This window comes from Mustelus asterias, chromosome 21, assembly GCF_964213995.1.
Source record: "Mustelus asterias chromosome 21, sMusAst1.hap1.1, whole genome shotgun sequence".
Taxonomy (NCBI): domain Eukaryota; kingdom Metazoa; phylum Chordata; class Chondrichthyes; order Carcharhiniformes; family Triakidae; genus Mustelus; species Mustelus asterias.
Window position 1 is genome coordinate 19,213,866 of NC_135821.1, and position 249,014 is coordinate 19,462,879.

General features: G+C 46.9%; 2 protein-coding genes across 8 annotated transcripts; one reads left to right on the plus strand and one right to left on the minus strand.

Annotated features, from left to right (window-relative positions):
• Positions 1 to 43,391: 43,391 nt before the first annotated feature.
• Positions 43,392 to 126,939, minus strand: rangap1b (Ran GTPase activating protein 1b). 5 transcript variants are annotated; one of them, XM_078237605.1, is made up of 17 exons: positions 122,891 to 123,007; positions 111,809 to 111,921; positions 111,314 to 111,435; positions 101,470 to 101,597; positions 95,816 to 95,875; positions 91,155 to 91,334; positions 89,883 to 90,017; positions 85,649 to 85,807; positions 85,410 to 85,523; positions 81,842 to 81,941; positions 78,858 to 78,942; positions 68,299 to 68,485; positions 66,493 to 66,603; positions 61,874 to 61,976; positions 59,543 to 59,631; positions 51,815 to 51,936; positions 43,392 to 46,033 (listed from the first exon to the last, which is right to left on the minus strand). In XM_078237605.1, exons 3-17 carry the CDS (start codon positions 111,423 to 111,425, stop codon positions 45,964 to 45,966), a joined length of 1,755 nt encoding a protein of 584 aa, XP_078093731.1. In that variant the 5' UTR covers positions 111,426 to 111,435; positions 111,809 to 111,921; positions 122,891 to 123,007; the 3' UTR covers positions 43,392 to 45,963. The 5 variants fall into 5 exon arrangements, with proteins under 5 accessions (XP_078093731.1, XP_078093733.1, XP_078093732.1 ...); XM_078237607.1 differs by lacking the exons at positions 111,809 to 111,921; positions 122,891 to 123,007 and adding an exon at positions 126,884 to 126,939; XM_078237606.1 differs by lacking the exon at positions 111,809 to 111,921.
• A 109-nt stretch (positions 126,940 to 127,048) lies between these two features.
• Positions 127,049 to 234,609, plus strand: zc3h7bb (zinc finger CCCH-type containing 7Bb). Of its 3 annotated transcripts, none has more exons than XM_078237598.1 (23): positions 127,049 to 127,218; positions 140,887 to 140,988; positions 144,067 to 144,106; positions 145,412 to 145,609; positions 150,789 to 150,947; positions 160,677 to 160,757; positions 166,351 to 166,407; positions 170,930 to 170,972; positions 176,261 to 176,520; positions 179,272 to 179,521; positions 182,531 to 182,586; positions 190,149 to 190,302; positions 192,923 to 193,084; positions 198,434 to 198,639; positions 203,732 to 203,832; positions 206,501 to 206,682; positions 210,971 to 211,047; positions 217,561 to 217,694; positions 222,975 to 223,080; positions 225,342 to 225,450; positions 226,725 to 226,858; positions 231,618 to 231,781; positions 233,174 to 234,609. In XM_078237598.1, exons 2-23 carry the CDS (start codon positions 140,921 to 140,923, stop codon positions 233,361 to 233,363), a joined length of 2,931 nt encoding a protein of 976 aa, XP_078093724.1. In that variant the 5' UTR covers positions 127,049 to 127,218; positions 140,887 to 140,920; the 3' UTR covers positions 233,364 to 234,609. The 3 variants fall into 3 exon arrangements, with proteins under 3 accessions (XP_078093724.1, XP_078093725.1, XP_078093723.1); XM_078237599.1 differs by lacking the exon at positions 127,049 to 127,218 and adding an exon at positions 127,788 to 127,855; XM_078237597.1 differs by lacking the exon at positions 127,049 to 127,218 and adding an exon at positions 136,118 to 136,167.
• The last annotated feature ends 14,405 nt before the right edge of the window (positions 234,610 to 249,014 follow it).

Here is a 249,014-nt window from a genome sequence, read left to right on the forward strand (position 1 = left end):
GTAAGAGAACAGAAGAGAGAACTGAACATAAGAGCTAGGAGCAGGAGGAGGCCATTCAAGCCCCTCGAGCCTGCTCTGCATCCGGCCATTGAGAATGATTTAACAAAGGGTCGCCTGGACTCGAAACGTTAGCTCTCGTCTCTCTCTTTACAGATGCTGCCAGATCTGCTGAGATTTTCCAGCATTTTCTCTTTTGGATTTGTGGTAAACCACTGTTAGCTTATTACCTGTATATGTGACATGCCTGGACACATCCCTACCCGAGACTCCTCCCCTCCCTGGTCCAGGTATAAAGGCGACTGCTCCCCACCCCCCTGCCTCAGTCTCTGGACCAGTTCATCGGCATGGGTGTGCTCCAATTCTTTTGCTAATAAAAGCCTATTTGTTCTTGCACACAAACTAGTCTTTGCTCGATTGATGGTGCATCAGGATTTTAAAAAAGAGGATTTCAGATCTGACATGTTTGGAATTTCCTGGCTAATATTTATCCCTTAAATGTTATTAACATAGATTATCCTGTCATCATCTCATTGCAGTTTATGGGAGCTTGCTGTGCACAAATTGTTTGCTGCATTTCCTGTAACACTAACTTCCCAAAGGCGTGTCATTGACTGACTTGCTTTGGAACACCCTGACCTTGAGAAAGGCACTCCGGAAATGCAGTACTTTCTGTTCAAACCGGTGGCATTACTGGACAATATTCCCATCACAGAGCCTGTCTCTCCCTAATGCCGCCTGTAGTCAGGGTTAGATTGGACACTGGAACAGCAAGGCTCTCCTGCCACACATGGTGACTGTGCGCGGGTCTATTCACAGAAATCAAACCTGAAACTGCTGAGAAAACAGTCGAGCGGCTTGGCAAACCGCAGCAAAAGAAAAGGGAACAAGGATATAGCCATTGGACAGCACGGTGGCACAGTGGTTAGCACTGCTGCCTCACAACGCCAGGGACCCGGGTTCGATTCCTGGCTTGGGTCACCATCTGTGCGGAGTCTGCACGTTCTCTGCGTGGGTTTCCTCCGGGTGCTCCGGTTTCCTCCCACAGTCCGAAAGATGTGCGGGTTAGGTGGATTGGCCATGCTAAATTGCCCCTTAGTGTCGGGGGGACCTGCTAGGGTAAATACATGGGGTTATGAGGATAAGGTCTGGTGGGATTGTAGTCAGTGTAGACTTGATGGGCCGAATGGCCTCCTTCTGCACTGTGGGGATTCTATGATCTATGTTCATTCAGAACACACTGATGGGAGCTTAGGCATTCAACCTGGGCATACCAAAGGCACAGCCAGTCCAGTCAACCCTATAAAAGCCCTCACTAACATCTGGGACGGATGCCAAAGCTATTCCACTGAACATAAGAGCTCGGAGCCGGAGGAGGCCATTCGGCCCCTCGAGCCTGCTCTGCCTCCTGCCATTGGGAATGATTCGATGTGTATACCCAACAACTAACATTTCACACACAAAAACAAAGAATGCTGGGAAATCTCAGCAGGTCTGACAGCATCAGTGGAGAGAGAATAGGGCCAATGTTTTCCATAAATGCTGTTGGACCTGCCGAGATTTTCCAGCATTGTTTGATTTTGTTTCAGATTCCAGCATCTGCAGTATTTTGCTTTTAGCTAACCTTTCACACTCCTCCATTATCACACCATTCCCTGTCTCACTAGCAGACAGACCCACCGGACACACTGCAGCCACTCACCAAGGCTCCTTAGACAGCACCTTCCAAACTGTGAGAACTCCAGGTGTTGGCTGCAAAGGAACAGTGCTTTATTGCACAAAATAAAGTGAAGAAAAAACCACAAGCCTGTGGTAAACACAAACAGGTCCCAATCGGGACAATGCAATAATTGGACCCACTCAGGGGCCTGCTTTATACAGGGCCTGGGGTACATGAGCTCCACCTGGTGAGTTAATTACCAATCCTCAGGGAGCTTGTACTCAATGAGTCAATGGGCGACACGGTGGCACAGTGGTTAGCACTGCTGCCTCACACCACCAGGGACTCGGGTTTGATTCCCTGCTTGGGTCACTGTCTGTGAGGAGTTTGCACGTTCTCCCCGTGTCTGCGTTGGTTTCCTCCGGGTGCTCCGGTTTCCTCCCACACTCCAAAGATGTGCAGGTTAGGTGGATTGGCCGTGCTAAATTGCCCCTTAGTGTCAGGGGGATTAGCTAGAGTGAATGCATGGGGTTATGGGGATACGGCCTCGATGGGATTGTGGTCGGTGCAGACTTGCGGGCCGAATGGCCTCCTTCTGCACTGTAGGATTCTATGAGTCCAACAGGGAGGTCAATCAGTGATTCCCCAAGCAGGTCCGGGGGGTTATCACACAAATCCATGACCGCGACCATCTAGAAAGACTGGAGCAGCAGATACCTGGGAACACCACCACCTGGAAGTTCCCCTCCAAGACACTCACCATCCTGAGATGGAAATATATTGCTGTTCCTTCACTAATGGTTCATCACCACCTGTGAGCCTGCTGGGGCAGGGGTGGGGGGGGGGGGGGGGTGGGGGGGGGGGGTGGGTGGGGGGGGGGGGGGATGGGGGGTGTGTGTGGGTGGGGGGGGGGGGGGGATAATTACTAGTAACGTCCCCATCCGAAGAATTGATTATCAAAACCACTGCAATCCATCAGGAGTCAGCGACATTCCTTTTGTCACATGATCATTGCAATGCGCCAATGATTCTGGTTGAAACTACTCAACAAATGGGTTCTGGGAATGGGAGGAGCCTGCGATAACCTTCATCACAACATCATAGAATCATAGAATCCGTACAGTGCAGAAGGAGGCCATTTGGCCCATTGGGTCTGAACCGACCACAATCCCACCCAGGTTCTATCCCCGTAACCCCACGTATTTACCCTGCTAATCCCCCTCACACTAGGGTCAATTTATCATGGCCAATCAACCTAACCTACACATCTTTGGAGCGTGGGAGGAAACTGGAGCGCCCAGAGGAAACCCACGCAGACACGGGGAGAATGTGCAGACTCCGCACAGACAGTGACCCAAGCCGGGAATTGAACCCGGGTCCCTGGCGCCGTGAGGCAGCAGTGCTAACCACTGTGCCACCGTGCAGGCCCCAAGCCTGAATGCTGCCTTGTACTTGGTCTCTCTTTACAGGAGTCTGTGGTGGTGAAGCTTGCCAGAGAACAAGAGCCTCTGACGCATCCCACACCCCCTCGCTGTGGGCAGTTACTCTTTCCTTGTATTCAGATTGTGAATAAACGCTGAGAAATAATGCTTCTTCGGCTTTCTCTCTGGGGATTTCTGCCGCTCCTTTGCATTTCAACAAATCCTTCAACACCAGCCATTGCGCCCACATCGCCTGAGCGGAAGTATGCAGAGTGAAGGGCCGGATCGCAGGACGCCACGTTTGACAAGATTGGAATGGAGAGGGTTATCACGGTTAGCCGATAGCAAGCTTGTGTTTTAAAAGCGAAGGGGTACAGGAGAAATACAAATGGCGTTGGTTCAAATCCAGGGGGAGGTGGTCCCCTTCACACCATCACACGCTCTCATTCTAATTAAAAACTACACCTCAATTGGAAAGGTGTGTTACAGCTCACTCACTCAGGGAGTCAGGGTTGCTGTGGCAACTGCACTTTTCCATGGACATTGCAACCTGCAGCTATGGACAGTGATGGTAGAGGCTCCAGGGTGGCCTGGGGGCACATTGGTTAGCACTGCTGCCTCACAGCGCCAGGGACCCGGGTTCAATTCCCGGCTTGGGTCACTGTCTGTGCGGAATCTGCACGTTCTCCCCGTGTCTGCACGGGTTTCCTCCGGGTGCTCCGGTTTCCTCCCACAGTCCAAAAGACGTGCTGGTTAAGTGCAGTGGCCGTGCTAAATTCTCCCTCTGTGTACCCAAACAGGTGCCGGAGTGTGGCGACTAGGGGATTTTCACAGTAACTTCATTGCAGTGTTAATGTAAGCCTACTTGTGACACTAATATATAAATTTAAACATTTCCATGCATGCTGCAACCTGGAGCTGTGGGCAGTGATGGTAGATTTCAAGAAGAAATTAGATATAACTCTCGGGGCTAAAGGGATATGGGGGGCGGGGGATCAAGATATTGAATTGGATGATCAGCTGTGATTAAAATGAATGGTAGAGCAGGCTTGAAGGGCCGAATGGCCTACTCCTGCTTCTAGTTACTATGTCTGACCAGGAACCTCTCCCACTCTCACTGCCTGACATTGTGTTTGGAAGGATTCGCAGGTTGACACTCAACCTGTTTGTTATGAACACACCTTCTTTCTCCATCAGGTCTTGGGATGTGTAAGAGGAATTTTCTGAGGTGTTCCCCCTGGGGTGCTCTGTATTTTCACACTATTTCATTGCAGTGTTAATGTAAGCCTTACTTGTGACTAATAAATAAACTTTTACTTTATTTGTTGACCTCACTCAACCAATACATAGACTGCGAAAGACAGTATATAGTTAAAGAATGAAAAGGAATTTATTTGCTAATGCATGCATCAGGAGAGAGACACAGTCAATGAGGGTTGCCTGTCCTCTCTGAGCTACTATTGCAAGGTAAAATTATTATATTATTCTGAACATTTCACTATCCCGCCTAGTCTTGTCAATCAGACTAGAGGACCCAATCACAACATTCAACATTATTACCTTAGCCAATAATGTTCCGCTTGTCAACAGGATTCGGAGATTATTAGCTCATTGCCCCTGTAGGTTCCTTCCCCTTTACCTCGGAAACCTAACCCACGTCATTACCAGTAACCAAGGCCATAACGAACACTTGTGATTTTAATTGGTGAAAGGAGTCACTCTCTCGCTGGAACCGGGGCCTCCTTTATCAGCTCCAGCCTCACTCCCCATGAACGAATTTACTCCCTTAAATAGCAGAACTATTAAACTTGTCTTTCCCAAATCCACAAACAGATAAGAGAAGCTGCCTTTCTGTGCTCCATTGAATTAAAAGAAGTTGGCCTGTCTACCACTGTGTTTCCCATCATGCTGCATTCAGAACAAAGTTGGCCAAGGCGCACAATACATAGACATTGAAAATACAGTTTAAGCTTATAATATTTGGTTAGTTTGTGGATATACAGTTTGCAGTTTATAATACCTTTGTATATTTTGTTCTAGGCACATTGTGAATTCTCACTATATTTATAAGGCACTTTATAATTACCTTAACCTAGTCTATTTATTATAGTGAAACTAAAATGAAGGGCCTCATACTAAGAATTCTATACTACCCCCCATCTGTCCCTGCTTTTGGCCCTTGGCTATAGCCCAAGATAAGGCCACTAAATAAAAGTGTCCCAATACTTGTTCCTGTGTCCTGAAGGATGATTGGTCCCTTCGTATCTTTCCTTGCTCAACTTAACTGCCGTCGCTGGTACCATCCCTTGTAGGATTGATGTTCCCAAGGAGCCCAGCCAGCCTGAGAGTCAACCACCTAAGGTAAATGGTTCAGGGACTTTGAGATTCTCCAACTCTTTCCTGCTATGATTAACTAGATTAGTTATGTTTTCTGAACTATCTGGTATGTCCGTGCAACACTCTGATCCAATCACTGCACAAGCCCCACCCCTTGCCGCCAAGACATAATCCAACGCCAATCTGTGTTGAGGTACCACAGTGCACATGGCCACCATCTCATCATTAACCTTAGCAAGGGCAGTTGATGCATCATTGGCGACTTGTTCCAAAATGGAGCGTAGAATCAGAATTTCACGCATCGCTTTGGCTACTCCATATTGGGGAAACAATATGACAAAGAACCGTTCTGTTTCTGTACTAGCCCATCAATGTCTTGGCAGGGGAAGGAGTTCATAGAATCATAGAAACCCTACAGTGCAGAAAGAGGCCATTTGGCCCATCGAGTCTGCACCAACCACAATCCCACCCAGCCCTATCCCTGTATTCCTACATATTTACCCCGTAATCCTTCTAACCTACGCATCTCAGGACACTGAGGGGCAATTTTAACATGGCCAATCAACCTAACCCGCACATCTTTGGACTGTGGGAGGAAACCGGAGCACCCGGAGGAAACCCACGCAGATACGAGGAGAATGTGCAAACTCCACACAGACAGTGACCCAAGCTGGGAATCGAACCCAGGTCCCTGGAGCTGTGAAGCAGCAGTGCTAACCACTGTGCCACCCGAGTTTAGGAGTGTGATATATGTGTGGGATTACGTATCCAAGGTAACACGACCCCTTCCATCCGACAGGGAGCCAAGGATATGCCCTGTCCCCACAAATCCAACATGTTCCACTAAGAGTTGGATAAGTATTGCCTCCTCTAAAGCAATAAGAAATATTGCAAGATTGGTCATTACTGGGTGGACTCAGGCAGAGCCGGGTGGTTCGATCTGTCATGTGGTCACATTCACTCGCGCCCAAGTTTTCCTCTTGGCCTTCCATGTTTCTAGCACAATATATCCCGCTTGGTGTTAGCTGTTTTAAAACTAAACTAGGAGCTGGTTTCTCTAGGTTATAGATAGGTGTATAGGTGTTTATATAACCTAACCTCCCTGCACAAGACTCACTGTAATGGAATTCTTTCCTTACCTCTCTACTGATGAATCCTGGTATTGGGTGTCCATGATGCTTGGAATTCTGGGCTGCTTGATCCACCATTACTAACTCTGACCATGTTAAGGGCATTCGCTGTAATGGTATTCCCCCTCCTGCAGGTATGGGGCTGTGCGAACATCCCCAACACTTCGCCTGACTGGTCAATCTGGCATATGTGTGTGTGATGTGGAGATGCCGGCGTTGGACTGTGCAGTCGGGAATGGGTTAATGACCCTTGTCACACTTAAGCATTTAAGACACGAACTCTGTGATTTTGTTTAGAACACTGCAGAGTCCATGTTTTTGTCAGAGTCCGGTGTTTTTCATGTCTGTGCCAGATAAAAGAAACAGCTATTTCTCTGTCTCCGTTTGTTATCAAGAAATGCGATTAACCCAGCTCGAGTTAAGCTAAACAACCTCCATTTTTATGTACCTTTGTTTAACACGATGGAGTTGACATGTATGCCTTCTGTCTTTGAATCACCATAGATTCATATATATATTCATCATATGTTATTCATCTTATCCTGATATAAAGTATTATTCAAACCTGTATGTAGATTAGTTAACTTGTTTGCGCAAAACCTGTGATGTTGTTTCATAGATATAAATAACGAACAATCGTGGCCTTGGAGATCGGACAAACTGCGCAGAGGAAGATACTGCTAAAACAACAAGAATCTCACCATGAATAATGACAGCCATCTCAGAGAATTGCAATGTAATGAAGGCGGGAACAGGGACATATATAAACTCTGTTCTTACTTGTGTTCGGAGAGAAGCCCTGGGTCCACTGTTAGGAACCTCACTTCTCCCACAATTGTGAAAATAAACCTGCATTTTGAACCACTAATAGTGTCAGAGGTTTTTTGACCGACAACAGACTGGGGTAAGCACAGTAAGAAGTCTCACAACACCAGGGTAAAGTCCAACAGGTTTATTTGGTAGCAAATACCATAAGCTTTCGGAGCAGAGCTCCTTCGTCAGATGGAGTGGATATCTGTTCTCAAACAGGGCACAGACACAGAAATCAAATTACAGAATACTGGCAAGACTGTTCTCTTCCTGTGGGGGAGCACTTCAGCAGTCACGGGCATTCAGCCTTGGATCTTCAGGTAAGCGTTCGCCAAGGCGGCCTTTACGACACACGACAGCGCAGAGTCGCTGAGCAGAAACTGATAGCCAAGTTCCGCACACATGAGGACGGCCTAAACCGGGATATTGGATTTATGTCACATTATCAGTAACCCCCACAGCTTGCCTCCTGGACTTGCAGAATTCCACAAGCTGTTCTGTCTGGAGACAATACACATCTCTTTAACCTGTGTTGAATGCTCCCTCCACCCACATTGTCTGTACATTTAAGACCTGGCTGGCTGTAGAGATTTGCATTCTAATCAGTATTCTGTAATTTGATTTCTGTGTCTCTGTGCACTGTTTGAGAACAGATATCCACTCCATCTGACGAAGGAGCTCTGCTCCGAAAGCTTATGGTATTTGCTACCAAATAAACCTGTTGGACTTTAACCTGGTGTTGTGAGACTTCTTATATGTGTGTGTGCCAGACATAAGTAAGTATTAACACGTACCTCCCGAGGGGGACGCGGAAGAACCTCAGCTGCTGGTCCCACCTGAGTGTAAATCTGTACATTCAACACTAAAAAGATATAATCATATACATTCAGTACAGCAATCTCTACAACTTCTGTCCTACAATAAAACACAATTATTGATCAATGTCAGGTAATAATACAGCTTGTTTACAAAGCTTGCACAATCACCGCCCCACACTTTGCACTCACACGGGACTTGACTTGCTTCTGCGTTGGGGGATGTCCGGTCGATCCTGATTGGAGCTGTGGCAGGTCAGAGACCTTCCGCGCGCATAATCTGTAACACAATCCAGATGGCCTCGCGACCTTAAATTTAGCAATCAGAATAAATTCGATCTAATCAGATTCTCTCCACTTCTACTATTCTAATAAATCATTCAGTCGCTGGGTCAGGTTCGCTATCTTGGGGCTTACCACCGGGGTACGGCCTTAACTGAGTCCAGTGTCTCCAGTGCGGGCCACACTTCTCATCAATTAGGTCACATTGTAACCACCGCATCAAAAGGCCCTTCCAAGCAAGTTCCTAGCCCCTTTTTGTCTGTCATGAGTTTCACCATTACCTTATCTCCCGGTGACGGCAACTTGGGAGGACTCTCTCCCGCCAATTTAGTCCAATCTCGGTGTTGCCTGATCATCTGCTTTTTAAGAAAATGTAGATGGTCTATTAGATCCCTCCATATTCAATTCATCCTCTCCACCATCCCTCAACTCTGAGGGTGATATGGTCTGTGAAACCTCTGCTTTATTCCCAACGTTCGACAGACCTCTTTCAAAACTCTCCAGCTGAAGAGGCACTTGGGAATGATCTCATTTGCTAATATCACAGCGACTGTTGTAGCTGTGGCATCTTTACATGGGAATGCTTCAACCCATCCAGTAAACTGGTCTACAATTACTAAACAGTACGCTTTCCCTGTATCCCTGGTAACGGCCCTGTAAAATCCATTTGTAAATTCTCCCAGGGTCCTTTGGGTCTGGGTTGACTTCCCATTTTAATCTTGCAGGGATGACCTGGCACCACTAGGGTGCACTGCAGACAATGCTTCACTATCTCTTGCCCCATCTCTTTCCAATGCCAACATTTCTTCAATAAATCAAGCATTCTGTCCCTGATCTTGTGTGTGCTATTCCATGATAAATCTTCAGCAGCGAATGCTGTATTATTTTAGGAACTATTATCTTCCCATCTCTCCTCCATATTCCATCATGACCTCCATCTTTTTTCCATTGTTCCGTTTCCTCTTCAGCTTCTTGTTCCTGCACTCGTTCGGCATCAATATCTGGACTGTCCTCAACTGTTACAGCCACCAACCCTACAGAGTGGCTGCGTCCACTCCCAATCCTGTTTAACCAAGGCCTTTGCTGCCTACTTGGCAAAATGGTTTCCTTGCGGCACTTTATTCTCAATTTTCCTGTGAGCTTGAACTTTTATTACTGCTGCTTCTAAAGGGGCACTGGCTGGCTGGAGTAAATTCCTGAGTATGCGGGCTATGGAGGATTATTTTTCCCATCAAGGTGAGGGGCTCCGACCGTCCACGAGGCACAAGCTAGTGCCCTCACACACCGATGCATCCCTCTGGCAACTGAGTAACTGAGCGGAGTAACACCCCATCAGTCTCAATCTGTCCCTGGGCTGCTGAGCAATTCCAGCTGCCTATACAAAGAACAAAGAACAATACAGCACAGGAACAGGCCCTTCGGCCCTCCAAGACCGCGCCGCTCCCTGGTCCAAACTAGACCATTCTTCTGTATCCCTCCATTCCCACTCCGTTCATATGGCTATCTAGATAAGTCTTAAACGTTCCCAGTGTGTCCGCCTCCACCACCTTGCCTGGCAGCGCATTCCAGGCCCCCACCACCCTCTGTGTAAAATATGTCCTTCTGATATCTGTGTTAAACCTCCCCCCCTTCACCTTGAACCTATGACCCCTCGTGAACGTCACCACCGACCTGGGGAAAAGCTTCCCACCGTTCACCCTATCTATGCCTTTCATAATTTTATACACCTCTATTAGGTCTCCCCTCATCCTCCGTCTTTCCAAGGAGAACGACCCCAGTTTACCCAATCTCTCCTCATAACTAAGCCCCTCCATACCAGGCAACATCCTGGTAAACCTCCTCTGTACTCTCTCCAAAGCCTCCACGTCCTTCTGGTAGTGTGGCGACCAGAACTGGACGCAGTATTCCAAATGTGGCCGAACCAACGCTCTATACATCTGCAACATCAGACCCCAACTCTTATACTCTATGCCCCGTCCTATAAAGGCAAGCATGCCATATGCCTTCTTCACCACCTTCTCCACCTGTGACGTCACCTTCAAGGATCTGTGGACTTGCACACCCAGGTCCCTCTGCGTATATTCCATCGTTTTCCTCACAGAAAATATGGAACGGTTTGGTGACCACAGCTGGGGCTGTCACCAAAGCCGGCTTCAAATCTGAGAAAAGCCTGTACTTCTGCATCTCCCCACTCTATCTTTTCCTGACTAGCCCTTCCTCCCTTTCATAGAAATCATAGAAACCCTACAGTGCAGAAAGAGGCCATTCGGCCCATCGAGTCTGCACCGACCACAATCCCACCCAGGCCCTACCCCCATATCCCTACATATTTTACCCACTAATCCCTCTAACCTACGCATCTCAGGACACTAAGGGGCAATTTTTAGCACGGCCAATCAACCTAACCCGCACATCTTTGGACTGTGGGAGGAAACCGGAGCACCCGGAGGAAACCCACGCAGACACGAGGAGAATGTGCAAACTCCACACAGACAGTGACCCAAGCTGGGAATCGAACCCGGGTCCCTGGAGCTGTGAAGCAGCAGTGCTAACCACTGTGCTACCATGCCACCCAAATCAAGTCCTGTAAGGGCCTTACCACTGGGGTATAATCTTCCACAAAATCCCTACAATAGTTAAAAAGTCTTCAATAATTGTCTTACCCCTTTTCCGATGAAAAGCCTTTGTACACAAATAACCTTCTCCCACTCCTCTGGAAACTATCTTTTTTTCCCGAATACTATGACCCAATAACATCTTTGAAACAGAGATCAAATCTTTCAATTTGATCCCAGGCCATAACTTATTTTAGTTGTTTGTTCTTATCTTAAATAACATCATTTTATGAAGGTAACTTGCTTACAGCACATTTTCTTATGTCAGAATCAACCCAAACTCAGAAAACAGTGTTTTGGTTTTCAATTGTCCATTCATAGAAACCCTACAGTACAGAAAGAGGCCATTCGGCCCATCGAGTCTGCACCGACCACAATCCCACCCAGGCCCTACCTCCATATCCCTACATATTGTACCCACTAATCCCTCTAACCTACGCATCTCAAGACACTAAGGGCAATTTTTTAGCATGGCCAATCAACCTAACCCGCACATCTTTGGACTGTGGGAGGAAACCGGAGCACCCAGAGGAAACCCACGCAGACACGAGGAGAATGTGCAAACTCCACACAGACAGTGACCCAAGCCGGGAATCGAACCCAGGTCCCTGGAGCTGTGAAGCAGCAGTGCTAACCACTGTGCTACCGTGCCGCCCACATTAGTGTCTTATCTCTTCCTTCCTTTAAGAAAACTTTGTCCCTTCATCCATAGCAATCACCCAAACTCCGTTCGACTTCCTAGAATCTCTTTAAATGTCTCTCTTGTATCCAATAAATCCCGCTTTTGATTCCGTCCTCCTCTGTTTACTATCAGCTCCTCGATAACGTATCTTTTATTACCCTGTTCATTTTCCTTTCTCATTTATTCCACTGAATTATTTCCCTCATCTCTAATAATATTAATCTGTCAATTTGGTGTTATAGGCGGGCTCTCCCTTTTAACCCGTCTGGCATCTAAATATGGCTTTCAACCTTCCCATATTCAAAATTTACAACAGGCTGTGCTTTGTGTTCAAAACTACTCCTTCAGTTTTGTGTTTGATTCACTATTTCACATATCCATGTTACACACATTAAAACTTGAATGCGTTATGATATAATAATTCTATAAAATACTATATATAAATATTCTATAAAATAATGAGGGGCATAGATCAGCTAGATAGTCAACATCTTTTCCCAAAGGTAGGGGAGATTAAAACTAGAGGACATAGCTTTAAGGTGAGAGGGAGGAGATACATGATGCACTATCAATCGAGCCGAGACTAGTTGAGAGCAAGACAAATAGGCTTTTATTGGCAACAACTTGGAGCCATCCCTGTCGGTGATCTGGTCTGAATTGAGAGCAAAGGGGGAGGAGCCACCGCCTTTATACCCGGACCAGGGGGAGGAGACTTGGGCGGAACCGACAGGGATGTGCCACATATACAGGTACTGAGAAATACTAACGACAGTGGTTGACCACTACAGATAGCAGTGGTTTACCACAATACAAAAGGGTCCAGAGGAGCAACGTTTTCACACAGAGGGTGGTTAGTGTCTGAAACAAGCTGCCAGAGGTAATAGTAGAGGCGGGTATAATTCTGTCTTTTAAAAAGCATTTAGACACTTACATGGGTAAGATGGGGATAGAGGGATATGGGCCAAACGCGGGCAATTGGGACTAGCTTAGTGGTTAAAATGAAAGGGCGACATGGACAATAATATACTATAATATATAATATAATAATTCCCATCATTAAGCACGCACTCCCATTTTACCTTATGCAACTCCCCTTTCCGTTAGATTTTTCATTTTATGTCTTAAAACTACTTCAAGTCTTATAACACACAGATCCATCCTGTCTGGGACAGAATGGGTGAATTCTCTGCTTGTTTCAGCAGGGGCAGAGTAAATTCACTCAGATGGACATCATCACTTCAAACACTCCGGAATAATTCTTTCCATTTATCCTTTCGTTGTCAGTTCTGTCAAGAATACATTTTCAAATTTAACAACAAGCTTGATTCAGATTAATCCAAAATTAGATTTATTTTTATCACTTTTAAATATCCCTGCTAAATTAAAACTTTTACACTTTCTTACAATCTCTCCGGTTTAGCTCAAAATTTGCATGATTAATTATTTCTACAACTCTACCTCCGTAACCAACACAGGCAGATACAAAATCAAATCAATTGTGTGCCTAACTGGTTAACTCTCCTTACAACTTTTCAGACGTAACGTAACGCCGTCTTGAAATTGATTTTCCTTTCCCGACATGGCAGAGTTCAAATCCCTGCTGGATTCCTATTCTTGAAAATGACCATGAATCGCACAATTACATCCTCTCTCTCTCTCTCTCTGTGCCATACACAGAAAGTCCGTGCCTGCTTTTAACCCTTTACTCCCCTCTTTGGTCTATGACGCTTTAGACCAAACAATTTAACCTGTCTCTCCCTCTCTCACAAGTCTCTCACAGGAGACCTGTACTCCTGGGACCACTCCCTGCCGGTTCTCTCACACGGCCTTGTCCCTACCTCTGGAACCCCTCCCTGTGAGTTCCTTGCGCCCGAGCTTGCCACCATCTGTACACACAGTCCAGCCGCTTGATGCTTCCTCTAGCTACACGACTCTTCACTCTGCTGCATAGGAGTGTCCGAGAGTTTGTCCCAGGCCCCGCTATGTTTAAGCGTAGCTTCTCTGCAAACGCCCCTTCTACCCACGCGGCTTTTCGCTCTGCTCCGAAGGAGATCCGAGAGTCCGTCCCCGGCCTCTCTCCGTTAAGCGTGGGCTGTTTACATACACACCACTTTCGCACCTCTTCCCCAGTCCAAGATACTCAACTTACGGCTTCCGGCGCGTAGCCCCCCCAGCTACTGGGTGGTATTTAAAGAATGTACTCACCCACCTTTTGGGAACACGTCTCGCCGTCGGTCACCAATGAGTACCCTGCTCGCAGCGCCAAATTGTAAGAGGAATTTTCTGAGGTGTCCCTCTGGGGTGCCCTGTATTTGTTGAACCTCACTCAACCAATGCATAGACTGCGAAAGACAGTATATAGTTAAAGAATGAAAAGGAATTTATTTGCTAATGCATGCATCAGGAGAGAGACACAGTCAATGAGGGTTGCCTGTCCTCTCTGAGCTACTATTGCAAGGTAAAATTACTATATTATTCTGAACATTTCAATATCCCACCCAGTCTTGTCAATCAGACTGGAGGGCCCAATCACAAAATTCAACATTATTACCTTAGCCAATAGTGTTCCACATGTCAACAGGAATAGGAGATTATTAGCTCATTGCCCCTGTAGGTTCCTTCCCCTTTACCTCGGAAACCTAACCCACATCATTATCAGTAACCAAGGCAATAGTTATCATCTGTGATTTTTAATTGGTGAAAGGAGTCACTCTTTCTCTGGAATCTGGGCCTCCTTTATCAGCTCCAGCCTCACTCTCCATGAACCAATTTACTCCCTTAAATAGCAGAACTATTAAACTTACTTTCCCATATCCAAAAACAGATAAGAGAAGCTGCCTTTCTGAGCTCCATTGAATTAAAAGAAGTTGGCCTGTCTACTACAGTGTTTCCCATCATGCTGCATTCAGAACAAAGTTGGCCTGGGCGCACAATACATAGATATTGAAAATACAGTTTAAGCTTATAATACTTGGTTAGTTTGGGGTTATACAGTTTATAATACCGTTGCAGTTTATAATACCTTTGCATTTTTTAAAAATACTTTTCCAATTCAATCAAAGCAAGTCCAATTATAAAAGCAGGGAGGTCTTGCTGCAACTGTACAGGGCACTGGTGAGGCCGCAACTGGAGTACTGTGTGCAGTATTGGTCCCCTTATTTGCGAAAGGATATATTGGCCTTGGAGGGAGTGCAGAGAAGGTTCACCAGGTTGACACCGGAGATGAGGGGGTTAGCTTATGAGGAGAGATTAAACAGATTGGGTCTGTACTCGTTGGAGTTTAGAAGGATGAGGGGTGATCTTATAGAGACATATAAGATAACGAAGGGGCTGGATAGGGTAGAGGTGGAGAGATTCTTTCCACTTAGAAGGGAAACCAGAACTAGAGGGCACAGCCTCAAAATAAGGGGGGGCCGGTTCAGAACAGAGTTGAGGGGGAACTTCTTCTCTCAGAGGGTAGTGAATCTCTGGAATTCTCTGCCCATTGAAGTGGTGGAGGCTTCCTCGTTGAATATGTTTAAATCACAGGTAGATAGTTTTCTGATCGATAAGGGAATTAGGGGATATGGGGAGCAGGCGGGTAAGTGGAACTGATTCGCTTCAGATCAGCCATGATCTTGTTGAATGGCGGGGCAGGCTCGAAGGGCCAGATGGCCTACTCCTGCTCCTATTTCTTATGTTCTTATGTTCTTAATTCAGAGTCTCAACAAGTTGAGACATTCCCGATCCAGGCTGACAAGACAGGGGATGCAACCCCTACCCTGTCTTGGGCCTGATCTACATGAGCCAAGCTGATTGGAGCAGGCGGAGATTTCCTCCTCCAAGGCTTGATCTCATTTGCATCTTAGCCAAAAGGCCGAGATGCTGCTTTTAAAAATTGCTTCATATGAAAATGAAGCTTAAATGCAACCCAATGACCCCAACCAAGTGCAGCATCCGCATAACTACACTTGATCTTAGCCCAAAGGCCGATAATAATACCTTTGCATATTTTGTTCCAGGCACATTGTGAATTCTCACTATATATATAAGGCACTTTATAATTACTTTTGACCTAGTCTACTCATTGTAGTAAAACTAAAATGAAGGGCCTCATACTAAGAATCCTATACTACTCCCCATCAGGATGGAACATGAGATTGGAGCTTCTGGCTCAGAGGCAGGGACATGACCCTCCTCCCCCTGAAGCATCCGAGATCCTCCTCACTCCAATTGCCAATTCTAAACTACACATCCAATTAACAAGCTGCTTCTGGCTGCTCGCCACGATGCCAAGCTCCCCGCCACTCACCCAGGTGTGGGTATCCCATTGCTGAGAGTCTAACTGGAGTCCATTCAGGTTTTAATGCAGCAAAATTGGACAGGAGAGGGAACACCGCGGTCCGAAAATGAAACCACTTCTCCCATCTTCCTCTCCTGAAGATGTCCACCTGCTGAGAGATCTGGTTCCAGGGCCACCCTCCGACACCTTGCTCCCATCCCAAAAGCCGGCTTGGGAAGGTGAGTGACAGGAATCCATTCGGCCCATCCTGTCGGTGTTGGAAGAGGAGAAAGATTTGACTTTAGTGCACCAGGCAGGAAAGGAAAAAAAATAACAGTTCAATCAAGGTCAAGCGCCGTGCAGAGCAACAGTAAATGTGATACTCCCATGGCAGAATAGCCACAGCTCAACTTCACTGCAACTTTAATCCCCCAAAAAAACGCAACTCTAAAGAATCCCTGTGGTTGGATTGGCTTGGCATAGTTATCATAGAAATTATCATAGAAACCCTACAGTGCAGAAGGAGGCCATTCGGCCCATCGAGTCTGCACCGACCACAATCCCACCCAGGCCCTACCCCCACATATTTTACCCTCTAACCTTCGCATCCTAGGACTCTAAGGGGCAATTTTTAACCTGGCCAATCAACCTAACCCGCACATCTTTGGACTGTGGGAGGAAACCGGAGCACCCGGAGGAAACCCACGCAGACACGAGGAGAATGTGCAAACTCCACACAGACAGTGACCGAGCCGGGAATCGAACCCGGGACCCTGGAGCTGTGAAGCAGCAGTGCTAACCACTGTGCTACCGTGCCTCTGCTTATAAAGTTAAAAAACTGAATCATTCCGTTGGATCCAACTGGCCAGGAAAGTAATTCATTTGACATATTCTGTTTAAGTGTCCGTACCATCTCATGGCAGAGTACAAATGCTACATAAGTAATTCGGCAATTCTTTCCCCAAAACACCACAATAATTGAGCACAAAATTAATTTGTTTATTCAAGGGTGGCACGGTGGCACAGTGGTTAGCACTGCTGCCTCACAGCGCCAGGGACCCAGGTTCAAGTCCAGCCTTGGTAACTGTCTGTGCGGAGTTTGCATGTTCTCCCCGTGTCTATGTGGGTTTCCTCCGGGTGCTCCGGTTTCCTCCCACACACCAAAGATGTGCAGGTTAGGGGGATTGGCTGTGCTAAATTGCCCTTTAGTATCCAAAGATGTGCAGGTTAGGTGGATTGGCCAAGCTAAATTGCCCCTTAATGTTCAAAGATGTGCGGGTTAGGTGGATTGGCCAAGCTAAATTGCCCCTTAGTGTCCAAAGATGTGCAGGTTAGTTGGATTGGCCAAGCTAAATTGCCCCTTAATGTTCAAAGATGTGCGGGTTAGGTGGATTGGCCAAGCTAAATTGCCCCTCAGTGTCCAAGGATGTGCAGGTTAGATGGATTGGCCATGATAAATTGCCCCATAGTGACCAAAAATGTGTAGGTTAGGGGGATTGGCTAAATACTTTGGGTTACGGAGATAGGACCTGGGTAAAATGTTCTGTCGGAGAGTCAGTGCAGACCTGAAGGGCTGAATGGCCTCCTTCTGCACTGTAGGTATTCTATGATTCTAAGGTTTTGACGTCTTGCGGGGATAGTTTGACAAACTCATCTCAGCAGCTCAGCCAAGTGTCTATGTGAGCCAAGGAGTTGAGTATTTACAGGTTTATATCCGGGATGGATCCTCTTGTGCTTTCACCTGGTCCAGCTGCGTAGTAATCAGGAGTAAAATCCTGGCTGATTTCCCCCTCGGTGAACCGGGAGCGCTGAGACACATTGTGCTGAGTCTGGCTGGCATCTCTGGCGTGGATGAGGGGCTGCTGACAGCAATTTCCCCAGTCTCAGTGATTCATCTGCTCAAGATCTAAACACAGTGACGTCTATCGAACTGGCCATCTGGGAAATAAAGTTATTATCGAGAGATTGAGGTTAATGAAAGAGGCTAATGGAGAATGCCAAACATTTAGCTTAGTTTAAACAAATTAATGCAATTAGCACCTTGAAGTCAGTAATAAGAATCTCTAATATAAAATATAATTACAATAATATATAATAGGGATCTAAGTTAAGTTTATTTATTCGTCACAAGTAGGCTGACATTAACACTGCAATGAAGTTACTGTGAAAATCCCCTAGTTGCCACACTCCGGCGCCTGTTCGGGTACACTGAGGGAGAATTTAGCATGGCCAATGCACCTGACCAGCACGTCTTTCGGACTGTGGGAGGCAACCAGAGCACCCAGAGGAAACCCATGCAGACACATGGAGAACGTGCAGACTCCACACAGACAGTGACCCAAGCCAGGAATCGAACCCAGGTCTCTGGCGCTGTGAGGCAGCAGTGCTAACCCACTGTGCCACCGTGCCGCCCTCTAGACTCCAGTGGAAAAAAGCCCAGGCTGTTCAACCCTTCCTCATCAAGACAAGTCCAAAGATGTGCGGGTTAGGTTGATTGGCCAGGTTAAAAATTGCCCCTTAGAGTCCTAGGATGCGTAGGTTAGAGGGATTAGCGGGTAAATATGTGCGGGTAGGGCCTGGGTGGGATTGTGGTCGGTGCAGACTCGATGGGCCGAATGGCCTCCTTCTGCACTGTAGGGTTTCTATGATTTCTATGATTTCTATGACATCTTTCTCAAAGAAGAGCAGGAGATTAATGCCCCATGTCCCAGCCAAAATTCACACAGGCGGCACGGTGGCACGATGGTTAGCACTGCTGCCTCACAGCGCCAGGGTCCCAGGTTCAATTCCAGCCTCGGGTGACTGTCTGTGTGGAGTCTGCACATTCTCCCCATGTCTGTGTAGGTTTGCTCCGGGTGCTCCGGTTTCTTTCCACAGTCCAAAGATGTGTAGATTAGGGGGACTGGCCATGCTAAATTGCCCCTTAGTGTCCCAAGGTGCTTAGGCTAGATGGAGTATCCATGGGATAGGGTGGAGTGGTGGGCCAGGGTAAGATGCTCTGTCAGAGAGTAAGTTCAGACTTGAGGGGTCAAATGGCCTCATTCAGCACAGTAGGGATTCTATAGTTCTATGAACAAGCATCAAAAAATCTCCTGATTCTCACATTCCTGTTTGGGAGAGTTTACTGGATGCAACCTGGCTGCTCCATTACAACTGTGACCACTCGATAAAGCACTGCACTGAGTGCAAAACACTTCAGGATTTCCAGTGGGTGTGAAAGGCGCTATAGAAATGCAAGTCTGTATTTTCATTAGATGAAAGCATATTACTGCGGATGCTGGAATCAGGATGTAGGGTGTGAAGAGCTGTAGTCCAGGTAGCTGTGGGAGTCAGTGGGCTTGTAATAGATATTGGTAGATAGTCTATTGCCGGAAATGGAGACAGAAAGGTCAAGGAAGGGAAGTGTCTGAGATGGACCTGGTGAAGGTGACGTACGGGCGGAAACTGGAAGCAAAGTTGATGAGTTTTTCTAGGTCCGGACTCATCCGAGCAGATCCTGTGTATACGGAGGGCTTGTCCGTAGGGGATGGCTTCTTTAACGTGTTTAGGGTGGAAGCTGGAGAAGTGGAGCATCATGAGGTTATCCGTGAGCTTGCGGTACAGTGAGGTGCTGAGGTGACCGTCCTTGATGGAGATGCGTGTGTCCAAGAATGCAACCGATTCCGGAGAGTAGTCCATGGTGAGTCTGATGGTGGGATGGAACTTGTTGACGTCATCATAGAGTTGTTTCAGTGATTGTTCACCATGAGTCCAAAGGAAGAAAATGTCATCGATGTATCTAGTGTATAGCATCGGTTGAAGGTCCTGTGCGGTGAAGAGGTCTTGTTCGAACTTGTGCATGAAGATGTTGGTATATTGAGGTGCGAATTTGGTCCCCATGGCTGTTCCGTGTGTCTGGATGAAGAACTGGTTGTTGAAGGTGGAGACATTGTGGTCCAGAATGAAGCGGATGAGTTGTAAAATTGCAACTGGAAACTGGCAGTTGTCGGAGTTGAGTACTGAGGCAGTTGCAGCAATGCTATCGTTGTGGATGATGCTGGTGTAAAGTGCCGAGACATCCATTGTGACGAGGAGTGCTCCTGGTTCAACTGCTCCATGTGTGCTGAGTTTCTGTAGGAAGTCCGTCGTGTCGCGACAAAAGCTGGGGGTTCTTTGTACAATGGGTTTCAGGATGCCCTCGACATAGCCGGAGAGGTTCTCGCACAGGGTCCCATTGCCCGATACGATGGGACGGCCGGGTGTGTTTGCCTTGTGTATCTTCGGGAGGCAGTAGAGCTCTCCAACGCGGGGAGTACGTGGGATGAGAGCACGGAGGGTGCTCTGAAGGTCTGGATCAAAGGTCTTGATCAGAGTGTTGAGTTGACGGGTGTGTTCTTTGGTCGGATCTGCGGATAACTGTCTGTAGTGTTCCTCGTTGTTCAGTTGTCGGTACACTTCTTTGCAGTAATCCGTTCTGTTCAGTATGACGATGGCCCCTCCTTTGTCTGCTGGTTTGATGACAATGTTGCGGTTGGTCTTGAGAGTGTGGATGGCGATGCGTTGTGCTTGGGTGATGTTCGGGGCTGTCTTGTGAGTGCGGCTGATGAATTTGGTGTTGACGCACCTCCTGACGGCTTGGGCATACATGTCAAGTCGAGGGCAGCGGCCTTCCGGAAGAGTCCAATTCGACTCTTTCCTCTTCGGTTGCTGCACTGCGGATCTCTCTGTCGGCTGTTCCGGTTCATTGGCTGTCTCATTGTGTTCGCTGTTGGCCTCTTGGGGTTTGTGGAAGAACTCCCGCAGCCTCATTCGCCTGGTGAATTCCTCTGTGTCCGCTGCGAGACTGATGGGGTCTATTTTGGTGGTGGGGCAGAAATTGAGCCCTCGGCTGAGAACTTCGATTTCATCTGGTTGAAGTGTGTAGTCTGACAAGTTGACAATGGACTTCCCTGCAGTGGTGCTGTTTTCTACTGTGGGACCGGGGGGGGCTTGGTTGCTGCTGGTGGTGATGCCGAGTTTCTCAAGTTTCCTGTTCTTGGTGTGAATGTAGATGGTGTAGTTCCTTTGAATCGTCTGCTTGGCAGAGTTTCGCAGCTGGCCTGCGTCCTGAGTGCAAGTTGAGAATATGGTCTCTATCTTGGTTTCCAGGATGTGGCGTTTGCTGTAGAGCTGGTGTATGAGGTGGTTGAGGAGGGTGAGAGAGGTGCGACGGCAAAGTCTCTCAGTGTAGTCTGTGTTATAGGTTGACCTGAGTGGGTTCGTGATCTGTAGTCCTTTCAATATCTTGTCTGCTTTCTTGCATCTTTGTAGAAACTTGATGTCTGTGTCAATATGCGTGATCTTCTTGGAGATCCTCTCCACTGGGAGCCGGCAGGAGGAACGCAACAGACACCTCCAGACGCTGCAAGATGCCCTCATAAGAACAGGATATGGCGCTCGACTCATCGATCGACAGTTCCGACGCGCCGCAGCGAAAAACCACACCGACCTCCTCAGAAGACAAACACAGGACACGGTGGACAGAGTACCCTTCGTCGTCCAGTACTTTCTCAGAGCGGAGAAGCTACGACATCTTCTCCGGAGCCTTCAACATGTCATCGATGAAGACGAACATCTCGCCAAGGCCATCCCCACTTCTTGCCTTCAAACATCCGCAAACAGACCATTGTCCGCAGCAAGCTACCCAGCCTTCAGGAGAACAGTGATCATGACACCATACAACCCTGCCACAGCAACCTCTGCAAGGTGTGCCGGATCATCGACACGGATGCCGTCATCTCACATGAGAACACCATCCACCAGGTACACGGTACATACTCTTGCAACTCGGCCAACGTTGTCTACCTGATACGCTGCAGGAAAGGATGTCCCAAGGCATGGTACATTGGGGAGACCATGCAGACGCTACGACAATGGATGAATGAACACCGCTCGACAATCTCCAGGCAAGAGTGTTCTCTTCCTGTTGGGGAACACTTCAGCGGTCATGGGCATTTGGCCTCTGATCTTCGGGTAAGCATTCTCCAAGGCGGCCTTCACGACAGCGCAGAGTCGCTGAGCAGAGACTGATAGCCAAGTTCCGCACACATGAGGACGGCCTCAACCGGGATCTTGGGTTCATGTCACACTATCTGTAACCCCCACGACTTGCCTGGGCTTGCAAAATCTCACTAACTGTACTGGCTGGAGACAATACACATCTCTTTAACCTGTGCTTAACCCTCTCTCCACTCACATTGTCTGTACCTTTAAGACTTCATTACCTGTAAAGACTCGCATTCCAACCACTATTTTGTAAATTGAGTTTGTGTCTTTATAAACCCTGTTTGTGAACAGAACTCCCATTCACCTGATGAAGGAGCAGCGCTCCGAAAGCTAGTGGCTTTTGCTACCAAATAAACCTGTTGGACTTTAACCTGGTGTTGTGAGACTTCTTACTGTGTTTGCCCCAGTCCAACACCAGCACCTCCACATCATGTCTTCCCTAACTCTCCAGCAGAGGGCGACAACGGGCAACCTGTGAGCCCCGCCCCCAGCAAACCTGACGGCCGCAAATGACAGTGAGTGGCATCGGGAGTAACCAGTCGGAAGGAGGGGGTAAAAAAAAGGGAGGCGTTCCATTGTGATTGGCGCGGCTTGATGTCCCGCCCACAGGCAGCCGCCGGCGCCATTGGCTAGTCGCTGCCGATATGCAAATGAAGCAACAAAAGGGCAGGGCGATGGTTTACACCCGAGATGAGAAATATCTCCTCAGTCATCTCCAGTACAGACTGCATATCAGGCACTTCATAAAATAAATAATTTCGTTTACAATGGTTGGATTTAGGTACAGTGGCAAGATGCAGTAACCCTGATGGAAAAGGGGTTAGCCCTGAGGGACATGGGAAACGCAGGCAGGCGCTCGTCGCATTAAACTTACTTAGAGTGGGCTTGTAAGTATCCCATATTAATTTTTGGACCGGGGAGGTGGGGAGGCTCCCCCTTCAGAAGGGGGAGGGCTACCGACAATTGCCATCCTGATCCATCTCCCTCACCCTCTCTCAGCACTTTAAAGATGGATGGTTATTTACTGATAAAGTGTGGCAATTTCACCACTTAGCTCTCTGCTGCTGGACTGTACAATGTTTGAAATTTCTATTATAGTGTCCTGCTAAATTCTCCCTCGGTGTACCCAAATAGGTGCCCGAATGCTAGGGGATTTTCACAGTAACTTCATTTGATTTGATTTATTATTGTCACATGTTACTACTTAGGCTGGGATCCAAATATCCAACCTTCAGATGATTTGCTCTACTGCACCTTTGTTTTCATTCGAAGTTATTTAATTTTTTACTGTTCTCCACTCTTTTATTGTCTTTCTTCATTTTTCTTCCCCCTCCCCCCACTTCATCACCTTTCCCTTATCTTTTCTCCCCCGCCACTTCCCCTTTTCTACATTCTACCTCTATCCCACTTCCCCCCCTCCCCCAAAATCTTCATCTGTCACAGCTTACGGTTTCTCTACTGTTTGGCCATTCACACCCTTTATTCTCTCTGTGGACAGCCATTAGCAGTCTTTTCCCCTGGTTTCTGTGGCTATGACTCATCTTTCATTCCCTCACCCTGCAGTATAAATATCTCCCACTTTCTATGTCTTTTAGCTTTGACAAAGGGTCATCTGGACTTGAAACGTCAGCTCTTTTCTCTCCTTACAGTTTGCTCAGGGAACCATCCGACAGGATCCGCCATCTCCTTTTCTCTCAGGGCCTCAAGGACATTACGTGCTGACCACTGCTTGATCGCCATGTGGTCAAAGGTGTGTTTCCGGAAGAATTTCTCCACGAAGGACAGGTGCTGCGGTACGGTCCAACTACTTGGAGCGTTCCACGGCAATGTGGCCAGACCCATCCTCCGCAACACTTGGGACAGGTAGAACCTCAAAAAATAGTGGCACTTGCTGTTAGTGTACCGAGGATCTACACACAGCTTGATGCAGCCGCACACAAAGGTGGCCATCAGGATGAGGGCGGCGTTGGGAACGTTTTTCCCTCCGTTCTCTGGAGATTTGTGCATCGCCTCCCTGCGGACACGATCCATCTTTGATCTCCAGATGAACTTGAAGATGGCCCGGGTCACTGCTGCTGCGCAGGACTTGGGGATTGGCCACACCTGCGCCACGTACAACAACACGGACAGTACCTCGCACCGGATCACAAGGTTCTTCCCAGTGATGGAGAGGGAGCGTTGCTCCCACAATCCCAATTTTTGTCTGGCTTTGGCGATGCGTTCCTCCCAGTTTTTGGCGCATGCCCCTGCCGCTCCGAACCATATCCCTAGCACCTTGAGGTAGTCTACCCTGACGGTGAAGGGGACAAAGGATGTGTCAGGCCAGTTCCCACAGAACATGGCCTCACTCTTACCCTGGTTGACTTTGGCCCCTGAGGCCAGCTCGAACTGCTCACAGACTCGAAGGAGCCTGCGAACAGACAAGGGGTCCGAGCAGAAAACAGCCACGTCATCCATGTAGAGGGAGGCTTTGACTTGCGTCCCTCCGCTGCCTGGGATTGTAACCCCTTTGATGCCTGGGTCGCTTCTGAGGGCCTTGGCAAAGGATTCAATGCAACACACAAAAAGGACGGAGGAGAGAGGGCAGCCCTGCCTGACTCCAGACCTGATCTGAAACATATCTGATTCCCACCCATTGATTGAAACTGCGCTACTGATGTCTGTGTAGAGCAGTTGGATCCAATTGCGGATTCCCTCCCCAAAGCCCATTTTGGAGAGCACATCCATCATGTAGCTGTGCGATATTCTGTCAAACGCCTTCTCCTGGTCTAGGCTAATGAGGCAGGTGTCCACCTGCCTGTCCTGCACGTAGGCGATTGTATCCCCGAGTAGCGCGAGGCTATCAGAGATCTTCCTGCCGGGTACAGCACAGGTTTGATCAGGATGGATCACTGACCCCAGAGCAGACTTGACCCAGTTGGCGATGACCTTGGCCAGAATTTTATAATCCACGTTCAATAGTGAAATGGGTCTCCAATTTCTAATTTCTTCCCTTTCCCCCTTCTGCTTGTAGATGAGGGTAATGATGCCTTTCCTCATGGATTCTAAACTGCCAGACCTGCTGAGATTTTACAGCGTTTTCTCTTTTGGTTTCAGATTCCAGCAACCACAGTAATTTGCTTTTATCTAAATATCCAAGAATATGTGTCCTATCGAAAGAGCAGGCAGATGGGCAAAGGGGGCAGGGTTGCATTGTTAGTAAGGAATGAAGTTAAATCGATAGCAAGAAGCGATATAAGATCAGAAGGCATAAAATGTGCAAAGGTAAAAAGACCCTGATGGGAGTTATGTACCGGCCCCCTAGCAGTAGTCAGGATGTGGGGCAGAAAATAAATCAGGAGATAAAAAAGGTAATATTACAACAATCATGTTCAATACAAAGAGTTTTAACAACACCAGGTTAAAGTGGATTTCCACTCCATCTGACAAAGGAGCAGCGCTCCAAAAGCTAATGGCATTTGCTACCAAATAAACCTGTTGGACTTTAACCTGGTGTTGTGAGACTTCTTACTGTGCTTACCCCAGTCCAACGCCGACATCTCCACATCGGGACTTCAATATGCAGGTGAACTGGGAAAATCAGGTAGGTAGTGGATCCCAAGAAAAGGAATTTGTGGAATGTCTAATAGATGATTTTTTGGAGCAGCTTGTGACAGAGGACTAGGGAACAGGCAATTCTGGGTTTGGTGATGTGTAATGACAGTAAGAAGTCTAACAACACCAGGTTAAAGTCCAACAGGTTTATTTGGTAGCAAAAGCAAAAGGGAACTTAAGATGAAGAAGGAACTTAAGACAAAGCGATGGCAGAGGAACTGAATAGTTACTTTCCAACAGTCTTCACGGTGGAAGACACCAGTGGGACGCCAGAGCTCCAGGAGAATCAGGGGGCACAGGTGAGTGTAGTGGCCATTACTGAAGGTGGTTAAACCGCCTGGACCAGATGGACTACACCCCAGGGTTCTAAAAGAGATAGCTGAGGAAATTGTGGAGGCATCGATGGTGATCTTTCAGGAATCACTGGAGGCAGGGAGGGTACCAGAGGACTGGAAAGTAGCCAATGTAACACCGCTGTTTAAGAAGGGAGGGAGGGAGCAGACGGGAAATTATAGGCCGGTTCGCCTGACTTCGGTCATTGGCAAGATTTTAGAGTCCATTATTATAGATGAGGTCGCAGAGTACTTGGAAGTGCATGATAAAGTAGGACTGAGTCAGCACGGCTTTGTCAAGGGAAGGTCATGCCTGACAATTCTGTTAGAGTTCTTTGAGGAGGTAACAAGGAAGTTAGATAAAGGAGAACCAGTGGACGTGATTTATTTAGATTTCCAGAAGGCCTTTGACAAGGTGCTGCATAGGAGACTTAAATAAGTTAAGAGCCCATGGTGTTAAAGGTAAGATCCTGGCATGGATAGAGGATTGGTTGACTGGCAGAAGGCAGAGAGTGAGGATAAAGGGGTCTTTTTCAGGATGGCAGCCGGTGACTAGTGGTGTGCCTCAGGGGTCAGTGCTGGGACCACAACTTTTCACAATATACATTAACGATTGGGAGGAAGGAACTGAAGACACTGTTGCTAAGGTTGCAGATGTTACAAAGATATGTAGAGGGACAGGTAGTATTGAGGAAGCAGGGGGGCTGCAGAAGGACCTGGACAGGTTAGGAGAGTGGGCAAAGAAGTGGCAGATGGAATACAATGTGGAAAAGTGTGAGGTTATGCACTTTGGAAGGAGGATTGGAGGCATAGACTATTTTCTAAATGGGGAAATGCTTAGGAAATCAGAAACACAAAGGGACTTGGGAGTCCTTGTTCAAGATTCTCTTAAGGTTAACATGCAGGTTCAGTCAGCAGTTAGGAAGGCAAATGTTAGCATTCATGTCGAGAGGGCTAGAATACAAGAACAGGGATGGACTTCTGAGACTGTATAAGGTTCTGGTCAGACCCCATTTGGAGTATTGTGAGCAGTTTTGGGCCCCGTATCTAAGGAAGGATGTACTGACCCTGGAAAGGGTCCAGAGGAGGTTCACAAGAATGATCCCTGGAATGAAGAGCTTGTCGTATGAGGAACGGTTGAGGACTCTGGGTCTGTACTCGTTGGAGTTTAGAAGGATGAGGGGGGATCTTATTGAAACTTACAGGATACTGCGAGGCCTGGATAGAGTGGACGCAGAGAGGATGTTTCCACTAGTAGGAAAAACTAGAAGCAGAGGGCACAACCTCAGGCTAAAGGGACAATCCTTTAAAACAGAGATGAGGAGGAATTTCTTCAGCCAGAGAGTGGTGAATCTGTGGAACTCTTTGGTGCAGAAGGTTGTGGAGGCCAGGTCATTGAGTGTCTTTAAGACAGAGATAGATAGGTTCTTAATTAATAAGGGGATCAGGGGTTATGGGGAAAAGGCAGGAGAATGGGGTGAGAAAAATGTCTTATGTATTAGTATACAGTGAAAAATATTATTTCTTGCGCACTATACAGACAAAGCATACCGTTCATAGAGAAGGAAAGGAGAAGGTGCAGAATGTAGTGTTACAATCATTGCTAGGGTGTCGAGAAAGATCAACTTAATGCAAGATAGGTCCATTCAAAAGTCTGATGGCAGCAGGGAAGAAGCTGTTCTTGAGTCGGTTGGTACATGACCTCAGACTTTTGTATCTTTTTCCCGATGGAAGAAGGTGGAAGAGAGAATGTCCGGGGTGCGTGAGGTCCTTAATTATGCTGGCTGCTTTGCCGAGGCAGCGGGAAGTGTAGACAGAGTCAGTGGATGGGAGGCTGGTTTGCGTGATGGATTGGGCTACATTCACGATCTTTTGTAGTTTCTTCCGATCTTGGGCCAAGCAGGAGCCATACCAAGCTGTGATACAACCAGAAAGAATGCTTTCTATGGTGCATCTGTAAAAGTTGGCGAGAGTCATAGCTGACATGCCAAATTTCCTTAGTCTTCTGAGAAAGTAGAGGTATTGGTGGCTTTTCTTAACTATAGTGTCGGCATGGGGGGGTCCAGGACAGGTTAGAACATAGAGAAAATACAGCACAAACAGGCCCTTCGGCCCACAAGTTGCGCCGGTCATGTCCCTACCTACCTAGGCTTATATATAGGCTTACCTATAACCCTCAATCCTATTAAGTCCCATGTACTCATCCAGAAGTCTCTGAAAAGACCCTATCGAGTTTGCCTCCACCACCACTACTGGCGGCAGCCGATTCCACTCACCCACCACCCTGAGTGAAAAACTTACTCCTGACATCTCCTCTGTACCTACTCCCCAGCACCTTAAACCTGTGTCCTCTTGTAGCAGCCATTTCAGCCCTGGGAAAAAGCCTCTGAGAGTCCACCCGATCTATACCTCTCAACATCTTGTACAGGTCACCTCTCATCTTTCGTCTCTCCAAGGAGAAAAGACCGAGCTCTCTCAACCTATCCTCATAAGGCATGCCAACCAATCCAGGCAACATCCTTGTAAATCTTCTCTGCACCCTTTCAATCATTTCCACATCCCTCCTGTAATGAGGCGACCAGAACTGAGCACAGTACTCCAAGTGGGGTCTGATGAGGGTCCTTCATCCCATTTGACCTGCCAAAATGGACCACTACACATTTATCCGCGTTGAAGTCCATCTGCCACTTCTCCGCCCAGTCTTGCATCCTATCTATGTCACGCTGCAGCTTCTGACATGCCTCCAGACTATCCACACCACCACCAACCTTCGGGTCGTCGGCAAACTTACCAACCCATCCCTCCACTTCCTCATCCAGGTCATTTATGAAAATGACAAACAGCAAGGGTCCCAGAACACTCCACTGGTGACCGACCTCCATTCAGAAAAAGACCCATCTATAACCACTCTCTGCCTTCTGCAGGCAAGCCAGTTCTGGATCCACAAGGCAACAGCCCCTTGGATCCCATGCCCTCTCACTTTCGAGAAGTCTTGCATGGGGGACCTTATCGAACGCCTTGCTGAAGTCCATGTAAACCACATCTACCCCTTTTCCTTCATCAATGTGTTTAGTCACATTTTCAAAGAACTCCACCAGGCTCGTAAGGCACAATTTGCCTTGGACAAAGCCGTGCTGACTACTATTGAGCATAGTAAACTTCTCTAAATGTTCATAAATCCTGTCCCTCAGGATCTTCTCCATCAACTTACCAACCACTGAGGTTAGACTCACCGGTTGGTAATTTCCTGGGCTATCCCTATTCCCTTTCTTGAATATAGGAACCACATCCGCAATCCTCCAATCCTCTGGAACCTCTCCCGTCTCCATCGACAACGCAAAGATCATCGCCAGAGGTGTTACAATCTCTTCCCTCGCCTTCCACAGTAACCTGGGGTACATCCCATCTGGTCCCGGTGACTTATCTATCTTGATGCTATTCAAAATTTCCAACACATCCTTTTTCTTAATGAGCTCATACTCAATCTTTTCAGTCCACCTCAATCCTGTAGTACAACCACTCAGGTCTTTTTCCACTGTGAATACAGAGGTAAAAATATTCATTAAGCACCTCTGCTATTTCTTCTGGTTCTGTACAGACTTTCTCACCGTCACATTTTATAGGTCCTATTCCTTCACATCTCATCCTTTTACTCTTCACATATTTATAGAACGCCTTAGGGTTCTCCTTAATCTTACCTGCCAAGGCCTTCTCGTGACCCCTTCTGGCTCTCCTAATTTCTTTCTTAAGTCCCTTCCTACAAGCTGTATACTCATCTAGATCCCTATCATCGCATAGCTCTCTGAACCTTTTGTACGCTTTCCTTTTCTTTTTGACTAGGTTCAGCGCAGCTTTCGTGCACCACGGTTCCCGTAACCTACCAAAACCTCCCTGTCTCATCGGAACGTTGTCATGCAGAACTCCAGACAAACATTCCTTGAAAATCTGCCACCTTACTTCAGTACTTTTCCTCGAGAATGCCTCCTTCCAATTTACACCTCCTTCCAATTTACGCCTCTAATCTCCTGCCTGATGGCTTCATATTTCCCCTTACTCCAGATAAACACTTTCCTAGCTTGCCTGCTCCTATCTCTTTCCAATGCTAGCGTAAAGGAGATAGAGTTATGATCACTATCCCCAAGATGCTCCCTCACTGAGAGATCCGACACCTGTCCAGGCTTATTAGCCAGTACCAGATCGAGTACAGCCTCTCCTCTTGTAAGCTTATCCACATGCTGTGTCAGGAAACCCTCCTGAACACACCTAACAAACTCCTCCCCATCCAAACCCCTTACCCTAGGGATATTCCAATCGATGTTTGGGAAATTAAAGTCTCCCATCACGACAACCCTGTTATTACTACATCTCTCCAGGATCTGTTTCCCTATCTGCCCCTCAACATCCCTGTTACTATTGGGCGGCTTGTAGAAAACACCCAGCAAAGTTATTGACCCCTTCCCGCTCTGAACTTCCACCCACAGAGACTCCGTAGACAATCCCTCCACGGCTTCCACCTTCTCTACAGCTGTGACACTATCCCTGATCAGCAGTACTACTCCCCCCGCCTCTTTTGCCTCCCTCTCTGTCCTTTCTGAAACATCTGAAACCTGAAGTATCCAGTCCTGTCCCTGTCCCCAAGTCTTCGTAATGGCCACCACATCACACTGCCAAGCATCGATCCACACTCTAAGCTCATCCACTTTATTCACTACACTCCTGGCGTTAAAATAGACACATCTCAAACCTTTGGTCTGAGCTCTCCCCTTCTCCATCACCCGTCTATTCTCCCTCTTACACTGTCTACAATCCTTCTCTATTTGCAGGCTAACCTCCTCGCTCTCAGTCACCTCATCTCGATTCCCTCCCCCAACCATTCTAGTTTAAAGTCTCCCCAGTAGCCTTAGCCAACCTTCCTGCCAGGATATTGGTCCCCCTGGGATTCAAGTGCCACCCGTCTTTTTTGTACAGGTCACACCTGCCCCTAAAGAGGTCCCAATGATCCAGGAACCAGAATCCCTGCCCCCTGCTCCAGTCTCTCAGCCACGCATGCATCCTCCACCTCACTCCATTCCTGCTCTCACTTTCCCATGGCACAGGCAGCAATCCCGAGATTACTACCTTTGCGTTCCTCCTTCCCAACTGTCTACCTAACTCCCTATATTCTCTTTTCATGACCCCTTCCCTCTTCCTACCTATGTCAGCGGTACCAATATAAGAACATAAGAAATAGGAGCAGGAGTAGGCCATCTAGCCCCTCGAGCCTGCCCCGCCATTCAGTAAGATCATGGCTGATCTGATAGTGGTTTAGTTCCACTTACCCACCCGCTCCCCATAACCCTTAATTCCCTTATTGATCAGAAATCTATCTACCTGTGACTTAAACATATTTAACGAGGTAGCCTCCACTGCTTCAATGGGCAGAGAATTCCAGAGATTCACTACCCTCTGAGAAGAAGAAGTTCCTCCTCAACTCTGTCCTAAACTGACTCCTCCTTATTTTGAGGCTGTGTCCTCTAGTTCTTGTTTCCTTTCTAAGTGGAAAGAATCTCTCTGCCTCTACCCTGTCTAGCCCCTTCATTATCTTATATGTCTCTATAAGATCTCCCCTCAGCCTTCTAAACTCCAACGAGTACAGGCCCAATCTACTCAATCTCTCCTCATAAGCTAACCCCCTCATCTCCGGTATCAACCTGGTGAACCTTCTCTCTACTCCCTCCAAGGCCAATACATCCTTCCACAAATAAGGGGACCAAAACTGCACACAGTACTCCAGTTGCGGCCTCACCAGTACCTTGTACAATTGCAGCAAGGCCTCCCTGTTTTTATACTCCATCCCCTTCGCGATAAAGGCCAACATTCCATTTGCCTTCTTGATCACCTGCTGCACCTGCAAACTGAGTTTTTGTGATTCATGCACAAGGACCCCCAGGTCCCTCTGCACAGTAGCATGTTGTAATTTTTCACCATTTAAATAATAGTCCATTTGACTATTATTCCTTCCAAAGTGGATGATCTCACACTTGCCAACGTTATACTCCATCTGCCAGATCCTCACCCACTCACTTAGCCTATCCAAATCTCTCTGCAGACTTTCCGCATCCCCCACGCAATTCGCTTTCCCACTCATCTTTGTATCACCCGCAAACTTTGTTACCCTACACTCGGTCCCCTCCTCCAGGTCGTCTATGTATATGGTAAACAGTTGAGGCCCCAGCACCGATCCCTGCGGCACGCCACTAGTCACCAATTGCCAACCAGAAAAGCACCCATTTATTTCAACTCTCTGCTTCCTGTTAGATAGCCAATCCTCAATCCACGCCAACACCTTACCCCCAACTCCGTGTACCCCAATCTTCTGCAGCAACCTTTTGTGAGGCACCTTATTGAACGCCTTCTGGAAATCCAAAAACACCACATCCACCAGTTCCCCTCTGTCAACTGCACTCGTTACATCTTCATAAAAATCCAGTAAATTCGTCAAACACGACTTTCCCTTCATGAATCCATGCTGCGTCTGCTTGATCGAACCATTTTTTTCCAGGTGTCCTGCTATTTCTTCTTTAATGATGGATTCCAGCAAATTCCCAACTACGGACGTTAAGCTAACCGGCCTGTAGTTACCCGCCTTTTGTCTACCTCCTTTTTTAAACAGTGGCGTCACATTAGCTGTTTTCCAATCAGCTGGCACTTCCCCAAACTCCAGCGAATTTTGATAAATTACAACCAATGCCTCCGCTATTACTTTTGCCATTTCTTTCAGTGCCCTGGGATGCATTCCATCCGGACCAGGGGACTTGTCTACCTTTAGTCCCATTAGCCTACCCAGCACTACCTCTTTAGTAATAGTAATCGTTTTAAGGTCCTCACCCCCTACAGTCCCACGACTGTCAATTTTCGATAAGCTATTTGTGTCCTCTACCGTGAAGACCGACACAAAAAACTTGTTTAAGGCCTCGGCCATTTCCTCGTTTCCCATTATTAAATCCCCCTTCTCGTCTCCTAAGGGACCAACATTTACTTTAGCTACTCTTTTCCTTTTTATATATTTGTAAAAACTTTTACTATCAGTTTTTATATTTTGTGCTAGTTTAGTTTCATAATCTATCTTTCCTTTCTTTATCGCTTTCTTAGTAGTTCTTTGTTTTTTAAAGCTTTCCCAATCTTCTAATTCCCCACTAGTTTTGGCCACTCTGTACGCATCGGTTTTTAATTTGTACCACGGTTTTTAATATGTACCACGACCTCTGGCTCCTCTCCCTCCCACCTCAGGATATCTGGGACGCGATCAGAGACATCCCGGATCCCGACACCAGGGAGGCAGACCACCATCCGAAACTCCCGTCTGCCTCCGCAAAAATGTCTGTCCGAACCCCTTACTGTTGAGTCCCCGATTAATACTGCCTTCCTCCTCCTTCCCTTAGCCCTCTGAGTTACAGGGCCAGACTCTGCTCCAGAGACATGGCCACTGCTGCTTCCCCCAGGTGGGCTATCCCCCCCAGCAGTACTCAGACAGGAGTACTTATTGTGAAGGGGCACATCCACCGGGGCGCTCTCTATCACCTGAGCTTTCCCCTTCCTGGACGTTACCCGCTTGTCTGCCTCCCGTGGCCCTGGTGTGACCACCTGCTGATAGCTCCTGTCTATCACCTCCTCATTTTCCCTACCAGACGAAGATCCTCGAGCTGCAGTTCCAGTTCTCTAACATGGTCCCTTAGGAACCACAGTTCGACACACCCATCACAGATATGGACATCTGGGAAGCCAAGAGCCTCCAGGACCTCCCACATCCTACATTGGGAACAACAGACTGGCCTCACACTCATAATTTCCCTTCTTATTTCAAGGAACACAGAGAAACGTACTTAAGAATTAAACTTACCCCGCCTCGCCCTTTCCGCCTAAGCCCTTAGAGCCAAAGCCCTTAGAGCCAAAGCCCTTAGAGCCAAAGCCCTTAGAGCCAAAGCCCTTCAGCTCTCACTCTGCTCCCTTCTCAAGGTTGTTGGTGATCTAGACACCTAAAAACTTGAAGCTTTCGACCATTTCTACTTCGTCCCCGTTGATATAGACAGGGGCATGTTCTCCACTATGCTGTGTTCATTGCAGTGTTAATATAAGCCTAATTGTGACACTAATAAATAAACTTCAAACGCTATTTAACAAGAGGAGAGAGAAAATGGAGAACTACAAACCTGATCATGTGACATCAATAGTAGGGAAAATATCAGAATCTATTATAAAGGATGTGATAACTGGACACTTAGAAAATGATGCTTTGATTGGACAGAGTCAGCATGGATTGATGGAAGGGAAATCATGTTTAAGAAATCTGTTGTGAGTTTTTTGAGGATGTTACCTGGAGCACAGATAAAGGGGAACCTGTGGATGTGTGTATTTGGGTTTTCAGAAGGCTTTTGATAATGTCCCACACAGTTGGTTAGTAAACAAAATTAGAGTACATGGCACTGGGCAATATATACAGTTATAGATTGAGAATTGGTTGACAGGCAGAAAACGGAGAGTAAGTCATTCTCAGAGTGGCAAGCTGCCACTAGTGGAGTACCTCAGGGATCAGTGCCAAGTCCACAGCTGATCACAATCTATAGTAAGTAGTCTTACAACACCAGGTTAAAGTCCAACAGGTGAGTGACCTGATGAAGGGGCAATGCTCCGAAAGCTCGTGCTACCAAATAAACCTGTTGGACTTTAACCTGGTGTTGTGAGACTACTTACTGTGCCCAACCCAGTCCAACACCGGCAACTCCACATCATGATTACAATCTATATAAATGATTTGGGTGTGGAGGCCAAATATAATATTTCCAAACTTGCTGAAGACATAAAATCCCTACAGTGCAGAAGGAGGCCATTTGGCCCATCGAGCCCGCACCGACAACAACCCCGCCCAGGCCCTATCTCTGTAACCTCACGTATTTACCCTACTTGTCGCCCTGACACTAAGGGTCAATTTAGCATGGCAAGTCAACCTAACCCGCACATCTTTGGACTACGGGAGGAAACCGGAGCACCTGGAGGAAACCCACGCAGACACAGGGAGAACGTGTAAATTCCACACAGACAGTGACCCAAGACTGGAATTGAACCCGGGTCGCTGGCGCTGTGAGGCAGCAGCACTAACCTCTGTGCCACCGTGGCGCCCGACACAAACTCGGTAGGAATGTAAGTTGTGAGGTGGATGCAAGAGGGAGCTTTCATGGGGACTTGGACAGTAAGAGTTTTAACAGCACCAGGTTAAAGTCCAACAGGTTTATTTGGTAGCAAATACCATTAGCTTTCCGAGCACTGCTCCTTCGTCAGATGGAGTGGGGCAGATTTCCACTCCATCTGACGAAGGAGCAGTGCTTCGAAAGCTAATGGTATTTGCTACCAAATAAACCTGTTGGACTTTAACCTGGTGTTGTTAAAACTCTTACTGTGTCTACCCCAGTCCAACGACAGCATCTCCACATCATGACTTGGACAGGCTCAGTGATTGGACTGGAATGTGGCAGCTGGAAGATAAGGTGAATCAATGTGACGTTATCCACTTTGGTATTGAAGAGAGAAAGGCAGAGTATTTCTTAAATGGTGAAATGTTGGGAAGTGTTGATATCTGAAAGGGACCCGGGTGTCCTTGTTCATGAGTCACTTTGGGCAGCAAGCAACCAGGAAGACAAATTGGCGTTCAGTGCAAGAGGATTTGAGCACACTGGTAAAAGAAGGATGAAGGGGGGATCTTATTGAAACTTACAGGATACTGCGAGGCCTGGAAACAGTGGACATAGAGAGGATGTTTCCACTAGTAGGAAAAACTAGAACCAGAGGGCACAACCTCAGGCTAAAGGGACGATCCTTTAAAACAGAGATGAGGAGGAATTCCTTCAGCCAGAGAGTGGTGAATCTGAGGAACTCTTTGCCGCAGAAGGCTGTGGAGGCCAGGTCATTGAGTGTCCTTAAGACAGAGATAGAGAGGTTCTTGATCAATAAGGGGATCAGGGGTTATGGGGAAAAGGCAGGAGAATGGGGATGAGAAATAAATCAGCCATGATTGAATGACAGAGCAGACTCGATGGGGCGAGTGGCCTAATTCTGTTCCTATGTCTTATGGTCTAAGCCTTGCTGCTATTGTATAGGGCCTTGGTGAGAGCGCAGCTGGAGGATTGTGTACAGCTTTGGTGTCCTTATCTAAGAATGGATATAGTTGCACGGAGGGAGTGTCAGAGGCTCATCAGATTAATCCTTGAGATGGTGGGATAGCCCTATGAGGAGAGATTGAGGAAATTGGGCCTGTATTCTGGAGAGTTTGGAAAAGTGAGAGTAATCTACAAAATTACTTACAAAACATAAACTTACAAAATTCTTACAGGACGTGACAAGGCGGTTGCAGATAGGATGTTCCCCCTGGCTGGTAAATCTAGATATGGAGATGCCGGCGTTGGACTGGGGTAAACACAGTAAGAGTTTTAACAACACCAGGTTAAAGTCCAACAGGTTTATTTATAAATAAATAGGACAGAGTGGATTATAAATCCACTATTTATAAATAAATAAACCTGTTGGACTTTAACCTGGTGTTGTTAAAACTCTTACTGTGATAAATCTAGAACCAGAGGACACAGTCTCAGAATATTGGGCAAGTTATTTAGAACCGAGATGAGGAAGAATTGGAAGTGAATCTTTGGAATTCTCTACCTCAGAGGGATGTGGGGGCTCAGTCATTGCGCATGCTCAAGATAGCAATCGATAGATTTCTGGATGCTAATAACATCAAGGAATATAGGAATTTCTTTTTTGTACTTTTCCAATTCAATCAAATCAAGTCCAATTCAGAGTCTCAACAAGTTGAGACATTCCCGATCCAAGCTGACAAGACAGGGCCTTCACACCTGTCTTGGGCCTGATCTACATGAGCCAAGCTGATTGGAGGAGGGGGAGGCCTCCTCCTCCAAGGCTCGATCCCACCCGCACCCCAGCCAAAAGGCCGAGACGCCGCCCCCAAAAATGGCCTCATATGAACATGAAGCCCAAATGCAATGGCCCCAACCAAGTGCAGCACCCGATCCACACCACACCCGATCCCAGCCAAAAGGCCGAGAATTTTTTTTTTTGTATTTTCTATTCCAATTCAATCAAATCAAGTCCAATTCAGAGTCTCAACAAGTTGAGACATTTCCAATCCAAGCTGACAAGACAGGGCATGCAACCCTCTACCCTGTCTTGGGCCTGATCTACATGAGCCAAGCTGATTGGAGTAGGCAGACGTCTCCGCCCCCCAAGGCTTGATCTCATTTGCATCTTAGCCAAAAGGCCGAGATGCCGCTTTTAAAAATTGCTTCATATGAAAATGAAGCTTAAATGCAACCCAATGGCCACTACCAAATGCAACATCACCAGACCACACTTGATCTTAGCCAAAAGGCCGAGAAGCACCACACAAAAATTGGCATTCGGTAGATGATCAACCATGATCTAAATATTGACATAAAGATCTAGGTGTGCAGATCCACAGTTCCCTGAAGGTGGCAACTCAGGTGGACAAGGTGGTCAAGAAGGTGTGTGCCATGCTGGCCTTCATCGGTCAGGGCGTTGAGGAGAGGAATTGGAAAATCATGTTGCAGCTGTATAAGACTTTGGTTAGGCTGCATTTGGAGTATTGTGTACAATCCTGGTCGCCGTACTACTGGAAGGATGTTGATGCATTGGAAAGGGTGCAGAAGAGATTTGCCAGAATGTTGCCTGGTTTGGAGGATATGGACTATGAAGAAAGATTGAACAAACTTGGATTGTTGGAGCGTTGGAGGATGAGGGGGGACCTGATAGAGGTTTACAAGATTATGACAGGCTTGGATAGAGTGGATAGTCAGAGTCTTTTTCCCAGGGTCGAAGGGTCAATTACTCGGGGGCATAGGTTGAAAGTGAGAGGGGGAAAGTTTAAAAGAGATGTAAGGGGCAAGTTTTTCACACAGAGGGTGTATTCTGTAACTTGATTTTGTGTCTCTGTGCCCTGTTTGAGAGCAGATTTCCACTCCATCTGACGAAGGAGCAGCGCTCCGAAAGCTAATGGCATTTGCTACCAAATAAACCTGTTGGACTTTAACCTGGTGTTGTTAAAACTTACAATCCAAACACTACCAGCTCCTCAGGAGCAGTGAGGCCTAGACTACACGACTGCCTCCTGGTCTCTGTCCTTGAGGCAGGATACTTGGATGCTTGGCTCTGCTCAGTTGCTGCCCTCTGCACTGAGGGCACCAAGGGCAAGTGGAAGCAGGAGGTCACGTGATGAATTCTCCTGAATTTGAGCTCAGATTTCTTACTCAATGGTTTAAACTTTGGCACCAATGCAAATGAGGCCATCTGTTGGAAGAAGATGGTATTGCAGCTTTTGAGAGGTTGATGGTTTGATTTATTGTCACATGTATTAGTATAGTGAAAAGTATTGTTTCTTGCTCACATAGGCATACCGTTCATAGAGAAGGGAGAGTGCAGAATGTAGTGTTACAGTCATAGCTAGGGTGTAGAGAAAGAACTTAATGCAAAGGAGGTCCATTCAAAAGTTTGATGGCAGCAGGGAAGAAGCTGTCCTCGAGTCAGTTGGTACGTGACCTCAGACTTTTGTATCATTTTCCTGACAGAAGGTGGAAGAGAGAATGTCCGGGGTGCGTAGGGTCCTTAATTATGCTGGCTGCTTTCCTGAGACAGCGGAAAGTGTAGATGGAGTCAATGGATGGGAGGCTGGTTTGTGTGATGGATTGGGCTCCATTCATGGGTCTTTGTAGTTTCTTGCGGTCTTGGGCAAAGCAGGAGCCATACCAAGCTGTGATACAACCAGAAAGAATGCTTTCTATGGATTTTCCTTATGCCTAGGGCGGTCATAGATACATTGGTGAGAGGTTGATCCCTGTGATCAGTCAACAGCCCCATTAACATTGCATCACACAACTACAGGTGAATTGGGTGTTAAGAGCCGAGAGTTTCACAGAAGTAGCAATCACAGTTGCAGTGCCCACAGCTCCTTTTTACTGACCTTCACTGGGAGATGCACATTTCTTGCTCAATGTGCTGGCTTGGGAAATGTGCAGTGCAGCAAGCTCAGGGGTCCTTCCATTGCAGGGCAGCAGTGTTGGGGGACAGGAGGGTGGTGAAGTCAACTGGGTCATGGGGGAGGAGGTTCCCCCCACACCTCTTCTGGGGTATCTTCAGGGACAACCCCCCCCCCACCCACTCTGGAGGTTGAAATTAAATCTCTTTTCCATCGTGCAATTACTATAATCCTTTATCACCAATCACCTTTATCAAAAGTTGTTTGTGCTTCTTTTTGGATAAAGCAAATGCTTTATTTACATTTTTTTGGTCTCTCATTGTCCACCAATGGGAACAAACTTCAGCCTTATGTTAACTTTCACTGATATGTGTTGGATGTTGGCTGCAACTGGCCACGAGACAGACACATCTGAACTAGAACTGGGTGATTGCATAAACGCAACCATGTAAAAATGTGCATGAGTAGGTGTTAGTGTCAGTCATCAACCTTCACTTCCTCGACTCCTGGTCATGTGCCTATTACATCATCATGTGGGTGGTACGGTTTCTCCACTTTGACACATTAATACTTCCAATCCTGAACAACCTTTCCGTGTAACTGGAATCCCAGAGTCAACTCTGAGCAATATCTACCCCAACCTTCTGTTGGCCGGAATTGAACCCAGGTCTCTGGTGCGGAGGCAGCAGTGCTAACCACTATGACACTCCAGTTGGCCACCTGATCACGTAGTGATCTGGAGAGTGTTCCCCTGGCCACATACGCATGGTCTGGTTTCAGAGAATCTGTAGGGACCAGGCACCTTGGTTCCAAGGAACAGTCTGAAACTAATTCATCTTCAGTGGCAGCATGGAGCAGGTGACAGTGAGCTGACTGCCCAGTTACCTTGACTGCAATGGCTGGGGTTTGTACATCAATACGGCATGATGTACCAATGTGGGAATTGTGTACTCATGGGAAGGGTGTCCTCTTAGGGCAGTGTTGTGATTCAATGCAGCTATAAACAAGTTATAAGAGAATCCAACTCCATATTAAATGAGTTTTAATATTAAAAGAATGATTCACCTATGAAGTAGGAATTAAAAATTAAACGCAGAGTTCATCTGCTGGACAAAGGAGAAGAGTTAAAAGCCCTGGCATAATTGTATACTCAAGGAAAACAACATCCTGTGGAATATCCTCAATCAGCCAGGGAAGTGGGCCGAGAAATGGCAAATGGAGTTCAATACAGATAAGTGAGGTGGCGCATTTTGGGAAGTCAAATCAAGGTAGGACTTTCACGGTGAATGGTAGGACCTTAGGGATTATCGAGGAACAGAGGGACCTTGGAGTTCAGGTGCACGGTTCTCTAAAGGTGGAGTCAAAGGTAGACAGGGCAGTGAAGAAGGCTTTTGGCATGGAAAATTATAGGCCAATTAGCCTAACCTCAGTTGTTGGCAAAATTCTAGAATCCATCGTTAAGGATGAGATTTCTAAATTCTTGGAAGTGCAGGGTCGGATTAAGACAAGTCAGCATGGATTTAGTAAGGGGAGGTCGTGCCTGACAAACCTGTTAGAGTTCTTTGAAGAGATAACAAATAGGTTAGACCAAGGAGAGCCAATGGATGTTATCTATCTTGACTTCCAAAAGGCCTTTGACAAGGTGCCTCACGGGAGACTGCTGAGTAAAATAAGGGCCCATGGTATTCGAGGCAAGGTACTAACATGGATTGACGATTGGCTGTCAGACAGAAGGCAGAGAGTTGGGATAAAAGGTTCTTTCTCAGAATGGCAACCGGTGACAAGTGGTGTCCCGCAGGGTTCAGTGTTGGGGCCACAGCTGTTCTCTTTATATATTAACGATCTAGATGACGGGACTGGGAGCATTCTGGCCAAGTTTGCCGATGATACAAAGATAGGTGGAGGGGCAGGTAGTATTGAGGAGGTGGGGAGGCTGCAGAAAGATTTAGACAGTTTAGGAGAGTGGTCCAAGAAGTGGCTGATGAAATTCAACGTGGGCAAGTGCGAGGTCGTACACTTTGGAAAAAAGAATAGAGGCATGGACTATTTTCTAAACGGTGACAAAATTCATAATGCTAAAGTGCAAAGGGACTTGGGAGTCCTAGTCCAGGATTCTCTAAAGGTAAACTTGCAGGTTGAGTCCGTAATTAAGAAAGCAAATGTAATGTTGTCATTTATCTCAAGAGGCTTGGAATACAAAAGCAGGGATGTACTTCTGAGGCTTTATAAAGCACTGGTTAGGCCCCATTTGGAGTACTGTGAGCAATTTTGGGCCCCACACCTCAGGAAGGACATACTGGCACTGGAGCGGGTCCAGCGGAGATTCACACGGATGATCCCAGGAATGGTAGGCCTGACATACGATGAACGTCTGAGGATCGTGGGATTATATTCATTGGAGTTTAGGAGGTTGAGGGGAGATCTGATAGAAACTTACAAGATAATGAACGGCTTAGATAGGATGGACGTAGGGAAGTTGTTTCCATTAACAGGGGAGACTAGGACGCGGGGGCACAGCCTTAGAATAAAAGGGAGTCACTTTAGAACAGAGATGAGGAGAAATTTCTTCAGCCAGAGAGTGGTGGGTCTGTGGAATTCATTGCCACAGAGGGCTGTGGAGGCCGAGACGTTGAGCGTCTTCAAGACAGAAATTGATAAATTCTTGATTTCTCGAGGAATTAAGGGCTATGGGGAGAGAGCGGGTAAATGGAGTTGAAATCAACCATGATTGAATGGTGGAGTGGACCCGATGGGCCGAATGGCCTTACTTCCGCTCCTATGTCTTATGGTCTTATGGTCTTATGCTGGCCTTCATTAATCAGGACATTGAGTCTAGGAGTTGGGAAGTTACGTTGCAGTTGTACAAGAAGTTGGTGAGGCTGCACCTGGAGTATTGTTTAGTTTTGGTCACCTTGCTATAGGAAATATATTAAACTGGAGAGCGCAGAAGAGATTTACAAGGATATTGCCAGGACTCAGGGGTCTGAGTTATAGGGAGAGATTGTTCAGGCTAGGAATTTTCTTTGGAGCGTAGGAGACTGAGGGGTGATCTTATAGAGGTGTACAAGATCATGAAAGGCATGGATAGGGTGAATGCAGTCAGCCTTTTGCCCAGAGTTGGGGAAATCAAGAACTAGAGGGCATAGGTTTAAGTTAAGAGGGGAAAGAATTAATGGGAACCTGAGGAGCAACTTTTGTACAGAGGGTGGTACGTGTGTGGAATGAGTTGTCAGAGGAAGTGGTTGAGGCAGGGACATTGACAACATTTAAAAAGCATTTGGACAGATACATGGATAGGAAAGGTTAAGGAGGATATGGGCTAAAAGCAGGCAAATGGGTTTAACTTAGATGGGCATTTTGGTCAGCATGGACCAGTACGGGCCAAAGAGCCTGTGCCATAGATTCTATGTTTCTAAGAAACAGCCGAAGGTATTGGATACTGCAAAGGCTATGGGCCCTGACAACATTCTGGCAATAGTACTGAAGCATTGTGCTCCTGAACTAGCCATGCTCCTAGCCAAGTTGTTCCAGTACAGCTACAACACCAGCATCATGGAAAATTGCCTGGGTATGTCCTGGCTTAAAAAAAAAAGGACAAATGTAATTACACCCCCGTTGGCTTATGCTTGATTATCAATGAAGTGATGGAAAAGTGTCATCAATAGTGCTATCAAGTGGCATCTTTGTTCATAGAATCCCTACAGTATAGGAAGCCATTTAGCCCATCGAGCAAGGCCTTATCCCCATGACCCCACGTATTTCCCCTGCTAATCCCCCTGACACCAAGGATGAATTTAGCATGGCCAATCCACCTAACCGGCACATCTTTGGAGTGTGGGAGGAAACACACACCAACACAGGGAGAACATCCAAACTCCACACAGTCACCCGAGGCCGGAATCAAACCCAGGTCCCTGGTGCTGTGAGGCAGCCGTGCTAACCACTGTGCCACCGTGTCGCCCTACTCAGCAATTCCGGATTGCGCCAAGGCCACACAGCTCCTGACCTTATTGCAGCCACAGTCCAAACATGGACAAAGGAGCTGAATTCATGAAGTAAAGTGGGAGTGACTGCCTTTGACACTAAGGTATCGGTGAACCAAGTGTGGAATTAATGAGAAGTCAGTAGGAACCATGGGGAAATCTTTCTGCTGCTCTTAAAGAAAAGAACCCCAAAATGTTCAGATATTCCCAAGTTATATTCTTTGCTGAAGTTTTTTTTTTTAAACACTCTCTCCTGTGCTTCCATATTCTTTAATATGGAATATTTACAGAAGAATATCATAACCGAGTATTTTACAAAAGTCTGCCATTGCAGTACTCTAAACTAGCAAAAGATGCACACAAAATTCAGCAGCTGTATCAGCATAAATCAGAAAAAGATGAAGAAATACTTGCATTAATGTAGCATCTTTATCACCATCAACACATCTCAAGGTAGTTCACAAACCATTTTTCCAAAACAGTGACATGGCAGCCAATTTTTACCAGTTATATCCTTTAAAATGTCAGATGAATAGCCAGTTAATTTGCTTTTGGTGGTAATAGTCAAGAGAATAATGTTGGTCAAAACGCTGAAACAATTCCCTGTTCCTCTTCCGTTCGAACCATGGGATCATTAACACCCATCTGGATAGGCTGACAAGCCCCCTGTTTAAAATGCCACACGTGAATCTCTGATAATGCAGCATTCCTTCAGTACTGCGCCAAAGTAGCGACCCACGTTGTGAACTCAGTTGGGGACTATCTCAATGCTCTATGCCAGAGCTGCCATGAACTATGGGCAGGAGTAGCACTGGAGCTAGTGCGAGGGTCGACTGCCCATCTTTGAAGTTGTAGATATAGTGTGTGATGGACTGGAGAGGCGCGGGGGGGGGGGGGGGGGGGGGAGAAAGTGGAATTTAAAAAAATCTACAGACTAAATTACATGCATCGCCCCCTCTACCAACCCAAAAATTATGGTTATAGCAAGACCTGAGTTTCTGCATTCTGAAATAAGTACGATAGATAGAAGACTAACAAAGCCAGCAAATGACTTGTTGCCCTCTGACAGCTCCACTGCAGTTCAACATTCTCATTTTTAAAGTTCTATTCATACCGACAACCCGCTTTAGCCTACGTGCACACAGTGCAGATCACAATGCAAAGGAGATGAATGCCTTATCTATGCACCCGATTGAGGTATACACATGCCCCCACATTACTGTTCAGGTCAAGTTAAAGAGGTGAGAAGTGTTAAGCATCAGTAAGAGTGCTGCTCTCCTCATGTAACGCCCCTGGATCTTCCCAAGCTGCAGATAATTGGAGTCTTTGGAAATTTCCAAACACCTCCCAACTTTACACCAGCAAGACCGACATTACAAAAGAGCTCAGCTGCAGTTCTGAAAACATTGGGATAGCATATGTCTGTATGCAAGAACAGAACACAGATTTGGAGCTTCATCGCTCAGTAGTTTTACCTTTTGCACAACTCAAATCTATCACATGAAGCAGCATTTCTTCAAAATCTGGGATAGGATTCGCACATCTCCCTCTAGGTTACTGGCAGCGAGCTTTTCCATAACTGCTCTCCAATCACCGGGCATGACTACATTTATTTCCACAAGGTCCATTTTTCCACCTGCATTTCAAAAACTTCAAGCATCTCCTCTTGCAGATGCGCTGGACTACGATAGACTAGAAAGCGAGGCCTGTGGCGCTCGCTTTTCTCTTACTCAAACTGCATCTCTATTCTTTCCTGCTCGCCAGAGGACAGCTAGTCTTGGGAGGATGTGGTTCCACAAGAGTCCGCAGATTTACGTACCTCACCAAAGTGACCGTTCTTGGGTAAAGTTAGATAGCTAGTGCTAGCGAGGTATTCAAAGACAGGCTACATTATAGAGGATCTTGATTCTGCTCTCGTTGGACCTTTCATGTACAGATTCCATTCGGATCTACAAGAGAAATCAAGAATGGGAACTTCCTTTCAGCTAATTCGTGCGTGCTGAGACCAAACCTAACAAGACCTCGGTGCCCCTTATCTGTCTCCCCATGGGGGATGTGTGAGAGATAGTGATCCGTATGACAAGGGTTCCTATGATCAACTAGTCCATTAGGGGAACTACTAGTATTTAGTTAAATCTCCAATTTTGTGTTTCTGGGTGAGTGGTTGGGTGGGGTGTCGGAACAAGCAGTAACTAGACCGGCCAAAGCCCACACAAGAAATCCTCTGTTAAACAGCAAGGTGGAGAAGGATAGGTGGCCCTGCGATAGCCCTTTACAGTAGCTATTTGATAGGGTAGGAAACAGCAAATAAACTATTTTGTACTACAAGTTGTATTAGAATGGACCGTTATAGAAATTTGGAAGAACTTTATAAACCCATGTACACAAGTTAGCAGATGACACCATCAATATATTTCAGAAATTTGAGGTATCAGTCTGTAGATTTTCCGATATGAAGTTTTGCCTCTCTCTCCAGGTCAGCTGGCTCAGACACGAAGAAGTTGCATAATGTGAAAAATGTCCGCTTAATTTTAGAAAGCGCTGCGAGTCTGAATAAAATGCCGCAATTTAATCAAAAGCACACGTCACTCGGTTGTTCAGAGCCGTGGAAATTTGGCTATTCTCCACTCTCTCCCTCCCACCACCAGAATAGGCCAAGACTACGCAAGACGAGTCATCAAGAGCCTGTTGCTTGAAAAGAAATCACAGCCACCAAAATCTGGCTCCAATTTTGCTTTCACTTGGAAGCAGCAGAGAAGAGTCTGGAGATAGCTCTGACCAGAAACTACTGCAAACTGTCGAGGGGCCAGGGGTGCGAGCTGAACTGAAGCAACGGATCCGGTCTGTAGCACGAAGAAAGTGAAGCGTTCGGCACTGTGCAGCCTGAAGGGCAATTCTGCAGCAGCTGCTGAGTAATGCATGGACAATCCCCAGTCCCGGTGTCCTTCTCTTGTTGCACCAGCTCCCACGTCACAGGGATGACACTAAAGACTCTTCATGGTCTCTAACAGAGTGTATTTAGCATTCTGGCAGGAGTCAAAAGCACGATTCTGCCTATGTTAAAAAAAAAAATGAACTGAGATTAGAGCAAGACTTGAATAAAGAGAAAGAAGACTCATACAGTGCACGAGGTGGTACTTCAACCTATTGAGCCTAGTTGAGCGGCACAGTGCCTAGCACTGCTGCCTCAGTGCCAGGGACCTGGGTTTGATTCGCGGCTTGGGTCACTGTCTGTGTGCATGTTCTCCCCGTGTCTGCGCGGGTTTCCTCCGGGTGCTCCGGTTTCCTTCCACATTCGGAAAGACGTGCTGGTTAGGTGCATCGACCTGAACAGGCGCTGGAGTGTGTTGACTAGGGGAATTTCACAGTAACTTCATTGCAGTGTTAATGTAAGCCTTACTTGTGACTAATAAATAAACTTGAAACTTTATGCTTGCTCTTTGGAAGATGTCACATGAATGCTGCTTCCCTGCTCTTTCCCAAAATGCTTCGCAAATTGCCCCCTTGAAGTATTTCACCAATTTCCTTGACGCTATTATCAAGCTTTGTTCCTTCACCCTTTTATGCAGTGCATGCCACAGCACAACTCATTGAGTAAACTCATTTCACTCACACCCACCTCCACTTCTTTTGCCAATCCCTCAAATCCTCAGCCTCTGGAAACAATGTCTCATTATTTATTCCATCAAAATCCTTAATAGTTTTGGACGTCTTCATCAAATCTCCCTGTAAATTTCTCTGCCTCAAGGATAACCACCCTAGCGTACCTAGATAACTGAAGTCCCTCACCTCAAGTCGTCCCTCCAGCAGAATGTCCTCCTGAAAACTTTCCAAGGTCTTCACATCCTCAGAATTGGCCACAATATTCCAGCTGGGGACTAAGCAGTATTTTATAAACATTGTGCTCTCTAGGCTTCTACGAAAGGGCAGCATGGTAGCACAGTGGTTAGCACTGCTGCTTCACAGCCCCAGGGACCTGGGTTCGATTCCCAGCTTGGGTCACTGTCTGTGTGGAATTTGCACATTCTCCTAGTGTCTGCGTGGGTTTTCTCCGGGTGCTCCGGTTTCCTCCCACAGTCCAAAGATGTGCGGGTTAGGTTGATTGGCCATGCTAAAATTGCCCCTTAGTGTCCTGAGATGCGTAGGTTAGAGGGATTAGCGGGTAAATATGTTGGGATATGGGGGCAGGGCCTGGGTGGGATTGTGGTCGGTGCAGACGCGATGGGCCAAATGGCCTCTTTCTGCACTGTAGGGTTTCTATGATTATTTCTATGAAAGGAAGGATCCTGTATGTTGTTTAAACAGCCTTCCCAGTGACTTTTCAAGACGTGTGTGTGTATATATATATATATATATATATGTATATATGTACATTCCCAGGGACCAACGCTCCTGCATCCCATTTAGCTTGTTGCCCCTTCTTTTTCTTCCTGCCAAGATTAAATCATTTCACACTACTCTTCATACAACTCTACCTTGTATCTGGCACCGTAGGTGGCACAGTGGTTAGCACTGCTGCCTCACAGCACCAGGGACCCAGGTTCAATTCCTGGCTTGGGTCACTGTCTGTGTGGAGTTTGTACGTTCTCCCCGTGTCTGCGAGGGTTTCCTCCCACATTCTGAAAGACGTGCTGGTTAGGTGCAGTGACCCGAACAGACGCCAGAGTGTGGCGACTAGGGGAATTTCACAGTAACTTCATTGCAGTGTTAATGTAAGCCTTCTTGTGACTAATAAATAAACTTTACTTTACTCATCTGCCATATATCTGCTCATTTCACAAGTCTGTCTCTGCCCTGAAGTTTAGTATCCACCTCATAGTTTCTAAATTTTGCATCATTTGCCAACTTTGAAACTATGCCCTGTATACCCAAGCTCAGGTCAAGAATATACATCAAAAAGAGGACTGGTCCGAGAACTGACCACTGTTTGTCAGGCTGCAGGAAAGCATCATCTGCTTTCTTAACCAATTCCTTATCCATGCATCTTATTCCCTTTAACACTTCTCAATTTACAAATAAGTCTTTCATGTGGTACTTTCAAACCTTGAAAATCCATAAACACATCAACTGCAATACTCACACCAATCCTCTCTAGTTAAGGAGTGTGATTGAGCTAGTCAAAGACAATTTGCTTTGAACAAATGTGTTTGCTGTCAGTTATCAACTTGCATTTTTCCAAGTGACAGTTAATTGTTGCCTGTATTAATGTCCGAAAGACCTCACCACTGACCTTGGGCTGTAGTTGCATGATTCATCCTCTTCCCCATTTTGAACAGGGATGCAAATATTTGCAATATAGCATACAAAATAACAGTAATAATTAATTAAAGATTCACTGGACATCTTCCATCCAATGCTAAACTATTATTCAGTACTGGGTACAGCAGCATAGTGGTTGTTAGTACCGCAGAGACCTCCATTAAATGTTTCAGGGCCACGGGTTCAAATCCTACCATGGCAGCAAAGGAATGTAACTTTAATTACAACAACTCTGGAATCAAAAGCTAGTCTTAGCAATGGTGGTCAGATTGTCATAAAAACCCATCCGATTTTCTAATGCCCTTCAGGGAAGGGAATCTGCCATCCTTATACAGTCTGGCCTACGAGACCCCAGACCCCCAGCAATGTGGCTGCCTCCTAACTTCATTAAGCGGCAATATTAAATTACAACAAAAAAAGTAAAAGAAGAATCTAGCAATACATGGCCTGCAGAGGTTCGAGAAGGTAACAGCTCACCACCATCTTCTGAAGGGTAATTAGGGATGGGCAATAAATGCCACCTGTGCCCAAATCCTCACAAAATCATTAAAATAAAAATAATGGCTTTCTTACCTGGGTAAGGAATCAAGGACTTAAACATTTTAAGGGCAGCACAGTGGTTAGCACTGCTACCTCACAGCGCCAGGGTCCCGGGTTCAAATCCCAGCCTCGGGTCACTGTCTGCGTAGAGTCTATGCATTCTCCCCGTGTCTGCGTGGGTTTCCTCCGGGTGCTCCGGTTTCCTCCCACAGTCCAAAAGAAGTGCGGGTTAGGGTGCATTGGCCGTGCTAAATTGCCCCTTAGTGTCAGGGGGACTAGCTAGGGTAAATGCATGGGGTTTGTGGCGATAGGGCCTGGGTGGGATTGTAGTCGGTGCAGACTCGATGGGCCGAATGGCCTCCTTCTGCACTGCAGGATTCTATGGTTCTATGAACAGTTGCCGAGTAAGGAAATATTACTTCTTATTGATCTATAGAGGTGTTTATTTACAGCAGGCAACATTGTGCCATTTTATTGGGAAAATGCATTGAGTGTTTCATGACACGATGGTCCTTAATTTGTAACAATGCATCTCCCAGCTTTGAGTAAGGGTCCTCCTAATTTGCAAACTTAAGACTGCTTGCGATTTATACCATGAAGTATTATCCAAAAATATAAAACCTCCTCATTGTTCTTGCAATGCAATTGCACTTTAGGCTACTTGGGTTCAAATCAGTCACTGGCTTGTTGAATGAATGTGTAGATTATCTTGTACGACACTTGGTACAAGTGACAGGGATTTGGTTAAAAACATGACCTGACATTGATTTAGGCATTAGTTAAACTAAGCTGAAGATGATGGACAAATCAGAGAAAACAAAACAGGTTTCAGCTCAGGAACACGTGAATCATATCGTTTGAAGCATAAATGTGCATTTCTAAGCTTTGGAGGCAATATATTAAAATATACTTTGTCTATATTGTAGGAGTACTGCTGTGAAATACTGTACCCCCAAATTTTACTGCATTTGCCATGATAGACATGTTAAAAAATCTTTTAATTTTTTCCGATTTCAGTAGACACAAGCTTGACCCCAATCTCCCTGTTGCTTGCCATTTTAACTTAGCATCTGGTTCTCGTGCCCACATGTCCATCTTTGACCTGCTGCACTGTTCCAGTGAAGCCAAATGCAAACTGGAGGAGCCGCATCTCATCTTCTAGTTCAACATGCTGCAGCCCTCGGCACTCAACGTCGAGTTCTGCAGATTTATGTTTATTTATTAGTGTCACAAGTAGGTTTCCATTAACATTGCAAATGAAATTACTGTGAAAATCCCCTGGTCGCCACACTCTGATGCCTGTTCGGGGACACTGAGGGAGAATTTAGCACGGCCAATGCACCTAACCAGCACGTCTTTCGGACTGTGGGAGGAAACTGGAGCACCCGGAGGAAACCCACGCAGACACGGGGAGAACGTGCAAACTCCACACAGACAGTGACCCAAGCCAGGAATGGAACCCAGGTCCACGGCGCTGTGAGGCAGCAGCGCTAACCACTGCGCCACCATTAGCTTGTGTCCTTCCTCCTCCACCTCTAACCCCTTTGTAAATATCCCATACCTGTATTGCTGCAATGCAAACCCTCCCACACCAGGCCATCTGTCTTTTGTTCTTGATGTTGCTACGTTTTGGTTCAATCCCTCATTCTCCCTCTCTTCAGTTCTGACAGAGAGCCAGAAGGGACTGGAAATGTTAATGCTTTCTTGCCTTAGCAAATGCCAGAGTTTTTCCAGCGCCCCCTGCTCATTTCAGGTTCCAGCATCCACAGTATTTTACTGGTGACACTGGTAAGAAATGAAAGCTATGGATGCTGGAAATTTACACCCGATGTACTGCGCCATACAGGCCTGTAGGATCCAGGCTCCAATACCAGTTTGTGGTGGTGGTTGTGTCAGGGGAACAGCTGGAAGCACTACACGCGGCCGCAATGCAGTTGGGCCAGCAAGAGGATGGAAAGTGGAACAGGGAATCAGTCAGGGCTCCTTCTTCCCGGAGTGTAATGAGCTTCATGTTCTTTTGGCCATCCACTCACTATCCAGGCCCTCTTGTTACAACTGGACACTCTTTGAAAGAGGGAGGCCAGAGTTTTTGGAACAATACACCTGCACGGTCCTACTTCTGGCTTCACCTGGGCAAAAAAAGGCTGTTGGTATTAAAAGGGTAAACACAGTAGGAAGTCTCACAACACCAGGTTAAAGTCCAACAGGTTTATTTGGTAGCACAAGCCACTAGCTTTCGGAGCGCTGCTCCTTCATCAGGTGAATGGGAGTTCTGTTCACAAACAGGGCACATAAAGACACAAACTCAATTTACAAAATAATGTTTGGAATGTGAGTCTTTACAGGTAATCAAGTCTTAAAAGGTACAGACAATGTGAGTGGAGAGAGGGTTAAGCACAGGTTAAAGAGATGTGTATTGTCTCCAGCCAGGACAGTTAGTGAGATTTTGCAAGCCCAGGCAAGTCATGGGGGTTATAGATAGTGTGACATGAACCCAGGATCCCGGTTGAGACCGTCCTGTGTGCGGAACTTGGCTACGGTTGATAGCCAAGTTCCGCACACACGAGGAGGGCCTCAACCGGGATCCTGGGTTCATGTCACACTACCTGTAACCCCCATGACTTGCAAAATCTCACTAACTGTCCTGGCTGGAGACAATACACATCTCTTTAATCTGTGCTTAACCCTCTCTCCACTCACATTGTCTGTACCTTTAAGACTTGATTAACTGTAAAGACTCGCATTCCAACCATTATTCTGTAAATTGAGTTTGTGTCTTTATATGCCCCGTTTGTGAACAGAACTCCCACTCACCTGATGAAGGGGCAGCGCTCCGAAAGCTAGTGGCTTGTGCTACCAAATAAACCTGTTGGGCTTTAACCTGGTGTTGTGAGACTTCTTACTGTGTTTACCCCAGTCCAACGCCGGCATCTCCACATCATGGTATTAAAAAGGGACAGACAAATTTGCTGTACCGTCAAGTCTCACTGAAGTAAATTAATACTGAGGAGGTGAAAAAAAAGAGTCTTCGCTTACTTATTAAGGAACGCACTGAGGATGGGAATCACAGAACGGGGAAAGTAGTTCTTCTGAATCACTTGTTTGAGAACCGTCAGTGGTCCAATGAGGTTACTGACCACTTTAATCTTCTCTTCACTCTGGGAAAATACAATGCAGAAAATGGTTACAAAAATCACAGCATTGAAAGAGACAATATTATAGTATGATACAGCACAGAAGGCCATTTGGCCCACTGCGTTCTCTACCATCATTCAGAAAACAAGGCCACAATTTCCATACTAACTACTTCCCTTAGCAAACTAGGACACGTGCCATCTGGACCTACTTTTCAGTAGTGTCAATTTTTAATTCCCTCCTCTTGTATCTAGATTTATTCTATCTAGTTCGATCCTCATTTACTGCGATGTTAGCAGTATAATTTCACTCTAAAACCAACACCCTACTCAGCCTCTGAAGATCTGGCAGATGGTAACTAGTGGCGTGCCGCAGGGATCGGTACTGGGGCCTCAACTACTTACCATTTATATAGACGATCTGGAGGAGGGGACTGAGTGTAGGGTAACAAAGTTTGCAGACGACACAAAGATAAGTGGAAAAGTGAATTGTGTGGAGGGCGTAGAAGGTCTGCAGAGAGATTTGGACAGGCTGAGTGAGTGGGCGAGGATCTGGCCGATGGAGTATAACGGTGACAAATGCGAGGTTATTCACTTTGGAGGAAATAATAGCAAATTGATTATCTAAATGGAAAAAAATTGCAACATGCTACTATGCAAAGGGACCTGGGGGTCCTTGTGCATGAGACGCAAAAACCCAGTCTGCAGGTGCAACAGGTGATCAAGGCGGCAAATGGGATGTCGGCCTATATCACAAGGGGGATAGAATATAAAAGCAGAGATGTCTTGCTGCATCTGTACAGGGCATTGGTGAGGCCGCAGCTGGAATACGGTGTGCAGTATTGGTCCCCTTATTTGCGGAAGGATATATTGGCCTTGGAGGGAGTGCCGAGAAGGTTCACCAGGTTGATACCAGAGATGAGGGGTGTTGATTATGAGGAGAGACTGAGCAGATTGGGTTTGTACTCGTTGGAATTTAGAAGGCTGAGGGGGGATCTTATAGAGACCTATAAGATAATGAAGGGGCTGGATAGGGTAGAGGTGGAGAGATTCTTTCCACTTAGAAAGGAAGCTAGAACTAGAGGGCACAGCCTCAAAATAAAGGGGGGTCAGTTTAGGACAGAGTTGAGGAGGAACTTCTTCTCTCAGAGGGTGGTGAATCTCTGCCCACTGAAGTGGTGGAGGCTACCTCGTTGAATATGTTTAAATCACGGATAGATGGATTCCTGATCGGTAAGGGAATTAGGGGTTATAGGGATCAGGCGGGTAAGTGGAACTGATTCGCTTCAGATCAGCCATGATCTTATTGAATGGCGGGGCAGGCTCGAGGGGCTAGATGGCCTACTCCTGCTCCTATTTCTTATGTTCTTATCTCCTTTTTCATCCTTCAAAGTCTTTGTTACCCACTAATCTATTCTCATTTTGCCCGTAATTCCTTTTTCAGGGCACTTCTGTACACTCAGTTTGCAGTTTGGTCCTCCACTGCATTATGAAGCTCCCTGCAGTGGGAGGAGATGGAGTTCGAATAGTTCCCAGAGAGAATAAAGAAGGACCCCCAATAGACCCACCCAGATGTCAAATCACACAGAAAATAAAGACCAGTAAAAGGGAAGGTTATATCAGTTACCAAGAACTCAATACTGCCCCATGCTAGTGGGGTATTGAAACTTCAGGTTTGAAATCAAAAGGAAATCAAGTTGGTAAAGAGAGGACATGAAAAGATATTGGAAAGCAAAATCAATCTCTGATAAATACAAGAAGATACAAGAGTAGGACTGATTATAGACAACAAGTTTTGTTTCTTTCATGGGATGTGGGTGTCACTGGCAAGGCCAGCATTTGTTGCCCATTCCTAATTGCCCCTTCTTGAATGGAGAGTCTCACTCGGCCATTTCAGAGGGCAGTTAAGAATCAACTATATTGCTGTGGGTTTGGAGTCACATGTAGGCCAGACCGGGTAAGGACGGCAGATTTCCTTCCCTAAAAGGACATAAGTGAACCAGATGGGTTTTCACAACGATCAATGATAGTTGTCATGGTCACCATTACTGAGACTAGCTTTCAATTCCAGATTTATTAATTGAATTCACATTCCACCAGTTGCCGCGGAGGGATTTGGACCCGTGTCCCCGGAACATTAGCCTGGGCCCCTGGATTACTAGTTCAGCAACATCACCACTAAACCACCGTCTCACTGAAAGCGTGTGGATGTGTACAACGTGGGCATTGTCCTTAATGAATAATGTGTGTCCGATTTCAGAGAGAGAGGATATTGTAGTTAAAGAGGAGTGTGAAATATTCGATGGGGCAAAACACTGAGGGAGGTAATCGTAACTTTGAAATCAATAAATTGCCAATCCTGGATGAGATGCATCCAAGGCTGCCAGGAAAAGCAAAGGAGAAAATAGTGAGGCCTCTGACCATCATATGCCAATCTCCCCTGGCCACAACCCCCCACTTCTTGCCTTCAAACAACCGCACAACCTCAAACAGACCATTGTCCGCTGCAAACTACCCAGCCTTCAGGAGAACAGTGACCACGACACCACACAACCCTGCCACAGCAACCTCCGCAAGACGTGCCGGATCATCGACACGGATGCCATCATCTCATGTGAGAACACCATCCACCAGGTACACGGTACATACTCTTGCAACTCGGCCAACGTTGTCTAACTGATACGCGACAGGAAAGGATGTCCCGAGGCATGGTACATTAGCGAGACCATGCAGATGCTACGACAACGGATGAATCAACACCGCTCGACAATCACCAGGCAGGAGTGTTCTCTTCCTGTCGGGGAACACTTTAGCAGTCACAGGCATTCAGCCTCTGATCTTCGGGTAAGCGTTCTCCAAGGCGGCCTTCACGACACACGACAACGCAGAATCGCAGAGCAAAAACTGATAGCCAAGTTCCGCACACACGAGGACGGCCTCAACCGGGATCTTGGGTTCATGTCACACTATCTGTAATCCCCACGACTTGCCTGGGCTTGCAAAATCTCACTAACTGTCCTGTCTGGAGACAATACACATCTCTTTAACCTGTGCTTAACGCTCTCTCCACTCACACTGTCTGTACCTTTGAGACTTGATTACCTGTAAAGACTCGCATTCCAATCATTATTTTGTAAATTGAGTTTGTGTCTAATTAATGCCCTGTTTGTGAACAGAGCTCCTCACTCACCTGAAGGAGGAGAAGCGCTCCGAAAGCTTGTGCTACCAAATAAACCTGTTGGACTTTAACCTGGTGTTGGGAGACTTCTTACTGCACGTGCATGGTGACAGAAAATCCTTGCCTCATACGGTTGTTTGAAAGGGCAGGAAAGAGTTAAAGGAATTGTGACCAGTCAGCCTAACCTTGATGGTGAGCAAATTAATGGAAAAACACTGAGGGACATTAACAAAGCATCATTTTAGAAAGACATGGAGTAACCAAGGGTTCGTTAAGGGACAATCAATCATGTCTGACTGACCTGACTGCAATTTTTCAGGACGTAACAGGGAGAGATGAGGGTAGCACTTATGCAGTGGCCTTCAAGGATTTTAGCAAGGCTCTTAAAGTCCCACATGGCAGACTGATAAGAAATATAAAAGTGCAGGGGGGTTCACAGGAAAGTGGCACGTTGGATCCACAATTGGCTCAGTGGTAATGTTTGGCAAGTGTTTGAGAGACGGGAAGGTTTTTTTTCCCCCCAGTAGGGTTCTCAGGGCTCAGTACTAGGTCCCATGCCTCTTGTGGTGAATCTCAAAGATTATGACTTAAGCCATCGGAGGCATGACTAAGGAGGTTGCTTGTGGTACCAAAGCTGATTGTGTAGTTGGTCGTGAGGAAAAGAGATGAAGCTATCATTGGAATGGTCTGCTGCACAGGAAAATGGAATCTAATCCTGAGACACGCAAGATATTGAGAACAACCAAAGCAAGGGAACGCACTCTAAATGGCAGAATACTGAGAAGGGGAGATAGAAATAGACCTGAAGGTAGCAGGTAGAAGAGTTATTTAACAAGGCACGTGAGGTACTTTCCTCTCTTAGCTGAGGCAGAGAAAAGTAATGAGGTTACGCTAGGACTGGATAAAACATTAGTGAGGCCATAGTTAGAAAACTGCATAGTTCCTGTCATCACATTACAGGGAGAAAGTGATCCAACTAGAACGATGAAGATGTTGGAGAGTTTTAGTTATGAGGAAAGATTGGATGTGCTGGGGCTGTTTTCTTTTGAACGCGGCAGGTCGAGGGGAAGTTTAAATACAAAACATACAAACAAAGAGCAGTCCATTCAGCCCCTCAACTTGCTCCGCTATTTAATAAGAACAATGACGGTCAGATAGTAACTTCAAATCTCCATTCCACCTACTCCAATAATCCATCACCCCCTCATTTACCAAGAATCTAGCCATCAGGGACTTAAAAAGTATTCAATGCCTCTGCTTCCACCTTTTCAGCAAGAGAGTTGCAACGGCTCACAACTCTGGAAGAAAAATATTTATCCTTAACTCTGTTTTAAATAGGCAATCCCTTATTTTTTAAATAGATTCTCTCACAAGAGAAAACATCCTCTCCAAATCCACCCTGGCAAGGTCCCCTTAACATCTTGTGTTTCAATCAAGTCGCCTCTTACTCTTCTAAACTCCAGTGGATACAAGCTCAGCCTATCCAACCTTTCCGCATAACACAACACACTCATTAGTCGTAAAACCTTCTCTGGGCTGCTTTCAGTGTATCCTTCCTTAAATAAGGAGACCAATATTTTATTTTAATTTGCTCAGAGGATACAGTGTTGCTGGCAAGACCACAATTTCTTACTCATCCCTAATTGCCCTTAAATGGAGTGGTTTGGCCATTTCGGCGGGCAGTTCAGAGTCAACTACATTCTGGAGGCCGAGATATGGTACTATCTTAGAAATCCTAGAAACCCTACAGCACAGAGAGGCGCCATTTGGCCCATCGAGTCTGCACCGACCACAATCCCACCCAGGCCCTACCCCCATATCCCTACATATTTACCCTTTAATCCCTCTAACCTCCGCGTCCCAGGACACCAAGGGCAATTTTAGCATGGCCAATCAACCTAACCTGCACATCTTTGGACTGTGGGAGGAAACCGGAGCACCCGGAGGAAACCCACGCAGACACGAAGAGAATGTGCAAACTCCACACAGACAGTGACCCAAGCCAACATGGTATTAGTTTCACAATGAGAATATATTGCTAACATAGCAGTAAATGAGGACCAAACTGGATAGAATAAACCTAGCTTAGGGAATAAACCACACCTGGGAGTACTGTGTAGTTTTGGTCTCCTTACTTGAGAAAGGATATACTGGCACTGGAGAGGGTGCAGAGGAGATTCACTAGGTTGATTCAGGAGTTGAGAGGGTTGGCTTATGAGGAGAGATTGAGTAGACTGGGGCGAGACTCATTGGAATTCAGAAGAATGAGGGGAGATCTTATAGAAACATATAAGATTATGAAGGGAATAGATAAGATAGAAGCAGGGAAGTTGTTTCCACTGGCATGTGAAACTAGGGGGCATGGCCTCAAAATAAGGGGGAGCAAATTTAGGACTGAGTTAAGGAGGAACTTCTTCACACAAAAGGTTGTCAATCTGTGGAATTCCCTGCCCAGTGAAGCAGTTGAGGCTACCTCATTGAATGTTTTTAAGGCAAGGATAGATAAATTTTTGAACAGTAAAGGAATTGAGGGTTATGATGAGCGGGGCAGGTAAGTGGAGCGGAGTCCATGAAAAGATCAGAATGGCAGAGCGGGCAGGAGGGGCCAGATGGCCTATTCCTGCTCCTAGTTCTTATATATGGAGGTGGGTAATTAAAATTGATTATTCAAAAGTAGATTCGGACGGTAGTTGTCCCAGGTGCTATGGGTCATGTAGGTCAGACCAGGTAAGGACAGAATGTTTCCTCGTAGGCTTCACAGCTGCACTTTCTCAGCAAATTGAACAACTCTCTGTGCATTTTAAAAGAGGAGGCGAGATTCACAGTCAGTCGGAGGGGAAGCGAGATTCACGCTGTCAGCTGGAACGATGGGACCTAATGACGCTGGCAAGGTCAGGAATCCCGATATAAATAAAAGGCCCCTCCATACACAATAATGTGACATCAGGGCACCACCCCCTCCCCAACATTGGGGCACCTTTCCTCCTCATAGGCATCAGGTGTCTTCCCTCTGTCTCCACCCCTCCATACATTGTGAAGCCCCATTGGTGGAATTCCCCTAGAGGGCCCGCCCCCTGACAGTGCAACTTGGCAGTGCCACACCACCTCCCGGTCACGTCGCTCATTGCCTGGTGGCTATACATGACAGCAAGATCCTCACAACTGGTTTCCATTTATGATTCACACAAATGTGACATCATGCCAACTGAGTGAGAGTTTAAGGCGTGGCCGGACGTTATGGAGTTAAATTCCACAGGGGTCAGTTCTGGGACCTTTGTTGTTTGGAGTATATATAAATGACTTGGAGGAAAACGTAGCTGGTCTGATTAGTAAGTTCGCAGACAACACAAAAATTGGTGGCGTTGTGGATACTGAAGAGGATTGTCAGAGGATACAGCAAGATATAGATTGGTTGGAGACTTGGACAGAGAAATGGCAGATGAAGTTTAATCTGGACAAGTGTGAGATAATGTATTTTGGAAGGTCCAATGCACACAGGAATTAAATATTAAATGGTAGAACCCTTAGGAGTATTGACAGGCAGAGAGATCTGGGCGTACATGCCCACTGATCACCGAATGTGGCAACGCGGGTGGATAACGTAGTCAAAAAGGCATACGGCATGCTTGCCTTTATCAGTCGGGGCATTGAGTATAGAAATTGGCAGGTCGTGCTGCAGCTGTACAGAACCTTAGTTAGGCTTCATTTAGAATATTGTGTACAATTCTGGTCGCCACACTACCAGAAGGGTGTGGATGCTTTGGAGAGGGTACAGAAGAGGTTTACCAGGATGCTGCCTGGTCTGGAGGGTATTAGGTATGAGGAGAGGTTGGATAAACTCGGTTTGTTCTCACTGGAACGACAGAGGTGGAGGGGTTTACAAGATTATGAGGGGCATGGACAGAGTGGATAGTCAGATGCTCTTTCCAAGGGTAGAAAAGTCAAGTACTAGGGGACATAGGTTTAAGGTGCGTGGGGGAAAGTTTAGAGGAGATGTGCGAGGCAAGTATTTTACGCAGAGGGTGGTGAATGTCTGGAACGCGCTGCCCGGGGAGGTGGTGGGAGCAGGTACGATAGCGGCATTTAAGGGACAACTAGACAAATACATTAATAGGATGGGAATGGGAGGATACGGACTCGGTAAGTGCGTACGGTTTTAGTTTAGGCAGGCATCATGATCGGTGCAGGCTTGGAGGGCCGAAGGGCCTGTTCCTGTGCTGCATTTTTCTTTGTTCAAAGGCAGTAAGTAGATGTTAATTTATGGAAATCAGGTTCATGCCCAAAAAGGGTATGAACTTGATCGTGTCACTGGCAAGGGGTGGGGAAGATTTCAAACTGAAATCTCACCGGCGCAAATCCTGTTTTCGGCCACTCGAGATTTAGCAGCCACAAGAGGATTTAGGCCCACGACCAATGGGGCTGGTAAATCGTAGCCACCATGTCAGTTCCTACCTTCAGAAGTCCCATATACACCAAGAGGGTGGTAATGAACACATCCAACTCAAATCCAGTTGCCTTGAATGCTTTCTGCAACAGTTCATCTATAGTGGGAGGGGGGTGAGGAGGAAAAAAACCATGTCAAAAAACAATTACTTCAATATCCTTCATTTCTTTAAAATTTATTTTATTCAACAAACACATTCACTGCCCAATGGCAACGTGACTGGCATCAAAAAATTGATATGTAGGCGAAGTAATCAGGTTAATAACATACAGACAGGTAACAATCATGTCGTGACAAAAATAGACAAACAAATTCTGCAATTACAGAGAAGTGAAGCGGTGAACACAATATTAAAGGAAGGGTAATGATGAATTAAAATGCAGCAAATCAGTACATCATCCTTGTATCACAGGCACTAAAGTACAAATAAATTTGCTTAGCCTGCTCTCAATGCTCATTCCAAAAGAGAAAGTGCTGGAAAATCTCAGCAGGTCTGGCAGCACCTGTAAAGAGGGAAAAAAGCTGACGTTTCGCGTCCAAGTGACCCTTTGTCGAAGCTAAAAGGCACAGAAAGTAGGAGATATTTATACTGCAGGGGGAGGGAATGAAAGATGAGTCATAGCCACAAAAACAAGGTGAAAAGACTGCTAATTGCTGTCCACAGAGAGAATAAAGGGTGTGAAATGGCTAAACGGCAGAAAAGCTAAAATGAGAGGGTAAGCTGTGACAGATGAAGATGTTGGGGGGAATGGATGGGACAGAGGTAAAATTTAGAAAAAGGGAAGCAAAGGGGGAGAAAAGGTAAGGCATGGGGGATAAAGTAGGGGGAGAGAGTGGGGAGAGGAAGAGAAATGAAGAAAAACAATAAAGAAATAAAAGGTAGAGAACAGTAAAAGATTAAATAAAAGAGAATGAAAACAAAGGGGTGGAGGTGGGGTAGAGCTAATCATCTGAAGTTGTTGAATTCGATGTTGAGACCGGAAGGCTGTAAAGTGCTGAGCCGGAAGATGAGATGCTGTTCCTCCAGTTTGCGTTGAGCTTCACTGGAACATTGCAGCAGGCCAAGGACAGACATGTGGGCATGGGAGCAGGATCGTGTGCTAAAATGGCAAGCAACAGGAAGGTCAGGATCCCGATTGCGCACAGACCGAAGGTGCTCAGCAAAGCGATCACCCTGTCTACGCTTAGTCTCCGATATAGAGGAGACCACATTGGGAGCAGCGAATGCAATAGACCAAATTGAAAGAGGTGCAAATGAAACACTGCTTAACCTGGAATGAATGTTTTGGACCTTGGATGGTGAACATGGAAGAGATAAAGGGACAGATGTTACACCTTCTGCGATTGCATGGGAAGGTACCATGAGTGACGGGAGAGATGTTGGGTATAGAGGAGGAGTGGACTAGGTTATCCCGGAGGGAACGATCTTTGCGGAACGCTGACAGAGGGAGTGAAGGGAAGATGTGTTTGGTGGTGGCATCACGCTGGAGTTAGCACTGCTGCTTCACAGCGCCAGGGACCCGGGTTCAATTTCCAGCTTGGGTCCCTGTCTGTGTGGAGTTTGCAAGTTCTCCCCGTGTCTGTGTGGGTTTCCTCCGGATGCTCCGGTTTCCTCCCACATTCTGAAAGGTGTGCTGGTGAGGTGCATTGTCCTGAACAGGCGCCAGAGTGTGGCGACTAGGGGAATTTCACAGTAACGTCATTACAGTGTTAATGTAAGCCTTACTTGTGACTAATAAATAAACTTTAACCTCAGATAATAGGCAACTCTTCAAAAGGTCCACAGGCAATGAACAGCTCAAAGAAGAGGCAACGGAAGACTTAGTGTGCGACAGACCATTTCAGGCTTCCTCACTGCAAATGGGAATCAGAGATGCCAACCACAACATCTTTCTTTAAGCAGACCTAGGATACCAATTGCAATTTAAGAAGTCCTTGTTTGTGGCATTGGCTCAGTTTCCTATATGCATGAAGGCCAAACGAATCACTACAGAGGAGCTGTCCATAACAGCAACCAACATCTGCATTTCAAGCTGTCAACTCTTCCATGGTTCAACTAACATGAACTGCACACAGTGATCATTCTCAGTTTTACTGACTGGCGGCAAATGGATGAGGTTCCTCAGTGCCAGTGCTTTTGCTCATTTCAAAACTCTTTGAAATCAGGTTCCACGCCCAGTTGGGGTCCAGTGAGTACGAAGAATGGATGACACTTCCAACAGATCTTGGAGAGGTGGTGGTTATTTTCCTGCAGGGCAGCTAATCTATTCACAATCTTAACTCAAACTACCCAGTATGCTGAATCATGGCAGGTTAAACAAACAAGGTGCCTACGTCACCTGCGGTATCTAGTACTGCGGCTTTGGTTTCCTGGTCTTCCTTGTAGACTGCAGCCACCTTCAGAAACGTTTGGACAACTTTTTCCGCATCTGATAGATCGATCTGTGAGGACAACATCAAAAGGAAATAGTGATTTCGGGCAGTCAGAGGCTTAGAGCATGGAAACAGGCCCTTCAGCCCAACTTGTCCATGCCACCTTTTTTTAAAAAAACTTCTAAGCTAGTCCCAATTGGCCCATATCCCTCTATACCCATCTTACTCATGTAACTGTCAAACACTTTTTAAAAGACAAAATTGTACCCGCCTCAACTACTATCTCTGGCAGCTTGTTCCAGACACTCATCACCATAGAAGCAATCATAGAATCCCTACAGTACAGAAAGAGGCCATTCAACCCATCGAGTCTGTACCGACCACAATCCCACCCTCTGTGAAAAAATTGCCCCTCTGGACCCTTATATATCTCTCCCCTTAAACCTATGCCCTCTAGTTTTAGACTCCTTTATCTTTGGGAAAAGATATTGACTATCTAGCTGATCTATGCCCCTCATTATTTTATAGATCTCTATATGATCATCCCTAAGCCTCCAGAGAAAAAAGTCCCAGTCTATCCAGCCTCCCCTTATAACTCAAACCATCAAGTCCCGGTAGCACCCTAGTAAATCTTTTCTGCACTCTTTCTAGTTTAATAATATCCTTTCTATAATAGGGTGACCAGAACTGCACGCAGTATTCCAAGTGTGGCCTTATCAATATCTTGTACAACTTCAACAAGACGTCCCAACTTCTGTATTCAATGTTCTGACCAGTGAAACCAAGCATGCTGAATGCCTTCTTCACCACCCTGTCCATCTGTGACTCCACTTTCAAGGAGCTATGAACATGTACCCCTAGATCTCTTTGTTCTGCAACTCTCCCCAATGCCCTACCATTAACTGAGTAAGTCCTGCCCTGGTTCAATCTACCAAAATGCATCACATCACATTTATTTAAATTAAACTCCATCTGCCAATCAGCCCACTGGCCCAATTGATCAAGATCCTGTTGCAATCCGAGATAACCTTCTTCACCGTCCACTATGCCACCAATCTTGGTGTCATCTGCAAACTTACTAACCATGCCTCCTATATTCTCATCCAAATCATTCATATAAATGACAAATAACAGTGGACCCAGCTGATGCACCATCAATCGAGCAAAGACTAGTTTGTATGCAAGAACAAATAGGCTTTTATTAGCAAAAGACTTGGAGCACACCCATGCCGATGAACTGGTCCAGACTGAGGCAGGGGGGTGGGGAGCAGGCGCCTTTATACCTGGACCGGGGGGGGGGGTCTCGGGTAGGGCTGGCAGGGATGTGTCCAGGCATGTCACATATACAGGTAATAAGCTAACAGTGGTTTACCACACCAGCACCGATCCCTGAGGCACACCACTGGTCACAGGTCTCCAGTTTGAAAAACAACCCTCTACAACCACCTGTCTTCGGTCATCAACCACCTTGGCTTCTGTCATCAAGCCAATTTTGTATCCATTGGCTACCTCACCCTGGATCCTGTGAGATTTAACCTTATGCAACAACCTACCATGCGGTACCTTGTCAAAGGCCTTGCTAAAGTTCATGTAGACAACATCAACTGCACTGCTCTCATCTAACTTCTTGGTTACCCCTTCAAAAAACTCAATCAAATACATGAGACATGATTTTCCCCTCACAATGCCATGCTGACTGTCCCTAATCAGTCCTTGCGCCTCTAAATGCCTGTAGATCCTGTCTCTCAAAATACCTTCCAACAACTTGCCCACCACAGATGTGAGGCTCACCGGCCAGTAGTTCCCAGGCTTTTCTCTGCAGCCCTTTTTAAACCAAGGCACAACATTTGCCACCCTCCAATCTTCGGGCACCTCACCCGTGACTATCGATGATTCAAATATCTCTGCTAGGGGACCCACAATTTTCTCCCACATTGTCCTAGAATACATTTCATCAGGTCCCGGAGATTTATCTACCTTGATGCGCTTCAAGACTTCCAGCACCTCCTTCTCTGTAGTCAATCCTATTCCCTCAATATATTTACCACCCTCTCCTGAAGAGATCAGCTTGTGCTTGGGTAAGATTTAAAAGCTGTGACGGTCACTCCTTTTCATTGAATCATAGAAACCCTGCAGTGCAGAAAGAGGCCATTGGGCCTCAGTCTGCACCGACCACAATCCCACCCAGGCCCTACCCCCATATCCCTACACATTTACCCGCTAATCCCTCTAATCTACGCATCTCAGGACACTAAGGGGCAATTTTAGCATGGCCAATCAACCTAACCCACACATCTTTGGACTGTGGGAGGAAACCGGTGCACCCGGAGGAAACCCACGCAGACACGAGGAGAATGTGCAAACTCCACACAGACAGTGACCCAAGCCGGGAATCGAACCCAGGTCCCTGGAGCTGTGAAGCAGCAGTGCTAACCACTGTGCTACCGTGCCGTTTCGGGGAGGGGGGGGGGGGCTGACTCTAGTTAAGCTCTCGCAGGGCATCTATATGGACTTTGCAGCAGTGATCAGAATATCAATTAGATTGGATCTTTCCCCCTTTTCTTTCCCAGGGATGCCAAGTAGTCAGCTTTACAGCACAAAAAGCCGCCCATTGGCCCATCATGTCTGCATCATCAAGCATTTATCGATTCTAATCCCAGCACTTAGTCCGTAGCCATGTACGCAATGGCATTTCAAATGCTCATCCAAACGCTTCTTAAATCTCGAGGGCTCCCAGCTCTATCGCACCTTTAGATAGTGAGTTCCAAATTCCCACCACTCTCTGGGTGAAAAGGTTTTTTTTCCCAAATCCCCTCTAAATATCCTGCCCCTTACCTTAAATCTACTCCCCCTGGTTACTGACCCCTCTAAAAGGTTCTTCCCATACAATTTGTGTCCCTCATAATTCTGTACACCTCAGTCAGGTCCCCCCTCAGATTTCTCTGCTCCAAGGAAAGCAACCCCAGCCTGACCAGCCTCTCTTCAGAGCTGAAACACTCCAGTCCAGGCAACATCCTGGTGAATCTCCTCTGCATCCTCTCTAGTGCAATCACATCCTCCCATAGTGTGGCGACCAGAACTGCACACTGTACTCTAGCTATGGCCCAAGTGTTTTATACAGCACTGTCATAACTGCCCTGCTCTTCTATTCAATGCCTCAGCTAAGGCAAGTATCCCATATACCTTCTTAGCCATCTTATCATGCCCCTGTCTACATCAATGGGGACGAAGTAGAAAGGATCGAGAGCTTCAAGTTTTTAGGTGTCCAGATCGCCAACAACCTGTCCTGGTCCCTCATGCCGACACTATAGTTAAGAAAGCCCACCAACGTCTCTACTTTCTCAGAAGACTAAGGAAATTTGGCATGTCAGCTACGACTCTCACCAACTTTTACAGATGCACCATAGAAAGCATTCTTTCTGGTTGTATCACAGCTTGATATAGCTCCTGCTCTGCCCAAGACCGCAAGGAACTACAAAAGGTCATAAATGTAGCCCAATCCATCATGCAAACCAGCCTCCCATCCATTGACTCTGTCTACAATTCCCACTGCCTTGGCAAAGCCAGCCTAATTAAGGACCCCATGCAGCCCGGACATTCTCTCTTCCACCTTCTTCCGTCGGGAAAAAGATACAAAAGTCTCAGGTCACATACCAACCGACTCAAGAACAGCTTCTTCCCTGCTGCTGTCAGACTTTTGAATGGACTTGCCTTGCATTAAGTTGATCTTTCTCTACACCCTAGCTATGACTGTAACACAACATTCTGCACCCTCTCCTTTCCTTCTCTATGAACGGTATGTTTTGTCTGTATAGCGCGCAAGAAACAATACTTTTCACTGTATGTTAATACATGTGACAATAATAAATCAAATCAAATCATTTACCTGCCCTGCTGCCTTCAGGGATCTTTGGACATGCACCTCAAGGTCCCTCTGGTTCTCTGTACTTCCCAGCACCATACCGTTCATTGTGAATTCTTTTGCCTTGTTAGTCCTCAAAATGCATCACCTCACACTTTTCAGGATTAAGTTCCATTTGCCACTGTTCTGCCCATCTGACCGGGTCTATATCATCCTCTAATCCAAGGCTTTACTCCTCACTATTTACCACACCAGCAATTTTCTCGTCATCTGCAAACTTACTGATCATATATCTCCCACGCTCACATCTAGATCACACTAGAAACAGCAACGGACCCAGCTCCAATTGCTGTGGTACACCACTGGACACAATTATTGCAGGGGCAGAGTTCTTCTTGAAGAATTAGCCTGTGATCACCTAGTTGGCAAAGGAAGCCATACTGACTAGAACATCTTTCAGTCTGTGCTGTTACCTGGAGTGGAGTGGCTTAAAGAATGGTACAATTTGCATTAGGGTGGAGGAAAACTAGGCAAGTTCCCACTTTCATCCCATGATATCTGATGGAAAGATGGCCTTGGATGAGAAATAAATCAGGCTCAGTTTCATGTCCTCCATTTACAACCGAGTCTGGCAACCTACCAACTCACTACATACATGAATATATATATATGTGAAGGTGAGGCAATGTGTTGATAAGAAAACACAAGCTATGCTGCCAGTACCTGTTGCAGAATCAGATGTGACCGTTTAGATCCCAGTTTAAGAAGTTTATCCGGAGATGGAAAAGACAAGAACGTGGCGGCTTCTGATGTCGGAGCAACTGAGATGGTTTTCTAGAAAAATCAAAAAGCAATTAACGAGAAGCATAGAACAGAACCGGAGGACAGACTATGGTCTATGGGCTTCTTTTCCAGCAATGGTTAAAAATAGGCTGTTAGAACCAGATCACTACGGGTCAATACAAGTATCCCCCTGCCCAGTCTCCTAACTTCCATACTGCAAGATATCCATAATTCACGCCGGTATCTTTTCCGAAACCAGCTTCCACTCATTCACCATCTTCGTGCTCACTGACCTACAGGGGAGGCTCCTAACACCATCGCCTCAAATGATCTTCCTCACATTTATATCCTCTACTCCCCAACAAGGCTGCACAGCTCCAAGTCTGGTCTCACACCCATTACCCCATTGAGCACTGTGCCTTCAGCTGAGGGAACTCCTTCCCTAGACATTTTGGCCTCCCTCTCCCATTTTTAGCATGCTCTTCACAACCCATCTCGGATCAAATTTTCAAGTTAACCCCCTTCTATTTTTGGCTCACTGCCCATCTTTTTATTCCTGCAAGATGTCTTGGAGGTAAATGCAAGCTGGAGGGGAATTTACTGAGGCAGCAACCCAGGGTGGTGCTGGAGACATCAATCCAGCGAATGAAGAGATAATCAAAGGCAAACCTCATTGTATCATTAGTTTGTTAACTGACTCAATAATTCTAGACTGTTGTATTGTGCCTTTCTGACTAACAGTTGATGCAGAATAGGACATCTTTTCTGATAAGCATCAAGGCCAGGTTTGGGTGCAGATTAAGACTGAATCTACTCTACTTCATTAATAGCACAGCCCTGGTGTTGAAAGAACATTTGCTCATGTGGCAGTGTTTCCTTTCCCATACCAGTCATCCTGTGGTCACTCACTGTTGTAGTAGGGGGAAGCTCTCAGTCGTGGCTCCAAAACTGCCTCAGAACAAGAGTGGATTAAATAAAAAAAGACATTTGAGGGGCTTTATCCATTGGGTTGGTTATATTTTTGTGCGCTTCGATCTTCATGTCTGTTCCTTGTTGTAATTAAGATAGCCCAAGGCAGAAATCAACACCCTAAGCAGAGGCCAGAAAATTGAAATTGAAAGCCAGCTGGTGGAACGTGTAGAGGGGCAGTAGGTTTCTGTACCAAACCATTATGCCATGTAATGCCAAGAATGGTTTGTGCACATAATTATTTCATGATCACACCCCAGCCCATCAAGGGGGGAGAGCCTGAACAGTTAGAGGTTCGTGAGTGACTGAATGGGAAAAAAACACAAGATGCGCTAAAAATGGCAGCACTGACCCAACGTCTACCTTCCTTCACTTTTGGTTACATGCCAGAAAGTGGCTTGCAATTCTCTCTGGAAAAAAACAGAACTCTAAAAGTAGAAGATATCACAAAAGTGAAGTCATAAGAGGTTTCAAAAAAGTTAACAATTTTTTCAATTTTAACTAACTGAACGCCATTAATTTAATACAAAATCCTTCCTCGTTTCAGAATCACCACTCCCTTCCTAACAAGGGAAACCCCCCCCCCCTCCTCTGAGAGGACTCTCCCCGGCCACCCTTTGGAAACCACACACCTCAAGTTTCCTATACCTTCTTGCTTTTAAAACCCCAATTTATCACTTAGTAATCCCTACTAATTTACCGGAATAACCTCTAATCTTATGAAGCTTGGTGGTGTGATAGATTATGGGGCACTGCATTGGTTTCCTCAAGGCTTACCACAGACGGTTGGACTATCAATTGATCAACTGGTGATGCTTTCTCTTGCTCCTGCTCCTGCTTTTCGTCTTCTCCGCCTCCTTCTTCTCCTTCTTCTTCTTCATCTTCTTCATCTTCCAGGTCCTCGTCATCATCATCATCCTCCTCATCCTCCTCTTCATCATCATCCCCATCACTTTCATCATCACTTAATGGCAAAGAGAACTATATTAACGTTGCTCAACATAAAAATGTTCTGCCTGAATACACAAGGAAGTCAAGCATACAAAAAAGTCTAATGAGGGGAATAGTGGTTTGTGGTTATTTGAATAGATTGGCAAATCAGAGGCCTGAATTAATAATCCCGAGACCTGAATTTGAACCCCACCACGGCAGCTGGAGTTTAAATCAGTTAAATAAACCTGAAAGAAGAAGCTAGTATCCGTAATAGTGACCATTTATATACTAGATTGTTGTAAAAACCAACAAACTGGTTCACGCAGGTTCTTTGGGGAAGGAAGTGTGCCATCTTTGCCTGGTCTGACCTACATGTGACTCCAGACCCACAGCAATGCGGTTGATTTTTATTTGCCAAGCAAGTTATTCAGCTGCAATCAAGGTGGTAGCTCACCACCACCTTGAAGGTGATGAGAGGTAGGCAACGGACGCCGTTCTGGCCAGTGACACACACATCCCTTCAATTAATTCCTCTAGCATTTTAAAGCACTACCTAGTATCCAAATGGTCCTGCTCTCCCACTGACTATTAGTTCTCCAGTATTGTTCAAAATAGTGGAGAGTCAATGCAGTCTTTAGAATGAAGATGTGAGCTTAGGTTTATTTGTTAGTGTCACAAGTAGGCTTACATTAACACTACAATGAAGTTACTGTGAAAATCCCCTAGTCGCCACACTCCAGCACCCGTTTGTGTACACTGAGGGAGAATTTAGCATGGCCAATGCACCTAACCAGCACGTCTTTCAGACTGTGGGGGGAAACTGCAGCACCCGGAGGAAACCCACGCAGACGGTGACCCAATATGGAAATCGAAGCCGGGTCCCTGATGCTGAGAGGGAGCAGTGCTAACCACTATGTCACCATGCTGGCCTTGTGGTTTTATCTGGAGTGCTTGACGTAAATGCTGGGTGCATGAAATGGGGAAAAGTTTCATTTACTTGTACCAATAATTGTCACCTTGTATTAAAATAAAACAGTGAGACTTTAAAGGATATATTGGAAGACCTCTAATGTTTTATGGTTATGTCTGTCTAAGTGGTGTGGTCCTTGCTGAATAGTGGCATTGTCACTGAACTATTAATCCAGAGACCAGGGCAATGCTCTCGGGACCAGCATTTGAATCCCACCATAGCAGAAGAAATTTGAATTCAATAAAAATCTGGAATTAAAAGTTTAACAATGACCAATGAAACCATTGTCAATTATCATAAAAACCCATCTGGTTCACTAAAGGGAAGGAAATCTCTCACCAACCGGTCTGGCCTACATGACTTTCAAATGCCCTCTGAAATGGTTTAGCAAACCACTCAGTTGAAGGGCAATAAAGACGGGTAACAAATGACAGGCCAGCCAGCAACATCCACATCTCAGGGGTGAATAAACAACAACAAACAAACAAACAAAAGAAAGATGGCCAAAATTCCAAGCTAGATTAGGATGATGTTCATTTTGTACCTCCCTAGACTGAGGACCAGGAAAGAAAGAAGCTTAGCTGTAATACCCTCCAGTCAAACTATTTGACCACATTCACAGTGAAAGTTTGCGCATGACCACTTGAGGTGGAAACTGCTACAACAGCAAAAACCTGCGCCTCAATACAAGTGCGTGCTTTTAAGACAGAGGAAAAATTGGAGATGAAGGCTCCTTGGTGAGGCTGTAAGAACATGTACACGATATTGTCCATTTAAGATTTATACTCTAGGCAGACAAACCTTTAGTCCAAAGGTCTGCATTATGTTCTCCTGAGACACAATTTGAGATGGAATAGATATTTACCACAGTCTTAATGGCCACAAGTACACTGTTGACTTGCACAACCTGATGTCTTAACAAATTACAAAGAACTGAAGACCTCAGATTTGATCAATGGTTTAATTTTTAAAGTTTCAAAATTTGTTAGTGTCGCAAGTGGGCTTACATTAACACTGCAGTGAAGTTGTGAAAATCCCCTAGTCGCCACACTCCGGCGCCTGTTCGGATACACGGAGGGAGAATTTAGCACGGCTAACACATCTAATCAGCACGTCTTTTGGGCCGAAGGGGGAAACTGGAGCACCCGGAGGAAACCCGAACAGATATGGGGGAGAACAGACTTTCCAGCTGCCAGCATGGACTGTTACAATTTACTTTTCCTTTTTGTCTGTTACGTATTCGATTAGAGATTTTGAGAGCACATGCAGATAAAAAGGAATGACATTCCTAAAATCTTTCTGGAATCCTTTCTCAATGGAAGATTAGCAGTTCTACAAGAGAAGAACCACCGCCATATATGGTATGAGTAATGAAATAGATCAGGTTGATAAACTGATTGTGGGTGAATGCCACCTGTAAGCTCAAATGGAGAGAGCAGCCTATGGGTCCTCTGGGATTATGGTAACTTTTTATTTTTATAATAAATACCAACTGGAAAGGAAATGCTAGCACAAACACCAGGACATTAAGAATGGGTCAGGGCAGATGACACAATGAGAAGTAAGCTAGCTGAGGAAAATCTGACATATAGGACTGATGAGCAAGAAGAGCACGGTAGCACAGTGGTTAGCACTGCTGCTTCACAGCTTCAGGGACCTGGGTTCGATTCCCGGCTTGGGTCATTGTCTGTGTGGAGTTTGCACGTTCTCCTCGTGTCTGCGTGGGTTTCCTCCGGGTGCTCCGGTTTCCTCCCACAGTCCAAAGATGTGCGGGTTAGGTTGATTGGCCATGCTAAAAATTGCCCTTAGTGTCCTGAGATGCGTAGGTTAGAGGGATTAGTGGGTAAATGTGTAGGGATATGGGGGTGGGGCCTGGGTGGGATTGTGGTCGGTGCAGACTCGATGGGCCGAATGGCCTCTTTCTGTACTGTAGGGTTTTTATGATTTCTATGAATGTGATGCTTTGAAAGGGATTGGCAAGGTAGAGAGTTACATACATTCTATTAAGGAAGAAAACTAATAGACAGAAGTTAGAAACCAGCTAAAATTGAAAAGGAGATCCTGAAGAGGAATATAGAATTGGTGCAAAACGTCTTGGTGCAAGAGGTTAATAAAAGGATAAGGTCAGCCGAAATATGACTGATGAAAAAAATCCAGAGAAACAGCAAATATTTTATCAATATAGGTGTTTTATCAAATCTTTGGCCAGATTTAAACTGTAGTAAGTTTGGATGTGTACACGATAGAAGTAAACTGCAAATGAAGACATTTCATTAAATCTAACACAGTCCTAATTTTTAGGTTGGGGCGGCACAGTGGTTAGCACTGCTGCCTCACAGCACCAGGAACCTGGGTTCGATTCCTGGCTTGGGTCACTGTCTGCACGGAGTCTGCACATTCTCGTGTCTGTGTGGGTTTCCTCCGGGTGCTCCGGTTTCCTCCCACAGTCCAAAAGACGTGCTGGTTAGGGTGCATTGGCCGTGCTAAATTCTCCCTCAGTGTTACCCGAACAGGTGCCGGAGTGTGGCGACAAGGGAATTTTCACAGTAACTTAATTGCGGTGTTAATGTAAGCCTTACTTGTGACACTAAAAGACACTTTAGGTTGCAACCCATCACCTCCTCTGATGCACTGTTTCATATGATATTCCAAATCGTTGAAAACAAGCTTCAGTTGCTGCAGTGGTTTTATTTCTTGCCTTTGTGATCCTGATCCCAAGAGTTCATCCAAAAGGGTGTGGCTTTAACATGGCCCCATGAAATGTAGCCCATTGGGACAGGTCGGACAAACGAGTTTCATCAGGATTTTAAAACCATCTCAGCATATAGGAAATTGTTAAAGGCAGTGGGTGACCCAGAGAGGAGTGGATTGGTGATTTGCAGATGATCTGTGAATAATGACACAGATCAAGTACTTTGCACTAGTGTTTACGCAAGTGAAGGATACGGAAGATGTAGCAAATCTGAGATGGCAGAGGACAGGATTAGTAATTATTATTATTACAGGAAAACAAAGCATCAAGACTGACAGAATACATACAGAATCTTGAGGGTGGTGAGGGAGGAAAATGTCATGGTTCTCAAAATTGTACTTCAGGATTCTCAGGTGTGGACTTGCGCCAAAGAAGTGCTCATTTTAAAAATGACTGACGGAGCTAACATGTGTAATTACAGACCAGTTAGTTTAACATTAGCAGCAGGGAAAATGTCACAAGGAGGAAATTACAACATACTGAATGAAAAATCATTAGAAGTAACGAGTATGGATTTTAAGAGCAACAATGCTTGACAAACCTCAAAAGAAAAATCTTTGAAGTGATAACGGACATGTGAAACTGGGGACAGGAGTTGGAAATGCAGTGGACAGATACTAGGAAAGCCTTTGATAAGTTATCATAAAAAAGTAAAGTTTATTTATTAGCACAAGCTAGCTTACATTAACACTGCAATGAAGTGAAGTGCAACACAGGTGGAGAAGGTAGTCAAGAAGGCATACGGCATGCTTGCCTTCATCGGCCAGGGAATTGAGTTTAAAAATTGGCAAGTCATGTTGCAGCTTTATAGAACCTTAGTTAGGCCGCACTTGGAATAGTGTTCAATTCTGGTCGCCACACTACCAGAAGGATGTGGAGGCTTTGGAGAGGATACAGAAAAGATTTACCAGGATGTTGCCTGGTAGGGAGGGCATTAGCTATGAGGAGAGGTTGGGGAAACTTGGTTTGTTCTCACCAGAACGACGGAGGTTGAGGGGCAACCTAATAGAAGTTTGCAAGATTATGAGGGGCATGGACAGAGTGGATAGTCAGAAGCTTTTTCCCCCCCCCCAAGATGAAAGAGTCAATTACTAGGGGGCATAGGTTTAAGGTGCGAGGGGCAAGGTTTAAAGGAGATGTACTAGGCACGTTTGTTTGATTGGTTTTTTCTTTACACAGAGGGTGGTGGGTGCCTGGAACTCGCTGCTGGAGGTGGTAGTGGAAGCAGGTACGATAGTGAGTTTTAAGGGGCGTCTTGACAAATACATGAATAGGATGGGAATAGAAGGATATGGTCCCCGGAAAGGTAGGGGGTTTTAGTTCAGTCGGGCAGCATGGTCGATGCAGGCTTGGAGGGCCGAAGGGCCTCTTTGTTCTTTGAAGTTATTGTGAAAATATCCAAATCGCCACACTCCGGCGCCATGTCGGGTACACGGAGGGAGAATTTAGCATGGCCAATGCACCTAACCAGCACATCTTTCAGACTGTGGGAGGAAACCCACGCAGACATGGGGAGAATGTGCAAACTCCGCACAGACAGTGACCCAAGCTGGCAATCAAACCTGGGTCCCTGGTGCTGAGAGGCAGCAGTGCTAACCACTGTGCCACCGGATATTTAAGGGAAATGCGGTTGGGGGAGGGATAGTGAAACTGGATTGGTATTCTTCAAAGGGGAACCAAAGTCAAGGATAGCTTTTTGTTTTTAAAGTAGGTGGTGGCGATCCACAGTACAGTTCTGGGGCCACTTCTGCTCATTGCGTGCATCAACGGCTCAGACACAGGCCTAGGAAGTGTTGTTGAGATCTGCTGATGGTAGTAAAAATAGGAGTTACTTGTTTATTTTTTCGATGAGCAGAGGAAGCTACAAAGGGCAACTGATAAGATGTGGAGCAGGTTACAAAGCAGCAAGAGGCAATTCAGTGACAAAGTGCGAGGTGAAACATTTTGATTAAAATGAGTAACAGTAGTGATTTGTTCAGAAGAGAAGATATTGCGGAAAAGTAGAGGGACTTGGTACAAGTTCATAGGATTGAAATTATCCGAAGGCAGTGGTTCCCAAACTTTTTTCACTGGGCTGCACTTTCGGAATAAAAATTTGCTCGCGCCTCACCAAATTTTTTATTGGTAAGAAATACATTCAAAAACAAAAAAAAATAACTCCTAGCAGTGCTTGATTCATAACATAAGAACATAAGAAATAGGAGCAGGAGTAGGCCATCTAGCCCCTCGAGCCTGCCCCGCCATTCAATAAGTTCATGGCTGATCTGAAGCGAATCAGTTCCACTTACCCACCTGATCCCCATATCTCTTAATTCCCTTATCGATCAGAAATCTATCTACCCGTGACTTAAACATATTCAACGAGGAAGCCTCCACCACTTCAATGGGCAGAGAATTCCAGAGATTCACTACCCTCGGAGAGAAGAAGTTCCCCCTCAACTCTGTTCTGAACCGGCCCCCACTTATTTTGAGGCTGTGCCCTCTAGTTCTGGTTTCCCTTCTAAGTGGAAAGAATCTCTCTACCTCTACCCTGTCTAGCCCCTTCATTGTCTTATATGTCTCTATAAGATCACCCCTCAGCCTTCTAAACTCCAACGAGTACAGACCCAATCTGCTCATAGAACACAACTACTTTATAATATGATCATGGGACATCCAGAAAGTGTAAAACAATGCTTGTTTAAGCCATGTTTAAATGTTTCTTTGAATCTTCCCGCCACACTTGCCATCCTCTCTCGCCGCACCTTTTGGGAACCACTGTCCTAAGGTAACAAATTTAAAAGTCTCGCAACACCAGGTTAAGGTCCAACAGGTTTATTTGGTATCACGAGCTTTCGGAGAGCTGCTCCCTCATCAGATAAGTGACCTGATGAAGGAGCAGCGCTCCGAAAGTTCGTGATACGAGATAAACCTGTTGGACTTTAACCTGGTGTTGTGAGACTTCTTACTGTGCCCCACCCCAGTCCAACGCTGGTATCTCCACATCAAATTTAAAAGTTGAGCCTACACAATATTTTAAATCTGATGTGTGTAGTAACTCCACTGTACCAAAAGTTTTTATTGAAGTTTTAGAGAGGGTGCAATTAGAATTCACCAGCTGCTTGGCATGAGAAAATACAAAGCTAAGACTTTTCCCCATTAGAAAAATGCAGCTTTTGGGGGTGAAATTCTCAAAATTTCATAATTATGAAATGATAGGAGAGCATAAATAGCAGTGACTGTGGATGGGAGGCCATAGATAGAGGCTTAAATAATGGGCAAATTAGACAGTGGAACTTGTTGACAGTTGTGAAAATGCAGAAATCACTTTCCGGGATAGAGGTCGTAATTGTGTACACCGGTGTGTGGAGTGGATAGGTGTGCAGGGATGCGAGAACAGATTGGGTACATGTATTAGGACTAATTTCTCACGTGAAGGGTAAATGCCAACATGGGTTAACTGGAGGGAATAGCCCATTTTCGTGTTGTCCATAGGAACAGAAGTGGACCATTCAGACTCGAGCCGACTGTCATAGCTGATTCAAAACCTTTCACTGACACCTGATCAAATCATCTCCAAATCTTCTAAACTCAAAAGAATAGAAATCAAGTTTATACAACTTGTCCTTGTGATTTGGGTGCATGGTAACACAGTGGTTAGCGCTGCTGCCTCACAGTGCCAGGGACCCGGGTTCAATTCCCGGCTTGGGTCACTGTCTGTGTGGAGTTTGCACGTTCTCCCCGTGTCCGCGTGGGTTTCCTCCGAGTGCTCTGGTTTTCTTCCACAATCCAAAGATGTGCGGGTTAGGTGCATTGGCCGTGCTAAATTGCCCCTTAGTGTCCCGTGATGCATAGGTTAGAGGGATTAACGGGGTAAATATGTGGGGTTACGGGAATAAGGCCCAAGTGGGATTGTTGTTGGTGCAGACCCGATGGGCCGAATGGCTTCCTTCTGCACTGTAGGGTTTAATATGATTTAATGTTCTAAGCTCCAGTATCATTCTGGTGAATCAGTGCTGGACTCTCTCTAAACCTAAAACAGGTGCCAGACCCCTTATCGGATGTTCCAGAATATAGAAACATAGAAGATGGGAGCAGGAGGAGGCCATTTGGCCCCAAGAGCCTGCTCCGCCATTCATTATGATCTTGGCTGATCGTCCAACTCAATAGGTTATGGGGAAAACGCAAGATTAGGCTTTAATCCCATTTCCCCAAGTGCTATATCTAGCCGCCTCTTGAATACATCCAGTGTTTTGGCATTGGAAGGAAGGCCCTGAAAACCACGGCCTGCTCTGGAAACGACAATCCTCATCAGGCACTGTTGTCAGCCATATCCAAATCACGGCACACTGATCCTCTGCTCTTTGGGTCCAGGATTAATGGTGGAAGCCAGCCTGAGCTGCCCCTCATCCCTTCCTTTTCCCCGTCACAGCTGAGTGCAGCTTGGTGGAGAAATCAACCCGGCTACTCCCCCCCCCGCCCCAGGCACCAAAATCCGGAAAATCCCCAGATCCGGCCCCGAGCTCTCGGATACAGGATCCGATACCTGTACATCTTTCTTGAGGGATAATACTCAAAGCTGAACAGTATTCCAGTTGGAATCTGACCAAGGCTCACTACAACTGAAGCACAACTTCCTTTCTTTTGCTTCCTTGAGTAAAGTCCAACATTCTATTTGCTTCTTAATTTATTTTGTAACTGTCAGTCGCTTTAAACGATTTGTATATCTGGACTCCTAAATCCCTCTGCTCCAGGTTTCCCAACACTGCTGATGTAAAAAAAAAGACAAGCTATCGAAGTTTTTGCATTCATCAGGACAGCTACACAAGAAAAACCAACAGTAAAAGGAACAACAATCCACTTGCCAACCACTCTCTTCTCACACAGTATAAACTGTTGTTCCTCTACTGTTGATTTATCTTGCAGGGCTGATCCTGATGAGTGCAAGATGAAAAGCTTTAACAGCATGTCACTTTTTTCAGCAATACTCAAGTTCTGTGCGACCAAGCGACTACTTAAACAAAACTCAGATCCAAGGTTTAGGTCTAAAGTACATGACCTCACACTTGCCCACACATTAATCCACCTACTAATGCTTCACGCAGTCTATTTCCTTTTGCAACTTCCTGCCCGCCTTCTTAACACTAGCTGCCTCTTGTAGTTTGGTGTCACCCGCAAATTTGGATATAAAAACTTTCCATTCCTTCATCCAAGTTGTTAAAACATAAATAAAAGTTGGGGAAACAGAGCAGATAGTTGGGGAGGACACCTTTCCACATTCTGCTGATCAGAGTAGGTAAAAGTTTATTTATTAGTGTCACAAGTAGGCTTACGTTAACACTGCAATGAAGTTACCGTGAAAACCCCCTAGTCGCCACACTCCGGCACCTGTTCGGGTACACTGAGAGAGAATTTAGCATGGCCAATGCATCTAACCAGCATGTCTTTCGGACTGTGGGAGGAAACCAGAGCACCCGGAGAAAACCCACGCAGACACGGGGAGAATGTGCAGACTCCACACAGACAGTGACCCATGCCGGGAATTGAACCCAAGATCCTGGTGCTGTGAGGCAGCGGTGCTAACCATTGTGCCACCGTGCCATCTTGTCACTGGTCTCCGACCTCATAACTAATTTGTAACCCAAGACCATAAGACATAGGAGCAGAATTAGGCCACTCGGCCCATCGAGTCTGCTCTGCCATTCAATCATGGCTGATTTTTTTCTCATCCCCATTCTCCTGCCTTTTCCCCATAACCCCCGATCCCCTTATCATAGAAACGAAATCATAGAAATCATAGAAATTATCAATCAAGAAGCTATCTATCTCTGTCTTAAAGACACTCAATGACCTGGCATCCACAGTCAACCCAAGTCATAAAGCTACCTTCAATTCCATGCAATAATTTTTCTGGCAACATTCATTATTATTATTGAATGCTCTCCGAATGCTGACAACATCCAGACACTTGCTTATCTACTTCCACAGTTACTTCCTTAAATAATTCAGCAGGACTGGTGAGACATGACTGATTCTTAAAGTTGTGCTTAAAGTCTACCTGGTTTCATATTTGCTGAAGTTTCAGTCACGCTAACCACAACAATGCATTTTAGTAGCCTCGCCACAGATAAAGCAAGGCAGAGAGTTTACCAAGATTTTCATTCCCATCCTACTTAAATAAGGACATCAGTAATCTTCCAGACTAATGGCACAATTCTCGAATATATAGAGTGCTTTGAAAGTTTATAACCAGTATTGCTGCAATTTCTACACCTATTTCTTTTAAATATCCCGGGATGGAAACCAGGTTCTGGCTATTTCTCCCCATCACTGCCTTTTTTTAAAAAACTATCACCGAATACAAGTTTCACTCCTTGATTTCTTTTTAGCTTTCCTTCTATGCAATTCCTATCTTTTTCTATGGATCTGCTTTTCAGTACTCATTGATACAGGACAAAGATGGCATCAGACTTTGGACCTCACGGCAGCACTTGGCACCTAGGTTCATGCATATAGAATAGTCACCTGGGTGAATTATTGGTGCTACTGGAATGGAAAACCAATAACGATCTCTGAAGTTAGGTAGAAAGATATGTTGTTGCTGTACATGTCACTGGATAGGGCTCATTTAGTAAGGAAGGATCACAGGAAAAGTCGGGCTGGACATTGCTCTTGAATCGACAGAGCTTCGTCGCAACTTACCTGAGCGAGCCCAGCACATCGTGTTTGTTGAAGCTCTCCATAACCTCCTTCAATTGTTCACAACCTTCCACTCCGAGGCAGTTTCCTAGACAGACAAAAGATTTTCTTTTAACAGGTTTAAACAAATACCTGTACAAGCTTCAATACCTGTACAAGCTCCAGCGGAGCACATGGCTTCTAAAATTGGAGCCTTATTACTCATTCCTCCTTTTCACTTTTTACCCCTCTGCCCTCTCCTGAAGGTAGTCTAAAGTGCTGGAAATATTCAGCAGGTCAGGCAGCATGGGTGGGAGAGAAATTGCATTAAATGTTTTGAGTCAAATAAGACTCTTCTTCCAAAGATGTGCGGGTTAGGTTGATTGGCCATGCTCAAAATTTCCCTTAGTGTCCTGAGATGTGTAGGTTAGAGGGATTAGTGGGTAAATATATAGGGATATGGGGGTAGGGCCTGGATGGGATTGTGGTCGGTGCAGACTCGTTGGGCCGAATGGCCTCTTCCTGCACTGTAGGGTTTCTATGATTTCAGAACTGAAGAGTCACGATCAACTCGAAGTATTAACTGTTTCTCTCTCCACAGATGCTGGTATACGTGTAGAGAATTTCCACCATTTTCTCTCCCTATATCGTCTTACACCTTGCTCATCTGGCCACTCTTATTTGCTGAGCCTGTGTTGGGGGTGGTGTGGGGGGGGGTGGGGGGTTGCAGAGGAGATTCACCAGGATGCTGCCTAGATGGAGCATGGCGCAAGAAACAGCACTTTTCACTGTATGTTAATACATGTGACAATAATAAATCAAATTATGAAGCGAGAGGTTGGCTAGGCTTGGGTTGTTTTCATCGGAGCAGAGAAGGCGGAGAGGCAACCTGATCGAGATGTACAAGATTATGAGGCGCATGGACAGAGTGGATAGGGAGCAGCTGTTCCCCCGAGGGGACATAGCTTCAAGGTGAGGGGTGGGGAATGTGAGGAAATCCAGAGGGTGGAGAGAGAGAGAGACTGGAATGCGCTGCCTGGGAGGGTGGTAGAGACGGAATGCCTCACATCCTTTAAAAGGTATTTGGATGAGCATTTGGCACATCATAACATTCAAGGCTAGGGGTCAAGTGCTGGTAAATGGGATTAGGTGGGAGGTCAGGTGTTTCTCATGTATTGGTGCAGACTCAATGGGCCGAAGGGCCTCTTCTGCACGGTGTGATTCTATGAGAAGGACGTCCACTGTACTTCTCATCGCACAAAATATTTAAAAGAAATAGGTGAGGAAGTTTCAGAATTGTACCATAAGCCTGGAAAATGACCAAAATCCTTATTTCCACATATCCTTTTAAAAATGCTTCCTTTATTCGGGCATTTTTATTCTAAACACCTATGGATTCTGATCCCACCATTTTTCCACTGTTAAGGCATTAGATAATTCAACAATCTTCTGTAAGAAAAATAATCTAATCTTTCCTTGAATTCTTTTGATGTTCTTAAATTTGAATGCTCTAATCACTGACTCAGGAACCCACACAAAACCTGCCAAGTCCTTGTTTCCCTTAGAAAAAGCTTTCATATTTAGAATACCTCCATCAAACAGCCTCTTATGATCCAGTTCTAACAAACAGCCATGGAATAAACCCATGTTTGCTCTCTGCAGAATTCGGCAAACCTGTTGAAAGTTTGCATCCTTATTTCAGATCTCCTACAATGTAGCATTTTGCCTTTGCTCAAACTTGTCTGCTCTAAATGTGAAGACCCCAAGTTTATCTAGTCTCCCTCATGGCCAAAGCATCTCCTTCCTGGCATCATCTTGTTGAATTGCTTCTGTGCAGACAAGATCCTTCATCTGACTTGAAGGGCTGTAGATACAAAGCTAATGTTTTATTAGCTAATGTTTAATGGCACGGTAGCACAGTTGTTAGCACTGCTGCTTCACAGCTCCAGGGACCTGGGTTCGATTCCCGGCTTGGGTCACTGTCTGTGTGGAGTTTGCACATTCGCCTCGTGTCTGCGTGGGTTTCCTCCAGGTGCTCCGGTTTCCTCCCACAGTCCAAAGACGTGCGGGTTAGGTTGATTGGCCATGCTAAAAAATTGCCCCTTAGTGTCCTGAGATGCGTAGGTTAGAGGGATTGGATTAGCAGATAAATATGTAGGGATATGGTGGCAGGGCCTGGGTGGGATTGTGGTTGGTGCAGACTCGATGGGCCAAATGGCCTCTTTCTGCACTGTAGGGTTTCTATTTCTGTAATCCATCTTGCTCTTTCACGTGCTGACCAACCTGCAGAGCAGACACCCAGTCTGCGCTTGGAACCCCAAAGCAAAGGGGACCACATTGTGAGCAGCACACAAGTTCAAAGAGGCACATGTGAATCGCTGCTTCACCTGAAGCGAGGAGGGAATAGGACAAGGGGAAGGTATTACACCTCCTGCAATTACATGGAAAGTTGTAACACCTTCCGAAGAGTAGTCACAGAATCCCTACAGTGCAGGAGGCTGCCATTTGGCCCATCGAGTCTGCACGGACAACAATCTCACCCACTATCCCCATAATCCCACTTATTTACCCTGCTCATCCCTGACATTGAGGGGCAATTTAGCAAGGCTAATCAACCTTTCCCACACGTCTTTGGAGTGTGGGAGGAAACCGGAGCAAACCCACAGACAAGGGGAGAACATACAAACACCACACGGACAGTGACCTGAGGCCAGAAATGAATCCAGGTCCCTGGTGCTGTGAGGCAGCAGTGCTAACCACTGTGCCACCGTGCTGCCCATATCAGACTCAGTGTTTCCCATTCCACAGATGCTGGCAGACCAGAGCCTTTCCAGCACTTGTTTTTATTTCGTACTTCCAGCATCTGCAGTATTTTGCTTTACGGAAAGCTGTCGTGTCCATCTTCCTCAGATCGCAGTTCTCAGAGGGTGGAAAAGAACCTACATCCCTTATCTGAATTTGAGGAGCGCGGAACTGCAAGCCAGGAATTAGAAATCACACGTACATACCATTTAAATCCAGTTTTTCCAGCAAGGACTTATGTTCCACGGCTTCAGCCACTGTGACGGCAGCATCTTTCTGGATCTCTCCAAACGAGAGGTTCAGTTCCTATACACACAGTTTAATAGTGACAATTAGGGGGATAAAATACTAGGTGTAATGAAGGTGGAATGAGGTTCACGTGAAACAAACAATCACTCTGATCTGGTAGAATCTGTAGAGGGAGAAACAAGAGTTTACATTTTGAGTCCGTATGACTGTAACAGAACAAAGACATTCAGAGGCGTTCATATGGACTCGAAACGTCAACTCTCTTTCTCTCTCCAAAGATGCTGCCTGCTAAGTTTATCCAGCTATTTCTGTTTTTATTTCAGATTTCCAGCATCCGCAGAATTTTGCTTTTATATTAACCACCCAGACTTGTAAAGTTAAAGTTCAGTTATTAGTCACAACAAGGCTTACATTAACACTGCAAAGAAGTTACTGTGAAAATTCCCTAGTCGCCATACTACAGCACCTATTCGGGTCAATGCACCCTAACCAGCACGTCATTCAGACTGTGGGAGGAAACCAGAGCACCCGGAGGGAACCCACGCAGACACGGGGAGAATGTGCAGACTCCGCACAGACAGTGACCCAAGCCGGGAATCGAACCCAGGTCTCTGGCGCTGTGAGGCAGCAGTGCTAACCACAGATCTGACAGTCCAAACGCAATGCAGCTCTCCAAAGCAGAGGAAAAAGCTACTTCCTTAAGCAAGGTGCCACCAATATTATAATGTCTTTAACAATGCTCCCGTTTGATTCTCCCGATGCAAAGAACTCCACTTTGGAAAGTCGCGTGGAAGTTTCTGCTCCCAACTGCAAATCCAATGAACATTGCCCGAAGCGAGTGAGTGGGCAGAATCAAACTGGACTGCAAAAGCTCGGTCTAGACTTTCAGGTGAGTTTTAAATGGGCTGCAGACTGAAGAATCACATTACAAGTGTGAGATAGCATTAAATTTGGCCATGCCCCATTCCTAGACAAATAGGGCAGATGGACAAGTTGGCCCGAAGAATTTGCGCAGATTGCTCTTGATCCAGTGATCAGAAAAAACAGGAATTCCTCTGAACGCCTTTGTTCCAATTTCTACATCTGTGTCAGCAATGTCACATTGATATAGGCAACAGGTTTAAAGTTTCACTTCATAAAAAAAAGAAATAGGAGAAGGCCAGTTGGCTGATCAAGGCTGCTCTGCCATTCAATAAAATAAAGGCTGATCGGATTGTCATAACTCCACTTTTTCTGCCTGCTCCCTCCCAACAACCCTCAACTCCCCTCTCAAATCAAAATTCCGTCTAAATCGGCCTTGAATATATTCAATGACCCTGCCCCCGCTGCTCTCTGGGGAAGAGAATTCCAAAAACAGACAACTCAAGAGAAGAAACAATCCTTGGCGAGACAATGTGACACTCTTTCAGTAATGCATTGGAGTCAATCCAGATAATACTGAATAATGCTGAAATGCGAACCCACAACCTTGTAATTCAGAAGCAAGAATATGAACACACGCTGGCAACAGCTTAAGAAAACGGAGCACGCACTTGGTTTCCTCTCCCCTTCAATAAATTCAGAGTGGTTTGATGGAAAGTACTTTTATACGGTCACCCTTTTTTCTGTTTGTGTTTGCAATACTTCCTGGCTGAGGGATGCAATGCCAGGTGAGACAAATGCTCTTCCAAGTATGGTTAACAATGCTGGTGGTGATGGGAGAATGGCAGGGTGCAGGAGCTATTTTCATTCATTCCAGCAAGGGCCTGTCTCGTTTCTAAGTGTAGCACAGCACAGCGACTCAAGATTGGCAAATCACTCGGTTGAAGACCGTTGAAACAAGCCAGCCCTATCCCGTTAACTGGTTATATGTATTGAAGGGGCTTAAGGCTCCGAAAGCTTGTGTGGCTTTTGCTACCAAATAAACCTGTTGGACTTTAACCTGGTGTTGTTAAACTTCTTACTGTGTTTACCCCAGTCCAACGCCGGCATCTCCACATCACTATATGTATTTAAATCAGAGTAAATAGTTCTGCATAGGACAGTGATCTCCGGCTCACCAGCACACCAAGACGACATTTCATTGTGAACAAGCTTCATCCAGTCTGCATGCTGAGCACAAGTCACTTTATTCTGCTCTTTTCACTTTCCATAGAAAGGCGGCCATTTGGCCCATCAAGTCTGCACCGACTCTCCAAAAGAGCACCTTACCCAGGACCACCACCCCTGCCCTATTCCTGTAATCCCGTGCATTTACCATAGCTAATCCCCTTAATTTACATATCTTGGATTGTGGGAGGAAACCCATGCAGACACAGGGAGAATGTGGGAACTCTACATGGTCACCCAAAGCCAGAATTGAACCCAGGACCCTGGCACTGTGAGGCAGCAGTGCTAACCACTGTGCTACCTTGCTGCTCCAATTCATAGCAATCCACAAAATTTCCTCACAGCAACATGTGCCAAAATCCTAACAACCACCCCCTGAATTTATATAATGCAATTAATACAGTAAACTGGGCCAGGATAAGTTTCAGGAGCATTATCAAACAAATGCTGACATTGAAGCAAAGGAGACATTAGGACAGGTGATCAAACGTTTAATCATACAGGTAAGCAGCACTTTTGAGGAAAGAGGTATGTGATAGGGTTAAGACTAGAACCAGAGGGCACAACTTCAGGCTAAAGGGACGATCCTTTAAAACAGAGATGAGGAGGAATTTCTTCAGCCAGAGAGTGGTGAATCTGTGGAACTCTTTGCCGCAGAAGGCTTTGGAGGCCAGGTCATTGAGTGTCTTTAAGACAGAGATAGATTAATAAGGGGATCAGGGGTTATGGTGAAAAGGCAGGAGAATGGGAGATGAGAAAAATATCAGCCATGATTGAATGGCGGAGCAGACTCGATGGGCCGAGTGGCCTAATTCTGCTCCCATGTCTTATGGTCAATAATCTCAAGGTTAGAAATCTAAGTCACACAAGGAAAGTTGTGTGAAAACCACAGGTCTTGATTAAAGCAGACCCAGCTAAGAGTCAAGGACATTTAATTGAACAATGTGCAGCTCATGTTTGCCCATTAGAACAAGGAACAATGGAAAAGGAAGTTGATATACCATTGGCCAGAGATCTAGTTATCATTTCTTGATGATGTAACATGTATAAGATATAATTGGACACTACACCTTTATGTACGCATGATGTAACCTTAATCAATAACAGAGTGGATAGCGATAACTCCTATACTTTTATTGGTATATGCTAATTACTCAAATTTGAAACTAATTGCTTCTGAATTCTGCGCTGACTGGCTCAGCCCGAGTCCTGTAGCGCTACAGTTGTCAATGAATCATCTTTAACCACTATGACTTTGTCTGGCTACTTGAGGGGAAGGATGGTTTTAACTACAAGAAAAACATCATGACAGTAACACTATGGGCAAGGAATTTCTGCAAAACAACTAATGCAATTGCCATTGATACACGCATCTGGGGATTGGGAGGAGTGGGTCGTAGCAGAGTCGGTGAAAGAACTCAAAATGTTCTTACAAACCTTGAGGTTCGGCAATCCAGATTTTACTGCTTCAGCAATAGCTAGAGCTCCTTCTGATCGCACCAGACAATCTCCAAAATTTATGACTTCGATGTTTTGGAGCGTCTTCAGTGTCTAAAAACACAAAAAGAAAAATACCAGTTAAATACCAAGCGTATGACTGCCAGTGTTCATACTTCAGCCTAGATCAGGAGGGAAACATGAAGGGGAAAAAAACAGCAGCTGCCTCAGCTTCTTACCTCAGCCATGGCAATGGCTCCTTTTTCAGTGAAGGTGTTATCATTAAGGTTTATGATCCTCAGATGCTGGTTTTCAGTGAATGCCTTTGCCAAAGCTCTAATGCCTGGATGGTTTATTCCATTCTGAGTCATTTGTACCTCCTCCAAGGTTCCTATGGACTGAACAAAACGTTTTTGATTTGCACTTTTGACTTCCTTCAATCTATTCCTTCCCCTTTCTCGCCCACAAACTTTCCATTTTCCAGGAACATGAAAACTAACTATCAAGTGTGACGGTGGGAAAGTTTGTATGGAACCGGAAGAAATAGCAGAGGTACTTAATGAATACTTTACTTCAGTATTCACTATGGAAAAGGATCTTGGTGGTTGTAGTGCAGACTTGCAGCGGACTGAAAGGCTCGAGCATGTAGATATTAAGAAAGAGGATGTGGAGCTTTTGAAAAGCATCAAGTTAGATAAGTCGCCGGGACCGGATGAGATGTACCCCAGGCTACTGTGGGAGGCGAGGGAGGAGATTGCTGAGCCTCTGGCAATGATCTTTGCATCATCAATGGAGACGGGAGAGGTTCCAGAGGATTGCGGATGTTGTTCCTTTATCCAAGAAAGGGAGTAGAGATAGCCCTGGAAATTACAGACCAGTGAGTCTAACCTCAGTGGTTGGTAAGTTGATGGAGAAGATCCTGAGAGGCAGGATTTATGAACATTTGGAGAGGTATAATATGATTAAGAATAGTCAGCATGGCTTTGTCAAAGGCAGGTCATGCCATACGAGCCTGATTGAATTTTTTGAGGATGTGACTAAACGCATTGATGAAGGAAGAGCAGAAGATGTAGTATATATGGACCTCAGCAAGGCATTTGATAAGGTGCCCCATGCAAGGCTTATTGAGAAAGTGAAGGGGCATGGGATCCAAGGGGACATTGCTTTGTGGATCCAGAACTGGCTTGCCCACAGAAGGCAAAGAGTGGTTATAGATGGGTCATATTCTGCATGGAGGTCATGCAGAATATGAGGAGTGCCCCAGGGATCTGTTCTGGGACCCTTACTCTTTGTGATTTTTATAAAATGACCTGGATGAGGAAGTGGAGGGATGGGTTGGTAAGTTTGCTGATGACACAAAGGTTGGAGGTGTTGTGGATAGTGTGGAGGGATGTCAGAAGTTGCAGCAAGACACTGATAGGATGCAAGACCGGGCGGAGAAGTGGCAGATGGAGTTCAACCCAGATAAGTGTGAGGTGGTTCATTTTGGCAGGTCAAATAGGATGGCGGAATATAATATTAATGGTCGGACTCTTGGCAGAGTGGAAGATCAGAAGGATCTTGGGGCCCGAGTTCATAGGACGCTCAAAACAGCTGTGCAGGTTGAGGCTGTGGTTAAGAAGGCGTATGGTGTACTGGCCTTCATCAATCAAGGAATTGAGTTTAGGAGTCGTGAGATAATGTTGCAGCTATATAAAACCCTGGTCAGACCACACTTGGAGTACTGTGCTTAGTTCTGGTCGCCTCATTACAGGAAGGATGTGGAAGCCATAGAAAGGGTGCAGAGGAGATTTACAAGGATGTTGCCTGGGTTGGGGAGCATGCCTTATGAGGATAGGTTGATCGAGCTCGGCCTTTTCTCCTTGGAGAGACGAAGGAAGAGGGGTGACCTGATAGAGGTGTATAACATGTTGAGAGGTATTGATCGAGTGGATAGTCAGAGGCTTTTTCCCAGGGCTGAAATGGTTGCCACAAGAGGACACAGGTTTAAGGTGCTGGTAAGTTTTTCACTCAGAGGGTGGTGGGTGCGTGGAATGGGCTGCCAGCAACAGTGGTGGAGGCGGATTCGATAGGGTCTTTTAAGAGACTTTTAGATAAGTACATGAAACTTAGTAAGATAGAGGGTTATAGGTAAGCCTAGTAATCGCTAAGGTAGGGATATGTTTGGCACAACTTTGTGGGCTGAAGGGCCTGTATTGTGCTGTAGTTTTTCTATGTTTCTAATAAATTTGACATTCAAGATTTCATCCCTTCCCCACATTAAACCTTGCCCTTCTAAACAAAAACAAGCTGCCCATCGGTTTGCAGATACACGGGAACATTGCAACTTTGTGCAAGAATGAAAGGAAGTCCAAAATGTGAAAAGGTGTTCTTAACTATTGAACCTTCCCCTCCCAGAGTTCAATCTGCCCTAGCACGGACCTGACTTGATCTTTAACCTCAAGAGAAACTTCTGCATAAACATTCCAAGATCCGCAGCAGAATTAAACCATTGCCCCTTTGCGGCTGAAAGAATAGATAATGCAGTTAGCCTTCATACAAGGGCAAGAGTTGATTCTAGAGATTGACCACAGGAAGGAAATCCATAGATCCCTGGTTTAATCCCTAGTTTGTGCTGAGTAAACTTATCACAGCTGATGCAGTGATGGGAACATCGCAAATAGACAGCAGCTTGGGAGGTTCATCTCAGAAAAAAAAAATGAATGAATGAAATGAAGGAAAAAGAAACGGCAAGAGAAAGACAATAGAATAGGATGGCTTGGTTACAATCCCCTGACAGCTGAAAAGACTGAAGGTCAGTCACATTAGGAGCTCATACATTGGGAAGCAATCATTTGTTCAAACGACAGGCAAATTCACGAAAGTGTATCCTTGTATCACTCAATGTCTCTGCACGAAAAGAGGATAAAACTGGGGAATGATAGAGAAAGGATGGCAAAATTTGCAATTCTGCTCAACTTTAGGAAGAACCATGTTTTGGCACTTTTGGCTGTGCTCCATGAGGAAAAGCTGAGGGAAGCGAGTGAGGAAATAGTGGAAGTTCCAGCCACAATCATTCAATCCCCCCTTGGACATGCAAGTGGCTCCAGAGGACTGAAGGATTCTTAGAATCTTAGAAATCCTACAGCACAGAAAGAGTCTGCACCGACCACAATCCCACCCAGGCCCTACCCCCATATCCCTACATATTTACCCACTAATCCCTCTAACCTACGCATCCCAGGACATTAAGGGCAATTTTAGCATGGCCAGTCAACCTAACACACACATCTTTGGACTGTGGGAAGAAACCAGAGCACCCGGAGGAAACCCACACAAACACGAGGAGAATGTGCAAACTCCAAACAGACAGTGACCCAAGCTGGGAATTGAACCTGGGTCCCTGGAGCTGTGAAGCAGCAGTGCTAACCACTGTTCTACCGTGCCGCCCATAAATGCTAAACTCCTGTTTAAAATGGTGGGCAAGATGAACTGGATAACAAAGGTTAGTGAGCCTGACATCGGTAATTGAGAAACCTCCAAGGAGCAAAATGTGAGATAAAATTAACTTTGAAGAACGTGTTAATTAATGACACCCAACCTGGATTTGTTAAAGGCAAATCAGGTCCGAGTTTTTCAAATAAATAACAATGTTGATGAAGGTAATGCAGTTGACGTATGTGCCAAAATTCTGAAGGCATTTCTTCAAGTGCCACCTAATAGCTTTGTTAGCAAAGCTGAAGCCTGGTGAACTAAATGAGGCAGTGGTTTTGTGGAAGTAAAACTGGGTAAGCGACAGAAAGCAGAGTAGTGCTAAATGATTACCATAGAATCCCTACAGTGCAGAAGGAGGAGGCCATTCACCCAGGCCCACACACCCACCCTAGCCCCGTAACCCCACGCATTTACCATGGCCAATCCATCTAACCTGCACATCTTTGGACTATGGGAGGAAACCCACACAGACACGGTGAGAACAAAATTCCACACAGTCACCCAAGGCTGAAATCAAAGCCGGGCCCCGGCACTGAGAGGCAGCAGTGATAACCACCGTCACCATGCCGGTTATCAGGCTGCATGGAAATATACAAGCGGCATTCCACAGGACTTTGTATGTGGGCCAGGAAGTGGATTGCTCTTTCAAAGAACAAGCAGAGACACAATAGAGGAATGGTCTTCTTCTGTGCTGCTTATGTTTATTGGTAATATGGTCCTTCCATTGTCTAAATAACACCTTGCCAGAAGAAAACCTTCAGTGTCAATTATTTCTCAAGGGTACTTGATTAATTGTAGCACTGATAGATGACCACAGCGAGAAGGCATTGAAAAGTCATTTGTAATGGCTTAAAATATGAATGAGAACTCAGTGGATTAAACCAGTGTCCCAATGCTCCATGATTCGCATCACACCCATGGTCTGTCCCATCTCACTGCCCCAAAGCGGCAGCAAGAAACCCACAAACACCGCCATGTCACTCTTAGGAAATCCTGTACCTTAAAAGCATCAGCCAGTGCAATGGCACCTTCATTCTCCAGACGATTTCTCCCAGCAACAAAAACTTTCAGTGCCATTGGCTTTCCCATTGCACTTGATAGACTGTGGCATTCGCTGAGTGCCGCAGCAAGAATCTGCAACAGAAACAGAAAAATAAAATGGCAAACTGATGAGCTACCTCTCAAAAAAACAAACAAAAGTCGGAAGGAACTGCTCTGATGGTTCAGTATTGAGAAAGGCACCATTCAGATTATATCATATCCAGAACAAGGCACCTATTGCAAACTGCTTCAAACAAATTTGCTTTGTATGGTTTTCTCAACTGCCTGTTGTAATTGGGATACTTACTTAAATGCCAACCATCGTTTAGGAGGTTAACTTATACTTGCACCATCTTGGGAATTGCAGGGAGATGCAGCTATTGGTATGGACAAATTTTGTAAATAGAATTATAATTGCCCATGGCCTGATGTTATGGTTCTGCCAATTGTGGAGCAGACACAAGAACACATTTTATGTCACCCGTTATTCCTCGAGAGGTTTTGTCTCAACTGATCTACATTTCATATCAGCTTGTATTTCAATCTGAGTTAGCGCTTTAAACATAAAACTAGCCACACTATGGAACTCTGAGGAAGAGTTATCATAGAAGTTTAAAGGTTATCATTAGTCACAATTAGGTTTACATTAACACTGCAATGAAGTTACTGTGAAAATCCTCGAGTCGCCACATTCTGGCGCACCGAGGGAGAATTTAGCATGGCCAGTCCACCTAACCAGCACGTCTTTTGGACTGTGGGAGGAAACCGGAGCATCCGGAGGAAAACCCACACAGACACAGGGAGACACTGCAGTGACCCAAGTGGGAATCAAACCCAGGTCCCTGGCACTGTGAGGCAGCAGTGCTAACCACCATGCCGCCTAGAAGCCGTATCACCACCTAGTCACACAAAATTGTGAAAAAAAGCTTTATGCGTAATATACTACCAAAGTCTGGCTACACTGATCACAACTGCAGTATCAGCACGGGCCCGACAATTGTTTTAACACCTCTACACAAGGGAACAGGGTTTGAGAGACAATTACTGCTTGCTGCCATGGATCATTATCCAACGACCCCTGTTACAAAGTTGGGATTTGCTTATAATGGTGCTGAGTCAGGCATCATTCATTGTCTCGGCTCACACACAAATGGGCACTTGGGTGAAATCTTAGAAAACGACTGAGCAAACGTAGGATGAGATAACAAAGTGTTTAAAATAAATAAATACCTGACCACCACCAATTCCCATGCCACAGTTATTCAGTCGCAGCTCCTGCAATGTGTAACACACTTTACTCTTCAATAAGGTTTCAATGCTCCGAACTCCATCAGGCCCAAATGCATTGTCACTTAGATCCAGCTGTGTCAGCTGAGCTCCTGCATGCATCAGTGCATTACCCAGAGATATCTAATCAGAATTAGGAGAAATAAAAAGCATATTTTTTTTTAGGTTAGAAACTTCTACGTATAGATGTCATGATAAGCTGCACAAAAACAGGACATTGTGGGAGGCTAGGGAGGAAATTGCAGGTCCCCTAGCAGAGATATTTGAATCACCGATAGTCACAGGTGAGGTGCCTGAAGATTGGAGGGTGGCAAATGTTGTGCCTTGGTTTAAAAAGGGCTGCAGGGAAAAGCCTGGGAACTACAGGCCGGTGAGCCTCACATCTGTGGTGGGCAAGTTGTTGGAAGGTATTTTGAGAGACAGGATCTACAGGCATTTAGAGGTGCAAGGACTGATTAGGGACAGTCAGCATGGCTTTGTGAGGGGAAAATCATGTCTCACAAATTTGATTGAGTTTTTTGAAGGGGTAACCAAGAAGGTAGATGAGGGCAGTGCAGTTGATGTTGTCTGCATGGACTTTAGCAAGGCCTTTGACAAGATACCGCATGGTAGGTTGTTGCACAAGGTTAAATCTCGCGGGATCCAGGGTGAGGTAGCCAATTGGATACAAAATTAGCTTGATGACAGAAGCCAGAGGGCGGTTGTAGAGGGTTGTTTTTCAAACTGGAGGCCTGTGACCAGCGGTGTCCCTCAGGGATTGATGCTGGGTCCACTGTTATTTGTCATGTATATTAATGATTTGGATGAGAATATAGGGGGCATGGTTAGTAAGTTTGCAGATGATACCAAGATTGGTAGCAAAGTGGACAGTGAAAAAGGTTATCGCGTATTGCAACGGGATCTTGATCAATTGGGCCAGTGGGCTGACGAATGGCAGATGCAGTTTAATTTAGATAAATGTGAGGTGATGCATTTTGGTAGATTGAACCAGGGCAGGACTGACTCAGTTAATGGTAGGACGTTGGGGAGAGTTACAGAACAAAGAGATCTAGGGGTACAGGTTCATAGCTTCTTGGAAGTGGAGTCACAGGTGGATAGCGTGGTGAAGAAGGCATTCGGCATGCTTGGTTTCATTGGTCAGAACACCGAATACAGGAGATGGGATGTCTTGTTGAAGTTGTACAAGGCATTGGTAAGGCCTTGGAATACAGCGTGCAGTTCTGGTCACCCTATTATAGAAAGGATATTATTAAGCAAGAAAGAGTGCAGAAAAGATTTACTAGGGTGCTACCGGGACTTGGTGGTTTGAGTTATGAGGAGAGGCTGGATAGACTGGGACTTTTTTCCCCGGAGCGTAGGGGGCTGAGGGATGATCTTTGAGAGGTCTATAAAGTAATGAGGGGCATAGATCAGCTAGATAGTCAATATCTTTTCCCAAAGGTAGGGGAGACTAAAACTAGAGGGAATAGGTTTAAGGTGAGAGGGGAGAGATACAAAAAGGTCCAGAGGGGCAATTTTTTCACAGAGGGTGGTGAGTGTCTGGAACAAGCTGCCAGAGGTAGTAGTAGAGGCGGGTACAATTTTGTCTTTCAAAAAGCGTTTAGATAGTAACATGGATAAGATGGGTATAGAGGGATATGAATCAAATGCGGGCAATTGGGATTAGTTTAGGGGTTTTAAAAAAAAAGGGCAGCATGGACAACTTGGGCCAAAGGGCCTGTTTCCATGCTGTAAACCTCTATGACTCTATAAAAACAGAAAAAGCACCCAATGGGATTGCTGATTCCATACATGGAAGATGCCAGGGCCCTCTAGGTGGCCATCCTCTGGTGCATGTAGCCCCTTTTCATATTAGGTCACTGCAGGAATCTGAGGAGAGAGTCAGGCCGCAACAGGAGAATACGCAAATACTGTCCTTATTTGATCTGGGCTGAGCACCTCCGGTTCCAGCCTTTTGGGCAATTCCAGGCTTGTTCTTGCTCAGTTCTGACCCTGGCCTGTCTGAATTCTCATCAGGCCTGGCTGCGGAGGCTGTTGACTGTTGTTTAATTTAGATTGTCCAATTCTGTGCTGGGCCTAGCTCCTCTGGCCATTGAGCACTTCGGCAGGGAAACCCTGCTATTGCTTATGATCTCAACAGGACGGAGCTGCAATGGACCAACGGGTCAAAGGACATACCTACATTTACTGTTAAGGCTCACACAAATAATTACTACTTGGTAGGATACCGGAAGGCAGCCACAGGACTCCACAAGGGCAAAAGCTAGCAGGAATAGCGCGGCAAGGTGGCACCGTGGTTAGCACTGCTGCCTCACAGCTCCAGGGACCCGAGTTTGATTCCCGGCTTGGGTCACTGTCTGTGTGGAGTTTGCACGTTCTCCCCGTGTCTGTGTGGGTTTCCTCTGGGTGCTCCGGTTTCCTCCCACAGTGCAAAGATGTGCAGATTAGGTTGATTGGCCATTCTAAATTGCCCCTTAGTTTCCCAGGATGTGTTGGTTCGAGGGATTAGTGGGGTAAATATGTGGGGTTACGGGGATAGGGCCTGGGTGAGATCGTTGTTGGTGTGGACTAGATGGGCCAAATGGCCTCCTCCTGCACTGTGGGGATTCTATGAAAATGCATAAGTGAAGGGATTCATCCCATCAGAACTCATCCATTAGTTAAGGATAGCAGGGTTTTCTTTAATAAACACAGCAGGTTTGGGCAGCGGCGGCAGTGGGTTTGCCCGGGGGGGGGGGCACGCGCGCACGCGAGTCACCCGCCCTGGGCGACTTTCACTCAGTCGTACAATGGTACTGAAAGATAGCTTGCATCATTTCCTGTTGGGCAAGAATCTTGGGGTTTAAAAACGGCATCAGAAAGGGAAGCAACAGAGGAGGCTTGATCCTGGTCTGCACTGAGTTAGGTGATCTCAGAATAACATTAACAAAGTTAGAACAGACCCCAGATCCCCGTGCTAGGAAAGGAAAAAGAAAATGTCAGTGTATCTACAGCCGAGCGCTGTACTCCCCACTGGAACTACAGCTGTGATGTGAAGCCAAACTGCAATGGTCTCTATAGTTGTATAGCTAGCAAGCATTAAGGTTGCGCATGAATGATGCAAATTTGAGAACGCTAAAGGAAAATGACTGTGATCAATGGAAGCATGTCCCGTAAAGAAGTCAGCAAATTCAAGGAAGGAGAGTCAAAAAATTCCCCAAACGCTCTGGGCCTTTGTAAAATTGTTATGGTTTCTTTAATCTTTCACGGGATGTGGCCAGAGCTGGCAAGGCCCATATTTCCCATCCCTAATTTTGCCAGCGATCGCAGTAGTGAGCTGTCCTTTTAAACCGCTGAGTTCCACATGGGGAAGGTGCTCCCACAGTGCTGTTAGACAGGGAGTTCCAGGATTATGTCCCAGTGTTACAAAGCAGAGGTGGACCTCTCCCTCCGAGAACTAATACCTAACCACTCAAAAGAGAAGTGCCTCGCCCTGTAATTAATAATAAGAGAGTGTGAGAAGTGGTGTGATCTACTCTTCAGCGACTTTTAGTGGTTTAATCAAAATAACTCCCTGACACTCTCTAAAATCAACAAGTACCCATTTATTTATCTAACAGTGGACAACTAAACTATTAACAAACCAAATAAAACACAATTCTAATAGAATGCTGTTCAGATAAATACAATTCTCACTAATCAACAAAAAAAATAGAATTTTAGTCACTCTAAATTACAACCAGGTTTTGTCTCATCTGGAATATTCTGGGCCTTTTCTGTTGATTCTTTGGTACCTTCGCTATCAAGACGGTGTTTTCTCTTGAGAAAGAAGTGAAGCGAAGAGCTGTTACTCTGGCAGTTGCTCTCTGCCTTTTGTCCCATTGCCCTCTTCTTTTTATACCTGTGATGACGTATCAATATCCCCCACAATGGGATTAGCCCTAGGTTGTCAAAACCATCAGATTTAAATTTAATAGGTTCTTGGTATCCAAGTGCCAAATTCAAAATAATTCAAAAGTCTGAAAGCCTGTTGCCTTGGTAACACTGCTGCTTGGCCTTTTCATATAAAATGTTTCATTTTGGGCACTCTGTACATACTTGCATTTTTTAAACTTTCTAAGCACAGAAAAAGCAGCACCTTTTTAAAGGGACCACGCAGTGCTTTCCCCTAGCATTTTACCAACACCAATCTACAATTACTCTACTCAACTTCACAGCACCAGCAATAACCAAGGAACAGAGGCATATTTCCATGTAATGGTGGTATCTGACTTGGAACTGCTGGTGTTCTGCTGGAGCTCCTGGTCCAGCCAGGTGGTGGAGGTCCTAGGTTTGGGAGGTACTGTCGAGGAAGCCTTGGTGAGTTGGCATCATATCTTGCACATCATACACATTGCAGCCATGGCGCAGCATACCAGATAGTTTAAAGTTTATCTATGCAAGCCTTTTCCAGGATCATGCCAAACAATGGGAAGTTCTTGTCCAGGTTTTAGCAACCAGCAGTCCAAATCACTTTATAACCACATAGCCAATTTGACACGCCCGCCATTTCAATACTCAACACTCTTGCCATTGGTCCCCATATTCTAACCGATTTTAATGGGAGTAATACAAGTTATTCTCACCAGAGCAATCGGAATCTCTGACCGCAATCGACCAGTGAACATGTCGCTCCAATAACATTTCTGAGAGGGGAAATGGAGAAGGAAAAACAAATGGTCAAATTATAAAAATACCATTTAATAAACACAAAATTGAACAGGTTTGATGCAAGGCAAGCGATTAGTGTCTGAACAATAGCCAGCATTTTTACTAGCTCTATAATTTACAAAACAAAATTGCAGTACATCGCAGGCTGCATACCAAGGACAGAAATTCATGGGATTTGTTGTACCTCGCCCCAATTAAGGGAGAGGCCATAAATGCTTACAACCCATCAGCCCTTTCAGTACATTATTACCATGCCAGAGGGCAGCACAGTGGTTAGCGCTGCTGCCTCACAGCACCAGGGACCCGGGTTTGATTTCCAGCTTGGGTCACTGTCTGTGCAGAGTCTCCCCATGTCTGCATGGGTTTCCTCCCAAGCCCGAAAGATGTGCTGGTTAGGTGCATTGGTCATGCTAAATTCTCCCTCAGTGTACCCGAACAGGTGCCAGAGTGTGGCAACTAGGAGATTTTCACAGTAAGTTCATTGCAGTGTTAATGTGAGCCTACTTGTGACACTAATAAATAAACTTTATAAAGCTCTTTTGCAAAACTATTCAAAACTGAGGTAATCTATCCCCTCTCTCCCTATACCTTCTCTGGTGCCAAACATCTATCTAGCTTTCCCTTAAAAGATGCCTCAGACACACCAAAGCTCTGACAACTGTCTGACTAAAGACTATTCTCTCTTCTCACTCTGGCGACCATTTTAAGTTGATGATTCCTGATCGCTGACTCCCCAGTCAAAGGAAATATTTCATAGTATCTAACGCAACCCGCCCCCACAAAAAAAATCAAATCTTTAAAGAATGAGACGTGGGAGCAACAATAAGCCATACAGACCCTGCGGCACGGTAGCACAGTGGTTAGCACTGCTGCTTCACAGCTCCAGGGACCTGGGTTCAATTCCCAGCTCAGGTCACTGTCTGTGTGGAGTTTGCACATTCTCCTCGTGTCTGCGTGGGTTTCCTCCGGGTGCTCCGGTTTCCTCCCACAGTCCAAAGATGTGCGGGTTAGGTTGATTGGCCATGCTAAAAATTGCCCCTTAGTGTCCTGAGATGCGTAGGTTAGAGGGATTAGCGGGTAAAATATGTACAGATATGGGGTTAGGGCCTGGGTGGGATTGTGGTCAGTGCAGACTCGATGGGCCAGATGGCCTCTTTCTGCACTGTAGGGTTTCAATGACTCTCTGACTGTTTTTCGATGACGACTGAGTATTTACATCAACTCCACTTTCTCGCCCAGCTCCACATCCCTTGATTCCCTTCCTTTAATTTGCTCAAAAATCCATCAATTCCTTTCTTGAATACACTCATTAACTGGGCATCACACCCCTATGAGATACAGAATTCCTAAGATTCAGAACTCTTGAAGAGTTCTGGGGCGGTAGTGGTTAGCATTGCTTCCTCACAGCGCTAGGGACCTGGGTTTGATTCCCTGCTGGGGTCACTGCCTGTGTGGAGTTTGCACATTCTCCCCGTGTCTGCGTGGGTTTCCTCCGGGTGCTCTGGTTTCCTCCGACAGTCCAAAAGGTGTGTGGGTTAGGTTGAATGGCCATGATAAATTGACCCTAGTGTCAGGAGGATTAGCAGGGTAAATGTACAGGGTTACGGGAATAGGGCCTGGGTGGGATTGTGGTCGGTCCAGACTCAATGGGCTGAATGGCCTTCTGCCAGTGTACCCGAACAGGTACCAGTGTGTGGCAACCAGGAGATTTTCACAGTAACTTCATTGCAGTGTTAATGTAAGCCTACTTGTGACACTAATAAATAAACTTTAAACTTTATAGTTGAGGCAAGAACTGTGAGAATTCCTGGTATTCCTTTAAATCATGATGAGTCCATTCACATTCATTTGAATTGGTTTAACACATCAACTAAAATGATCTCTTAATGAATATTCCCTCAGAAAATCTAACCCTGGAGGTTTGCATGAAGCATAAACATCAGAATGGGCCTGTTGGGCCGAGTACTTTGTTTCTTCAAATATATCAAAATTATGCAAAATTAAACATTTTGCAATCCAGTTAACACTGACAAACTAATTTTCTGCCAGTGAAGTCTCACAACATCAGGTTAAAGTCCAACAGGTTTAGAACAAAGAACAAAACAGCACAGGAACAGGCCCTTCGGCCCTCCAAGCCCGTGCCGCTCCCTGGTCCAAACTAGACCATTCTTTTGTATCCCTCCATTCCCACTCCGTTCATGTGGCTATCTAGATAAGTCTTAAACGTTCCCAGTGTGTCCGCCTCCACCACCTTGCCCGGCAGCGCATTCCAGGCCCCCACCACCCTCTGCGTAAAATACGTCCTTCTGATATCCGTGTTAAACCTCCCCCCCCTCACCTTGAACCTATGACCCCTCGTGAAAGTCACCACCGACCTGGGAAAAGCTTCCCACCGTTCACCCTACCTATGCCTTTCATAATTTTATACACCTCTATTAGGTCACCCCTCATCCACCATCTTTCCAGTGAGAACAACCCCAGTTTACCCAATCTCTCCTCATAACTAAGCCCTTCCATACCAGGCAACATCCTGGTAAACCTCCTCTGCACTCTCTCCAAAGCCTCCACGTCCTTCTGGTAGTGTGGCAACCAGAACTGGGCGCAGTATTCCAAATGCGGCCGAACCAACGTTCTATACAACTGCAACATCAGACCCCAACTTTTATACTCTATGCCCCGTCCTATAAAGGCAAGCATGCCATATGCCTTCTTCACTACCTTCTCCACCTGAGACGTCACCTTCAAGGATCTGTGGACTTGCACACCCAGGTCCCTCTGCATATCTACACCCTTTATGGTTCTGCCATTTATCGTATAGCTCCCTGCTACGTTAGTTCTACCAAAATGCATCACTTCGCATTTATCTGGATTGAACTCCATCTGTCATTTCTTTGCCCAAATTTCCAGCCTATCTATATCCTTCTGTAGCCTCTGACAATGCTCCTCACTATCTGCAAGTCCTGCCAATTTTGTGTCGTCCGCAAACTTACTGATGACCCCAGTTACACCTTCTTCCAGATCGTTTATATAAATCACAAACAGCAGAGGTCCCAATACAGAGCCCTGCGGAACACCACTAGTCACAGGCCTCCAGCCGGAAAAAGACCCTTCCACTACCACCCTCTGTCTTCTGTGACCAAGCCAGTTCTCCACCCATCTAGCCACCTCCCCCTTTATCCCATGAGATCCAACCTTTTTCACTAGCCTACCACGAGGGACTTTGTCAAACGCTTTACTAAAGTCCATATAGACGACATCCACGGCCCTTCCCTCGTCAACCATTCTAGTCACTTCTTCAAAAAACTCCACCAGGTTAGTGAGGCATGACCTCCCTCTCACAAAACCATGCTGACTATCGTTAATGAGACGGACGTCAAGCTCACCGGCCTATAATTTCCTGGGTTATCCTTCCTACCCTTCTTAAATAACGGGACCACATTAGCTATCCTCCAATCCTCTGGGACCTCACCTGTGTCCAGTGACGAGACAAAGATTTGCGTCAGAGGCCCAGCGATTTCATCTCTCGTCTCCCTGAGCAGCCTTGGATAGATTCAAGCCCTGGGGATTTGTCAGTCTTTATATTCCCTAAAAAACCTAACACTTCCTCCCTTGTAATGGAGATTTTCTTTAACGGGTCAACACTCCCCTCCGAGACACTCCCAGTCAACACATCCCTCTCCTTTGTGAATACCGACGCAAAGTATTCATTTAGGATCTCCCCTACTTCTTTGGGCTCTAAGCATAATTCCCCACTTTTGTCCCCGAGAGGTCCAATTTTTCCCCTGACAACCCTTTTGCTCCTAACGTATGAATAAAATGCCTTGGGATTCTCCTTAATCCTGTCTGCCAAGGACATTTCGTGACCCCTTTTTGCCCTTCTAATTCCTCGTTTGAGTTCTTTCCTACTTTCTTTGTATTCCTCCAGAGCTCCCTCCGTTTTTAGCTGCCTGGACCTAACGTACTCCACTCTTTTCTTTTTGACCAATCGCTCAATTTCCCTGGTTATCCACGGTTCTCGAATCCTACCCTTCCTATCCTTTTTTACAGGCACATGCCTATCCTGCAGCCCTAACAACTGTTCCTTAAAACACTCCCACATGCCAGATGTGGATTTACCCTCAAACAGCCTCTCCCAATCAACAGCTGCCAAATTCTGCCTAATTCCACTAAAGTTGGCCTTCCCCCAATCCAACAGCTTACCCTTGGGACACCACTCATCCTTTTCCATCACTATCCTAAAGCTAATAGAATTGTGGTCACTAGGGCGGCACGGTAGCACAGTGGTTGGGCGGCACGGTAGCACAGTGGTTAGCACTGCTGCTTCACAGCTCCAGGGTCCCGGGTTCGATTCCCGGCTCGGGTCACTGTCTGTGTGGAGTTTGCACATTCTCCTCGTGTCTGCGTGGGTTTCCTCCGGGTGCTCCGGTTTCCTCCCACAGTCCAAAGATGTGCGGGTTAGGTTGATTGGCCAGGTTAAAAATTGCCCCTTAGAATCCTGGGATGCGTAGGTTAGAGGGATTAGCGGGTAAATATGTGGGGATAGGGCCTGGGTGGGATTGTGGTCGGTGCAGACTCGATGGGCCGAATGGCCTCCTTCTGCACTGTAGGGTTTCTATGGTTTCTATTTGCCACATGTTCCCCTACCGAAACTTTGAAGACCTGACCGGGCTCATTCCCCAGTACTAGGTCCAGTATAGCCCCCTCTCTAGTCGGGCTATCTACATATTGTTCCAAAGAACCCTCCTGTACGCATTTTACAAATGCCTCCCCATTCAGACTCCCAGCCCTACGCAATTTCCAGTCTATACCAGGGAAATTGAAGTCTCCCACTACAAGAACCCTATTTTTCCTGCACCTATCCATTATCTCCTGACATACCCGTTCTTCCACTTCCCTTGGGCTGTTGGGGGGCCTGTAGTATACCCCCAACATAGTGACTGCACCCTTCCTGTTTCTGAGCTCCACCCACAGTGACTCGTTACACGACCCCTCTGAATTGTCCTCCCTCTGCACCGCTGTAATATGCTCTCCAGCTAATACTGCTACTCCCCCTCCTCTGTCTCGCCTAAAACACTTGTACCCCGGAATGTTCAACTGCCAGTCCTGTCCCTCTTTCAACCAAGTCTCTGTCACCGCAACCACATCCAAATTCCTCGTAAGCATTAAGGATTATATGGCATCACGAGCTTTCGGAGCACTGCCCCTTCGTCAGGTGAGTGGAGAGGTGGGTTTCATAAATACAGGATATATAGATAGAGACTCAATTACAAGATAATGGTTGGGATGCAAGTCTCTACAGGTTATCAAGTCTTTACAGGGACAGACAGTGCAAGTGAAGAGAGGGATAATCACAGGCTAAAGAGGTGTGAGTTGTCTCAAGCCAGGACAATTAGTAGGATTTTTATTTGCAATAAACTGAGATGGTAGTCCAACTCACACTTGCCTCAGAATGTAAACACAGAACTTTGCTCAATTTAAGAGAGCTAATTTAGTTCACAAAAAACAATGGATTATTTACTTGGCTGACCACCGTTGCTGAAAAAAAATCACCTGAATCTCAAGTCCATACCTGCAATTCCTTTTTATTAGACAGACTCCTGGCAATGGCTTTAGCGGCTTCCACACCGATCGTGTTGCCTTCCAAGCGCAGTGCCTGCAAGTGCTCAAAGCCCTCAATCTCTTCAATAATCTCAGCAGCTGGACAAAGAGGATAAATGACAATGAATAATAGCAAAAGTCTCAAATGTAAAGGAAAAAATATTAGACTAAACAATACTTGATTCTCTCTCGACTAATGATCCTGACTGATCCTATACAAGATCCTGTAGGGTATTGACAAGGTGGGTGTGGAGAGGATGCTTCCTCACGTGGGAGAATCTAGAACTAGAGGTCACTGCTTAAAAGAAAGCGGTCATCCATTTAAGACAGAGGTTAGGAGTTTTTTTTTATCTCGGAGGACAGCGAGTCTTCAGAACTCTCTTCCTCAAAAGGAAATGGAAGCAGAGTCTTTGAATATTTTTTAAGGCAGAGCTGCATAGATTCTCGATAAGCAAAGGCGTGAAAAGCTATTGAGGATAGGTGGAAGCTTGGAGTAGAGGTTACAATCAGTTCAGCCACGATCTTATTGAATAGCGGGGCAGGCTCGAGGGGCCAAGTTCCTGCTCCAAATTCGTATGGTCATAATACATTCGTCACGAACACTGAACCTCGGAAGACAGTTGTGTTTGAAAATGTCCCCTTAACTTAAGGTGGAACAGAACATTCTGAAAAAGGGAGATGGGTGAAGGCATGATAAATACCTCAGCTTGGAGACATACCCAGGTGATCCAGCTGCCACAGAGCAATTTAAACAGAAGCCCATTGAGAGCTGGGGGGGCAACAACTTTTCACAGTCTCTCACTGAAAATGGACAGCTAGTGTCACAAGTAATATAATCACGAGCAGATTAAATTTTATGATGGGTTAAAAGGTATCCTGACATTTAGAAACGAAAGGAAATTAGGAAAAGGTGGCGGGATGGCTCTGTTAATTAAAGGTAGTATTAGCACAACAGGGAGAAATGACCCAAGTTCAGGTTAGCAGCATGTAGAAGCGGTTTGGGTTGAGATGATGAATGATAAAGGCAAGAAGTCACTTGTGGGAGTGGTGTACAGGCCCCCTAATTGTAACTACATTTTAGGACAGAGGTAATGGGAGCTTGTCAAAAAGGTACAGCGATAATCATGAACGATTTTAACGTGCTCATGATTATAATATTATTTTAATATAGACTGGAAAAATCAGATGGGCAAAGGTAGCGCATGAGGAGTTCAATGATTTTGGGATAGTTTCTTAGAGCATGTTCTGGAGTCAGAGAGCAGGCTATACGAGACCTGGGACTGTGCGATGAGATGGGATTAATTGACAACCTCGGTGAAGGAAAATTAGGGATAGGCAATAAATGCTGGTCTAGCATAAATGAAGAGCGCATTAAAGACTAGCATTTTAAACTTACAAAAAGATTAATAATGAGGGAAAAACTAAAGTACAAGAGAAACATAGCCAGAAACAAAGATGGAGCATGAGAGTTGTGATAGATAAATAAAAAAAACAAGTTAACAAAGTGAATGTTGGTCCTATAGAAAGTGCGTCTGGGGAACTGATGATGAAAATAGGGATATGGCGGATAAATTGAGCAGGTATTTTGCATCAGTCTTCCCTAAAGCGGCTACGAGTAACATGCAGAATTAGCTGTAAATCAGGAAATGGGAGGGAGGAACTCAGGAAAATTGGAATCACCAGGGAACCGGTATTGCGCAAATTGTTGGGTCTGGGGGCTGACAAATCCCTGGTTCCAGTTGGACTTCCTCCTAGAGTCTGGAAAGAAACGGCTAATGATCGTTGATGCATTGGTTTTAATTTTCCCCAAATTCGGGAAGGTTCCATTAGATTGGAAGAGAGAGCAAATGTAATTCCTTTATTCAAAAAGGAAGCGAGATAGAAAGCAGGAAACTACAGGCCATTTATCATCAGGAAAATGTTAGAAGTTATTAATGCAAATGTTATAGCAGGGCAAATTCAAGGCAATCAGACAGAGTCAACACTGTCCTGTGAAAGGGAAATTTGTAACCAATTTATTGGGATTCTTTGAAGGGGTCACATGCACAGTGGATAAAGGAGAACTGGTGGATGGACTGTACTTAAATTTGCAGAAGGTGCTACATCAAAGGTTACTGCTGAAAATAAGAGCTCATGGTTGGAGGGTAACATATTTTGATTTGATTTATTATTGTCACGTGTATTAGTATACAGTGGAAAGGATTGTTTCTTGTGCGCTATACAGACAAAGCATAACAGTTCATAGAGAAGGAAATGAGAGAGTGCAGAATGTAGTGTTAGTCATAGCTAGGGTGTAGAGAAAGATCAACTTAATGTGAGGTAGGTCTATTAAAAGTATGATGACAGCAGGGAAGAAGCTGTTCTCGAGTCGGTTGGTGCGTGACCACAGACTTTTGTATCTTTTTCCCTGGTGGAAGAGAATATGTTCGGGGTGCATGGGGTCCTTAATTATGTTGGCTGCTTTGCTGAGGCAGCAGGAAGTGTCAACAGAGTCAATGGATGGGAGGCTGGTTTGCGTGATGGACTGGGCTTCATTCATGACCCTTTGTAGTGTCTTGCGGTCTTGGGCAGAGCAGGGGCCCATACCAAGCTGTAATACAACCAGAAAGCATGCTTTCTATGATGCATCTGTAAAAGTTGGAGAGAGTTGTGGTAGGCATGCCAAATTTCCTTAGCCTCCTGAGAAAGTAGAGGCTTTGGTGCGGCTTTCTTAACTGTAGTGTTTGCATGAAGGGACCAGCACAGGTCGTTGGTAATCTGGACACCTAAGAACTTGAAGCTCTCAACCATTTCTACTCCGTCCCCATTGATGTAGACAGGGGCATGCCCTCCACTACGCTTCCTGAAGTCGATGGCTATCTCCTTCGTTTTGTTGACATTGAGGGAGAGATTACTGTCGTTGCACCAGTTCATTGATATGGATAGAAGACTGGCCAGCTAACAAGATGTGGAGATGCCGGCGTTGGACTGGGGCAAACACAGTAAGGAGTCTAACAACACCAGGTTAAAGTCCAACAGGTTTATTTGGTAGCAAACGTCACTAGCTTTCGGAGCGCTGCTCCTTCGTCAGATTTCACTCCATCTGGCGAAGGAGCAGCGCTCCGAAAGCTAATGGCGTTTGCTACCAAATAAACCTGTTGGACTTTAACCTGGTGTTGTTAGACTCCTTACTGCAGCTAACAAGAAACAGAGTTGGCATAAATGAGTCTTTTTCTAGATGGCAGGATGTAACAAGTGGTGTGCCACAGGGATCAGTGCTGGAGGCCCCAAATCTTTACAGTTTATGTCAATAACTTGGATGAAGGAATAGTTGCGAAATTTTAACAGCACAAAGATAGGTAGGAAAATAAATTGTGACGGGAACATCAGGAGGTTAAAAAGGGACATAGGTTAAATGAAGATCTGGCAAATGAAATGCGAGAGAAATGTGAAATGACACCTTTTGGCAGGAAGAATAAAAAAAGCAGCACATTATCTAAACGGAGAGAGGCTGCAGAGCTCAGGTTTAGAGTGCCCGAGTGCATGAATCACTAAAGTCTAGTTTGCCAGGACAACAAGTAATTAGGAAAATTAATAGAATGCTATTGTGAGGGGAAAAGATTACAAAAGTAGGGAGGTTATGCTTCAGTTGTACAGAGACTACATCTGGAGTACTGCGTACAGTATTGATCTCCTACTTCAAGGAAAGATATAAATGCTTCATCTGTTCAGTGAAGGTTTACTGGACTACAACCCAGGGAATTGTTCTGGAGACCCGGGTTCGAATCTCACCACGGCAGATGGTCAAATTGTGAATTCAGTAATGACCTAGAATTAAAAGTCTAAATGTTGATCACAAAACCATTGCCTATTGTTATAAAAACCCCATCTGGTCCAACAATGTCCTTTAGGGAAGGAGACCTGCCATCCTTACCTGGTTTGGCCTACACAGAATCATAGAAACCCTACAGTACAGAAAGAGGCCATTCGGCCAGCATTTTTAGGACAAACTGCCTTTTAGGCTAGCTTGCTGAGAAAGTTGAAATGGAGTACACGTTTCACTGTCTATGACAGTAAGGCATTCCAGCACCGACCACAATCCCACCCAGGCCCTACCCCCATATCCCTGCATATTTTACCCTCTAATGCCTCTAACCTACGCATCTCAGGACACCAAGGGGCAATTTTAGCATGGCCAATCAACTTAACCCGCACATCTTTGGACTGTGGGAGGAAACCGGAGCACCCAGAGGAAACCCTCGCAGACACGAGGAGAATGTGCAAACTCCACACAGACAGTGACCCAAGCCGGGAATCGAACCCAGGTCCCTGGAGCTGTGAAGCAGCAGTGCTAACCACTGTGCTACCGTGCCACCCTGACTCCATGATCCAGATCCAAAGCAATGTGGTTGACACTTTTAAAAAATGGCCTCTGAATTGCACTCAAATGCAACTAAGGATGGGCAATAAACGCTGGCCTAGCTAGCAATACCCACGTCCTATGAATGAATAGAAAAAAAAAGACTAATACCTGAAATGATCAGGTTGTCTTATAAAGGTTGGACAGGTTAGGCTTGTATCTACTGGAGTTCAGAAGAGCAAGAGGCAACTTGATTGAAATATAGAAGATCCTGAGGGTTCTTGACAGGGACGTGGTGAAATGTTTCCTCTTGTGAGAGAATCTAGAACTATGGGTCATTGCTTAAAAATAAAAAGGTCACCCATTTCAGACAGGAGTGAGGAAAAGCTCTCAGTCTCTGGAACTCATTTCCTCAAAAGGCAGTGGAAGCAGTCTTTAAATATTTTTAAGGGAGAGCTAGATAGATTCTTGTTTAACAAGGGGTAAAAGATAATTAGGTATAGGCAAGAATGTAGGGTCACAGTCACAATCATATCAGCCATGATCTTATTGAATGGTGGAGCAGGCTCGAGGGGCCGAGTGGCCTACTTCATCTGTTTGTGTAAAATTCTCTCCCCAGCTGAATTTTTTAAACTAGTTTCCCGTTAACAGATTTAGAAGTTTGCATCAAATGTTATCTATGTTAACTTCTCCTTCTCTGACAACTTTCCCTCTCAGTAGCAATGATAAACACTGAGGTGCAATTCCAATAGTGCTGTTAACCACATGGAAAATAGTGACTATTCTTCATGAGTCAAGTTGCATTGCAATGGAGCCAATTCTTCCTGATAAATCCTCCCACAAAATGCTCAGAAGATTCAGGAGCGATTGGATGTTAAGGAAGAGTGGGAAGCCCGACAGAACAGAGAATTAAATGTGGGGCCTTCAAGTTCTATATGGCTCAATACTACACCAGACAGCCATAGAGTCAGAGGTTTACAGCATGGAAATAGGCCCTTCAGCCTAACTTGTCCATGCCACCCAGTTTTTAAACCATTAACCTAGTCCCAAAAGCACACATTTGGCCCATATCCCACTACACCCATCTTACCCTTCTAACTGTCCAAATGTTTTTTAAAAAGGCAAAATTGTACCCACCTCTACTACCTGTGGCAGCTCGTTCCAGACACTACCTTCTGTGTGAAGAAAATTGCCCCTCAGGACCCTTTTGTATCTCTCCCCTTAAACTTACATCCTCTAGTTTTAGACTCCCCTACCTTTGGGAAAAGATGTTGACTATCTAGCTGATCTATGCCTCTCATTATTTTATAGATCTCTATATGATCACCCCTAAGCCTCCTATGCGCCAGGGAATAAAGTTCTAGTCTATTCAGCCCCTCCTTATAACTCAAACCATCAAGTCCCAGTAGCATCCTAATAAATCTTTTCTGCATTCGTTCTAGTTTAATAATATCCTTTCTATGGTAGGGTGACCAGAATTGCACACAGTATTCCAAGTGTGGCCTTACCAATGTCTTGTACAACTTCAACAAGACCGCCCAACTCCTGTATTCAATGTTCTGACCAATGAAACCAAACATGTCGAATGCCTTCTTCACCACTCTGTCCACCTGTGACTCCACTTTCAAGGAGCTATGAACCTGTACCCTTAGATCTTTGTTCTACATCTTTCCCCAAAGCCCTACCATTAGCTGAGTAAGTCCTCTCCTGGTTCGAACTATCAAAATGCATCACCGTGCATTTATCTGAATTAAACTCCATCTTGCCATTAGTCAGCCCACTGGCCCAATTGATCAACATGAGACGCAAAAGCCCAGTCTGCAGGTACAACAGGTGATCAAGAAGGCAAATGGGATGTTGGCCTATATCGCGAGGGGGATAGAATATAAAAGCAGGGATGTCTTGATGCACCTGTACAGGGCATTGGTGAGGCCGCAGCTGGAATACTGTGTGCAGTATTGGTCCCCTTATATGAGGAAGGATATATTGGCATTGGAGGGAGTGCAGAGAAGGTTCACCAGGTTGATACCGGAGATGAGGGTTTGGATTATGAGGAGAGGCTGAGGAGATTGGGTTTGTACTCGTTGGAGTTTAGAAGGATGAGGGGGGATCTTATGGAGACTTATAAGATAATGCGGGGGCTGGATAGGGTGGAGGCGGAGAGATTCTTTCCACTTAGTAAGGAAGTTAAAACTAGAGGACACAGCCTCAAAATAAAGGGGGGTCGGTTTAAGACAGAGTTGAGGAGGAACTTCTTCTCCCAGAGGGTGGTGAATCTCTGGAATTCTCTGCCCACTGAGGTGGTGGAGGCTACCTCGCTGAATATGTTTAAAGCACGGATGGATGGATTCCTGATCGGTAAGGGAATTAAGGGTTATGGGGATCAGGCGGGTAAGTGGTACTGATCCACGTCAGATCAGCCATGATCTTATTGAATGGCGGGGCAGGCTTGAGGGGCTAGATGGCCTACTCCTGCTCCTATTTCTTATGTTCTTATGTTTCTTATGTTCTAACATCCCATTGCAATCCTCGATAACCTTCTTCACTGTCCATTACACCATCAATCTTGGGTGTCATCTGCAAACTTACTAACCATGCCTCCTAAACTCTCATTCAAATCAATATAAATGACAAATAACAATGGACCCAGCACTGATCCCTGAGGCACACCGCTGGTCACAGGCCTCCAGTTTGAAAAACAACCCTCTACAACCACCCTTTGTCTTCTATCATCAATTGTGTGTGCAATGGCTACCTCACCCTGGATGCAGTGAGATTTAACCTTGTGCAACAACCTACCATGCGGTACCTTGTCAAAGGCCATGCTAAAGTCCACATAGACAACATCAACTGCACTGCCCTCATCTACCTTCTTGGTTACCCCTTCAAAAAACTCAAATTTGAGAGACATGATTTTCCACTCTCAAATGCTGATTAGCATCACATGATGCCATTTTATACTAAACTCTCAGGGAAATGTTTTTACTTTTTAAAAATCAATGAAGCACAGTATTCTGCAGAAACAAACAAGAGGTTTGCTCTGCTTGCCCATCGTAAGCACTCCACTGCCACAAAGCTCATAAGGAATAGGAGCAGAGCAGGTTATTCAGCCCCAAGCCTACTGTGCTACCATGGTTGATCTGATTATGGCCTGAACTTCGCTTTCTTGCCTACCCCCGCCCCCATAACTCAACTCTGTTGTTGATCAAAAATCTGACTAACACAGCCTTGAATATATAATTGACCCAGCCTCTTTTGCACTCTGGGGAACAGAAATCCAAAGACCCTCAGCGAAAAGTATTCTTCCTCATCGCTGTCTTAAAATATGAGAGCACCCTTACTTTAAACTTTTCACTCTCAATCTCTGAATATAGCCCAAACTGCTAAATCTTTCCTCCTCTGACAACTCAATCAGCCCAGGAGACAGCCTGGTCAACCAGTTCCGAATTGCTTTCAACACAAAGTTATTTCTGGCAAAACTTACCTCATCTGAATAAGGGGAGATCGCAGTCTAAACTTCTGCCAATCACCTTGCTCCCTTTACTTCCTCAAGATGCAACCAGCAGTCAACACACTACAGCCTGTAACATTTTTTTTTGGTATTTTTATTCCAATTCAATCACATCAAGTCCAATTCAGAGTCTCAACAAGTTGAGACATTCCCGATCCAAGCTGACAAGACAGGGCTCTCACCTCCTGTCTTGGGCCTGATCTACATAATCCAAGCTGATTGGAGTAGGCAGACATCTCCGCCCCCAAGACTTGATCTCATTTGCATCTTAGCCAAAAGGCCGAGATGCCGCTTTTAAAAATTGCTTCACATGAAAATGAAGCTTAAATGCAACCCAATGGCCTCAACCAAGCACAGCATGTCGATACTACACTTGATCCTAGCCAAAAGGCCGAGAAAACTTTTTAAAAAATACTTTTCCAATTCAATCAAATCAAGTCCAATTCAGAGTCTCAACAAGTTGAGACATTCCCGATCCAGGCTGACAAGACAGGGCATGCAATCCTCTACCCTGTCTTGGGCCTGATCTACATGAGCCAAGCTGATTGGAGGAGGCGCAGGTCTTCCTTCTCCAAAGCTTGATCTCATTTGCATCTTAGCCAAAAGACCGAGATGCCGCTTTTAAAAATTGCTTCATATGAAAATGAAGCTTAAATGCAACCCAATGGCCTCAACCAAGCACAGCATCAGCAGAGCACACCTGATCTTAGCCTAAAGGCCGAGAAGAAACATTACTAAATCTGACCACTTTTCTGTGAAATGTTGCCATTCACTTCTTCTAATAGTCTACACCCCTTGAACTAAAATGGTCACATTCTAGTTAACCTGATGAAAAAAAGGGGAAAAACTGACACCAAGAGAAAGAATCACTTGTTTTCAAAATGTAATGTCAAACAATTAAATGTCGGTATAATATTCTACTCAAAATCTTACACATGCATTCACTTCCTGGTGTCACACTTTCCTTCCCCCTCCCCCAATTTATAAATATTTATGTTTACATCTATATTGGGAATTGTGTATTGCAAACTTGCCAGATGGTAATTACACCACCAGTGATGGCGTGCAGCATATCAGTTGTGCATCTTCCAGCTCTAACGTCTTACACTGCAAAGAAACCATGCCTGAACCAACTCGCCAAGGACCTGTCGACGTAAAATTCATGTCTTTCAAATGCTGACCGACTGGCAATATTTACAGAGAAACGTCAGCAGGACACCCGGCTCCTTGCTAGCCCATTCCGCTAGTCAGCAAGATCATGGGTGATCCACGACCAAAATTCCAGACAAGGTCATTTTCCTCATATTACTTTTGTTAACTAAAATCTATCAGTCCCAGTTTTAACTAACTGATCTGACATCAACTGCTGTTTGTGGAACAGAGTCCAAATTTTCCACCACCAGCCTGTATATACAGAAGCATTTCCTCAGAGAAAGGCCTGGCTCTAATCTTTGGACTATGCCTCCAAGTCTGAGACACTTCACCTCGTGGAAATAGTTTCTTTCTATCCATTCTGTTCTCCCCAAGATCCTAAATTCAAAGCAATATAAACCTAACTTGTTTACCTTCTATTCACAGCTTGCCTCCCGGAGTCCAGGTATGATTCTGCTAAATATGCACTGCACTCCCTCCAAGGTCAATATATCCACCCGAAGGTGTGGTGCCCAGAATTGCTCTTAGTTCCCTAGGTGTGGGTCTAGCCAGGATTTTGTGTAGCCGATGATGACTTCTACCCCCTTGTAACCTGTTCCTTGAGATATAAAGGCCAGCATTCCATTTATTTTATCTTCTGTGCCTGTTCTTGACATTTTAAAGATCAATGTATATGGACCCTCAATATCAAGCTGATTTTATTTCAGATTTCCAAAATTTTCCTTCTTCCTTTAGCACACACCCAAAAACACCGACTGACATTACGCCAATCCAATCCCACTCCAGTGCACTTCAAATCGTTTACTCACGTACCAGCCTCAGCGGTGTCGAGCTTTAAGGCGCGGCCTTTGAAACTCAGCTCTCCCCCACCCACTTGAGTCTTTGCAAGGGCATCCACGAGCTGAGAGATATCCTCAGAAGCCATCTCCTAACACCTGGCGAGAAACAGAATTCATTTTAAACAGACCAGCACAGGTTTCAAAGAAATAAATAAATCTCACGAAAACCTACCAGTTGAATCAGTTTAAGTAGATCTGCAGGAAATACACTCCCAGCTACACTACATAATAGAGAATGACTGGAGGTTAGTGATTATCACTGGTGTATTTACAGTAGGTGCAATTCAGAACTCTCACTACCCATGTGACCCACAATGTTAAATCTCCAAGGGGTTACACTATCACATCTTAGTGATAACTATTTGACAAGGTCATAAAATGTTCATTGGCAATAGTCCAAAAGGAGAGAGAGTTGCTCTGCTCTCCCACATCTAGAGTTGAAGCACTCCACAATTATGCTGTGCCCTACCTGGGAGTCAATTCTGAATGATGAAAACCTCAGTTCAACAGGGAGTTCTTCAACTACACACGGAGGCCAAGAAGTTTTCAGTTTGCCGTCCTCCTCAGTCCATTTCAGTGATACTGAATAACAGGAAGTGATTTGTTTTTAAATGGAGCAAACAGTAAACATTTCAAAAAGTGGAATCATGAGCTTCCAGGAAGTCTTGGAGTTAAACAAAAGCCATGGTAACATTTCAACCAACGTCCACTTGCCAACCAATCAACACCCCTTTTCTCATGCAGTATAAATTGCTGTTCCCTTTGAAACCTGGCATCCTTGCATCTGTCCCGATGAAAAGCTTTTTTTCAGAAAAACTCAAGTTGCGTATCATCAAGAGACTGTACTATCAAGTGTTTCATCCAGGAATCATGGGTTAGAATAACAAATTGACTGGGACTCAAACCCAAGACATATCCTCAACTGCATTCCTCACAATGAATTGTTCTAGGATATCTCTGGTTTTGGCTTCATGTACTCAAAACTCCCAGGGATCTATCCATGGTCGTTTCCTGTTCCTCTACGTGCTGATTACATTCACTTTTACCTCTCAACCATCTCTCAATCCCTCTACCACATCTCTACCATCAGATTCAATGTCCAACATTCAATCTTGATTGAGCTGCCATTCCTTCCAGGTAAACATTGGGAAGATGGAATCCTTTATCTTTGGCTCCTGCTATAAACTCTATACCCTTGCCACTGCTTTCTTTTTTCTGCAAGTTTCTCAAACGGACACAGATTTCTCACAACTACAGCATCCACGAGCTATGTTTCCAACTGCATACTTTCATGCTTTAGATACACAGAAGTTATTAAATCTTACAGTGGCAAAGGAGGCCATTTGGCCCATCAAGTCTGCACCAATTCTGACAGAGCATCTTACCCAGGCCCCATCACCATAATGTCACATATTTACCCCACTAATCTCCTTACACATTTTGGAACACTAAGGCGCAATTTAGAATGGCCAATTAAGCTAACCTGCACATCTTTGGACTGTGGGAGGAAACTGGAGCACCTGGAGGAAACCCACGCAGACACGGGGAGAATGTGCAAACTCCACACAGTCACCCAAAGCCACAATTGAACCCAGGTCCCTGGCGCTGTGAGGTCAGCAGTTCTGACCACTCTGCCACCATGCTGCCCATTGATGAACAAAGTCAAGAATTCCTCGATAAACAACATAATACCTACTTTCCACCATTTTCCTATTTCTATCTTCTCACCCCCACATCATACTCTCATCTATGCTTTTGTGACCTCCAGATTCAATGACCTTATGTCTGGCCTCCCATCATCCACGCTATTCAATTCATCCAAAAATTTGCTGCCTACAATCTAACCCACACTAAGTTTCCCATAGCCCTGTTCATCAGCCCCGACTTTGCTGACTGACCTTGATTTAGTTATCCGACACCTCCAACTAGAACGTGCACCATTATGTTTAAATCTCTTATCCTCAGCACTCTCTAATCTCCGCCATCCCTCCAACTCTCACTGAACTCTATACCGCTGACTACAGCCTTGTGAGAACCCGCTTAAGTTGATCCTTCTCTACACCCTCGCTATGACTGTAACACTACATCTGCACTCTCTCCTTTCCTCCTCTATGAACGGTATGTTTTGTCTGTATAGTGTGCAAGAAGCAATACTTTTCACTGTATACTAATACACGTGACATAATAAATCAAATCTCCCTCTGTATTCCATTGATAATCATGCCTTCCACTGTCCAAATTCAATGCTCTGAAATTCCCTTTACCTCCCTCTCCTACTTTAAAGGCCCCCTTAAAAGTCACCCTTTGATCAGATCAAATCTCATTCTTTGCCTCTATGAAATGCTTGGGATCATGTTTTCACATTAAAAAGGTGCTACAGAATTGCATGCACAGTACTTGTTTGGAGGCAGGTTTAGTTCACTTATTTCACTAGTGGGGTAACTCTGTTCACTGAAAACACTTCAATTCCTTTGTAAATCAGCAATTAAAAATACCCAGAATTAAGACAGGAGACACAAATGACGAACAAACATTCCCCCCACGCCCTTTTACTGTACTGTCTGCCTTTACACTGACCTAATCCTCTTCCTAAACACAATAGGGTATTTTAGACATTTGGGTTTGAATGGAGATCAGAACTGCAACAGTGCTTCCGTTTCCACTATTTCATTCCATAACTGGCAAGTAATCAGGATTGAATGGTGTAAAGCAGCGTTCCATTTTCAGTACACGGCACGGTAGCACAGTGGTTAGCCCTGCTGCTTCACAGCTCCCGGCTTGGGTCACTGTCTGTGTGGAGTTTACACATTCCCCTCGTGTCTGCGTGGGTTTCCTCCGGGTGCTCCGGTTTCCTCCCAGTCCAAAGATGTGCGGGTTAGGTTGATTGGCCATGCTAAAATTGCCCCTTAGTGTCCTGAGATGCGTAGGTTAGAGGGATTAGTGGGTGGATAGGAGGTAGAGCCTGGCTGGGATTGTGGTCGGTGCAGACTCGATGGGCCAAATGGCCTCTTTCTGCACTGATTCTATGATACAAAAACATTTCCTCTAAATGATCATTTTAGGAATATGGTACCACCGGTTCTGGCATCTCTTTGGTATCTGACCCCAGTGATGACCGGGACAGACAGCAAGCACTGATTAGCTAATTGACCACATGGGATGTCACATCCAAATCCCAATCTTTACCACCCCTCATCCCGCCAACTAATGTCCACACAGGCTCTTTCCTGCAGGAATTACTGGGCAACAATCCGATCTCCTTTTCCCCCCTCCCTATCCCAGTGGCACAGGGAACAATTGTAGCAACCCCCCCCCCCCCCCCGCCCCGCCATTTGCCCATTAATTACGCACAAACTGGGCAATGGAACTTGAACCTTCCTCATCAGTATGGAGCACCACAATACCACGTGTTACACTTAGCGACTGAGTTATGGAAGTGATTTCAGAAGTATTCTGGTCAGCATCAACCAATGGCTGCCTCTCGGCCAAATAAAACACAGAAGTTTGAGAGGTAATATTAGAGTTAGGTCACAGATCATCCATGATCTCACTGAATGGTGAAAGCCTACTCCTGCTCACAGAGAAAAAAAGTTTCCGGGTCTCAAAATTAATGCTGCGCTCGTTGTTAGAAAGACAATTAGATTTAGTGATGGAGTAACACTGAGTGTGCGATCATTCCACGAGACACACCAAGGATTCCAGTCGCAGCTTACTGCACCATCTGTAACAAGCCTATCTCATACATACTTTAGAAATTGGAAACAAAAAGAACACAAGTGTGTATAAGGCACCGATAAGCATCAGTCACATTCTTTAGCGGTTATAACTTTTGTAACAATTTCACAAGTTGCACCTGTTTGACCTCTTTCAAGAACGAAGTTGCATCTTAACACAACTTGAATTTTTGATGTGGAGGTGCTGGTGTTGGACTGGGGTGGGGCACAGTAAGAAGCCTCACAACACCAGGTTAAAGTCCAACAGGTTTATTTGGAATCACAAGCTTTCGGAGCACTGCTCCTTCCTGCGGTTAGCTTTTGAAGTATTTTGATTATTAAGGCAATAAAACATGCTTTCAATTTACACACAAAAAATCAGCAAAATTTCTTTTAGACAGGTGCCTACTGGGGAGAACTATTAGCCAGGACACCAGGAGATCTGAGCTCTTATTTGAATAGTGCCCCAGGACCATCTACATCCAGCAGACAAAACACATAGGTCCTTGGTACGGTAACACCTCGTGTTGAAAGCAAGTGCATAAAAACAATTCAACACAATGTTACCAGAATGGAAGGAATGTGGAGGAATTTAGTGAGAGGATTATCAGAGCGTAGAGCTTAGAGAATGAAGTACGTAGTCACAGGAGATTTTTTTGTTTGAGGTGCAGCTCAGAGGCTGACCAGAGAATATTCAAATGCAGGTTTAGTGTTCTCAAAACCAACAACCCAAAGTTAAAAGTTTATTTATTAGTGTCACAAGTAGGCTTACATTAACACTGCAATGAAGTTACTGTGAAAATCCCCTAGTGGCCACACTTTGGTGTCTGTTCGGGTACACCAAGGAAGAATTTAGCATGGCCAACGCACCTAACCAGCACGTCTTTTTGGGCTGCGGGAGGAAACCGGAACCCCCGGAGGAAACCCACGCGGACATGGGGAGAACACGCAGACTCCGCACAATGACCCAAGCCAGGAATCAAACCCGGGTCCGTGGCACTGTGAGGCAGCAGTGCTCACCACTGTGCCCTCAGGACTGAAGCCATGGTGGACTTCAGATCTTGCTGGATTTTGGATCAAGCCAAGTTGGGTACAATCAAGGATCACGTGCAGGCAAAGGGATAACTAGTCAGGCATCACTGTGCACCAGTGCAACACCTACCGAATGGTCCAGCTAAGTTTATTTTACTCAATTAAAATTGACACATGGCACATTCTAAGAATGTCCAGTTTTTGGATAACTCGGGACTTGAAATACTGTACTGTAATCTGGTCTGAAGGTGACAAAGGCACAGGTAAAGGTTTTAGCATCATACAGATGGACAAATTTACAATGTTCACTGTTGCATACAAGCACGACATGGCTAGTGTGTGCATCCATAATGTAGTGTGAAACATATATCAATTCACCATTAGTATAATATTCCTCAGATCAAACAGTTCCCCCGGTGAGACCTTCAATCACCTATACTTTACCCTAGTTTTCTGCTTTCTACCTTGTTAAAGAGACAGCTGGAGGAGGCCATTTAGCCCCTCAAACCTGTTCCGTCATTCAATGAGATCAGGATTGGTTTGTGACCTACTTCCAAGCATCTTTCTTTGTCCCATATCCCTTTGACAACAAAAATCTACATAGGAATAAAGAGAGGGTAGGCAATTCAGCCCTTCAAGCCTGCTCCACCATTCTATCCGATCATGGATGGCTGATCTCCATCTCATCCCAACTCCACTTCCCTGCCTTTTCCCCATAGCCCTTTATCCCGCTTTTGATCAAATATTTTATCTATCTCTTTCTTGAATCCAGTGATTGATTCTGCATCCACTGCCCTCTGGGGCAGAGAGTTCCAAAGATTCACAACCCTCAGTGAGAAGTAGCTTCTCCTTATCTGTCTTGAACACCTCTCCTCTCCTCTCTCCCCCCCCCCCCCCCCCCCCCCCACCTTACTCTATAACTCTGACCTCTTGTCCTAGAATGTTGTAGAAGGGGGAACATTTAGTTAACATTTACTTCAACAATCCTGTTGAGTATTTTATATACATCAATCAAATTTCCCCCCCTCATTCTCCTGTACTCCAGTGAGGACAAGCCCAAGCGACTCAACTGCTTTTCATACGGCAGCCCCTTCAAACCTGGAATCAATCTACTGAAGCTCTTCTGAATCAGTGCTACCACGTCCTTCCTCAAGGAAGGAGACCAGAACTGAACACAATACTCCAAGTGTGGTCTCACCAATGCCTTGTACAATTGTAACAACGCTTCTCTACTTTTATACTCTAGACCCTTTGCAATAAATGCCAAGATTCCATTTGCCTACCTTATAACATTCTGCACCTGCATACCCACTTTCTGAGACTCATGCACAAGGACACCCAGGTTCTCGTCACAGATGCCTTTTGAATCTGTTTCCCATTTGAATAGTAATTTGCCCTTTTATTTTTCCGGCCAAAACGGATAGCCTCGCATTTATCCACATTAAACTCCATCTGGCAGGTTCTGGTCCATTCCCCTCGCCGGTCAATATCCATTTGTAAACTTTTTATCTCCTCATCATAACCTGTTTTCCCACCTATTTTCACGCCATCAGCAAATTTCACTGTGCTATACTCTGTCCCTGCTTGTAGATCAGTGATGTAGATTGTAAACGGTTAAATAAATTTAACAGTATATCTAGCATCAACTGCCTTTAGCAGGTGTGTTCCGAACTTCGAACATCCTTCATGCGTGGAGGTGTTTCCTTATTTCACTTATGCAAGATCTGGCTCTAATTTTTCGACTATCCCTTCTAGTTCTGGACTCCCAAACCAGCAGAAATAGTTCATCTTTATCTATTGCCCTTAAAGTCTTAAACTTCCAACAAACCATCCTGTAATCTTTGAAGTTCCAGGAAATACAGCCAGAGTTTCTTTACTTTCTGCTGGTAATTGAACCTTCGGATACCATTCTATTAAACACCCTGCACCCCCTCCAAGGCCAATATTACCCTTCCGAAGGTGTGGTGCCCAGAATCGAGGTATTCCAGGTGTGGTGGAAGTAGATAGCTGCAGCACCACTTTTTGACTGAAGCCAACATCACAGGCCCTCACCACAAACTCTGCTCTCTCGCTGCCAATTCCATCCCTCTCTTTCACAATTGCCAGAGGTTATTCACAACTTAGGTGTTATATTTGACGCTGAGATGAGCTTTCAACCACATATCCATGCCGTCACTACGACCGTCCAGTGCCACCTCCATAACATCACCTAACTCTGTCCCTGTCTCTGTTTGTCTGCTGCTGAAACCCTCGTCCATATCTTTATTACTTTATTCTGGTCATCTGGCATCATATCTGGATGGTACAGCACTGCTGCCTCACAGCACCAGGGACCCGGGTTCAATTCCCGGCTTGGGTCACTGGAGTCTGCACATTCTCCCCATGTCTGTTGGGTTTCCTCCAGGTGCTCCAGTTTCCGCCCACAGTCTGAAAAACATGCTGGTTAGATGCATTGACCTGAAAAGGCGCCGGAGTGTGGCAACGAGGGGAATGTCATAGTGACTTAATTGCAGTGTTAATGTAAGCCTTACTTGTGACTAATAAATAAACTTTACTTCAATAATAGTTGCATATATGGAACTTTATTGAATGCTTTCTGGAAAACTATGTAAAAACATCCAGGAGGAATATCTAGATCAACTTTAGCCACCCCTACAAAAAAAACAACCAGATTCTTCAGACTTCTCCTACCCTCTGCAAGTCCATGTTGCCTCTCTCTCTGACCAGCTAAAAATTTTCCAAGGTGTTCAGTCCACCCTATCCTTAATAACAACTGATTTTAATTCCATAGTTTCTCCCTCGCGTCTTTCTTAAGTAGTGCAGTGACATGCATAATTTTACAATCTGCAGGAACAGCTTCTGAATCACGGCATAGTTAGCACTGCTGTCTCAGCGCCAAGGACCCAGGTTCAATTCTGGCTTTGGGGGGACTGTGTTTCAAGTTTGCACCTTCTCCCAGCGTCTGTGCGGGTTTCCTCTGGGTGCTCCACTTTCCTTCCACAGTCCAAAGATGTGCAGGTTAGGTGGATTGGCCATGGTAAATGTGCAGGGTTACGGGGATAGGGTGGAGGGGAGGAATGTTCTTTCGGAGAGTCGGTGCAGACACGATGGACCAAATCACCTCCTTCTGCACTGTGGGAATTCTGTGAATAGTTAGGGCACGGCAATGTTTTATCGACTTCTTTTAAAATCCTGGGTTGGAAATAATCTAGTCTTGGGAGGTCACTCCCTGGTGCATTTATTTTCTTCATTATTTTCAATTTACTAATATTAATTATGAGGAGCCCCCAACCCCCCGTCCAATATTAGTTTCCATGGAATGTCCAGGATGTTATCTTTCTCCTCCACTGTAAACACTGCTAAATAATTTCAGACTTCCACCACTTCCATTGAAAATTGGTAATTGTGATACTGTCAATGCTCTGTGGCACCCACGCTTCCTAAATTTCTTGGAAGTGGTTTTCTTCTCCCTTTTCTGGTTCTGTTTTTTGTCACCCTGTTCCTTGTACCCTCCCACTTGCCCCGGATCTGTGTTATTTTTGTATGACATATCTTTTAGGTTTCTGCTGTCCCATACCACTTTGGTTAACCGTATTTTTTTGAACTCTTGCTCCCTCGGGGTATAAACTAGTTCTTTTTTTGGATGTGGGCATCATTGTCTAGACCAACACTTATTGCCCATCCTTAGCTGCCCTTGAGGTGGTGGTGAGCTGCCTTCTTGAACTGCAGTCCAAGGTGTAGGTACACCCACAGTGCTGTTAGAGAGGGAGTTCTGGGACTTGACCCAACGTCAGTTAAGGAATGTCGATATATTTCCTAGATAGGATGGTGAGAGACTTGGAGGGGAACCTCCAGGTGATGGTGTTCCCAGGTACCTGTTGCTATTGTCCTAGATTGGAGTGGTCATGGGTTTGGAAGGTGCTGCCTAAGGAGTATCCATGAACAGATTTGCCCTGTAGGCCTTGTGGCATTTTGAATGTCCCTGCCTCTGAGCCAGAAGCTCTGGGTTCAAGTACCACTCCTGGGCTTGATGGCCATGGGAGGTGCATTCGTACCGTGGCCAAATAGGTCATATATCATGGGCGGCACGGTAGCACAGTGGTTAGCACTGCTGCTTCACAGCTCCAGGGACCTGGGTTCGATTCCCGGCTTGGGTCACTGTCTGTGTGGAGTTTGCACATTCTCCCTGCGTCTGCGTGGGTTTCCTCCGGGTGCTCCGGTTTCCTCCCACAGTCCAAAGATGTGCGGGTTAGGTTGATTGGTCATGCTAAAAATTGCCCCTTAGAGTCCTGAGATGCGTAGGTTTGAGGGATTAGCGGGTAAATATGTAGGGATATAGGGGTAGGGTCTGGGTGGGCTTGTGGTCGGTGCAGACTCGATGGGCCAAATGGCCTCCTTCTGCACTGTAGGGTTTCTATGATATCAATTAAAGCCTTCCACTGTCAATAACAGATGGTAAGGCAAGAGGGGATTCTGGTCAGCCGTATCACTATCCATAACTCCAGGCTGTGACATACATGCAAAAAGTGTTATGTTGCCACAGCAGGGGTGCCAGTTGGCTAGACAGCCAGTGTGGATAAGATTGGTGCCAACTGCGTTCAGTGTAATCCATTTCTGGCTGGAATAGATTCAGGACTTGATTCCATGCCCTACCGGGGGTGAGGGTCATGGCACTGAGAGTCAGACCTGCCTTTGGGTCGAGAACATTTTCCCTATTTACTGCAGAAATTTTGAAGCCAAGCTTACCCAAATAATTTGGGTATCTCCCTTTTCAACATTTAACTATCTTAGTTAAATGTTCACACACGCAAGGCTGTTAATTAAATCTGGCTATTTACTCATGGCATTTTGTTAGAATGCAAGATCATAAGAAATAGGAGTAAACCATTCATCCCCTTGAACCTGCGCTGTCATGCAATAAGATCAAGGCCGATGTGATTGTGGCCTTATCTTCACTTTCCTGTCCGCCCACCATAAACCTTGACTCCCTTGTCGATCAGAAATCTGTGTAGCCCAACCTTGAATATATTCCATGACCTAACCTTCACTGGGGTAGAGAATTCCAAAGGCTAATGAGCTTCAGAGAATAAATTCTTCATCTCAGTCTTAAATGAGACACCTCTTATTTTTAAACTGCATCCAATTCTAGATTCCCTCAAGAGGGGAACCATCCTCTTTCATCTTCACAGATCCCTGAAGGCAGCAGAGCAGGTCAATAGGGTAGTTAAGGCAGCATATGCGACATGCGTTTTTAATCAGTCATGGCACAGAGTACAAGAGCAAGGTGGTGATGGAGCTGTACAGAACATTGGTGAGGCCACAGCTGGAGTACTCTGTGCAATTCTGGTCACCTCACTATAGGAAGGATGTGACTGTACTAGAGGGGGTACAGAGGAGATTCACCAGGATGTTGCCTGGGATGGAACATTTGAGCAATAAGGAGAGACTGGATAGGCTTGGATTGTTTTCTCTAGAACAGAGAAGGTTGAGGGGGGACATGATTGAGAAGCACAAGATTAAGAGGGGTATGGACAGGCTGAGTAGGGAGCAGCTGTTCCCCTTGGTTGAGGGGTCAATCACGAGGGGGCATCATTTTAGGGAAAGGGGCAGGAGATTCAGAAAAGATTTGAGAAAAAACCTTTTCACTCAGAGGGTGGTGGGAATCTGCCTGGGAAGGCAGTGGAGGCCGAAAACCTTACAACCTTCAAAGAAGTATTTGGATGAGCACTTGAAATGTCATAACATTCAAAGTATAGAGCTCAAGGAACAATACTTTACATTGTATAGCAATGTGACAATAAATCAAATCAAATAAGGGTTGGAAGATGGAATTAGCACGACTTTAGTGGTAGTTATCGCCAGTGTTTACTCGATGGGCCAAAAGACTTTTTCTGCACTCTACAATATTCTCAGAATCAAACATTTCAATATGATCTTCAAGATTCCTGTAGTAAACTCTGCTACCTTCCCGACATGAGCTAATCCGCTTATTGCGACCCACAGTAGAAAATAACATCGCCCTCACCCTGTTGAAACCATGTTGCTACACACTGGCCCAAATCTATCTAGATCACCTGGCATGATGAATAGCTTCTAGGCTTCGGCCAACATCAGCTTATCAGCAGCTGCCAGGGAGGGACACAATAATGATGGGCATCCCACTCAGCCTGACCCAGGGGAGACAAGAAGATGGACCGCTACCCCAACAGTGGTCAGCGCTGCTGCCTCACAGCAACAGGGACCCGGGTTCGATTCCCGGCTTGGGTCACTGTCTGCACGGAGTCTGCACGTTTCTCCCCGTGTCTGCGTGGGTTTCCTCCGGGTGCTCCGGTTTCCTCCCACAGTCCCAAAGACATGTATTGGCCGTGCTAAATTCTCCCTCAGTGTACCCGAACAGGCGCCAGAGTGTGGCTACTAGGGGATTCTCACAGTAACTTCATTGCAGTGTTAATGTAAGCCTACTTATGACACCAATAAATAAACTTAACACCCTATGGGTAAAACACAAGGGGACAGGAGACTCCATTCCCCAATCTGACTCAGAGACCCACATGTGGCCCAGAGGCAGTTGGAAAATGGGAAGGGAGGGAAGGAAGGGGGGGGGATTAGTTAATGGATTAAAAGTGGACATTTTATGACTGGTTAATTATCATTAACTAAACGTGTTGAGGTGATTAGTTAATCGATTAAAAGGGGACATTTATTGCTGTCAACATTTTAACTCACAGCCAGGCATTAATTCGCTGACATTTTCACTCAATGAGAAAAATCAGGATTTAATAGGAGAGATGAGAGGGAGAGATTACCGGCAGTGGGTGGTTGGCGCTCAGGCGGCTCCGGGCTCCGATCCCGCTCTCTCAGGGAGCTAATGGCGGTCAATCGCTTTTCAAACCGGCCCCTGCCAACATCCGCCGCTTGCCGCCCGGGCATGTGCCGGGCGCTGTTGGGAGTTGTAGTTCTCTCCTGCCATTAGGCTCCCCGGCTCTGACGGAGCCGCGGTGAGCGGACTACAATTCCCGGCGGCCCCCGCGCCAATGGGCTCCCCGCCCTTTCCATCGCACACTAAAGAAACAGCGCCCCTGAAGGCAAGAGCGCCCTCCTGGGCGGATTGCTCCACACCACCATCTACAGGCCCGGTTGACATATAGCAGGCAGCATGTTGTGGACAGTCTCACATTTGGCCCTTCATGGTCATAGAATAATAGAATCCCTACAGTACAGCAGGAGGCCATTCAGCCCATCGAGCTGCACTCGCAACAATCCCACCCAGGCCCTATCCCCATTACCCTACATATTTATCCCACCCCCTTTATTACCAAGGGTTAATTCAGCATGGCCACTCCACCTAACCCCGCAAATCTTAGGACGGTGGGTGGAAACCAGAGCATCCAGCGGAAACTCATGAAGACGCAGGGAGAACGTGCAAACTCCACACAGACAGCCATCCATGGCTGGAATTGAACCCGGGTCCCTGGCGCTGTGTGGCAGCAGTGCTAAACATGGCACAGTGTCTGTTCAATCATCCACTGAAGCCAGGGGTGCAGGCACATAGCTCCTTGAAAGTGGTGTCACCCCGGACATTCTCTCTTCCATCAGGAAAAAGATACAAAAGTCTGAGGTCACGTACCAACCGACTCAAGAACAGCTTCTTCCGTGCTGCCGTCAGACTTTTGAATGAACCTACCATATATTAAGTTGATCTTTCTCTACACCCTATCTGTGACTGCAACACTACATTCTGCACCCTCTCTTTTCCTTCTCCCCTATGTACTCCATGAACGGTATGCTTTGTCTGTATAGCATGCAAGAAACAATACCTTTCACTGTATCCCAATACATGTGACAATAATAAATTAAATCAGTTGACTGGGTGGTGAAGAAGGCACACTTGGCTTCATCAGTCAGAGCACTGAGTACAGGAGTTGGGATGTTATGTTACAACTACACAGGACATTGGTAAGGTCACATTTGGAGTACTGCATAGAATTCTGGTCACCCCGCTATAGGAAAGATGTTGTTAAACTGGAAAAGGTACAAAAAATATTTACAAGGATGTTACCGGGATTGGAAGGTTTGAATTATAAGGAGAGGCTGGATAGGCTTGGAGTGTAGGAGGATGAAGGGTTCAACATACATGAAATCATGAGGGGCATAGATAAGGTGACTAGCCAAGGTCTTTTCCCCGGGGTAGAGGAGTCCAAGAACTGGTTAACAGAGTAGGAGTAAAGGGGCCATTTTCTGATTGACAGGCTGTGACTAGTGGGATATGGCTATTCACAATCAACCCAGAAACTCAGCTAATGCTATGGGGACCCTGGTTCGAATTTCAGCAAGGCAGGTCATGGAATTTTTGAGTTCAATAAAAAATATCTGAAATTAAGAATCTTTTGATGACCATGAAAACATTGTTGATTGTCGGAAAAACCCGTCTGGTTCACTAATGTCCTTTAGGGAAGGAAATCTGCCATCCTTACCTCGTCTGGCTAGACTCCAGAGCCACAGCAATGTGGTTGACTCTCAACTGCTCTCTGAAATGGCTGAGCGAGACACTCCGTTTCAAGGGAAACTAGGGATGGGCAATAAATGCTGGTCAGCCAGCGAGAACCATGTCTCACAGATGAATAAAAAAAACACAAGAATATTTCATATAAAAAAATCTACATCTGTAAAGAATTGGAACACAAAAGAAAAAAAATGTCCTGGCACAAGGGGACATGAATGAACACTTATATATCATATATTAAGCTGATCTCTCTCCACACCCTAGCTATGACTGTAACTCTATATTCTGCAACCTTTTGGGTAGCACGCCGCACAGTAGTTAGCACTGCTGCCTCACAGCACTAGGGACCTGGGTTCAATTCTAGCCTCGGGTGACGTGTGTGATATTTGCAAGTTCTCCCCATATCTGTGTGGGTTTCCTCTGGGTGCTCCGGTTCCCTCCCACAGTCCAAAGATGTGCTGGACATTAGTGAACCATATTTTTTATTGAATTCAAATTCCACCATCTGCTGTGGTGGTATTCGAACCCGGGTCCCCAGAACATGAGCTAAGTTTCTGGATTAATAGTCTAGCGATAATACCGCTAGGCCATCACTTCCCTTAGTGACTTAGGATGTGTAGGTTAGGGGGATTAGCGGGGTAAATACATGGGGCTGCGGAGGGATAGCGCCTGGGTGGGATGTTCTGGTGGAGAGAACGTGCAGACTCGATGGGCTGAATAGCCTCCTTCTGCACTGTAGGGATTCTATGATTCTCTCCTTTCCTTCTCCCCAATGTACTCTGTGAACGGTATGTTTTGTCTGTATAGCCATGATGTGGAGAGAATCATTTAAAAAATGTATTCATTTAGTGTCACAAGTAAGCTTGCATTAACACTGCAATGAAGTTACTGTGAAAATCCCCCAGTCGCCTGTTCGGGTACACCAAGGGAGAATTTAGCATGGCCAATGCACCTAACCAGCACATCTTTTGGACTGTGGGAGGAAACTGGAGCACCTGGAGGAAGCCCACGCAGACACGGGGAGAACATGCAGACTCCACACAAACAGTGACCCAAGTCGGGAATCGAAGCCAGGTCCTGGCACTGTGAGGCAGCAGTGCTAACCGCTGTGCCAACCAACGAATCATAGAATTTCTACAGTGCAGAATGAGGTTATCAAGTCAGCACCGACTCTCCATCAGAGCATCCCACCCAGGCCCTATCCCTCCGCAGTCCCACGCATTGACCCCGCTAATCCCCCTAACCGACACATCCTGGGACACCAAGGGAGGCGATGGCCTATTGGTATTATTGCTAGGCAATTAATCCAGAAACTCAGCTAATTTCCAGGAACAGCGTACCGAAAGCTAGTGATCTTAAATAAACCTTTGGGAACTATAACCTGGTGTCGTGTGGTTGATTATGAGGAGAGACTGAGCAGATTGGGTTTGTACTCGTTGGAATTTAGAAGGCTGAGGGTGGATCTTATAGAGACCTATAAGATAATGAAGGGGCTGGATAGGGTAGAAGTGGAGAGATTCTTTCCACTTAGAAAGGAAGCTAGAACTAGAGGGCACAGCCTCAAAGTAAAGGGGGGTCAGTTTAGGACAGAGTTGAGGAGGAACTTCTTCTCTCAGAGGGTGGTGAGTCTCTGGAATTCTCTGCCCACTGAAGTGGCGGAGGCTACCTCGTTGAATATGTCACGGATAGATGGATTCCTGATCGGTAAGGGAATTAGGGGTTATAGGGATCAGGCTGGTAAGTGGAACTGATCCACTTCAGATCAGCCATGATCTTATTGAATGGTGGGGCAGGCTCGAGGGGCTAGATGGCCTACTCCTGCTCCTATTTCTTATGTTCTTGTGTGTGACCTCTCATCTTGTCTGTATACAGTAAGAAGTCTCACAACTCCGGGTTAAAGTCCAACAGGTTTATTTGGAATCACGAGCTTTCGGAGCGCTGCTCCTTCATCAGGTGAGGAGCAGCGTTCCGAAAGCTCGTGATTCCAAATAAACCTGTTGGACTTTGACCTGGTGTTGGGAGACTTCTTAGTATGCCCACTCTAGCCGGCACCTCCACATCTTGTCTGTGTACAGTAAGAAGTCTCACAACTCCGGGTTAAAGTCCAACAGGTTTATTTGGAATCACGAGCTTTCGGAGCGCTGCTCCTTCATCAGGTGAGGAGCAGCGTTCCCAAAGCTCGTGATTCCAAATAAACCCGTTGGACTTTATAACCCGGTGTTGGGAGACTCCTTACCGTGCCCACTCCAGCCGGCACCTCCACATCTCGTCTGTCATAGCGCGTAAGAAACAATACTTTTCACCCCCATACCAATACACGTGACGATAATAAATCAAATCGAAACAGGAGTGTGTTGGCAGGTGTGAAGATGAGCTGGAAGGGAAGTGAATAAGCGCAGAAAGCTGCATCGAGCGAAAGGTAGACAGAGGCTAGGACCTGAGGAGGCATTGCTCTGTGTCTGACTCAGTCAGGAGGAAGGAAGCATGTTGCTGATGAACTCTTCTTGTTGCTGGTGACTGGCAAAGGCCATGAGAAAGTATAATAATGAAAATAACCATGAATTGAGGCAGCACTGGTGACCCCAATCCAGAAAACCCTGCTTGGGTGCAAGAGGAATCATTCTGAAAGGGGTGAGTTGAGGGGCTTTGGGAGTGGAATTGAGGGGATCAGGGATCATTTTGACTTGGTTGCTAAGGGGAGTAGCTGAGGAGATTTCAGCCCTTTTTTATTGTCTGGCGGAGCTGGAGGGGCCCCTTTGTTTATTTAATTTGTTCATTTATTTGATTTGGCCGCGATCTGTTCCCCTTCATCTCCCTCTCACCCTTCACGTGCTCCCCGGGACTCACTTGAACCGCGGCCGGGCGGAGGCGCCTGGAGGGCGGCCGGGCGGATCTACGCAACACCGAGGCTCCGATGTGTCCCGCAGGCCCCGGGCTGCTGATCTCGCCTGGTTTGTCATTCAGCTAATTTCACTCAACTGCCCTCCAAGCTCAGGTAAAACGCCCTCGGTGTGGGATTCTGTTCAGTGCCTGAGTCAAAAGTTGATCTAATTTAATCTAATCCAAATAGTTATCTTCCCAAAGCCTCATTTGCCCTGGTTTTATAAATTTAAAAGATGTGAGTTATTTGGTTGCATTTACTCATAAATTCCATGTGTTTGTCTGGCTTTGTGTTCTGGATTCCTCTTTCTGAGCTTCTAACTCCCAACCTCTGGCAGCTGTTGAAAGGTTTTACTTTCTTTCTGGTTTGATCTCCAGACTGAGAAAGGTAAGCATTTCTTTCATTTGTATAGCGCCTTTCGGGCCGTCACCAAGCGCTTTTAACAGCCAGCGAAGCATTTCTGAAGTGTAGTCACTGTTGTGATGGAGAAAAATTGGGGCGCAGCAAGCTCCCACAAACGGCAGCGTGATCACGAGCGGCTAGCCTGTTGTGTTGTGGTGCGTGCAGGCGGGTTAAGAGCAGGGGTAGGCCACATGGCGCCTCAAGCCTGCTCCGCCATTTCAATAAGATCGTGGCGGCTCTGCTTGTAACTACGGCCCCCAATTTGATTTGATTTGATTTATTTAAACAATTCTCGAATCCCCTCTGAATCTCTTGCTCCTCGCCCGAAAACTCTGCCCCCTCTTAACTGACCCCTCAACCAAAGGGTACAGCTGCTCCCTACCCATCCTGTCCATACCCCTCTATCTTATACACGTCAATCATGTCCCCCCTCGGCCTTCTCTGCTCTAAAGAAAATAATCCAAGCCTATCCAGTCTCTCCTTACAGCCCAAATGCTCCATCCCAGCAACATTTGATTTGATTTATTGTATTGGGATACAGTGAAAAGTATTTTTTCTTTTGTGCTATACAGACAAAACATACTGTTCATAGAGTACATAGGGGATAAGGACAGGGTGTAGAATATAGTTTTACAGTTACAGATAGGGTGTAGAGAAAGATCAGCTTCATATATGATAGGTCCATTCAAAAGTCTGATGGCAGCAGGGAAGAGGCTGTTCTTGAGTCGGTTGGTACGTGTTTTCAGACTCTTGTATCTTTTTCCCGACCGAAGAAGGTGGAAGAGAGAATGTCCGGGGTGCGTGGGGTCCTTGATTATGCTGGCTGCTTTTCCGAGGCAGCGGGAAGTGTAGACAGAGTCAATGGATGGGAGGCTGGTTTGCGTGATGTACTGGGCTACATTCATGACCTTTTGTAGTTTCTTGCAGTCTTGGGCAGAGCAGGAGCCATACCAAGCTGTAATGCAACCAGAAAGAATGCTTTCTATGGTGCATCTGTAAAAGTTGGTGAGAGTCGTAGCTGACATGCCAAATTTCCTTAGTTTTCTGAGAAAGTAGAGGCATTGGTGGGCTTTCTTAACTATAGAGTCGGCATGGAGGGGTCCAGGACATGTTGTTGGTGAGCTGGACACCTAAACACTTGAAGCTTTCGACGGGGCAGCACGGTGGCACAGTGGTTAGCACTGCTGCTTCACAGCTGCAGGGACCTGGGTTCGATCCCCGGCTCGGGTCACTGTCTGTGTGGAGTTTGCACATTCTCCTCGTGTCTGCGTGGGTTTCCTCCGGGTGCTCCGGTTTCTTCCCACAGTCCAAAGATGTGCGGGTTAGGTTGATTGGCCATGCTAAAAAATTGCCCCTTAGTGTCCTGAGATGCGTAGGTTAGAGGGATTAGCGGGTAAATGTGTAGGGATATGGGAGTCGGGCCTGGGTGGAATTGTGGTTGGTGCAGACTCGATGGGCCGAATGGCCTTTTTCTGCATTGTAGGGTTTCTATGATTTCTACTTCCAAGGCAGCGGGAACTGTAGGTCGAGTCAGTGGTCAATTCCCTCCCACCCCTCCGAAAACCTGTCATCCCTTTGCTTATCAAGAATGTTTAAGAGCTGTGGGGTTATGCTGCAACTGTACAGGACCTTGGTGAGACCACATTTGGAATATTGTGTGCAGTTCTGGTCACCTCACTATAAGAAGGATGTGGAAGCGCTGGAAAGAGTGTAGAGGAGATTTACCAGGATGCTGCCTGGTTTGGAGGGTAGGTCTTATGAGGAAAGGTTGAGGGAGCTAGGGCTGTTCTCTCTGGAGCAGAGGAGGCTGAGGGGAGACTTAATAGAGGTTTATAAAATGATGAAGGGGATAGATAGAGTGAACATTCAAGGACTATTTCCTCGGGTGGATGGAGCTATTACAAGGGGGCATAACTATAGGGTTCGTGGTGGGAGATACAGGAAGGATATCAGAGGTAGGTTCTTTACGCAGAGAGTGGTTGGGGTGTGGAATGGACTGCCTGCAGTGATAGTGGAGTCAGACACTTTAGGAACATTTAAGCGGTTATTGGATAGGCACATGGAGCACACCAGGATGATGGGGAGTGGGATAGCTTGATCTTGGTTTCAGATAAAGCTTGGCACAACATTGTGGGCCGAAGGGCCTGTTCTGTGCTGTACTGTTCTATGTTCTATGTCTACTTCTGCCCATTTTGAGGAAGAGAGTTCCAAAGACTCGTGACCCTCTGATAGAAAAAGTTTCTCCTCATCACTGTCTTAAATGGGTGATCCCTTATTTTTAAATAGTGACCCCCCTCCCCTCCCCCCATTAGTTCTACACTCCCCCACAAGAGGAAGCATCCTCTCTACATCCTCTCAGAGTCCTCAAACGCCCCTCATACTTCAAGCCTATCTAGCAGATATGAACCTAGCCTGTGAAGTTGATTTAAGGGATAAATATCGGCCGGGACACTGAAGATAACTCCTCTCATCCTCCTTCAGTCTGATGCCGTTGGATCCTTTACAGCCACCTAAGAGGAGAGGCATGTCCTTGTTTAACGTCTCGACTGGAAGACGGCACTTCTGACAAATACAGCTTTATATTGTTAAGCTATTCATAAAGAGCTAGGAACTAATTGTTCTGAGAATTATACATCCCGGGGTGGCCCATATACTGCTGCACTGTAGTCAAGTGCTGAGTAATAGTGTACCAGTCCACCAGCCACGTGGAGAGCTAAAAGAAATAGATACAATGAAATTCCAGCACTTTGAGTCTACATTGTGATTGTTTCCAACTTATGGAGACCAAAAGATGTGATAGCTGGGCTTCCTTGGAGCTGCACAAGGGGTTTTAGTCTGGATTATTCCATAGAACGTTACAGCTCAGAAACAGGCCTTTTGGCGCTTCTTGCCTGTGCCGAACCATTTTTCTGCCTAGTCCCACTGACCTGCACCTGGACCATATCCCTCCACACCCCTCTCATCCATGTACCTGTCCAAGTTTTTCTTAAATGTTAAAAGTGAGCCCGCATTCACCACCTCATCTGGCAGCTCATTCCACACTCCCACCACTCTCTGTGTGAAGAAGCCCCCCCTAATATTCCCTTTAAACTTTTCCCCCTCACCCTTAACTCATGTCCTCTAGTTATTTTCTCCCCTAGCCTCAGCGGAAAAAGCCTGCTCGCATTCACTCTATCTATACCCATCATAATTTTATACATCTCTATCAAATCTCCCCTCATTCTTTTACGCTCCAGGGAATAAAGTCCCAACCTATTCAACCTTTCTCTGTAACTCAGTTTCTCAAGTCCCGGCAACATCCTTGTAAACCTTCTCTGCACTCTTTCAACCTTATTAATATCCTTCCTGTAATTAGGTGACCAAAACTGCACACAATACTCTAAATTCGGCCTCACCAATGTCTTATACAACCTCACCATAACATTCCAACTCCTAGACTCAATACTTTGATTTATAAAGGCCAATGTACCAAAGTCCCAGTAACTGTTAGACACAAAAAACCCAAGTAAGATTTACCACTGTTTAAAACTTGAGTTAACCCAAGCAAGAAACCTGGGCGTTGTGAATTTTCTTCCAGCAGACTTCTAGGCTTTTACGAGATGCTTTCTTCAGCTGGGATTTCTCTGCTCTTTTTTTTCATAACTTAACTGGGACTTGTTGCTGTTCCCTGTCTTTGTCCCTTAAGTGGGACTCTTCATAGAATCATAGAAACCCTATAGTGCAGAAAGAGGCCATCTGGCCCATCGAGTCTGCACCGACCTCAATCCCACCCAGGCCCTACCCCCACATCCCTTCATATTTACCCGTTAATCCCTCTAACCTATGCATCTCAGGACACTAAGGGGCAATTTAGCATGGCCAATCAACCTAACCCGCACATCTTTGGACTGTGGGAGGAAACCGGAGCACTCGGAGGAAACCCACGCAGACACGAGGAGAATGTGCAAACTCCACACAGACAGTGACCCAAGCCGGGAATCGAACCTAGGTCTCTGGAGCTGTGAAGCAGCAGTGCTAACCACTGTGCTACCGTGCCGCCCCTTCTGGGGAACGCGAGGGGATTTTCACAGTAACCTCATTGCGGTGTTAATGTAAGCCTACTTGTGACACTAATATGTTAATTCATTTAAGTATCTGGAGTTAGGTTACACCCACGCCATTCTGAGTCAGAAATTACTCTGAGCGTGCTGGATCTGAATGTTCAGATTTAACGCAGTTCTACCCCTTTCTCAATCCGTTAGAAATACCTATACTCAGTGTAATTCTTATGTAAACTTGTCATACTTGGGCGGCACCATTGTTAGCACTGCTGCCTCACAGCGCCAGGGACCCGGGTTCGATTCCCAGCTTGGGTCACTGTCTGTGTGGAATCTGCATGTTCTCCCCGTGTCTGCGTGGGTTTCCTCCCGGTGCTCCGGTTTCCTCCCACAGTCTGAAAGACGTGCTGGTTAGGGTGCATTGGCCGTGCTAAATTCTCCCTCAGTGTACCCGAACAGGCGCCGGAGTGTGGCGACCAGGGGATTTTCACAGTAACTTCATTGCAGTGTTAATGCAAGCCTACTTGTGACACTAATAAATAAACTTAAACTTTAAAAACATTGCAATTATCTACTCCTGCCAAATGAGGCACTGAAGTGCTCGCAGGGGCGGGAGGAGGTGTAATTACAATCTCGACAAGTTTCATCGAGGCAGGATCCATTGGAAATATGGAAGTTGGAATTTATAATGGAAGAACGGTGGCACAGTGGTTAGCTCTGCTGCCTCACAGCGCCAGGGACCGGGTTCGATTCCCGGCTTGGGTCACTGTCTGTGTGGAGTTTGTACATTCTCCTCGTGTCTGCGTGGGTTTCCTCCGGGTGCTGTGGTTTCCTCCCACAGTCCAAAGATACGCAGGTTAGATGGGTTGGCCATGCTAAATTGTCCCTTAGTGTCCCGGGATGCGTAGGTTAGAGGGATTAGCGGGGTAAATACGTGGGGTGACAGGGATAGGGCCCAGATGGGATTGTTGTTGGTGCAGACTCGATGGGCTGAATGGCCTATTTAGGATTCTATGGTTCAATGAGAACATGAATAAAAGTATGTACAGACATAATTTTCAATATATTAATAGATAGGATGTGTTGTCCTTACCCCGTTGGAACTTTTAATAGCGTTTACATATCAAGGAGATTTAAAGTTGGGTTTTTATCAACAATTTTTTAAAATTGGGAAATTTTGACCACTGGTTTTAGTCTCAAAGGGAGAAAATAAGTGGAGAATATATCAAATTAGCTAGTAAATTTGGAGAAAGTTTTTGAGTGTTATTGAAAAGAGAGTCATGTCTTTCGTTTTGTGGTCACCAGTCAGCACCCTTTTCCCCTGTAGTATAAATTGTTGCTGTAGTTTGAAATTTGACATTCTTGCATTTGTCCTGATGTGAGCAAAACGAAAAGCTTCAACAACATGTCTCTCTCTTTCAAAATAAAGACTTTTTAAGCCTTGTTACAACTCAATAAAGCAAGTTAAAAATGATGGCCGAACTGAGTAAAAGATCACAATTATAGAGTCATATCGTGCAGGGCCCATCGACTCTGAACAGATAATAGCTATCACTAAAGCCACGCTAATCCCATTTTCCTGCACTTGTCCCAGATCCTTGAATGTTCTGATGTTTCAAGTGCTCATCCAAATAATTTTATCGGTTGTAAGGTTTCCAGCCTCCACTCCCTTCCCAGGCAGCGCATTCCAGATTCCCACCACCCTCTGAGTGAAAAGGTTTTTTCTCAAATCCCCTCTGAATCTCCTGCCCCTCACCCTAAAACAATTCCCCCCTCGTGATTGACCCCTCACCCAGTCCACACCCCTCAATCTTATGCACCTCAATCATATCCCCCCTCAGCCTTCTCTGCTCTAGAGAAAACAATCCAAACCTATCCAGTCTCTCCTTATCGCTCAAATGCTCCGTCCCAGGCAGCATCCTGGTGAATCTCCTTTGTACCCCCTCTAGTGCTATCGCATCACGGCGGCACGGTAGCACCGTGGTAGGGGCGGCACGGTAGCACACTGGTTAGCACTGCTGCTTCACAGCTCCAGGGACCTGGGTTCGATTCCCGGCTTGGGTCACTGTCTGTGTGGAGTTTGCACATTCTCCCCGTGTCTGCGTGAGTTTCTTCTGGGTGCTCCGGTTTCCTCCCACAGTCCAAAGATGTGTGGGTTAGGTTGATTGGGTTATTCTAAATTGCCCCTTAGTGTCCCGGGATGCATAGGTTAGAGGGGTTAGTGGGTAAATATGTAGGGATATGTGGATAGGGCCTGGGTGGGATTGTGGTTGGTGCAGACTCGATGGGCCGAATGGCCTCTTTCTGCACTGGAGGATTCTATGATCACATCACATGGTTCGTGGGTGTCACTTTAGGGTTCAATATTGAACTCTTCCTCCACCTCCTTCAGGTACCATGCATCTAAGAGAGCGTTAGTGACCAGAGACTTCCATTGGATTGGTCCATGATTATTCTTGGTAAAGTACCGCGGTGGTTTGCCATTGCCTTCTGCAGTATTGGCTGACGAGGAAACTCTCACACTTTTACTGTGTGTCGTTGGGTGCATTAGAAGGGTTTACAGGCTGATTATCAACCTATTTGGCCGTGTAATGAACACACCTTCCATGGCCATCACATCCTGAGTTGGGACTTGAACCTGGAGCTTCTGGCCCAGAGGTAGGGGTGGTAACCCACCGCACAGTAAAACCCTCTATTGGACTCCAACCTCACTCTTAAAATTGAAGAAGCCAATGTTACTTTGGCTCCAAAATACATAGTTTATGTATGGGTGGGATTGTGGTCGGTGCAGACTGGGTGGGCCGAATGGCCTCCTTCTGCACTGTAGGGATTCTGTGATTAAAATTTTAAAGTTTATTTATTAGCGTCACAAGTAGTCTTACATTAACACTGCAATGAAGTTACTGTGAAATTCCCCTAGTCGCCACACTCCTGTTCGGGTACACAGAGGGAGAATTTAGCACGGCCAATCCACCCTAACCAGCACGTCTTTCGGACTGTGGGAGGAAACCGGAGCACCCGGAGGAAACCCACGCAGACACGGGGAGAACGTGCAGACTCCGCACAGACAGTGACCCAAGCCGGGAATCGAACCCGGGTCCCTGGCGCTGTGAGGCAGCAGTGCCGCACCGTGTAGGCAGAAAAAGAAGCAAACCCGCAGACAAAAAGGGGACAGCATGCAAACTCTTCACCCACACACTAGACATGTCACATTGACCTGTTCCCCACATTGAACAGTGGGGCGGCGCGGTGGTACAGTGGTTAGCACTGCTGCCTCACAGCGCCAGGGACCCGGGTTCAATTCCCGCTCGGGTCACTGTCTGTGCGGAGTCTGCACGTTCTCCCCGTGTCTGCGTGGGTTTCCTCCGGGTGCTCCAGTTTCCCCCCAGTCCCGAAAGACGTGCTGGTTAGGGTGGATTGGCCGTGCTAAATTCTCCCTCAGTGTACCCGAACAGGCGCCGGAGTGTGGCGACTGGGGGATTTTCACAGTAACTTCATTGCAGTGTTAATGTCAGCCTTACTTGTGACACTAACAAATAAACTAACTTTGAACTATTTTAGAAGTTTTATACGGAGTGATTTTATAGAAGAGGTCAAGCGAGTCCATCTAGTGGCTGTTGTGTGTAGAGCGGTTTCGTTTTCCTCTGCTTGTGGATAATTTGCACTTTGGGGGAAAGCGAAACAACTTTGACGCCATCGTCTGTCTCTATCCAACTTGGAACTATTTCTTCTCCTTCAATTGGCAGGAACCAGAAAATACAGCACGATATAGAATTCGCAGCACAGAGATCACAACTGGTCCACGCAAACCTCCTCCTGTCCTACATCAGTTGATTCTGTCAGCCTTGTCTTTCAGTGAGGACTTTTCTCCTGAATTCCCTCATGGATTCACTTGTCATGTTATTTTCCTGATCCCTTTGTCTTTCATTCCTATCGTAATCTTTTGTAGAGCAAAGAGCCCCACCTGCTTTTCACAGTGCTTTTTTTAAAAACCCTTCCTTTACCTTATTTTCCCCCTACCTCGGATACCTTCCAGTATCTCACCCAAACATGTGAGTGCAAAGGAGATTCACTGGCATGCTCCAGCAACCGGCATCATCAGTTACGGGGAAGAGATTGGAGAAGCTGGGGGTCACTTTCTTCGGAGCAGAGGAGATTTGAAAGAGGTCTTCAAAATCTTTAGTCGTCTCAGTTGGGTACCGAAGGAGAGGCTGTTTCCCATAAGTAGGAGGCTCAGAAACCAAAGGACATGGATTTAAGGTAATTGCTAAGAGTGTAGGTTGGTTTAGCTCAGTTGGCTGGACGGCTGGTTAGTGACGCAGAGCGACACCAACAGCACAGGTTCAATTCCCGTACCGGCCGAGGTTACTCATGAAGGCTCCACCTGCTCGACCTTTTAAAGTTTATTTATTTAGTGTCACACGTAGGCTTGCATTAACACCGCAATGAAATTACTGTGAGAACCCCCTAGTCATCACACTCCGGTGCCTGTTCGGGTACACGGAGGGAGAACAGACCACGGGGAGAACGCGCAGACTCCCCACAGACAGTGACCCAAGCCGGGAATCGAACCCGGGTCCCTGGCGCTGTGAGGCAACAGTGCTAACCACTGTGTCATCCTCGCCTGAAGTATGGTGATCCTCAGGTTAAATCACCACCAGCTCCCCTCCCACACACACACACACACACACACACACACACAAAGGGGAGAGCAGCCAATGGTCATCTGGGACTATGTGGCGACTTTATTTTGACGTAATGAGCTGTAACCTGGAGAGTGTTGCCTGAGGGATGGTGAAAACAGTCATATAGAGTCATAGAGGTTTACAGCATGGAAACAGGCCCTTCGGCCCAACTTGTCCATGCCACCCTTTTATTTTTAAAACCCCTAAGCTAATCCCGATTGCCCGCATTTGGCCCATATCCCTCTATACCCATCGTACCCATGTAACTGTCTAAATGCTTTTTAAAAGACAAAATTGTACCCGCCTCTACTACTACCTCTGGCAGCTTGTTCCAGACACTCACCACCCTCTGTGTGAAAAAATTGCCCCCCTGGACACTTTTGTATCTCTCCCCTCTCACCTTAAACCTATGCCCTCTAGTTTTAGGCTCCCCTACCTTTGGGAAAAGATATTGACTATCTAGCTGATCTGTGCCCCTCATTATTTTATAGACCTGTATAAGATCACCCCTCAGTCTCCTACGCTCCGGGGAAAAAAGTCCCAGTCTATCCAGCCTCTCCTTATAACTCAATCCATCAAGTCCCAGTAGCATCCTAGTGAATCTTTTCTGCACTCTTTCTAGTTTAATAATATCCTTTCTATAATAGGGTGACCAGAATTGCACACAGTATTCCAAATGTGGCTTTACCAATGTCTTGTACAACTTCAACAAGACGTCCCAACTCCTGTATTCAATATTCTGACCAATGAAACAAAGCATGCTGAATGCCTTCTTCACCACTCTGTCCACCTGTGATTCCACTTTCAAGGAGCTATGAACATGTACCCCTAGATCTCTTTGTTCTGTAACTCTCCCCAACGCCCTATCATTAACTGAGTAAGTCCTGCCCTGGTTCAATCTACCAAAATGCATCACCTCGCATTTTATCTAAATTAAACTCCATCTGCCATTCATCAGCCCACTGGTCCAATTGATCAAGATCCCGTTGCAATTGGAGATAACTTTCTTCACTGTCCACTGTGCCACCAATCTTAGTGTCATCTGCAAACTTACTAACCATGCCTCCTATATTCTCATCCAATTCATTAATATAAATGACAAATAACAGTGGACCCAGCTCTGATCCCTGAGGCACACCGCTGGTCACAGGCCTCCAGTTTGAAAAACAATTCTCTACAACCACCCTCTGGCTTCTGTCAAGAAGCCATTTTTGTATCCATTTAGATACCTCACCCTGGATCCTGTGAGATTTAACTTTATGCAACAACCTACCATGCGGTACCTTGTCAAAGTCAGTTGTGACTTTTGACCAAAGAGACTCGAAACGTCAGCTCTTTTCTCTCCTTACTGATGCTGCCAGACCTGCTGAGATATTCCAGCATTTTCTCTTTTGAAATACAGGTTCTTGGTGATGTATAGTTTTGTCTCTGGCGCGGCGTGGGGAGTTGCATGAAAATCCCCCAAGTGAGAATAACCAGATGTGTAACAGCTATTAAAGACTATTTACTAAATTAAAGAAGAGATGAATACACACCAAAAGGACTACAATACTCTTAAGGCAGTTACAGTAAGAAGTCTCACAACACCAGGTTAAAGTGTGAGTCAAGGAGCAGCGCTCCGAAAGCTCGTGAATCCAAATGAACCTGTTGGACTTTAACCTGGTGTTGTGAGACCTCTTACTGTCCCCACCCCAGTCCAACGCCGGCATCTCCACACTAAGACAGTTAAGTATGTGAAGTACTAAACATACACACAGTTTATGTACAAATTTAAGCTTGTTCCAATATATATATGGGGTGGTACTGGCACAGTTGTTAGCACTGCTGTCTCACAGCGCCAGAGGACCCGGGATCAATTCCTGACTTGGGTGACTTTGTCTTTATGAAGTCTCACATTCCCCCCGTGTCTGTGTGGGTTTCCTTCGGGTGCTCCGGTTTCCTCCCACAGTCCGAAAGACGTGCTGGTTAGGGTGCATTGGCCATGCTAAAGTCTCCCTCAGTGTAACCCGAACAGGCGCTGGAGTGTGGCGACTAGGGGGAATTTCACAATAACTTCATTGCATTGTTAATGTAAGCCTTACTTGTGACGCGAATAAGTAAAACTTAACTTCAGTTCCAGATATTTTTTAATGAATTCAAATTGCACCATCTGCTGTGGTGGGATTCGAACCTGGGCCCTTGGCTAAGTTTCTGGATTAGTGATGATACCACTAGGCCATCGCCTCCCCATTATAGCTTTGCTGTCTGTGCGAGCTTCCTGGGTGTAAATTGGCTGCCGTGTTTTCTACACCACAGCAGTGATTACACACCAGAAACACTTCATTGGCTGTAAAGTGTTACGAAAGCTTCCTCGGGTCATGGAGTCAGTGGTAGTGAGAAGTCAAGAGAGGTGAAGTTAGCACTGATATTATTACACTGCTTCTGAACGCATAATAATTGTATTAATAGGTTAACATTGGTGGCAGAGAGTGATATGAGGCGGTTAGAATTCTGCTTTTATTGGAACATCTTCTGTGAAAGCACTTTAGAAGAGAAAAGGAGGACACAGCAGAAGATGGGAGCCTATAGTTCCTGTCACTTCCACCATGGCCACACTTTAGCCAACCTGAGTCATGTTACTTCTTTCATGGCCGCACCTTAGCCAATCAGAATCATGTTACTTACACCATGGGCCACACCTTTAGCCAATCAGAATCATGTTACTTCTTTCATGGCCGCACCTTAGCCAATCAGAATCATGTTACTTACACCATGGGCCACACCTTTAGCCAATCAGAATCACGTTGCTTCCACCATGGCTACATCTTCCCGGCCTCGGGTCACTGTCTGTGCGGAGTCTGCATGTTCTCCCCGTGTCTGCGTGGGTTTCCCCCGGGTGCTCCGGTTTCCCCCCCACAGTCAGAAAGACGTGCGCGTCTTTCCCAGAGCACCCGGAGGAAACCCACGCCGACACGGGGAGAATGTGCAGACTCCACACAGACCCAAGGCCGGGAATCGAACCCGGGTCCCTGGCGCTGTGAGGCAGCAGTGCTGACCACTGCGCTGCCCCCACTATCATCCGCTACAATTTAGAACCATCTCTTATTCCCACCTGGGTTGCAAATTAAGAGTTCCAACTTGCACTTGGGTGTACTCTTACTGTTCAGATTGTTACAACGCATCACTCTGCAGACTTCAAAATTGTGGAACATTTCACCTCCCACCAATCTGGTATTTAAAACCCACACTCCACATTGCATCATCTGTATGTATATTGTACAATTGCTGTTTCTGTTTATGACTCATCTTCTCTCTCTCTCTTCGCTTGCAGACTGACCATAGGTTTCTTACTTTAGAACAAAATCTAGTATTTGTTGAATTGGCTCAGTTAATCAGATTAAGAGGATTCTCTGAGTTCACCCCCGTAAGTTGCCATTCCAATGTAGCAGAGCAAGAATTTATTAGTCAGAGATGTTTTTAAAGTTTCTTTATTAAGTGTCACAAGGTAAGGCTTACATTAACACTGCAATGAAGTTACTGTGAAAATCCCCTAGTCACCACACTCCGGCGCCTGTTCGGGTATCATAGAACCATAGAATCCCTACAGCGCAGGAGGAGGTCATTCGGCCCATCGAGTCTGCACCGACTACAATCCCACCCAGGCCCTATTCCCCACATATTTACCCTAGCTAGTCCCCCTGGCACTAGGGTCAATTTAGCATGGCCAATGCACCTAACCAGCACGTCTTTCGGACTGAGAGAGGGAACGGGTGCACCCGGAGGAAACCCACGCAGACACGGGGAGAAGGTGCAGACTCCACACAGGCAGTGACCCGAGCCGGGAATCGAACCCGGGTCCCCCGGCGCTGTGAGGCAGCAGTGTTAACCACTGTGCTTTGTGAGGAAGAAGTCCAACTGCGGATCATCTGCCTATGGCGGTGTTAGAAAAAAAGATTAATGTTCTCTCCCGCACGCAATACCATCATGGGTTAAAAATGTGAAACCCGCTCCCTGACAGCGCTGTGGATGTACCTTCACCATATGGACTGAGGTGGTTCAAGAACGTAGCTCACTACCACTTTCTCAAGGGGCAAGCAGGGATGGAGAATAAATGCTGGCCTTGTGAGTGACACCCACATCCCGTGAGCGAATAAATAAGTGCCTCCTTGTGGTACTTGTTGTTTCAAAATGGCGATGTCGTATTCAGTCACTGCATGTGAAGCACTTTGAAACATCTCGAACTGGATTCTGGATCTGAATGCGGGTCTTTTATTTTTTCATGGTACTTGCATAACAGCGGTTCCTCTTTCTACAGGCAGGGAGTGATCCCATCATCAGCAGCCGTGGACATGTCCAGTACCTCCCCGGGCAGGCAGAAACGCAAGGAGGAGATTCAGAAGGGACTGCATTTTATTCAGTAAGTGAACCAAGCTTCCCCTCTTCCCTTCACAGGAAGCTACTTTTCTATGATTATCTTGTAGTTCTTGCAATCACTTCGATGATAAAACACTGCAGAACTGGTCAGTACACGATGAAAGATCCCAGTTTAAATTCCTGCTCTATATTGAGTTCACTAATTTCATTCGGGGCATTAGTAGAATCATAGAATCCCTACAGTGCAGAAGGAGGCCATTCGGCCCATCGAGTCTGCACCGACCACAATCCCACCCAGGCCCTATTCCCTCTTCCCGTAACCCCACATATTTACTGTGCTAATCCCCTGATACTAGGGGCAAACAAACAAAGAACAATACAGCACAGGAACAGGCCCTTCGGCCCTCCAAGCCCGCGCCACTCCTTGGTCCAAACTAGACCATTCTAGCATGCCCAATCAACCTAACCCACACATCTTTGGGCTGTGGGAGGAAACTGGAGCACCCGGAGGAAACCCATGCAGACACGGGGCGAACATGCAAACTCCACACAGACAGTGACCCAAGGCCAGAATTGAACCCGGGTCCCTGGCGATGTGAGGCAGCAGTGCTAACCACTGTGCCACCGTGCTGTACCCTATTGTCGGGCCCTTTATTGACCTCACTACCACTAGCTAGTGAAGGGGGAATAATCAAGCAAGGTGATCACTTTCTCATGTATCCCCGCTGGAGGTGAGTGTGTTGAGGTCAGGTGAGGATGGGATTTGAGTCCATTGTGATGCCAAGATGGGTGAATACCCTATTGACAGTGTCTCAGTCATTATTGGCAGCAGAGGGAAGATCTTCCTCGTCCCCATATTGTCCACAGTCTATTTTACGTGAAGACGCTGACTCTTGCTGAAATATGGTTCCCAGAGAGACAACCTCCCTCATCCATTGTGGCACAGTGGTTAGCGCTGCTGCCTCACAGCGCCAGGGACCCGGGTTCCATTCCAGCCTCAGGTCATTGTCTGTGTGGAGTTTGCACATTCTCCCCGTGTCTGCGTGGGTTTCCTCCCACAGTCCAAAGATGTGCGGGTTAGGTGGATTGGTCATGCTCGATTGTCTCGTAGTGTCAGGGGGATTAGCAGGGTAAATATGTGGGGTTACGGGGATAGGGCCTGTGTGGGATTGTGGTCGTTGCAGATTTAATGGGCTGAATGGCCTCCTTCTGCACTGTAGGGATTCTATGTCAGTGGACCTGACACTCCTCAATGTATACGCAGATGAGACTCCCTGATTGGGCAGGCAATCATTAGCTCCATCAGGGAGCTCAGGACAACCTCATGAGTCTCGTTGAAGTCATTATAGTTTTTTTAACATTAGAAAATGTTCTGGGAGAGAACCTCCATGCCTTCCCGTTGCCATTTGGTGAGAGCAGCCTCCCTCTGTGGGTGTACACCTACCTACTCCAAAAGGCACTTTGCTGTATTTTCATTGCTGAAGCCTTTAATCCAGCAGCCTTACAGCCCTGAACTCCACTTACCCCAGAACCCGTGACTCCCCTATAGTTCAAGCATCTGAATATCACTCAACCTTGGATATATTCAGTGGCCCATCCTCTGCCACAGTGGTTAGCACTGCTGCCTCACAGCGCCAGGCACCCGGGTTCGATTCCCAGCTTGGGTCACTGTCTGTGCGGAGACTGCACGTTCTCCCCGTGTCTGCGTGGGTTTCCTCCGGGTGCTCTGGTTTCCTCTGAAAGACATACTGATTAGGTGCATTGACCTGAACAGGCGCCGGAGTGTGGCAACTCGGGGATTTTCACAGTAACTTCATTTCAGTGTTAATGTAAGCTTTACTTGTGACTAATAAATAAACTTTTAACTTTTAAAAAAAAATGGGGTCACCCATTTTAGACTGAAAAGAAATTCCTCCTCATCTCTATCTAATGTGGGAAACCCCTTATTTTGACACTTGAATCCAGGCGCAGGACTGTGGCGACTGGGGGATTTTCACAGTAACTTTGCAGTGTTAATGTAAGCCTACTTGTGACACTAATAAATAAACTTTAAAGTGGTGCTTGTTGTTGTATGTGCTGGCCTTTATCAATCGAGGGATTGAGTTTAGGAGTCCGGGGATAATGATGCAGCTATATAAGACTTGGAGTACTGTGTTCAGTTCTGGTCGCCTCATTACAGGAAGGATGTGGAAAAGATTGAAAGGGTGCAGAGGAGATTTACAAGGATGTTGCCTGGATTGAGTGGCCCCGATAAGATAATGAAGGGGCTGGATAGGGTGGAGGTGGAGAGATTCTTTCCACTTAGAAAGGAAGCTAGAACTAGAGGACACAGCCTCAAAATAAAGGGGGGTCAGTTTAGGACAGAGTTGAGGAGGAACTTCTTCTCTCAGAGGGTGGTGAATCTCTGGAATTCTCTGCCCACTGAAGTGGTGGAGGCTACCTCGTTGAATATGTTTAAATCACGGGTAGATGGATTCCTGATGGGTAAGGGAATTAGGGGTTATAGGGATCAGGCGGGTAAGTGGAACTGATCCACTTCAGATCAGCCATGATCTTATTGAATGGCGGGGCAGGCTCGAGGGGCTAGATGGCCTACTCCTGCTCCTATTTCTTATGTTCTTATGAGGATAGGCTGAGGGAGCTCGGTCTTTTCTCCTTGGAGAGACGTAGGATGAGAGGAGACCTAATAGAGGTATATAAGATGTTGAGAGGCATAGATCGGGTGGACTCTCAGAGGCTTTTTCCCAGGGTGGAAATGGCTGCTACGAGAGGACACAGGTTTAAAGTGCTGGGGGGTAGGTACAGGGGAAATGTTAGGGGGAAGTTTTTCACACAGAGGGTGGTGGGCGAGTGGAATCGGCTGCCGTCAGTGGTGGTGGAGGCGAACTCAATATGGTCTTTTAAGAGACTCCTGGATGAGTACATGGGACTTAATAGGATGGAGGGTTATAGGTAGGCCTAGAAGGTAGGAATATGTTCGGCACAACTTGTGGGGCCGAAGGGCCTGTTTTGTGCTGTAGTTTTTCTATGTTTCTATATATAAATGTGACTTGTTTTATATTAGTCACCATTGCCAAGAAACCTCACTAATAGCCTTTCATTTTCTCTTATTTCCTACCAGATCTCCCTTGCCTTATCCAGGAAGTCAAGATGATTATGAGGTACGAGTAGCTCTTGTATCACCAGCAGATTTGGCTAAAATACACTCGCGTGTCGAAAGGGCTCTTAACCATGGATTGGGGAAATGGGAATGAATCCCTCTCCTCGCCTGAAGATCCACATTTGTGTATTCCCAATTCTGGGTAACTGGAAAAGCAATCCCCCTATTTACATACCTGAATGGTCAAAATGAATTCTAGAACCCCATTTCAGACCAGCTAGCTCCAATCAGACAGTATTGAACTATAAACATAGAATCATAGAATCATAGAAACCCTACAGTGCAGAAGGAGGCCATTCGGCCCATCGAGTCTGCACCGACCACAAGCCCACCCAGGCCCTACCCCCACATATTTTACCCGCTAATCCCTCTAACCTACGCATCTCAGGACTCTAAGGGGCAATTCTTTTTAACCTGGCCAATCAACCTAACCCGCACATCTTTGGACTGTGGGAGGAAACCGGAGCACCCGTAGGAAACCCACGCAGACACGAGGAGAATGTGCAAACTCCACACAGACAGTGACCCGAGCCGGGAATCGAACCCGGGACCCTGGAGCTGTGAAGCAGCAGTGCTAACCACTGTGCTACCGTGCCGCCAAACGTTCCTGGTCTGGCTCGGGATTCAGTGTGGATCAATCCTCTTAAAAACTGAGCACGGTAAGAAGTCTCACAACACCAGGTTAAAGTCCCAACAGGTTTATTTGGAATCACGAGCTTTCGGAGCGCTGCTCCTTTCTCAGGTGAGTCAAGTGACATAGAGGGCATAGGTTTAAGGTGAGAGGGGAGAGATACCAAAGGGTCCAGAGGGGCAATTGTTTCACACAGAGGGTGGTGAGTGTCTGGAACAAGCTGCCAGAGGTAGTAGTGGAGGCGGGTACAATTTTGTCTTTTTAAAAGCGTTTAGACAGTTACATGGGTAAGATGGTTATAGAGGGATATGGGCCAATTGCGGGCAATTGGGACTAGCTTAGGGGTTTCAAGAAAAAGGGCGGCATGGACAAGTTGGGCCGAAGGGCCAGTTTCCATGCTGTAAACCTCTATGACTCTATGACTTTAACCTGGTGTTGTGAGACTTCTTACTGTGCCCACCCAAGTCCAACGCCAGCCACATCATGGCTACCACCTGATAAACTGAGCCAGCAGGGAGGGAAAAGGGGCGGATGACACTGCGCAGTCAGAAGTGAACATTCTGAATGAGGTTACAGTGGGAAGTTACAGCGATTGTGACAGTGGGTTTGTACTGTTCCATCACGGTGGGTTTGGTTTTAATTTATAATTTTTAATTCTTTTGTCCCTGTGTTTAGGCTTTTCTCCACCAGCTGATTAAAAACTTGCTGGAAGAAGGGAATGGGCTGTACAGAGAGAAGGATTATAAACTGGCGCTAGTCCAGTACGTAGAGGCCTTGAACGTGGCACAGTATGCTGAATCGGATGAGGTGGTAATCTCGCAGCGTTTACTTGAGAAGCTGTATGTTAATCGAGCCGCCTGCTACTTCAGCATGGTGAGTGTTAGCAAGGGTTTTATTTTCATTTATTGGTAGCTTTTGGGCAACAGTATATACTTGTTGCGAGTCTGATCACCTGGCTGGTACTTACCTCTCCTCCAACAGCACTAAAACCAGATTATCTGGTGACTTATAGAATTCCTACAGTGCAGAAGGAGGCCATTCGGCCCATTGAGTCTGCACTGACTCTACGGCCGGTATTTTACGATCTCGCTCGGGTGAGGCTCATAAAATCCCGCCCGAGGCCAATGGAGAATTCCGTTCTGCGAGCTGAATCGGGGCGGGCATGCCGATAAAATTCTGGCTTGCAAAACAGCATCTTACCCAGACCCACCTCCCCGCCCTATCACTGTAACCCCGCGCATTTACCATGGCTAATCCACCTAACCCACACATCTTTTGGACACTAAGGGGCATTTTTCTTCTTCTTATTTGTCACAAGTAGGCTTACACTACAATGAAGTTACTGTGAAAATCCCCTTATTGCCACAGTCCGGCGCCTGTTCGGGTACACTGAGGGAGAATTTAGCACGGCCGATGCACCCTAACCAGCACGTCTCTCGGACTGTGGGGGGGAAAGCGGAGCATCGAGAAAACCCATGCAGACACGGGGAGAACATGCAGACTCTGCACAGACAGTGGCCCGAGCCGGGAATCGAACACCGGTCCCTGGCGCTGTTCGGCAGCAGTGCTAACCACTGTGCCACCGTGCAATCCACCTAACCTACGCATCTTTTGGACACTAAACGGCAATTTAGCAAGGCCAATCCACCTAACCCGCACATCTTTAGACTGTGGGGGGAAACTAGAGCATCCGGAGGAAACCCACGCAGACACGGGGAGAATGTGCAAACTCCACATAGACAGTCACCCAAAGCCAGGAACTGAACCCGGGTCCCTGGCGCTGTGGGGCAGCAGTGCTGACCACTGTGTCACCGCGCCACCCTCTTATTTCTGTTTGTGGGAGCTTGATGTGCACAAATCAGAGGCTGCTGCATTTAAAAAAATATTATATCAGTGGCTACACTTTGGAAGTTCTTCATTGGCTGTAAAGTGCTCCCGAGATTGTGAAAGGTGCTACATAAATGAAAGTTTTTCTTTCTGCCTGGACTGTAGTGATGGATTTGTAAAATCATTTGCATGTTGATCCCACTGCACTGATGGATTATTATTTATTGTGAGATGCCATAGAGGCACCCCACCGTTGCTGAATTCCCCCGGTCGTACATTTTGGAGGGGTTTTCTTTGAGGTTATGTATTGCTAAATACAGAGACTCATGAAACGCAGTGTTCTGATTTTAAGACGCGACTCTATGAACCAAACGATCGAATGGGAGAATTATATAAAGAGGCCCAGCACTACAGGTAGAGAATGTGGGCAGTCCAATATCAGTCTGAAATACAATGCCTCCGTGAGGGCAATTATACATTTCCAAAATCATATTTCCCACAAATCAGTCAATAATCATCCCTGTCACCAACTCCAGCCAATAACTATTTACAGCCTGACCTCATGGGGTCTTATTTCGGATGTTACCTTCCTGTGTTGCCCAGCAACACAGGACGCTGGACAGTGAAATGGGAGAATGATTCCCACAGACTCAAGCCCACGTGACACTGTCCGACGCTGAGAAAATCCTTATGTCCGCCTTGCACCTGTGTTATCAGCTTGGAGCTGTATAGTTCTATTCATCAAACTGGTATTGGTAGTTATTTTGTTCCCGATAACTGCTGATAAAGGAGCCACGTTCAGTGAAACCATTGTCTTTGGGAATGCAAGCCTTGTCTACTACCTCATCCCATCAAGCACTGCTGTATCTTGCAGTTGGCTGAAGTTTCACAAAATGTATTCTAAAGGCAAACTGCATCCATTTTATAAATTCAAAATACAGTGCAGCCAAAGAACAATACAGCACAGGAACAGGCCCTTCAGCCCTCCAAGCCCACGCCGCTCCCTGGTCCAAACTAGACCATTCTTTTGTATCCCTCCATTCCCACTCCGTTCATGTGGCTGTCTAGATAAGTCTTAAACGTTCCCAGTGTGTCCGCCTCCACCACCTTGCCCGGCAGCGCATTCCAGGCCCCCACCACCCTCTGTGTAAAATATGTCCTTCTGATATCCGTGTTAAACCTCCTCCCCGCCCCCCCTCCCTCCCCCCCCTCCCTCCCCCCTCCCCCCTCCCCCCTCCCCCCTCCCCCCTCCCCCCCCCCTCCCTCCCCCCTCCCTCCCTCCCCCCTCCCCCCCCCCTCCCCCCTCACCCCTCCCTCCCCCCCTCACCCCTCCCTCCCCCCCTCACCCCTCCCTCCCCCCCTCACCCCTCCCTCCCCCCCTCACCTTGAACCTATGACCCCTCATGAACGTAACCACCAACCTGGGAAAAAGCTTCCCACCGTTCACCCTATCTATGCCTTTCATAATTTTATACACCCCTATTAGGTCGCCCCTCATCCTCCGTCTTTCTAGGGAGAACAACCCCAGTTTACCCAATCTCTCCTCATAACTAAGCCCCTCCATACCAGGCAACATCCTGGTAAACCTCCTCTGCACTCTCTCTAAAGCCTCCACATCCTTCTGGTAGCCCCATTTTAACGCGATGGTTGGGGTCCATAAAATGTTATCGCGAGTGTTATCGGGGTTGCGCTAAATCGGGGTCGCGCTAATTCACTAAACCAGGAATAGCAAAAAAAAAGCGTCCGTCGCACGATCGCGTCACATCCGATTTCGCGATAAATCGGGGCGCGTAAAATCGAGGTTCCACTCTGCATGTTTTAAATGGGAAATGCTTGCTATTCAGTTAGAGCTGTCTTTAAGTGACAGCCTCTTGTCAGTGCTTTCTATAGTCTAAGATCATTCACTCTTGAGTCAGTATTGTGTTAGTGTTCTCAGACCATGATTATGTGTTTTCTGTTAGCCTCATTTAGTCCCCCTACATGGAGAGGTAGTAAATTGGATAAGACACTGGCTCAATGGAAGAAGTCAGAGAGTGGTTGTGGAGGATTGCTTCTCTGAGTGGAGGCCTGTGACTAGTGGTGTGCCGCAGGGATCGGTGTTGGGTCCATTGTTGTTTGTCATCTATATCAATGATCTGGATGATAATGTGGTAAATTGGATCAGCAAGTTTGCTGATGATACAAAGATTGGAGGTGTAGTGGACAGTGAGGAAGGTTTTCAAAGCTTGCAGAGGGATTTGGACCAACTAGAAAAATGGGCTGAAAAATGGCAAATGGAATTTAACGCAGACAAGTGTGAGATATTGCACTTTGGAAGGACAAACCAAAGAAGAACGTACAGGGTAAATGGTAGGACTCTGAAGAGTGCAGTTGAACAGAGGGATCTGGGAATACAGGTTCAGAGTTCCCTAAAAGTGACGTCACAGGTGGATAGGGTCGTAAAGAGTGCCTTTGGTACATTGGCCTTTATAAATTGGAGTATCGAGTATAAAAGTTGGAGTGTTATGGTAAGGTTATATAAGGCATTGGTGAGGCCGAATTTGGAGTATTGTGTACAGTTTTGGTCACCTAGTTACAGGAAGGATGTAAATAAGATTGAAAGAGTGCAGAGAAGGTTCACAAGGATGTTGCCGGGACTTGAGAAGCTGAGTTACAGAGAGAGATTGAATAGGTTGGGACTTTATTCCCTGGAGCGTAGAAGATTGAGGGGAGATTTGATAGAGGTGTATAAGATTTTGATGGGTATAGATAGAGTGAATGCAAGCAGGCTTTTTCCGCTGAGGCTAGGGGAGAAAAAAACCAGAGGGCATGGGTTAAGGGTGAAAGGAGAAAAGTTTAAAGGGAATATTAGGGGGGGCTTCTTCACGCAGAGAGTGGTGGGAGTGTGGAATGAGCTGCCGGATAAAGTGGTAAATGCGGGGTCACTTTTAACATTTAAGAAAAACTTGGACGGGTTCATGGATGAGAGGGGTGTGGAGGGATATGGTCCAAGTGCAGGTCAATGGGACTAGGCATAAAATGGTTCGGCACAGACAAGAAGGGCCAAAAGGCCTGTTTCTGAGCTGTAATTTTCTATGGTTCTATCAGTACGCCAAGTGGATTTTGCAACAGTGGAACCGCTGGACATGCACCAGCGATTCACAGCGATTGCAAGGTCATGGCTTCTTACTCTGGCTAGGACCTGGAGGCTGGTAAGGGGATGGGGACTACTTTTCTGAATCACCATTGGCTAAGACCAACCGCTGGCCTTTCTGGGCAGGCCGAGAGGCACTAATTGGTTGAGGCATTGCCGGTGTTATACAGCTTTAATTGAAACACTTTCCACGCATTCCAGTTTAATGAGACAAACAAGGACAGTAATTCAATTATTTCTTTATTGAACACTTCTAGTACCAACAAACCGTTGCAACTCATTAACTCTTTACTGAATTTTAACTCAAACTGAACACCAACTTTCACCTGAACTTTAACTCTTAAACTGCACTTTAATTAAAATTGATGTTCAGTTCCAGTTATTTAACTGAACATAGATATTACCAAGTTAGGAAAACCTTGGCCAAGAAATATCCTTGCTGTAGAATTTATCTTCTTCTTCTCTGAAGTCTCCTTCAGGGTACAAGGTCTTGTTGCGATGGTTGGTCTCTTCTGAGTTGTCGCTGTCAAAGAACTCACATGTCTTTTATCCACAATTCTCCACTTGCTTCCGGAAGATTCTCTGTCATCCAGCCAATTGTGTCACCAGAAATCGATCACATGGCTCGAACATTCAGTGAAATTATTTGTGAACGAAGCCATGACACTTAGTTCATTTTACATGTTCCATACATAGCAGCCATAAAAATCGGAGCCACGATGTCTCAGTAAATTTAAGCAACTTCCTTTATCTGACCAACACACAGAGATTCAGATCACAGCTCCCAGACCAGAGCTTCTTTACGACCTGCATCTGGTTTTAATCTAGAAGTTGACCAAAATTCCCAGCATGCTTCACTCTCAGCCAGAATAGCCATTTTAAAGCCACCATTGTCATTATTGTTGTTAATTCATTGTTCAAGTCGTTCTTTCTCCGTCCACATTGGGTTGGTATGTGCAGGATCCCACCTCAGAGAGAGCAGGCACCTTCAAAAAAATCGGGAGGGTCAATGAAAACTGACTCTTTCCCTCCCCGAGTGTGAAGGAACAAGGATCTGGGCCATGGAAGTGCTGACTTTGACTCTTGTTGCAGGGTGTGTACGAGAAAGCTCTGGAAGACTGTGAGAGCACGCTAAAGCTTAATGAAAATAACTACCGGGCACTTTATCGGAAAACACAGGCGCTGAACGAGCTGGGAAAACATAAAGAAGCTTATGAATGCATTGCCAAGTGCTCCTTTGCTGTTCCCCAGGTGAGTAGGTCTTGCAGGTTACAGAGGGACATAGATAAGCTGCAGAGCTGGGCTGAGAGGTGGCAAATGGAGTTTAATGCGGAAAAGTGTGAGGTGATTCACTTTGGAAGGATAACAAGAATACAGAGTACTGGGCTAATGGTAAGATACTTGGTAGTGTGGCTGAGCAGAGAGATCTCGGTGTCCATGTGCATAGATCCCTGAAAGTTGGCACCCAGGTTGATAGGGTTGTTAAGAAGGCGTACAGTGTGTTAGCTTTTATTGGTAGAGGGATTGAGTTTCGGAGCCATGATGTCATGTTGCAACTGTACAAAACTCTGGTGTGGCCGCACTTGGAGTATTGCGTACAGTTCTGGTCGCCGCATTATAGGAAGGATGTGGAAGCATTGGAAAGGGTGAAGAGGAGATTTACCAGGATGTTGCCTGTTATGGTGGGAAGGTCTTATGAGGAAAGGCTGAGGGACTTGAGGCTGTTTTCGTTAGAGAGAAGAAGGTTAAGAGGTGACTTAATAGAGGCATACAAGATGATTAGAGGATTAGATAGGGTGGACAGTGAGAGCCTTTGTCCTCGGATGGTGATGGCTAGCATGAGGGGACATAGCTTTAAATTGAGGGGTGATAGATAGAGGACAGATGCCAGAGGTAGGTTCTTTACTCAGAGAGTAGTAAGGGCGTGGAATGCCCTGCCTGCAGCACAAGTGGACTCGCCAACATTAAGGGCATTTAAATGGTCATTGGATAAACATATGGATGATATTGGAATAGTGTAGGTTAGATGGGCGATAGATTGGTTTCACTGGTCGGCACAACATCGAGGGCCGAAGGGCCTGTACTGCGCTGTAATGTTCTATGCGTTGCTGAGCACTGCATTTTTGACTTTCATGCCTCCAGCTTGACACCAAAACATATACAAACATGCGAATTTGGAGCAGGAGAAGGCCACTCAGCCCCTCGAGCCTGCTCCGCCATTCAATAAGATGCATATTGTAACCTCAACCCCACACTCCCACCTACCTCCCGATAACTGATCCAAATTCACCTGGGCAGTGTAGCAGCACTCTCTCCTTCTGAGAATCATAGGGCGGGATTTTCCAGTCATGCTCTCCCCAAAATCAGAAAATCCCACCCAAGGTCAACAGAATTTGCATGATCCACCGCCCCCCCCCGCTCCGCCCACTACGATTCCTGTGGCGGGCAGGCACTGAAAATTCTGGTCATAGAGTCTCACTCCCAGAACAAGGCAACACAGCACATCTTTTCTCCACCTGGACAAATGAATGGGTATCATTGGACACGACAAACAAGTACCTGGTCTCAAACCCAACCCACCAACTGCCTGGTTTCAACCGTCTGAGGGTAGAGTGGTCCACGCTCAGCTGGTTCAGGACTTGCCAAGGCCCCTGCTTGGCCAACCTCCATGGATGCGGCATTGGTGCCAGCCCCCGTGTGCCTGTGGGAGAGAGCAAACAGCACCACATCATAGAAACATAGAAAATCTACAGCACAAACAGGACCTTCGGCCCACAAGTTGTGCCGAACACATCCCTACCTTCTAGACCTACCTATAACCCTCCATCCTATTACGGTCCATGTACTCATCCAGGAGTCTCTTAAAAGACCCTATTGAGTTTGCCTCCACCACCACTGACGGCAGCCGATTCCACTCGCCCACCACCCTCTGTGTGAAAAACTTACCCCTAACATCTCCCCTGTACCCTAAATCTGTGTCCTCTCGTAGCAGACATTTCCACCCTGGGAACAAGCCTCTGAGAGTCCACCCGATCTATGCCTCTCAACATCTTATACACCTCTAATAGGTCTCCTCTCATCCTTCGTCTCTCCAAGGAGAAAAGACCGAGCTCCCTCAGCCTATCCTCATAAGGCATGCCACTCAATCCAGACAACGTCCTTGCAAATCTCCTCTGCACCCTTTCAATCTTTTCCACATCCTTCCTATAGTGAGGCGACCAGAACTGAGCACAGTGCTCCAAGTGGGGTCTGACGAGGGTCTTATATAGCTGCATCATTATCCCCGGACTCCTAAACTCAATCCCTCGATTGATAAAGGCCAGCACACCATACGCCTTCTTAACCACCTCCTCCACCTGCGGGGCCGATTTCAGAATCCTATGGACCCGGACCTCAAGGTCCTTCTGATCCTCTACAGTACTAAGAGTCTTTCCCTTTATATTGTACTCCTTCATCCCATTTGACTTACCAAAATGGACCACGACGCATTTATCTGGGTTGAAGTCCATCTGCCACTTGTCCGCCCAGTCTTGCATCCTATTTATGTCCCTCTGTAACTTCTGACATCCCTCCAGACTATCCACAACCCCACCAACCTTCGTGTCGTCGGCAAACTTACCAACCCATCCCTCCGCTTCCTCATCCAGGTCATTTATGAAAATGACAAACAGCAAGGGTCCCAGAACAGATCCCTGGGGCACACCACTGGTGACCGACCTCCATTTAGAAAAAGACCCATCTATACCCACTCTCTGCCTCCTTTGGGCAAGCCAGTTCTGGATCCACCGGGCAGCAGCCCCTTGGATCCCATGCCCTCTCACTTTTTCTAGAAGCCTTGCATGGGGGACCTTATCGAACGCCTTGCTAAAATCCATATAAACCACATCTACTGCCTTCCCTTCGTCAATGTGTTTAGTCACATTTTCGAAGAACTCCACCAGGCTCGTAAGGCACGATTTGCCCTTGACAAAGCCATGCTGAGTATTCTTGAGCATACTAAACCTCTCTGAATGCTCATATATCCTGTCCTTCAGGATCTTCTCCATCAGTTTACCGACCACTGAGATTATGTCCAAGAAGAATGTCCAATTCACACACTCAGCGTAGGCCTATCCGCACTCAACACAGCAGGACTGGAAGAAACTGCTTGGCTTTGGAACTTTGTGTTTTCTAAATAAATAAATAATCCACTTAATTCTCACCTCAAATCCTTTCTCCCTTTTAACCTCCTGCTTTTTCAAGCACCCACACCAGTCATTTTTCAAACTTCCCTCCCACAGTCAATTTTCAGAGGGCATTCCAAATGAAAAAGCAGAAAAAAACCCATAGAAAACCCAATAGTGCAGAAGGAGGCCATTCAGCCCATCGAGTCAGCACTGACTTTATGAAAGAGCATCTTACAAAAGCTCTCCCCCGCCCCCGCAAGCCTGCATATTTAGCATGGCCAATCCACCGAACCTGCATGTTTTTTGACTATGGGAGGAAACCGGAGCACCCGGAGGAAACCCACGCAGACATGGGGAGAACGTGCAGACTCCGCACAGACAGTGACCCAAGGCTGGAAAAACCCTGACCTCTCCTTTGTGGTGACGATCTTAAATGAATGGTCTATCATTACGACTAGAAGAAGGATCAACTGGAGAACAACATGATCCAAATCTCACTCAAGCATTTCGATTAGCCATGGCCTAATTGAATGGTGGAACCGAGGAACAAGGGGAGGCCATTCAACCTCTCCCCAGCAAACCTCCTGACCGATCAGCCCCAGGACATGTTGAAACCCGCCAGATATAAATCCAAGATGCCTTAAATTGATGGGGATGAGTGGAATGGAGGAGACATGGAAGGGGGTCCACTTGATCTTCCAAGGGTTCGCGCCTGTCCACACAGTCCTGGAGTGAGATCGCACTGTGCTTATCTGTTCCCTTCAAACACTTCACCGGACAGCGACAGACACTGCTGACTGGCAGAGTGAACGATATTTCAATCATAGAATCATACACTGCAGGAAAGGCCCTTTGGCCCATCGAGTCTACACTGACACATTAGAAACATCTCACTCTCACCTAATCCCATCAGCCAGCACTTGGCCCATAGTCTTGAATGTTACGACATGCCAAGTGCTCATCCAGATACTTTTTAAAGGATGTGAGGCATCCCGCCTCCACCACCCTCCCAGGCAGCGCATTCCAGACCCTCACCACCCTCTGGGTAAAAAGTTTTTCCTCACATCCAAAAAACAAAGAACAGCACAGGAAACAGGCCCTTCGGCCCTCCAAGCCTGTGCCGCTCTTTGGTCCAACTGGACCATTCGTTTGTATCCCTCCATTCCCAGACTGCTCATGTGACTATCCAGGTAAGTCTTAAACGATGCCAGCGTGTCTGCCTCCACCACCCTACTTGGCAGCGCATTCCAGGCCCCCACCACCCTCTGTGTAAAAAACGTCCCTCTGATATCTGAGTTATACCTCGCCCCTCTCACCTTAAGCCCGTGACCCCTCGTGATCGTCACCTCCGACCTAGGAAAAAGCTTCCCACTGTTCACCCTATCTATACCCTTCATAATTTTGTACACCTCTATTAGGTCTCCCCTCATTCTCCGTCTTTCCAGGGAGAACAAGCCCAGTTTACCCAATCTCCCCTCATAGCTAAAACCCTCCATACCAGGCAACATCCTGGTAAACCTTCTCTGCACTCTCTCTAAAGCCTCCACGTCCTTCTGGTAGTGCGGCGACCAGAACTGGACGCAGTACTCCAAATGTGGCCTAACCAGCGTTCTATACAGCTGCAACATCAGACTCCAGCTTTTATACTCTATACCCCGTCCTATAAAGGCAAGCATACCATATGCCTTCTTCACCACCTTCTCCACCTGTGCTGCCACCTTCAAGGATTTGTGGACTTGCACACCTAGGTCCCTCTGTGTTTCTATACTCTTGATGGCTCTGCCATTTATTGTATAACTCCCCCCTACATTAGTTCTTCCAAAATGCATCACTTCGCATTTATCTGGATTAAATTCCATCTGCCATTTCTCCGCCCAATTTTCCAACCTATCTATATCCTGCTGTATTATCCGACAATGTTCATCGCTATCCGCAAGTCCAGCCATCTTCGTGTCATCCGCAAACTTGCTGATAACACCAGTTACACCTTCTTCCAAATCATTTATATATATATATCACAAATAGCAGAGGTCCCAGTACAGAGCCCTGCGGAACACCACTGGTCACAGACCTCCAGCTGGAAAAAGACCCTTCGACTGCTACCCTCTGTTTCCTGTGGCCAAGCCAGTTTTCTACCCATCTAGCCACCTCTCCTTGTATCCCATGAGCCTTAACCTTCTTAACCAACCTGCCATGTGGGACTTTGTCAAATGCCTTACTGAAATCCATATTGACGACATCCACGGCCCTTCCTTCGTCAACCCAAACCTCCTGCCCCTCACCTTGAACCTCCCCCCAAACCTCCTGCCCCTCACTTTGGACCTATGTCCCCTCTTGACTGATTTTTCAACTAAGGGGAACAGCTGCTCCTTATCCACCCTGTCCATGTCTCTCATAATCTTGTACTCCTCGATCAGGTCACCCCTCAGTCTTCTCTGCTCCAGAGAAAACAACCCAAGAGTACCCAACCTCTCTTAAAGTAAAGTTTATTTATTAGTCACTAGTAAGGCTTACATTAACACTGCAATGAAGTTACTTTGAAATTCCCCTAGTAGCCACATTTTGGCACTTGTTCGGGTCAATGCACCCTAACCAGCACCTCTTTCAGCAGAATGTGGGAGGAAACCAGAGCACCCGGAGGAAACCCACGCAGACACGGGGAGAATGTGCAAACTCCACACAGACCGTGATCCAAGCTGGGAATCGAACCCGGGTCCCTGGCGCTGTGAGGCAGCAGTGCTAACCACTGTGCTACAGTTCCGCCATAACCTAAATGTTCCATCCCAGGCAGCATCCTGGTGAATCTCCTCTGCACCCTCTCCAGTGCAATCACATCCTTCCTATAATGTGGCGACCAGAACTGCACACAGTATTATAGTACTATAGCCTCACCAAAGCTCTACACAGCTCCATCATGATCTCTCTGCTTTTGTAATCTATGCCTTGATTGATAAAGACTTATGCCTTTTTCACCACCGTACTAACATGCCCGTCCGCCTTCAGAGATGGGCGGGCATGTTACTAACATGTTACTAACATGCCAAGGTCCCTTTGTTGCATGGAACTTTTTAGTGTCATGCCGCTCATTTAGTACTCCCTTGTTAAATTACTCCTTCCAAAGTGGGTCGCCTCACACTTTGCAGAGTTAAATTCCATCTGCCACTTATCTGCCCATCTGACATTCCGTCTATAACTTCTTGTAGCCCAAGGCACTCCGCCTCACTGATAACCAGCCGGCACCACAGGTTTTTAGTTGGCTTCAAGCCAGCTATTGTGCCGGAATCCTCCTTATTTCATGGCAACGCCACCAGTTGGCTCAAACAAAACGGAATTGGCAGCATCAGGCCATTCATCCCTTCTGGTCTGTGCTCCAAGTGAACCTCTTCATCTTCTCCGATCAGCATAACAATCTATTCCTTTCCCTCTTGTGTTTATTTAGCTCCTTCTTAAATGTATCTGTGCTATTTCCCTCCACCACTCCCTGTGGCTGTGAGTTCCACATTCTTAGAAATCTTAGAAACCCTACAGCACAGAAAGAGGCCATTCGGCCCACGAGTCTGCACCGACCACAATCCCACCCAGGCCCTACCCCCATATCCCTACATATTTTACCCGCTAATCCCTCTAACCTACGCATCCCAGGACACTAAGGGCAATTTTAGCATGGCCAATCAACCTAACCCGCACATCTTTGGACTGTGGGAGGAAACCGGAGCACCCGGAGGAAACCCACGCAGACACGAGGAGAATGTGCAAACTCCACACAGACAGCGACTCAAGCCGGGAATCGAACCCAGGTCCCTGGAGCTGTGAAGCAGCAGTGCTAACCACTGTGCTACCGTGCCATTCTCAGCACTCTGTGCAGAGATTACACACCCTTTCTTCAAGTTTGATGTCATCTTATATTTTGACACCGTCCTCCACAGTGCTATCCTTACCCCACAGTTTGGCAACAATTTCGAATTTTGTTATTGTACCTTTTGATTCCCGAGTCCAAATCATTTGTGCAAATGGCGATCAGGAGTTGTGCCTATCGCCACACTCCGACACCTGTTCGGGTACACTGAGGGAGAATTTAACACGGCCAATGCGCCCTAACCAGCACGTCTTTCAGACTGTGGGAGGAAATCGGAGCACCCGGAGGAAACCCACGCAGACAGGGGGAGAATGTGCAAACTCTACACAGACAGTGACCCAAGCCGGGAATCGAACCCGGGTCCCTGGCGCTGTGAGGCAGCAGTGCTAACCACTGTGCCACACATGGTCATGAGCCTTTAGAGACTGATCCACTGTAATGTCCAGAACTTTTTCTTTCATCATAGGGGTTTCAGTTCTGCTTCCTGTAGGATGCATGAGTGTTTAGTACGAGACCCGCCTATGTGCAAAACATTACACTTTTGGAATTAACACTTTGAGAATTATTTGCAGTTCTATACTTGCACACGGTTTTGCCTTGTCTGCCAATTGGCAATCACGCTCCAACATCTGCATCTAGGTCATAGAGTCATAGAGGTTTACAGCATGGAAACAGGCCCTTCGGCCCAACTTGTCCATGCCACCTTTTTTTTTAAAACCCCTAAGCTAGTCCCAATTGCCCGCATTTGGCCCATACCCCTTTATACCCATTTTACTCATGTAACTGTCTAAATGCTTTTTAAAAGACAAAATTGTACCCGCCTCTACTACTACCTCTGGCAGCTTGTTCCAGACTCTCACCACCCTCTGTGTGAAAAAATTGCCCCTCTGGACACGTATCTCTCCCCTCTCACCTTAAACCTATGCCCTCTAGTTTTACGCTTCCCTACCTTTGGGAAAAGATATTGACTATCTAGCTGATCTGTGCCCCTCATTATTTTATAGACCTCTCTAGGTCATATATAGGTCATTCATATAGTGAAGAACTAAATGCCAAAGAACTGTGGCACGGTGGCACAGTGGTTAGCACTGCTGCCTCACAGCGTCAGGGACCCGGGTTCGATTCCCGGCATGGGTCACTGCCTGTGTGGAGTTTGCACGTTCTCCCCGTGTCTGCGTGGGTTTCCTCCGGGTGCTCCGGTTTCCTCCCACAGTCTGAAAGACGTGCTGGTTAGATGCATTGAACGTGCTAAATTCTCCCTCCGTGTACCCGAACAGGTACCAGAGTGTGGCGAATAGAGGATTTTCACAGTAACTTCATTGCAGTGTTAATGTAAGCCTACTTGTGACACTAATAAATAATCTTAAACAAAGATCCCAACTCCGATCCAATTAGGCTACAACTGGCACAGTGGTTAGCACTGCTGCCTCACAGCTCCAGGGACCCGATTTCGATTCCAGGCTTAGGTCACTGTGGTGTCTGCACCTTCTCCCCGTGTCTGCGTGGGTTTTCTCCGGGTGCTCCGGTTTCCTCCCACGGTCCGGAGATGTGCGGGTTAGGTTGATTGGCCATGCTAAATTGTCCCTTAGTGTCCCAGGATGCATAGGTTAGAGGGATTAGCGGGGTACATATGGGCCGAGGTGGGATTGTTATTGGTGCAGACTTGATGGGCCGAATGGCCTCCTTCTGCACTAGGGATTCTATGAGGATGCCGAGTGGCTCCGAATCAATTAACAACTTGCTGCCTGCAAGCATTCCGTCAATTCCCATTCCACTGCGGCAGATAGAATATTGTGAAGTTATCTTGAAGAATAGTCACTTCTGAAGTACCTTATCAAATGTTTACTGATTATTCAGGGAGCCAACTTCTGTGTGTTGTCTTTGTCCATTAACTTGGTAACTCCTTCATTATAGTTAGATTAGTAAAGCTTGATCTTTTCTGGAAGTCATGGTGAGTGTCTTTGAGGAAGTCTTTTTCTCCAGATGATCATAGGGCATCTTTCAGGATACATTTGAACATCGGACGGGTGGCACAGTGGTTAGCGCTGCTGCCTCACAGCGCCAGGGACCCGGGTTCAATTCCGGCCTTGGGTCACAGTCTGTGTGGAGTCTGCACGTTCTCCCCGTGTCTGTGTGGGTTTCCTCCGGGTGCTCCGGTTTCCTCCCACACTCCAAAGAAGTGCTAACCACTGTGCCACCGTGTCTTCCCCTTGTCCCCTCCCCATCTCTCTTGAAGATACACCCTGGGGGAAAATTCAGCAAATGCAGATAGCGCCCACACCCCCGGTTCTAGTGTTGAGCTGCTGCACCGCATCACGGTGGCACAGTGATCACTTCTGCCTCACTGCGCCAGGGACCTGGGTTCGATTCCCGGCTCGGGTCACTGTCTGTGCGGAGTCTGCACGTTCTCCCCGTGTCTGCGTGGGTTTCCTCCGGGTGCTCCAGTTTCCTCCCACAGTCTGAAAGACGTGCTGGTTAGGGTGCATTGACCCGAACAGGCGCTGGAGTGTGGCGACTAGGGGAATTTCACAGTAACTTCTTTGCAGTGTTAATGTAAGCCTTACTTGTGACTAATAAATGAACTTTAAACTTTAGAATTGTGAATGAAGAAGGTCAGAGTAGGAGTCAGCCAGTCTGGCCCTCAAGGCTGTCCTGCCATTGCATTGGATCACGGGCTGTGTGTAAATGTTTCCTCCCTTTGGCTGATGACCCGACTCCATTTCCCTGCTTTGCCTCCACATTCGTCAGAGGCCTTGCTCAGCTCACTTAGCACAAGCCAGGGGTCGATTCTGGGACATTGCAGGTCTGTATGTCTCAGCAACCCGCCACGTAACCCCCGCTGGGCATTCTGCTGGCGTAAACCCGGCGGCTTCCAAAGCGTCAGGAATCTCGATAGACAATCCCTGCAGAGCAGAATGATGAAAGGTGCAACAATGTGTTTTCCCGTTATGCATTTAGGATGAAAATGTGGTGAAACTGACACAGGAACTGGCACAGAAGCTGGGGCTAAGGATCCGGAAAGCGTATATCAGAGCTCAGGTGAGTGCTCTCAGTTTGCTGCATGTTGTATTTCCGTTCCTCCGCCTATCCTCGTGTTTATTTTCCTCTCCGGGGGGGGGTGGTATTGGATCTTATCATCATACTGCAGGGATTTGACAGAGGAGATATTTTCTTTGGCTGGGGAGACTAGAAACATGATGTGGAGATGCCGGCGTTGGACTGGAGTAAACACAGTAAGGAGTCTTAACAACATCAGGTTAAAGTCCTTCGAAGGAGCAGCACGCTCCAAAAGCTAGTGGCGTTTGCTACCAAATAAACCTGTTGGACTTTAACCTGGTGTTGTTAGACTCCTTACTGAGACTAGAAACAGGCAGATTTCACACGAAATGGGAATTTCCTTTCTGACCCGTCTAAGCGACTGGGCCTTGTCCGGGAGAATCACACTGAGTTTGATAATTCTGTGTGGTACCTACAGTTTGTGCAAACTGCTCTCCGACCCAGTCACAAACAGATCCAGCTCTCACTTGAAGGAATTCTGCGAATTGATTTGACTTGATTTATTATTGTCACGTGTATTGGGATACGGTGAAAAGTATTGTTTCTAGCGCGCTATTCATACAAAGCATACCGTTCATAGAATACATAGGGGAAAAGGAAAGGAGAGGGTGCGGCATATAGTGTTACTGTCATGGCTAGGGTGTAGAGAAAAATCAAACTTAATATATGATAGGTCCATTCAAAAGCCTGATGGCAGCAGGGAAGAAGCTGTTCTTGCTGGTACGTGCTCTCAGACATTTGTATCTTTTTCCCAACGGAAGAAGGTGGAAGAGGGTGCGTGGGGATGCTTAATTATGCTGGCTGTTTTACCGAGTCAACGGATGGGAGGTTGGTTTGCGTGATGGATTGGGCTACGTTCACAACCCCTTGTAGTTTCTTGCGGTCTTGCTCAGAGCAGGAGCCGTACCAAGCTGTGGTACAACCAGAAAGAATGCTTCCTATAATGCATCTGTAAAAGTTGATGAGAATCGTAGCGGACATGCCGAATTTCCTTAGCCTCCTGAGAAAGTAGAGGTGTTGATGGGCTTTCTTAACTGTAGTATCCGCATGGAGAGACCAGGACAGGTTGTTGGTGATCTGGACACCAAGAAACTAGAAACTCTTGACCATTTCCCATTTTATCACCATCACCATCTACATCCTGTTTCACAGGTCCCATCATTCTCTGCAGAAAGAGCCATTCTCGATAACTAATCAAAACTTGGCCCCATTCAAATGAAAATTGTGGCCTCTGGTCCTCTGTCTAACCCAAGTTTAATTTGTTCATTTTGAGTTATACAGAAAGATTGGGTCGGCCAGAGTAATCTTTGGAACGGAGGAGGCTGAGGGGAGATTTAATTGAAATGTATAAAGTTATAACGGTTTCAGGTAGAGTGGATAGAAAGGATCTACTTCCCTCAGCAGAGAGGTGAATAAACAAGAAGAATCGATTTTAAAGTAATTTCGTAGGAAGGGTTAGAGGGGAGTTGTGGAGAAATGGTTTTCATCCAGAGACTACAGGCCAAGAGCCTGTAGTCTCCACCCCAGCTCCCAGAAATGCATAAACCCCCAACCTAACAGCTCCCTCCCCCTAACACACACCACTTCAACAGCCACCTCCCCCCAACCACCTAAAATACGGCGGAACCAGACCATCACCCTGTTTTCCTCTTCTCACCACCGTGCACAAGAAAAAACCGTAAGAAGTTTAACGACACCAGGTTAAAGTCCAACAGGTTTATTTGGTAGCAAAAGCCACACAAGCTTTCGGAGCTCCAAGCCCCTTCTTCAGGTGAGTGGGAATTCTGTTCACAAACAGAGCTTATAAAGATACAAACTCAATTTACATGAATAATGGTTGGAATGCGAATACTTACAACTAATCAAGTCTTTAAGATACAAACGACGTGAGTGGAGAGAGCATCAAGACAGGCTAAAAAGATGTGTATTGTCTCCAGACAAGACAGCCAGTGAAACTCTGCAGGTCCAGGCAACTGTGGGGGTTACAAATAGTGTGACATGAACCCAATATCCCGGTTGAGGCTGTCCTCGTGTGTGCGGAACTTGGCTATCAGTCTCTGCTCAGCGACTCTGCGGTGTCGTGAAGGCCGCCTTGGAGAACGCTTACCCGAATATCAGAGGCCGAATGCCCGTGACCGCGGCAATTCTCCAAGGCGGCCTTCAGAGTCGCTGATCAGAAACTGATAGCCAAGTTCCGCACACATGAGGACGGCCTCAACCGGGATATTGGGTTCATGTCACACTATTTGTAATCCCCATAGCCTGCCTGGACCTGCAGAGTTTCACTGGCTGTCTTGTCTGGAGACAATACACATCTTTTTAGCCTGGCTTGATGCTCTCTCCACTCACGTTGTTTGTATCTTAAAGACTTGATTAGCTGTAAGTATTCGCATTCCAACCATTATTCATGTAAGTTGAGTCTGTGTCTTTATATGCCCTGTTTGTGAACAGAATTCCCACTCACCTGAAGAAGGGGCTCGGGGCTCCGAAAGCTTGTGTGGCTTTTGCTACCAAATAAACCTGTTGGACTTTAACCTGGTGTCGTTAAACTTCTTACTGTGTTTACCCCAGTCGAACGCCGGCATCTCCACATCAAGAAAAAACCAACAGGACTAATAAAAATGAAAAAAAAGGAAAAAGGCCCAGGAGACAAGAAAACAACAAACCGAAATGTACGGGCAAGGCATCACGGGGGCAACAAGTGCTGGACATGAGCCAAAAGAAAAGTGGCAGAGTACGAAGAAAAGGAGACATGTCCTTTCTCTCTGTCCGCCCCCAAAAACCTAATGCAGATGCAACAGGTTAAGTTCTCCTTTGTAAACGTCTATGGATCTATAACCTTTTTAGTTGGAGCAAGCTGTCAACCTGAAAATAACCGTTGATTATATAATCTTGTTCAGATCACCCCTAAATCCACACTCCTCTAAAGGGTCCCAACTGTTTTAGCTTTGTTTGATGACTGGAATGCATTATTCATAAAATGCAGGAATTCTGGCTGTTTTCCTCACGCACCATCTCACCTCAGGGTGTGCGGCCCTATTGTCGGACAACCTGACTGAAAAGCAAATGCTTTACAATGGGCGCATTCGTGAGTTATAAACACGGCAAATAGTTTATCACCTCAGGAGAGGAATCAGAAGACAGCGAACAACTTGGATTTGTAGAGCTGCTTTGACGTAGAAAGGAAAATTGTTTGACGGGCAAAGAGGGACCGAGTTAACTTGACGGGTTTCCGGGAGGTTAAAGTCAAGAGGGAAAGGACATTAAGGAAAGAGATCCGGAGAAAAGGGCCAAAGTGGCTGGAGACCTCATTATTGATGTTGGGATGGATGTTGGGCAGGTTGCAGAAGGTTTGGTGACATGAGAGGAGACATTAAAGTGGAGAAGATTATCCTAAACCTTTTATAAATCATTGCTTCAGTCCCAGCTAAGGTATTGTGTCCAGTTCTCGGCCACTTAGGAACATAAGAAATAGGAGCAGGAGTAGGCCATCTAGCCCCTCGAGCCTGCCCCGCCATTCAATAAGATCATGGCTGATCTGAAGTGGATCAGTTCCACTTACCCGCCTGATCCCCATAACCCCTAATTCCCTTACCGATCAGGAATCCATCTATCCGCGATTTAAACATATTCAGTGAGGAAGCCTCCACCACTTTGGTGGGCAGAGAATTCCAGAGATTCGCCACCCTCTGAGAGAAGAAGTTCCTCCTCAACTCTGTCCTAAACTGACCCCCCTTTATTTTGAGGCTGTGCCCTCTAGTTCTAGCTTCCTTTCTAAGTGGAAAGAATCTCTCCACCTCTACCCTATCCAGCCCCTTCATTATCTTATAGGTCTCTATAAGATCCCCCCTCAGCCTTCTAAATTCGAACGAGTACAAACCCAATCTGCTCAGTCTCTCCTCATAATCAACACCCCTCATCTCCGGTATCAACCTGGTGAACCTTCTCTGCACTCCCTCCAAGGCCAATATATCCTTCCGGAAATAAGGGGACCAATACTGCACACAGTATTCCAGCTGCGGCCTCACCAATGCCCTGTACAGATGCAGCAAGACATCTCTGCTTTTATATTCTATCCCCCTTGCGATATAGGCCAACATCCCATTTGCCTTCTTGATCACCTGTTGCACCTGCAGACTGGGTTTTTGCGTCTCATGCACAAGGACCCCCAGGTCCCTTTGCACAGTAGCATGTTGTAATTTTTTTCCATTTAGATAATAATCCAATTTGCTATTATTTCCCCCAAAGCGAATAACCTCGCATTTGTCAACGTTATACTCCATCTGCCAGATCCTCGCCCACTCACTCAGCCTGTCCAAATCTCTCTGCAGACCTTCTACGCCCTCCACACAATTCACTTTTCCACTTATCTTTGTGTCGTCTGCAATCTTTGTTACCCTACACTCAGTCCTCTCCTCCAGATCGTCTATATAAATGGTAAATAGTTGAGGCCCCAGTACCGATCCCTGCGGCACGCCACTAGTTACCATCCGCCAACCAGAAAAGCACCCATTTATTCCGACTCTCTGCTTCCTGTCGGATAGCCAATCCCCAATCCATGCTAACACCCTACCCCCAACTCCGTGTGACCCAATCTTCTTCAGCAACCTTTTGTGAGGCACCTTATCAAACGCCTTTTGGAAATCCAAAAACACCGCATCCACCGGTTCCCCTCCGTCAACCGCACTCGTCACATCTTCATAAAAATCCAACAAGTTCGTCAAGGAACAATGCCAACAGGAGATTTTATTAGAATGGTACTAGGGTTACTGAACTTCAGTAATGCAGAAAGACTGGAGAAGCTAGGGTTGTGCTTCTTGGAGCAAAGAAGTTTAAGAGGAGATTTACGAGCGGTACGATGGCACAGTGGTTAGCACTGCTGCCTCACAGCGTCAGGGACCCGGGTTCGATTCCCGGCTTGGGTCCCTGTCTGTGTAGAGTTTGCACATTCTCGTTGTGTCTGCGTGGGTTTCCTCCGGGTGCTCCGGTTTCCTCCCACAGTCCGAAAGACGTGCTGGTTAGGTGGATTGCTAAGTTTCCCCTTAGTGTCAGGGAGACTAACAGGGTAAATGCATGAGGTTACGGGGATAGGGCCTGGGTGAGATTGTTGCCGGTGCAGGCTCGATGGGCTGAATGGCCTCCTTCTGCACTGTATGATTCTTTGATTTAATAGAGGTGTTCAAAATCCTGGCGATCCGTTACAGGTACAGTGGGCCAAATGGTCTCCTGTGCTGTATCGTTATGGGTTCCATGAATCACCTTGTAATCTTTTCCCGTTGTAACAAAAACAGCAATTGCCTCAATCCAGGAGCAGTGGGCTAACAAAGTGCATAGGGGATGACCATATGATATGCTTCAATAGTGAACCCCCACGTTGTGTGATTGCAGTTTCCCTTTTTCTATAATTATGTTACTCATCTTGGCTATCCGGGAGCAAACTCGACACTGACGCAGGGAACAGAGGTTTGCATCAGCCAGGTGCTGTGTTTTCCAGTGACAGGGAAGAAGTCAGTCCTGCAATATGGTGGTACCTGCATTAAGCCGCACTAAGTCCCACAGATGTTTTGTTTTTCAGCATGACATGGATACAGTGGGTCTGACCGAGATTGACAATTCAATGAAGAGTAATCAGGTACGTTGATCTCTTTATACTAATAGGCCAGTGAGGAGTTTTTCTGTAGGTGTTTCCGTTGGAACATCTGTAGTTTAGATGATATAGAATCATCGAACAGCTCTTTCCCCTATCCCTGCAATTTATTACTCCTTTGGGGCGGCACGGTGGCACAGTGGTTAGCACTGCTGCCTCACAGCGCCAGGGACCTGGGTTTGATTCCAGCCTCAGGTTACTCTCTGTGTGGTGTCCGCACGTTCTCCCCGTGTCTGCGTGGGTTTCCTCCGGGTGCTCCGGTTTCCTCCCACACTCCAAAGATGTACGGGTTAGGTTGTTTGGCCGTGCTAAATTGCCCCTTAGTGTCGGGGAGATTAGCAGGGTAAACACGTGGGGTTACAAGCGTCGGACCAGCGAGAGGTTACGAGGATAGATGGGATTGTGGTCGGCGCAGACTCGATGGGCAGAATGGCTTCCTTTTGCACTATAGGGATTCTATGGTTCTAAGTGTTTGTTAGGGGACAAACACTGCCTGGCGCTGTAGTTAGCACTGCTGCCTCACAGCGCCAGCAACCTGGGTTCGATTCCCGGCTTGGGTCACTGTCTGTGCGGAGTCTGCACGTTGTCCCCGTGTCTGCATGGGCTTCCTCCGGGTGCTCCGGTTTCCTCCCACAGTCCAGAAGACGTACTGGTTAGGTGGATTGACCATGCTAAATTCTCCCTCAGTGTACCCGAACAGGCGCCGGAGTGTTGCGACTAGGGGATTCTCACAGTAACTTTATTTAAAATTCCATTTTGAAGGAGACTATTGAATCTGCATTTGCCACCCCCTCAGGCAGTGTAATCCAAACCCTAACATTCGTGCTTAATAAATCACTGAGGTTCAGTGTTTTTACAGGATACTAAACATGGTGGTTTCAGCTCTGCATTGAATTAAAAGACAACCCATCAAAGTCAATTAAACACTCTGAAAGGCTCAAAGAATATTCAATCTCACTCCTGAAAAGAGGTTTCTCAAAGCCCTTTCAGTGACAGTGCTGTTTTTGCCACTCCAGGAGCTTGAGCTCAAAAATCCAGAATGATACTGCAATGCATTACTGAGGGAGTGCCACACTGCTGGATGTCACGTTTCGGATGAAACATCTGTCCTCTCTGGTGAACGTCAAAGATCCCAGAATGTTATTTGGAGATCAGCCAGGGGAGTTCTCACCTATGCACCAGGTGTACCTCACTGAAAACAATCCGACCTTGAGTCTTGATGAGAAAAGGCACATGTTGTTGAAGCTTTTTGACTTGCACTCATCAGGACAATTTGCAGAAACAATAATTTGTACTTCCTTCAGCTGTTTGCAGCAGGGAAAGTACTCAACCAGCCCATGCTTGCAATGCTCAAAACAATGGGGAGGGGGAGTGGGGGGTGCTTTCCAGCTCTTTCTGCTGGTGGGATCTTCTGGTCTCGAACCCCGCAGGTTCCCTGGCAGCATGGTGGGTGAGCCGTGCAAAACACGCTGGTGGCCAATGGTGAGCTGCCTCTTCCGTGGGAAAACCCCCTGTGGGGCGGGGCTGAAACATTCTGGCCATCGTGTCCAACATTAGATGTGATTCTGCGATTGGACAACATTTGCTAAACAATAGAAAACCAATTTAAGATTATCAGTTGGGCTCACGGTGTGGCAAACTTACGCATGCGAGAAGCCACATACATTCTCACACAGGACAGAGAGAAGGAACATGTATGTACATTGCACCCTTTTCAATTAAACAAACCAAGCAGCAGCCATTTCCTTGTTCATTCCCCAGGGCTATGCCTTGACCAATCACATTCAAACTGCCAGGTTTGAATGAAGGGTGGCACGGTAGCACAGTGGTTAGCACTGCTGCTTCACAGCTCCAGGGTCCCGGGTTCGATTCCCGGCTCGGGTCACTGTCTGTGTGGAGTTTGCACATTCTCCTCGTGTCTGCGTGGGTTTCCTCCGGGTGCTCCGGTTTCCTCCCACAGTCCAAAGATGTGCGGGTTAGGTTGATTGGCCAGGTTAAAAATTGCCCCTTAGAGTCCTGGGATGCGTAAGTTAGAGGGATTAGCGGGTAAATATGTGGGGGTAGGGCCTGGGTGGGATTGTGGTTGGTGCAGACTCGATGGGCCGAATGGCCTCCTTCTGCACTGTAGGGTTTCTATGATGTCTTTCTTTTCTATGATAAACAAAGCTTGGTAGTTAACTGTCAGTTATCAGTTAACTGGTGCATTCTCCATGACAATGCCTCTATACCAATCAAGAGTCCACTTGCCAAACAGTTATCATTCTTTTTTCGTGCAGTACAAATTGTTCCCATTACAATTTGGTATTCTTGCGAATTGTCCTGATGAGTGCAAGATGGAAAGCTTCGACAGCATGTATCTTTTTTCAGCAATACTCAAATTCTGTGCCATCAAAAGATTATCTGATCATTATCATGATTTTGTTAATGGGACATTGCTGTCTGCAAATTGGCTGCCACCTTCCCTACCTTACAACAATGACCATTTCTATTTAAAAAGTACTCTGTTCAATCCTGTTGGTTCAAAAGTGGATGACCTTGTCTTAGTGTCAGGGGGACTAGCTAGGGTAAATGCATGGGGTTATGAGGATAGGGCCTGGGTGGGTTTGTGGTTGGTGCAGACTCGATGGGCTGAATGGCCTCCTTCTGCACTGTAGGATTCAATGATTCTATATTCAAATCCCCCTATGCCCATTGACTAAATCTATTAATATCTATTATCATCTGTTAATTTATTAACCAAAAAAGAAAATGCTGGAAAATCTCAGCAGGTCCGGTAGCATCTGTAAGGGGAGAGGAAAGAGCTGACGTTTCGATTCCAGAGGACCTTTTATCAAAGCTAAAAGGTATAGAAAGTGGGAGATATTTATACTGCAGGGGGAGAGAATGAAAGATGAGTCATAGCCACAAAAACAAGGGGAAAGGCTGCTAATGGCAGCCCATAGAGAGAATAGAAGGTGTGAATGGCCAATGGCAGAGAAGCTGAAATCAGAGGGTAAACTGTGACAGATGAAGATGTGGGGGGAGATGGGTGGGAGAGAGGTAAAACGGAGAAAAGGGCGGCACGGTAGCACAGTGGTTAGCACTGCTGCTTCACAGCTCCAGGGACCTGGGTTCGATTCCTGGCTTGGGTCACTGTCTGTGTGGAGTTTGCACATTCTCCTCGTGTCTGCGTGGGTTTCCTCTGGGTGTTCCGGTTTCCTCCCACCGTCCAAAGATGTGCAGGTTAGGTTGATTGGCCATGCTAAAATTGCCCCTTCGAGTCCTGAGATGTCTAGGTTAGAGGGATTAGTGGGTGGGATATGGGGATAGGGCCTGGGTGGGATTGTGGTCGGTGCAGACTCGATGGGCCGAAGGGCCTCTTTCTGCACTGTAGGGTATCTATCTATCTATCAAAAAAGGGGAAGCAAATTTATTAATATCTGTTAGTAATTTTTATGCTCCTATCTGCAATGCTGCCTACTTGCGTGTAGTGGAAATGCCGGCGTTGGACTGGGGTAAACACAGTAAGGAGTCTAACAACACAGTCTAACAGTTGTTAGACTCCTTACTGTACTTGCGTGTACTCAGCAGACTTGGATATGTGGCTCTCTACCACACCATCTAAGTTGAGAATAATGTGGTGAACAGTTGAGGCACCAGTTCCAATCCCTGTGAAACACCATTAGTCATCTCTTGCCACATGAACTACCTGTCATTATCCTTACTCATTGCTTCCCACCGTCCAGCCAATTTGCTAATCTGGTCAATAATTTTCCTTCAGTTTCACAAACTTTGACTTTAGTTAAAAGCCTCTTATGGCGGTGGACTATCAAAGCCTTCTAGAGGTCTCTATAAATAGCATCCTTTCCTGTCCGGGGCGGCACGGTAGCACAGTGGTTAGCACTGCTGCTTCACAGCTCCAGGGTCCCGGGTTTGATTCCCGGCTCGGGTCACTGTCTGTGTGGATTCTCCTCGTGTCTGCGTGGGTTTCCTCCGGGTGCTCCGGTTTCCTCCCACAGTCCAAAGATGTGCGGGTTAGGTTGATTGGCCAGGTTAAAAATTGCCCCTTAGAGTCCTGGGATGCATGGGTTAGAGGGATTAGCGGGTAAATTAGCGGGTAAAAAAAAGGGATTAGCGGGTAGGGCCTGGGTGGGATTGTGGTCGGTGCAGACTCGATGGGCCGAATGGCCTCCTTCTGCACTGTAGGGTTTCTATGATTCTATGATTCTATGTCCAATCTCAGTCAGATTCATCAGACATCATCTATCCTTTATAAATCCTGGCTCTGTTATCCATTGAAAATGTTCAGTTTCCGAGATGTTCTGTCACTCTTTCCTTCTGCTAATTTTCAAACTTATGTCAGACTAACTGCTCTATAACTCCCTCGTTTCCCCCCTCATGCTTTTCTTAAATAGTTGAATGTCATGTTCAAACTTTCATTCTCAAGTCTTTCCTGATGGTTGTAACATTGCAGGTCACATCAGATTACATTAGGTTCCATTGTAAGCCAATTTCAATTCTTCCACAGATCTCCATAAATGGCACAAGTGGCATCGATGATATAGAATCAGGTGAGTTTCTTCAACCCCTTCTTGCTGCAGAAATGTGATTTTTATATTGTGGGCGGTCCTCGGACTTGTGACATGATTGCTTCCCGAAAACCACGTTGTAAGTCAAAACGTCGCAAGTCAGATCTGATTTTCCCATAGGACCGTGCTACAAATGAGGGCGGCACGGTGGCACAGTGGTTAGCACTGCTGCCTCACAGCGCCAGGGACCTGGGTTCAATTCCAGCCTTGGGTCACTGTCTGTGCGGAGTCTGCACATTCTCCCGCGTCTGCGTGGGTTTCCTCCGGGCGCTCCAGTTTCCTCCCACAGTTCAAAGATGTGGTGGATTGGCCATGCTAATTTGCCCCTTAGTGTCAGGGGGACTAACTAGGGTAAATGCATGAGGGCCTGGCTGGGATTGTGGTTGGTGCAGACTTGATGGGCTGAATGGCCTCCTTCTGCATTGTAGGGATTCTGTGAAATGGGGGATTGGTTCCTGAAACGAGGTTGGAAATCGCTCATGGGGCACCCTTTGGTGTGAAATGCTCTCAACTCTCGCCCTGTCAGGTCGCTGAGGTGACTTGATGACTGCACACCTCAGCACAAGTTCCTCGGTTAGTGTGGGGGGTTCTAATCAAGCCATCGCTCGCTGGCAGTTGCCTGTTTAACCTTGAACTATGTGAGTCTGAGTGCATAATAAATGCGACATAATTGTATCAATGCATTAAAATTGTGATGGTTGTGCCAAAGAAAAGTAAGAGAATAAGACACTCATCTGGGGTTTCGGGAGTGACTTGGGAGTTGGAGAAGTGACAATTAATCTTGAGTTCAGTGATACATAAAGGGTGAGATCTTCCGGCTATTCAAGATGGATGGATTATGAGAATAATCTAGCTCAGAATATAAAAACAGAGAGCAAAAGTTTGTACAAATATATAAAATGAAAAAGAGTGTCGAAAGTAAACATTGGTCCTTTAGAGGATGAGAAGGGGGATGTAATAACTGGAAATGAGAAAATGGCTGAGGCATTGAACAGGTATTTTGTGTCGGTCTTCACAGTGGAAGACACAAATAACATGACAAACATTGATGACAGGAAGGCTATGGCAGGTGAGGACCTAGAAACAATCATTATCACGAAAGAGGTAGTATCGGGCAAGCAAATGGGGCTAAAGGTAGACAAGTCTCCTGGTCCTGATGGAATGCATCCCAGGGTACTAAAAGAGATGGCGGGGAAAATAGCAAATGCACAAGTGGTAATTTACCAAAATTCGCTGGACTCTGGGGTGGTTCTCGCAGATTGGAAAACAGCAAATGTGACGCCACTGTTTGAAAAAGGAGGTAGACAAAAGGCAGGTAACTATAGGCCGGTTAGCTTAACTTCTGTAGTAGGGAAAATGCTTGAATCTATCATCAAGGAAGAAATAGCGAGACATCTGAATATAAATTGTCCCATTGGTAAGACGCAGCATGGGTTCATGAAGGATAGGTCATGCTTGACTAATTTGGTGGAATTCTTTGAGAACATTACATGTGCAGTGGACAATGGGGAACCTGTGGATGTGGTGTATCTGGATTTTCAGAAGGAATTTGACAAGATGCCGCACCAAAGACTGCTACGTAAGATAAAGGTGCACAGCATTATGGGTAATGTATTAGCATGGATAGAGGATTGGTTAACTAACAGAAAGCAAAGAGTGGGGTAAATGTGTCTTTCTGGTTGGCGATCAGTGACTAGTGGTGTGCCTCAGGGATTAGTGTTGGGACCGCAATTGTTTATGATTAACATAGATGATTTGGAGTGGGGACCAAGTGTAGTGTGTCAAAATTCGCAGATGACACTAAGATGAGTGGCCGAGCAAAGTGTGCAGAGGATGCTGAAAGTCTGCAAAGGAATATAGATAGTCTAAGTGAGTGGACGAGGGTCTGGCAGATGAAGTACAATGTTGGTAAATGTGAGGTCATCCATTTTGGTAGGAATAACAGCAAAATTGACTATTATTTAAATGATAAAAAATTGCAGCATGCTGCTGTGTGAAGGGATCTGGCTGTCCTTGTGCAGGAATCTCAAGGAGCTGGTTTGCAGGTGCAGCAGATAATTAAGAAGGCAAATGGAATTTTGTCCTTCATTGCGAGAGGAATGGAGTTTAAAAACAGCGAGGTTATGTTGCAGCTGTATGGGGTGCTGGTGAGGCCACACCTGGAGTACTGTGTACAGTTTTGGTCTCCTTTTTTGTGAAAGGATGTACTGGCACTGGAGGGGGTGCAGAGGAGATTCACGAGGTTGATTCCGGAGTTGAGAGGGTTGGCTTGTGAGGAGAGACTGAGTAGACTGGGGCTATACTCATTGGAATTCAGAAGAATGAGTGGAGATCTTATAGAAACATACAAGATTATGAAGGGAATAGATAAGATAGAAGGAGAGAAGTTGTTTCCACTGGCGGGTGAAACTAGAACTAGGGGGCATAGTCTCAAAATAAGGGGGAGCAGATTTTGGACTGAGTTGAGGAGGAACTTCTTCACACAAAGGGTTGTGAATCTGTGGAATTCCCTGCCCAGTGAAGCAGTTGAGGCTACCTCATTGAATGTTTTTAAGGCAAGGATAGTTAGATTTTTGAACAGTAAAGGAATTAAGGGTTATGGTGAGCGGGGCAGGTAAGTGGAGCTGAGTCCACGAAAAGATCAGCCATGACCTTATTGAATGGCAGAGCGGGCTCGAGGGGCCAAATGGCCCACTCCTGCTCCTAGTTCTTATGTTCTTAAGCCGGTGGGATCTCCCAGTCCCACCGTGGGTTTCCCAGCAACATGAGGTGGATTCAGTGGGAAATCCCATTGACTGTGAAGGGATCAGAAAGTCCTGCCGCCAGCCAATGATGGCCACCTCCTGCTGCCGAGAAACACATCGCGGGGAGGCCTGAGCATCTCGCCCACGGTCTTTATAATAGTTAATCCCACATTGGCACAAGCTCAACTTTGTGCATCATGTTTTTATATTTCCACACGTATAATAGAAACTAACCATGCATTGGCATAAAACATGCCATCAGGGGGATTAGCAGGGTACGTAGGTTACGGGGATCGGGGCTGGATGGGATTGTTGTTGGTGCAGGCTTGATGGGCTGAATGGCCTCCTTCAGCACTGTAGGGATTCAATGACCTCTGAAGTGACCCAGCAAACCACTCCGGTGTACCAAATCACTACAAAGTCTAAAAGGAATGAAACCGGATGGACCACCCAGCACCGACCTAGGCACCGGTAGTGACAACGGCAAACCCAGCCCTATTGACCCTGCAAAGTTCTTACTAACATCTGCGCCAAAATTAGGAGAGCCGTCTCACAGACTAATCGAGCAATAGCCTGACATATTCATCTCACGGAATCATACTTTACGGGTAATGTCCCAGACGCCACCATCACTGTCCCTGGGTGTGTCCTGTCCCACCGGCAGGACAGACTCACCAGAGATGGCAGCGCTGTGGTATCGCAGCAGAGGGGTACACAGCGGGAGGGAGTTGCACTGGGAGTTCTCAACATTGACTCCAGATTCCCATCACATGGGCAAGGTAACCTCCTGCTGATTACCAACTACCACTCCCGTCAGCTGATGAATCAGCAGCACTCCATGTTGAACACCAATTGGGAGAAGCACAGAGGGTGGCGAGGACGCGGAATGCACTCTGGGAGAGGACGTCAATGTCTATCACCAAGAGTGGTTCAGAAGCACTGAGATGGCCAGGTCCTAAAGATGCTGAGGAAGCTGACTTTGTCCTCACCAACCTACCGGTCGCAAGTGCAACTGTCCATGACATTATGAGCAGGGAGTGGCCACAGCACAATCCTTGTGGAGACAATGTCCTATCATCACATTGAGGATACCATCCATCGTGTTGTGTGGCACTATCACTGTGCTAAATGGGATACAATTTCTCATTGAGCAGGTTATTGCTTTGTAAGTGCTATTTGATAGCGATGGGATAGATTTATCCTACTTTTTGTGTGCAAGTCATACCTGGCAACACTGCCATTGTACTAGAACAGTTTGGCAAGGGGCTTAACTCGTTCTGGAGCACAAATCTTCAATACTATTGCCAGAATGTTATCAGGGCCCATTGCCTTTGCGGTGTCCAGTGTCTTCAGCCATTTCTTGATATCACGTTGAGTGAATCAGATTGGCTGAAGACTGACATCTGTGATGCTGGGGACCTCTGGAGGAGGCCAAGATGGAACCTTCCAGCTGAATATTGTTGTGAATGCATTTACACTTTTTTGCACTAATGCATTTACTTTTCCTATTATATGCTATATATCATATTCTCAACTTTCTATGGGAGATTGATTAGTGCAGTGGTACAGTGGTTAGCACCGCTACCTCACAGTGCCAGGGACCCGGGTTCGATTCCCGGCTTGGGTCATTGTTTGTGTGGAGTCTGCATGTCCTCCCCGTGTCCGCGTGGGTTTCCTCCGGGTGCTCCGGTTTCCTCCCACAGTCCGAAAGACGTGCTGGTTAGGTGCATTGGCCGTGCTAAATTCTCCCTCTGTACCCAAACAGGCACCGGAGTGTGGCGACTAGGGGATTTTCACAGTTACTTCATTGCAGTGTGAATGTAAGCCTACTTGTGACACTAATAAGTAAACTTTAAATTAGTATAGTATTAGAAATATTCTGTAGGATACAAATATCTGAGCACCAACCTTATTTTGTGTTGGGCACGCTTTTTGGTCATATGTGGATTTATTTGAAGATGGCTACAACTGCAACTACAGCTGCATACGTCCAGTATTAATCATGGTAATTGTTACGTCAACATTACCCACTCTGTTTTGCTATGTTAACTAGCATGATGTGGTTGTAGACTCTGACTCTGTGGAGCGAACTCAGAACTCTCTGTCCTAACCTTTTATATTAAAAAAAACCTTACTCGCAACGCCGCAGGCAGGGGCGACACGGTGGCACAGTGGTTAGCACTGCTGCTTCACAGCGCCAGGGATCCGGGTTCGATTCCCGGTTTGGGTCACTGTCTCTGTGGAGTTTGCACGTTCTCCCCGTGTCTGCGTGGGTTTTCTCCGGGTGCTCTGGTTTCCTCCCACATTCTGAAAGACGTGCTGGTTAGGGTGCATTGACCTGAACAGGCACCGGACTGTGGCGACTAGGGGAATTTCACAGTAACTTCACTGCAGTGTTAATGTAAGCCTACTTGTAACTAATACATAAACTGTAACTACTATTTCTAATTTACTAGTTACGTGTAATGAATATATTTGTGATGTCTCTTTGTGTCATTGTCATGTGTTATTACTTCCGCATTCCAGGTTCACCTTTGGACCTTCCACGCATCCCAATTCCAGCCACTCTTCCTGCGCCGGCCAGTGAAGTTTTGGTCCCCCTCAGCTCCATTTCTGTTAGTATCCAGCAATCACAGACAGACCTAGCTCCGCTGAAACCCCCGGTTGGTGATGGGGTCTCTCTCTCCGTGCCTGAAACCGCAGAGGAGTTTCCGGATGAGGAGATTATTGGAGAAGAGCTGGACACGTTGTTGGATTCTATAGGGGAAGCAAATGATTTTCCAATGGTAAGAGGCATAAAGAAAATTATACTTCCGGGATACTTCCTTATTCCCCAGATATCCCAGGGACACTGTAATCATCCTTGGGGGAAATAGGCCACCCCTGGTTTTTATTACTTGACACTTGCAGGGCAATGTGTCAATGGGAACACTAAGAAAGGACAAGGTGAGGCTTTGCTTTGTTGACCTTCCCTTCCTGGCCCAGCAGCTCCTGCCATTATTCACACATGATGACCAGTTAGGGTATCGCAAAGATTCAGGAGGCGAAGGGAGACAATTAAAAGTAAAGTAAAGTTTATTTATTAGTGTCACAAGTAAGGCTTACATTAACACTGCAATGAAGTTACTGTGAAATTCCCCTAGTCGCCACACTCCGGCGCCTGTTCGGGTCAATGCACCCTAACCAGCACGTCTTTCAGACTGTGGGAGGAAACCGGAGCACCCGGAGGAAACCCACGCAGACACGGGGAGAACGTGCAGACTCCACACAAACAGTGACCCAAGCCGGGAATCGAACCCGGGTCCCTGACGCTGTGAACATAAGAACTAGGAGCAGGAGTAGGCCATCTGGCCCCTCGAGCCTGCTCCACTATTCAATAAGATCATGGCTGATCTTTTAGTGGACTCAGCTCCACTTACCTGCCCGCTCACCATAACCCTTAATTCCTTTATTGTTCAAAAATGTATCTATCCTTGCCTTAAAAACATTCAATGAGGTAGCCTCAACTGCTTCACTGGGCAGGGAATTCCACAGATTCACAACCCTTTGTGAAGCAGCAGTGCTAACCACCGTGCCGCCCGGTAACGAGGAGAAAGAATATATAATCAATGCAAATTGGAAAGATTTAGGTGCCAATGTTCTTAGTGAATGGTGCTTCATTGTGTTACCCACTGGCCACATGTGGCTAATTGCATTTCATTAATAATGGACCAACATTGTTCTTATAATATCAATACTCACTTCCACACTCTATAATTATATGAAATAGGAGCAGACGAAGGCCGTTTGGCCCCTTGAACCTGCTCCACCATTCAGTAAGATCATGGCTAGTATGTTTGTGTTAAGAATTCCACATTCCCATCCATCCACAATAACCTTAGATTCCCTTGCTGATTCTCTACTTCCGCCTTAAAAATATTCAGTGAAGGTACAGTTGCACAAGTTGCCACACGGTTAAGGGGGCGATTTGATTTGATTTATTATTGTCACATGTATTAGTATACAATGAAAAGTATTGTTTCTTGCGCGCTATACAGACAAAGCATACCGTTCATAGAGAAGGAAAGGAGAGGGTGCAGAATGTAGTGTTACAGTCATAGCTAGGATGTAGAGAAAGATCAACTTTTGGCGGCATGGTGGCCCAGTGGTTGGCACTGCTGCCTCACAGCGCCAGGGACCCGGGTTCAATTCCGGCCTCGGGTCACTGTCATAGAAATCATAGAAACCCTACAGTGCAGAAGGAGGCCATTCGGCCCATCGAGTCTGCACCGACCACAATCCCACCCAGGCCCTACCCCCACATATTTTACCCGCTACTCCCTCTAACCTACGCATCCCAGGACTCTAAGGGGCAATTTATTTTAACCTGGCCAATCCACCTAACCTGCACATCTTTGGACTGTGGGAGGAAACCGGAGCACCCGGAGGAAACCCACGCAGACACGAGGAGAATGTGCAAACTCCACACAGACAGTGACCCGAGCCGGGAATCGAACCCGGAACCCTGGAGCTGTGAAGCAGCAGTGCTAACCACTGTGCTACCGTGCCGCCCGTGTCTGTGTGGAGTTTGCACATTCCCCCCTTGTCTGCGTGGATTTCCTCCAGGTGCTCCGGTTTCCTCTCTCAGTCCAAAGATGTGCGGGTTAGGTTGATTGGCCATGCTAAAATTGCCCTTAGTGTCCTGGGATGTGTAGGTTAGAGGGATTAGTGGGTAAATGTGTAGGGATATGGGGGTGGGGCCTGGGTGGGATTGTGGTCAGTGGAGACTTGATGGGCCAAATGGCCTCTTTCTGTGCTGTAGGTTTCTAAGATCTAAGATGTGCGAGTTAGGTTGATTGGCCATGCTAAATTATCCCTTAGTATCAGGGGGATTAGCAGGGTAGATATGAAGGATTCCGGGAATAGGGCCTGGGTGGGATTGTGGTCGGTGTAGACTCGATGGGCCAAATGGCCTCCTTCTGCACTGTAGGGATTCTATGATTCTATAATTATAATGTGAGGTAGGTTCATTCAAAAGTCTGATGGCAGCAGGGAAGAAGCTGTTCTTGAGCCGGTTGGTACGTGACCTCAGACTTTTGGATCTTTTTCCTGACAGAAGACGGTGGAAGAGAGATTGTCCGGGGTACGTGGGGTCCTTAATTATGCTGGCTGCTTTGCCGAGGCAGCGGGAAGTGTAGACAAAGCCAATGGATGGGAGGCTGGTTTGAGTGATGGACTGGGGCTTCGAGCACGACTCTTTTGTAGTTTCTTGCACAAGAGGACACAGTCGGAGGAATGTCGAGGTTGAGAGAGAATAGAAGACAAGAAGTCGGATTGTTGATGTGGGGGTAGAGGGGAGGCTGGACTCGAGCAGAGGAGGGGAGCGAGGATCAGAATTCCCGTGGATCATGGAAATTTCAAGACCAAGGCTCGATATTATAGAAAAGTCGTGGATTTTTATCAATGTTTCACACCTGGCCTGACTTTATTTCCACTGAGTTGATGCCAATAAGATCTTGTGTTGTGTATGACAAATGCCTTCTGCTTTTTTATTCCAGACATCAGGAGCTGGGACAGTTCCGACAAACCTGCCCAATGATGTGTCGAGGCTGCTTGCCGTCTTTCCCACCGGTGCCCCCGTCCTCCCATCCGCGGTGAAGGGTAACATTGGCCCAAAGGCCTCGCTCCCTCCAGCCTATCCCATTCTCCCTGTCCAGAAGATGGACGCCCTGGACAACATCGGTCCGAACACCGTTATAAATAGTTTAGATTCTTTGGACCTGCTCCCTGGAACCGAATCTCGACCTGGTAAAGGTTTAGTTACTGAGGGTTCATTCTTAATCCATTTGCGCCTGTGTGATTGACTAATCCGCATGTTTTGGGGGGGAAACTTCCACCTACCCAGGTGACTTTTGAATTGATTTAGGTTGGAGCATCCCACCTGAGAAAGGGTGGGGCCCTCAGAATGTTACCAGGAGTTTAATTATGAGGAGAAATGAGTATTCCCTGGGATATAGAAGGTGATGGGGTGATTTGATTGGGTTTTTTTTAGGATTTTGGAAGAGGTTGATCGGGTAGAGAGAGAGAGAGAGGGGGAAGAGCTTTAATTACTGGTGGGAAAATCTAGCGGACATAACCTTATCTGAGCCAAGCCATTCTGGAGAGATGTTAGAATACATTTCTCCACACTAGCAATGGTGGACAGATGCAACTCGTGGTAAATGGTGGCCCAGTTCATTGTTCTAAATTGAAGATTGACAGATTTTAACGAGCCAGGGCAAAAAGGATGGAGTTGAATCCAAATGAGCCCCGATCTACTTAGTCGTAAGAAATAGGGCGGCACAATGGTTAGCACTGCTGCCTCACAGCGCCAGGGACCTGGGTTCAATTCCGGCCTCGGCTCACTGTCTGCGTGGAGTTTGCATATTCTCCTCGTGTCTGTGTCAGTTTCCTCCGGGTGCTCCGGTTTCCTACCACACTCCAAAGATGTGCAGTTTAGGTTGATTGGCCATGCTAAATTGTCGCTTAGTATCAGGGGGATTAGCAGAGCAAATATGTGGGGTTATGGGGATAAGGTCTGGGTGGGATTGTTGTCGGTGAAGGCTCGATGGGTCAAATGGCCTCCTTCTGCACTGTAGGGATTCTATCCTTTGATTCTAGGAGAAGGAGTAGGCCATTCCCCTCCTCGGGCCTGCTTTGCTAATCAATAACTGATCTGATTTTGCCCTTAACACCACTTTCTTGCTTGACTTCTATAACTCTTGACTCCCTTGTCAGTCAAAAATCTATCTAACTCAGCCTTGAATAATTAATTGACCTAGCCTCCGTTGCTCTCTCTGGATTGGAGAATTCCACAGACTTTCTGAGAGAAGATTTTTTTTCTGATCGCCGTCTTAAATGGGAGAATCTTTAAACTGTGACCCCTGTCCTAGGACTCCCCCATGAGGGGAAACATCCTCTTAGCGTCTACCCTGTCAACCCCCACTTAGAATCTTGTGTGCTTCAATGAGATCACCTCTCACTCCAGCGAATATAGACTCAATCTGCTCAACTTTTCCTCATAAGACAATCCCTTCATCCCAGGAATCAGCCTGGTGAACCTTCACTGAGCTTTTTTATTCATTCGTGGGACATGGGCGTCGCTGGCTGGCCAGCATTTATTGCCCATCCCTAGTTGCCCAAGGGCAGTTGAGAGTCAACTACATTGCTGTGGCTCTGGAGTCCCATGTAGGCCAGACCAGATAAGGACGGCAGATTTCCTTTCCTAAAGGACCTTAATGAACCAGATGGTTTTTCCGACAATCAACAATGGTCATCAGTAGATTTTTAATTCCAGATTTTTTTTATTGAATTCAAATTCCACCAGCTGCCGTGGCGGGATTCGAACCCGGGTCCCCCAGAACATTAGCTGAGTTTCTGGATTATTAGTCTAGTGATAATACCACTAGGCCATCGCCTCCCCACTGAACAGAACTGAGCTGTTTCTCATGAAAGTATATCCTTCCTTAAATAAGGAGACCAAAACTGTTCATAATACTCCCAAGTGCAGTCTCACTGATGTAAGTTGAATGGCAAAGTAGACTTAAGGGGCTGATTGGCCGCCTTCTGCTCCTGTCCTAAGTTTCTGACTAGAATTATCAGCCTGCAATCTCAGGCTGTTCTGGTTTTCAGTTCTGTCTGGGTGAGAGAGCAAGCTGGGAACCTTGAGCTAGATTTTGGCCAGTGTTGTAACTGTTGGAGTTGTCTAGAGCAGCCTATATGTGGTGGGTACTGTGGTTTCAGCTATGTTGTGCTTGCTTCTTTCATTGGCAGGTGAGGAATTGCAGGCCCAAAGCTTACCCGCCACCACAGCTTGATAAATGCCCACGATGTGGGAGAAACCAGCCACGCAGCTGCTCAGTCCTAACTTTAGTGGGCAGTCAATAATTTCAGCATTGACATGGACATAGAATCCCTATAGTCCAGCAGAAGGCCATCCGGCCCATCGAATATGCACCGACTCACACCCAGGTCCTCCCCTCTGCCCTATCCCCGTAACCCTGCATGTTTACCATGGCTAATCCACCTAACCCGCACATCTTTGGACTTTGGGAGGAAACCGGAGTACCCGGAGGAAACCCAGACAGACAGACACAGACCTGTCACCCTATTAGGAAGGACTGAACAGGTTCCTGTATCCAGAAAAGAAGGGTAACTTGATGGAGCGGTCTTTATCCAGGGAGCGGTGAGAATGTGAAAGTGCCCTCCCCCCCACACACACACAGGGAGTAGTTGAGGCGAATACCATCCATGTATTTGATGCAAAGTTAGATAAAACACATGAGGATGAAGAGAATGGACGGATGGACAGATAGAGGGTTGGGAGGGGGCTTGTGTGAAACATGACTGGATCTGTTGGGTGAGTGCCCTGTTTATACTGTAATATCCGTCTAATGGGTGTGTTTAAGGTACTTGGAGAAAAGTTTAGAGGAGATGTGCGAGGCAAGTTTTTTACGCAGAGGGTGGTGAATGTCTGGAACGCGCTGCCCGGGGAGGTGGTGGGAGCGGGTACGATAGCGGCATTTAAGGGGCAACTAGACAAATACATGAATAGGATGGGAATGGAAGGATACGGACTCTGTAAGTGCGTACGGTTTTAGTTTAGGCAGGCATCATGATCGGCGCAGGCTTGGAGGGCCGAAGGGCCTGTTCCTGTGCTGTACTGTTCTTCGTTCTAATGGAGGGAGTAAAAATGAGTCTCTACCGCATTTGAGCTTCAAATAGCCGCAGCATTAATAACAAAGAGTAATAAAGGTGATTTTAATTATGCTTCATCAGGTTCGAGACCTATGACACCAAACAGCAACACGAGCACCTCGAGCAGCTTTGCATTGGTAAGTCTGAAATCTGAGCCTAAACCTTTCATATCGCAGCTAAACTGAGATTTGGTACAGAAAGCACTTTTTTTTTAATAGAAACCCTACAGTGCAGAAAGAGGCCATTCGGCCCATCAAGTCTGCACCGACAACAATCCCACCCGGGCCCTATCCCCGTATCCCTACATATTTACCTGCTAATCCCTCTAACCCTCATATTTACCCACTAATCCCTCTAATCTACGCATCCCGGGACACTAAGGGGCACTTTAGCACGGTCAATCAACCTAACCCGCACATCTTTGGACTGTGGGAGGAAACCGGAGCACCTGGAGGAAACCCACGCAGACACGGGGAGAATGTGCAAACTCCGCACAGACAGTGACCCGAGCCGGGAATCGAACCCAGGTCCCTGGAGCTGTGAAGCAGCAGTGCTAACCACTGTGCTACCGTGCCGCCCACTTGAATCCTGTCAACCTCATACTCTTACCAAATGAATCTACACATGCTTTGCCTTTGTCATTCTGCACCAGTCACCTCCTTTATTCTTGCACTCTAATTCCCGTGCAATTAAGGCCAACATGCTACTTGTCTTCACAATTGCTTAGAATCCCTACAGTGCAGAAGGGATGAAGGAGCGACACTCCGAAAGCTCGTGCTACCAAATAAACCTGTTGGACTTTAACCTGATGTTGTGAGACTTCTTACTGTACAGTGCAGAAGGAGACCATTCAGCCCATCGAGTCTGCACCAACTTTATTTGCATTCTAACTTTGTGTTCCTTGTCCGGGTATGCCAAGTCTCTCTGAACATCAACAGTTACCAAGTTTCAGACCTGTAAAAACAATATTCTTGTTACGGACAGCAGCGAAAGGGCAAAAGTGAACTCCTTCAATCTTTTGTCATCTGACCGTAAGCCATAGTGTTTTTTTTGTTTTAAAAATAGGCGTTTATTCGAAAGAAAACCCTTTGTGTGGTTAGTTTTTAAAGTGACCCACAGTAAACTCTCTTAGGATTAAATTGGAAATTTGGTTTATTCACACATTCAAACCTGAGGGTGGGGGAATGAGTGCACGTACACACACGCACGCATGCTCGACAGGAAAGAGGGATTTTATTTTTAGTTAAAAAATAACTTAAACAGTAAAAAGAACTACAAAAAGGTCCAGTTCAGGCAGGTTGCTAGCTGGAGGCAGAAGTGCAGAATTCCTTTAAAGGTAATGCAGTAAGATGAGGTTGATATTCAGAGACTTGGTCTGCTTGGCAAGGCGGTGGTCACTGCCTTCCAGTTAAACAGGTTCTGAGGAACCAAAAACAGGAAATGCTGGAAAATCTCAACGGGTCTGACAGCATCTGTGGAGAGAGAATAGAGCCAACGTTTCGAGTCATAGAATTTGTTTGTCTAACCTTTCCCAGGTAATTAATCAGAGAAGTCCCACACAACTGTTGCAAGTCTCCGACTCTAATTCAGAGTTGGTGACATTGACGGAAGAATCATAGAATCCCAGCAGTGCAGAAGGAGGCCATTCAGCCCATCGAGCCGGCACCGACAACAATCCCACCCAGGCCCTATCCTCGTAACCCCACGTATTTATCCTGCTATCCCCATGACACTAAGGAGCAATTTAGAACGGCCAATCCACCTAACCCGCACATCTTTGGGAGGAAACCGGAGCACCCGGAGGAAACCCATGCAGACATGGGGAGAATGTGTAAACTCCACACCCGAGACCAGAATTGAAACCGGGTACCTGGCACTGTGAGGCAGCAGTGCTAACCGCTGTGCCACAGTGCCACCCCATAGATCCCGAGGAGCAAGGGGAGTTGCCCCTCGGAAATTCATACTTCCTGGGATATTCCCACGGAGGCTCACATGTAGGGACGTCCTCAGGGTCACGAAGCACATCTTAGATTATACGTCTGGCCTGGATGATCCTTCTTCAGAACTGAAGATGGTAGAAAATAGGGTGATATTTATGCTGTTAGGGTGGGTGGGAGGTGGGGGGGGAGAGGCTGGATAGGGTGAAAGAGACAAACGGAAATCCTGTCAGAGAAAAGAGCAGCACTTTTCAGGGAAGGCATTCCTGGAAGAGAAGTGGCAGTGAGTTAAACACGTAAGATAAAAGCAAATTTCTATGGATGCTGGACTCTGAAACAAAAGCAGGTCTACAGGTATTGGTTTCCTCAACAGCCTCTGTTGGCGTCAGGGTTGCAGAGGGGTTCAGGTCAGGACTTTGTGCAGTTGAACCCAGATTCCTGGCAGGTTCCATTTCCAGCGGATCGGTTCTTCCCGCCAACAGTTGGTCCGCATCCCCTTCCAGGTGTCATCATCTTGGATGGTATAGGAGACAGGGCCTGGTCTGTGCAAGGATTGTGGCAGGAACCTATTTCTCTCCTGTGGAGTAATTCCTGGCCAACAGTCCTTGTCCTTGGTGGAAGACACAATGTTTTGCTTTGTCTCTTATGTGGGACTTTATCCGGAAGTCCACATAAACAACATCCATAGACATTCCTCTGTCCACTACCTTAGTCACCTCTTCAAAATGTTCAGTGAGGTTTGTTAGGCATGACCTACCTGTCATCAATCCATGCTGGCTCTCTTTCATTAACTGAAAGTTTTTGAGGTGTCCAGTTACCCTAACCTGGATTATAGACTCCAGTAATTTCCCCACCACAGATGCCAGACTAACTGGTCTGTAATTCCTGGTTTTCCTCTTTCACACTTCTTAAAAAGCGGAGTGACATGAGCAATTTTCCAATCCAGAGGGACGACTCCTGAAGCCAGCGAACTCTGAAAGATTATAGTTAGGGCATCTGCAATGTGCTCCCCTACTTCCTTTAACACCCTCGTTAGGTCCTGAGGATTTGTCACTCTTTAGTTCCATTCATTTCCTCATTATCGATGTTTTATTAATGTGAATTTTATTTAGACCCTGTCCCCGAACCACTATATTAATTTCCTCGGGACTTCGGGCAAGCTATCCTCCTTTTCTGCTGTAAATACTGAGGCAAAGTAATTATTTAACAGTCTCTCATTTCCCCATAGTCACTGACAATATCCCCACTGCCGGTCTTTATTGGGTCAACATTACTCCTGACCACTCGCTTTCCCTTTGTGTAACTATAACATTTCTTCTCAGTGATTCCCTTCATAATCCCTCTTAGTAGCTCTGAGAAACCGCTTTGTGGCTCTTTGCTAGTCTTTGTAGCTTTCCCATTCAGCAGGGCCTGTGCTGTTTTTTGCATTTTTGTAAGCCCTTTCCTTTAGTTTAATGCTGTCCCTTATCTCTTTAGTTCTCCAGGGCTGTTTTTTTATTGTGAAGTGGAGGTTTTCCTTCTCGGGGGTATAAACTGGTTCTGTTTTGCATTAAATGTTTCTTTAAATAACCTCCACTGTTCTTCAGTTGTTTTTCCAGTTGGCAGATTTTCCCAGTTTCCTGTGGACGGTCTCTGTCTCATCTCATTAAAGTCGGCCGTACCTAAATCTCTCGTGGCTGATTTGTGCTTTTCAAAAGCTACATTGGATACGACCATGTTATGATCACTATTTGATAAATGTTCACGCACAATTAGGTTACTAATTAAATCTGGCTCATTACTAAATCCAATATTGCTCGTCCCCTTTTTTACATCCAGGACATATTGCTGTAGGAAACTGTCCCAGACGCACTCCAGAAATTCACGACCTTTTAGACAGTAGCTTGTCTGCCGCTCCCAATCTATGTTAAAGTTAAGATCCCCCATTAATAATACACTCCCTTTGCTACATACTTGCCCAATCTCTGCATTTATACAATCTAGCACTTCAGAGCTGCCACCAGAGGGGTCTCTACACCACACCTATTGCAGTTTTAGATCCTTCACTGTTCCTCAGTTCCACCCATAAGGTCTCCACTCGGTGCTTTCCCCTCATTATATCCTCCCTCACCGTTGATGTGATTTTGTTTCTAATCAGTCGGCTACTCCACCACCCCCGCTGCCATTTTCCCGACCCGTCCTGTAAATTTTTATAACCCAATATATTTAGTTCCCAGTCTCGACCATCCCGCAGCCGTGTCAACACCATCAAGAAACTACAAAAGGTTATGAATGCAGCCCAATCCACCACGCAAACCCGCCTCCCATCCATTGACTCTGTCTACACTTCCCGCTGCCTCGGCAAAGCAGCCAGCATAATTAAGGACCCCCCCACGCACCCCGGACATTCTCTCTTCCACCTTCTTCCAGCGGGGAAAAATATACGAAAGTCTGAGGTCACGTACCAGCCGACTCAAGAACAGCTTCTTCCCTGCTGCCATCAGAGTTCTGAATGGACCTACCTTGCTTTAAGTTGATCTTTCTCTACACCCTAGCTATGACTGTAGCGCTACTTTCTGCATTCTGTTCTTCCTTTCTCTATGAACAGTATGCTTTGTCTGTATAGCACGCAAGAAACAATACTTTTCACTGTGTACTAATACATGTGACAATAATAAATCAAATCAAATCATACCATGCTTTTCTCAGTGCGTAGTTAAGACTTGCTTAATAATAGATTCCATACTTTCTTGCTGACTGATGTCAGACTAACTGGTCTCCAGTTCCTGTATATTCACTTCCTCCTTTCTTGAATAACGATATTACAATTTGCTAACTTCCAATCTATTGGAACCACTCCAGAATCTACGGAATTTTGCAAAGTCATAACCATTGTGGCCACCATATCTCAATAGCTGTCTATTTTAGAATCCCGGATGTAGGTCATCAGGTCCTGTGGATTTGCCAGATTTCAGTCACTCAAGTTTCTCCAGGACTTCTTCTCCGTTGATATTAATTACCTTAAATTCCTCGCTTTCTTTTTTTAGCCACCTGGTTATCTCTACCTTTTGGAATGTAATTTGAGTCTTCCACTGTGATCACAGTCAGAAAATATTTGTTCACTTGTCTGTGCCATTTCCTCATACCCCATGGTAATATCTGCCACCTCTGTGTCTGTGGGGGACCAACGTTTACTTTAGGTAAAAGCAAATTACTGCGGATGTTGGAATTGGAACCAAAACGGCTCTGACAGAGGGTCATCCAGACTCAAAACGTAGGCTCGGTTCTCTCTCCTCAGATGCTGTCAGACCTACTGACTTTTTCCAGCATTTTCTCTTTTTCCAGCTTTTACTTTAGCTACTCTCTTCCTTTTTATAGAAACATAGAAAAACTACAGCACAAAACCAGGCCCTTCGGCCCCACAAGTTGTGCCGAACATATTCCTACCTTCTAGGCCTACCTATAACCCTCCATCCTATTAAGTCCCATCCAGGAATCTCTTAAAAGACCCTATTGAGTTTGCCTCCACCACCACTGACGGCAGCCGATTCCACTCGCCCACCACCCTCTGTGTGAAAAACTTCCCCCTAACATTTTCCCTGTACCTACCCCCCAGCACCTTAAACCTGTGTCCTCTCATAGCAGCCATTTCCACCCTGGGAAAAAGCCTCTGAGAGTCCACCCGATCTATGCCTCTCAACATCTTATAAGAACATAAGAAATAGGAGCAGGAGTAGGCCATCTGGCCCTTCGAGCCTGCCCCGCCATTCAACAAGATCATGGCTGATCTGAAGCGAATCAGTTCCACTTACCCGCCTGCTCCCCATATCCCCTAATTCCCTTATCGATCAGAAAACTATCTACCCGTGATTTAAACATATTCAACGAGGAAGCCTCCACCACTTCAATGGGCAGAGAATTCCAGAGATTCACTACCCTCTGAGAGAAGAAGTTCCCCCTCAACTCTGTTCTGAACCGGCCCCCCCTTATTTTGAGGCTGTGCCCTCTAGTTCTGGTTTCCCTTCTAAGTGGAAAGAATCTCTCCACCTCTACCCTATCCAGCCCCTTCATTATCTTACACCTCTATTAGGTCTCCTCTCATCCTACGTCTCTCCAAGGAGAAATGACCGAGCTCCCTCAGCCTATCCTCATAAGGCATGCCACTCAATCCAGGCAACATCCTTGTAAATCTCCTCTGCACCCTTTCAATCTTTTCCACATCCTTCCTGTAATGAGGCGACCAGATTAATGTACTTGTAAAAGCCCTTACAACCTGTATTTATTTCATAGAATCATAGAAGAATCATAGAAACCCTACAGTACAGAAAGAAGCCATTCGGCCCATCGAGTCTGCACCGACCATAATCCCACCCAGGCCCTACCTTCATATCCCTACATATTTACCCACTAATCCCTCTAACCTACGCATCTCAGGACACTAAGGGCAATTTTAGCATGGCCAATCAACCTAACCCGCGCATCTTTGGACTGTGGGAGGAAACCGGAGGAAACCCACGCAGACACGGGGAGAACGTGCAAACTCCACACAGACAGTGACCCGAGCCGGGAATCGAACCCAGATCCCTGGAGCTGTGAAGCAGCAGTGCTAACCACTGTGCTACCGTGCCGCCCTGTGTTTATCTTCCTGGCTAGTTTCCCTTCACATTCTGTTTGGTCTTTCCTTTTTGTATAAACATTTTGGTGGCCTTTGTAAAACACTCAGATTTCCTGCTATTCTTTGCAGCATTATAAGCACCTTATTTTAATCTAATACTACCCTTAACCTCCTCAGTAAACCACGGATGGAATTTTCTCATCAAGTTTTTGTTGTTTGATCAAATGTATTTTTGTCTAACATTTTGAAGTGTTTCTTTAAAAGTTTCCCACTGGTTACTAACTTTCATAGAATGAATCATAGAATCATATAGTGCAGAAGTAGGCCACTCAGCCCATCAAGTCTGCACCAACCACAATCCCTATCCCCATAATCCCATGCATTTACCCAGGCTAATCCCCCTGACACTATGGGGCATTTTACCATGGTCAATCCACCTAACCCGCACATCTTTGGACTGTGGGAGGAAACCGGGGCACCCGGAGGAAACCCACACAGACACGTGGAGAGCGTGCAAACTCCACACAGACAGTGACCCAAGCCAGGAATCGAACTCGGGTCCCTGGCGCTGTGAGGCAGCAGCGCTAACCACTGTGCCGCCCACATATCATTTAGCCAACTTACAGATTTCTGATCTGTACTGGACTAGCTGAAATCAGCTACAGTAACAATTTCACCCACTCAACCACCACCCAAAGAGGCAAAGCAAGAAGAAAAGAGGACATGTCCCCTCTCTGTCCGACCCCAAAAACAGTAGTTAGACTGTTAGAGCATTAAACAAAGAAATCATTGGGTCTTGTAACAAAGGCAGTGTAATAGTTGGCGGTGCTGTACCTGGCCTGTGCTACTGCAATGAAAATAAGCCATGGGGTTTCACCCTAATCGCGATCCAGCACTTCCCCTGGTGGAATTGACACTTCCATGGACATCAGGTTTAGAAGTACCTGTGATGCTTCCCACAGTTGAATAGTCTGATTACATCACTGTCAGACCTCATGTTTAGTAATGGGTGCTGTGTGAGGACAGCATGAAATGTAGCCATCGTGGAGACATCATGGGGATAGCACGGTTGACAGTTGACGAGGGGATTTTTCAATATGCTTATCCGGCAAGTAAGACGATGCAGCTCATTCTTTAACCACCATCTCCTCTCCTCTTTTTACGACAGGGTAAGCAATCCAACAGCCTGTCCTCCTTGAGCAATCCCGCGACATATCTTGGAATGTATGCAGTGCAGTTGGCGCCATCAACATTGACAAAGAACCCACTCGGTGACACACATGACCTACGCCAGGCTTGTCCTAACTGCTTCGTTAAAACAGGTAACGGAACGACTGCGGCGAGAAATCTAAGTGGCTGCCACTCCTCAGCAGCTACCCCCAAGGCTGTGAGCTACCCACCAGGGGATTGGCTGATTGGCAAGGATTGGCCATTTCGGTGAAGGTGACAGATTTGAGTGTCCGTCACTCGACGGACTGGAAGTGAAGCCTCCGTCACGATGGGGAGATTTACGAGGTCCATCTGAATGTGTCTTGTACAGCAGTGCCCCTGATGCTGGGCAGGTGACCTTTTTCATAGAATCCCTACAGTGCAGGAGGAGGCCATTCAGCCCATCGAGTCTGCACCGACCACAATCCCACCCATAAGACATAGGAGCAGAATTAGGCCACTCGGCCCATCGAGTCTGCTATCATGGCTGATATTTTTCTCATCCTCATTCTCCTGCCTTTTCCCCATAACCCCTGATCCCCTTATTAATCAAAAGCCTATCTCTGTCTTAAAGACACTCAATGGCCTGGCCTCCACACCCTTCTGCAGCAAAGAGTTCCACTGATTCACCACTCTCTGGCTGAAGAAATTCCTCCTCATCTCAGTTTTAAAGGATTGTCCCTTTAGCCTGAGGTTGTGCCCTCTGGTACTAGTTTTTCCTACTAGTGGAAACATCCTCTCTACGTCCACTCTATCCAGGCCTCGCAGTATCCTGAAAGTTTCAATAAGATCCCCCTTCATCCTTCTAAACTCCAACGAGTACAGACCCAGAGTCCTCAACCGTTCCTCATACGACAAGCTCTTCATTCCAGGGATCAACTTGTGAACCTCCTCTGGATCCTTTCCAAGGCCAAAGCATCCTTCCTTAGATACGGGGCCCAAAACTGCTTACCATACTCCAGATGGGGTCTGACCAGAGCCTTATACAGCCTCAGAAGTACATCCCTGTTCTTGTATTCTAACCCTCTCGACATGAATGCTAACATTGCATTTGCCTTCCTAACTGCCGACTGAACCTGCACGTTAACCTTAAGAGAACCTTGAACAATGATTCCCAAGTCCCTTTGTGTTTCTGATTTCCTAAGCATTTTCCCATTTAGAGAATAGTCTATGCTTCCATTCCTCCTTCCAAAGTGCACCCCCCCCCCCCCCGCCCTATCCCTGTAACCCCATGTATTTACCCTGCTAATCCCCCTGACACTAAGGGTCAATTTAGCATGGCCAATCAACCTAACCCGCACATCTTTGGAGTTTGGGAGGAAACCGGAGCACCCGGAGGAAACTCACGCAGACACGGGGAGAATCATAGAAATCATAGAAACCTTACAGTGCAGAAGGAGGCCATTCGGTCCATCGAGTCTGCGCCGACCACAATCCCACCCAGGCCCTACCCCCACATATCTACCCGCTAATCCCTCTAACCTTCGCATCTCAGGACTCTAAGGGGCAATTTTTTTTAACCTGGCCAATCAACCTAACCCGCACATCTTTGGACTGTGGGAGGAAACCGGAGCACCCGGAGGAAACCCATGCAGACACGAGGAGAATGTGCAGACTCCACACAGACAGTGACCCGAGACCAGAATTGAACCCTTATCCCTAATGCTGTGAGGCAGCAGTGCTAACCACTGTGGCGACTGTGGATAGGTAGGCCTATGGGGGAAGAAGTTACAGTAGGAGGAGGGGAATGTAGCTTGCTGCGCCACAAAGTGATGAGGTGTGAGCTTTGCTGAAGCTTTCTATTCGATACTGGTTCCTCCACTACAGAAGATGGAGGCAAGACAGCTTCCTCAGACTGGAAGGAGGAAATGTTGGCATCCCCTCCTATCACCCCCCCCTGAATCCTCTTGTGATCATTGGAGAGCAGTGTTCGCTGAGAAATGTCCCAGCCCCCACCTGGGAATGGTGAGTGACTAGAAGGAGGTGGCCTGATTTAAGTCAACTGATCGCAGCCAGGTAAGGCTGTATTGACCTCAGTGCCGATTGCTGCAGGAATCGATCTCCTGAGCAGAGGAGAAATCAGCAGAAGGATAGCAGCAAGGAGATTAAAATTGAATGAATCAATCAACCTAAATTTGTCCCTTTGTGTCCCAAGCAGTTAGCACTGCTGCCTCGCAGCGCCAGGGAACCAGGTTCGATTCCCGGCTTGGGTCACTGTCTGTGTGGAGTTTGCACGTTCTCCCCGTTTCTGCGTGGGTTTCCTCCGGGTGCTCTGGTTTCCTCCTACAGTCCAAAGATGTGCGGGTTTAGGTGGATTGGTCATGCTAAATTGCCCCTTAGATGTGAGGGGGACTAGCCAGGGTAAATGCTATGGGGATAGGGCTTGGGTGGAATTGTGGTCGGTGCAGACTTGGTGGACCGAATGGACTCCTTCTGCACTGTAGGATTCTAAGATGTGTAGGTTTGGGGGAATGGCAGGGTAAATATGTGGGGTTACGGAGTTAAGGCCTTACTGGGTAAGATGCTCAGTCAGAGAGTCGGTGCAGTCTCAATGGGCCAAATGGCCTCCTTCTGCACTGCAGGGATTTTATCCTAACCAGAAAGCGGGGTGTGGGGGGGGAAACCAGGAGCCAATCCACTTACAACCCCTTGCATATTCCAGTTTCGCTGCTTTGACCCGCCAAGCTTATTGGCCTCTTGAGTTTTTCTCCCCTTTATGTTTTGTCGTTTCAGGAGTTAAGGCATTGGATTACAATTATAACCCTGACCTGGAGCATAAATGTAAAAAAGATCTATTGATTGGAAGATTGAAGGGTTCAATGGACACGCGATGGAAAAAAATCAGACCCCGGCCGACTAAGAATAATTACGGAGGACCTTACTACATCTGTAAAGGTATGGACGTGCAGGCAACTGGGCACCACTTGTGGTAGAGCATGGGGCCATGGTTCGGCGGTAGTCACCCATAAATCTAATCGGGAATTCCATAAATTTCTTTAGCCAGACAATGTGCAACTTGCACAGAGTGGTTGAGGCGAATAGTATAGTATAGGTGAACACAAAGCTGAGTGTTTCCCCCGTGGGATGTGCATGTACAGACGTTCCCCAAGACCTCCGACTGTTTGGGACGGCACGGTGGCACAGTGGTTAGCACTGCTGCCTCACAGCGCCAGGGACCCGGGTTCGATTCCCGGCCTTGGAGTCACTGTCTATGTGGAGTCTGCACATTCTCCCCGTGTCTGCGTGAGTTTCCTCCGGTTGCTCCGGTTTCCTCCCACAGTCCAAAGATGTGTGGATTAGGTTGATTGGCCATAATAAATTGCCGCTAGTGTCAGGGGGATTAAGCAGGGTAAATATGTGGGGTTACGGGAAAAGGGCCTAGGTGGGATCGTGGTTGGTTGTCTGTTACAGGAACTCCCCAATCTCTATTGTCCATGTGGGAGCGTGTCCCCTTTCAGGGGCGGGTGTTCATGGTTCAAGAGACCCTCCTGGGACCTATCAGAAGGAAATGTATGAACCGTCACCTATCGAGTGTTAGAGCGCATGTCCTGGTAGAGGAAACCTTCAGTGTGAATCCAGGTGTCAGTGGAACTAGATCTGTACCTGCATTGAGCTTGCTGTATATAGTTCTATCTTTCGTTCAGTAAATCACTGTTAGAATCCCCACAATGCAGAAAGAGGCCATTTGGCCCATCGAGTCTACACCGACTGTCTGACAGAGTGTCTCACACAGCGCCTGACCCCAAAAACCGCCACAGTTTCCCATGGCCAATCCAGAGGGTAGCACGGTAGCACAGTGGTTAGCACTGCTGTCTCACAGCACCGGGGCCCTAGGTTCGATTCCCGGCTTGGGTCACTGCCTGTGCGGAGTTTGCACGTTCTCCCTGTGTCTGCGTGGGTTTCCTCCGGGTGCTCCAGTTTCCTCCCACATTCTGAAAGACATGCTGGTTAGGGTGCATTGACCCGAACAGGCGCTCGACTGTGGCGACTAGGGGAATTTCACAGTAACTTCATTGCAGTGTTAATGTAAATCTTACTTGTGAGTAATAAATAAACTTTACTTTATCTAACCCGCACATCTTTGGAGTGTGGGAGGAAACCAACGCAGACTCCGCACAGACAGTGACCCAAGCCAGAAATTGAACCCGGGTCCCTGGAGCTGTGAGGCAGCAGTGCCAACCTGTTGTGATTTAAGGCTTCCACATCATGGAACCTTGTGCTACAGCAGTTGTATTGAGAGCAGGAATCCAGGAATTGCGCTGGTCTAAAAGCCGGAAATTCATAGAAACATAGAAACCCTACAGTACAGAAAGAGGCCATTCGGCCCATCGAGTCTGCACCGACCACAAACCCACCCAGGCCCTACCCCCATATCCCTACATATTTACCCACTAATCCCTCTAACCTACACAACTCAGGACACTAAGGGGCAATTTTAGCATGGCCAATCAACCTAACCCGCACATCTTTGGACTGTGGGAGGAAACCGGAGCACCCGGAGGAAACCCACGCAGACACGAGGAGAATGTGCAAACTCCACACAGACAGTGACCCAAGCCGGGAATCGAACCCAGGTCCCTGGAGCTGTGAAGCAGCAGTGCTAACCACTGTGCTACCGTGCCACCCGACTGTCAGTGGACTTTCATATTGTCTGCAACAAGCCTGCTACAATTGCAGTGGTGGGAAAATTCCGGCCCAGTTTTGGGAAAAATTGAAAATCTCTCACTGTACAGAGAAACTCGGAATGGGACTTGGCTGAGTCTCTGAAATTGGCTGTTCGGGCAAAGTTTCAGCTGGGGCTCCGTGCGTGGAATTCTCACCTCTGAGTCAGAAACTCAAGTCCCACAAAATCTAAGGTGTGAGGAGACGGTGTCACTGGACTAGTAATCCAGGGGCCCAGACTAATGCTCTGGGGACACAGGTTCATATCCCACCCACGGCAGCTGGTGGAATTTAAATTCACTTAATTACTGAATCTGGAATTGAAAGCTAGTCTCAGTAACGATGACCACCCGGGTCCCTGGTGGCACAGTGGTTAGCACTGCTGCCTCACAGCGCCAGGGACCCGGGTTCGATTCCCGGCTTGGGACACTGTCATAGGAACCCTAGAATCATAGGAACCCTACAGTGCAGAAAGAGGCCATCTGGCCCATCGAGTCTGCACCAACCACAATCCCACCCAGGCCCTACCCCCATATCCCTACACATTTACCTGCTAATCCCTCTAACCTACGCATCTCAGGACACTAAGGGGCAATTTTTTTCCCATGGCTAATCAACCCAACCCGCACATCTTTGGACTGTAGGAGGAAACCGGAGCACCCGGACGAAACCCACGCAGACACGAGGAGAATGTGCAAACTCCACACAGACAGTGACCCAAGCTGGGAATCGAACCCAGGTCCCTGGAGCTGTAAAGCAGCAGTGCTAACCACTGTGCTACCGTGCACTGTGCTACCACTGTCTATGCAGAGTTTGCACATTCTCCCCGTGTCTGCGTGGGTTTCCTCCGGGTGCTCCGGTTTCCTCCCACACTCCAAAGATGTGTGGGTTAGGTTGATTGGCCATGCTAAATTGACCCTAGTGTCAGGGGGATTAGCAGGGTAAATGTGCGGAGTCATGGAAATAGGGCCTGGGTGGGATTGTGGTCGGTACAGACTCGATGGGCCGAATGGCCTCCTTCTAGGATTCTATGAAAGTATCGCTGATCGTTGTAAAAACCCATCTGGGTCACTTATGTCCCTTTAGGGAAGGAAATCTGCCGTCCTTACCTGATCTGGCCTACATGTGACTCCGGATCCATAGCAATGTGTTTGTCTCCTAAGTGCCCTTGGAAATAGCTGCTATGTCCACACCCAAAGACACAGGGTTATCTCTGGGGTCCCAAGCTCGAATCCCACCATGGTGGATGGTGAAATTGGATTCAATAAAAATCTGGACCATGAAACTACTGTCGATTGTCAGAAAAACCTATCTGGTTGACGAACGTCCGTTAGGGAAGGAAATCTGCTGTCCTTACCCAGTCTGGCCTACATGTGACTCCAGTCCCGCAGCAATGTGGTTGACTCTTAAATGCCCTCCGGGATGAGCAATAAATGCTGGCCCAGCCAGCGACACCCACATCCCATGAACAAAAAGAAACATTTTTTAAAATCCCATGAAACAATTTTTTGAGAAGTCCCCCAGTGCTGTACTGGACTGTTGGAGGTGCAGTCTTTCGGCTAAGAGGCCTCATTTGCTTGCTCGAGTGAACACAAAAAAACACGGGTGGCACAGTGGTTAGCACTGCTGCCTCACAGCACCAGGGACCCGGGTTCAATTCCAGCCTTGGGGTCACTGTCTGTGTGGAGTCTACACATTCTCCCCGTGTCTGCGTGGGTTTCCTCCGGGTGCTCCGGTTTCCTCCCACACTTCTAAGATGTGGGGGTTAGGTTGATTGGCCATGCTAAATTGCCCCTTAGCATCAGGGGATTAACAGGGTAAATACGTAGGGTTACGGGAATAGGGCCTGGATGGGATTGCGTTCGGTACAGACTTGATGGGCCGAGTGGCCTCCTTCTGCACTGTAGGGATTCTATGAATTTTGAAAAAGAGTACAGGGTTCCCCCAGTGCCTGGCCAGGATCCCTCACCCAGAAAAGATCAGTCGATCTTTTACTTGTTGCTTGTTCAGACTGTGCGCAGTTTGGCCGCTGCAGTTCCTGTGTTATGATCATCACAGTAACAGCACTTCAAAAATATTTAATTAGCTGTAAAGTGCTTCAGGATGTCGTAGAGACATGAAAGGCGCCATATAAATGCAAATTTTTTATTTTTACGGGTGATATTTGGGGAGCACTAGCCCAGGCAGGAGTAAATATTTCCACAAAAGTTGTGCTAAAGATTGGCAGAAAGGGGGTGAAGCTAAATTGTTCTGCTTTCTATGAGGAGATATCCTGCCAGTGCCTACAGTCTATACTCACGTGTGAGAGAGAGTGTGATAATACTGTGCTACTTTGATACATTTTCTGTTTAAGGGGAGGGGGACTGCTTTAAGAGGCAGCGTTTTGCTACCATAGTCAGCTTGTCTGGAAAGCCAGATACTTACTCATGTAAGTGTTTATTTTGCAAAAGACCTAATGAACTTTTATTTACTTGTGTTCGCCTGAGAGTTTAGACTAGGTATGCAAAGTCATGTGAGTTTTGATTAGGTTGATTGACAGGGGCAGTCATGTGGTTAATGGGAGGAGCTAAGCTTGCAGGGGGCAAAAACAGCTTCAGTTTCATTTTTTTTTAAAAGAGCAGTTGTTGCCTGGAGCTGGGGGAAGAAAGAAGTGTCTCTCTGTCTCCAGATGCTTTCTGAAAGCTCCAAGACTGTTAACCTAAGTCACAAACATGTATGTCTGTGTTTTGCTAACTAATTATAAAGAGGAGTTCAAGTCTATAAGAGAAATATTGCTTGATTGGAACTAATAGTGATCGGGTAAGAATTGTATCTTATGTCTAAGTATTGTTCACTCATTAAAGGTTAAGCTAATTCATTTGTTAGAGTTAAACTGTGTTCTTAAATAAAGTTTGTTTTGCTAGAAGCTCCCTAATTTGCCAGTAGAATCATGCCTGGAACAAAACCTCCTCACATTAATGCCAAAATAGAATCATAGAATCCCTACATTGCAGAAGAGTCCATTTGGGCCATCGATTCTTCCTGACTCTGTGACAGAGAATCTTAATGTGGAGATGCCGGTGTTTGACTGGGGTAAACACAGTAAGAAGTTTAACAACACCAGGTTAAAGTCCAACAGGAAACCTGTTGGACTTTAACCTGGTGTTGTTAAACTTCTTACAGAGAATCTTACCCAGGCCCTCTACCCCGCCCTATTCCTGTACCCCATACATTTCCCATGGCCAATCCACCTAACCTGTCCATCATTGGAGTGTGGGAGGAGACTGGAGCATCCAGAGGAAACCCATGCAGACACCGGGATAATGTGTAGACTCCACATTGTCAGTGATCCAAGGCTGGAATTGAACCTGGATCCCTGGCGCTGTGAGGCAGCAGTGCTAACCACTGTGCCACCGTGCTGCACAATGGACCCTAACAATGGACACTTGACAACGTACTGGAGATAGGTTCATTTATGTTTCCAGTAGAATTAGAGCCTTCTGCCAAACGAAATGAGAAAATTGAGGGACTGCAAGGGAAAAAGAACAATGTGCACCACAGTTTTATCATAATACTGATGTTCTCCAACTTGTTTGTTCACAGATATTGCTAGTAAGGAAGATTGCAAGTATGGGGATCAGTGTACGTTTGCTTACTGCCAGGAGGAGATAGATGTTTGGACATTGGAACGTAAAGGAGCCATAAACCGCGAGCTCCTCTTCGATCCACTAGGGGGTGACACGAGACGCAGCCTCACAGTAGCGAAACTACTGAAAGAACATCTTGGCCGCTTCATGTTTCTTTGTGAGGTGAGATATCCGACAAGGTGCCGCACCAAAGGCTGCTGCATAAGATAAAGGTGCACGGCGTTACGGGTAATGTATTAGCATGGATAGAGGATTGGTTAACTCACAGAAAGCAAAGAGTTGGGGTAAATGTGTCTTTTTCTGGTTGGCTAATAGTGTGCCTCAGGGATCAGTGTTGGAACCGCAATTGTTTACGACTTACATAGATAATTTGGAGTTGGGAATCAAGTGTAGTGTGTCAAAATTCGCAGATGACACTAGGATGAGTGGCAGAGCAAAGTGTGCAGAGGACACTCAAAGCCTGCAAAGGGATATAGATAGTCTAAGTGAGTGGACGAGGGTCTGGCAGATGAAGTACAATGTTGGTAAATGTGAGGTCATCCATTTTGGTAGAAATAACAGCAAAATGGACTATTATTTAAATGATAAAAAATTGCAACATGCCGCTGTGCAGAGGGACCTGGGTGTCCTTGTGCAGGAATCTGAAGGAGTTGGTTTGCAGGTGCAGCAGGTAATTAAGAAGGCAAATGGAATTTTGTCCTTCATTGCTAGAGGGATGGAGTTTAAAAACAGGCAGTTTAAGGTGCTGGGAGGCCACACCTGGACTACTGTGTACAGTTTTGGTCTCCTTACTTGAGAAAGGATATGTGCCTTACGAGCCTGGTGGAGTTCTTCGAAAATGTGACTAAAAGCGGTAGATGTGGTTTATATGGATTTTAGCAAGGCGTTCAATAAGGTCCCCCATGCAAGGCTTCTAGAAAAAGTGAGAGGGCATGGGATCCAAGGGGCTGCTGCCCGGTGGATCCAGAACTGGCTTGCCCAAAGGAGGCAGAGAGTGGGTATAGATGGGTCTTTTTCTAAATGGAGGTCGGTCACCAGTGGTGTGCCCCAGGGATCTGTTCTGGGACCCTTGCTGTTTGTCATTTTCATAAATGACCTGGATGAGGAAGTGGAGGGATGGGTTGGTAAGTTTGCCGATGACACGAAGGTTGGTGGGGTTGTGGATAGTCTGGAGGGATGTCAGAAGTTACAGAGGGACATAGATAGGATGCAAGACTGGGCGGACAAGTGGCAGATGGACTTCAACCCAGATAAATGTGTCGTGGTCCATTTTGGTAGGTCGAATGGGATGAAGGAGTACAATATAAAGGGAAAGACTCTTAGTACTGCAGAGGATCAGAAGGACCTTGGGGTCCGGGTCCATAGGACTCTGAAATCGGCCCCGCAGGTGGAGGAGGTGGTTAAGAAGGCGTATGGTGTGCTAGCCTTTATCAATCGAGGGATTGAGTTTAGGAGTCCGGGGATAATGATGCAGCTATATAAGACCCTCAGCAGACCCCACTTGGAGTACTGTGCTCAGTTCTGGTCGCCTCACTATAGGAAGGATGTGGAAAAGATTGAAAGGGTGCAGAGGAGATTTACAAGGATGTTGCCTGGATTGAGTGGCATGCCTTATGAGGATAGGCTGAGGGAGTTTGGTCTTTTCTCCTTGGAGAGACGAAGGATGAGAGGAGACCTATTAGAGGTGTATAAGATGTTGAGAGGCATAGATTGGGTGGACTCTCAGAGGCTTTTTCCCAGGGTGGAAATGTCTGCTACGAGAGGACACAGGTTTAAGGTGCTGGGGGGTAGGTACAGGGGAGATGTTAGGGGTATGTTTTTCACACAGAGGGTGGTGGGCGAGTGGAATCGGCTGCCGTCAGTGGTGGTGGAGGCAAACTCAATAGGGTCTTTTAAGAGACTCCTGGATGAGTACATGGAGCTTAATAGGATGGAGGGTTATAGGTAGGTCTAGAAGGTAGGGATGTGTTCAGCACAACTTGTGGGCCGAAGGGCCTGTTTGTGCTGTAGTTTTTCTATGTTTCTATACTGGCACTGGAGGGGGTGCAGAGGAGATTCACTAGGTTGATTCAGGAGTTGAGAGGGTTGGCTTATGAGGAGAGACTAAGTAGACTGGGACTATACTCATTGGAATTCAGAAGAATGAGGGGAGATCTTATAGAAGCATATAAGATTATAAAGGGACTAGATAAGATAGAAGCAGGGATGTTGTTTCCACTGGCGGGTGAAACTAGAACTAGGGGGCATAGCCTCAAAATAAGGGGAAGCAGATATAGGACTGAGTTGAGGAGGAACCTCTTCACCCAAAGGGTTGTGAGTCTGTGGAACTCCCTGCCCAGTGAAGCAGTTGAGGCTCCCTCATTAAATGTTTTTAAGGCAAGGATAGATAAATTTTTGAATAGTAAAGGAATTAAGGAGTTTGGTGAGCGGGCGGGTAAGTGGAGCTGAGTCTACGAAAAGATCAGCCATGATCTTATTGAATGGCGGAGCAGGCTCAAGGGGCCAGATGGCCTACTCCTGCTCCTAGTTCTTATGTTGTAACATATCTGGATGTGTATTAATGGCAGCGCCACGCCAGACCAGACAGCAGTCATCACCATTTCATTTATGCAGCTAAATTAAAACCACAATTTCACAATCTTTAGGCGGAGATTTCCTGTCCTGACACTGGCAGGCTTCGTCAGAAGCGGGACAGGAAAATTTGGGGAGCCATTAAAAGTAAATTCTTCCCATCCCGCCTGCAATACTGCCAGTCAGAACCGGAAAATTCTGCTGCTGATCCTTGCTTTCAGACAGTCACCCAAGGCAGGAATTGAACCCAGGTCCCTGGCACTGTGAGACAGCAGTGCTAACCACTGTGCCACCTTATCCTAGGGTGGCATGGGGGCACAGTGGCTAGCACTGCTGCTTCATAGCGCCAGGGACCCAATTCCCGGCTTGGGTTACTGTCTGTGCGGAGTCTGCACGTTCTCCCCGTGGGTTTCCTCCGGGTGCTCCGGTTTCCTCCCACAGTCCGAAAGACGTGCTGGTTAGATGCATTGACCGTGCTAAATTCTCCCTCAGTGTTACCCGAACAGGCGCCGCACTGTGGCGACTAGGGGATTTTCACAGTAACTTCATTGCAGTGTTAATGGAAACCTACTTGTGACAATAATAAATAAACTTTAAATGTGAAGACCAGCATTTCTCAGGTATAACTTTTTGTTGGCATCCTCCCAGCCATGTGGGACGGTGGACATGCAGCAGTGGGGGTGCGGAAGGTCTTGGTTTGGTCCACCTTTGCCGATGGCATTGAATGGTAAGAAGTCTCACAACACCAGGTTAAAGTCCAACAGGTTTATTTGGAATCATGAGCTTTCGGAGCGCTGCCCCTTCATCAGGTGAGTCAGTCCGAAACCCCATACACTCCAGGGGGAAGTTAATCCCCATACACTCCAGGGGGAAGTTAATCCCCATACACTCCAGGGGGAAGTTAATCCCCATACACTCCAGGGGGAAGTTAATCCCCATACACTGCAGAGGGAAATTTAATCCCATACACTCCAGGGGGGAGTTTAACCCCATACCCTCCAGAGGGAAGTTTAACCCCATACGCTCCAGAGGGACGTTTAACCCCATGCACCCCAGGGGGATGTTTAACCCCAGACACCCCAGGGGGAAGTTTGACCTCATACATTCCAGAGGGAAGTTTATCCTCATATGCTCCAGGAGGGAGTTAATCCCCATACACTCCAGAGGGAAGTTTAATCCCAGACCCTCCAGAGGGAAGTTTAACCCCGTACACTCCAGAGGGAAGTTTAATCCCAGACCCTCCAGAGGGAAGTTTAACCCAGACACTCTGGGGGAAGTTTAACCCCATACTCTCCAGGGGGAAGTTTAACCCCATACACTCAGGGGGAAGTTTAACCCCATACACTCAGGGGGAAGTTTATCCTCATATGCTCCAGGGGGGAGTTAATCCCCATACACTCCAGAGGGAAGTTAATCCCCATACACGCCGGGGGAAGTTTAACCCCGTACACTCCAGGGGAAGTTAATCCCCATACACTCCAGGGGGAAGTTAATCTCCATACACTCCAGGGGAAGTTTAACCCCATACTCTCCAGGTGGAAGTTTAACCCGATACACTCCAGGGGGAAGTTTAACCCCATGGTCTCCAGAGGGCAGCTTCAGGGGAAACATACTTAACATCATCAAATGGTATGGATTAGGTGAACCAGAATATAATGTCAAGGCTGGTAGGGTCAGTGTGGTAATAGGAAGAAGTGCAAAGTAAGCTATAAATTGGAATAACTAACTGGATGGAATAGTGTAGTTAAAGACATTAAGAAAATGTGGAGTCCAGTTTAATGGCAGTGTTTGGAGCTGGAGATAAGCTGTGAAGATTAGATAAAGACCTGACGGGGAGAGCGATGGGATGAGATGAAGAGAGGGTGGGAGGAGGTTCATGTGGAATTTATACTCCAGCATGGAGCAGGTGAGGCGGGTGCCTGTCCCTGTCCTGGAGCTTCTGTGTTATACCAGCTTGAGGAGACATTAACCGTCCTGAAACCATTCTGATGACACAGAGGTGAAATCCCCATCCCGGAAGCGTTAAGACTGCGACGTTCCCACGTTCAATCACAGACCGGAGCTCTACAGCTGGGGAGGTGGTAATTGGTCAGAGTTGCAGCTGTTCACAAACAGAGATAGATTCGATCCAAATTACCTTTTCTGATTCTTTCCTTAACTCAGTAGCCGCCCAGTTCAAAGAGCACAATATCTGGTCTCGCTTTCTCCCCGAACGGGTAGTTAAAATCAGAATCTTTCCCTTCAGCCCTCTGTCCTGTGAGTCAGTCTCTGATGCTCTGCCGATTCACAGTAACTTTGTTGCAGTGTTAATGTAAGCCTACTTGTGACACTAAAAGTTAAAGTTAATTTATTAGTCACAAGTAAGGCTTACATCAACACTGCAATGAAGTTACTGTGAAAATCCCCCAGTCGCCGCACTCCAGTGCCTGTTCGGGTACACTGAGGGAGAATTTAGCATGGCCAATGCACCCTAACCAGCACGTCTTTCAGACTGTGGGAGGAAACCGGAGCACCCGGAGGAAACCCACGCAGACACGGGGAGAACGTGCAAACTCCACACAGACAGTGACCCGAGGCCGGGAATCGAACCCGGGTCCCTGGCGCTGTGAGGCAGCAGTGCTAACCATTGTGCCGCCGTGCCGCTCATAATAAATGAACTAAACTCAGATTCTTTCTGTTGCAGGAATGTTTTGACAGTAAGCCCAGGTTAATAAGCAAGAAGGTTAAGGACAACGCACTCGTCTGCTCCAATCCGGAAACCAAGCACAACTTTGAAGAGAACAAGTGAGTGTCGCCGGAAACATGTCCCAGTGGGTAAAGGTGGCCAATATTGAGCTGTACAGATTGGAAGGTCCAAATCCTGGTTTGTGTTGAGTTGTACGACAACAGTCGGGGCAGCAGCTGGAGTCCCGCCTGTTCCGTCAATGTCCCTGAGCTGGAAGGCGAAAATAAACCAGTCAGTCTTCCTAATACTTTGCAGTGACGCTTCCTTCATTCTATGCATGTAGTCACATCGGGAAAGGACAGAATTGGATCGTAGATTGGTTAATATGTTTGCCGTCATGACCAGCCAAGTTAAGGCGGCACATTGGTTAGCACACTGCCTCACAGCGCCTGGGTTCAATTCCGGCCTCGGGTCACTCTCTGTGCGGAGTCTACACGTTCTCCCCGTGTCTGCGTGGGTTTCCTCCGGGTGCTCCGGTTTCCTCCCACATTCCAAAGATTTGCAGGTTAGGAGGATTGGCCAGGCTAAATTGCTCCTTAATGTCAGGGGGATTAGCAGAGTGAATGTGTGGGGTTAGCGGGATAGGGCCTGGGTGGGATTGTTGTCGGTGCAGGCTCGATGGGCCGAATGGCCTCCTTCTGGTTCTATAAGTGCAGGTCAGTGGGACTAGGCAAAAAATGGTTCGGCACAGACAAGAAGGGCCAAAAGGCTTGTTTCTGAGCTGTAATTTTCTATGGTTCTGCACTGTAAAAAAAAAACATGTGGAATCACAGAGTGGAACAGCACGAAAGGAGGACATTCAGTATATCATACCTGTGCTCTATGAAAGAGGTCTCCAATTAGCCGGACTCCCCTGACCGCTCACCATAGCGCTGCAAATCTATTCCCTGCAAGGATTTATCCCATCCTCGTTCGAATGTCACTGCTGAGTTTGCTTCCACTGCGCTGTCGGACGGTGCATTCCAGATCGCAACAACTCAGCGTCTTTAAAAAGAAAATGTTTCAGCGTGTTAACTCTGGCTCTCCGCTGGTCACTGACCCTTCCGCCAATAGAAGCACTTTCTCAATGTGCGCACAGTCTCGGGATAAGAGGGCCAATCGTTCAGGAATGAGATGCGGAGAAATGACTTCACTCGGAGGGTTGTGAATCTTCGGAATTCTCTCCCTCAGAAGGTCGTGGTCGCTCCATCGCTGAATACATTTAAGACTGGGATGGGCAGATTTTTGGGCTCTCGGGGTGGGAGTGGGCGGGAAAATGGAGTTGAAGCCCAAGGTCAGCCATGATGGTATTGAATGGCGGAGTAGCCTCGACAGACCATGTGGTCCTGCTCCTCCTGTTTCATATGTCCTTGTACTCAGTTAAGACCATTCATAATTTTGAAGGCTTTCATTAAATCCTCCTCTTAACCTTCTCTGCTCTAAGGAGAAGAATCCCAGTTCCTCCAACCTCTCCACAGAACGGAATTCCCTCACCCTGGTAGCATTCTGGTAAATCTCTTCTGCACCCTCTCTCTCTCTGACCTTGACACCCTTCCCAAAGTGTGAGGCCCAGAATTGGACACAATGCTCCGACTGGGCAGGATACCCACCTCTCTCTGCGTGCCCCATTCCTCTGTAATAGCAACTTGAGCAGGATACTGGACAGAGCCTTTAACCTGTGGATGTGGAGTCCAACCAACCTTCAGTAGCTCGGAGGAGAATATTGGCAGATAATTTTTTGTTGAAAGATATTGATAGGATTTTGTTAGATAAAGTTTCGGGGGAAACAAGACTCCATGCAGCCACACACTTACTAAATGGTGGGACAGGCTCGAGGGGCTGAAAGGCCTTTTCAACTTCTGATATTCCTGAAAGAAGGACGGCACTGCTGCCTCACAGCGCCAGGGACCCGGGTTCATTTCCGGCCTTGGGTCACTGTCTGTGTGGAGTTTGCACGTTCTCCTCGTATCTGCGTGGGTTTCCGCCGGGTGCTCTGCTCCTCCCACAGTCCAAAGATGTGCAGGTTAGGGTGATTGGCCGTGCTAAATTGCCCCAGAGTGTCAGGGGTAGTAGGAGAGTAAATATGTGGGGTTACGGGGAAGGGACCTGAGTGGGATTGTTGTTGGTGCAGACTCGAAAGGCCAAATGGCCTCCTTCTGCTCTGTAGATTCTATAATTCATTCGTGGGACGTGGGTGTCACTGGCTGGGCCAGCATTTATTGCCCATCCCTAGTTACTCTTGGGGGACAGTTGAGAGTCAACCACATTGCTGTGGCTCTGGGGTCACATGTAGGCCAGGCCAGATAAGGATGGCAGATTTCCTTCCCTAAAGGACATTAGTGACCCAGATGGGTTTTTCCGACAATCGGCAATGGTTTCATGGTCATCAATAGATTCTTAATTCCAGATTTCTTTTACTGAATTCAAATTCCACCATCTGCCGTGGCGGGATTCGAACCCGGGTCCCCAGAACATTAGCTGAGTTTCTGGATTAATAGTCTAACGATAATACCACTAGGCCATCGCCTGCCTCTAATTGCTGATAATTATTATTGAAACATGTTTTAGTTGGCTAGACAAGGGTATTGAGGGTTGCAGAATGAAGGTGGGTGTGTGAAGTTAAGCCACAGAGCAGGCATATTGGATCTAAATGATGGGACAGGCTGGAGGGGCAGAGTGGGTCCAAATGGTTCTGAAGCTTTGCTTTCACACGGTACATATTTTATTCCCTTTGTTGTTCCGCCCCAGGTGCCTCGTCCACATGTTGTGTGCCACGACAGTTAAGTATTCCAAGATCCGCCAGTTCCAGGACCACTGCCAGTTTGATGTGTGCCGTCATGAAGTGCGTTATGGATGCCTGCGGGAGGACAGCTGTAACTTTGCCCACAGTCTCATTGAGCTCAAAGTCTGGGTGATGCAGCAAAGTTCAGGTACACCGAGGGAAAACCGGAGCATGTTGTTTCCTGTCTGCCTGTTTATACAAAAGGTCTGAGAGAATCCACCATAAAGCGTCAAAACTCATTTTTATAACAGGCCTGTCCATTTTGTGCGTTTTGTAATTTTTTAAAAATTCATTTGTGGGACGTAAGCTTCGCTGGCTGGGCTCAGCATTTCTTGCCCATCCCTAGTTGCACTTGTTCAGAGGGTAGTTGAGAGTCAACCACATTGCTGTGGCTCTGGAGTCACATGTAGGCCAGACCGGGTAAGGACAGCAGATTTCCTTCCCTAAAGGGCATTGGTGAACCAGATGGGTTTTTTCAACAATGGTTTCATGGCCATCAGTAGATTCTTAATTCCAGATATCTATTTTTTATTGAATTCAAATTCCACCATCTGCCGTGGGTGGGATTCGAACCCGGGTCCCCCAGAACATTAGCTGAGTTTCTGGATTAATAATCTACCACTGGGCCATCGCCTTGACTTGGCATTGGAAATTTGCAAACACCCACCCGCCAATCAACTAATTTCCCTCGCCAGTGGCAATTAAACTCTGACTGTCCTCTGTTTATTTACATCGGTTAGATCATTGGCGGGCAGCGTGGAGCCTGGTAGCCACCAGCGGCCCATCAGGGCACCGAGTGCCTTTTGTTGCCCATTGGCCCCGTGCAATGTTGCCAGATTCCACTGGTCTCCGTCCACATAAGTGTTTTTACCGGTGTGACTGGAGTGTCACGCATGCCAAGCAAGGGCACGTGAAGTGAGGTGTGTGCCGATTACACAAAACATTGACTGTGAGAGCTGTGCTGTGTCCAATCAAAGCATAAATCTTAAGGTAAAAGCAAAATACTGCGGATGCTGGAATCTGAAACAAAGTGGGTGGCTCGGTAGCAGCACTGCTGCTTCACAGCTCCAGGGACCTGGGTTCGATTCCCGGCTCGGGTCACTGTCTGTGTGAAGTTTGCACATTCTCCTCGTGTCTGCGCGGGTTTCCTCCGGGTGCTCCGGTTTCCTCCCACAGTGCAAAGATGTGCGGGTTAGGTTGATTGGCCATGCTAAAATTGCCCCTTAGTGTCCTGAGATGCGTAGGTTCGAGGGATTAGCGGGTTAATATGTAGGGGTATGGGGGTAGGGCCTGGGTGGGATTGTGGTCGGTGCAGACTCGATGGGCCGAATGGCCTCTGTCTGCACTGTAGGGTTTCTATTTTAAAAAAAGACAGAAAATGCTGGAAAATCTCAGCAGGTCTGACAGCAGCTGTGGAGAGAGAATAGAGCCAACGTTTTGAGTTGACATTTTGACGACGGGTCGTCCAGGCTCCAAACGTTGGCTCTATTCTCTCTCCACAGATGCTGTCAGAGCTGCTGAGATTTTCCAGCATTTTCTGTTTCTGAAAGCGTAAATCTTTTTTGTGTTTAGCATTTGGTGACAGGTTTATTAATATGTGAATGATCAAACATTTTCCACAACTTATGAAATTCTTGGTGCGTATTAAGTGGATTCAATCTTTATCCATGGGGTCACGGTGAGTGGACAAGCCCGATCTCAATCTTGTGGCCCACTGAGAGGAAGGAGGAACACTCGTGCAGCCCACTCACTAACCCAGCTTGTCCATCACTGAATTAGACTCTGTGGTCTTTACACAATGCTCAATCTTAGCAGCAGAATTCTCTTCTCACCCCACATCTAGTAGTGCACTAAGGCTGTTTCTGTAGCTGGTAGTTCCCTGAATAGGTCGCCAGTCTGCCGCCAGGGGCTTATAGCTTACGGGGTGCCACTCCAGATCAGGCGTGGCTGACCAGGAGTCACTCCCACACCTGCCATTGGCGTGTTTAGAAGGATTTACAGGTTGACGCACTCAATTTGACCGCGTTATGAATGCACCTTAGGGGTGGCACAGTGGTTAGCACTGCTGCCTCACAGCGCCAGGGACCCAGGTTCAATTCCCGGCTTGGGTCACTGTCTGTGTGGAGTCTGCACGTTCTCCCCGTGTCTCCATGGGTTTTCTCCGGGTTGCTCCCGTTTCCTCCCACAGTCGAAAAGACGCGCTGGTTAGATGCATTGGCCGTGCTAAATTCTCCCTCAGTGTACCCGAACAGGTGTCGGAGAGTGGCGGCAAGGGGATTTTCACAGTAACTTCATTGCAGTGTTAGTGTAAGCCTACTTGTGACACTCATAAATAAATAAAATTCCTTGGCCATGAAGTCCTAGGGTGGGACTCGAATATCTCGAATATTCAAGGATCTTGAATATCTCTGTCAAATCCACTCTCAGCCTCAAACAGTCCTAACTTCTCCAATCTGTCTTCATCCCATCCCTGGAACCATTCTCCTGAATCCTTTCTGCACCCTATCCAAAGCCTTCACATCCTTCCTAAGCTGTGGTGCCCAGAACTGGCACAATTCTCCAGCCGAGATCTAACTGGTGACTGATACAAAATCAACATCACCTCCTTGCTATTGGACTTGATGCTCAGTAACAAAACCTAGGCCGCTGTATGCGGTATTAACTGCACTCTCAACCTGTCCTGACTTATAACTCAGGTCCCTCTACTGCACCCCATTTCGAGGAGTACTCTTTATTTTGAATTATAATTCCATGTTCTTCCTATCAAAATTAATCACTTTGCTTTTCTCTGCATTTATTTTCAACTGCCATCTGTTCGCCCATTCGACCAGCTTGTCTACTTCACAGGATCCTTACGGTGCAGAAGGAGGCCTTTCAACCCGTCATCATAGAACCATAGAAACCCTACAATACAGAAAGAAGCCATTCGGCCCATCGAGTCTGCACCGACCACAATCCCACCCAGGCCCTACCCCCATATCCCTACATATTTTACCTGCTAATTCCTCTAACCTATGCATCTCAGGACACTAAGGGGTAATTTAGCATGGCCAATCAACCTAACCAGCACATCTTTGGCCTGTGGGAGGAAACCGGGGCACCCGGAGGAAACCCACGCAGACACGGGGAGAATGTGCAAACTCCACACAGACAGTGACCCAAGCCAGGAATCGAACCCAGGTCCCTGGAGCTGTGAAGCAGCAGTGCTAACCACTGTGCTATCGTGCTGCCTAATCATAGAAACCCTACAGTACAGAAAGAGGCCATTCAGCCCATCAGGTCTGCACCGACCACAATCCCACCCAGGCCCTTTCCCCATAACCCCACTTATTTACCCTGCTAATCCCCCTGACACTAAGGGGCAATTTAGCATGGCCAATCCACCTAACCCACACGTCTTTGGACTGTGGGAGGAAACCGGAGCACCTGGAGGAAACCCACTCAGACACGGGGAGAATGTGTAAACTCCACACAGACAGCGACCCGAGGCTGGAATTGAATTTGGGACCCTGGCGCTGTGAGGCAGCAGTGCTAACCACTGTAACACCATGCTTCCTCGACTGAACCTGCCTCCACCACACGGTGGCACAGTGGTTAGCACTGCTGCTTCACAGCACCAGGGACCCAGGTTCGATTCCCAGCTTGGGTCACTGTCTGTGCGGAGTCTGTACGTTCTCTCTGTGTCTGCATGGGTTTCCTCCGGGTGCTCCGGTTTCCTTCCACAACCCAAAGACATGCTGGTTAGGTGGAGAGGCCATGTTAAATTCCCCCTCAGTGTACCCGAACAGGCGACTACGGGATTTTCACAGTAGCTTCATTGCAGAGTTAATGTAAGCCTATTTGTGACTAATAAATAAACTTCACTTCACTTCACTCCCAGACAGCGCATTCCAGACCCCAACCACTCGCTGGGTGAAAAAGTTTATTCTCGCATCATATTTGCTTCTTTTGCAAATCGCTTTAAATCTGCGCCCTCTCGTTCTCGGTCCTTTTACGAGCGAGGACAGTTTCTCCCGATCTACTCCGTCCAGCCCCCTCAGGATTTTGAACACCTCCATCAAATCTACTTCTGCAGATCTACACTGTCCTCCCCTCAGTTCACAATGCTTCTGAGTTTTGTATCAGCCCCATATTTTGAAATTGCGGCCTGCACAGCAAGGCCTAGGTCATTAGTGTGTCACCGAGCTGTCAGAGGACTCTCAGCATCCAGGCAGCCACCTTCCAGCGAATGAAACTTCAACATTCCACGTGGAATTGCAGTGAAGTAGAAGCAGGGAACGCTGGACATGCTCAGCAGGTCAGGCAGCATCTGCAGAGTGGAACAGAATTAGTGACCACTTTCTGTTTTTATTTCAGATTCCCGGCATCTGCAGAATTTTGCTTTCTCATTGTAGTGACCCCACCCCCCATTGCGTTGTCCTCTTTGTATCTTGCAGGGATCACACATGAAGAGGTTGTGCAGGAGTCCATGAAGCACTGCTTGAGTGTGGAAGCGAGCATAAACAGAATACAGGTACGTTGCAGCCAAAGTCGAGGGTGAGAGGCGAGAATCGTTTAAAGTTTAAAAAAGTTTATTTATCAGTGTCACAAGTAGGCTGACAACACTGCAATGAAGTTACAGTGAAAATCCCCCAGTCACCACACTCCGGCGCCTGTTCGGGTACACTGAGGGAGAATTTAGCACAGCCAATGCACCCAACCAGCACGTCTTTCAGACTGGGAGGAAACCGGAGCACCCGGAGGAAACCCATGCAGACACGGGGAGAACGTGCAGACTCCGCACAGACAGCGACCCAAGCCAGGGATCGAATGTGGATCCCTGGCGCTGTGAGGCAGCAGTGCTAGCCACTGTGACACCGTGCCGCCTATGCATTTCATAGCCAGTTTCTCCGTGCCAATGCAACTTGTGTTGGTAGATTGTCCCAAGGCACTCACTGACACGTTATTGAATAGAATGTGACAGCGAGCCATGTAACGAGATAGTGGGACATGTTAGTCACAGAAGTAGCTTTGAGGAGCATCGTAAAGGAGGTGAGAGAGGTGGAGAGGTTTCGGGGTGGAATTCCAGAACTTGGGGTCAAGGCAGCGGAAAGCATGGTCCTCAGTGGAACACCAGTGAAAATGGGAGATGTGTAAGCGACGTGAGTCTTGCAAACATCATAAGATTACAATGTGAAGTAACATTTCAGAATTCAGCAAAGTCGCTTGCCAATAAAGAACTTTGAGTATTGTTGGAGTATGTACGCTTGCTTGAACCTACATAGGGGATTTGCACAGTAACTCCATTGCAGTGTTAATGTAAGCTCACTTGTGACACTAATAAATAAACTTAAACCTTATATATTCATCTGGGGGGACCGGTCCTCTGCAGCTGAGAAGAACATGTCCAGTCATTTCCTGGTGCAACCTTCCTGGCAACACCTCAACCCAGTTGATTCCAGGCTTGGGTCATTTTAGCTTCTCTGCCGTTTGGCCATTCACAACCTTTTATTCTGTCTGGGGGCAGCTATTAACTGGTTTCCCTGGTTTCTGTGGCTATGACTCATCTTTCATTCCCTCCCCCTGCAGTATAAATATCTCTCACTTTCTATGCCTTTTAGTTTTGACAAAGGGTTGTCTGGACTCGAATCGTCAGCTCTTTTCTCTCCTTACAGATGCTGCCAGACCTGCTGAGATTTTCCAACGTTTTCTCTTTTGGTTTGAACCCAGTCGATTTGTTGACCAATCAGCACCCTTTTCCCACACAGTCTAAATAGTTGCTGCCTTTGAAATTTGGCATTCTTGGCTCTGTCCTGAAGGGAGCGCAAGATGAGTGGGCGGCACGGTGACACAGTGGTTAGCACTGCTGCCTCACAGCGTCAGGAACCCGGGTTCGATTCCTGGCTTGGGTCACTGTCTGTGTGGAGTTTGCACATTCTCCCCGTGTCTGCGTGGGTTTCCTCCGGGTGCCCCGGTTTCCTCCCACAGTCCAAAGATGTGCGGGTTAGGTTGATTGGCCATGCTAAATTTGACCCTTAGTGGGACGAGCAGGGTAAATATATGGGGTTACGGGGATAGGGCCTGGGTGGGATTGTTGTCGGTGCAGAACTCGAAGGGCTGAATGGCCTCCCACGGCACTGTTGAGATTCTATGAAAAGCTTCGACAGCTTGCCTCCTTTTTCAGAGGTAATCAAGGCGCTTGTTCCATTCCCAGCTTGCTGATCATAGATCCGAATGCTGGCGATGAAAAGATTCCGAGCTCCTTCCACCCGATTCTCCTCCACGCTCGGGGATCGAGCGATATCTTTGAGACCAAATGGAAACGTAGCCAAAGTTTCTCCAGCGTCCACCCGGACTCCCGGAAATAAGTGAATACAGAAACCGTGAGGAAGCGATTCCGATTCAGTGATGTTGTGGAATTTGACCTGAAGGAGGTTTTGTTGTAAGAATTAATGTTGATTTTGTATTTGTGATTTCAAAATCCAAATTATTGATATAAATGATGGGTAACAGTAATCCCAGCACCAATCCCTGTGGAACTCCCATTTGCCACCGTAACTTTTTTGATTTGATTTGATTTATTATTGTCACATGTATTAGCACACTGTGAAAAGTATTGTTTCTCGCGCGCTATACAGACAAAGCATACCGTTCACAGAGAAGGAAAGGAGAGAGTGCAGAATGTAGTGTTACAGTCATAGCTAGGGTGTAGAGAAAGATCAACTTAATACGTGGTAGGTCCATTCAAAAGTCTGATGGCAGCAGCAGGGAAGAAGCTGTTCTTGTGTTGGTCGGTACGTGACCTCAGACTTTTGTATCTTTTTCCCGACGGAAGAAGGTGGAAGAGAGAATGTCCGGGGTGCGTGGGGTCCTTAATTATGCTGGCTGCTTTGCCGAGGCAGTGGGAAGTGTAGACAGAGTCAATGGATGGGAGGCTGGTTTGCGTGATGGATTGGGCTATATTCACGATCCTTTGTAGTTCCTTGCGGTCTTGGAAAGAGCAGGAGCCCATACCAAGCTGTGATACAGCCAGAAAGAATGCTTTCTATGGTGCATCTGTAAAAGTTGGTGAGAGTCGTAGTGGACATGCCAAATTTCCTTAGTCTTCAGAGGAAGTAGAGGCGTTGGTGGGCTTTCTTAACTATAGTGTCAGCGTAGGGGGGGACCAGGACAGGTTGTTGGTGATCTGGACACCTAAAAACTTGAAGCTCTCGACCCTTTCTACTTCGTCTCTGTTGATGTAGACAGGGGCATGTCCCCCTCTACGCTTCCTGAATTCCTGAACCTTCCATCGCTGCTCTCTGGTTTGTAGTCAGCTGGCTATCCACTCTTGCTGATTTTCCCCTGGATTCCACGTGTTCTGACCTTGGCCCTGAGTCTACTATTTGGGAATTGATTTTTAGGAGTGTCGAAGGGGGGAGTGGAGGGAGTACTTGGGGCCTGCAGGAGGTCACCGTTCTCCGGGTCAGAGGGGTTGGGGGCTGGGCGGGGCGAGGGCTTCGGCCCCAGGGATGCAGGTCTGGTCCTTGGAGACCAGCAGAGTGAAGGTCCTAGCTTCTCGGGTATTTTCCTGGTCTCTGGGAACCAGTGTAGTGAAAGCCCCAATCCTGGGACTGCAGCACCTTTACTATTTTATGTGCCACTTTATGGAAGGCTTCATGAAAATCCAAATATTTTGGGCGAGATCTTAGCCACTCGTCACGTAGCGAGCCAAGAGGATAATGTGGGAAGGTAAAAACAGGTGCGAATTGGTTTCCTATCCTGTTTTGCTGAGCGCGAGGCCTATTTACATAAAAATAACCAAGGTTAAATGTTCTTACCTGGTCCCACATGGCTGCTTCTGCCCCCGGGTCCACTCTGCAATAAGGGAGACCAGGCAACATGGCCACGCCGGCCGGGGGTGGTTGGAGGCCATTGAAGCCCCCGAGTGGTCGGGCAGTGCCCATCAAGCAGTGCCAGCCTGGCACTGCCTATCTGGCACCTTGGCAGTGCCTAGTTGGACACCATAAGTGTGCCAGAGGCAGTGTCATGGGGGTAGGGCCAGAGTGGGGGTGGGACTATGACCATGGGCGTATGTAAGGGGGGAAACGTGCAGAGGTAGGCCGCGAAGGGGATGTGACGGGGTGGGGAGCATGTCGGGTGTTTACCAGGCTGATGCCCCGATGCCAGTAACCCGTGTTGGTGTGGGTGGTAGCAATGCCACCGATGGTGGGTGAGAGGGAGGGGGAGGATTCTCGGTGCGCTAATAGATCGGGGCTCCCTGTGCAATGGCGCCCGTGTGCTCGGAAACCTGTTTACCCGGTGTACGTGTGCTCCGCGCCCCCCTCCCCCTGCGCAAAGCTCCCAGCTGCTACAGTGCTGATCTCCCTCAAAACACCGGCGAGGAACACTCCCATTTTCACACTTTGATCAGACTTGGAATTTTTTGGGATGATTCCAACCTTTATATTTGCAGCTGCCCTTTCCTTGACTTTTTCAAAGAATTCACTAAGTTTGGTCGAGTGTGGCCTTTCCTTTTGAAATCCATGTCGACAATTCTTTATTATATTTTATGTTACTTTATTTTTTTCTCTTATGCCTTTGAGTAAAAATATACACGCACACCTCACACACACTCACACGCACATACATACACACCTCTCACTCACATACACACCTCACACTCACTCACACTCATGCTCACCTCACACACGCACACCTCACACACACACACGCACATACATACACACCTCTCACTCACATACACACCTCACACTCACATACACACCTCACACTCACATACACACCTCACACTCACTCATGCTCACCTCACACACGCACACCTCACACATACACACACACGCACATGCATACACACCTCACTCACATACACACCTCACACTCACATACACACTCTCACACTCACTCACACCTCACACACACAAATGCCTCACATGTTTCCCACACACATTGAAGTCTCTAACACGCACCTTTGTACATATTTCTTTTTTAAAATGATTGCTTTGTGCAATAGACCACAAGGTGTAGCAGGGGCGGGTGTGTTAGTGCCATATTCTCGTACCTGGGCCACCGTAGAGGTATTAAACCAGTTGTTGCTGCAACCTTTTTTCCCTTTCATGGGATGTGGGCGTCACTGGTTGGGCCAACCTTTATTGCCCATCTCTAATCGCCCTTGAAAAAGGTGGTGGTGAGCCGTCGCCTTGAACCCGCTGCAGTCCATGTGATGTAGGTACACCCACAGTGCTGTTGGGGAGGGAGTTCCAGGGTTTTGACCCAGCGACAGTGAAGGAACGGCGAGATAGTTCCAAGTCAGGATGGTTGTGGTTTGGAGGGTGATGGAGTGATGGGTGATGGTGCCAGGTGATGGCATCTCTATGCTCTACTGCCATATTCCTTCTAGATAGTAGAGGTCGCAGGTTTGGAAGATACTGTTGAAGGAGCCTTGGTGAGTTGCTGCAGTGCATCTTGTAGACCACTCGGGGTGGAGGGAGTGAATATTCAGATGGATGGGGTTCCAGTCAAGCAGGCTGCTTTGTCTTAGATGGTGTCAAGCTTCTTGAGTGTTCTTGGGGCCACACTCACCCAGGCAATTGGAGAATATTTCATCACACTCCTGACTTGTGCCCTGTAGATGATGGACAGGCTTTGGGGAGTCGAGGGTTGAGTTACTTACCTCACAATTCCCAGCCTCTGACCTGCTCTTGTAGCCACAGTATTTATATGGCTGGTCCAGTTCAGTTTCTGATCAATGGAAATCCCACAGGTTGTTGTTCGTGGGGGATTCAGCAATGATAATGTCACTGAATGTCAAGAGGAGATGGTTAGATTCTGTCTTGTTTCTGTCTTCACCACGGCACGGTAGTAGTGGTTAGCACTGCTGCTTCACAGCTCCAGGGACCTGGGTTCGATTCCCGGCTTGGGTCAATGTCTGTGTGGAGTTTGCACATTCTCCTCGTGTCTGCGTGGGTTTCCTCCGGGTACTCCGGTTTCCTCCCACAGTCCAAAGATGTGCGGGTTAGGTTGATTGGCCATGCTAAAATTGCCCCTTCGTGTACTGAGATGTGTAGGTTCGAGGGATTAGCGGGTTAATATGTAGGGGTATGGGGGTAGGGCCTGGGTGGGATTGTGGTCGGTGCAGAATCGATGGGCCAAATGGCCTCTTTCTGCTCTGTAGGGTTTCTATTCTATGATTATCAGCTCGCTCCTCAACCTCCGTCGCTCCAGTGAGAACAAACCAAGTTTCTCCAACCTCTCCTCACAGCTAATGCCCTCCATACCAGGCAACATCCTGGCAAATCTTTTCTGTACCCTCTCCAAAGCCTCCACATCCTTCTGGTAGTGTGGTGACCAGAATTGAACACTATATTCCAAGTGCGGCCTCACTAAGGTTCTGTACAACTGCAGCAGGACTTGCCAATTTTTAAAAGCAATGCCCCAGCCGATGAAGGCAAGCATGCCATATGCCTTCTTGACTACCTTCTCCACCTGCGCTGCCACTTCCATCGTTTTGCTGGTGATTGAGAGAAAGCTGTTGGGGTGGTTACTGGTGGGATTGGATTGGTCCTGCTTCTTATTGGTGGGACATACTTGGACAACTTTCCGCATTCGGGTGGCACAGTGGTTAACGCTGCTGCCTCACAGCGCCAGGGACCCGGGTTCAATTCCCAGCTCGGGTCACTATCTGTGCGGAGTCTGCGCGTTCTCCCCGTGTCTGCGTGGGTTTCCTCCGGGTGCTCCGGTTTCCTTCCACAGTCCAAAAGACGTGCTGGTTAGGTGGATTGGCCGTGCTAAATTCTCCCTCAGTGTACCCGAACAGGCGCCGGAGTGTGGCGACTAGGGGATTTTCACAGCAACTTCATTGCAGTGTTAATGTAAGCCTACTTGTGACACTAATAAATAAACTTTAAAAACTTTAAAACATGCCCCCACTGAGCCGGAAGGCCGGGGAGGAAGGCCTGAACCTTCCAGCTCCGAAGATGGAGAGGTTCTGGCTGTATTTTTGACATGGCAAATCGGTACTGATGGTTCTGTGTTCTGATTGGTTGAGGTGCCATCCGGAGCTGGCAAGGTGTCTTCGCTGGGGATGAAGATGAAGTTTGTTTGTAGCCAGTGCTGGAGGAACGGGCAAGTGGTCGAAGCAGACAAGAGCTTCAAGTACTGCAGTGCCAAAATCCGACACGGGTCAGTGCGCCTTCTTTCACTTCATGCAATGGGTGGGGGGGGCTGATGGGAGACTGGGTGCAAAGATGTCTGGAATTCTGCACACATTCAGAGCAGCCATAGGGTAACCTGTGGGGAAATGTTAGTGCCTCTGGGACAGGTGGAATTACTGGTGTTAGGATTAAGGCAATGTCTGTTCAGTATGTGCTAACAACTCTCCTGCGTTTCCCACTCACCCTTTCCCCAATGTCTTCGCCCTCTCTCTCAAATCCTTGATCACCTTTGTATCTTCCATGTGTAGTCTCCCATTCTCCCGCCCTCCCTCTCGCCCACCCTCCCTCCCTGTCGCCCACCCTCCCTCTCTCTCGTTCATAGAACAGTACAGCACAATACAGGCCCTTCGACCCTCGATGTTGTGCCGAGCTTTGTCCGAAACCAAGATCAAGCTATCCCACTCCCTATCATCCTGGTGTGCTCCATGTGCCTATCCAATAACTGCTTGAAAGTTCCTAAAGTATCCGACTCCACTATCACAGCAGGCAGTCCATTCCACACCCCAACCATTCTCTGAGTAAAGAACCTACCTCGGACATCCCTCCTATATCTCCCACCATGAACCTTATAGTTATGCCCCCTTGTAATAGCTCCATCCACCCGAGGAAATAGTCTTTGAACGTTCACTCTATCTATCCCCTTCATCATTTTATAAACCTCTATTAAGTCTCACCTCTCATCCTCCTCCGCTCTAAAGAGAAAAGCCCTAGCTCCCTCAACCTTTCCTCATAAGACCTACCCTCCAAACCAGGCAGCATCCTGGTAAATCTCCTTTGCACTCTTTCCAGCGCTTCCACATCCTTCTTATAGTGAGGTGACCAGAACTGCACACAATATTCCAAATGTGGTCTCACCAAGGTCCTGTACAGTTGCAGCATAACCCCATGGCTCTTAAACTCCAACCCCCTGTTAATAAATGCTAACACACTATAGGCCTTCTTCTCGGCTCTATCCACCTGAGTGGCAACCTTCAGAGATCTGTAGATATGAACCCCAAGATCTCTCTGTTCCTCCACATTCCTCAGAACCCTGCCGTTGACCCTGTAATCCGCATTCAAATTTGTCCTACCAAAATGAATCACCTTGCACTTATCAGTGTTAAACTCCATCTGCCATTTTTCGGCCCAGCTCTGCATCCTATCAATGTCTCTTTGCAGCCTACAACAGCCCTCCACCTCATCCACTACTCCTCCAATCTTGGTATCATCAGCAAATTTACTGACCCACCCTTCAGCCCCCTCCTCCAAGTCATTGATAAAACTCACAAATAGCAGAGGACCCAGCACTGATCCCTGTGGTACACCGCTGGTAACTGGTCTCCAGTCTGAAAATTTTCCATCCACCACCACCCTCTGTCTTCTATGAGATAGTAAGAAGTCTCACAACACCAGGTTAAAGTCTAACAGGTTTATTTGGTAGCAAATACCATAAGCTTTCAGAGCACTGCTCCTTCATCAGATGGAGTGGATATCTGCTCTCAAACAGTGCACAGACACAGAAATCAAGTTACAGAATACTAATTAGAATGCGAATCTCTATAGCCAGCCAGGTCTTAAAGGTACAGACAATGTGGGTGGAGGGAGCATTCAACACAGGTTAAAGAGATGTGTATTGTCTCCAGACAGGACAGCTAGTGAGATTCTGCAAGATCAGGAGGCAAGCTGTGGGGGTTACTGATAATGTGACATAAATCCAACATCCCGGTTTAGGCCGTCCTCATGTGTGCGGAACTTGGCTATCAGTTTCTGCTCAGCGACTCTGCGCTGTCGTGTGTCGTGAAGGCCGCCTTGGAGAACGCTTACCCGAATATCAGAGGCCGAATGCCCGTGACCGCTGAAGTGCTCCCCAACAGGAAGAGAACAGTCTTGCCTGGTGATTGTCGAGCGGTGTTCATTCATCCGTTGTCGCAGCGTCTGCATAGTTTCCCCAATGTACCATGCCTCGGGACATCCTTTCCTGCAGCGTATCAGGTAGACAACGTTGGCCGAGTTGCAAGAGTAGGTACCGTGTACCTGGTAGATGGTCATTATCAGTAACCCCCACAGCTTGCCTCCTGATCTTGCAGATTTCTCACTAGCTGTTCTGTCTGGAGACAATACACATCTCTTTAACCTGTGTTGAATGCTCCCTCCACCCACATTGTCTGTACCTTTAAGAACTGGCTGGCTATAGAGATTCGCATTCTAATTAGTATTCTGTAACTTGATTTCTGTGTCTGTGCACTGTTTGAGAGCAGATATCCACTCCATCTGACGAAGGAGCAGTGCTCCGAAAGCTTATGGTATTTGCTACCAAATAAACCTGTTGGACTTTAACCTGGTGTTGTGAGACTTCTTACTGTGTTTACCCCAGTCCAACGCCGGCATCTCCACATCATGACTTCTATGAGATAGCCAGTTACTTATCCAATCAGCCATATTTCCCTCAATCTCACACCTCCTTACTTTCTTCATGAGCCGACCATGGGGAACCTTATCAAACGCCTTACTAAAATCCATGTATACGACATCAACTGCTCTATCTTCATCTACACACTTAGTTACCTCCTCAAAGAATTCAATCAAATTTGTGAGGCAAGACTTACCCTTCACAAATCCGTGCTGACTATCACGAATTAAGCTGCATCTTTCCAAATGGTCATAAATCCTATCCCTCAGGACCTTTTCCATTAACTTACCGACCACCAAAGTAAGACTAACCGGCCTATAATTACCAGGGGCATTCCTATTTCCTTTCTTGAACAGAGGAACAACATTCGCCACTCTCCAGTCCTTGGGCACTATCCCCGTGGACAGTGAGGACCTAAAGATCAAAGCCAAAGGCTCTGCAATCTCACCCCTTGCCTCCCAAAGAATCCTAGGATATATCCCATCTGTTCCTACCCTCTCCCTCTCTCTCTCACCCCTACCCTCCCTCTCTCTCTCACTCACCGCCCCTCTCTCTCACGCTCCCACCCTCTCTCTCGCTCACACCCTCTCTCTCTCTCTCTCCCTCTCTCTCGCTCGCCGCCCCCCTCTCTCTCCCGCCCGCCGCCCCTCTCTTTCTTTCTCGTGACCATGCTAAATTCTCCCTCAGTGTTCCTGTTCATGTGCTGTAATTTTCTTTGTTCTTGCTTTGTATCTGAACAGATACAGAGTGTGGTGACTGGGGGATTTTCACAGTAACTTAATCGTAGTGTTAATGTGAACCTACTTGTGACACTAATACCTAAAAAAAAAAAAAAATTCTCTCCTTGCTCTAATATTTTGATTGACTACCTAGTTTTGGCCTGACCAGTGGAGACGGTTTCTCCCTTTCTACCCGATCTGTCCCCCTTACCATCTGAAATATTTGATAAACTCACCGCATTCCGGGGAATACATTCCACGTAACTGTAATTCCTCAGCCCACTGGAGTTTTAAGAATGAGAGAGTTAGTGAAATATGTAACATCCTGAGGGGGTTTGGCAGGGTCAATGCTGAGGAGATGTTTCCCCTTGTGGAAGAGGCAGTGGGGGAGTGGTATTGTCATTGGACTAGTTACCCAGGGTAATGCTCTGCCGACCCGGATTCAAATCCCGCCATGCCAGATGGTGAATTTTGAATGCAGTAAAAATCTGGAATTAAGAGGCTAATGATGACCATGAAACCATTGTTGTAAAAACCCATCTGGTTCGCTAATGCCCTTTAAGGAAGGAAATCTGCCCTGCTTACCCGGTCTGGCCTACATGGGCGGCGCGGTGGCACAGTGGTTAGCACTGCTGCCTCACAGCACCAGAAGCCCGGGCTCGATTCCGGCTTCAGGTCACTTGTCTGCGTGGAGTTTGCACATTCTCCCCATGTCTGCGTGGGTTTCCTCCGGGTGCTCCAGTTTCCTCCCACACTCCAAAGATGTGCAGGTTAGGTTGATTGGCCGTGCTAACTTGCGCCCTAGTATCAAGGGGACTAGCAGGGTACATATGCGGGGTTATGGGAATAGGGCCTGGGTGGGATTGTGGTTGGTACAGACTCGATGGGCTGAATGGCCTCCTTCTGCACTGTAGGAATTCTAGGATTCTACGATGTGACTCCAACATGGTTGATTTTTAACTGCCCTCTGAAACGGCCTAGCAGACTGCTCAGTCCAAGGGCAATTAAGGATGGGTAACAAATGTTGGTCTAGCCAGTGTCACCCACATCCCATGTAAGAATTTAAAAAGAACTCGGAGACCCCAGTTTTAAAAACAACAAGAGGTCTCCCATTTAAGACTAAGACGAGATATTTTTCTCTCAAGGTTGTGGAATTCTGTTACGGAGAGAGCAGTATAGGCTGGATTATTGGAATATATTCAAGGTTGAGTTGGACAGATGTTTAATTGACAAGGGATTACTGGGCGACAGGGGTTGACAGGAGAGTGGTGTAAAGGCCACAATCGGATCAGCCATCATCTTGTCGAATGGAACAAAGAACAGTACTGCACAGGAACAGGCCCTTCGGCCCTCCAAGCCTGCGCTGATCACGTTGTCCTATCTAAACCAACCATTTATATCCCTCTATTCCCTGTTTGTTCATGTGTCCATCCAGATAAGTCTTAAATGTCGCTAACGTAACTGCCTCAACCACCTCACTTGGCAGCGCATTCCAGGCCCCCACCACCCTCTGTGTAAAAAACTTCCCCCTCACATCTCCACTGAACCTTTCCCCCCTTACCTTGAACTTGTGCCCCCTTGTAATTGTCATTTCTGCCCTGGGAAAAGCTTCTAACTATTCACCCTCATAATTTTATAAACTTCTATCAGGTCGCCCCTCAGCCTCCGTCTTTCCAGGGAGAACAATCCCAGTTTATTCAACCTCTCCTCATAGCTAATACCCTCCATACCAGGCCACATCCTGGTGAAGCTTTTCTGCATTCCCTCCAAAGCCTCCACGTCCTCAAGGGGTCAAATGGTCCTAGTTCTTGTGGGTTTTTGTCTCCCTGGAAGCCATTCTATTACATCTCATTAGGCACCCTCTCCAAAGTTGTCACGTTCTTCCTAAAATGTGGTGGTGCCCAGAGTAGTGTACGGTCGTAAACTAAAACCAGAATAGTGCGGATGCTGGAATCTGAAACATAAACAGTGAACACTGGGAAATCTCAGCAGGTCTGACAGCATCTGTGGAGAGAGAGAGAGAAACGGGGCTAACGTGTCAACTCGAAACGTTGGCTCCGTTTCTCTCTCCACAGGCCTGCCGAGATTTTCCGGCGTTTTCCCGTTTCTGTTGGCGTACAATCCTGTTCTTTCCGTGCAGGTGGACCAAGGAGCGGCGGGTAATGCTGGTGATGTCAAATGAACGGAAGAAGTGGGTCGCCATCCGACCTTTGCCCTCGTGCAGGAACATCCCGCAGCAGTACGACGTGAGTGAGGAAAAACACACACACAATTTGCCCGTCAAGTGACTTTAAATGAGCTCAGGGTGGAATTTACAGCTGTTATGTAGTTCTGGAAGTGTGGTCAGTGTCATGCTATCGGGAAAGTACCCCGTTTGTGGACAGCCGACCCCCTCAAACACCAGTATGATAATGACCAGATAATGTTTTTCTGGTGTTGGTTAATATAGACGGGAAAGAACTCCCCTGCTCTTTTTCGCAATGATACCTTGCAGCTGCTGAGAAGATTGTGCGACCGGCAGAATTTGTATTTTTCTGACTACCTGTGATCAGTGTGTTTGTACATAAAAGATTTTCTTATCCTTTGTCCCAATTTAAATAATCCCACCAGCAAACCTTTTGTGAATTCCTTTTTAAAAAAAACAAAAAACCCTGGAGGTTTACAACGTTGTGAGACTTCTTGCTGTGCTTACCCCAATCGAACACCGGCATCTCCACATCATGGTTTACAGCGCAACAGGGCAGCACAGGTGACTCACTGCTGCCTCGCAGCACCAGGGACCCGGGTTCGATTCTGGCCTTGGGTGACTGTGCGGAGTTTGCATGTTCTCCCTGTGTCTGTGTGGGTTTCCTCCGGGTGCTGCGGTTTCCTCCCACAGTCCAAAGATATGCAGGTTAGGTGGATTGGCCATGTTAAGTTGTCCCTTAGTGTCCAAAGATGTGCAGGTTAGGTGGATTGGCCATGTTAAGTTGTCCCTTAGTGTCCAAAGATGTGCAGGTTAGGTGGATTGGCCATGTTAAGTTGTCCCTTAGTGTCCAAAGATGTGCAGGTTAGGTGGATTGACCATGCTAAGTTGTCCCTTAGTGTTCAAAGGTGTGTAGGTTAGGTGGATTGGCCATGGTAAATGTGTGGGGTTACGGGGATAGGGGTGGGGGGGAAGATACTCTGTCAGAGAGTCGGTACAGACTGGATGGACCGAATGGCCACCTTCTGCACTGAAGGGATTCGGTGATTCAATTATCTCACCAACTGGACTCCCATGCACGAGAATTGGGTACAAATGAAGGTAAAACAGCAGAACTATGATTTATGATTGTCTCAGTCTCTCTTGTGACAGGCCTGTGGTTCCTTAGATGAGTTGAAGCTTTAGTTGAGGTGAAGGTGTTCTAAAGCAGATGATTCTCAGTGAGCCGTGTTCTTGTAGTCACATTTCCAAGAGGTTGGTTCACAGGTGAACTCTGATTGGGGGGTGGTTGGAGGGGGAGTCCTTCTTTTCCCGCTTTCAAGATATTGCTATTAAAAACAGAAAATGCTGGATAAACTCAGCAGGTCCGGCAGCATCTGTGGAGTGAAACAGAGTTAATGTTACAAAGTGTACAAGAAAGTGTAGCACGGTGGCACCATGGTTAGCACTGCTGCCTCACAGCTCCGGGGGCCTGGATTTAATTCCAGCCTTGGGTCACTGTCTGTGTGGAGTCTGCATGTTACCCCCCCCCCCCCCCCCCCACCCCCTCCGTGTCTGCGTATTTCCTCCGGGGGCTCCGGTTTCCTCCCACACTCCAAAGATGTGCGCGCTAGGTGCATTGGTCATACTAAATTGCCCCTTAGTGTCTCGGGATGTGTAGGTTAGAGGGATCAGTGGGGTAAATATGTGGGGATATGGGCTGGGTGGGATTGTGACCGGTGCAGGCTCGATGGGCCGAATGGCCTCCTTCTGTACTGTCGGGATTCTATGAAGTGTAGAAGGGTCATTTTGACCTGAAACGTTAGGTGATTAGGGTAAGCAGACTGTGTGCTCCTCAGATTTACACTTAGATTCCTGAGTCACCGTGAATACAATGGCCTTATGGCCCTCAGCACATGCAGCAAGATCTTGGCTCACCCAAGCCATAGGTTCCCACTGCATCACTGATCACTCCAGTTTCTCTTATGTATGGCTGTCTTTAAGCAGCTGTGCAGATGGTGATCTCAGAGTTTTGAAATCTATCTGTTATCCAATGCTTGGCCAGTGAGGGTGGTGAATCTGTGGAACTCACTGCCACAGAAGGCCGTGGAGGCCAGGTCATTGAGTGTATTTAAGACAGAGATAGACAGGTTCTTGATCAATAAGGGGACCGAGGGTTACGGGGAGAAGGCAGGAGAATGGGGATGAGAATCATATCAGCCATGATTGAACGGCGGAGCAGACTCGATGGGCCGAATGGCCTGATTCTGCTCCTATACTTTATGGTCTATTAATTGTGCAATTAACTACTGTACACACTAAACAACCTGCTTTGTTTTTCAGTTGTGCACACATGTTGCAAAGGGCAAAAAGTGCCAGTATGTTGGAAACTGCTCATTCGCCCACAGTTTTGAGGAACTGGATGCCTGGACGTACATGAAGGAAACCAAAAGTGAGTGGATTTGCTTTGATTTAACCGTTTTGTAATTCTCCCCCTCCCTCCCAAACCCCCCCCCCTAATTTTCTCCCTTCCTCTGCCGAAGGCACTGACTCTTGCTGCCCCTGTCCCAGGAGCAGTGGTCGCTCTCTGCTGCGATGTCCGAGTATCCGAGTGATGTCCCAAATTGCCTTCCAGCCATTGAAGCGTCTTCAAAGTGGCAGGAACCACATGCAACCAATTTGGGAACAGCAAGCTCCCAGAGACAACAATGAGATAAACGACCAGATAATCCTTTTTGCTGATGTTGACTGAGCGATAAACATTGGTCAGGACACCAACTGTCCTTCGAAATGGTGCCGTGGGATCAAAGCATCCCTAGAAGGAGGCCATTCAGCCCATCGAGTCTGCACCTAGGCCCTATCCCTGCAATCCCACGTATTGACCCCGCAAGTCCCCTGACACTAAGGGGCAATTTGGCATGGCCAATCCACCTAACCAGCACGTCGTTCGGACTGTGGGGGGGAAACCAGAGCACCCGGAAGAAACCCACGCAGACATGGGGAGAATGTGCAAACTCCACACAGACGGTTACCCGAGGCCAGAATCGAACCTGGGTCCCTGGCGCTGTGAGGCAGCAGTGCTAACCACTGTGCCGCCATGCCGCCCATGGGCACCCACCTGAGAGGGTGTTGGTTTAAAATTCACCCAAAAGTCTGCACCTTCAACAGTGATGTACTCCCTTAGAAATCATAGAAACCCTACAGTGCAGAAGGAGGCCATTTAGCCCATCGAGTCTGCACCGACCACAATCCCACCAAGACCCTATCCCTGTCACCCCACATATTTATTCTGCTAATCCCTCTAATTTAAGCATCCCGGGACACTAAGGGATAATTTAGCACGGCCAATGCACCTAACCCGCACATCTTTGGACTGCGGGAGGAAACCGGAGCACACGGGGGAAACCCACGCAGACACGGGGAGAACGTGCAGACTCCACACAGACAGTGACCCAAGCCGGGAATCGAACCCAGGTCCCTGGAGCAGAGAGGCAGCAGTGCTAACCTCTGTGCCGCCTTGGTACTGCACTGGAGCGTGAGGCAAGAGTGGGAGTTGAACCAGCCACTTGCTGACTCAGAGGTTAAAAAGTGCTCCCACTCAGCCACGGCTCAATATTCTTTCAGGAAGCACCGCGGTGGAAACCCTCTCCCATTCCTGATGCATCTGAAGCTGAGGTTCTGAGCGCCACTGTACATGTACAAACATTTGACTTGTCTTCTGTGCAGTGTACGACATGCAGCAAGTATATGAGATGTGGTTTAAGAACCAGAAACCAATGATGGCCGGGGAGCCCACGGAACTCACCACCAAGCAAAGTGAGAAGCAGATCCACATGCCCACTGACTATGCCGATGTGGGGGTACGTATATGAGGACTAAGGTTCTTAGAACATAGAACATTACAGCGCAGTACAGGCCCTCCGGCCCTCGATGTTGCGCCGACCTGTGAAACCAATCTAAAGCCCCTCTAATCTACACTATTCCAATATCATCCATATGTTTATCCAATGACCATTTGAATGCTCTTAATGTTGACGAGTCCACTACTGCTGCAGGCAGGGCATTCCACGCCCTTACTACTCTCTGAGTAAAGAACCTACCTCTAACATCAGTCCTATATCTCTCACCCCTCAATTTAAAGCTATGCCCCCTCGTGCTCGCCATCACCATCCGAGGAAAAAGGCTCTCACTATCCACCCTATCTAATCCTCTGATCATCTTGTATGCCTCTATTAAGTCACCTCTTAACCTTCTTCTCTCTAACGAAAACAGCCTCAAGCCCCTCAGCCTTTCCTCATACGATTTTCCCACCATACCAGGCAACATCCTGGTAAATCTCCTCTGCACCCTTTCCAACACTTCCACATCCTTCCCATAATGCGGCAACCAGAACTGTACGCAATACTCCAAATGCGGCCGCACCAGAGTTTTGCACAGTTGCAGCTTGACCTCATGACTCCGAAACTCAATCCCTCTACCAATAAAAGCTAACACAGCGTACGCCTTCTTAACAACCCTATCAACCTGGGTGCCAACTTTATTATTCTTGGAGTCATTTTTTAAAAGGGAAAATATGTTGGATCCCAACTTAGTTGGATCCCAATTAGCAGTTTAATATGGATAGGAGTCTTTCTGTTGAAGAGGGTGGCAAGTTGATTATGAAAGATCTGAGATGCATCATGTTCTGTTATCAATAATACAGAGGGATCTGGGTGTCCTTGTATATGAACAAGGAGTTACCGTGCAGGTACAGTAAGTAATTAGGAAGACAAATGGAATGTTGGCCTTTATTGCAAAGGGAGATGGAATATAGAACTTAGATAGAACATAGAACAGTACAGCACAGAACAGGCCCTTCGGCCCACGATGTTGTGCCGAGCTTTATCTGAAACCAAGATCAAGCTATCCCACTCCCTATCATCCTGGTGTGCTCCATGTGCCTATCCAATAACCGCTTAAATGTTCCTAAAGTGTCTGACTCCACTATCACTGCAGGCAGTCCATTCCACACCCCAACCACTCTCTGCGTAAAGAACCTACCTCTGATCCTTCCTATATCTCCCACCATGAACCCTATAGTTATGCCCCCTTGTAATAGCTCCATCCACCCGAGGAAATAGTCTTTGAACGTTCACTCTATCTATCCCCTTCATCATTTTATACACCTCTATTAAGTCTCCCCTCAGCCTCCTCCACTCCAGAGAGAACAGCCCTAGCTCCCTCAACCTTTCCTCATAAGACCTACCCTCCAAACCAGGCAGCATCCTGGTAAATCTCCTCTGCACTCTTTCCAGCGCTTCCACATCCTTCTTATAGTGAGGTGACCAGAACTGCACACAATATTCCAAATGTGGTCTCACCAAGGTCCTGTACAGTTGCAGCATAACCCCATGGCTCTTAAACTCCAACCCCCTGTTAATAAAAGCTAACACACTATAGGCCTTCTTCACAGCTCTATCCACTTGAGTGGCAACCTTTACAAGTCAGGAAGTCTTGCTGCAGCGTACAGGGCATTGCAAAGGTCACACACCCAGAGTACTGTGTACAGTTTTAGTTTCCTTATTTAAGAAAGGATATAATTAATTTGGATGTGGTTTAGAGAAGGTTTGTTAGGCTGATTCCTGGGATGAAGGGGCTGTCCTTTGAGGAAAAGTTGGGCATATACTCATTGGGAGTTTAGAAGAATGAGAGATGATCTCATTGAAGACTCTTATTGAAGATTCTGCAGGGGTCTCGACAGGGTGAGATGCTGAGGGGATATTTCCCCCGTCATGGGGGAATCTAGAACTAGGGGGCACAGTTTAAAAATAAGGGGCTTCCCATTTAGGATGGAGATGAGGAGGAATTTCTTCTCTGAGAATCCTGAGTATTTGAGGGTCTCATCCCCAGAGAGAAGTGGCAGCTGAATATATTCCGGGTTGAGTTGGATGGATTTTTGAATGAGGAGAGGAGTCGGGGGTTGTGGGGAACAGTCAAGAAAGTGGGTGCCAAGACCAGATCCACAGTGATTGTGGTGAATGGCAAAGGAAAGGCAAGGGGCCAAATGGTCTCCTCCAGCTCCTACTTCTTATGTGAGTCAGTGACATTGGGAATACGAGTGCTGCACTGGGCTTTAATACCCACAGAACAGGGGGACAATGTCTGGGACTCTCAGCACCGTACTGCACACGGGGATGTTCGTCCATACATTCCATCCAGCAAGCCCCGCCGAAACGTGGACCTTGGCTACGATGCCTCTGCAGTGTCTGCTCTCGTACGTAAGGGAGGGATATGCCTGAAGAACACCAAGGTTGAGATTCTCCAGCCTCCCAGCCGCATGTTTCCCGCCGGCAGGAGGTGGCGCGTTGTTTGCTAGCGGCGGGATTCTCCAGTCCCGTCGCTGTCAGTGGGAATTCCCATTGACGTCACCCCCATGCCGGCGGGAAACTCGGGGGCCAGGGGGTGGGCTGCCGGAGGGTCCGGAGAATCCTGCCAATGTGAACAGCCAGGAATTCTGGCCCACGTGTGTGAAATCGTTCCCCAATGAGGAGCGAAATTGGTTGAGGAGAAATGAAAGGACATTCCAAAGCACTTTACAGCCACTGAAGTACTTCACAGGGGCAGGCACGGTGGCAGGGTGGTTAGCACTGCTGCCTCACAGCGCCAGGGACCCGGGTTCAATTGTGGCCTCGGGTCACTGTCTGTGTGGAGTTTGCACATTCTCCCCGTGTCTGCGTGGGTTTCCTCCGGGTGCTCCAGTTTCCTCCCACCGTCCAAAGATGTGCGGGTTAGGTTGATTGGCCATGGTAAATTGACCCTAGTGTCAGGGGGATTAGCAGGGTAAATATGAAGGGTTAGGGGAATAGGGCCTGGGTGGGATTGTGGTCGGTGCAGACTCGATGGGCCAAATGGCCTCCTTCTGCACTGTAGGGATTCTATTCTACGAGATGTAAAAGTTGCTGTAATGATGATGGACACAACAAGCTCCCACTAACAGCCCCGTGATAATAACCAGCTTTAGTGATGGCGATTGTGAGCGAGCTGGACCTCCCCCGTTCCTCTTCAAAATAGCGTCACGGAATCTCAGTTTAACATCTCATCCCAAAGTCGACAGTGCAGCACTCCCTCGGCACTGCGGGAGTGTCAGTCTGGGTTCAGCGCTCCAGGTCCTGCGCTCACAAAGCACCTTCACTTAGAAGACCATACCAAGGAGCTCAAGGGGTGACTCTATAACTGTACCAAATGTCCAGACAATGGAGGAGCTAGTCGTGTTGATTACAAAGCCTGGCTTTAGAGTGCCTCTTGAAGGAGGAGACGGAGTTGGCGAGCGAGAGAGCCCCAGAGCTTGGGACGTAGATAACAGAAGGCTTGGGCGGAGATCGTGGGACATCTAGAAGGTGCGATGCACACAATCTGGAATTAGCCCACTAATGCGGTGTGCTGGCACAGGTTTAGACCACTTCTTCCCACCCTTGAGATGCATCATTCATCAGGAGAGTTGGAGTTGTTCAAAGCCTTTCCTCCCAGTGCATCGTAACGCACCTCCTTTGTTAATTTCCTTGCCAGATCTCTTGAGGGTGTTGGCTGATCCTTGGTTAATGCTCTTCAGGGCTGCGCTGTGCCTCATGTGTAAGCCAGGTCAGTAGGTTGTCTGAAAATGGAGCTCAATCTGAACTCATCTGACATCAACTCGCGGGCAAGTGTCGCCAGATATTGGCCAGAAGTGGAAGACCAGTCTGATCAGGAGGTCAAGGCTAATTGCTCTGTTGTTGTTCCCTACAGAGAACAAACAGATCCACCAGCAAGGACTGGGAATGGATCCATGGATGTATGGGTCAAGTGTCCTGTCCACTTGTAAAATATGCCATTAGTGGGACTGCTGCTTGGTCAGTTCTGTTCTGTCATTTTTCCCTGACCAGAGCCTTGGACCTTCATCAATGATAGCATTGTTACCCGCACACTTGTAGCACCTTTAGTAAGCTCATATACCCCATTGTGCTGCACATACAAACCGGAGAGTGAGCAATAGATGTTAAACAGTAGGGGACCAAGGGCATGATGGGAGAGGTGGTCTTCCTGAAGGTTTTAGACAGCGTTGAAAGGAGGCAAAGGCATTTGGGAGGAGGATTTCAGAGTTACGGAGCTGGGCTGGATTAAGACTCGCTCGGTGAGAGTGGCTTAGAGGGCACGACGTTATACAGTAGGCCAGATTCAGAAAACAGAGTGCAGGCTGTCATGTAGCACCGAAGGAAGTTATATAGGTTAGAGGGCAAGGCCACCAGGGTCGTCATAGAGGCTAAAACAGTCCCAAATGCCTTTGCCCTCTTTCAACGCCGTCTAAAACCTCCAAGAAGACCACCTCTCCCATCATGCCCTTGGTCCCCTACTGTTTGACATCTATTGCTCACTCTCCGGTTTGTATGTGCAGTACAATGGGGTATATGAGCTTACTAAAGGTGCTACAAGTGTGCGGGTAACAATGCTATCATTGATGAAAGTCCAAGGCTCTGGTCAGGGAAAAATGACAGAACAGAACTGACCAAGCAGCAGTCCCACTAATGGCATATTTTACAAGTTTAGGGGGTTTGGTTTGGTTACGTCCTTCTCCTTCTAACCTGCTGTGTCATCGCATTTCAATAGATTGGCTACCATTGCTGGCTCTGTGGGAAGAACAGCAACAGTGAGAAGCAGTGGTCAAAACACATCACTTCAGAGAAGCACAAGGACAAGGTGTTCAATTCCGAGGATGATCAGAACTGCTGGCAACATCGCTTCCCAATGGGAGAGTTCAAACTGTGTGAGAGGTGAGGCTTGGGGCGGAGGGAGCAAAGTGCATAGGTCAGGAGCGGGTTGGATTCCGGCTTCGGGTGACTGTGCGGAGGAGTCTGCACGTTCTCCCCGTGGGGTTTCCTCCGGGTGCTCCGGTTTCCTCCCACACTCCGGAGATGTACAGGTTAGATAGATTGGCCATGGTAAATGCGCGAGGTTACGGGGATAGGGCGGGGGAGGTTTAGACCTGGGTGAGATGCTCTTTTGGAGAGTCGATACAGACTCGATGGGCCAAACGGCCTCCTTCCGCACTGGAGGGATTCAGTGGTTCTAAGAATCCAATTGGGAATTCTGAAGGAACTTCTTTAGCCAGAGAGTGAGGAGATTGTGGGATTTAGGGAAGTGAATAGCGTAGATGAAATTAAGGAGAGGCTGGATAAGTATTTGAGGGAGATGGGAATAGAGGGCTTTGCTGATAGAGATAGATGAGGGGAGAGGCGAAAGGAGACTGGAGTGGATCATGACTGCCAGTATCAACTGGTTGGGCAAGAACGGTAGTGCTTCTGAATGGTAAATTCCCTGTAAATCTACGAATATTATCCTGCTTGGCCATTTCAGAAGGCATTTAAGAGTCAACCACATTGCTGTGGCTCTGGAGTCACACGTAGGCCAGACCGGGTAAGGATGGCAGATTTCCTTCCCTAAAGGATGGACTTCCTGTGACAATCCAGTACTTTCATAGCCACTATTCCTGATACCAGATTCACATTCCAAATTTTTGTACTTAATTAATTCCCCAGGTGCTGTGGGAGGATTTGATCTCGTGTCCGATTATTAGTCCTGTCTTCTGGATTACTAGCTCCAGTAATATAACCATTGTGACTCCTTTCTGTGCGTTTAGTATTGTCATTTACAATTTAATCACTATTTTCCTTTGATTTCATTTATTATTGTCATGTATTAGTATACAGTGAAAAGTGTTATTTCTTGCGTGCTATACAAACAAAGCATACCGTTCATAGAGAAGGAAAGGTGAGGGTGCAGAATGTAGTGTTACAGTCATAGCTAGGGTGTAGAGAAAGATCAACTTAATGCGAGGTAGGTCCATCCTAAGGTCTGACGGCAGCAGGGAAGAAGCTGTTCTTGAGTCGGTCGGTAGGTGTCTTTTTCCCAACGGAAGAAGGTGAAAGAGAGAATGTCCGGAGTGCGTGGGATCCTTGATTATGCTGGCTGCTTTGCCGAGGCAGCAAAGGGAAGTGTAGACAAGAGTCAACAGGTGGGAGGCTGGTTGCAAATGGCCTGCCCTCTGTGCTGCACATTCTATGTCACCCCCACGTGTTCCAGCTGAACATGTTTGAGGGGCTGAATGGCCTCCTTTTGTTCCCATGTTCCTGTGTTTGTATTTTAACTCTTTATTCCCCCCGCAGGCAAAGGAAGAAATGCTGTCCGGATGGTGACAAATGCCGGTTTGCCCACAGCCAGTCAGAGCTGGAGGAGTGGGTGGAACGTAAGGATTTAATGAAAATGAAACTCGCCAAAGCCAGAAAGGACATGCTGATTGCGCCTGACGACAACGATTTCGGCAAATACAGCTTTTTGATGAAGGACTTAAATTAATGGATAAAACAGGTTCAGTTTAATTATCACTGCAACCTTTTTAAATTTTAAAGAAAACACGTTGCGTGCGGTGTAACGATGGGTACGGTCGTGAATCGTGGCTTCATCAGTGCAAGGTGACCCCTGTTTGCCTCGCACGCTGCGTTTCTCTCTCCTCTTTAATTGCAGCTGCAGTGAGGCAGGAGCAGCTTGCAGACGCCAGGAAGAGAATATTCTAAGCTGTCGTGGGTGAGTTGGCTGCTGCAGGGGGTGGGCAGGGGAGGAGGTGAGTTTGGCGTCTGTGTACAGTGACATTTGTAGGCGTAGCTCAGTGAATTAATCCGAGCGTAGTGACCGGGAAGGCCCCAGGATCAATGCACTGAGTTAGCTGGTGGCAGGCACACTTGTCTTCACATCTGATAGTTATCAGCCTGCGCACGTTTTGTGTGTGTGTGCACGCGCGTGTGTGTGTGCACGCGCGTGTGTGTGTGCACGCGTGTGTGCAAGCACATGCACACGTGTGTGGTGTGTGTGTGTGCACGCGCGTGTGTGCACATGTGTGTGTGCATGCGCGTGTGTGTGCATGCACGTGTGTGCGCATGCGTGTGCGCGCGCATGCGTGTGTGTGCGCATGCGTGTGTGTGCACGCGTGTGTGCAAGCACATGCACACGTGTGTGGTGTATGTGCGTGCACGCGCATGTGTGCACATGTGTGTGTGCGCGCGCATGTGTGTGCGCGCGCATGTGTGCACGTGTGCAAGCACATGCACATGTGTGTGGTGTGTGTGTGCACGCGCGTGTGCACATGTGTGTGTGCATGCGTGTGTGCGCACGTGTGTGTGCAGCATGTGTGCAAGCACATGCACACGTGTGTGGTGTATGTGCGCACATGTGTGTGTGTGTGCATGCGCGTGTGTGTGTGTGCATGCGTGTGTGTGTGCGCACGCGCGCATATGTGTGTGCATGCGTATGTGTGTATATGTGTGTGTGACCATGACTATCTTGCAGTGAGCACAAGTGCACCAACCATTTCTAAACAATCGCTACTTGGACCATTGGGCACGGTCACCTTGCCAGGGGCGAGTGCCCTGGAGAGAGGGACAAAAACTGGCAGTTGGCTGAAATAGAGAATCACGATGAGAGAGGGGGAGGAGGAGTTAATTTTATCAGAGCGAGATAACGTCAAAATAGTTTACATTTTTAAACTTGTGCATCATCTCACTTTAGCAGAACTACTTAAAAGATGCACTTTGACCCGCCCCTTGCTGTTCTGCTAACAGGGACTGCCGCTGTGCGTAGAGACGTCAGTCGGATGGTAACGCTGAATTTAACAGCCCCGTCTTTGCTCAAGGCGCCTACTGAGCTGGCTTTGAAGGAGAAATGGATCAGTTCCTTAAAAGCTTCAGGCAGTGCCCCTGTCCTGTCTTTCCCCCGCACCCCCCTCCCCTCCCCCCACCGTCCTGTCTTTCCCCCGCCCCCCCTCCCGTTTCCATCCCTGAAGTCATTGGCCCCTGCAGATATCCAGCCCGTTTGGTAATTCTTACTGACTGAAGCTAGGCTGGGAGGCTCGGAGAATGCCAATAGCTAGGCCTGGCGGCTGCACTCACAGTGTCCGCCTGCGTGAGTAACACTCAGCTGCAGAAACCCCTGCCTGGTTTTGTTTTCAATTCCCCCCCCCATTACCTAGTCCAGTGGCACTGAGGCTCACTGTGGTGTTGGCAGAACCGTTAACTCACGCCATGCCTTCCTGGTCCCTGTCTCAATAACATTCTGATGATGTTCGCTAGACCATTGGGAAAGCATTAACTTAATTGAACAGAAAGACCAAGATCTAGAAGTCCTTTCAGATGCTGGAACTCAAAGGCAGTCGGGCTGAGATCCTTAAAGGATAAAGTAAACGAGTGAAATAAACTTCATCATCCAAATGTATCCTCTTGGTTTAAGAAAATGGGAGGTTGGAGATATTCTTCATCAGAAGTACTCTCCTCCACCCCCCCCGCCCCTCCATCAAAAGCACTTACTCTTTTTTAACTCTTCGAATGTGTATCTGGAAGCAGGATCTTAAGAAACCTCTTATTTCAGTTAACAAGTGCCAAAGTTTAACGGTACAGCTGTCTCCCTCATAGCCTTCAGTTTGTATTCTGTGCCAAATCCTTACCCAACTCCCACTGTCTCCCCAGACAACCCACTCCCTGTATTCACTCCCTTCTGTGTGAATGCTCCACAAAAGCCTCTTCCCATCCCTCTTCATCTCGCATGTCCCACTATCCATTACTCCGTCGTGTGCATCACCGGCTTTCCCTGGGATGCACCATCCATTCTCGTCATCCTCAGCGACTCCCAGTGATAGCAAGTTCCACCTTCTCGCCATTCTCTGGATTAAGAAGTTTCCCCCCAAAAGTCCTTCATTCCATCGGTGGCTCAAGTTTGGGACCCCGGGCAAGTGGGAAGGTCTAGGCTTATGTCTACTCTTTGTCATTTTATAAACCTCAACCTCGAGGAAGGAGCTATCGATGGGACTGTGTGTTATTGCACAGACATTCGCTGGCATCACTACAACACAGTAAGAAGTTTAACAACACCAGGTTAAAGTCCAACAGGTTTATTTGTTGGACTTTAACCTGGTGTTGTTAAACTTCTTACTGTGTTTACCCCAGTCCAACGCCGGCATCTCCACATCATGATCACTACAACAACCATTGTCCAGCGTGATGCTGAATAGAATCCGTTCATACAGAGTGTCCCATTCCTCTCACTATTTAATTTACAATACTCCATGTCCCATTGATTCACTGCAAACTGTTCTAACTTTCTGTAATGTCGATTCTTGCATATTTGTAACCGTTTGCTGCATTAAGTTTCACACATTTATGCTTTGAGTAGTATATCCCAAGGCTGCCTTAATTGAAGCAAACTAATGTTTGGAACAATACAGAACGCTGCAGTTCTTGGTTAGAAACTTCATGATCCGGTAGAAGCTATGCAACAAAGGGCAACATTCCTGAAGTATCTAACACTTCATGGAGTAGTGCGAACAGCGTGGTGTGAGGAAAGAGAAACTCATTCAGTGTTCAGTCTCACCTTAAACCATTGTCACAGTAAGAAGTCTCTCAACACCGGGTTAAAGTCCTGGGAATCACGGATTCCCAATAAACCTTTTGGACTTTAAGCTGGTGTAAGTCTTAAGTAAGACTTCTTACTGTGCTTACCCCAGCCGGCATCTCCACCTCATAAACCATTGTCAGGCAGCTCACGGACTCAGACAGAGCGTTGCAAAAAGTGACAGAACTGGGGAGCGTCAAAGAGAGAGACGTGGAGAAGATAAGGACAGTGAGGTGACCTTTAGAAGAAAGCAAGAATGAAACCTTGATCCACTTACAGCCTCAAGCGTGAGCCAGCTTGCATCAGAACAGGAGGAGACCCCTCCGGCCTGTCCCGCCATTTCATTAGCTCATGGCTGGTCTGCACCTTAACTTCATCTACTCACCTCGGATCTGTGGACCCCTGCCCCCGCCCCTAACATCCTTCAGACCCTGTAAGATGTTCAGTTGTTGTTCGCAGTCAATGGTTTTAGATGACCTGTTGGTTTTTCTCCTGTCGGGGGCAGGACACACAAATGGTGTAACTCGAGTTGGAGAGAGACTGCAGCGGGAGCTTTGAGTGCAGCCAGGTTTTATTTTGCAGGAGCTGTTCATGTGGACGTGGTGTTTAAGGGCGGAGCTTTGTTACCTTTGCTCAGGAATTGGCATCTCCCCTGCGTCTGGTAATGGGTATTGAGGCTTGCGTGGGCCCAAATCACTGAAACTATACTCTCCTTAAAGAACCAAATCCATCTTAGTGATACATTTTGGATAGCATGGAGCCTTCGTTATTTTTAAACCTACTGATCTTAAGAATGGGCGAAGCCAGGAACTGCCTTAGATGTTGGTCATGTCCTGCGAACACTTTGGTCCCACTCAACAGTCCAATTTAGCTTCTGTTGACACAGAACTGATCTTTTTAAGTGTATCAGCGCCTCATTATTTATTGAATGGCAGGTTGGGTGAGTTTTGTCCAGAGTGCATTGGAGTGGATATATTCACCAAGGCATGACGTCTGGGAAACAGACGCTTTGTAGATGGAGGAGGCGTTTTTTTGAGCCATTTCTCCCTCTCCGGCCCAGCCTGGTGGAGTGCGGACACTAGCAAGAATTGGCCACCTGTCAAGTCCTTTTGATGGGATTACTGAGTCCCTGAATCTTCGACAGGGGGGGCTTTAATCCTTATGGGGTGGGGCAGAGGGTGGGATTGTGCCCTCAGTCCTGACGTCATGCCCTGATGGAGACCAGAGAAGTTCAGTGGAAGCCTAAATAACCAAACGAGGTCGCTTCCTCGTTCCCAACCCTCTTAAGATCTGCCCTGGGCCCTTCAGGGATTGGAGAACAATCTCCAGAACACTGCAAATCCAGAATCAGAATCATGGGCGCATTAAAAAATATATATTGTGGTTCTGTTTGTCACCTCCAGTCTTCTTCACGTCCGGATCAATGTCGTTAATTGGCGCTTGTTGAGGATGTCACAGTGATGGGTGCTTACGTGCACTAGCTCTCCACAAATGGCCTTGGTGGGACGCTTGATTGATTGATGTCAAACATCTTGATCCAGTGTACGTCTCCTTTGTCCGTTAGGTTGCGCGATAAGAATTCTATTATAATTATTGTCACCCCAGAATTCTTCTGTTTTCTAGTCAATCTGTTTACAAGTTTCTTTTTTAAAAAAAAAAGGAACCAAAATTAGACATGGCCGCTTGACCGACGATCAGGCAGGTGAGATCGCCCCCTGTTGGTGTGGGCAAGTGATGCGCTGCGGGGTTGCCCATGTTGGTTGCTCACATGGCCAGAGTGTATATGCGTGTGTGTGTGAGAGAGGTGGGTGACAGGATGATGGCACTGCCTACAGGAATCTGGAGTTGGTGACCCTCTTCCCCCCCCCCGCCCCCCTCCAAGTCTTACCGGAAGCTGAAGCCAGCGAGCTTTATTCCAGCCTTCAGTGTACGAAAGGAAATCTCCCAGCAGCCTGGTCCAACACTGGGGTAGGTGACAGAAACTTACTTGAGAGAGAGAGAGAAAGAGGTTTGGGGAAAAGTGTGGATCATTACGGCAAAGTGCCCAGCCTCTCGTCCTACCTTCCCCGAGATGGTGAGGTGGCAAATTACTCTTTGAATGATCTATCACCTCCCTGTTTTTTTTTAAATGTACGTTAATAAAACTATTAAATATATCGCTCGCTATTATTCGATAAGTTAGTTAATAGATAAACCTGGTTCAGTCAAGTGTTTTTTCTGCAACCATTTCTTACCCAAGACCTTTCTAAGCAAGTTGCAAACTTTGAATATGATGTAATAAGTAATAACTGCTTCACACGTGCGTTCTTTCAAATAATGTTCTGAGTATTATACTGTCGATATGATTAGATGGACGGCAAGGAGCTGTGCTTAAATTATAATGTGATATATCATGCAGAAAAGCAGGATAAGACTTAATCATTTTCAATGAAGCTTAAGCACCGGTTTTTCGTGTTTGGCTGGCAATGAGAATGCAAGGCTTGAGTGAAATTAATGATGAGGCCTGGATGCCGTTTGGAATCTGGAGAACGTGAGGTTTAAAAAAAATAATAATAAGGAGTTGGCTTTGGGGTGCTACAGCTGGCCTCTCGCTGTCATTTCCAGATTGAGGGTGAGGAGGGGGGGGGGGTGGGGTCGGTATTTGGGCCTGGCCGTGGTGATGCCCTCTGCAGTCGAATAGCCCGCAGGATCTGCCGAGGTAGCCAGAGGCCCCCCGGAACTGCAGCCCCACCCCCGTCACCTCCGGGAGGAACCTGTGACCGATGGGGGTGTGGGGGGGAGGGGAGGGTGTGGAATGTACAGGGTCCGGTCAAGGGTTATAGCCCCTGGAATTGCACTGAGCAACCCCTGTCACATCTGGTCCTCTCCCCCCTCCCCCCCCCCCCCCTCCGGGGCCGTCAGTGGGAGGCAGAGTGAGCTGGGCCGTTACCTGCTGCACACTTTACTCACAATGACACAAGGTGCACCAGGAAACCTGGAAGGGAAAGAGGGCAGGAGATTGGGTGGGGTGGGGGGCGGTCAAATTTAAATGGTGTCTGTTGTATGATCAGTGGAAACAAAAGTCTCATTAATTTAACAAAAAGTGAGGTGACGTTTCAGATCGGTGCAGTGTGGGTGCTTTAGTGTTAAAGGTGATGGTAGAATTCATCATAAGGAGTGATTAGAGGGACCAGGATTATCAGATTTAATCAAGTGGACCCTGGGGGAAGCATTTGATGAATTGGTAATTAAAGAGTGTGAATTTAAGATCATTCCTAAAAGAATGAAGAGAGGGATCGGGAGAATGTTTTCACCTAGGTTATTGAGATTGCCCTTCCACACAAACTTTCAAAATGGACATGGAGAAATGTTTTATTAAGAAGGTTATAGGGATGGAAATATCCCCTAGAGAGAGGGGGGAGATGTCCCCTAGAGAGAGGGGAGAGATGTCCCCTAGAGAGAGGGGAGAGATGTCCCCTAGAGAGAGGGGGGAGATGTCCCCTAGAGAGAGAGAGGGGGAGATGTCCCCTAGAGAGAGAGGGAAGATGTCCCCTAGAGAGAGGGGGGGAGATGTCACCTGGATAGATGGGGGGGGGGAGATGTCCCCTGGATAGATCGGGGGGGGGGGGAGATGTCCCCTGGATAGATCGGGGGGGGGGGGGGAGATGTCCCCTAGAGAGTCAGCAATAGACCAAAGGGCCCCTGAAATTCTCGGCTGTATGTTGTCTGTGGTGGAAATGAAATGAGGCAGGAAGTCCATTCCCCATCCTCCCTAATCCCAGAGCAGTCACCAATCCCAGGATCAGCCGGTTCCGGCTGTATTGCTTTGACGTGGACACCAATAGGTTAGATATGTGGAGGGTCTGTGTGTCAGCATGTGTGCACTGAGAGGGGGCAAAGTCACCAGGGAAGAAATGGGAGAGTTTCACTGACAGGGAGTTGAATCGTCCGTCGTCGTAATTCCCTTCAGCTCTGCCACCACCAGAGGTCCACAAACCCACCAGAATCCAGCGGGAATTGCAGGATTGTACACCCAGACAGGGGAGCTCAGCGAGGGAATGCCCCAGACTGAGGCCAGGTCCGGCACCCCTTGCCTGAAACTCCAGACAAGGAGACTCGTTTACCCCCCCCCGAACCACCTCGATTCTATTTTTGGGGTTGAACGAATCCGGCCGCGGTGAAAAGATGGGGATTTTGCTTTGTTTAAACCTTCTATTCCTAAGCGGATGGATTTGACCTGTTGACCTGTGACAGAGAGAGAGAGGGGGAGGGAGGGAGGGAGAGAGAGAGAGAGGGAGTTCTGCTCTCCGAGGCTGTACCTCAACTAAGCACTGAGAAAGAAGCAGGACCTGTTTGAGGAACCCCTACGTCAGCCTTCACAACCTCTGGATTCTCATTTCAGTCATTGTTTGATGATAATTAAGATTGTATTTACATATTTTAATACGTACGTATAAAATACATAGAAAGTACCGCACTGTGGCGGGGAGGGGGCCTGTGCTGATGCAAACTCTGCTTTTGATGAGTAGATGCTCAATGTAAAATCCATAAAATGACTGCGGTGCAGTATTTCCGAATAATCCAAAGAGTATGATGGAAACCGGCGTGAGCAGTGACCTGTAATCTTACTGCACGCAGTGGGTAAAGATAGAAGTGTTATCTGTGTGTCCGTACCTACAGAGAAACCTGCTTCAATGGTCACTTGTAGCTGAACCGCCCCCCTCCGCCAGCCACCGAGATTCAGCCAATATTAAGTTGTTTGCCCAACGCAATGTTACGAGAGAATTCGACAGCATGGAACGAGGGCACTTTTCCCCCTCTGTGACCTTGCCAGCTCTTTGACATCAGTCCCACTGCTATTCAACCCAAGGCTGGGCCATGTTTGCATCCTCTCTTGAGTACTTATCTCATCCCCTTTTGAACGTTTACAGTGACCTGCTTTCAAACTTCCATTTTATAATAAAATCTCTGGCCTGCTTATCTCTGCGGTGCTTGCCGGCTTGTGTAGCCTCTTCCCCGCCAGACCCAGGGGAGCTGGAATTCAAATGTACTCGGGGTTGGTGGGGGAGGGGAATGTTGGAGAGAGAACTCCACGGGGGACTCGGATGAATGGGGGTTTTGTACGAGGTCTTCCCACCCAGTGTCCTGAACAGGTTGGCACCCTGTGAGGGGATGATGGGAATGTGGCCTCCGAGCTTGGGTGGGGTCATCTGCTGCACCTCCTTTGATGGCTGAACTCTGGAACGGCAGAATCTGCCGCACAATTTGCCAAGTGGGCGCAAGATGACTTCTGTTGATGCCCTGTTTGCAAGGGTTGGCATCCGCTCTGGGATTTCAGTTGCGGGGGAGGGGGGGGGGCCATGCAAAGGTCCATTGACCTCAGCTGGGGGAGGGGGGGGGGGGGTTGATTTTCCTGGCCTTGGAGCAAGTACGGCTGGAAAATCCCACCCCTTGTGTCATCGTGCGTGGTGAACTCCTGCCATCCCCTTCAGTTAAGAGTGCCAATTGTCAGTGGCTTCCCTGTGGTCACTCAGAGCAGCACTGGGTGGGTGTTTATATGGAGGGGGAGGGGGTAATTATCGTGACCCTTCCCCTCCCCCATTTTCCCCACCTCCATCTCCATCCAAAACTGGACAAACAACCTGGGCTCTGGGTCAACACTCCACAGTCATGGAATAAATCCAATTATAGAGTTCATCGTTTAAGTTCATTCCCACGGGTGTCCATTGGATGCAGGTTTGACTGTAAGTTGCTGGGTTTGGCATAGTGTTATCTGTATTAATGGGGTAATTCCATCGGGGCCTGCCCCTAAAAGAGGTTCCTCTATCAGTTTAATAAATGTGTTCTTTCCTCTTCACGGCTTTGGATCTTCTTGACTGAACTCACAGCATCATTAAAACCGCTCGCGTTTCAGATAGTGGGGCCGGAATTCACCCATCTCGTACGCCCCACTCCCGTTGCCAATGACAACGGAGAATTCGACGCTCAGCCATTCACCGCAGCGGGACCGGAGAACCCCATCCGCAGGGGCGGGGTCGGAGAATCCCAACCGCGGGGTGAAGTCGGAGAATCCCAGCCCCGGGGCGGGGTCGGAGAATCCCAGCCCCGGGGCGAGGTCAGAGAATCCCAGGCCCGGGGCGAGGTCGGAGAATCCCAGGCCCGGGGCGGGGTCGGAGAATCCCAGCCCCGGGGCGAGGTCGGAGAATCCCAGCGAAAACAATCCTAACCTAGTTAATCTCTCCTCATGTATCAGTCATGGTAGAAATTAGTATTGTTATCTTTTATGTAGAGAGTTATGATGATCTGGTAAGCACCGTGTGAAAGGGCGGTGGAAGCAGATTCCAAAATAATTTCCGGAACAGAAATGACGAATAGGCAAGGTTCTGGGGAAAGGATGGGCTGGGGAAGTGGGACTATCGGAATAGTCCTTCCAAAGAGTTGGCAGAGGCACAATGGGCTGAATGGCCTTCTATATGGGTGAGGCTGTATTTGTGACAAAGTTGCCCACTTGGAATTGCCTCCCCCGCACACTGCTCAGGTTCAGTACTGGGGGGGGTGCTGCACTGTCAAAGGTACCACTTATCAGACAATGCCTTGAAGTGAGGCTTTGTCCGTCCCCCTCAGGCCAACATGGAAAATCCTGCCATACTATCTGGAGAGGAGTGGGGCAGTAAAAATATATCCCTCAACAAAACGCTTAAACAAAAACTCAAATAAATGGAAAAATACTGCAGATCTTTTAAAGTTTATTTATTAGTGTCACAAGTAGGCTTACATTAACACTGCAATGAAGTTACTGTGGAAATCCCCCTAGTTGCCACACTCCGGTGCCTGTTCAGGTACACTGAGGGAGAATTTAGCACGGCCAATGCACCCTAACCCGCACGTCTTTCAGACTGTGGGAGGAAACCAGAGCACCCGGAGGAAACCCACGCAGACACGGGGAGAACGTGCAGACTTCGCACAGACAGTGACCCAAGCTGGGAATCGAACCCGGGTCCCTGGCGCTGTGAGGCAGCAGCACTAACCACTGTGCCACCATGCCGATCTGGAATAATATGGAAAAAGCTGGAAGAACCCAACAGTGTCTGTCGGGGAAATAAATTTTCTGGCCCTTCCCGCCAGTGGGATCTTCCAGTCCCAGCCGGAGGGGAGTGCAGTGAGGTCCTCGATGGTGTGGTCGAGGGAAAATGTAAAACGTCGTGGACATCGGCGGGACAGGAAGATCTGTCCAATATTTCAGAACAACAGCCTTCCATCAGAACTCAATTTCAGAATGTTTCTGTCCCGTCCACTCTGCCTTTGATCTCCTGCTGCCTGAGGTCCAAGTGGAACATCGAGTCACAGAGGTTTACAGCATGGAAACAAGCCCTTCGGCCCAACTTGTCCATGCTGCCCAATTTTAAACATTAAGCTAGTCCCAATTGCTCATGTTTGACCCATATCTCTCTATACCCATCTTACCCATGTAACTGTCTAAATGCTTTTTAAAAGACAAAATTGTTCCCGCCTCTACTACTACTACTACTGTCTGGAACAAGCTGCCAGAGGTAGCAGTAGAGGCGGGTACAATTTTGTGTTTTAAAAAGCATTTAGACAGTTACATGGGTAAGATAGATATAAAGGAATATGGGCCAAATGCGGGCAATTGGGGCTAGCTTAGGGGTTTAAAAAAAAGAGCGGCATGGACAAGTTGGGCCAAAGGGTTTTTTAAACCCCTAAGCTAGTGGTGCACCAAAAAAGTTTCTTTGTTGGTTAAAAAGAAAAAGGAGGCTTATGTTCGGATGAGACGTGAGCACTCGGGTAGTGCACTAGAAAGCTTTAGATTGGCTAAGAGGGAGTTGAAGAGCGAGCTTAGAAGGGCTAAAAGGGGACATGAGAAGACTTTGGCGGATAGGGTTAAAGAGAATCCTAAGGCGTTCTATAGGTATGTCAAGAACAGAAGGTTGGTTGGGGCAAGTTTAGGGCCAGTTATAGATGGCAGAGGGAAGTTATGTGTGGAACCGGAGGAGATTGGTGAAGCATTGAACCAATATTTCTCTTCGGTGTTCACGCAAGGGGACATGAATATAGCTGAGGAGGACACTGGGTTGCAGGGGAGTAGAATAGACAGTATTACAGTTGATAAGGAGGATGTGCAGGATATTCTGGAGGGTCTGAAAATAGATAAATCCCCTGGTCCGGATGGGATTTATCCAAGGATTCTCTGGGAGGCAAGAGAAGTGATTGCAGAGCCTCTGGCTCTGATCTTCAGGTCGTCATTGGCCTCTGGTATAGTACCAGAAGATTGGAGGTTAGCGAATGTTGTCCCATTGTTTAAGAAGGGGAACAGAGACTTCCCCGGGAATTATAGACCGGTGAGTCTCACTTCTGTTGTCGGCAAGATGTTGGAAAAAATTATAAGGGATAGGATTTATAGTTATTTGGAGAGTAATGAATTGATAGGTGATAGTCAGCATGGTTTTGTGGCAGGTAGGTCGTGCCTTACTAACCTTATTGAGTTTTTTGAGAAAGTGACCAAGGAGGTGGATGGGGGCAAGGCAGTGGACGTGGTATATATGGATTTTAGTAAGGCGTTTGATAAGGTTCACCATGGTAGGCTTCTGCAGAAAATGCAGATGTATGGGATTGGGGGTGATCTAGGAAATTGGATCAGGAATTGGCTAGCGGATAGGAAACAGAGGGTGGTGGTTGATAGTAAATATTCATCATGGAGTGCGGTTACAAGTGGTGTACCTCAGGGATCTGTTTTGGGGCCACTGCTGTTTGTAATATTTATTAATGATCTGGATGAGGGTATAGTTGGGTGGATTAGCAAATTTGCTGATGACACCAAAGTCGGTGGTGTGGTAGACAGTGAGGAAGGGTGTCGTAGTTTGCAGGAAGACTTAGACAGGTTGCAAAGTTGGGCCGAGAGGTGGCGGATGGAGTTTAATGCGGAGAAGTGTGAGGTAATTCACTTTGGTAGGAATAACAGATGTGTTGAGTATAGGGCTAACGGGAGGACTTTGAATAGTGTGGAGGAGCAGAGGGATCTAGGTGTATGTGTGCATAGATCCCTGAAAGTTGGGAATCAAGTAGATAAGGTTGTTAAGAAGGCATATGGTGTCTTGGCGTTTATTGGTAGGGGGATTGAATTTAGGAGTCGTAGCGTTATGTTGCAACTGTACACAACTCTGGTGCGGCCGCACTTGGAGTACTGTGTGCAGTTCTGGTCCCCACATTACAGGAAGGATGTGGAGGCTTTGGAGAGGGTGCAGAGGAGGTTTACCAGGATGTTGCCTGGTATGGAGGGGAGATCCTATGAGGAGAGGCTGAGGGATTTGGGATTGTTTTCGCTGGAAAGGCGGCGGCTAAGAGGGGATCTTATTGAAACATATAAGATGATTAGAGGTTTAGATAGGGTGGATAGTGATAGCCTTTTTCCTCTGATGGAGAAATCCAGCACGAGGGGGCATGGCTTTAAATTGAGGGGGGGTAGTTATAGAACCGATGTCAGGGGTAGGCTCTTTACCCAGAGGGTGGTGAGGGATTGGAATGCCCTGCCAGCATCAGTTGTAAATGCGCCTAGTTTGGGGGCGTTTAAGAGATCCGTAGATAGGTTCATGGACGAAAAGAAATTGGTTTAGGTTGGAGGGTCACAGTTTTTTTTTTAACTGGTCGGTGCAACATCGTGGGCCGAAGGGCCTGTTCTGCGCTGTAATGTTCTATGTTCTATGACTCTATGACTACCTCTGGCAGCTTGTTCCAGACACTCACCACCCTCTGTGTGAAAAAATTGCCCCTCTGGACCCTTTTGTATCTCTCCCCTCTCACCTTAAACCTATGTCCTCTAGTTTTAGACTCCCCTCCCTTTGGGAAAAGATATTGACTATCTAGCTGATCTGTGCCCCTCATTATTTTATAGACCTCTATAAGATCACCCCTCGGCCTCCTACGCTCCAGGGAAAAAAGTCCCAGTCTATCCAGCCTCTCCTTATAACTCAATCCATCAAGTCCCGGTAGCATCCTAGTAAATCTTTTCTGCACTCGTTCTAGTTTCTTTCTATAATAGGGTGACCAGAACTGTACACAGTACACGAATGTACAGCACAGGAACAGGCCCTTCAGCCCTCCATGCCTGTGCTGATCATGATGCCCCAACTAAACTTAAAAACAAAACCCGCCCTTATTTGGTCCGTATCCCTCTATTCCCGCCCTATTCATGGACCCATCCAGATGCCTCTTAAATGTTGCTAATGTGCCTGCTTCCACCACCTCCTCTGGCAGCGTGTTCCAGGCACCCACCACTCTGCGTGAAAAATTTCCCCTGCACATCCCCCTTAAGAACATAAGAAATAGGAGCAGGAGTAGGCCATCTTGCCCCTCGAGCCTGCCCCGCCATTCAATAAGATCATGGCTGATCTGAAGTGGATCAGTTCCACTTACCCGCCTGATCCCTATAACCCCTAATTCCCTTACCGATCAGGAATCCATCTATCCGTGATTTAAACATATTCAACGAGGTAGCCTCCACCACTTCAGTGGGCAGAGAATTCCAGAGATTCACCACCCTCTGAGAGAAGAAGTTCCTCCTCAACTCTGTCCTAAACTGACCCCCCCTTTATTTTGAGGCTGTGCCCTCTAGTTCTAGCTTCCTTTCTAAGTGGAAAGAATCTCTCCACCTCTACCCTATCCAGCCCCTTCATTATCTTATAGGTCTCTATAAGATCCCCCCCTCAGCCTTCTAAATTCCAACGAGTACAAACCCAATCTGCTCAGTCTCTCCTTATAATCAACACCCCTCATCTCTGGTATCAACCTGGTGAACCTTCTCTGCACAAGGCCAATATATCCTTCCGCAAATTTTCCCCCCTCTCACTTTGAACTTGTGCCCCTTTGTAATTGACACTTCCACCCTGGGAAAAAGCTTCTGACTATCCACCCTGTCTGTGCCTCTCATCATTTTGTAGACCTCCATCGGGTCTCCCCTCAGCCTCCATCTTTCCAGTGAAAACAATCCTAGTTTATTCAGCCTCTCCTCATAGCCAACACCCTCGAGACCAGGCAACATCCTGGTGAACCTTCCTTGCACTCTCTCCAAAGCTTCCATGTCCTTCTGGTGGTGCAGTGACCAGAACTGCACACAATACTCCAAATGCGACCTAACCAAGGCTTTATATAGCAACATGATTTGCCAACTCTTGTACTCAACACGTGTGTGTCCAGTTTAAGATTATAGAATGGCTTGATAACTGAGGGCTGTGACTGATGAAGGTGACTGGTACCAGCCACCAGGACAGTGAAAAGTCAGCCTTGCCACAGTTTGAGGCTGAATGTTGGAGTAAAGTATCTGCAGTATCTGGATTGCCCAGCAGGTGGTGCCTCGGTCCACAGTTAACAGCCAGCGAATTATATAAAGCAGAGGGCAGAATCTATAAATATTTTATTATATTTACTCCATTCTGCTGTCTTTCCTGACTGTTCCTGGGCCGATTGTTTCGTGGCCACCAGCACATCTTTGCCTGAGCCTAATGGCCAGCCAGAGCCAGGAAAGTGGCTGCCAGGGCTCTTTGACTGTGGCGGGCATCACATTCATGCCCAAATAGCGACAACTCCCCACACCCCACCACACACACACACATGTGCACACATGTTTCATATTGATTACTGGGGCAGAAACTCGAGCTGAATTTTCCCCTCTCTGACCCTAGGAGGGGCTGTGATTGATCGTAGAGGCTTTGCCACTCTCTGAGTAAGACCAGGAAATGAAGCTCAGACAGGGGGGTGGGCGGGTAGGCAGGGGTGGGGGGGGGGGGGGGGGGGGGTCAGACCAGAGTTTGGGTGGTTTGAGTGGGTCACAAACCCCCTGAGCTGACAGCAGACCCACCACGCATGGTGGCACTTTAATCTATTTTTCCAGTCAATCCACTGAAGGCCTGACCCATGTGTGTGTACATGTGTGTACATGTGTGTGTGTGTACGTGTGTGTGTGTGTGTGTTAGTGTGAGTGCGCATAGAGTCATAGAGCAATACAGCATGGAAACAGGCCCTTCGGCCCAACCAGTCCATGCCCACCATGTCTGCTGTACCCGTACAAGCCACCTTCACTGCTGCAATTTACCATGTCCTGTTTTCAAGAAGAAGGAATGCCTTGGGTTTGGATTATTAGAGCAGAATAAATCTCTCTTCTGGTTCTTGATTTTTTAAAAAGCCAATGTACATAAATCTGAGATACTGTAACATCGATGCCCATATCAGATGCTAAAGATAATTCTGTTGCCCAGTAAATAAAAACTAAACATGGGTCTAACCCCTCTCTCAAATGTAATGTGTCTGTGCCGGAGAGAATCTTAATGCAGCATTATATCAATGTACAATAATGCCAGTGTGTGTGAGCGTTTGAGTGTGTGTGTGTTTGAGTGTGTGTGTGTCTGTGAGTGAGTGTGTCTGTGAGTGTGTGTGTGTCTGTGAGTGAGTGTGTCTGTGAGTGTGTGTGAGTGTGTGTGTGTGAGTGAGTGTGTGTGTGTGAGCGTTTGAGTGTGTCTGTGAGTGTGAGCATGTGTGTGTGTGAGCGTGTATGTGTGTGTGTGTGAGCGTGTGTGTGTGTCT

What these genes read in the sequence shown, in the direction of transcription:
- zc3h7bb (XM_078237597.1), top strand. An exon ending in AAGCAAATGATTTTCCAATG is followed by an intron (nt 176,521 to 179,271) that starts GTAAGAGGCATA and finishes TTTTTATTCCAG; the next exon opens with ACATCAGGAGCTGGGACAGT. An exon ending in CCTCGAGCAGCTTTGCATTG is followed by an intron (nt 182,587 to 190,148) that starts GTAAGTCTGAAA and finishes TTTTTACGACAG; the next exon opens with GGTAAGCAATCCAACAGCCT.
- rangap1b (XM_078237607.1), bottom strand. Translation starts at nt 111,425, where the DNA reads ATGGCTTCTGAGGATATCTCTCAGCTCGTGGATGCCCTTGCAAAGACT. An exon ending in TGATAGTCCAACCGTCTGTG is followed by an intron (nt 66,604 to 68,298) that starts GTAAGCCTTGAG and finishes TGATTTTTCTAG; the next exon opens with AAAACCATCTCAGTTGCTCC. An exon ending in CACATCTGATTCTGCAACAG is followed by an intron (nt 61,977 to 66,492) that starts GTACTGGCAGCA and finishes TTGTCCTCACAG; the next exon opens with ATCGATCTATCAGATGCGGA.